Source organism: Panicum hallii, chromosome 3, assembly GCF_002211085.1.
Source record: "Panicum hallii strain FIL2 chromosome 3, PHallii_v3.1, whole genome shotgun sequence".
NCBI lineage: Eukaryota > Viridiplantae > Streptophyta > Magnoliopsida > Poales > Poaceae > Panicum > Panicum hallii.
The window spans coordinates 3,546,267-3,816,436 of NC_038044.1; the positions used below are offsets into that span (position 1 = coordinate 3,546,267).

Consider the following 270,170-nt stretch of genomic DNA (forward strand, 5'->3'; position numbering starts at 1 on the left):
TGGATCTCTATTAGTAGTCGCGATCCGAATATTTACAGAAAACCCCCCATCTCGGTGTTTTCAAATTCGTCCCTCTTTGCACAGATGTCGCAGCCTCCCAGCCTCGGCGGAGCCTGGTTCTGTCGCCGCCGCAGGGAGCTCGATCCGTACGTGAGCGATCTTTGAAATCCTGCAGCTAGCTCCGATCCGCCGGGAAGTCGAGACGATCAGCGTTTTTTTTTTATAACAGACGATCAGCGGTTTTTTTTTATAACAGACGATCCACGCGGCACAGGCTGCTGGGATCCTGCAACGTTTTTTTTTGTTTTTTTTTACATTTTACTGTTTTTTCCCGGAAGGTTTGCCATCGGGTAGACGTGAAGGTATTTTTTTTACCATAGCGGAAGGTTAAATAAGCTCCCATCACCGAACGGTGCATTGCATAAATTACATTAAGAGTGATAAACAAATTTTCGCAAATTCAAAAATTAGCCTCAGGTTCATAGGTCGATGCTTCATTTCGAATGGCATCATATTCGAAATGATGGCATCATATTGCCAGTGTTGCTAGCCATAACTCAGAATGACTGCATTCTATTGATGAGTTAAACATATTCTAGCCACATATCTAGAATTCAGGATCTACCTTCTGGCAAAGCATGGCATCATGTCAGAAGCAAAATAAGATCCCGTGTTACCAATCCACAACAAAGTAAGCAGGCTTGGATATACTCTTCCTTAGTTCCATTAGCCATAACTCAGAATGACTGCATCATGTCATAGGCTTGTTTATTAATTACAGTTCAATGGCCCATATACACTACCCTGAGAACGCAAGATTAGGATTGTTTATTAATTAAATTTCAGAGTGCTGAAGCATTTTCCCAAACATTTGTTCCATCATGCAAAATTAGGCTATGAAGTAATTCTTCCCAGACAGCGTGGTTTCTGCCACCAGTGCAACACTGACTCGACTCCATTTCCATCGTCTTCTGGTTGGTTCACCCAGGAAACAAGTGCATTGTAGTCCTTATACCTGATCACAGAAATTTTTTTATTTTACTGGAAGTTATCTTTTTTAACAAAAAAGTTCATAGCAGCAAGAAGTTGGGAGTGTTCATTTTTCTTTAACAAATATACACAATGGAAGCTGGAAACTGAAGATAGCTGTACTTCTGTAGTGTGCTTGCTGTGGAAAAAAATAACAGAGTGTACGATCTGTGTCCCCGAAAGTAAAGAAAATACACATTTCAGAGAATCTAGGTATTCAATACCTTCTCATAACCCAATGTGGATGAATGACAAGATTGCTACTACTGAACAGAAAAAAACAGCGTATCGATATTATCATTTGAAGATCACCAAGGGAAATGTTATTACTGTAATGCTTTGCATAATATTTATCGGGATCTATGGAATTTGTTAACCTGTCCTAAACAGAATTATTAAGTGAAAGATTGATATGTATGGAAACACTAATCACAACAACTGCATGGTATTAGATATCACTGCATAGGGTCTTTACAAACATATCCATATGTAGTTCTTATAGTTCACCTTAAAGGGAAAACTAGGAAAGCTGAAACTAGGTTCACTCCAGAGATATTCAAAAAGATATAAACAGTTCCAACCATCCTATTTTTTTTAGCAATTAGCAGAAGTAAATCTTTGGGGACAAGAAAAACCAATAAATTTTGACTGGTAGAGTATACAACATTTTCCGTGAACCTATAACAAACTTCTTAGAGCTATTTCCTATTTGTAAAACCAAAGCATACAGAAGACATCAAGAAAATGAACTGTATCTAGATTATTAATGGACCGACATTCAGAGCAAAAAGGAGGATAACATTAATTATCTTCAAATAATTGTTCATACCGTAGTGTTTTGTAAGTTTTCTTGCTGCATTCCTTGCCTAAGATGAAGTATGAATTTCCTGTCATAGATTTGTAGTACATAATTAGTGATCATCAACAGGAACAAAGCAGTATCAATTAGGACTTGGAGTACAAACAACAAAGCCATGACAGTGAATTGACTGATTCGACAAGAATGCTCGATTAACTAAGATCGATCAGTAAGCTTTAAATAAAAGCAATGAACTCGACGGATGCATGAACATTTAAAATCAGATACGGATGGGACAGGAATGATGGAGATACCTATTCGCACTCGGGGGATGTGGGAAATCTTGTTCCATTCAGGGTTTCCATTCTCTCTACTTTTTTCCTCCAGCTCTGAATCACATTCATCGATACCAAGGTATTGAAGGGAGGAGGGGAAATTTGGAAGTGAACGGAGTTGTCCTGCACCAAATAGGTTTAATTGCTCAAGAGAGGACAGATCTTGCATGCTCAGTGGGAGCGACTCCAAGGACTCGGCTTTGTGAATCATTAGGTATTGGATGGATGAGTGGTTCTGCAGCAGCCATTGCTCAGGTAACCTCTCCGTCTTTGATGCATCTTCAATATATAGTTTTTGGGTCTGGCATAGACTCTTAAGAGGCTCCACAAGCAGCAAAGAGGGGACATCAATTTCAAGTCTGTCGATTTGCAGGGAGTTTCTGCTAACAACCAGACTGTCATCTTCGGAAGCAGATGCACCTGGCATTGCAGATGACCTAGCCTCTGCAAGGCAACTACAGCCGATGATACGTAACCAGGACAGGGACGGAGCGGATCCAAGCCCACCCAAAGATGACAAATTCTCACACCTGCATATCCTAATGGATCTGAGTGACTTGAGACTCTGAAACACGTCTACTGAGGGTAGGGATACCAAGTTTGAGCAAAACCTAAGGTCCATGAAAGACAGATTGGTGAGTTGTTGCATTGACCCAAGTATCGGAAGTTCCAGATCCCCAGAATCACACATATGCAGACACCCAAGTGATGATGGCAAGAGCTTGTTTCTGGCGTCTCTCGGCATCCTCAACTTTGGACAATCTTCGATACAGAGTTTTCTAAGTCCGTTCATTTGTTCAAATGTTAAAGGCACAGTCTCCACATGTACGCAGTTGCTGATGTTTACGTCACGAAACGCCCTCAAGTGCTGCTTTTGATCTAAAAGGCTGTTTTCAAGGGATGTTAAACATGGGCAATTTACGATACTGATGTCCAACCACTTGGATGACATGGTCTGAGTGCTGTCATTGCATAGCTTGCCTATCATCGGGAGTTTGGTTAGCCCAACACCCCCTATGTACAGATATGCCAAGCTAGGAGGTAGAATAGGTAATCTCTTTAGTCCTCGGCATCCTGTTACCACTAGCGTATCAAGACTTGTGGGTAAAAAGAACTCCATGCAACTGCTACTGAACATATGAGAATACTGACCAATCTGCTGTAGCTTAGGAAGACAATACAGTTTAAGATGTTTTAGCAGTACTAACTCTATGAGAGAGGGGAGATGTTCCAAATTTATGCAATTTCTCAATGTGAGTGATACTAACTTTTTGGTAGAAAGGTTTTCTAGCCAAAACGGGGTTCTGAGACCCTCATATCCATCAATACACAATTTGCTGATGTTAGCATTTGGTTCAAGCTGATCAAGCACCAAATCATCTTTCCTGTTTTGTGTTCCATTAGATGCTGACCACCCCAGAGATAATGAAAAGAGATATTCTTTTTCCTTCAACTTTGCTTTCTCAGCCACATTGTTATCAATGTTCTCAAGTCCTTGCACATTTAGTTCACGCAGATCCCTTAAGTTCCCAATGGCACTTATTTTATTGCCATCACTTCCTTGTACCTTGTACTTATTCAGCTCTTGTAGAGAAGTGAGTCTGTTCACGGGGACCTCATTAAGTCCACCTGCACTGAAGTATAAATATCGCAGCCCATCTAGGTTTGCCAAATCTCTCACATGATTTATATTTAACTGCAAATCACAGTAACCACGAAGTACCACCAAGTGATAAAGCTTCAAAACCCCATGTATGCTCTCTAGTGATATTTGACTGAGGGAGATGTAGCGCAGGTGTTTTAAGTTACCTGCCATCCTAGGAAAATCAAATCGATCAAAACATTTTAGGTGTAGTAGCCGCAATGCTCTTGAATTCTGGATAGCACTGCTAATTGCGCATTTCATATCTTGGTAGACAGACAGAAAAATATCCTCTCCGATGATCAGTGTGCGCAGATTCTTAAAATTTGCAACTTTCTTGACCTCCTCAACATATGAACTGTTAATTTTATCTATCCACAAGTGCCGAACTGTATCCTTTACATCTTCAATCCTGGCAAGAGAAGTTATTCTTTTGCATTCACCAGAAGACACATACTCTGCCAATTCATGCATCAAGTCATGCATGACATAATATTCTTCTATTCTAGGATTAATAAGTGAAGTTCTATCTATTCTACATTTCTGATCAAACAATGATTTTCTACTCAGTTGAAACAAGCAATATTCTCCAATGTCCTCCAGCCTTCTCCTTTCATTTCCAGCAGTCGAGATCAACCCTGAACCTATCCACATTAGCACTAATTCTTTCTTTGTGAACTTATAGCCATGTGGAAATATGCTGCAGTATCGGAAGCAAATTTGAAGCTCCATTGGTAAGTTGTAGTAACTTAGTCTGAGCACTTTCATGACATCATCAGCATTTCCTTTAAAATCTTGTAAACCGACATGTAAGAATCTATCCCAGAACTCAATAGTCATATTTCCTCTCAAATGCCCACCGACAACCTTCGTTACCAAGGGACATCCTCCTAGTTTCCTTGCAATTTGCTCTCCAGTCAATTTCAAGTGCCCGTAACTTTGTGAGTTCAGTCCAGCAAACACACAGTGATGAAAAAGATCAAAGTTTTCATCTTCTTGAAGTCCTTCTAGTGTCAAGCACTCTCTTCCAACTCCCATAACGTACGCAGCCACAGCTGCAACTGATGCCATTCTGGTTGTCAATAGAATTTTGCTCCCACTCTTCCCTGTTCTCAGAGCTGCAAATAGCTTTTCCCACTCATTTCTTTTCTCTTCTTCCCACACATCATCCAAAGTAAGTAAAAATTTACGGGACTTCAGATTATCTTTTAGAAGTTGCTGTAGCGCTTCCAAACTACCAGCCTTAGGTGTTTTCCTGTTTAAAGACTCTAGTATTTTCCTTGTCACTGATGTTGCATCAAAGTTAGTAGATACAGTAACCCATATTATTTCAAAATCCTTAACAACATCGCCTTCTTCATATATGCTCTGAACCAAAGTAGTCTTCCCCATACCTCCATGACCAACTAGAGAAAGGATGGGAATATGCTTAGCGCTCATCACAATTTCATCTTCTTCAACTGATGTCTCCTTGGTCAGCCATTCAAGTATACATTTCTTCTCTTTTTCTCTCCCAAAAAGTTTCATTACAGCGGATGTTGAACCTGTCTGGCGGTCATTGTTCATTAAATCTTCCTGCTTTGGACTGCCAGAAGTAGCTCCCTTGAGGCATGTTACAACTTCCAGAAAGTTCATTGTACTTGCAGATGCCTTATCCAAACCCTCCATAGCCTTTTTCAGTCTCTTAAGTGAGTCACCGTGAGTAAATTGTTTCAAGGTGTTATCCACGACGCTTACAGACTTTATGGATTTGACAACTTTATGCTTCACCTTAGTAAATGGGGAACCCCAGTCACTAACCTTGCGATCCTTGGCCTTCTCTTCAAGCTCATAGTACTCGAGCTCATCAATAGCATCCTCAGCTTCCTCAACGGCATCCCTTAGCTTCCAGAACCACCGATCCAGTGCTTCACTTTGGTCTTTGATGTGATCTGGGCTGACAACATCAAGCACCGCTTGGATCTGCGGCATCCGTTCCTCTATCTTGTTCTTCATCTCCTCCATATTTTCAGCACTGAAGTATCCATGGAGGTACTTGAAGGCCTTGGTGACAACCTCCTTGATGACAGAACTTGCCACCGATTTCCCTGCGAACACCAGTGGACCGGCAGGAGCCATATTGCTCTGAGGGGTTAGTGAAGAACAAATGAGTGTGGTAACTTTTCCAAAAGGGGGAGAAGCAGCTATTTGGAGACTCTTGGGGTGGCAGTAGGTGCCCTTATTCTGTATCAACAAACGAGCTTGAAGCAATAGAGCAATGTCATTATTCTGTATCAACTTGTCCTTTTATTAAGGCCTACTCAAGTTGACCAGCAAAGGCGTCAGTCCATCTCATATAGAGCGCCAGAGTGTAGATGACTTGAGGCTAGGATGACGACTCAGAAGTCCACAATCCACATTCAAAATCTGGGTTCAGAACTCATCTGCCAGATGAGGAAATGTTTGCTAGCACTTATCGAGAAACAAGTGGACACCTAATCCTGCACTGCTTGACTCTGACAGGAGTGTTCCACCTAATTTCAGTATGCCGAGAAATAGTAAGGTCAATAATCAGAGTATACGCTGGTACCATTTCTAATGCGCAACTTGGCTATTTGTCATAGCAATTACAACATGAAAAAAGCTTTGTTGCAATCAAGACATGCGTAGCAGATAGCGTCTCCGCATATCCTTGGAACCCATGTAAACACCCTCATCAGTCGCTTTCTCACAGTACAACAACGGCGCATTGTTGCTAGCTATATCTGAAAATCGCTCCGTCACTTCGAGAAAAAAAAGTACCTGGAAATCGCGCGGCGCCCGCATCGCATCGTCGAGCCCGAGACGAGGTGGAATGGACCCGTGCGCCAGGTCCACATCTGCCTTCGGCCCAGCCACGCGGCTCTCCGCCGCGCAGGGCTTTGATCGCCTCCCCGCCGCCGTGGCGGCGGCGGCGGACTGGTGGTGTGTTTGGGAATCTCCGATGCCATCTCCGATTGGGGCTATTAGCCGCCGGCCAAGAGCCGCCTCGACTGGAGGATGGCCTGGGAAATATGCGACACAGTTGGGTGTTGTCTGGCGGCGCGGAGAGCGGAGGGTCTCCAGCAGCAGCGCCGACCTCGCCGGCTGCCGTGAGGGCGGCGGGGAATGTTGGCAGAAGGACGCCGGGAATTGATTGTCATATTTACAAAATACCCCCTAATTTGGATCGCAGAGAATAATTGCGATCCCAATATTTTTCAAATTACCCCCTATATTTTACAATTAGACCCCTATTTTGGATCGCGATTCATAGATGCGATCCGAATATTTGCACATAGAACCCTACATTTTACATATATGCCCCTGGTTTTGGTTGGGGTTGAAGCCTCCTCTTCCCACGCGTCCACCGCCGCCGTCCTCGGTTCCTGACCGCCGAGACCATCCTTTCTCTTCGTTCGGGCTGCCGCCATAGCAAGGAGAAGCATCTAGAAAGTAAGAGGGGAAAAGAAAGAAGATTCTTTTGCTCAGCCTTTGAGTTGGCTGCCGGCGGCCGTGGAGCTCCGCCGTCTGAGGAGAAACAGAGGAGGGTTTGATCACTCGTCATCGTCGTTACGTTCAGATGTTGGCCGTGCCCGGCCGCCGGGCGGTGCTCCGCTTCCAGCAGCAGACGGTGCACTGCCGTGTTAGCCATCGGAAGTTTAGGTGAGAGCTGCTTGCTCGAGTACAGGTCCATCTACTACCTGCATCTGCTCATCTTGACGCATCACATGGAGCAGAGATGCTTAACACAGCTCGTCTATGCCTCCCTTCCTTTCTCTGCTCGCACTCTTTTTTGTCCCGGAAAGTTTGCTCTCGGGTAGGCGTGAATGTTTTTCTAGTAATAGAGAAGGTTAATTCAGCTCTCATCACTGAACGGTTCATTGCATAAATTACATTAGGAGTGATAAACAGATTTTCGCAAATTCAAAAATTAGCATCAGGTTCATAGGTCCCTTAACCAAGGTTGCAGGTCATAACGCAGAACGACTACATTCTGTTGATGAGTTAAATATATTATTCTAGCCACATATCTAGAATTCGGGATCTACCTTCTGGCAAAGCATGACATCGAATCAGAAGCAAAGCAAAATAAAATCCCGTGTTACCAATCCACAACAATATGTCATCACGTCCCTCCACAACAAAGGAAGCAGGCTTGGCTATGCAAGACCTTAGTAAGTTTACCTAAATAACTGAACTAACAAAGATTGGTAATTAATGTGCAGTGAAAAAGGGAAAGAGATGAGTTGAAGGACATGACAGGTGAAGAAGCAGCACATCGCGTCAATTCAAGAAAGATTAGTCAGCTTTGAATTTTTTTCTATTTTGAAAAGTAGCTTAGATACACGGAGAAGATAAAATAGAATGGTACAATTGCATAAATTGAGACTAATTTGCGAGATAAATGTATTGAGCCTAATTAGACTATGATTTGGCAATATTGTGCTATAATAAACATATGCTAATCATGGGCTAATTATCATCAATAGGTTTGTCTCGACAATTAGCCACAACTTATGCAATTAGTCTTTATTTAGTCCATCAAATCGGTGTCGAAAGAGAGGATTAAAGTTTAGTCCATAATATTCAAACGGGACCTTAATATCCGCCTCTCATGGCCTACACGGGAATGAATGATGATTGATGAGGTTGCTGCTACTCGATGGAAAAACAAAGTATTATATTTTGAAAATCACCAAGTGAACAAGCAAATCACCAAGTGCAGTATAATAGATCACTATATATAACTGGTATCAGTATTGCAGGGATGAGTAATGGAATTCCTGTTAAATTCATCAGAACCCTCACAGCATTATCGATCCGGTCAACGTGTGAAATAAATAACTGAAAATCGTCGGAAGAATCAGCAACATGGGAAAGCAATTTGAAGTGCCTCCACGGCGTTGAGAGCAGCCATGGCGTTGTCGAATCCCTCCTGCGTCGCCATGGTCACGAACCCCAACCCTCGCGATCGCCCCTTCTAGCTTGTCGAACGCGACCCTTGCGCCGGCCGGCCACCTTCCCGTGCTTGCTGAACATCTCTCGCAGCCCGGAGTTATCCACCTTCGGGGACAGATCCCCGCCGGGAGCTGCCGCTGCTGGTCGCCGGACCTCCCCGCCGGATCGGAGATATCTGGGGATCGGGTAGGAACCACATGCACCTCGCGTCGTGCCATCCGGGCGGCAGCGTCTCCACCAGCGTCGCCGCGCCGTCGTGGAAGCTGTACCTGTACACCCTGCATGGCTCCTCCGTCTGCCCGCCTGAGTCGTTGTCCATGACGAAGTAGGCGGTGCCGCCGCTCACCTCGCCGCCGAACCGCGCGGCTTCCACGGCGAAGCTGCCCGGGAAACCCAGGAACAGGACGTCGTCACCGAGCATGCTCGTGCCATCGTCCCTCCTCGTCCACTCCACCAGCGGCTCCTCGCCTCCTTCCCGTTCCAGAGCGTGCAGCGACACCGACAGATCGCAGGCCAGCCGACCGCCGCCGCAGGCCTCTTGAAGAACGCTGGCCAGCAGGAGCTCGCCACCACCGCGAGACTCCAGGAGGTAGCTGCACCGGCGTATCTTGCCGGGCTAATCCGGCAGCGCTGCGTGCATTGTCGTAGTTATTCGATAATGGAGGCCAGTACTAGTGTACCGATCCACGGTCTGCCAGAGGATGTAGCAGTTTGCCAGGTCCGAGCAGACGACGTCGCCGTGGTTGTAGACGGCGGCGCAGCAGCGGTCGGTTCCGAGATCACGTGATACACCCATCCATGGCTCGTGATCGGGGCAATCCTTCTCGGGGCACAGAATGGCGCCCTCGAAATCTTCGCGAACAAAACCATAATCAGCTCTGCGGCCTGGTGGATGCGGCGTGAAGTCGTACACGAGGATGGTGCCGTCGCCGGAGACGACGCGGTGGGTGCGATCTGGCATCCTGCGTCGCGGCGTGCACCTGAGGGGGGAAGGCAGGTGGGCGGCGGTCAGAGGGTTGACGAGGCAGGGCTCGTTGTTGCCGCCGACCAACCACGCCGCCGTGCCGTCGGCGCACGCGACCCTCCTGTCCCGGATGCAGATGCCCGGCGCGCGGCAGCTCGTCCTGGAGAAGACGCAGCGGCAGCGCTGGTCCGCTAGGTCGGCGCTTGCGACGTGGGCGTCGGACGGCGCCAGGAGCCACGGCAGGAAGTTCTTCGGCGCACCATCGACGACGACCGTCTCGCGCCACGGCCGGCAGACGGCGTGGAAGCGGACGAAGTCGACCGTGGCGTGGAGACGGCCAGAGATGTCGCGGAGAAGGTCCGGCGGGAGCTCCGACCACTGGGATTCGCCGGCGTGCGTCGTCGTTGCGAGCATGATGGGATCCGGTGGCGGTCGATAGATTGGTTTCTGAGAAAAAAATCTATTTGACAATAATAGTATAGTTGAGGCTTATAAGTGTGTCCATCCCGTACACGTCAAGACAAACGTGACGTGGTACTCCTGATTTCTACAGTCAGGTGAACTCCCTTAAAAAAAACACTCAGGTGAACTGTTAATTAGTTTGCATTGCACTTGCGTATAGGAGCAGTTGAGGAGTTCTGCGCATGCATTCCTTGACTGACATGTTCTTCTTCTTCCTTTTTGAAAAAACGGTAGGAGCACTACCATATCATATAAGGAGGAGAAGTCCAAGTCTTACATAAGAGAAGGTTTGCAAGAGTCCTGTGCATTACATAATCTAACAATTATTCAACTAAAGATCTGACCCCAAAACTTGGACATGACACCATTGGTGTCGAATACACTGAAGGGTTTAAATTATTATCAGAGCTGTCCTACAAGAATGCAGTAAAGACAGTAGCTTATGCTTAAATGATTATTGGTTAGCTTTTCCATATATAGTCTCTTCGCTGCATTCTTTGCCGTACATGAAGTAATAGCCGCCTACAAAAAGTTATTATCTTCGGTCATTAGATTTATAGTAGTAGCATTGTGGAACAAATTAAATTTGCGTAAAAAAATATATTGTTGAACAAACTGGATAAATTAAATAATCAACGAGAACCAAGTACTGAAGGTAAACACTGCAGTCTAGGAAATATATTATGAGCAACAGTTGGTGGCAGCGTGGGTATGTGCAAACCCACCATCTAGGTTCCCAGTGCTCTCTAATTTAAATTTGCATTGATTGCATGCTTTCTTCTTAATACAAAGAATGAAAGAAGCTTACATCTACCTGGTGTTCTTGTTTTTTCCCCCTCGAAACTAGCTTGGGGTTATAGAGGAAGAAAATTTATACACAAAACATTATCCTGACATACAATTTATAGAGTATTACAGATGCAAAATTGTTATCTAAGAGTTTATTCATGCTTCGGAAAGAGAGTCAAGTCTTAGATAACATTTTTAAACAAAGGTAAATAGCAGGCCTTTTGAATTTCTCTAATGGAGAATTTGATTAGAAAACAATCGGAACTGAAATGAAAAAAATACTGGTGAAATGGAGTTGGTACAGGGATAAACTTATTTGAGAAACTCATAGCATTCGCGAGCAGAGAAATTGTTTATGGGGATCAGAGAGATGCATATGTACCATGAAAAACGTGAGGACGAGACTGGACCGGCTTGACAGCGGCTATATGCACCTTGGGAATGTGGGAGATCTTAGTCCATTCAGGGCTGTCCTTCACTCTAATCTGTATCTCCAACTCTGGACAGCAGCCCATGACATGGAGCCACTGCAGGGAGGAGGGCAGGTCTGGAAGTGATCGGAGTTTCCCAGCCCCTGATAGCAACAAGAAGTTGAGTGCTCTCAGGTCTCGCATACGTGGCGGCAGAGACTCCAAGGAGCTGGCACTTAACACCTTCAGTGACTGGAGTTCTTTGCGGTTCTGAAGAAGCCATTGCTCTGGCAAGCTCTCCATCTGTGGCCCACCTCCAATTACCAATCCTTTGGTGTGGCACAGACTACTGAGAGGTTCGATGTTCAATACGGAAGGGACATCAACTTCAAGGTAGTCGATGTCCAAGGAACTGACAGGCACCACCAAATTCTCCTCTTCTATAACATCATCATCGTTCTCATCAGCAGCAGCAGCATCACCATCATTATCAGATTCATGAAGGGCTGCGAGATTACTGCAGGAACTAATCTTTAGTGAAATGAGGGATCGAAGGGAACCGAGTCCACCAAATGAAGAGAGATTCTCACACCCAATTATCTCCAAGAACTTTAATGACTTGAGACTCTTGCACACATCAGCTGACGGCAGGGATCGCAGGCCTGGGCAGTTTTCTAGTTGCAGCTCAGAAAGGTTAGCGAGACCATGTAGAGACTTCATCAGCAAATGCCCTAGATCAGCAGACTGCTTGATTATAAGATTTTTAAGAGATGGCGACAGGATCATGCCTTTAATTTCACTTGTTGCCCTCAGCTTTGGACAATTTATGATATTGAGCTCTCTAAGGTCACTCATTTCACCAAACAGGGGTGCAGACTCCAGTTCTTTACAGTCGCTGATGCATAAGGAACGGATAGTTCTGATGTAGTGTATCTGCAACAGAAGACTTTCTTCAAGTAAGGTCAATCTTTCGCATTCTTCAACATGGACAAACTGCAATTTAGATGGCCTGGTTTCAATGCTTGCACCATGTAGGTTGCCTATCCTTGGGAATTTGGTCAGCCCAACCTTACTTATTTCCATGTGAACCAAGCTGGGTGGTAGGATGGGTAACTGCTTCAGTTCTTTGCAGAGTCTTACTATTAGTGTGTCAAGATGTGGAGGAAGGTATGAACCAATACAACTAATGTTGGACAGCTGAGATGATTGACCAATCTGTTGGAGGCTAGGAAGGCACTCTAACCAAAGTTTCTTAAGGCATTCTAATTCTCCAAGTGAAGGCAACTGTTCCCAATAGATACATCTCGCTAACTCAAGTGACACCAAGTTCTTGACACGGAGGTTTTCAATCCAAATAGGAAGTCTTGTGCCACAATAACCAGAAATTTTCAAGTTTCTAATGTTAGCATGTGGCTCAAGGTGATCAAGAATCAAGTCGTCTTTCCCATTTTCCGCATTAGCACGTGCTGCCCACATGAGAGATAGAGAGTCGAGATATTGTTTTTCACTTAGCTTGGCATTATCAGCTTCTTCAAGACTTTCAACATTCTCAAGGCCGAAAACTTGCAGTTCACGGAGAGTCCTCAAGTTCTTGATAGCACTTATTTTGTTACCTTTATTTCCTTGTACACAGTAGTTGTGCAGCTCCTGAAGAGAAGTGAGTCTTCCAATTGGAAACTCGCCAATTCTGCCTGCACCATAATTTACATATCGCAGATGACCAATGTTCCCGAAATACATCACTTGTCTCGGTTCTTCCCTCGAGTCATTTAAACAATCAACTAGCAGTAAGTGATAAAGTTTAACAAGGCCACGCATTCCTTCGAGTGATATCCTATGCAGATAGACATAACGAAGGTGCTTTAAACCAGCAAGTTTAGGCAGATGAAATGTGTTCTCCATATTTGATCGCAGGAGACGTAAAGATTTTGATTTTTCTATAGAATACTCAACCGCACGTAACATATCCTTATCAATCAAACCTGGACCATCAATAATAATAGTGCGCAGATTCTTAAAACGTGTGATTTTCTTGATCTCTTCAGTAGACAATTTGTCAATGCAAGCAATACGCAAGTGTCGAATTGTATCATCCTCAGTCTTCAACATGCTAGGATCAATTATTGTTGTGCATTCGCCAGCAGATACATATTTTGCTAGTTCATGCATCAGGTCATGCATTGTGTAATATTCTTCTTTTCTCTGACTATATTGAACTACCTTCAATTTCATTTCAAAGAACGACTTTCTAGTTAACTCAGCCAAGATCTGTTCCCCAATATCCTCAATCCTTCTCGGTTTGTTTCCATCTTGTGAGATCAATCCTGAGCCCATCCACATGAGCACTAAATCTTTCTTTTTAAATTCATAGTCCTGTGGAAATATACTGCAATATCGAAAGCAAATTTGAACTTCTGCTGGTAGGCAGTAATAGCTTAATCTGAGAGTTTCCATAACCTCATCTTCACTTCCTTTAAAATGTTCCAGACCATCTTGTAAGAAACTATTCCAGCACTGAAAACTCATATTACACTGCAAATATCCGCTGACAACCTTAGTTACCAAGGGACATCCTCCCAGTTGCTTTGCAAGTTCTTTACCTATGAACTTTAAATCTACAAAATCTTGTGGATTCCTACCAGAATAGACATGATGATTGAATAGTTTAAGATTTTCATCTTCCTGCAGTCCTTCTAATTCCAGGTATTCTATTTCAACCCCCATAGCATTAGCAGCCATATCTGCTACTGATTTCATTCTGGTTGTTACTAAAATTTTGCTCCCACTCTCTGCTTTCCTCAGGGAAGCAAATATACTTTCCCATTCCTTTTTTTGCTTATCTTCCCAAACATCATCCAAAATAAGGAAAAATTTACAGACCTGAGTTCCTGCTTGAGTTGCTGCTGAAGCGCCTCTAAACCATCTGCACAAGGTTTTACCCCTGTGACAGATTCCAGGATTTTACTTGTCACTGAAGTTGCACTGAATCTAGTCGATACACGGACCCATATAACCTTGAAATTCTTTACAACCACCTCCTCTTCACATACATATTGAGCCAATGTAGTCTTACCCATTCCACCATGACCAACTACTGACAGAATAGGAACATGGTGAGTACTCCTCACAATTTCAGAAGCTTCCACTGGTGTCCTGGTCAGCCATCGAACTATTGTTTGTCTCTCCTCTTCTCGTCCAACAAAGTAAGGTTCAGTCAATGTTGAACCAGTGTCATAGTCGTTGTTCATCAAATTCAGCTGCTTCTGACTACCAGAAGGGATGTCCTTCAATTGTTGTGTGACTGTGAGAATAGCCACAATTTCGGTAGCTGCCTTTTCTAGTCCCTCCAAAGCTTTCCTCAGCCTCTTGAGTATACCACGGTGAGTAAATTCCTTCAAAGTCTTATCCATAACATCAACATGCTTAACAGATTTGACAAACTTATGCTTCAGTTTAGCAGAAGAGGAGCCCCAGTCACTGACCTTATGATCCTTCGCCTTCTCTCTAAGTTCGTAGTAGTTAAGCTCATCTATCACATCCTCTGCCTCTTCAACTGCGTCTCTGAACTGCCACAACCACACATCAAGGGCGGAACTTTGTTTCTTGATGCATTCAGGGTCGACGACATCGAACACAACCTGGACCTTCTTCATCGACTTCAGTACCCTGCCCTTGACATCTTCCAAGCCTTCAGCCTTGCAGTAATCAGTCAGGCAGGTGAAAGCTTTGCTGATCCAGAAGGAGATGGTTGCATTTGCCACCGAGGTCCCTGCCAACTTCCCGGCGAACAAGATTGCAGCACCAGCAGCCATAGAGTTTGTGTGTATGTGAGGGGAGATTTCTAAGGAGAGATCTGCTTGTGCTGAACTAACAACACGGAGGTAGGAATCAACCTCATAGTTTGATGAGGAAATTGTTACAGACACTCTGGTATCATATACAGATAGAATCTCCACCTATTTGCCTACTTGGCTGGCTTCATGGTAGTAGCTTCTCACTGTGACTCCCATGAACCGGGGCCCAAAATTCAGTATCAGATACATGCCACAGGGTGCACTGTCTGGGTACTTGGAGCAACAATACATGTTCAGTCTGCAACTTTCTTAATGGTTAGTTGTGATGATGGTGACTGAACTAGATGCAGTATGTTCGCAGAAACTTCAGAGTTGACTTTTCTGAAAGAAAAATCAGAGTTAAGCATCAATCCAGACCAGATGTAGACAGGACAGCCCCCATTGCATTTACAGTAGCTATTTGTAGTACTCTATTGCTGAATCATCAGACTTCAGAACGCAAATTTGTATGCGTAGGGCTGGAACTTTGACTTTTCTCAAATGGAAAATTTCCCTATGAATAGAAACTTGTGTTGAAATTTGCTTTGCAAACTTCTTGTATGACAGATGGTGCTCACAGTTTTTTCCTGACACCATACCTTTGTCCGAAACTTCACTGGAGGTTGCACACCTACACCTAGATAAGAATACAAAAGACTGTTCAAAACCAACGTGGCAACGCTTCTAGAGGGAAAGGAGTTCATTCATCTAAGATAACCTTTGCTCTCCTGACATGTTGGCCGTCAGAAGTGTGATGGTTAGTGCTAGCTTGCAGCAATGTAGTTTGTAATCTGCAAAGTTTCTACTTATTTGTCAATTAAAAGTACAGATCTGAGTTATGAATGCCCACACAATGCACCTAGCTTTTACAAAGCATGTGTTCTACTGCTGTGCATTGGGCAACCTGCTACTGGTGATATCCTCAATAAAACTATTTAATCTGGCTAAATAAATATTACTATCTGGTAAAATCCAACAAATCTCGTTGATGCTGCTGCCATCTGTACTAAGATTGGCATGCCTCATCGATGGAGAAATGGAACCGTTCCCAAACCAAAACAGAAAAGAAGATAAAAGATGGAGTAATGGAGGCGTATTACCATTTCCGCTGCAATGAACGACGCCATGCTCCGCCGCCGCCGCCTTGCCGGGGCTCCTCGCCGCAGCGGTGGACGTGGAACCGTGGGAGCCTGGGAGGTGTTCGGCCTCTCGAGGGAGTTCAGGGAGGCAGGGACCGACAAGGGATCGATCTGGGATTAGGTCACTCTCGGATTCGCCAAAATGGCAGCTCAGTCCTGGACCTTTGAATGACGTTGCCTTGTCGTTGTTGTGTTGTGCCACTCTAGGACGCTTTTACGTCAAATTCGTGTCCCCGCTCCTCGCCGTCGTTCTGACCAGCTTTCAGGCGCAGCTCGTGCAGGGACACCGACAGGCCGCTGCTCGGCCTGTCGTCGCCGGTTCCGCTGCAGGTCTCCTGGAGAACGCTGGCCAGCAGCTGCCCGCCGGTGAGACTCCCAGAGGTACTACACCGGCGTACCTTGCCGGGCTCGGCCGGCAGCGCTGCTCGCACTTCCCAGGTCCGGGGTGTTTTTTTTTTCGGAGGGCTCAGTTATATAAAAAGAATCCTGTCATTTATTAAATAAAATCTAATTACAAAACTAATTGCAGAATTTGTAGTCTAATTCGCGGGACGAATCTAATAATATATATTAATCCATAATTAGCAGACGGTTATTGTAACATCACTATTGCAAATTATGGATTAATTAATCTTATTAAATTCCTCTCGTGAATTAGCATCTATCTGTGCAAAAAGTTTTGTAAATATATTTTATTTAATACTTCTAAATGATAAAATTCACTTTAACATGACGGGGATAAAATTTAGCACTTTAAGACCAAAATAGGACCTAACTAGCAATATAGTATTGACCGATTGGCTCCAAGTCCGGCCGGAGGACGTGACAATTTGCCAAGTTGACGCAGACGATGTGGCCGTGGTAATAGGCGGCGGCGCACCAGCGGCAAGTGTTGAGATCTGATGATACACGCCGCCATTAATTTTTCATGCCATGGGAGCATGAAGTATGCCCGGAATCGAGGGCAAGAATAATCTTCATCCGACAGTTTCAGATCGAAATCGTACCATTAGGACAGCTAGCCGTAACCGGAGACGATGCGGTGGCGGTGATCCCAGTCATTCGTCCCTCAAGCGTTGGCCAAAAAAGGTAGCCGGTCCGCGGTCAGAGGGTTGACGAGGCAGATCTCCTTGTGGCCGCTAACTACTATATATTATACGGTATGTTTAATTAGCCTAGGGATCAATGCATTCGGCCAAAAGATTGACGTTGCCTAAGATGATATTAATTTGGGAAAAGAATTTTTTTTGTCAAGGCCCAATAGGTTCATGATAAGTGAAATACTCCCTAGGTCTTGCTAAGACACCTATGTGGTCTACTAGGCATAGGAAAAAATAGGATGGGCTCAATCTGGTTCATGCTTCATTTGTTGACAAAATATAGTATAGCATGCATGAATGTGAAAAAATTAAAGAAAAGATATGGCCTATTAACTTGTGGAAACTAAAGGACCGCATTGTTGACATGTCATGACGGACTACCTTAAAAAGGGGTGATGATCTCATGCAAGAACTCTATATAAGGTGACCCAGCAACTGGTGTTAGGACTTATCAGTCCATCCTCTCCCTCTTTGTCTTTCTTTACTTCGGCAAATCATTCCTAACACCCTTCCATCATGGATAGACATAGGTGCGATTAGTTACAATCAGACACCGAATCGACAATTTCAAGTTGCTGGTAACTTTTGTCAACCATAAGAAGAGGTAATAAGTTTGTTGATCCCTTTTACACTATTTGATTATTTCTATTTTCTAGCTTGTTTGACCATAATTTATTTTTTCGTCAGAACATAATGAATGAGGTAAATCTTTGTGGGGATGGTGTTGGAATGAGGTTTGGTTCCATCCACTAAGATATTGAATCTGGTGTGCATGGTTTAAAGAATTGCAAGTGCTTTCTATGGATTCATTTTGGATGCACTTGCAATTTTGTGGAGAAGTGGTATGCGTGTTATCCTTATAATCGAAAAAATTGGTCCCTTCTACAACTTCTATTTCAATTCATCTTTCATAAGGAGCCAGAGTGCAACCAAACGATGAAGTCCTTTATTATCTTATGAAGAATCAGAAGGTACAATTCAACCAACAAGCAGCAACTACCTTCTGACTCCTCTCATTAATTGGATTCTATACAGGCCATGTATGTCTCAAATGGAAACTATGTATCTATTACACGTGGATTCATCATGCCGTGCATCAAAGGGACATTTCTATGCCATCTTAGTCATGAAGATGATTTTTAATATTTATATTTTGCAAGGAAGCATGCACTTTACCTTTTACTTTAATAACTTTTAGAAACATATCATTACTTGTAGGTTTGAATCAAAGTTGTATATATACTTTCAACTTTAATTTTAGGGAGTACAAAAGATGATAATGTGTCTCCAATTCACAAAGTAAAGGCTGTCATCATGGAAGTTATGGATGCTTTTTTTTGCATGTCCTGCATGACATACTCTCCTTGGCATACATATCTAAAATAAGAAGAAAAGGAATTACATCATCACTACAATAACCATGAATCAACAACATAAAGCAGAAGATGCATGTGAAATGCATGCATGACCTAGTAGGAGATAAAAAAATTAATTGGAAAACACATATTTACACTACAAGTTGGCATCTATTGGTGCCAAATATACCTTTAGACCTCCAATAATACAAAAAGATAAAGCGAATGGCATAAAAGTATACTTTTATACCACAAACAAAGATCCACTATGGTAGTGCCAATCAAGAAAAAGGTAACATTTTAAAATGTACCTTTACACCTCAAATGATTGGAAAGGATAAAGCAAATGACACAAAAGTATACTATAGCTTTACACCACAAATTGACATTCATGAGTACTAGTGCCAATCATTAAAAAGGTAACCTTTTATAAAGTATATTTACATCACCAATGACTAGAAAAGTTAAAGCAAATGATATAAAAATACACCACAAACGGACATCCAATGTAGTAGTGCCAGTTAAGGAAAAGGTAATCTCCTTTACACCTTAAATGACCGAAAAAGATAAAGAAAATGATAAAAAAAGTACACATCCGCACCACAAACTGACATCCATGGGTAATAGTGCCAAATAAAAAAGATAACTTTTGGGAGTTTCTAAAGCTCCCGCGAAACTTGATTTCCCCTCAAATCATGCATTCAAACCGCTAGTAACATATTCCTCACCCACTATATCATCATAGTTGTCATACATAAGTACACAAGTAATATCCAGAAGAACCAAAAAGTTGTTGGATACTCCTTTATCAAAGCAACCATCAACATATAAACATAAGAAGATGGTAAACGACAAATAGATTATAGCTATAGGATATAAAGCAAAGGCGCATGGATATCGTTAAAGCATTGATAAATGGTGGAACGGAATAGCAAAAACAATAAGAAATCAATCAACACGTAACAACCTTTCCATTTTCAAGTTTTTTTTCAACAAAGGGTGACCCCCTGGTTTCCTATAAAAACCATTGTAGTTGGTGCCCATCCTCATCAATCACCAATAGTGCCTTCAGAGTATTAGTATTTAGTGCTTCCATATATCTAATCAGCTAAGGCACATCATATGCCCTATTTTTATTATCAAAGGTAGTTTTTATATGGGTTTGTTTCTAGGTATCTTATATGTTGAAGCTTGAGATATTATCGTGCGTTTTTTAAAATTTATCTATTTTTCTTAAAAATGGAGTTTAAGGAGTAAGTTGTTGGTTCGATTGATAGTTTGTTTTTGTATTACAGTATCAAGAATAAGTAATAACTATATGATTGTTTCATTATCTAGGTGCATCAATTAAGGTCAAAGAAGAAAGAAATGAATCACCTTGTTAACATCTGTACATCAACAAGGACTCCAATATCATTCTCTGAGCAACAAATGGTAGAGGAGTTTTGGAGGAAGAAACAACATGAAATTGAAGCTATTAAGGACTTCGGTGAGCGCACAATCCCCATGACCCATCTTAGAAAGGTTATCTGTGCTGAGAAGGGTAAAATGATGATGACATTCGACACGCCATCCTTCTTGACAAAGGCATGTGAGATCTTTGTACAGGAACTTTCCTTCCGTGCTTGGATGCGTGCGAAATCCCATCAACGTAGCATCATACTAGACTCTGATATTGCTGAGTCCATTTTGTCCATCGATTCCTATGATTTTCTAAATGATGTTCTACACACACATCACGAGGAGCGCTACTCTACTTCTCATCCAAGGTCACTAAAAAGTCCTTCCACATCAAGTTTACAAACCAACCATCAACATCCAGCCAACCTCATTTTGATCAATACTCAACAAAACAATTTATTCCTCAATCAACTGATCATTCTCCTACTGTTCACATTCCTCCTCATTTGGCAGCAACAAATATTTATCAGATGCCTATACCTGTGCTGCTTCCACCACAAGAACACCTCTTGACGGCAACAACCACAGTCACACCAACATCCATTATGAGTGAAATGATACCACCTGTGACCTGCACCACTAGGGGGCTAGAGTTCTTTGGCAACAACATTGTTGCTACTTTTGGTGCAATGACTTCTTTACAGGTACCTCCAGAAGCACTAGCCAATATCCAAAATAACAACAACATGAGCACAGTTACTAATACATGTTTTGTCAGTAATCCTAACACTAGTAATGTTAATGCTCAAGATGGAGGTGTAACATTACATTATCCTTGTGCTCATCAAATTTCTTTCCAATTATCATCCCCTTCACCATTGACTAATAGTGGTGCCCATATTTCTACTGGTATTGCTGAGTTGAAGCATAGAAGACAGGATTTCGCACATATCAAAAATACCTCACATGTTTACGGAGTAAATGGTGCCACTAATACCATTGATCAAAAATCTAATATCAGTGTCGATGATGGTCAAAAATAAGATCAGGGAGAAGAAAGTGATATTAGCAATCATCAAAATATTGTGCATGGAAAATTAGATGCAGAAGTAATTGCTACCACTAATATGAGCAAGGGAAAAAACAACAATATCAATTGGGATGAAATTGACATGGCTGATGATTCCTTGTTGGCAAGATTTTGGGAGGACATCATGATGGATGAAGACCTAGCACATGCATCTGCTGCTACCTCCACCAATGATCTTGTTCTACTTCCTTTTGATATTTTGCAACATGATGGATTTGGTCATGAACTGAATCTTCTTGATGACATCGTCTCCATTGCGAGTACCGGAGAAAGGCATAGCTAGATGGATTGAGAGATGGAGAAGGAAACAACAATATTTATATAATGACGACTGTCTTCTCTCTATAGATGTGTGAAAAGAACATATTTATGACAATGAAGATAATATGTATATCTAGTATTGTTTGAAATAAATACAAATAAGCATATAATTTTTCTCTATTGTATACAATCATTTCTCTATATACGCCAACAAAATATTATTTTTCTTTTGCTTATTGGTTGTGGGATGTTGTAGTGGGGCCAACTACGGAACCACCTACTCATGAAACACGTTCCAGCACGGAAACATCCGCATGGCCATGGCAAGATGACAGGCCCATTGTAAGTTGAGCTCGTAAAGATACTTGGCACAGATTGAAGCCAATGAGTACACCTGACCATCTATGGATGCGCGAAGCCCATCTCCAACAGCGCCAAACCATTAATAGCTATAGAAGGAACATGATGTATATGTGAGTCACAAAAATCAAATGGCTGTTGTGCACATTATTGTACCTAGTATGTAGGCAATAGAATAACTAATGATCAATAGATTCCTTATACCACGAAATAGACAATATCAACTAGATTGCATCTCCAATATCTTTTCTTAGATTCTTTATGATCATAGCTCGGTCAATTAGACAATTCCAAGCAAGACTAGACTTAAAATGTGTGACTTCCCACAAGGTATAATTGTTAGAAATAATGGGTTTGGCTCAGCTTGCCTATTAATAACTCCTTACAAATTTCAAAAGCTTATTTACACGAAGAAAATATGAAGTTCTTTATTAGTTCCACCTAGCTATTATACCTTCAATAAAAAGTTAGCTTATATGATGGTGGTGTGTATGTATCCATATAATCCTTGTATTAAAGACAATTGGTCCTTCCTAGTACAACATATGATAACGTCCAAAGTTCTTCCAAACAACATAGATTCTTCAAAACAACATCATTATTTTTTTCATCTTATGGAAAGTCATAACCTTGTAAATGAACTCATGCATTGATGCATGCCCTACCTGATAAGCACCTACGAGGCTGGCCTTTTGTGTCAGATATCAATTATTACAGCTCATAAGCAAATGCATGTAATTTGTAGTTCACTTTTTAGGAATACTATACATCATGGTAATTGTATTCAAATCACAAATTATAGGTGCTTATCATTGAAAGGATAGTGATGTCACCTAGAGGGGGTGAATAGACGCACCTATAAATTTTCACTCCAAAGCACCGGATAAGACTCACTGCTTGCCAAACCCGGTGAAAGCATCTAGGCCCCTAATTCGTGTTTTGGTAATTAATGACAACGGTTTGTGGATTAACAATTCTTTTTGAGAAAATGAGTATAGGTTGATCCACGGATGAATGAGAGTTATTTGCGAACGTGTGGATCTTTGGAGACGATGAGAAAAGTTTGGGCTCAAGGCAAAGGTATAAAATAGGGTCCTTTGAATTTTACCGGTCACAAGGTGCTTAGTGGATGATAAGTGACCGGATTTGTTAGATAGATAGCCGTTCTATCAAGAGGGGTCATGTACTCGTGCTTGACAGGTCTCTAGTGCCATTTTGCTCAAAATATCTAAGTGCATGCATAAGGGCTAACTTCGTTTTGTCGGATTTTGAAAAAGAACAAGTTTGAGAGCTGACTGCTCAAAAGCGGACGGTCCGCACCATGGGAGCGGACGGTCCGCTACCGTTTCTGATGGATAGTGGGAGTGTCTTGTGGCCGGCGGACGGTCCGGCCACCGGGGGCGGACGGTCCGGCCACCTTGGGCGGACGGTCCGCCACTCTAACTTTCTTGATTCCAGAAGAAGGTGTTCTCTGGTCTGTCTTGTGGCCCGGTCCGCGGACGGTCCGCCTTTGGGGGGCGGACGGTCCGCTGGACTCGCGATATGTTGAACCAGAATCCTTGCAGTCTCTGTCTGTTTTTCTAGAATGAACGGCGGACGGTCCGCTCTTTGCGCGCGGACGGTCCGCTGGCTGATTTAAGGACTGTTCCAGAGACTGCCATGTCTCTGGAGTGGTGGAACTCCTAACCGCGGACGGTCCGCTGGTTATACGGCGGACGGTCCGCCAGGGCTGTAACGGCTAGTTCTGACACGCATTTAATGCACGTTGACTCTCTGGCTTATAACGGCGGACGGTCCGGTTTTTGAAACCGGACGGTCCGCGATCTCGCAGAAAAGACTGTAACGGCTAGTTTTTGATGGGATGTCTATATATACCCAATGCCCGGCCTTTGGGTCTTTCTCTTGGCCTTTTGGACTGCATTCTTGACTCTCTAGAGCTAAGACATCCCTCTCTCTCACACACTTGCTAAGGATTTGCATTTTTGAGAGTGAGAGTGCTTCCTAGTGCATTGCATTTAGAGTTTGAGCTTTGTGGCACTAGGGAATCTTCAAGCAAGGATCATTGGCTTGTTACTCTTGGGAGTTGCCGCTCCCTAGACGGCTTGGAGAAGGTGATTTCGTGGAGCTTCTTGAAGGAGATTGTTGAGAAGCCCCGATTTCGGTTGTGAGAGGTTTTGTGCTCACCTTGCCGGAGTGGTGAAGAGCAACTCTAGTGAAATCGAGGTGTGGAGCGGTTCCTTGCTTCTAGCCGGCTCAAGATCAAGAGGTTCTTGATAGAGGAGCGGTTAATTCTTGGAATCCACCTCAACGTGGATTAGGGGTGACCGGCAAGTCATCGACACCACGGGATAAATTTGTGTGTCAAGCTTGGTTATCTCTCTTGCTCATTTTTATCTTTGTTTTACTTTGAGCAATTTAATTTATTAGAGCTTGAATTGTATCTTGTCACCCTAGGTTGCAAACCTTTTAGAGATAGTAGTAGCATGACATAGGTCTCTCTTGTGTTACTAATTAAATTTTTTTTAGTGTTGTGAGTTTTAGTTTTAAACCGCCTATTCACCCCCCCTCTAGTCGGTGTTCTTGATCCTACAAGTGGTACCAGAGCTAAGTACTCCATTAATTGCGGATTTAACCATCTTGGAGTAGAACAATGACTAGTGATAATGGAATTCATGTTGGCAAGCCACCGTTCTTTGATGGGAATAATTATGATTATTGGAAGACTAGAATGTCGGCTCATATCAAAGCCATGAGTAGAAAGCTATGGAGAGTGGTAAATGATGGATATGTCATTTTGGACTCAAAAAATTTGACACCCCTAGAAGAAGAAAATGAGATACTAAATGATCAAGGGGTCAATGTGCTCTTTAGTGCCCTTGGTGTGACCGAATTTAATAGAGTCAAGAGTCTCACAAATGCACATGACATATGGGAAAAGCTCATGGAAATTCATGAGGGCACATCAAGTGTGAAGGAGGTTAAGTTATATTTGCTTAAGGGCAATTTTAGTGAATTTACCATGAAGAAGGATGAGAGTATAGCCGAGATGTTCAACCGGCTAAATGACATTGTGAATAACCTCAAGGGACTTGGATTTGAGGTACCGGATGCGGATTTCAACCACAAATTTCTTAGATGTCTTCCGGAAAGATATGACACAATTGTGACCTTGCTTGTAAGGTCAAATGTGAAGACCGCAACTCCCACACAAATATTAGGAGAAGTTCTCACCCATGACATGTTCAAGAAATCTCAAGATGAAGCTCATGGGGGAGAAATTGATATGAAAAAGAAAAGTGTGGCATTCAAAGCTCAAGATAGCAAAAAGGAAGAAGAAAGTGAGTGTCAAGAAGAAGAATCGGATGAAGAGATGGCTCTCTTTGTCAAGAGATTCAATAGAATGATGAACAAGAAGAACTTTGGCAAGAAAGGTCAATCATCAAGAAAAAATCCTTTTGTGGACAAGACATGCTTCCAATGTGGTGAAATGGGTCATATTAGTGTCAATTGTCCAAACAAGAAAAATGACAAGAAGGACAAGAAAAATGATGAAAAGAAGAAGAAGAAGTTCATCAAGAAGAAAAAGAATGGTCAAGCTTATTTTGTTGAGTGGGATTCCGATGCAAGCTCCGATGATGATGATGATGATGATGACAAGCCATCCAAGGGAGTTGCCGGGATCGCCATCAAGGAGGCTCCATCACTCTTCTCCACACCACATTGTCTTATGGCAAAGGGTGGTGCAAAGGTACAACAAGATGATGAACTTGATGAACTTTCATATGATGATCTTGTTGAAATGCTAAATGATGCCGATGAATTCATGACTAAAGAAAAGGCCAAGTTAAAGGAATTGAAGTTGAAGTTTACTTCTCTTCAAGATTCCTATGAGGAGCTAAAGACTTCACATGAGAATCTCAAAGAAACTCATGAGAAGCCTGAGGAAGCTCACAATGCCCTACTTAATCATGAAAGAAAAGCAACATTGAGCATTGGTATGAGTTGTGACTTAATTGATGATAAACCTTGCGATTCTAGTTCAACTAGTTCCTCTTGCATCAAAATTGATAACTCATCTTGCAATGAATCTCTTATTATGGAAAATGATTTGTTAAAGAAAGAGGTTACTTGCTTGACTAATGATTTGAGAAAGTGCTATGATAGTAGAGCCATGTTTAATCATTGTTGGGCAAGTCAAAAGTTCACTTTGAACAAGCAAGGGGTTGGATATATTTCTAAGAAAGGGAAGAAGGCTTTTGTGCATACCAAAACCACTTTTGTGAAGAGTAGTGGTAAGTCATATTGTGAAAAATGCAAGAAGGTTGGTCATGTTGAGAAAAATTGCACCAACATGAAAGTCATATCCTTTGATTCTAGTTACATTCTTATGAGAAATTCAAATGGCAATGTTAGTGCAAAATTTGTTGGAATACCTATAGATGGTGCTAAAAAGAATGCCATTTGGGTGCCAAAAGTCTTGGTCACTAACGTTCAAGGACCCAAGAAAGTTTGGGTATCTAAAAGAGTTGTCTCTTTGTTGTAGGTAAATTACAAGTCCGGAGGAAGACATTGGGTGCTTGATAGTGGATGCACTCAACACATGACCGGAGATCCAATGATGTTCTCCTCTCTAAATGAGAATGTGGATGGCTATAGTGATATCATCTTTGGTGACAATAGCCGAGGCAAAGTCAAAGGTGTTGGTACGATTTCAATCTCAAGTGATCATTCTCTTTCAAATGTTTTATTGGTGGATTCTCTCAAGTTTAATCTCTTAGCGGTCACTCAACTTTGTGATTTTGGATATAAGTGTAGTTTTACTAAAGATGATGTTGTAGTGACTAGCTTGGATGGACTAAATCACATCTTTACGGGGTTTAGATATGAGGATGTATATCTTGTGGATTTTGCTACTAAAGAGGCAAACTTGTCTACATGTTTGTTCACTCAATCATCTTTGGGTTGGTTATGGTATAGAAGACTTGGTCATGTTGGCATGAAACAGCTCAACCGTCTCATAAAGCATGATTTAGTAGTTGGCTTGAAGAATGTAAAGTTTGAGAAAGATAAATTATGTAGTGCATGTCAAGCCGGAAAGCAAGTTGCAAATGGTCATCCCTCTAAGAGTGTCATGTCAACCGAAAGACCATTGGAATTATTGCATATTGATTTATTTGGTCCTACAACATATAGAAGTATTGGTGGAAATTGCTATTGTCTTGTTGTAGTGGATGATTACTCAAGGTATACTTGGGTTTTCTTTCTTCATGACAAAGCCGACACTTATGATATATTCAAGAAATTCTTGACAAGGGCCGAAAATGAATTTGAACTCAAGGTGAAGAAAGTAAGGAGTGATAACGGAAGTGAATTTAAAAATACAAGAGTTGAAGAATGGTGTGATGAGAAAGGAATCAAACATGAATTTTCAACCAAATATACTCCGGAACAAAATGGTCTTGTTGAGCGGAAAAATAGAACCTTGATTGATATGGCAAGATCAATGCTCTCCGAATACAATGTTTCCGATAGTTTTTGGGCCGAAGCTATCAACACGGCATGTCATGCATCTAATAGATTGTATTGCCATAGATTCCATAACAAGACCCCATATGAGTTGCTCATTGGAAGGAAACCAAATATATCATATTTTAGAGTATTTGGTTGCAAATGCTATATTCTCAAGAAGGGAACTCGGTTATCAAAGTTTCAAAGCAAATGTGATGAGGGTTTTCTTCTCGGGTATTCATCTTGTAGCAAGGCTTATCGGGTCTACAATAAAACGCATGGCATTGTTGAAGAAGCATATGATGTTGAATTTGATGAAACAAATGGGTCTCATAGTGAACAAGAAAATCTTGATGATGTGAGAAGTGATGGCTTAAGAAATGCTATGAAAAATATGTCAATTGGTGATGTTAGACCAAGAGAAGAAGATGAAGGTGATGATGGCCATTCTATCTCTATTAGAGTTAATCCTTCAACTTCTATCTCAAATGATCAAGCACAACAAGTTGTACAAGATTCTAGTAACGATAATTCTCAAGTACAAGATCAAGTTGGTTCATCAAGTGTACCTTCTTCATCAACTCAAGAACCCTTCGCTCTTCAAAGAACTCATCATACTCTTGCAAAGGATCACCCCGTGGATCAAATTATGGGTGATATTAGTAAGGGTGTCCAAACTCGATCTCGCATTGCTTCATTTTGTGAACATTATTCTTTTGTATCTTTTCTTGAACCTAACCGTGTAGATGATGCATTGAGAGATCCGGATTGGGTGAATGCTATGCATGAAGAGTTGAATAACTTCACCCGGAATCAAGTTTGGGACCTAGTTGAGAGGCCTAGAAATTATAATGTCATTGGCACTAAATGGGTTTTTAGAAACAAGCAAAATGAAGATGGAGTGGTTGTGAGAAACAAAGCAAGATTGGTGGCTCAAGGCTTCACTCAAGTCGAAGGTTTGGATTTTGGTGAAACTTTTGCTCCCGTTGCTAGACTAGAAGCTATTAGAATCTTGTTAGCTTATGCTTGCTCTCACAACATAAAACTTTTTCAAATGGATGTGAAAAGTGCTTTCTTAAATGGCAAAATTAGTGAACTTGTTTTTGTTGAGCAACCTCCCGGTTTTGAAGATCCCAAGAAGCCAAATCATGTATATAAGCTCTCTAAAGCTCTTTATGGTTTGAAGCAAGCTCCACGAGCTTGGTATGAAAGATTGAGAGACTTTCTTATTTCCAAGGGATTCAAAATTGGTAAGGTTGACACTACCTTGTTCACTAAAACCATTGGTAAGGATTTGTTTGTTTGTCAAATTTATGTTGATGACATTATCTTTGGTTCAACTAACCCAAGTTTTTGTGAAGAATTTGGTGAAATGATGTCTAGGGAATTTGAGATGTCCATGATCGGTGAATTGAGTTTCTTTCTTGGACTTCAAATCAAGCAACTCAAGGAAGGCACCTTTGTGTGTCAATCAAAATATGTGAAAGATATCTTGAAGAAATTTGGTATGGAAGATGCAAAACCAATCAAGACCCCTATGGCCACAAATGGGCATCTCGACCTAGATGAGGGAGGTAATCCGGTTGATCAAAAGCTTTACCGTTCTATGATTGGTAGTTTACTTTATTTGACCGCATCTAGGCCCAACATCATGTTTAGTGTTTGCATGTGTGCACGATTTCAAGCCGCACCTAGAGAATGTCATTTGACCGCCGTCAAAAGGATTTTGAGATACTTGAAATATACTCCTAATATTGGTTTATGGTATCCCAAGGGTGCTCACTTTGATTTGGTTGGATTCTCGGATTCGGACTATGCGGGGTGCAAGGTTGATAGGAAGAGCACTTCCGGTGGTTGTCAATTTCTTGGAAGGTCTCTTGTCTCTTGGTCTTCAAAGAAACAAAATTCCGTGGCTCTTTCAACCGCGGAAGCGGAATATATTTCGGCCGGAAGTTGTTGTGCACAATTGTTATGGATGAAGCAAACTCTTCTTGACTATGGTGTGAATTTTGGTGAAATTCTCTTGTTGTGTGATAACGAAAGTGCCGTGAAGATTGCTACTAACCCGGTTCAACATTCAAGAACCAAGCATATTGATATCCGTCATCATTTTCTTAGAGATCATGTAAACAAGGGTGATATCAAGATTGATGGTATTGGCACGGATGATCAATTAGCCGATATATTTACTAAGCCCTTGGATGAATCTCGGTTTTGCAAGTTAAGAAATGAGTTAAACATCATTGATTTCTCAAATGTGGCTTGAAAGCTAGCACATGTGACATATGGTTCTTCAATGTTTTCCTTGTTTCAATTTTCTGAATTTTTGATGGATTTTTGAGCCGTTTATGACTTTTCATTATTTCACTCGATTTATTTTTGAATTCTTGTTATCACTTGCTCATATGAGAGTTTGGAAGATTTTCATGCAAGATTTGAGATTTTTTGATTTTTATATGAGCAATGATCCCATATTGAAGTTGGAATTGTGCAAATTGGCTGAATTCTGAACAGATTGAAACTTGGTTCAGCGGACGGTCCGCGGGTAAGAGGCGGACGGTCCGCGATTTATGAGGTTAATTCAACAGAGACACTGCAACTTGTTCTGGGCTGCAGAAGTTATGAAGCGGACGGTCCGCTTGTAATTGGCGGACGGTCCGCAGGTCAAGTGAACCGATCAACAGAGAGCCTGCAATGTTATTTTGGGGCGCAATGTTACCAAGCGGACGGTCCGCGTGTAAGCTGCGGACGGTCCGCGAGCCATCTGGATTTGTCCCCAGACGCTCTGCAGAACTGATGACAGCAATAAATTTTGGAAGCGGACGGTCCGCCTGGAAACCGCGGACGGTCCGCGACTTGACAGAAAGCTGGGGCCGACCAGGGTTGCTTTATATTGGGCTGTCTCTTTCTCTCCTCTCCCCAACCCGAGACATACACTCCAAAAGCCCTCTCTCTTTCTCTCTCAAGCACGTGGGGAAGACTTCAAGGTCAAGGATTTTTGGTGTGATTCGCGGACAGTCCGAGCACATCCCCGGACTCTTATCAACATTCTTCATCATGTCCTCTCGGTATTTCAATGAATCCCTAACTCTTGTTCTTGGATTTACTCATTGGAAAGAGTTAGGGTTAGTGGCTCCGATCTATTTTTGGGCCATGGATTCTTGCAAATAGTTGGGGCATTTTGTTTCTAGTGATGAGGAGATGGTGTAGTATTAATCTGGTTGGTTGATTTGAATCTAAACTCGAATTGTGGATGGATCAAATTATGAGGCGACTTCTGTGTTCATGCGCTGAACAGATGCGTCGCGGACGGTCCGCTTGTAAGAGGCGGACGGTCCGCTGACAGTAGGCGGACGGTCCGCTGGTATCACGCGGACGGTCCGCCGGTGGCAAATTTTTTTCAGCAAGTATCAGAACTGACCTGTATACTTATGGATTGGATATCTTATTTTGTAATTGTTCTTATGGTCAATTCTTGATCTCAGGCCACCTCGGAAAATCTTCAAAGCCTTCACTTCAAAAATCAAGAAGGTTGGAACATCCAAGAGGCAAAGGGATGGTGATAATTCCGATGATTCGGACTATGCTCCTAACCCTAGTGACATGGCTGCTGCATCCTCCGTGGGTGGTGTTGGTGATGATTCTTCAGAGGAGGATCTTGAGGATTTTGACGATGATGTTACTGTCTTGATGGGGCTAGATCTTCCTAGCCGACAGTGGACTGCTGAGAGCTATGCTAGTGCTAGAGCAGTGAACCAGTTCGAAATGCCTTGTGACACCAACATTCTCTTTTTCAGAACCAAGGTACAACAAGATGCTTACTTCGGTCATTTGGTTAAAAAGACTGTGTTCAAACATCAAACCATTGACCTGGGATATATGAGATCACATCCTGTCATGACTGATCTAGTCGACAGATTTGAGGAAATGGGGTTAGCAAATTTTCTGCAACATAGATGTGATTGGAATGAAACAGTCATACGCCAGTTCTATGCCACCGTAGAAATTGATATGGTAGCTGGCAAGTTTTGGTGGACCACTGGGAAAAGAACATATTTTGCCACATTTGCCCAGTTTGCTGCAGCAAATCAGTTGGACTATGATTTCATCACCAGTGAGCAAAGCATGAATGTAGTCTTGGAAAATCCTCTAGATGAGAATGACTACCCCATGTACTATGAGCCTGCACATCTTGGTATTGCCAGAAGCTTTGGAGGAACTCAGGGTATGAGGCATCATCCTGCAGTGATCAATAAAATTGCAAGAGTCACATTCATGCCTAAGAGTGGCAACAAGGACAAGGTTAGAGGGCTCTATTGGAATGTGATCTCTCATGTCATGAATGGAAATAGAATTGATGTCATTGCTCTCATCATGGATCAGCTTGCAGATTTAAAGCTCAATATGGAGATGAACTTATATTTTGCTCCATACATTATGTCCATCATCAAGGAAACGACCTCTTTTCGAGGCATTTGTGAGTGCAAGCATACTCCTTTCAGGCCCTACAAGAACGATCATGCCTTTCTTATGAGGCCGTTGACTCCTTTCCCTGGAGATGCTGAAGCACAGGGGCATGATGGTGATGACGATAGTGACGATGATGCTCACATAGGAGCGGCTGCAGCTCAGCATGGCATGCCACCACCACCTCCTCCCGCACAGCAGCAGTGGGCTCCTCCAGCTGGCTATTTTGATCAGTATTTTACATCCATGCAGGCAGATCTCTCTTCTCAGATTGCTGGATTGACTAGTCAGATGCAGAGTCAGATGGATCTCAACTTTCAAAACATGCACCAGCAAATGTTCCAGCCCATGATGGCTCAGATGCAGGGTGTTCAGGAGAGTTTACACTCAGATATTGCAGCTCTTGACTCCAGTTTTGAGGATTTGCCTTCGTCTGAGCAGGTTGAGCAGCTCGAGCATAGGCAGCAGCATTTGGAGCAGCGCTTTGACACCTTCAGCACAGCCTTCACCGGGTTTTCTGACCACTTCTACTCAGTATTCCCGGCTCCAGTGCCGCCTCCGGAGTTCTACCCGCACCAGCCGTTCTATCCACGCCTCCTCCTCCACCGCCGATGGATTGATCCTTTTGGAAATTGCTGCCAAAGGGGGAGAAGGAACTTTGGAGTGCCTTGATCTAGGGGGAGCTCATGGATTTCTCATGGAACTCATTCGCTTTTTGCTTCCGCTTGCCACTGATATTTTATTTTGTGTTGAACTTTATTGGATGGACTTATGTTTTATATCTTGCATGGATTTGGCTTGTTATTTGTGATGAACTATGTTGATGTACGCTACTTCTATTCACTTATGTTCATCTTGTGATTGTGAGGCTATGGTAATCAAACTAATATTCATGTCATATATATTGTGTATCTTGTATGCCTTGATTTCCACTTGTAGGGAAAACTCCGTCAAAATGCTCATATATAAATATGTGTGCTCTGGATATTCATTCAAATTTATATGCACACATCAAGGGGGAGTTCTCTCTACTCATTGAACTTGGTTAACTTATTCATACATATTCTGAAATTTTCAAAGAAAATGAGTAAGTTTTTTCCAAAGTTCAATTTCAAGTTCTCTTTATGCCTAGCGTATGAAGTTGACTTGAACACTTTTATCACTCCAAAACTTAGTGTTGTCATCAATTACCAAAAAGGGGGAGATTGAAAGCATCTAGGCCCCTAATTCGTGTTTTGGTAATTAATGACAACGGTTTGTGGATTAACAATTCTTTTTAAGAAAATGAGTATAGGTTGATCCACGGATGAATGAGAGTTATTTGCGAACGTGTGGATCTTTGGAGACGATGAGAAAAGTTTGGGCTCAAGGCAAAGGTATAAAATAGGGTCCTTTGAATTTTACCGGTCACAAGGTGCTTAGTGGATGATAAGTGACCGGATTTGTTAGATAGATAGCCGTTCTATCAAGAGGGGTCATGTACTCGTGCTTGACAGGTCTCTAGTGCCATTTTGCTCAAAATATCTAAGTGCATGCATAAGGGCTAACTTCGTTTTGTCGGATTTTGAAAAAGAACAAGTTTGAGAGCTGACTGCTCAAAAGCGGACGGTCCGCACCATGGGAGCGGACGGTCCGCTACCGTTTCTGATGGATAGTGGGAGTGTCTTGTGGCCGGCGGACGGTCCGGCCACCGGGGGCGGACGGTCCGGCCACCTTGGGCGGACGGTCCGCCACTCTAACTTTCTTGATTCCAGAAGAAAGTGTTCTCTGGTCTGTCTTGTGGCCCGGTCCGCGGACGGTCCGCCTTTGGGGGGCGGACGGTCCGCTGGACTCGCGATATGTTGAACCAGAATCCTTGCAGTCTCTGTCTGTTTTTCTAGAATGAACGGCGGACGGTCCGCTCTTTGCGCGCGGACGGTCCGCTGGCTGATTTAAGGACTGTTCCAGAGACTGCCATGTCTCTGGAGTGGTGGAACTCCTAACCGCGGACGGTCCGCTGGTTATACGGCGGACGGTCCGCCAGGGCTGTAACGGCTAGTTCTGACACGCATTTAATGCACGTTGACTCTCTGGCTTATAACGGCGGACGGTCCGGTTTTTGAAACCGGACGGTTCGCGATCTCGCAGAAAAGACTGTAACGGCTAGTTTTTGATGGGATGTCTATATATACCCAATGCCCGGCCTTTGGGTCTTTCTCTTGGCCTTTGGACTGCATTCTTGACTCTCTAGAGCTAAGACATCCCTCTCTCTCACACACTTGCTAAGGATTTGCATTTTTGAGAGTGAGAGTGCTTCCTAGTGCATTGCATTTAGAGTTTGAGCTTTGTGGCACTAGGGAATCTTCAAGCAAGGATCATTGGCTTGTTACTCTTGGGAGTTGCCGCTCCCTAGACGGCTTGGAGAAGGTGATTTCGTGGAGCTTCTTGAAGGAGATTGTTGAGAAGCCCCGATTTCGGTTGTGAGAGGTTTTGTGCTCACCTTGCCGGAGTGGTGAAGAGCAACTCTAGTGAAATCGAGGTGTGGAGCGGTTCCTTGCTTCTAGCCGGCTCAAGATCAAGAGGTTCTTGATAGAGGAGCGGTTAATTCTTGGAATCCACCTCAACGTGGATTAGGGGTGACCGGCAAGTCATCGACACCACGGGATAAATTTGTGTGTCAAGCTTGGTTATCTCTCTTGCTCATTTTTATCTTTGTTTTACTTTGAGCAATTTAATTTATTAGAGCTTGAATTGTATCTTGTCACCCTAGGTTGCAAACCTTTTAGAGATAGTAGTAGCATGACATAGGTCTCTCTTGTGTTACTAATTAAATTTTTTTTAGTGTTGTGAGTTTTAGTTTTAAACCGCCTATTCACCCCCCCTCTAGTCGGTGTTCTTGATCCTACACCCGGAACTTCCGAATTTGAGCAGGATAGTAGATGAACTCGGAACTTCCGGGTTTTACAAAACGGAACTTCCATATTCACACATAGCAGAGGGAAGACAATAAATCTAGAGCGAGTAAATAATACAAGTTCAAACCCCAAATATAGAGTAGGCTAAGTGGAGTTTCTGGAACAGGTCCACACAATCCCTGTAATTACAAAAATAACAATCTCTCCAAGAATACAAGTGTTCAATGGAGAGCTCCTCAAATCCACAAGATAAAGTCGAACACAATTGATACAAGGATTTTTACCGAAGTTCGGATTCACTGCATGTGTTACACAAGCTCAGTGAATCCTACTCTCTGTTGAGGAGCTCCGCAAAGCCTCCCCGCCAAGGCGCTACACAAGCACACCTTAGCCTTCCACTATCTTGATTCCCTTCCCTTGCGAAGGTGGAAACCGACCCTTACAAACTTCCCACGACTGCCCACATAATTGGATGCTCGCCGGGCAACACCTAGCCGTCTAGGAGCCAAAGCCCCAAGAGTAACAAATGCAAAACACACGATTTCGGCCAAGCTCAAGTGCTTAAGGTTTGTTGTGCTCTCTAGTGCTCTCAAGCTTTCACTCTCTCAAACCCAACTCAAAGATATTATAAGAATCACGCAATCTGACAAAGAGAGGTTGGGGAGAGCTCAACGAGGCTACCAAGTTTTCTTAGAACGACCAGCAACCAGCAGAAAAAAAATGCTTAGAACAGCAGCCCACCAAGGAAAGGGTTCGAGAGTATAAATAGCTGAGTCCAAAGAAATTAGCTGTTATGTGACGGTTAAAACCCGGAACTTTTGAATTCTCGTATCCGGAACTTCCGGATTTTCAAACCTACTAGCCGTTAGTACCACATATGCAAAATCCGGAACTTCCAGGTTGGGAAACCCGGAACTTCCGGGTTGCCCCTCTTAATTCCACCCAATGTGCACTTGAGGTTTTTATGTCTCTCTCAACTTACTTGGGTTACTTGAGCACTGAGACTAAACCAAAACACAATATGATACATCCCTCTTGATAGTACGTCACACCTATACTCAAGATCAAAGGTAGATTACATTTCAACCATTTGAGTTTCTCAAAAGTGTGCTATGTCATGCCTTGATTATTCTTAATTTGAGGAGTGCATCCAACTTGGTCTCTATAACTTGAGCACAACTTTCTTGAGCCAGTGACTTAAACCATTATCTTTTAATGAAATCCACTTCTAGTTCAAACCACCATCTTTACAATAAGATTATAGAAAGATTGATACTTGCTAATATAAATACCATACATGACCAAGATTTTTCAAGTTGAATCCAAAGAAAGTTTGTTCACCCTAGCGTTGGTACCTCGGCACAGACCAATAGCCCTTCGCCAAGCTTAGTTCCTCGAAATACTATCCCGAATTCCAACTCTTCATCCTTGCATCACATAGAGTTCCATATAGATTTGTATGATAATTAAATCATCAATAAAATCCATTCTTTATAATTCTTTGCAACTTATATCTTCTATTGATAGATTGTCCATTTCTTCACAAGAAATTCTCTAGTGCTATGACTTTGTCAACAAACTTCATTTGGATATGAGAATAAATAGTTATCATCAAACACGTAACTCAATCCATATAGTATTTATTGCTTGTCAATATTATCACTTTAATTATAGCCTAGTCACACATCTTGTCATATGAGCCTTTTATCTTTACTTTCAATATCTTTCATCATAAATATTCCATTGATATAACAATCAATTCCTGCTCATATACTCAACAAGATCATTAGTTCTTTAATCGCGGTGTCATTCTATTCACCAAAACCCACTAGGGGCCTAGATGCATTTTCAATCATGAATGTCTTTAATGGTTTTTTTATAGATTTTGCACGATGTACTCCTGACAACATACATCGCCAAAATATGAAGTAAAAAAAGATCACATGATCATTACAACAACCATGACTGAAGGAAACTAAGTAGAAGATGTACAAGCAATACACACATGAACTAGAAAGAGATGAACGGAATGACAGAAAAATACACCTTTGCACCACAAATAGATATCCATTGCATTTATGCCAAATAAAGAAAGTAAACTTTTAAGGACACCTTTACACCTCAAACGACCACAAGACACAAAAGCAATGGTTGAAAAATACATCTTTACACTATAAACAGACTCCATTGAAGTAGTGACAAAGAAAAGGTAACCTTTTGGGAATGTATAAAGCGTATACGAAACGCAATTGTACAAACACATAGCATGAATAATCCAACTAGTAGCATACTCTCACCTACTTATTCATTGTAGTTGTCATACACAAGTAATATCTAGTAGAACCAGAAAGTTGTTAGGTAGTCTATCTTTACCAAAGCAACCAATTATAGACAAGCATAAAGATGGATAACGACAAACCAACTATATCTACTAGATCAAAAGCAAATATGCTTGAATTGCATCAAGTGTGAACACAAGTGTGAATTCGCTGCTGCACTGAATTATTTAATTATTTTAGCATGAAAAATATATGGAATGAATGGTTCAAAAATGTGAGGCATAAACTTTTTTTATAAGATGGTGGAAAAGGTGCATGTATATAGCCAAAAAGAATAGCAAGAAGCCATAAGAAATCAATCAACAAGCAACAACCTTTTTATTTTCTTTAATCTCCCTTGTTTCTTTTCAACAAACTGACCTCTTGGTTTCCTATAAGAACTGTTGTACATGAGGCCCATCCTGACCGATCACCGATCGTGTTTCCAAAGTTCGTTCTAGTGTTTTTCATAACTCTAATCAGCTAATAAGGTACAACATCTATCTTGCTACTCTCACAACTAGTTTGTGTAGGAGCTTGTTTCTATAGTATCTTATGTCTTCTACTTCAATAAAGTCTATTTCTTGCAAAGTTGTCTCCTTCTCCATGACAGTGGAATATAACTAATAGGTTGTTAGTTGAATCAATAGTTCATTTTTGTATTACAATATCAAGGTAAGCAATAGCTAAATGTGCGTCACATATCTAGGTACATATATCAAGACTAAAGATGAAAGAAATGGATCATCCTATTGACACTCATCCATCATCAAAGAAGTCATTACTTGAGTCTGAGCAACGGTTGAAAGTGGAGTTTTGGAAGAAGAAACAAGAAGAAGCTAAGGCAATCAAGGACTTCCATGAATATGCATTCCCCATGAGTCGTCTCAAGAAGGTCCTTTGTGCTAAGAAGGGTAAAATAATGATGAGATTCGACACCCCAACTTTCCTAACAAAGGCATGTGAGATCTTTGTGCAAGAACTTTCATTTCGTGCTTGGATGTGTGCTAATTCGCATCAACGTAAAATCATACTGGACTCAGATATTGCTGAGGCCATTACCTCCATTAAGTCATTTGGTTTTCTGAACGATATTCTACACACTGATCAGGAGAAGCACAACTCTACTCCTCTTTTGAAGTCTACTAAGATGCGCAATCATAGCTTGATAAATAAATCATCGACATCCCACCTGATTTCTTCCAATCAGTACAAGAAGCTGCAATCTATTCCACTATCTACCGGATATTCTCCCAATGTTTGTATTTCTTCTCCTTTGCCACTAACAGACGATTGTCCCATGACCTTACCCTTGCCATGTCTGCTGCAAGAAGCATGCCCCTTGATGCCAACTACAATCACTCCCCCACCCACCGTGAGTGAAACAAATGCTACTTTAGTACCTCCAAGAGCACAACCAAATATCCCAAATACTTGTTACATGAGCACAATTGCTTCTACTTCTTCCTATTGTGTTGGTTATGCTAGCACTAGTAATGTTCGTGCTCAAGATCGAGGTGCAGCATACTATCATATTCCTTCATCCTCTTTGCAATTCTCACCTCCTTCACAGATAGCTAATAATAGTGGCCCCATTGCTATTGGTATCATCGAATCAAATCATATCAATCCTAAGGTTGCACAGATCAGAAGTGACATACATGCTCATAGCACAACCAATGCCATTAGTGGCATCAATCTTGAAGCTACAATCAATAGTAATGATGTTCAACATCAACATGGAAGCTTAGAAGTTGTTTCTGCTACTAAATTAAGTGGGGATAACAAGAATATCAATTGGGATGAAGTTGACATGGCCGATGATTCCTTGTTGATCGAGTTTTGGGAGGATATCATGATGAACGAAGACATTACACCTCAAGAGATTTCTTCTCATATGCCAGAACTCAAGGGATCATGGACCGTATCTTCTCGATGACATCATATCTAGTGGATCCAGAAGGCGTAGCTAGATTGATCAAGGGTGGGAGAAAAGAGACGAATACATATATAGTGATGACCAGCATGTTTTGCCTCCATATACATGTGCGTGATATGGTTTTGTACCATGCTTTCTTTCCATATATGCAAAAATATTATATAATATATATATATATATCTGTTTTAGTTTGATACATGCACTCTCTAATAAGCAATCAGTTTACTGTAAGTGTTCCTCGGGAGTTCAAGTGGTCTTCTACCTCTATTTTTTGGAAAACAAAACACGCTTCTTTAAGTGAAGCTAGCAAGAACTTTATTTTGGCTTGGCCGTTAATATCTGATCTGCTTTATTTGTTCTATCAAAATGAGGCACCTTCCTCCATATTAGTTGAATCATGATGTGCTGCAAAGATTCGCATTATTAAAGCTATTTTCTTACTATTACAGCTCATCTCAGGCAAGTTAATTCGTTGTTTATCGTCCTCTTGATCATTAAGAAATAATGGAATAACATGATGTTAAAACAACGTGAGGGGTAAGAACTAAGAACTGGCTCAGGTTCTAAGCCTAGCCCAGGCAACCAACAAACCTGATCCTGGAAACAGCATTCTTAGGAGGGGTTAAGGACGGTACAATACTGCAGGCAATCGAAACACAAGAACACACGCTTATTTCTTAGGTAGCAATACATCAGAACATCAATTTGTGCAACATGCTAAAAACGGAAGGGACAAAAAAGAATATTCTCCAAATGCAAAGTGATCCTCCCTGCCATGGCTCACACAAGTTCATGGCAAAATACATTATGTCACTATCATGTGCTGTTGGAAGTATTTTAAGTGAAACAACACTCGACCTTGATAAGAGCACTAAACCACTTGGTAGTTAGCAGTGAGCAAACGAGCCCGCTGTGAAAACTTGGGAGGGTTGCCTTCCTTCAGAGGATGGATTCCAGTAACCTGAAAAGTTTCAGATAAACACAATTGACAAGGGATGAATAAGGTGGCACCACACAAAGGAGGGTTCATTCGACCAGTGTGTGGGAACTGGGAACTAACCTTCAAATCACTGAAAGTACTGGATGCAGAAAACCCAACAGAGATGGGGAAAAATGATGATGGGTCAGCTGGGGGAACAACAAATTCCATGGAACCACTGCAAAGGGCACAGAAAGCAAAAGTTAAGACGCAAGAAGTCAATCTACAAAACAGAATGATAATCATGGGCTTAACATTTAAATATTTCCAACCTGCGATTCGACTGATCAATAAGGAGAATAGACCATTCCAACACAGAGTTTCTTGAGTCAAACCTGTTTGCACAAGGAAAGGTGAAACGGTAAAACAAAGTTGAGACAACAAACACAAGCTCAATTGAATAAAACAAAGAAAGGCGCATCATGTAATGCCACGAGGAAATGGAATAATGCAGTAAACATAACAGTCCTTTTCCAGGTTTATATAGTGTACTACCATCTAGGATACAAATGTTCAGTAAAATAAATAAATAACAATAACTAAATTGAAGAGGAAAAGGAAACATTACTTCCACTCTCCATCTATCTGTTTAACACTTGGAGCCTCCCGAAGTGCTGGCAGAGGTATAGATATGACAACATTGTGCAGATCAAATATTTCAGAAGCTTCATATTCAATGTTGACATAGGTTTCATTTCCAGATACCGACGGCCAGCAATTGACTACACCAAGCAAAAGCATGTTACTGAAAGTTCAAATTAGCAAATTATTAGACACAAGAAAACAAAGTGATTTCACACCTGATAGAGGTAAAGATGACTCATCCATCCCCTGGATTCTCCATTTCACCAGAGGAGTTTCATTCTGACCACTCGGGAAGGGCCTGTTTGGATCTTTTGCTCCCAAAATTTGCTGACTGTTAAACAACTCCTTGTTGATATTTGGGTGTGTTTTGAAGCTAAGTCCAGGAATATCTTGGTTTTCAATCTACAACACACCATATATCAGAAAAACCAGCTCAAAACTGTATGATTATATACTGCAGTGCAATAAAGTACCTTGTGCCAGTAATAAAAATAAACAACACAAGACGCATAAATGAAGGTGAAAGTTACAGTATAGAATAGTGTTGTCTTTGGGGCAGCAGTACAGGAAAGACCACAACACTGAATAGAATACAATCTCAATACATATACACATGACACTGCAAATATAAAGTTCTATACTACCCCTGGTTCATTATATTCGTCATTTCCGACAAGCAATCCGAACTGGCTGTAGGCCAAAATTTCTGTCTGCAATGTCAAATAATGTCAAATATAATGGACCAGAGGTAGTACTATTTTGTACTATTTCACAGTTATAGCTTTCCATACACAAGTATAAAAGGGGGATGAAAACAAGTACAATACTACTAGAATTTAAGAAAAGCATTACCTGCAATTGGATGAAACCATCAGCATCATTAAGAACCTGAAGAGCAAGGGTTCCTTGAACATCGAAGTTATTAATACCTCCATCTCTTTTAACCACAACATTTAGCTTCTCTTCTATAGTCACTGTGACAGGATCACTTGGTGGGAGAGCAGACGATCTTGAAGGAACTGTACTTGGTTGTACATCCTCCAAAATGACTTCTCCTTCAGCTTTCAATGATTCGAGGAATTGGTTTGTCTTCTGTGTCTTGCCCAATTTCATGCCAAAACCTTTACCAGGTGCAGTAGCAGGTTGAGATGGACGACCTGTAGAAAAGTCACTTGCAATTAGAATCAAATACAGGTCATATGCTAGCCCTGTATTGTCTCTAGCATTTTAACAGCAAATCAGGATTAAACAGAACTAGATGCGCATGCAAAAAAAAGGAAAAAAACTTTAATACATTGACATAAATTGATGCAATAAGAGGCCTTTCTAAAGTAAAATATATATCAAGAAATACAGGAGAGGCCTTACTACCTTTGGGCTTGCTAGCAAATGAGTCCATGTCAGTGCTCAGTCCACCTAATCCAGAACCACTACCAAATCGAGAACCACTGATGCTCATATCATTGAAAGTTTTTTCAATCACACGTGGACCAGATATTGAAGAGTATCCTCCTTTGTCAAGTTTACCTCTTTCCATCTGCAATGAACACCACACAAAATATAACCTCTTAGATATTAACAAAGAATACCCGAAAATATCATTGCAGTACAATACTAACTACTGAAATGCATACCCAAAATAGCCTGACATGAGATTACAATGCAAAAATCCTGGCAATGGAACCCAACTAAAATTTCCTCTAAATAGACTAGGTCCCACTGTCCTCTGATGAAAATTTCAATCCATAAAACCTATCCAATTTTTTCCAGAAAGGATACATGCATATCTTTTATGTATGTTTATACCTCACAGATGCCATCCCAGCAAGTTATTTTTATGAGAAACTGGAGTTGCCAAAATATGTTCTGAATGGATTAACAACTCAAATGAATCAGAATGTATTCTAAATCTGGTGAAAAGAGTAGTGCAGACCCTCATTTTGTCAAGCTCATTAGCCTTCTTCTTCATGACATCCTTGGTTTCATTGATTTTGGCTTGCATCATCAGCTTGTGTGCCTTCTCTTCATGGCTCTCCATCTCACAATATTGTTTTACTTGTTGCACCGTAACATTTTCCTTATTTCCAAGAGATATGGCTTCGTCGAAAGCAAATATAAGCTCAAATGCTGTTTTACAGACACCCTCCTCATCCAAGGAAGGGGAGTATTCGGGCACCTTACCAAAAGTTAAGGAGACCATCGTATTGGAATATTGCTGTAAAAGAACATACAGCTGAATAGTAACATAAAGTTGATATATATACACAGCTCTAAAAAAAGAGATTCGTATTGGTAAAGGTTTTGCATAGATACTTTCAAGTACCTACAGTGCTTGTTGCTTTTTATGTTTTTTCCCTCACTAATATGTAAAATCCAGATAAGCTTGGATGTAATGTATACTTATAACTTCCATTTTCTCCACAAGAATAGCCAGTACGGTTATCTTGAACCTATCACTATGAAAGTAAAGCTCATGAAGTTACACCACCCCCAGCCCCCAGGTTCTATTTTAATTCATATAGATTAAATAGAATCATATAAATAAGGTAAACTCCAAAGAAAAAGATAATCTATGTGAAAGTAGGATACGAGCTTGGAGAGCAGCCTCAAAGTGTCCAGATCTTCAAGAATGTTGCTCTGCTTGTTTGTGATAAGTAGAAGATATAAACCTTCAATAGGTTGATAAACATAACGCACATTTTCTGTTTCAACATAAGTGTGCTGCTTCCCAGTTCCAACCAGTTTCGGGAATGCAGCAAGTAATCCTTCGATTCTTATGCGAGACATGTCAACAAACTGTCTTGACACAAGCGCTGCAATTGAAAACAGAAAAGGAACAGCCTTCAGCTCAGTCCCTTCACTTCATTTAAAGAAAAAACTAACAACCAGAGGGAAAGCTAGATAAACTGAAACATGTAGTGGTTTCATATTATGGCAGCCCATAGGCTTGTATAAGTAAAGAGCCAACTAGTTAGCAATATGATACCAAATTTGTGATAGGATGCTACCATGCCCATGTAGCAAATGATGACTAGAACTAACAGAGGTAAATAACAGATAAATAAGAAGGTACAAAATAAAATTCTATGGGAATTGACAATAACGAAGGATCTGATTAACTAGAGCACCATACCTTTTCCCGACTTCGAAACGATGGAAGCTGCAAGGACCACCTGAGGGTACACAAACGACAAAAGAAAAATCAATCAGCCCCTTCCAGAAACGAGATGCAACAACTCAATAATAGCAAAGGAATAAACTTGAAATCAGAAGATTAAATCAGTTTAGGAGCACTAACTAACTAGAGGAGTAAAAGTGAAAAAGGAAACCATGTTCAAAAAAAAGTGAAAAAGGAAATGAAACCAATTAGCCATACCATTTTCAATCACTTTGTTGATCACTGGATCTATCAATCACCAAGCCCACAAATTATGCACCTGCCATGGAAAACAATACTCGATGAGCAGAGTAGCCACAAAGATTGTCAGAACTGAGAAAAATAAAAAGGGGCAATTGCAGCCAACTAAAGGTATCTATTTTCAACAAATTGGCAGTACCCAAGGAAAGGGCAACTGGCTTGCCCCTGCGATGTGATCTCAGTTGAAAATGCCACTTGTACATGCAACAAGTTTTTGCACATAACACTGACAGCAAACAGGGAGTGGATCAGTTGCATCACATGATGCAGGGAACAAACATAGGGATTTTATAATTCAGACGCCTAACGACAGATTCAAACATACAGACGATGTGCTCCAAAAACCATTCTTTGCGCGCTATTTCGCGCGACTGCGTCTTAACCCATTATCAAGGACATGCAGCTACCGGCCTACCGCTGGTGCAAGCTGATGTGATTACCAGTATACCACGCCTTTCAAGGCCGTGGAAAGAAGAAAGCGCAAAAATGGACTACAGAAATTCATCCAAACAACACTACCGCGGTATCATTCACGGTGCCACATTGTAGATCGGCCGGAACAAGGCGCGGACGCATCGCATAGAGCCGGATCTGGAAGAGTGCAATGAGAAAATTGGCAGAGGCAGCCCGGATCTAGAAAAGTGCAACCTCCCATGATGCGTCTATATGGCCAGCAAAAGGAGGACGAATTACAGAGAATTGCGCGGAGCAGATCGGCGGGAGGATGTCTGGATCTGGCTCGGTTTCGCATAGCAGGAAGGGAACGGAAGGGAAGCGAAGGGGAGGGGAGGGGCGTGCGTACCTCGCCGGCGAAGGTCCCGACGGAGGAAGGGCGGCGCCGCTCGCCCAGTCGTCGCCGCGGAGAGAGAGGGAAGGAGGCGATCGGGAGGGAAAACGGAGGGGGGGGGGGGGGGGGGGCGCTGAACGCGGGTCCAGATCCACTGGAGTTGGCCGACTGACTCCGCCGGGTGCCTGCTTCGGGGAATAGATAGATCTGCCTGGGCGTTAGTCCCTCCGTAATCGTGTGGTGATTAACATTGGGATTAGTCCCTGATCACGTGGTGATTAACATCAGCAGTAGCTTCCGGTGCAATACATGTCTTGTACTATACGGGTTGACAGTGCAATCTAAAGATATTTATACAGTAATTACGGTTTTCCAGAGCATATTAGTTCGAAATCTGTGACTATATAGTTATCCACGAAGTGCAAACACTGGTTAATTGTTCAGTAAGTGTAATTATTTTGTTAGGACTTAGAAAAAATTGGCCTAGATGCATGGTGCCCGTTGATTTCTGGTTAACTTTTTTTTTCCATGTATAGCGGTGGCGTATTTTTTGGATCGTCTAATTTCAATTGTTACCATCTAATTTAGTTGGTTATTAACCTGTGCTCTGTCACTCTCTAAATGTGTCACTTTTTATAATAATTATATATCACAGGTAAATAATGAAGCACCGAGACAAACCTTACCATTACATACTTTACGTAAATAACAAAAAAAGAAAAATTGAACCATAGCATACTACGAGATGTGATAATATTGGACATTATGTCACACTTATTCCTATATTCTTCGGAAAAGCTATATAATAGACGTGTTGTTGTCTGAAAATAGATAAAACAACACATACATTTTCTTTAATCTGAGCAACCATTTCTCTGATTTTTCTTAAAATGGAATGGAGCACATTTGTTTATGTGAAGCTAGTAAAAGTTGAATTTCTTTGCTTATTGGCCGTTAATATCTGATCCCCTCCGCTCTATCCGAATCAACCTCTTTCCCAACATAAACCTCTCCGCGCCCCGGCGGATGCCATCCATGGCGTCCTCCGCCTCTTCTTCCTCTTTCTCTTCCGTCGCCGCCATTCGCCACCCCCATTTTCTCCCTGCCAAGACCGTCTCCCCACCCAAACCACTCACTCATCCGTTCCCCGCGAGGCGTCCACCCCGCGCGCAGCTCGTCGGCGCCGCGTCCACCCCCCGCACGTCGCAGGCAGAGCTCCGTCCGGACTCCAAGAACGCCTCCGCGCTGTCCGCCGAGCTCCGCCGCCTCGCGCGCGCGGGGCGGCTCCCGTCCGCGCTCTCCCTCCTTGACCACCTCTCCCACCGTGGCGTGCCCGCCACCGCCTCCGCCTTCGCCGCGCTCCTCGCGGCCTGCCGCTCCCTCACGCACGCGCGCCAGGTCCATGCGCACCTCCGCGTCCATGGTCTGGACACTAACGAGTTCCTACTCGCCCGGCTCGTAGAGCTCTACCTCGCGCTCGGCGCCGCCGACGATGCGCGCGGGGTGCTCGACGCGATGCCGCAGCGTGGAGCGACCGCCTACTCGTGGAACGCGCTCCTGCATGGGCACGTTCGCCGTGGCCGCGGCGAGGCAGCGGGCCCTGTCGCTGATGCGTTCGCGGAGATGCGCGCCGCAGGGGCTGATGCCAACGAGTACACCTACGGCTGTGTGCTCAAGTCCATCTCCGGGAGCGCTAGGCCGTCGATGGCCATGGCCACTGCCACGCACGCGACGCTCATCAAGAATGCGTTCGCTGGCGCGCCGGGGATGCTGATGACTGGGCTCATGGATGTCTACTTCAAGTGCGGGAAAGTGAAGCTTGCTGTTAGGGTGTTCGAGGAAATGACCAAAAGGGATGTCGTCGCATGGGGGGCGGCCATTGCTGGATTCGCACACAAGGGGATGAAGAGAGAGGCGCTGGAGCATTTCCGCTGGATGGTAGAGGACGGGATCAAGGTCAACTGCGTGGTGCTCACGTCAATTGTGCCGGTCATTGGAGAGCTGCGGGCGCGGAACTTGGGTAGAGAAATTCATGGATTTGTGGTGAAGAAGTTTGGAGATCGTAAAGATGTTGCAAAGGTCTACGCAGGGTTGGTTGACATGTACTGCAAGTGTGGCGATATGATCTCAGGTAGGCGAGTGTTCTATAGCAGCAAGAACAGGAATGCTGTGTCGTGGACAGCTTTGATGTCTGGGTATGCATCCAATGGCAGGCCAGACCAGGCGCTGCGGTGCATAGCTTGGATGCAGCAAGAAGGAATCAGGCCAGACCTCATTGCAGTGGGGACTGTCCTCCCAGTTTGCACAAAGTTGAAAGTATTGAGGGAGGGGAAGCAGCTCCATGCATACGCTTTAAGGAGGTGGTTCCTGCCCAATGTCTCCTTGTGCACATCACTGATCACCATGTATGGTTCCTGTGATCGCTTGGAATACTGTCACCGGGTGTTCCATGATATGGACAAGAAGACTGTACAAGCTTGGACTGCATTGGTTGATGCCTATCTCAAGAATGGAGACCCATTGACTGCTGTTGATTTGTTCAGATCGATGCTGCTGACAAACCGTAGGCCAGATGCTGTTGCCATCACCAGGATGTTGAGTGCCTGCTGTGATATTGGGGCATTAAAAGTTGGCAAGGAAGTGCATGGTCAGGTGCTAAAGTTGCGGATGGAACCTCTCCCTTTAGTATCAGCGGAACTAGTAAACATGTACGGAACGTGCGGAGACCTCAAGGCAGCACAGAGGGTTTTTAATCGAACTGAGTCCAAGGGATCCCTGACTTGCACTTCAATAATAGAAGCTTATGCAATCAATCAGAAGCATAAGGAGGCACTGGATCTTTTTGCTTGGATGCTGTCAAATAAATTTGTTCCTACCAAGGCTACTTTCGACGTGGTTCTGAGAATCTGCAATGCTGCAGGGTTACATGATGAAGCCCTTGAAATTTTTAACTCCATGGTGCAAGAATACAAACTGGAAGCATCTCAAGAGAATTTTGACTGCATCATCCACCTTCTTGTTGGTGCCGGTAGGATTTCGGAAGCACAGCGGTTTGCTGACCTGAAATCTACTCTGTTTAATTTACCAACTCCAGTTTTGGACTCTGAACAGCAGTGATTTTGTACAGGTTCTTTACCTTTTACCTCCTACGACTATGTGTTTTATGATTTTTTCAAAGTGATACTGATACTCCTTTTTATAGTTGTAAACCTACTGCAAAGCAACATTCTTTCTGACCAACTAGCAATTACACCACTTCTTGAGTGTGTAATTTAACATTCATCATACTGTACTAACAAGAAATAATATTGTTGGCATTATTCCCTCAGCAACAACATGATTTGCATCACAATGAAATATGAATTTTATTTTAGTTTGTTGTTGTTATTATCATTATGAATTATTTGTTTATATTACACTGTGTTCAGAGTCTTATTTAATATGCTACAAGCAACTAACTTCCCCTCTGCAGCACTCAGTGAGCCATGACAATTTATAAATGAATTTTTTTTTCTCAGCTATAGTTTTGTTAAGATTGAAAAGATATTCCATTACCAACTAGTCCACTACCCTCAACCAAATTGTTGGAGGCTTGGATATAGACAAAGTTTGGCAGCTGACCCTGCCAAAGCATGGGATCAAGTGATGAAACACTGGTGCCAAAGGCTGATATACCAGCTACCGAATCACAGGATCATGGCACGTGAGAAAAACTATGACAAGCTTTTGCACTCCTTCATACGCACTTCTATCTTAGATAGATCAATTTCTGAATTTTGATGTCCATTTACGATATATAAGGTGTCACCCTCCAGAATAACATGCTCCATGCTGAGGACTGCTACCTACCTTGAAGCTTGAAGACGCAATATCAGCATGGTGAGCATTATGCAAATGGGCACATCTCCCAATACCCCTGCTATCACCTGTCCTTCCATGACTCTGGTAACAAAGCCCAAGACACCACTATGTGATGAGGGGCTGAAAGCTCCATTACAATTAATCTTCAAGAAAGGAGCATTTAATCTCTGCCATCTTTTACAAACTGGACTTCCCGAGCGTGAGCTATTAGTATTTAACACTTCATAATGATATACAACCAAGCTCCGAGATGCATATTTGCTCTGTGATCTGTTTGTTTTCCCTCCATTTGCTTTATTTCTTGTATGGCAGTATGACACTGTGTCCACATCCACATGGATCTTTATTCTGAAGCACATAGGACAGCATTTATCCGGCTTCACACCGCAGCAAGCTATCTTCCATCTTAGTGGTAAATGTTATGTGCTGTGTGCAAACCTCCAAAAAAATGCCTTTACTTTGTTTGAAATTTGCATTTTCCAAATCCCGAAACCATGGGAAACTTGCAGTACTTTTGTACTGCCGCCCCGCCGCTCTAGGAAGAGGCATCTCTTCCAGATTTCTTAAACACAAGGCATTTCATCTCGTGTTGGTATAGTCAGAACCATTTCAGCATCTCTCGCGAAAGGTATCCTTCACAAATGGCTCATCTTATTCAGGTCAATTAATTCAGATTCCTTCTGGCCAAGCACTTGACCTCCAAAACAAACAAACCACCTCCTTATAACTATGGATAATTCCAATAATATGTAGATCTTTCTGCAATATGATAATAAATTAAATAACTATCCATGCTTGTTTTCTTTTTTTGTCCATGATAGTGGCATGGAAGAAAAGAAACATGCATAACTGATAACTATTTTTAGATAATAAATATAACCATTAACTAATTTTAGCCGTCAGAAACCCTCTCATCCATTCCTTTCCTAATACCTGGTCGGTAGTAACTTCTAATGGTTTGCTTATTTTCTCTTTGATTTTTTTTCACATTTTATCACATGTATTTCTCTAGAACAAAGAAAGAGGAGAAATGAAAGATTTTTTACAAAATCTATCTTACTTGGAATCTGTCTTCTATCTTGAATTCAATTTTATTATCTGTTGTTATTTTTTGCAATCACCCCTCTCTGTCCAAGTTCTGAAATGGGGAGTGAATGCCATAATGTTTTCTTGAAGAGGAAGAACATATCGGTACCAGTTTTTTGGTTCTTGTTGCTGGCATGTTCCCTCACACCAAGCTGAATTTTCTATCATACATGGCTTTTTGTCTTTTGCTTATGATGACACGTTCAACAAATTGTCCATAGGGTCAGAGCTCTGCTTTTTCCCAGAGGTGAGTTTCTATAACGTTTGGTGCTTCGTATTTACTCAAGTAAGTTTTAAAGAATCCATGTGCAGTTAATTTTTGGTATACTGGTCGGATTCGTACAAATTTATGTCAATTGACTGGCTGCCATCCTTGAAACTATTACCTTAATGTTCAATTTGTGTTTCGCATTTCAGTTTCTCTCCAATCTAAGTCTATCCATCTTTTCCCCGTTAAAAAAAAGGCTTCCGTGTTTTTTCTGCCCAGTAATGTTTAAGAAACATTTAGTTTGTTTCTTAATATTATCTGGAAAGCATAAAAAACTCACATTATGTTGTTTCAATCATCGTTTGGAAATTCAGGCAATGGTCATTTCTTGTCAAGTGCAGAGATTAGCAAGAAAAACTGCAAAAATTGGTTTCAGTGCGATTAACTCGTTCAAGAAGAAGGCATTGCATCTTATGGGCTGCCTTTGCTCCAAAGGCGCCAAAGATGATAGTGCCACTTCTGGACACAGAACACCATCATGGAGAGATGACTCTGCGGTGCTGAATGCGAAGTTCAAAGAAAATACATTCAACTCCAGCACATTAGATTCATACGGTGGAGCGAAGGTGGTAGCTTTAGATGCTAGGATCAGCAGTGGCAACAATGCTGACCTTAAAGGGCTCTCGGGTGAGCATGTAGTTGCTGGTTGGCCAGCTTGGCTCATAAATGTGGCACCTAAAGCAGTAGAAGGATGGTTGCCTCGGCGAGCAGATTCATTTGAGAAATTGGCCAAGGTAAAATACTGAGTGAATGATTTCCTCAATGCAAAATACTTGAATAATTGCATAGATTCTGTTGTGTTGCAGATTGGTCAAGGAACTTATAGTATCGTGTATAAAGCTCGGGATCTCGAATCAGGGAAAATTGTCGCACTTAAAAAGGTGCGGTTTTTCAATATGGACCCCGAAAGTGTGCGCTTCATGGCTAGAGAAATTCATATTCTTCGGAAACTAGATCATCCAAATGTCATAAAGCTTGAAGGGATTATAACATCTCGTGTTTCACAGAGCCTCTATCTTGTCTTCGAGTATATGGAACACGACCTTGCTGGTCTTGTTGCAACTCCAGGCCTCAAGCTCACTGAGCCACAGGTGGTTATCACACTACTCTTCCATCGATCACTTAGAAAACATACATAAACTAAAATTACAGCACGAATATCAGATAAAGTGCTTCGTTCAGCAGCTGCTACATGGCCTCGACCATTGCCACAAAAATGGGGTTCTGCATCGAGACATCAAAGGCTCAAACCTGTTAATTGATGGCAATGGAATGCTGAAGATTGGAGACTTTGGCCTGGCCATAACCTATGATCCCAACAATCCAAAACCGCTGACAAGCCGTGTTGTGACATTATGGTACAGACCGCCAGAGCTTTTGCTTGGTGCCACGGAGTACGGTGTTGCTGTGGATATGTGGAGTACAGGGTGCATTTTGGCAGAACTGTTTGCTGGCAAACCTATCATGCCGGGAAGAACCGAGGTTTGTTATCTTGCTTTTGGACACAAAGAATAAACCATACAAGTTTCTTTTCATCCTTTCTTTAGATTTTGTGGTTGAGTTCTCATGAGTCCTGTTGCGACGATATTATGCTAGGTGGAGCAAATTCACAAGATCTTTAAGCTATGTGGGTCACCACCTGAGTATTATTGCAAGAAATCAAAGGTGCCAGAAACAGCAATGTTCAAGCCTCAGCAGCAATATGGGCGGTGTGTTGCTGAGACTTTCAAAGATTTCCCCCCTCCAGCTGTAGTTCTCATAGACTCCTTGCTTTCACTAGAACCAGAAGTTCGTGGAACAGCTGCCTCAGCTCTTGAAAGTGATGTAAGTTTTGCACTTCTTTTATGATAATCTTTTGTGTAGCTTGAGACGGCCTGGCTCACAAACTCATGCTTGGATTTGTAGCACTTATGCTATGTATCAAACCTCTTTCAGTTTTTCAGAACCAAACCACTTGCTTGCGATCCTTCAAGCCTACCGAAACTTCCACCAAGCAAAGAGTATGATGTTAGACTCAGGCAAGAAGAGGCGAGGAGGTACAAGTTGCAGATCTTATGTTACCCCTTACATGTTTGGATTTCACGACTACTTTGTTGGGGTTCATTGTGATGCTGACATTCAGTCTTCCTCATTTCTGTTCCTCCAGGCAAAGAAACGCAGAGCTTGGCGGACGAGGAGCTGAATCTGTTAAACCCGGAAATGAGAATCATGTAACCAGTCGCGCCATTGATATTGCTGCTCAAGTGAAGGTGAGTATGATAGATGGACATTCCAAACCGCTTCAGTACTTGATTAGTAGTACCTTTGTCATAAATATCAGTTGGACGGTTTATAAGCTCTATATATTTTTAATGATAGAAATTCCAATGTCTAAAAAATCACAAGTTTCAAGAACAGTTACTCAAAGAATGGCATCTTAAACTATAACACTGCATCATTTCTTGAGGACTTGCACGATCAAGAGGGAATTCACCAACTCTGAATGCCTCTGTCACCTTGCAGCAACCCACACATACTACTTCAAAGAGCACCTGTGAGAAGTTTAACCCAGAGGACAGCGTGCCAGGGTTCCGGGTGGAGCCTCGGGCATTGCCAACCTCAGTGCAGGTTCCTGAATGTGGATCAACATGGAACATGAGGGGTTACGCCGATCACCATGCAGTTCCTGGTCGTATTTGCAGCTCTGTTCATGTCGCCAGGAAGAAAGTATCATCGTATTCAAATCTACCACAGTATGATGCAACCAATTTGAAGAATGGTATTGAGGTTACCGATCACAACCAGCCAGCTGATAGGCCTGCTCCTTCTCAAAAGGACCTACAGGAGGTTAGTACTCTACTCTTGGAACAGAGAAGTACACTAGGTTTCTTTCATTTCACATGGATTGTACCTTATGTCTGCGACTTGCTGCAATCAGAACCATGGAAGGAAGTACAAAAGGATACACTACTCTGGGCCATTGATGCCACCAGGAGGGAACATTGATGACATGCTCAAGGAGCACGAGAGGCACATCCAAGAAGCGGTGCGCAAGGCACGCCTTAGCAAGGGAAGCAGATAGCTAGGAGAACATAGAGCAGCTGGAGGTCGTAGGAGAATTGAACAAGGGTTCAATGGTGCTGCTGGCGCTTTCAACACTTGAAATTAGAATTCATGCACAGCACTTTTCAGCAAGCTGCCATGTTAAGCTGCTGCAAGAGTTCTTGCATGGTAAGGCAATATTGCTCACTACCATCGCAAAGATCGGTAAGCTGGGAGCATCATACTACAAAGAGAATGAGTGGATTACATTGCAAATATCATTAAGTTCTCAGGTAAAGAAATGAGCAAGGGGGTTGCAGAGCCTGCGTGAATACAGAGGTTTTTCTTCTTTATTCTATTTAGAGAATGAGCACCTGAATGTAGGCATTTTTTGTGAAGTTTTGTTTTAGTTGTAATGTTGTCATCGTAAAGTTGTTCATCCCTTTTTCTGACAAAACTCTGGAGTATGAAACATATGAGCTGAATTTGAAGCTCTAAACGAACAGTTTCAAGTTTCTTTAAGACCTGACTGCTAGCTGAGGATGATGCGTCTAGAATAGCATGATGTATTTTCAGGTTAGCTTGAGTTCTTAACAAATGAGGAGTCAATGCTAAGTATCGTAAAATATTGGGTGATAACTGGAATGACCCTTGTTCTAAAAGAAAAGACCGACTCTTTTTCAACCAGCAAGTTTGGTGTAGACAATCATTGTTGCAGCCCATTAGGGGAAAAAAATACCACAGCTGCATATGCACGCTAGAGTATTATTGGCGTCTGAATTCTGAGGCTGCGGTAGTTTATGTAAAAGGATTACTAAGCCATATCACCGACAAAAAGCCTGAACACTTTTGTTAAGGGAGTAAATGAAGTTCCAAGTTTGTTCTTTGTACTCACAGATATACCACAATAACAGTAGTAGTGTCTCGTAATTTTTGGACGCCGCAGGGAAACTGTTTAAGTCACGACAATAACAGTGGTAGTGTCTCGTAACGTTTCACATGTTCTGGGTTTCCTCAAATTCAGTATGAACCTACATACAACAGGCAACATCGGTTCTCCATGCACTGACTATTCGCAGCAGGATCATGGTTGATACAGATTAAGTGATTTCCCACAGAAAATTGGTACAACCAACAGAAGCGCACTTGCTTTCTGCAAATGTGAACCCTCACTCCCTCAGAAATATGAAGCTTCAGGGTGGAGCTCTTGGAAGATTTCTTTTCTTTCCCCATGTATTTTTTTTTTTTAGATCAAGGGGTTAGGGAACACTGGTGATAGAAAACCAAGAGTTAGCAGAGTTGCAAAAGATAGCGAAAATAACACAAATGAAGTTAATGCCAGCATTCACCTGCCATTTTGAAGCAGCAAAGCTCAGTTCTCACTGGGAGCAAATTGTTTCTGTATGTCACTAAATGATATGGTCGCGGAACCCCTTCTCTTAGCCTTTTGTTGTGATGGATGCTCCCTCCAGCCAGTCATGTAAATTACCTGTACAAAAAAATGGTAATCAGAGGCCCAGTTTGCGTATCATTTTTAATACGGGAATTAATTATTTCTAACCCAGAATAATTCAGCTTTGCTGAGAAAAAAAGGATGTTGCTGAACCAGTTAAGGCTTAAATAAAGGTAAAGTCTGCTTTGCTTTATTCCAACAAGAAAAATACAGAACTTGAAAGGTTGCTGGAATAGATCCGTCCTCTAACCCAAACATTGACTGGTAAATTGCTGCGGTCGCCAAGGCTGTATCCCTTTTTAACACCTGATAACGCAAAACCAATTCAAGTTCAGTTACTAGGGTACGTAGCCATTTTTCAAGAAGCAAGTATGGTATGTTGGATACTCACAGGATTTCTTTGAAACAGAGCATTTGTTTCCCCCATTGCTCTAAGATGTTCAACAAGTTCCAAAGCTAGTTGACAAAAGCAGCAAACCACATTACATGTAAGTAATCCGTAAATCTCCATAGTCAAAATCAGCGTATTTCTTTGATATAGAATGAACTTTCATAGTATATTATTCGAAATGCAGCCTATGCAAAGATCCAGGACTGATATAGATGTGACTGTTGCTATTTGATGGATGTAACAATACCACACACAAACAAAGCATAAAAGTTCAAATACATGTTTATTCTACCATCACATAATATTGTAATGAAAAGAGAAATGGAACAATACACAGTACTCATCATAAATTTTAAGTTTTCTTTTTGTACAAACCACTGTTGTATTTAACAGTATACTGATCAACATCAACTCCTGGAAGGGTGAAGCCTGCCCTTGTCAAAAGGTTTCCTGCATCACGGACCTTGAAAGGTGCAACATAAAGCCGCAGTCAAGAAAAATAGATACATAAAGGCCAAGATAGAGTAGTTGCGTGCATGTAAGATTCAATCTAACTACTTGTATACTTTAATTAAAAATATCTAACTAGTGTACATGGCTGCATGGTCTAAATCATAAGAAAAAGCATCAGTAGAATTTTACTATTTAGTTTTGTAACAAATATGCAAAGGAAGCACAAAGAAATGTCCATTAAGAAAAAATTCACAAAGAAATGTCCCTTAAGAAAAAATTCACAAAGAAATGTCCATTAAGCAAAATTTCAAAAAGAAATATCCACTAAGCAAAATTTCGGAACATAATTACATAAATAAGCCATACTTGTGCTAAAGGTGACATTCGAGGACTGATGCCCCCCTCTCGTTCCATTTGTGCAATGGTGCATGCAATTCTAAGCTCCCTAGTATTAGAAACCAGTGAGAGACAAGTCAGACAGAGAAATTAAAAACTGAGAGAATAGAATTTTAAATTTTCTCTACAATGTGACAGATCATCACTTCAGTGTTTCTCCACCAAGAATTGCAGCGAGAAAAAGGCCATCAGGTTTCAACGCCAGCCTACACTGCAACCGAAAGGTAATAATGCAAGTTATCAATAGTTAAGGTATTTTCTAGTAATCAACTGACTGTTCAAAGCCGAGCATAGCAATACAAATGGGCTCAGATTAAGAAAATTACCTGTATCATTGCTCCAGGAAGATCATTTGTCCAATGAAGCCCAAGACAGCTTATTATCAAATCCTGTGAGCTTCAGAAACCATGAACCACATAATGAGTAAATGCAGCAAGATCAACCTGTGTACTGTTGCTTATGTTTTTGACAGCGACAGACTCACTCAAGCATGAGAAATCACACAAGAATGATGAAATCATATTGTTCCTCATGTATGCTTTAATCTGTAAGCAAGGTAGGAGGAGAGGAATTGGAAACTGAACTAACGAATGAGATAATACTTTTTTCGTGCAAGAGAATTGGAAACACAAACATATGATTTTTCATATTCAATTCTACGATATAAAAGGTCACATTTTTAAATCAAGGTGGATCAACAATGGAAAATCACCAGTTTAGAAATGGCAGCCGATTGCCAGACCCCACAAGTACAGGACGTACATCGAAATCTCAGCAAAGTTATTGTGGGTTATTACGGAATACATTTTACTCTCGACATAACGCATACATGAAACCAAGACCAACAAAGAATTGAAGGTAACCAATCTGGTTTTGACCCTGACCTCTCTTTGATCGGAAGGAACTCCTCATCACCGACAACAAAGTGCGTCTCTGGTCCGTCGTCGGTAGCATTCTCTGACTCTCGCCACTTCCTCACCATGTCGGCCGACATGTCCATCATGATCAGCTTCTCAATTCCACCTGACACGCAAACAATCAGTTCATTTCCGGGTTAAACTGATAGGATCTTGGCGGAGTAGTACCCCCATTAGTACACAGTAAGAGCAGAGGGGGGGGTGATGGGTGGCTCACCGCGGCCGCGGAGCAAGCGGCGAACGGGACCGGCAGAACCCCCGAAGCAGAGCGCGGAGGGGAACGCCTTCCTGCAGTCCTCCAGGCGGTCTAGGAGGTTCTCTGCGACGGCATCCACGAACCCGTCAGTCTCCCGCATCGCCCACGCTGCGCGGTCCCGGTGCCGGCGCTTCAGGTCGCGGTCGAAGATCTTGAGGCGGCCGCCGCCGCCGCCATCGTCGAGACTATCGGCTGCGGATGAGGAAGAGATGTAGCGTCTCGGGAGAAGGTGGTGGTGGCGGAGGAGTAGGAGGCGGCGACCAGCTGCGGCCGAGGAAGCCATGGCGTCACCGGCGGTGGAGGAGATGGGGCCACGATTGCTACAAGGGAGCCTTTCGGAGTGTCGGGCCTCGTGATTGGGCTTTCCTGGAGCACAAAGTATAACTGGGCCACTTTGTTTTTTCAATGGTGTCCAGTCAGTGGTAGCTTCTTCCGTCCGGCCCATGTCTAGCAGACCTGATTTATTCTACCGTCGGTGGCACTTTGATGAGCATCAGATTTGCACAGCTCAGGTCAGGTGAGACAGATTGACCATCAGCTAGCCAAAAACTGTACACAGCAAGTGGAGCAGTACAAAAACTGTAAACCCTGGCCGCAGTCCAGACCAGCAGACATTGTTGGCTCCCTGCCCTGACATGAAATTTCCAGCCAAATGTGTGCAAAGGCAACAGTACTCATCGTACTATTATTGTTCTCCAATAAAAAGTGCGTCTTTGAAATGACATCGTAGATCTGACGCTTTTGATAAGGAGTGTCCCACTCCAACACAGCTCGCAGCCACTCATGCACTCCAGATGATGATAGCACGTCCTCAGCAGTCACACAAACGCTGAGATGAACATGCACCACTTAGGCAAAATCTGCACTTCCCTACACTCTAAAAATAAACTGCAGACAAGTTTGAAATTTTGCACTTATCTTGGCCCATGTTTTTCATAGAACATTGTTTGTCACTTTTCCCAGATTTTTTTTGAAAAAAAAACGCCTATATGCTTTTGCTGACGGATTGGTAGGTACAGGAGTAAAGCATTCCCTACCGGAAACTGCCTCTGCAAAGGGTCAAAAATGGTTCTTCTCTCCACTGACACTCGTACTACATAGGATTACTTTCATGAATGAACTAGGTACGACTCCCCAAGTTGATTTCCTCTTGGGCCATCATGCCATGCGGATCAAGTACCTGCTGCCTACAACAAAATGCCTAACTCAAGCATGTCACATGTTCTCTGTTGTTTTGTTCAGCATAGAGTGAAGGATGCACTGCAGAAACATTCCAAAGACATCAAATTCAGATCATCAGGCTCACCAGTTGGTCAAAGAGTCGAGGACAACACAGCTGCTACACAAGTAAGGTGCCAGCAGTAGTTGAGTTCCATCAGTTGGTAGTACCTGGAATGTTGCCTTCATTCCAACTCATGCTCAACTTCTTTTTCTGACCTGATGAATATCTCATCCCACTATGCAATTTTCACATTATTCGTCTTAGCACATTATCGCTACAAGAAAAGAAATATCCTAGATGGGAATCTTAGGAGTGACACTTTCATCATGGCTCATGGCTGTCATGTTCATACCCAATTCTCAGAAACCACAAATACTTACTCCAAATAAAACTGGAAACAAAATTCGCAACAAAAGGCGCATGCAAACTCCCTATTCCTATTCCAATGGGGGTGTGACCTTCAAATTGTATCATAAAACATCCTTGACCAAGCTGCTGGTAGAGTAATGGCAGCCGTACAGGAAGAATCAAGAGCCAGTTCCAGATAGCTGGTGGAGTATTATCCTCTAGTAATTAAAGGAAAGCAACAGACACACAAAAGGCAAAGCCTGATTGATCGCTCAAGGGCAGAAGGGGAGTCATCCAACACACGAGATTAGATGCGGTACGACAGTGGCGATGAAACACTACTGCAGCCGGACATGTACTGTCTTTCATGGGGAAAAAAAGGCGATGAAACTACTGCAGAAACACTCCAAAAGCATCAAACTCAGTGGAGTACGTACCAGCAAGAATCCAACCGTGTCATGACTTCAGTCCAGCCAGCAAGGGCTCCCTGCCCTGAACTTTCCATCCAGGTATGCAAGTTAACATTATTCATCTCACTTCTCAGCATATTATTGCTCTCTAATAGAGTACTGTCCCTTTTATAGACGACAAAGTGTGACACTTTGACAAGGAGTGTCCTAATACCCCTGCCCAACTCTAAGGCACTCGCTAGTCATTCCAGATGATCAGATACTACCCTTAGCAATCAAACAAACTCTAAAATAAATAATAAAAAACTGCCCAATAAATGTTTCTTAGGGAAAAAATCTGGTCTTTTCTCCTCGCTAATTATAAACAAACTCTAAAATAAATAAAAAAACTGCCCAATAAATGTTTCTTAGGGGAAAAAATCTGCTCTTTTCTCCTCGCTAATTATACACTCAACATTTAAAAACTTTACCTCTAACACTAGTAAGATGCTATAGGTATACAAGTTTTCACTTGAGTTGCTGTAAATAAAAGAGAAACTCCTATATTGCTTTTCGGCTGGCGTTACATTTTTTCTTTCTGAAACAAGTTTTTTGGCTTCGCTTTACTGTCCGGGTGGTTGGTAAAGCAGTACTAAAGCACTTTCTAGTTTGCCTCTGGGATCTGGTGGCTTTGAGGGCCGAACATGGTTCTTTTCTCCGTTGATGTCTTACATAGGATGGTTGCGATGAATGAACTAGGTACGACTCACAAGGTTATTTCCTCGTTGGCCACCGTGCCATGGAAATCAAAGCCCTGCTCACAGATGCCCAACGGGGCATGTCGTCGCCACTTGTTCAGCAAGAGACCACGCACTGCATGAACATTCCAAGATGCTGGTCCCAGTTGGCAGACACCAGTGAAGTTAGAGACAACACAGTGTCACAGGCAGGGTACCCAACATGCAGGTAGCAGCTTTAAACCCTGAATTGTTCGTCCCAATTTGCAGGATTACAATATTCATTTGTTCAAAAAGATGATAGTACTCTTAACATCCACATCTTAGGTGTGACACTTCCATCAGGAGTGTCTTTTTCCTGCCTAGCTCTCAGCCACTCTCTGTAGATGACATGCCCTTGGTAGCAGATAGCAATGCGACAAACTCTCATCATCAACATCCAACAAAAATAGTTTGCCAATGCCTACATCTCATAAGTTCCAGCTCTTGATCCGCCACCATCTTGCATAGTACGTGTGACTAAGATGCACCATTCGATCTGATCCAATCCCATCCATAACAGAGAAAAAAAGAAGAACAAAAGGGTGAAATACCGCATCCAAACAAAATCAAGAAAAAATTACACAAGATCCAACACCATCGCCTCCCGGTTCCAACAGGGTGTGAGTGTGTGACCCCCAAAATTCTACTATATATCATGAAACATTCTTGTAGCAGTAATAGGTACACTAGTGGCAGCAGCAGTACAGAAAGAATCAAGAAGGAATTCCGGATGGGTGGTGGTGTGCTATCCTCATGTTGTAAAGCAAAGCGATTAAGCATCAAAGCAAAAGGCAACGCCGAAAAGCAGAGCCTTGATGCTGGTAGTGGTGGAGCTCAAGCCTCAAGGGCAGAATGGCGTGCCGTCCTTCTCCCTGTGTGACGGGATGACGAAGTGCCTGATCCGGCCGACCTGCTCGGCGAGGTAGCCCTCGCAGAGGAAGGCCTTGGAGAAGGCGTCCTCGACGGGGCGGTCGACGTCGTGCACGAACACGTCGGTGGGGCCGTCGCCGGGCCGGCGCGCGCGCGCCGCCATGCCGGCGGTGTAGATGGCGCCCATCCGCCCCGGGGACTGCGGCGTCCACCCCGTCGGCGCGTCCACCATGATGAGGTCCCACTCCAGCTCGTGGAACGCGGGCGGCAGGCCGCGCAGGGCGAGGCGGCAGGAGGCCTCGGCGGCGGAGGCGAGGTCCGGCTGCGCGACGCAGGCCGGGTGGTCGCGGAGCTCGAGGAGCGCGTCGGCCTCGGTGAGGACGGTGTCGTAGGTGACGTGGTAGGACTCGAGGGACGGGTGCTTGGAGCGGACGCTGGCGATCCACGACGCGTCCTCCTCCAGGAACACCGTCCGGCCGCCGTGGTTGAGCGCCGCCCACATGGGGCTGTCGAACCCGAGCCCGAAGACGAGGAAGTTGCAGGGCGCCCGGCGCTGCAGCACCCGGAGCGACACCCCGATCTCGTCGGCGGTCTGCTGCGGCGTCGTGTTGGAGGTCGTGTAGTGCACCAGCGCCTCGGCGACCGCCAGCGGCAACCCCTTGTCGCCGCCGCCGCACTCCGCCACCTCCTGCCGCCGGGAAGCCGTCGACGGCGACGGGGACGGGGAGGAGAGCGAGCGCGCGGCGAAGACGAGGAGGAAGCCGGCGAGCGCCGCGGCGAGGAGGAGGCGCAGCGCGAGGCCGCCCTTCCCCTGCGCGAGCCTTGCGCGCAGGGACGCGAAGTGGATCGCCTTGCGGACGTGCATGGGGCTCGACATGGACGGACGCCTCCTCTCTCCGCTCCTCCCGACCGAGACCAATAATCCAGCTGCTACCTGCACCTTGCTAGGGCTATAAGCAGGCAGCTGCAAGATTTGGTTCTTGTGATGGCGTTCGGTGAGGCGACGATGATGATGGCGACTGATCTGTGGTGCAAGTGAAGTGGAGGAGGGGCGAAGCAAAGATGAGCAGAGGATTGGATGGGGGTGATGGCGAATTGGTAGGAGTGATCAGGACGAGCGAAGCCGGGGCCTGGCCTGCGGCCTATAAGTTTGGTGGCACGCTGCTCTGGGGCCGGGTTGCTTTCAGTTCAGCTTGGAGGATGCGGGGGGCATTCATGGAGGGTGTGGATGCATTTGGACAGATGCTCGCTGAGAGATGGTGGGTTTTTCATGATTTTTTTGAAATCTTATGAAATTCCTATGATATTCAAAGATATTTAAAACATGAATCTAGTGATAAATCTTGTATATACCCCCACACCTTGCCGAGATGCATGGTACCTTAAAAACCCACACTGGTGAATATGGGTTATGCATCTATCTACATATATTAATTGGTCATAGGCAGAGAGTTTGGCTCCATTGCATGCTAGGTGATCAAGCAAGGCCAACCAACCAACCATAGGTAATGCTTCATATATTCGTCCTGTGGATCGGATGTCCTCTCCATGTAGGGTTGCATGGTGCACTGCAGGAAATGTGCGTACTTCCGACGGCCCCGTTAACTTCCGACGGCTGCACTGCAGGCCGTAGGAGGTATATACTACTTCCGACGGCACTGCGTAGCCGTCGGAAGTTACAGTAGATTCCGACGGCTACTTCAGCGGCCGTCGGAAATAACAGTAACTTCCGACGGCAGGGGCTGAGCCGTCGGAAGTAAGCCAAACGCCGTTACTCGTTCGGCCGAACCCTAGCATACTACACGCGCCGCGCCGCAGCTCGCTTCTCCTCTCGCGCGCCCCGCGCCCAGCCGCCGCACCCTGCCGCCCGCCGCCCGCCGCTCCTCCCCGGCGCCCGCCGCTCCTCCCCGCCGCCCGCCGCCCTCCGCACCCTGCCGCCCGCCGCTCCTCCCCGCCGCCCCGCCCCTCGGCCGCTCCTCCCCGCCGCCCGCCGCTCCTCCCCGCCGCCCCGCCCCTCGGCCTCTCCCGCCCGCCGCCCGCCGCTCCTCCCCGCCGCCCCGCCCCTCGCTCCTCCCCGCCGCCCCGCCGCCCGCCGCTCCTCCCCGCCGCCCGCCGCTCCTCCCCTCCGCACCCTGCCGCCCGCCGCTCCTCCCCGCCGCCCGCCGCTCCTCCCCGCCGCCCCGCCCCTCGCTCCTCCCCGCCGCCCCGCCCCTCGGCCTCTCCTCCCCGCCGCCCGCCGCTCCTCCCCGCCGCCCCGCCCCTCGGCCGCTCCTCCCCGCCGCTCCTCCCCGCCGCCACGCCCCTCTGCCGCTCCTCCCCGCCGCCCCGCCCCTCTGCCGCGCCTCCCCGCCGTGCTTCTCCCCGCCGGCCCGCCCCTAGCTCTGCCGCTCCTCCCCGCTGCGCTTCTCCCCGGCGCCGCCCGCCCTCCGCTCCTCGTCGCCGCCCCGCGCCCTCCGGTCGTCCCCGCCGCCCCGCGCCCCTGCCGCCCGCTGCCCTCCGGTCGTCCCCGCCGCCCCGCGCCCCTGCCGCTCGACCCCGCGCTCCTGCCGCTCGACCCCGCCGGCCCTGCCGCTCGATCCCGCCGCGCGCCCCTGCCTCTCGACGCCGCCGCGCGCCCCTGCAGGTACCAGAATGAGTGTTACTTCAATTGTTGTTATGTAGTTTTAAAGATTATGTTTCTATTAGGTGCTTAGATATATTATATATGAACTTCCGAGGGCTATAAATGATTAGCGTATATAATTTGTTAACTTCGGACGGCTTGAGATGATTAGTTTATATAATATGTTAACTTCCGACGACCTTACGTGTTTAGATATATTTTACGTTAATTTCCGACGGCCATAGGTGACTAGAAGTATTCTATGTTGACTTTCGGCGACTTTAAATGATTAGCGTGTATAATATATTAATTTTTGACGGCTTACGACAATTAGTGTATACAATATGTTTAATTTGGATGATTAATGTAGTCTATGGAGAATCGTCGGTGGATGTACGAAGGTTGGGCTCAAGATGGAAAGCACACTAGTGAGTGGGTTAAGAAAACTAATGAATTTGTAAAGCAAGCGTTCGCTTTATCAAGTACCGGTCGAGATGTCAGGTGTCCATGCAACAAGTGTCGAAATTGCATCTGCCAAAGTGAGTTTGATTTGCAAATGCATATTTGTCGGCATGGATTTATGCCGAATTATGAGGTTTGGGTGCATCACGGCGAGGCAATTAGGAGAAATGCATCGGAAGTTCGACCTGATCATAGGGCGAATCATGATAGGATGCAGGAGATGCTTGACGATATACGACCGGATATATTTCACGAGGAACATGAGGAGATGGGTTCTGAATCTCAAGATCCACCTACTCCGGAGGTTGTAGAGTTTTTTAAGCTCCTCAAGGCTTCTGAAGAGCCATTGCATGAACACACAACAGTGACGGTTCTTGCTTTTGTGACTCGGCTTATGGCCATTAAGTCTAAATTTGCATTCTCAGTAAATTGCTACAAGGAGCTCTTGAAATTGATCAGTGATGTACTTCCAGCGAATCACAAGATGCCTAAGGATATGTACCAATCAAAGAAACTGCTCACTGGTCTCGGCATGGATTATCAAAAAATTGATGTTTGTGAAGATAATTGTATGTTGTTTTGGAGGGACACCGAAAAAGATAAAGTGTGCAAGTGCGGAAAATCGAGGTACATACAAGTAGTAAATGATGATGGTGATACAGTAACAACGGAGATAGCACGTAAGCAACTCCGTTATATGCCTCTCACACCACGTGTGAAACGGTTGTTCCTCTCAAGAAAGACAGCTCAACATATGAGATGGCACAAAGAAGGTCGTCGTGATAACCCTGGAACGATGACCCACCCGACCGATAGTGATGCATGGAAGGCACTGGATGAATTTGACCCAACGTTTGCTAGTGACAATAGAAATGTCCGCATTGGGTTAGCAACAGATGGCTTCTCACCTTTTCATGTAAATGCATCAACTTATTCTTGTTGGCCCGTATTTGCTCTACCGTACAACCTTCCACCTGCTCTTTGCATGAAGTACGATTTTACTTTCCTATGCCTCATAATTCCAGGTCCTGATCATCCTGGAACAAAACTCAATGTTATGTTGAGGCCCTTAATTGAAGAGTTGAAAAAGTTATGGGATGGAGTTCCAGCATATGACTTTTACAAAGAGCAGAAATTCAATCTTCGAGTTGCATATTTGTGGTCGATCCATGATTTAATGGCTCGAAGTATCTTTGCTGGTTGGAGTTGTCATGGAATTTTGACATGTCCTATATGTGGTAAGGACACAGATTGTTTCCGTCTTAAATTTGGAGGAAAGATTTGTTACTTCGATTGTCATCGACGTTTCTTGCCAGCGAATCATCAGTTTAGGGCCCAGAAGAATGCTTTCAAGAAAGACACTATTGTCACAAAGGGGCCGCCGAAGCGTCTTAGCGGTACTGAAATTGCCGCTATGCTGGATGATTTGAAATTAAATAAAGATCGTGATGGTTATGAAGGTTTTGGAACTGAACATAATTGGACTCACATCTGTGGATTGTGGGAGCTTTCTTATGTCAAGGCCTTGCTTTTGATGCACAACATTGATGTCATGCATCAAGAACGTAATGTTGGTGAAAGTATTATAAGCACATGTATGGACTTCGCTGACAAAACGAAAGATAATTTGAAGGCCAGAAAGGATTTAGCAGAAATATGTGACCGACCAAGTCTGCATCTGACAGAAAGTGGTGGTAAGCCACGTGGCTGGTGGTGCCAAACCGATAAACTGCATCCTTCAATTTATGGCTTCCTATCCTCGTTGCAAATTCGTACTATTCCTAATCACTTTCCTACTAAGACAAAGGGCAGGTGCCTAATCTTGTAATCCCACTTTTTTATGGAACAGAAAATGTCCAGGCAGGCTTTCTTCCAAATGTGCCAAGCCGTGATCGCCAAACAATCAAGCCAAACCAATGCTGTCGCCGGCAGCTACAGGAAAAACTGCCACGGATGAACAAACAAAGTCGCTGTGCTCTCTGAGGGAGATGAGCCACCTGCCAGTGAAGCTACATATATACCTTGCACCGGAAGGCAATTTCTGTCGCTTTGATGCTACTCGACCGACCGATCAAAGTGTGATCTGACCTGGGCGAGCTGGTGGGGGTTGACGATGAGGTGTTGCTCGCTCTGAATAGGGTGAGGATTTCCAGGTTGTGTATATAATACTAGAACTCCTTTGGGTTATTGGGATTGGGGTCGCTATCAGCTGGGGATTCTGAACGGCGCGGATACCTGAATCGCTTGCATTGGGGCCAGATCTATGGGGTGAGTTGGGTTGGATTTCTCAGCATCCATTCGTCTGCGATGGGCGTCTGATCCTCCGCTCCGCTCCGCTCTATCTGCTGCTTTGAAACGTGCAACCAATGCCGGCTTATCTCAAAGAGTGTCAGAGTGCCCTCTGCTTTGGAAACAATTAGGGAGCATCTTCAACGAAGATCCATATCAGTTGCAAGAAATCAAACGTCAGATTTTACCCATGCAGAGACGGGGAGAGAGAGAGAGAGAGAGGGGGGGGGGGGGGGAAGGAAGGGAGTAAACAGTTCGTTATTCTTATGGAGTAGTTCTTTCAACAAAATGCATGATTGCACCATCAGTTGCAAATACTAGATGATGAACAACAATGCACGCAGGTGATGAGAGGAGTACGTACGTACAAATCACGCAGCTTTGTGTAAATGCGTGATTGCGCCATTCAGTTCGATCGGGCCCCCGAACTGAAGCATCAATATATTGATAATCTGAATCTTGGTACCACCACCAGGGTCCAGGGCCAGGATGTGGGCGCGAAACCGGAAAGCTCGCTCTGTCCTCGGCGTATCAACAGTCGTTGCGAGAACTGCTACGGACGAGGAAAAGGCGAAAAAGTCATTCTGTCCTCTGAACTGAATGCGATCAGCTAACCATCTGCAGGTCTCAATGCCAGCCGAACGAAGCGCGCGCACACTGTGCTGCGTTGCTGCTGGCCACTGGCGACGTGTCCTGTGCGCAGCAGATTGGTAGGAGCTAGCTTTCCGAGCTGATGGGAGTTCACTGATTCAGGACTTGGACGTGCCGATTGCCACTACCCTGTATCAGCGGATTTAGGATTTTGCCTTCAGTTTAGTTGAAAGCAAACATTATTTAGCACATTGTAACTCGCAGGAAGGCACATAGGCCAGAAGATCACCGGCCGGCAGAAGGCGACCTGAGCTTGGCGACGTTGGAATCTAATCAAAGTTGGCGCCTTTTCCCCACAAGGCCAACAAGGTGGTTGGGAGCTGAATAGGTGCTACGAGTCACTCTGATTAGACTGAAGATTTCGAGGTTACGAGTGGAATATGTGGTCTTTCAATTACTTTGGAGTAAAGGAGCGCGAACTAGGAACCAAAAGGACAATGATTCGATCGGTTAGAGTGGTTGAGAAACAGAGGAGGTGGATAGGAGAAGTAGATCTGTGGAGAAGAGGCAGGCACGCTGGGAAAGTGGTTTCCTTTGCACATGTCGTGCGTCCTTCTAGAAACGATGGGTTATGGTTTCTCCAAATAAACCTATGCTACTACTCCACTGTAGCACTCCCTGCTAATCTGCGACGTTAGGTGCCTGGTCTTGTCAAGCTGCAGCTTATTAATCTACTATCCCAACCGTACCGTGCAACCAACCACCCTTCTTGTTCTTGGTAGGACAAGTTCACATCCTGGCGGCGTCATCATATATGTAACCTTTCGGTTGGGATGATATGTGGAGCCATCACCGGAAAACTGTAGCCCATCCAATCCAGGTTTTTGGACGCCGCCGATTGGACCGTCGTCGGCGGTGAGCGACGGAGCTGAGCTAGCGATCGAGGTCATCACATGGCATGGTAGCAGGTGAACTAACGCGCGCGCCCAGCTTTTCACTTCCAAACTGCCGGATCGATCGGAGTCGTATTGATTGTGATTAGCGACTAATCATTGACGTGCTATACAACTAGCAAGGTGCTCCGCGCAAATTGCGCGGGTACCTAATTTTCTCCTTAAACATTTAGATTTTTTATTTAAAAAAGATGAATGCAAATAGTTTTACTTAGTTGTATCTTTGTAGTTGTTTCATCTTTATCCTAATGATCTGTGCAATCTTTATTTTTTTGTTATATTTTGTGATGTATCTTTGGAAGATAATTTAGGAGAAAATAAATGATTTATATAGAAATACATCTTTTGGATATTTACTGAGAGTAACTAAATGTTTATATATTTATTTTGATATGAATATTATTTCTTTAAAAAATACTTGCGATTTTTTTGAGTGTTCTAGTTACCGTGCATGATAAATAAATCATCTCTAAATTTGTAGAAAAAAATTTAGGTAAGTGGTTCAATATATATACCATCAGAAGTACAATATCCTTTATTTTCATTATCCTCCAATCATCCGTTGATATAACCCCGTTATGCATGCGCCCATATTATCTTAGATACAGCTATCTCTATTGTGCTTGTAAGAATCTTTACCCGCTGTATCACGGTGATCGAAGATGCATGTTAGTAGTGCACGCCATTACCTTTCGTTGAACACTACCCGTGGCTTGCTATTTATCTTGCGTGAACTATTTTAAGGTAACAAATAGTTATACACTTTAACATACCAATTGTTCGACCGCACATATTTTTCCCTTTTTGATGCACCAGCGAGATGATGTGACCAAATTAGACTCCTTTGTCAAGATGCTCGATAGATTTATCCACATGGTTAAAAATGCTATAGATGGACGGTCAGATTTTTGGTTAATGTGGGAACATGGAAATCCAAGTTGAGCAAGACACATATTGGTTAACTACTAATTTTAATTCTAGATTTAAATATTTATTAACTGTATTTTATATAAAATATTTGTGAAGTTGTAGTCCTTTTTTCTAACTCAAATTTAATTTTTTATTATTTGTATGTGACCTATATTATTTATTTGGCCTTTTCCTTCCTAATTTTCTTCTTAATCACTGTACAAATTAACTATTAATTTTTTATATTTTAATTCATGAATTTATTTATTTATTAGTCATATTCAATTTGGTCGACTGATAATTTTCTTATATTTTTAATTTTTAATTTAGCTATTTTGCTAATAGTTACTTTTTTTTGTCAAATGCTAATGCTAACATTTATAATCCTAAATCTAGCTATTTACTGATTGTATTTGATATGGACTCTTTTCTTAAGTCCTAATTTTCTTATTTTCTAATTTCGAATTTAGCTATTTACTAATCGTACTCGGGATGGTCTCTTTAATCATATCCTTTCTTTCTTAATTTTTAAATTCAAAATTAGCTATTTCTTAATCATATTTAATATGAACCCTTGAGATCAATGAATTAAAGAAATAGATTAAAGATGTGTCAGGTGGAGAGAGATGATAGTTCATTGAATAATCTAATATGCTTCATAGCTGGTTTGGTTGACACATATATTTACCCTTGTGTTGTCGGTGGAAAACCTTAGCATGCATGATTGATTCACCGCTTGATCTGCTTCTTTATTTGATTTTTATAGTTTGCTTTCTTTTCTTAGTGGCTACCTCTGGTACACTCGTCCTTTGCAATTCCATTCTATATTCTAGTGTTCATCGAGCTGCTTGATTTGTTTTGTTGTATTGCGCGCACCTCACTTCTAGGTATCTAATGTATCACTAAATTGTTACAGAACCCATCTCATCAAGATTATTATGCTTTTCCCTCTTTTCTAAGCTAATTGTTAATCGGTAGATTTGTATTTGTTTAAGTGATGTGAGATCCTGCATATTCCAAGCGTTCCGAGGCGACTCGTTACACAAGAACGCCGGCCCAAAGAAAGCAAAAGAAGAGCTTGTTTTTTAAACACGTAGGTGAACCACCGATTTTGCCGTAAATCTGTTTCTCGTAATCCGAGTGATGGGTGTAGTGAAATGCCCTGCTACAGTTTTCGAAACTCATGCTCTTGAAGTATAGTGTACCGCTCGTTCAGATTTGACTCTATTGGCAACTTGAACCACACATGCATGCCCTCAGCGGCATGGAATGGATGGAAGCCTCCAAACCCCTCAAACCAGTGTCTATTTCAGATACGTAATACGGTTTCTCTACTAACCACTGTCCTAACTCCCATTATTACCCGGCGAGGATGTCGAGGAACCTGACAACGGGCGACAATGCAGTTGACAAAGAGGTGATATGTTTCAAACATGGAACAGCTGTTTTTTTTAAAAGAATCGAATTTATATATTTATTAGTCATGTTCGATATGGATTAGTCATATTCAATATAAAATTTTTAATTAATCTAGACCGTTAGATCCTTATAAAATCCAACGGTGTAAATTATTTTCTTTTCTGATTAACGTGGTAGATTCTCTCGATGAACGTGATAGTCTCTTTTATTATATTAATATAATAGATAGGTCGGTCCATCTGCCCTCCTGCCACTGTACCAACTATTACCAACTCCGGCGGTGCGCGCGCGCGCTAGTGTACAGATCAGCCGGCGGGCAGCCAGACATGATTGGCCGCCGTGCACGGATCGACGCTTCTTGTTGTTGGTTAACCTGCGCGCGCTTAAAGCCCGAAAAGCCTTTGCTTAGGGCACATGACGAGCTGCCGAAGCTGCTGGTTAGTTGCCAGCGCGATACATAGGTAGGATCACTCGCTATCCAGTCCAATATAGTACAGAGCAGCTCCTTTATTAGTATTATTGTTATTGTTGTTATCTTTTTGATAAAGGAGAGCATCTCTCTCTTATTGGACGACCCGGCCGAAAAGCAGGCCGTCTGCACCGCTGAATGCCCGGAGGCAGCGGTACTGGTGAGGCCCATTTTGTAAGCCAAGAGGGATTGCGCCGGCCCAGGACCAATAATAGATACAACATGCGCCCGTCGTCATAAGTGTTCCAGGCCTCATAAGGCCCATCTTCGGGCCCAACAAGAACGTCTCCCCACGGTGCGAGACCTCCTGGCCCGGCGCCCAGCCACGAGCACACGACGGATGTTCTCGAGGTCGAGGGCGTTCCTGGGCGAGGCGTCCGCGCTGGCGGAGGTCGCGCTTCGTCGTGCCTGATGACGTGCCGCCGTTCTGCCCTCCCGCCGTTCTGCCCGTCGATTCCAGATCTAACGGATCAAGCCAAGACTCCAGCCCCCGCCCACCCATCCACCACCGCCACAGCGCCACTCGCTTCTGCTCCCTCGCTGTCCTGGCGCTCCTCCCCCATGGCGGCACACGCCGGGACCCTAGCTCCGCCCCTCCCCCTCCGCCTCCCTCCTTGCCCGCTCCCCCGCCCCGGACTCCTCACCCCAGCCTCCTCCTCGCTCCTCCCGCGAGCCCGCCGCCTCGCGGTCGCCCGCGCGGCCTCCGGCTCCGACGGCGGGCCCCCGGCGGAGGGGGACAAGGACCGGAAAGGCAGCCCTTCACTCCCGGCGCTGTCAGAGATCCGGTGGGGCGAGCTGCTGTCCCCGGAGCCTACCAACGCCGCGGCCGTGGTGCTGACCGGCGCGCTCGCCTGGGCCGGCGCCTCGCTGCTGCTGCAGCTCGTCGCGATCTTCGCCGCGATCTTCGCCGCCGCCGTCAAGTACTCCTTCGTCGCCGCGGTCCTGCTCTTCATCCTCATCGCGCTCCTGTGACCGGCTTCGTCGCCCAGGTGCCCCTCCTTCCTCCTCCGCCGTCCGCATTTCTCCGCGGTACACTCACAGCAGCCTAGTGTCGCTTGCTTGCGCCTAAGCCCCCCTGAACCGTTTCAAATCGCATTTTGGTGGGAGGAATCCAGGGGCGAATTCGTCACCTGTTTCTCTGTGTTCTTCCCTACCCCAGCCGCACTGGAATTTTAATAGAGGCCTTGTGATTTTCAACACCATTGCAAAGTTGTAAGTATATTCACACAAGCATATCGCTTTTGTGACACAAAATCAGGGAGAGGGGCCAACACATAATTTATGTTTTTTTAATGTTTTCAAATGGAGTGGTATAATGTATTTGCATGCTGGACCAGTGAGACTGCACCACTATGCATGCCAACACATAATTTAAAATGTTTTTTTAGTGTTCTCAAATGGAGTGGTATAATATATTTGCATGCTGGATCAGTGAGACTGCACCATTGTGACATAAACTTGTCTACGTAAATATGGTGATACACAATAATGTCATGGATTCGTAAAACTTTTCTTCACACTTAGATAATTATATTGCAAAAGTATTTCCAGCAACTGGTGGGAACTGAGACAACTACAGAATACAGTACCCTACAATGCATATGTGTTATTCAGTACAACGTGCTGTCTGAAACCTGAATGATAAAAAACCATGGATAAACATGTCCTACAGACAACACGCCAAATACTGGCAACAACTATCATTTCAGAATGATTATATTGTAAATAAGCAACTCTCATTTGCATCGTAATGTGTTGAATATGAAGATCCAGAAAAGGCTGAGCAGTTGTTCATAAATTGATTCTGTTCGTTCACCTGGCAGTGCGAAATGAAATAGTCAACAAGCTTTGCCGTTATTATTTTGTACCTTTGTAATGAAACTAATCCTATATTTCCAATCAAATGGAGGATGTAATACAACTTCTCTATAGATGTAGGTTTTGTTGTGCTAGTTGCTAGTTTGCTACCTCTCGAAGTTTGGTGATTTGCATTAAACCCTGAATTCAGTATTCAAATTTATGATTTATCTCCTCCTCCTAATCATGTTTTTTAAATTTTAGTTTTTTAATGTTAAATATTTATGGAAGTGCTAATATATAAAGTTAAAAACGATCATCATTTTTTCCAATGACATGCTGGAAATTGTCTGCCTATTATTACCTTGTTTTGGAGAATTTCATTAGCTGCTTTCAATATACCTTCCTGCACATAAAAAAAAATATTTAGCATTAAAAGCTCAGGATTTTAGAATTGCACTTTAAACTACTTAACCCATTCCCACTCCTAAATATGTACTTTGAATATGAGCTTGCAGTTTATGCTATTTTTAAATACATAGTGCCTATTATTAAAGGCCAAGGATTTCATTTCCAAACAAATATTACAAAATAACTGCTAGCTATTACCTTCTCCTGAAGAATTTCGTTTGCTGATTTAAGTATGGTTTCCTGCACATCAAGAAAATATATTCTCATCTTCTGTTTTACATCTTGTGCTGTCAGAGACTACCTTTTTCTTATTTGTTTGTCTTATGAAGTGAAACAAAATATATACTGAAATTAAAGGAGCCTTTGTTGAAACATCAAGGAAGATTATGAAACATTGAGGCTGACCTTATTTTTAAGAACTTGAATTTCTTGCTGCATGATCTGCATCTGATAAAAGATGTCTCAAATTGGTTTTGTGCCTAATGTGAATAAGTTTGAAAATAGAAGGGGAGTCTTGCCTTTGTGGAGCGTGTTTGACAATACCATAGTTCAAGACCTTTCTCTAGCATATGCAGTCTATCCAGTCTCATGTCCCCTTGACCCCCTCCAGTGGACCTGCTTTGATTTATATGTCACTTTACAGTTGGATGAGGGCTTTGTACATGTTGGATACAATTTTTAAATACATGTAGTTGGCTACAGAACTCATTGTTGCGGCGTTTCATGATGTTTGCAATCTAAATTCATTCAATCAAGTTTTAGTCTCAAATTTTCTCGATTATGGAGTAGTTAGAGCTACTATGCAAGATTAATTTCTTTTTGAGTAACTTGCATCACAGGTACATAGAAGTCCATAAACTAGAAAACCTGACATTCATGTACACAAAACTAGTGAGACCATGTATAGGAGGTCCAAGTAGAGGTTTCCTGCTTGTTTGCATGTCATCCACCTCGGATTAAGCAGTGACGTGGCATTCAGTCACATCCACGTCACTTTTTTTTGTTTCGTCTCTTTGTCTCTCTTCTCCAAGAGATCTGACCATCGTGCATGCTCTCGTTTCCATTGTTTCTCTAGTCCAGCAGCGTTGGTGCCTGCACAGATGCAAATTTGCGGGAGCATGCTCCTTCTCCAATTCTCTTGTCATCAGCACTGGAGGCAGTTGTTTCCCAGATCCATGGCACGGCTCAGCCGTTTTTCTATGTCCTGCTGCTGCTATTATGTGTGAGGACTGAGGACAACGAGGCTCAAGGTGGACCAGGTTAATGGGTATTAGGTGGTGATTTTTCATGGAGCCTCTCCCATATAGAAATTTGGCTAGTGCCACAGGCAATGAGTTCGGGGGAGACATGATGGGCTGGCTTGGAAACCACATCAGCCTAATAAAACCACCTTTGGACCTTATATGCTCGGTTTTGAGTTCATGGATATATATATGTCTAGTTTGTTAGTATATGGATCTAGATGCACCCATCACACAAGTTTACGTACCTATGGTGCAATTTATTCTTTGTTTTTTCTAGTATTAGCTTCCTGTTATCAGTGTCTTGGTGAGTATGTCTGGTGAAGTGGTCATGTTTGCTACTTTACTTGGTGTTACCTCCTAGGAAGCAGGGGCGAAGCTAGAGCCCAAGGAACCCTGGTGCACGGCTTTAGTACTGTATTCTACGGGTAAATTCTAGCATTGACAGTGGAAAAAATCATTTGAACCCTGGTGCCTGTGCACCAGGCACCATCGACGTGGCTTCGCCCCTGCTAGGAAGTATTTCCAAATCTTATTATCACCCATTGGAACCCTTGGCTGCAATAGCAGTAGACTAGTAACTCCCTATTTTCCTAGCAATCACTTCTAAGATTTCTCTGCTCCAAACTGTTTGTGCAGAACCTAAGAAATTGAGAACCAAGTACCATAACTTAAGGCAACATGCAACTTTATTGGTATTTTAGCATGTGTTTCATTGCCTGTTGGTCATGCCGTATTGCAGTTGCAGTTGTACTAGGATCGTTGTCGATGATTCATGGCAAAAAGCAAGATGCCAGTTTGCTGAAAATTTTAGAATTCACAATCCATTGCTGGGGATGAGCAGCACAAGCTGCATACTTGGCTACTATTGATATCACCGTAGACCACTACAGCCCATCTACGATGCAAGTCATGTACTGGTTTATCATCTTGAACATGAAGCTTACCTTAAACCATGCTGTAGTTGACCTATCTCATGCCTTAGCAAGGAAATCCATTGCTCTGTTACCTGTCATATTGTGTAAAAAGATTGTGAGTTATATTTGGCACCATTATCAAGAATTTTTTCTATTATTAATTTGAGTATCAGAACAAAAGGCGAGATTTGTTTTTTACTTCAAAGACCAATCTGTTTTTTCCCCCAACAAATTGCATAATCATGTTATCCTAGGTTACACCTAAATGCAATGTACTCAAGCTCATCCAGTTGCTCATTTGTGGAGGTGGCATGTTAGCACTGAAAGATGGATAGATATGTCTCTTTCGAGTAGTTACAAAATTGAAAATTCCTCAAACTTTACAAGGTGAACAGTTCGACCTGGCTTCGTAGGTTCTTGCTTTCCATTTGACCTCTTGCTGCGATGCTCTGGTACCTCTCTACCAAGCTTTGCATATTTCTTGCATTTTGACCGTAAATGTAAAACATCTCAGAAGTGCTGTCAAACTTAAGATTAACTGTATAACAACATGAATTTTGGAGAACGCACCCATTAGTTGCCAGATCATGGACCTTCCCAGTAGAGGAAAATATGATGACACCTACATCAGCACCACAAAGCACTGAGAGTTCTCTTGCCTTCTTGAGTAGTCCTTCCTGGCGCTTGGAGAAGGTTACCCTTCTATGGACAGGGTTCTCAATTCGTCGCATTTGCACCTTCCCCCTAACCATCGTTTCTCTCTGCCTGCAGATAACCTTCACTTTGGATTGGCCTTGAAGCAAATATGGCACTAATCGTAAGCAGTCACTGGTTTCACGTTCCTCTCAAGTCTAACACACATGCAGTGACACAACCTGCTTTTATATAGCAATCCACCTTCAAGGGAATATGATCTTTCGCCAGTATTGGTTGCATTGCTGCACGCCACTTGAAAGCACCTTGCAGGTCATTGTACATCTTTATTTATGCTCTTGTTGATTCTCATGAATATTGTAATATGCTATAGCTTGTATACTGGCTGTATATTGATGTTATGATTAACTTAACTCATCTTCTAAGATCCTGTTCCACATGTATGGCCGATTCCGTTGTTTTCCCCACTAAATATTGCTTAACTTGATCATAATGACTTACATGTCGGCAGATTTAATTTTTAGTGCAGTCTTTGTTTCTGGTGCTGATTAACCGTTACCCCTGTTTCTGTGGTAGGACAAGTTCCTAAACTAGAATAGGACTCTAGCTTTTCTGTTAGAAGTGGACGAAAAGTAGAAGTCTAGGTTTCAAGCTATTCTCTCCAAGATATTGTATCGGCTTTAGGACTTGTTTCTAGATCACATATTCCAGAACTTCTAACCATTCCACAGGCTCTCCTTCTGATAATGGATTTATGTGATAAATCTACATGTTCCTGGTGTAAATCATTGGTATTTGCTTACCAGTCAATTTATTGTGTTTATTGTGATTTGTAGTTTCATATGTCTATATGCTATCATTCTTTCATGTAATGACGTCAGCTGTGCCTCAGCACTTTGAAGTAATTGGCTAACATATATGATTCAAGTTACTAAGCTCTCAGATTTTTTTTATGGGTAACCTGGGCATCTCCTAGATTAGCTCCTCTTTAGTGCTAGTTTTTGCTTGTTGGTTTCTTTTTTGGTTTCCTGCTCCTGCGGGAGTGAAATTTTGTACCTTGATTCTAGTACCCATGAAATATTATATGATAGTTAAGTATGAAATATGGAATTGTTTTCAATGAGAATGCAAATCTCCAATATATCGGCAACACTTGTAGCATGTTGATTGAAGCCATATTATGAATCATATACTTTGGTTTCTGCCAGGAAGTATTTTGAAAAGTAATTGAAACTCAGGTTGTTCTGAAGTCCTGAAAGCTTTTGATGTTCCTATGAAGACTCTTTTCTTTTTTGTTTCAAAAGGGACAGTTTCTTCCACTTAGGATTTGGAATAAAGTTTCAGTGAATGAGATTCAGTTATTCCTTACAAAATGTAAAAGACACTGCATTTTTCTACTTAACAGTTATAGAGATATTCCCGTTCTTGTTGTCCTTTGAGGATTGGTTTTTGTCTTGTTATCTATGTGAATATTTTACTGGTGTTGCTGGTGGCATCTGTTCTTTCTGAAGAATTAATTTATACTACAAGTGAAGGAACATGATTTGGAACTTATCTTCTTTATTTAGCTAATTTAATATGTACAATCTGCACCTTTTTTGTAGTGCTTAGGGAACTGGAATATATATCAATTGTGAATGCTTGCACAAATATTGAGGTGTATATTTTTTGAACTGGGTACTGAGGTGTATATTGAAGCCCTCTTTTGTGTTGAATCTCCCGGCAGTAATTGAACTTGTAAGTTCACATGCACCGAAAAAGAAGAAAAACTTCAACCAGAAACTCTCCTGGTAGGAGGTAATGATGTTGGCATCATTGTTCAAGCCTTGGCTTTAGCATTGCTTAAAGTTAGTTGGGGTCAATGCCATCCAGTTGTTTACTTTTCATAAGAACTGGGCATTTGGCATTTCAGTTGTTGGTAAAGTTGTATGTGACCGAGAGTCAAAAAGTTTTTAACTGGAAATCATGGATGGATGGAATCATGATATCTCATGAAAAGCGTCGAGAGATGCTGTTCCTAGTTATTGGAGAATGTTGAAAATCTCTGCGCTGCCTTGTGGCTAGTTAGGTCAGAACTCAGAAAAGAATGTTGTTTGCGACACTTGTCTGCCTTCCGTTGCTGCTTTCTTCTGTAACCCCAGATTACCATGTGCTGGTTGGGACTGCAGTTTCAGCCTTTTCTGGTGGTTTCTCTTTTGCAGGCGTTTGGTTCTAGTAAGGAATCTGGGAACTCAGCCTGCACATTATATGCGCCCCCGAGTCAACATACTACTGGAACGCATGGGTGGAAGGATGGATGGAATCATGATATCTCATGAAAAGCATCCACGGTTTTCATCTTGTATGTTATCCCTAATAATTGGAGAATGTTCTAATATGGTTTGTTAGGTCTGAAGAGAATGTTGCATGGCAACACCAGCCTGCATTTGGTGTGCCATTTGTGCCGATTGTGACTGTGCAGTTTCAGCTTTCTATTCATTTTTTCCTGTGGCTGCTCTTTTGCATATGTTTGGATGTTGAATCTGCGAGTGGGAGCTCAAGCTTGTACGCTGCGAATGTCTGGAGTTGTGTGGGTGCTGGGGACTGTAGCAAGATATCTGGAGTTCCTTTTCAGCATGTGTGGAGAGGCCTGATCTGGTGGGTTCGATTGTCCAGCAGCTCAACTCAAGTGGAGGTTCTGGCATGATCTGTGACAATGGACGCTGCTGCCATGAGCTAGCCGATGCACAATCCCATGAGGCCATCTGTTTGGAACTTGTTCTCATGTTCTGTGTCGCAGCAGTGCTCTGACGGACAGGCGGCACGACACAGCCACACAAAATCTGATGGGTTCTACTGCTGTGTCCTTGCTCACGTCAGCAGCTGGTTGTGCTTGTGTCTGGCAGTCTAGTGGTCTAGCTGCGGCTTTGCAGCTGCGTGGCTGTGCCTGTGCCTGTGCGCTGTGCGGCGCGCATGATGTCGCTGCCGTTTCGGGGTCGGTCCTCGCCGCGGAAAAGGAGATCAGCCGGCGATGAGGGCCTCCCGTTTCGGGGTGGATTCCTACCAGCTGCTTTTGAACGACGGAGTGGAGCAGGGGCTCCCCGGCTGCAACGAACTTCTTTTTGACTCTGTTTTCAGTTCATTTATCCACGGTGGAAAACTGGAAATGACCACAGATCACTGCGAGTTCGTCCTACAGCCCCGTTTGTACTCCGTTACAACCGGGGTATTGTTGAGCATTCTGATTCACGAGCGAGGCACCGGTCAAATTAAATGATGTAAGCCATGCATTGTACACGTAGGTAGATTACTGTGTCTGTGTATCATCAGTGCTTTGCATGCAAATGGAGCAGACTACTGATGCGAGGGGGAAAAACAGTACCAGGACGTGCAAGTGTGGATGCTTTTCCTGCCGCAGCATATCATCTAAAATGCATGCGATGTGTTCTGATGTACCACTGATTTTGGTCTATCTGCACATACAGATTTTGATAGACACGCTGTAGCTCCGAGATCCACAAAAGCCGTCAGCAGATTTAGTACTTGTGTAGGTGTTAAAATAAAGCGGTTTAAAATATATGTCTTGGACGAAATCATGAATTTCCTAAACATGTTTTTTTGCAGTAACCGTACCTTCAGTTCCAACGTTGAATGTCATGATGTTATTTCCATTAAAAAGGATACTTTAGGAGCACATGGGCAATGCTCGTTCCTTAATAATCTAAGGAAAGAAAGATAAATGCAAGCACGAGGGCTTCATCCAATTTCTTTTTTGTCGTTTATAAGCAGCAGCAACAGGTTTAAATTGTTGAGTCATCAAAATACCAAATCATAAGATCTAATGAGCAAATCCAAAACTTTGTACCTGGACATGGATATGAAAAACTTCCAAACCATATATGAAACTTCACATATTCAATCACCTAAGCAAAAGTTTGTATCTAAATTTCAATAACATTCTAAACTTATGCATCAATGCTCTCATAAATATTTAATTTTATTCTTAGTATACTAATTATCATCATCATCTTTTTTTACCTCTCCACCTATAATATAACCTTAATGGTATAATTGTGTTAACATATCTGATCTATTCATTTGTGTCTGCTTTTGCAGATGAATCCTGCTCGCGGTGTAGTTCACCCTGGTCGGTACCTCCAGCTCCTACTTGGGGGGGGGGGGGGGGGGGGGGTTGGCAAGTGCACCCCGGCAGCCCGTACGGTAGCAGCCTGGACGCGGTAGGGTGTCTGTTGTTCTTCCTAGGAAGGTTTCCTCCCCTTTGCTGTTCAGCAATAGCCAGCCGGTTGCAGGTTCCTGCGGCGAGGCGACGGCGATATACACGATCGCGCAGTATCATCGTGATTCACGAAGATCTGCCTGTGAGAGCTACATCAGATGAGCTTTGGAGGACGCCCGCCGGCTCCATGGTTTCAGTATCGGCGCGTTCATCTTTCGCGACCTGTGCAGGCGTCGCCTACTAGAATGAGAGGCTGAACTTGTTTCCCAACATCGGATCTTACCACACGGTTGCGAGGAGATGGGACCATGCTGACATCACTATTCATGGCAAGGTGTCTCAGGATGTTGTTCACGAGTTGGTGCATGCTGTGGTACACAGGACAATCACCTCTTCAAAATCATAGAACCAAAAAACTGCACCATATATACTTAGAAAACCTTTTTCTCTTCCACTTATCGGTAGGAAGAGGGGGCATGTGCCCCTTTCTCCCTTATTAACAGAACTGATTGAACGCGCTTGATTTTTTTTTTGCAACAAGCAAAGACTAGTAGGGGTTTTACGGGGTTGATATTTTATATCAAAATGGCTGCTTTGTAGTCTTACACGCGAGCATTTATCAATTTGTCCTGAAAGTTAGTTACAATACAAGGCCTACAACTATCTCATTTGCCTAGTTTTTTGTTCTATTACCAAGATAAGAATGGAAAAAAATCACTGGAAATTGAGAGGTGATTCTCTATGGTTTATAGCTTCCCATGACAACAAATCTTTACTTCTTGTGGCTGCTTTGATATATCCGTACTAAATTTATTGGTGGGTGGCTGACTATTATTGGGTCCTTCTCAGAAGGCTGCCGGTTAAGACTATCTCCAGCGGCGTCCGGTAAAAGCTTCTGTTCGCTAAAACACGGGACACTATAGCGGCTGTATCGCTCCAGCGGGATCCGCTATCGCGTGCGGTAAAATGGAGGAGGAGCGCTGCGTCCCCCACAGAAAAAGGCAGGAGCGGCGTCCTCCATCCCGGTCGCACAGAGGAACTCGCGAGAGAGGGAGGGAGTGCTGCGGGGCACAGGGGCGGCGGGGCGCGGCGGGGCTGCAGGGGCGGCGGGGCTGCGGGGTGCAGGGGCGCAGGGGCTGCGGGACGGCGGGGTGCAGGCGGGCAGGGGAGGCGCGGGGCGGCGGGCGGGGGAGGCGCGCGGCGGGCAGGGGAGGCGCGGGGCGGCGGGCGGGGGAGGCGCGTGGCGGGCAGGGGAGGCGCGGGGCGGCAGGCGGGGGAGGCGCGCGGCGAGCAGGGGAGGCGCACGGCGGCGGCGGGCGGGGGAGGCGCGCGGCGAGCAGGGGAGGCGCGCGGCGGCGGCGGGCGGGGGAGGCGCGGGGCGGGCAGGGGAGGCGCGGGGCGGCGGGCGGGGGAGGCGCGCGGCGGGCAGGGGAGGCGCGCGGCGGTGGGTAGGGGAGGCGCGGGGCGGCGGGCAGGAGAGGCGCGCGGCGAGCAGGGGAGGCGCACGGCGGCGGCGGGCGGGGGAGGCGCGCGGCGAGCAGGGGAGGCGCGCGGCGGCGGCGGGCGGGGGAGGCGCGGGGCGGGCGGGGGAGGCGCGCGGCGGCGGGGGGCGGGGGAGGCGCGCGGCGGCGGGCGGGGGAGGAAATGATAGAAAAATAAAATTGTGGGGTATAGAGGATAGAAATAGAGGATGTTGTTGGAGTAAAATTTGGTATAGAGAATGAAGTTGATATGGAGAATGGAAATAGGGGATGGGATTTGGAGGATATCGCTGGAGATAGCCTAAGGACTGTCGTACATGCAGATGGGGGACTGGCAGGTTATAATCCCACCTCTCAAAGGAGGATCACCTGTGTCGTCGTCTATGACCATATGGCCAACATACTGCAACATTCCCTGATGCCAATAAACATTAATAAATTGATTTTTTGCACTATAAGGTAGTGGCGCGGCAGCGTGTTTCCACCCGCTCTAATTAGCCACTCTTTTTGCTCATGAATAAAAATGGACGCTTTATAATTTTTTGCCTGATATTTAAGATTAGAATTCGAGTCCGTTGCTTTCTCTTTTTTTTTAAAAAAAAGACATGACATTTATAACTACAAAAACCAATATAACGTAAAAACTTTCAAAAAAAATAAAAATCTAGCTTATACACTAAACATTCTTATCATTTGACTACTAAGCGTCAATTTAAATTTTTGACATTTGCCCTTTTCAAAACAAGCGTCTGAAAGCACCTTCGATGTCGTTTAGAGGGAGGGTAAATAGACGGTTCTGAAATTTTACATAAAAACTTAGAGTGGAATTAGCAACTTACAGAATCTTCGAAGATTTCTCCAGAATCTTCACAACTTCCGGAGTTTCCGCAAAAATCTTCGGAGTCTTCGAAAATAACAAAAGTTTCAAAACACGTCTAAGGAAACTACAACCAAATTTAAATCAACGAATTACCATACACACACTGGTGAGTTGTTTCCAAGGTATTTCACTAGATGCTTGCAGTTCAAACCTTCTCAAGTGATAGATCGAGATAAACCTAGAAAGAAGATAGCACAAACAACAAGCAGTGAAATTAACAAATCAAGAACAAGTGACACAAGGATTTGTTTACCGAAGTTCGAATCCCTTCATAGGTTCCTACTTCTCCATTGGATGCTTCCAAAGAAGTCGGATTGCGCTCAACCCTTTCCCCACTTCACTTCTCGATTTCTTCCCTTGCGGAGGTGAAATGGAAGCCTTCACAAGCTTCCCGTGGCACACCACAAGTTTGGGTGCTCACCGGGCGACATCTAATTATCTAGGAGGCTTGACCTCCAAGAGTAACAAACGTCACTGGGTTCTCGCTATGAATTCGAGTGCTCAAGAATGGATTTGCTCACTTTCACTCAATCTTCCTTGCCAATCTCTCTCTCTCAACTCCAAATCACTTCTCTTCTCAAATTTCTTGAAAATCTAGAGTGGGGAGAGCTTCTTAGGGCCGTGGATATGTATTTTTTGTGTGAGGAACCAACAGCAACACATGGGAGGGGCTGAGGGGTATAAATACCCATCCCCAAAACTAGCCGTTGTGCTGTTAAGTTCCAGCATCTCCAGAAAATCTCTGGAGTCTCCGGACCAAAAAAAGTAGCCGTTAGGTTCAAAACAGGTCCGGAAACTCCGCAAAAATATCCGGAATCTCGTGATAAATTTAGTATTTGCCTTTTCTCAAAAATCTTCTGAATCTCCGAAACTTTTGGAGTCTCTGCAAATATCTTCGGAATCTCCGCAGGTCCACTAGACAGCTTAGGTAATCTAAGAGAAAAAGGTATAACATTTTACTCCGAACTCCAAATTCGATGATCTTGAACTCTATGGAAAGCTTATTCAGAGAACTATCCATTCCAACTGAAAACATGGTCCAAAACCATCAGGTGCAAGTGCTGTGACAAGTGTTTATCTCGTGCTAGCACTTGAAAGGTTAGGTTTGGGCACCGAGTCATAGGCAAAGCTATCAATATCACATCCTTCTTGATAGTACGGGATTACCTATACTCAAGATCAAATTATAAACACAATATAAAACTCTTGAGCTTGAATAACTTCATCATGCCGCTTTTCTTCAATATCACACTTTGAGGGTTTGCAAACATTTTCTTTGCCTTTTTTCTTGAGCATTATCCTTCTTGAGCTAGTGCCTTGAGGTTCCTCATCATATATGATCAGTAATCAACTTGACATCTTCAAGACACCTAAATCCATATGATTCATAATAATTGATGCTTAGCAACTTGTGACTATCCATAGCCTTGATTGGTCCATAAATGCTAGCACTAACTTATTTCTTCACCCTAGCATGGGTTCATCGGTGCCAAGCCCTTTGCTTGCCCTTCTCCCTCGCTTAGTACCTCGTAGCCAAGTTCTTACTAACTCTTAACCATCTTGCCATCTTAAATCACATGTAGCCTTGCACCATAATATATACTTACTGAAATTCATTTCTTCGACAAATTGATCCATATACCAACTTTATTATCAAACAACCAAGAATCTTTACTTCTATTGAGATATTAAGCTCTTGATCAAATTTCTTCCTTCTTAATCAAAATATTAATGCATTATCAATCTTCACTCATTCGTACGAGCAAGCTATCATTGAGATCAAATAATAGCCCTTGCAATTTTATCTCTTTTCAATTTGCTTGCCCTTTCTTCAATTTGAGATAATATAACTTTGGTACACTCATTTGCAATGTAACCTATCCAAATCTCATAGTTCTTTAATTGTGTTGTAATTTAATCACCAAAACCCACAAAGAGGCCTAGATGCACTTTCATCGTCATGTTCTAATTTGTCCAAAACATTGTCAAGTTTTTGTCTTACCAGAGAGAGTATTTATATATATGACCAATCTAGAACAAGAGCTCCTGTCTGGCGGTCTGTACATATAATTCAACATATTGTGGTGGTTTATTGATCAGCCGGCTCGTTATTTTCTGAAATCTAAGAGAGCAATGTGCTTGCTTGAATCGACTATTTTCTAAGGCTTAATGTGCTATATAACTTGAGAATAATAATGTGACTAGGTGGTTACACTAACTAGGTGCGTGCTTCCTCTAATCCTCTCTGCCCTAAACCACTAGTATTGGCTAGCTAGGTGTACCCTGGGAGCAAGACGCATCTACCCCTGCTTTTGGTTTGGGGTGATCACGGCCAGCAGCTTTCACATGGATTGCTCTGGTGGAAGAAAGGAAGCAGCAGCCTAGCTACCAGGCTCATGCATCAGCGAGAGCAGCAGCGCAATGCGCCCTCCTCAACCCCATCCCAAGTGGCAGACGACGCAGAGACGGGCGCAGTGGTGGTGGTGGGCAGCAGGCAGGCAGCTAGGCCGAGGTCGAGGACTATAGCTAGGAGGCGAAGTGAGTGGTGGTTGCATTGCAGCTGGTTGATGGGTTGGTTGATGGAAGAAAGCGAGCGAATGCGTAGCACGGAAGTGGGTGCTGGATCCGGGGAAGGCTTGTGGCGCGGGATCAGGTGCTGCCCTCCCAAACTCGGCAACTCGACACCGACCTCCCATTCCATCTCATCTCTCTCTCTCTCTCTCTCTCTCTCTCTCTCTCTCTCTCTCTCTCCTGCCTTTACTTTACCTTGATGTCCTGAAAATAAATCTCTTGATATATATATCTTTTTCACAGCTCTCTCCTCCATCAGCTGCCCCCTGACGGCTAAGGAAGAACCTGACCAGAACAAGTGAGAGATGACAGAGGTGATACGTAACCTTTCATATGCATATGTATGCTCTGCGAGAATGAAGAACAAGTTCAATGGTTATTACTATGGATAAGCATTATTAGCCATATGTGCTAATCATTAGTCAAATCTGTGCATCAAAGGGGGCAAGCTGCTAGACTACCGGAGGTAGAGTAGTAATGAGTAGAGAATTTGCACTGCATGCGTATGCATGTAACTGCTGCTACCTTGCACAAGAACTCTCGCCATGGTTTATTTTGCAGTTCATCCATCACAAGCAGCAGCTGCTGAATCATTGCTAGCTTTTCATGCATGTGAAGTGGCAGGCAATTGGGACTTGGAGGACTATCTACCACACACGCAAGAGCCAGCAGTACACGTATCATGGATACATGCATGTAACAACAGAATAAAATTTATTTGATGCATCATGGGTTTGGATATGCATACATGTCAAAGGATATAAACAAAAAGGAGGTACAGCTAGCAGTGTATGGTTTTATGTGCAGGTTGCAAATGCATGGACACTGTCTCTGTACCACCGATGAGGAAATTCCAAATACGCCGGGTCAACATGAGCTCCGATCATGTAGATTTGACATTCCCAATCTGTAATTTGCCTGCCTCTCTTTGATGAGAGCGAGCATGCATGCATGTGAAAATATAACAGCACACATGTGATAATAACGACGAGAATAACAAAGCGTAAATGTGTCTGGAGTAGTACTCCTAATCAAGACTAGCACTACTAAAGCTGGAATTACCACGTTACGATTGACCAAATTGTTGCAGATACAGACTTTGCCTCGAAAATTATATGGCAAACTGAGTTGGATTTTGCTGGACTAAAACTATACAAGAATCGATGCAGGTTCCTTAATCAGTTCATATGTGCAAACTTTGTTTCCTGCATGCCTACTGCACATTATTGCCAACTCTTGCAGACATAAAACACAGAGAGGAAAAAGGAGAGGCCATAAACCAAAAGGCTTTAAGAATATGTAAAGATGTCTAAATGGCTATATTTGGGTAAGCAAGATAACAAAGGGCTCAGCAAAGGAGGCCACAGCTCTGGTCAGTAGTAGTGTGGCCTTTTGCCTCTCACGGCCCTCCTCACTCTCCCTCCTCTTTCTCTCTCCTGCCGATTGCTGATCCCTTCCCTTCCCTTGCATTGCCTGTCCTGCTATTAAACCACTTTACCCTCACGCTGCAGGAGAGGGAGAGAGGAACCAAAGTAGTAGCTCCCTTTCCTTGCTTGCTTCCGAGTCCAATAAACGAGAGGAAGGGAACAAGGTAGAGTAGTCTTGCTTTTTCAGCTAGGTTATCTCTTTACATGCTAAATTTCACAGGTATTTCTGCGGCAGTTGTGTGTGAGAGTTGTGATCCGGTTAGTTTCGGCTCAGATCGATGGATCTTGCTTGTACTTTCTCCCTTCGCGGGGGAAAAAACTCCCTTTTCTGTGCTTCGAGTTCTTGCAAGAAAACCATGGCGGCTTGCTACTTCGATGCTTCTTTCTTTGTTTAGATTTGATTTCCGTTTTTCTTGCTTTCTATATGTGTGTATCTGGGCATTCTTTCCCTGCGCTACTATGCTTTGGAAAGTCTTAGCTTTTTGGTTCTGAGATTTCTTCTCCTAGCAGCTCGATCGCTAGATCTTGGGATATTTGATCTTGGACATGAGGGAGGAAAGTTTCTTGCTTCTTGCAAACCAGCTAGGTCCTGGCAGCTTCTTGTTTGCGATTATTTTCCTTTAACCAAATTATATTCTTGGCTAAAGTTTCCTTGCAAGATTGAGTTGCTATTTGTTACATCTGATCCTTTATCTGCTTCGACAAGTTCTTGTTGTTGAACGAGAAAGGAAGCTCCTTGATTCATCTCAGTGGCTTACTGTTGTTTCAGGTTTTCATTTTTGAGCTTCTTTCCCCCAACGAATCTTGTGTTCTTGTGGCTGATTTCGTTGGATCCACTGTGTTTACATGATCTTCTTGCCTTACATCTGTGTGTTCCTTTCCCGGCCGGGTGAAGGGAGAAACTTGCCTGATCAAGTCTGCCAGGCATCGATCTGCCCAATCATGACATCACGTTTTTCCATGTACGCCTTCAGATTTGATCCATCGTCTGCCAAATCAAGCAAAATTTGTCATCTTTTATCTTAAAGAGGCTTGGGCTTCTCTTCTATCCTTGCTGATGTATCCAGCAGCTGGTTTCTTGAATCGACCCGTGTTCCTAGCTTTTCCCTTTCGGATGAATTTGCTTGCTTGATCGTAGTGTGCTACTACCTCTCAGCGGTTGGATCTTTCAAGCTCCTCTCATGATGCGCTTCAGATGATCTGAATCCGCTCTCATACATGTGAAACCTTGCTGTCTTTCAGCCGAGATCTCCAGCATGGGGAGGGGAAGGATTGAGATCAAGAGGATCGAGAACAACACGAGCCGGCAGGTCACCTTCTGCAAGCGCCGCAACGGGCTCCTCAAGAAGGCGTACGAGCTCTCCGTCCTCTGCGACGCCGAGGTGGCGCTCATCGTCTTCTCCAGCAGGGGCCGCCTCTACGAGTACTCCAACAACAGGTGCGTGGCTGTGCATCGATAGATCTCTTGAGCTTGCATCTTGGTAGCATGGTGGATACTTGCTTGATTCTTTTAGCATGTCATTTCATGCTCAAGTGATCGACTTGCTGTTGCTTCATATGGTTATTGCTGATGAGTAGTAATCAGGAAAAATATAATCCAATATGATTCATTGGTGGTGCCGTGGAACTTGTGAGGTTTATTATGCCACAAGTTTAAGTATTTCATAGCGAGATCTTCATAAATTTGCTTAACGTTAGGCGAATGATGAATTGAATAGTATAAAGTTTAGTCTTTATTATATTCACACGTATCCGTCAAATTACCATGGCAACAACCTATATATGGAGCATGCTTAATTTGACTGGATTTATAATCTGTTTAAATTAATAAACTTGACTATCACTGTTACTTCTTTTGAGCTACCATCCATATAGATCAAAATGTGCAATGATTTACCCCCCCCCCCCCAGTTACTTTATATATCATTGGTAATTTTTATCTTTTTTTGTATACACACAAGGATTTGATTTGACATGTATGCACACATCAATCAGAATTGACTGTGCCAAAAATGTGTTCCTTCCGTTTCCTGATCTGAACTTCATACATTGTGCACTATTCAGAAGTTAATTAATTATATATTTAAAAAGATCCATTGTCTACTATGGCCATGCATTCATCATACATTCAATCAGACTGACAAAAATGCGTTTGCAAAGTGCTAGATGTTTGTTGCTTGGAACACAGGGTAATGTATGCAAAGTTTCTGCGCACCGTCTTCTGTCGAGTCAAATGCATTTCCATGCTTCTCTCTCCCCCTCTCCCTCTCTCTCTCACACACAGAGAGAGAAAGGGACACACACACACACTCTCTGTGGCTGAGATGACGTTGCAACGTACTGACCTGACCCTAAACTAGCTGTCAAGAGTTTCCCTTTGCTCGCTTCCCCTCCCCAAGTCCCAACCGTACACACATGAATACATGATGCATCTTCAGAACGTACACCTCGCCTCATCAGCTGCAAACTTGCACCGGCTCAGAGACTGCACCGTCCTCCCATATTCGCCGTGTTTGCTCCTCTCTCATGCAAAGTGTCAATCAACAACAAATGCACGACACTCCATTCCTTTCATGTGCTTTGTCAAGTTATTCAACAGCACAAGCTAGCACAGTTGCATTATTCCCTGCACAATTTTGCACCGAAGTAACCGGGACACGGTTTCACATGCATTGACTGTCTACATGCTTCATATACGCATATAAGTTACTTCATAATTAATGGCTTTCACATTTTTGGTTTGTGAATATTATTTACCTTGTTGTTTATCGTGCAAGAACGACACAGAGGATGTCACTTCAGTACTGACTCCATCTCAATGCCTTTTGCTTGGTTCTGCTGTTCGGTTGCAGTGTGAAGGCTACTATTGAGAGGTACAAGAAGGCACATGCCGTTGGATCCTCATCTGGGGCCCCACTCTTAGAGCTCAACGCCCAGGTAATAATACTAACTAATTCATGCACGGTTATACCTTTCAAACCATTCTTACAGTTAAATAAATATGGTGCTTATTTTATGATTTGCATACACTGAAGTCCATGCAACCACATGCATGTATCTATAAACTGAGTTCTTTCATAAGATTTTTCCTAAACTAACTTTGAGATTAGTACTAGATCATAATGCATGATAGTGCCTATAGTCGTCGTTAAATCATATTTTACTATTCTAATGCAAGCTCAAGACATTGTCAAATCTATATTACTACATTAACCAGGAATTTTCTAAAAGGGAAACAGTCATACACCTGAACAAAGTAGTTGTCAGACCCCTCTGGTTACTCTCTGAGACTGAATATTCCCTTTACTCATTTGGCCTTTTATATGAGATCCTTCTGATCGTTTCCTCTGACTCTTTGTTTTGTCTTAAGCAATACTACCAGCAAGAATCCGCGAAACTGCGGAACCAGATCCAGATGCTGCAGAACACTAACAGGTAAGAGCAGCCTTGTGCACAGCATTCATGCATTAAATTGCTTCCTTAGCTATTGTATTGAGAGGAATGTGATTGAGTGACTGAAAGTAAAGCACTGCCTGTATATGTTTTGATTGTTTTGTCTCCCATGTGAAGGCACTTGGTTGGTGATTCGGTGGAAAACTTGTCACTTAAAGAACTGAAGCAGCTTGAGAGCCGCCTCGAGAAAGGCATTTCAAAGATCAGAGCAAGGAAGGTAGGAATGTACTAAGTTATCCAATCCAACCATGCATCTTCACACAAACTAATCATAAAGAAAGGGTGTTCAATTCTTCAGATAGTACTTGTTGTTTCCAAATGGTTTTGTTTAAATAATTCTTCAAATTCTGATGTAACTGTGACTGCTATGTTATCGCCGATTCTGATCGCCAAATTCTTGTTTCAGAGTGAGCTGCTGTCTGCAGAGATCAATTACATGGTCAAAAGGGTAATACATACATGTCACCTATATACACTTCATTCATTTTAGCTAATCCTGTTTGGATTCATTTCTTTGCACCAAAACTTGCTGAAACTGCAGGAGACTGAGCTCCAGAATGACCACATGAACCTCAGGACCAAGGTATGCTTAACTGTCAGAAATCAGAAACAAACTTTTGTTGCATATATAGCTACTTAGCCTTGAAAAACACAGAAAAAAAATCTGTATACATTAATCTTGAAATAATCATGCTTTTCACGTATGCTGATCACTCTGTCCATCATCTCTGTCTGATCAGATTGAGGAGGGAGAGCAGCAGCTGCAGCAGGTGACCGTGGCCCGGTCTGCCGCCGTGGCCGCCGCCAGTGCGGAGCTGAACCCATTCTTCCAGATGGACACCAAGTGCTTCTTTCCCGCCGGCCCCTTCGCGGGGCTGGACATGAAGTGCTTCTTTCCGGGAGGCTTGCAGATGCTGGAGGCACACCGCCAGATACTCACCACCGAGCTCAACCTCGGCTACCAGCTGGCGCCACCGAGCGGCGACGACGGCATCAATAATCCTCATCAGTTCTAAGCTGCACAAGGAGCTTTTCAAGCGAACTGTCGTCGCCGATAATGGAAGCTGGCAGTTCGTTGTTGCCTTCAGATGTTCTTGCATTGGCTTCCGTGACCTAGCTTGTTATGATGTGTGTTGCATGCCTATTGTGTCTGACTATCCCCTTGCTATTCGGTCTACTGATGGAGAACTAAAACCTAATCGATTAGACATAAATGATCAGATGCTGCAGCACCTGTGAGGCTGTGATCGGTGTCTGTTATATATTGTCAGCCCAAAGCATATACTATACTGCTTGATTCTCGATGGGTTGCAACGATGCTAATTGTTGCTGCTGCTACCTCCCTTCTCTCAGTTTCAGTTTTTGGACAAAGTTTGGTTTGATATGGTCTACTAGTATATAACTTTAACCGTTGGTGTCAAGGCCGATATTAGTATAACTACCCCTTGAACTTAAATAACATTTTTTGGAACACCTTAACTTCTACTGCACTCCAATATGTGCTCCTAGGATTTTTATTGACCTAGTATTGATCAAGCTAAATATTTATTAATATTAAATTCTCAAATAGCGCCGCGTCGAATATGAAATTCTGAATTGGGTAGTACTTTTTATAGGTATTGGTACAGTATGAGTAATTTTTAGGATACATCAAAATGAATGTACTTCACCTATCAAGTGAGTAGAAAAATTCTTTAAATAATTCCTCAAAAAGTTTTGTGTAGAAATAATTCAGCAAAATGTTATTTTAAAATGTTACCTAAAAGTAAAGTTAAAAATGTTATATAAAATGAACTTGACAAAATTGTTTAAATAGTTTATGAATCATTTAGCAGAATGAATGAACCTCACCTATCAAGTGTTACAGGAAAACATCCATTGATACATACATAGAAATTTAGAGGGTATGCAATAGGATGTCAAGAATACCTTAGAAATCCGAGAGCAGAACAAAATAGAGTTAAAATCATCATAATCATATTTTAGAATCGGCGCTCTTGTGAAATTTTACAATTTACTCGTATGCCATCAAAGTTGAGATAAGAAAATCATACGATAATACCAAATATGGCTCCCACAAAATTATTTGGACTATATCAAATAGGTCTACGAAAACATTTTTTACAATATTTTTCTTTAAATAATCTGGTGATGTTGCAACTTGCAAGTACAGTTTTCGCTCACGATCTGCCGTGCCATGTTATACGTCATACGTGGAGAGGAAAAATAATTCTTTCTTTTTTCCCAACTATTCTCAGCCTCGCCCCTCGAGCCCTAGAAAACCACTACCCTTTTCCCGTCGCGGCGGCGCGGGAGGCGAGGTCACCGGCCGGCGGGTCCTACCCCTTCTCCCCGTCCGCTTGTCCAGCCGAATCCCACCCCCGAGCGGGCGCCTCCGTCCGCCGGATCCCAGCGCGCCGCCCGGCGGTCGCCCGAGGGGTTCTCCTCCTCTCGCCGCCGCCACCCCCCCCCCCCCCCCGGCGCTCTCTGCTGGTGCTGGCCCGGCGTGGAGCGGAGCGGGTATACAATCGAGCTCGGGTCGATTTTGTCTTGGACCTTTTTGTTGCTGGTAAGGAAAGCTTCAACCTTGCTTCGCTCGGATTGATTGAATTACCCTGTTCTATCTAGGGCTTCTCCCCTTGAATTCGCTGTGGCCAGGAGCGATCGAGCCCAAATCTTTCTTGCTGGGGTGGGTGCTCCGAACCCTCGAGCTCCGTTAGGTCTAGGATAGGTTTAAAGAAGGTGAATAACTGAATTCTGACGCTTGCGGTCATTCTAATTTCTACCTGAACTTATAACTGAACAGAGGACCTGTATTTTTTTTCCTTATCGCATTTGTTGACTTATCCTCTGATTCCAATAATTCGCGGATTTAAAATGTGGCCTAGCACTAGAACTTATGTTCATCTCCTGGAATCTTCTCTGTCTTGTGAGTTTGAGCGATATAACGTAGGTGAAACCTGAAACATCTTTCTGTAGCACTGAGGATCATTGTGTCTTAAGTTTGTACAGCAGTGTTGTTTACATACACCTGTAATACTTCCTGTGTTGTGGGTTTCAGCAATATGATGATACTGATGTAGGCGAGACCTGAAACACCTTTCCACAGTAGCCTAGTATGCCCCGGATCAGTGTCTGTTTAAATTTTTTATGCCAGTGTTGTTTGGCTAGAATCCCTGTATTTAAATTGTGCAGAAGTGTTATGGTCACCGTCTTTTGGGAGTAACCTTCGCATGCTGTTGTGTTCTCTCACTGTTTTCGCTTACAGAGTCGTGCACTTCACAATTCACAACTTTACACTGATAAATCCTAACACCAGCCAAATGCATGTTATCAGTGCAGATGCCAGAAGCAGAGTGGAATGATGAACGCACTAGAATTATCTGTGAACTCTTTGTCGAACAAGTTCATGCTGGGAACAGGCCAAACACCCATCTGAACAACATTGGTTACCGTACAGTTGCCGCCAAGTTTCAGCAGAGGACACAGCTTCTCTATACAAAGTTGCAGCTTAAGAACAAATGGGATAAGTTTAAGAGTGATTACATCACTTGGAAGAAGCTGCTTGTAGTGGGGGCGGGTTTACCCTGGGATGCGGCAAGGGGAACATTTGTTGCTGACGATGAATGGTGGAAGAAGACAAATAAGGTTTGCGATACTTACTCTGGTTCTGCAATTTTTACCGTGTTAACCATTTTAATCTTGTCACAACCTTTCGTTTTTTTTACTGGTAGGAGCTGCCTGGTGCAAGGAGATACCGCAATCTTGGTCTGCAACATGAGGATAAGTTGAAAATAATGTTTGACTACATCACCAGTAATGGCGTGGATCCTTCGCCACCTGCTCCAGAAAGCCCGAAAAATGGTGTTGATCATTCGCCACCTGCTGCTGACAGCCCCATGAATGGAGTGGATCATTTGCCTCTGATTGCAAATGATCTGCCATCTGCTCCAGACAGCCCCATGAATGGAGTGGATCATTTGCTGCAGACCACACATGGTCTCCCATACGCTCAAGAAACCACCATGAATGGTGTGCACCTGGATGTATCAGACAACAACGCTGAAGATAATGATGACACTCATCAAGAGCCTATGTTTCAGTATACCTCAAACAGGAGGAAGAAGAGACCTATTCATGTGATTGCGACGAGGAACAAGAAAAGTAAGGCTGAAACTGCTCTGCTCATGCAGTCTCACTTGAGTTGCATAGCGGAGCTGGCTCAAAAGGCACAGGACACTTTTGAAAAGTTCAGCTCCCAGGCTGACACACAGCCATGGCCTAGCATCCGGGATGTCATGACAATGGTTCGTGAATGTGGAGCACGGTCTGGAAGCAACGAACATTTCATTGCGACTGAGCTGTTCATCAGCAGAGAACAGAGGGAGATGTTCCTGACCATGGAAACGGCCGAAGAACGGTTCCAGTGGCTTCGAAGAAAGTATATCGTCAAGTATCTATCAAATACAAGTTTGGGTCCTAGATAAATGACCCTAGACCTTTGTTTTAGGTTCAGTGATAAATGTTTAGTTTTTTTTTGACGTGACTCATTTTTTATCGTATCCTGACTAGTGTGCTGTATATCCTGACAAGTATGGTTGTAAAGTCTCATCTAAGAATGCGTAGCTGTACTGTGGTCTCAATTGTTCTCTGTGTAGCATTATCTTTTTATGATATTTATGTCGACATAAATTACTTATGTACATTCAAGTTGTGAGTTTGTACATCTGGATATGTATAGATAATTGCTTATGCGCATTAAACAGAAGGTGGTCTATATAACAATCAAAAATGAAAGCAAGACTTCGATCCGTGTTACTGAACCTGAGTTCTTTTCATAGGCAAAGTTTGATCCGTTATTTGTGTGGATTATCGCTCTGTACTCTTCCATTGCTTCAACGTAATTGTAGGAAGAATTGGGCCGAAATGGGGTTGGGCCTTTTCAAGTAGTCACGACGGCCCAGCTATGATCCCCCATTTTTCCAACCGCGCGAAGTGAGCATTATCCATCCAAAACTCCAAAGGGAACGGCAACGAACGCTCGCTCGCCGGAGCTTCACCCGCGCCGCCGCTTCTTCTCAGGGGGCCAGTAGTGTCCACGCGATGGCCGCGTGCGCCTCTCGCTGCCTCTTCCTCTTTCCCCTCCTGGCCCCGAAGTTCCCGCTGCCTCATCCTCCACTCAGGCGGCGGCGCGGGGGCGGGGGCGGGGCCTGCATTGATGCTGCCCGCTGCAGCACCGAGGGCAGCGGTGGGTGGGGAGGCATTGTCGAGGACGACCTTGCTGAGCTCCTGCAGGTCCAATTCTGTTCCCTGTTCACCTATTTTATCGCAGCTAGTGAAATCGTTAAGTTCGTTTACTTCGTGTTGGAAAAAGGTGGTAGTCGGGGACCGGAGACGCAGTTAAAAAAGTGCTAATTCGGTCTATCATCTGCATACGGACATACGATAAAGCATGAAGGTGGCAGTCAAAAATAAACATTCGTGTGATTTCGGCAGGGATTTTTAGAGAACAAGCTAGCCTGGGATATAGTTGACTTCGAATTCTCGTTGCAGTAGTTATCCATCTTAATTCTAGCTTCGAACGGCGGATAACTTGCTGATACAAAGCTTTCTAGCCGTTGAATTGCTGGAGAGCTGTGTGTAGGACATAAATCCTTATGTGTAATGCTGGAATAGTATAACTGTTCCTGCATCTGCAGTTCTGCACGCCGGTTACATAACTGAAGCACACATCAAGCACAAAGATTCTGATTCACTGGGTTTGGTCTTTAGTTACAGTTTCACATGCAAGATCTACCTATAGGGTAGAAAATGACAGAGTAACTTTATATCATTCATATGCCCTGTGCACTAATGCCCGCAGTACTCACTGTTTACTGCAAGAAGCATGAAGCCTTGCATGGATAAAACAAAAGGAGAGGATAAATTTTTTACTGCAGACTGAATCAAGTTGCTGCACTGAGATAAGCATTTCAATACAAAATGAAATCTTTATTTCTAAATTCATTTCATGTTTTGAAGTCATTTACGACATGTATGGCAGGCTTATCTGATGTTTTCTGGATTTGTAATTTGCTGTAGTAGTTTTTTTTTACTTTGTGTAGATTGGATAACAATATAACATAAAGGTGTGGATTTACCCTTTGCAGATTCTACCAAGAGATTTACGAGATAGTCTGCAGAATGAACCTAGAAAGGACCAGCTGTTGGAGGTAAGATAGATGCGCGTGCCTGCTTCAACTATTTTTGAGTCTCGTTGTATTTGAATATTCATATGTCAAGAATGTAAATTTTTAATTCCATATGTGATCCCAACTAATGAGCCATCAATTAGGTCGTTCTGGATTTGGGGAGACGACCAGAGGCACGTTTCCTTGGTGACTCTGGTGGCCAATACCTAAGGGACCGTGAGGTATGGTACTGCTATGCAGTCTCAAATTCGTAATATTATGTTTACTTTATTTGTGTGTACCTACCTTGTCAATATTGTGAAACCCAATCATACGATCAAAGGAAAACGAACAGTCATATATGTTTCCATGCACTATTATTAGTGTCAGCCTCGCATATTTTGTATGATATAAGTTGGAAGTCATATTAGTCAGTCAAGCCCGCTCCTGACTGGCAGCGAGTTTCATTCTGGTCATAAATCTGTACTGATCACAAGCATAAAATTTTCTTTTTGAGTGCACACAAAGAAAAATGTGAATTGGCATGCAAAAGCACAGTTAATGTGTCCTGTTAATTGTATTTTCCATGTGATAGATCTCACAGCAAGAGCTGGAGGCAGCACAGCAAGCTGTAGGTGAGTTTGGAGGTGACAACCGTGCAGGAATTGAAGGTACTTTACATAGAATATCTGCTATAAGGAGCAGAAAAGGAATGGTTGTTGGTTTGACCTGTCGAGTTGGCCGAGCTGTTACTGGACATGTTGATATGGTCCGTGATCTCCTAAATTACAAAGAAAGCATTCTGTTTTTGGGAAGGTACCTCGCCTTCTTTCTTGATCATTCTAGGATCTTGATTGCTTCTTCCATCTGTCTTTTTACAGATTAAGATGATAAAAATGAAGCTAGTAGATAGTAATTGTGTTCTATGAGTACAAACTGCATGGAGATGTCATTAGGACTACAATAGTAAAATATATGGTGATATATGTTTTATTCAGGAACAGCAACAGGAGTCTAGGGTTGTGCTTTTTTGTGTCGATATTTTTGATGTTTCAATGGATCCTTCTGTTTTTTACAAAACGAATTGAAGCCGAAGTAGAGTTTCAAAATGCTCAAGAATAAATTCATACGTATTTTCTTGATATGTGACAGCACCAAGCTATTGAACCTATAAGTTAAAAAACAGCTGAAAATGTTAAAATAAAAATACCGGAAACCAACATTTTTGTCAAGTACAATCGTGCATTCATGAACCAGTTCTGGAAGTTTCACTAATGCTTTAGAGCCATTGGTATATACATTTTGTGTTTGTTGTGTGCCATTTCCTTATTTGGGAATCGGGCAACATTTACTTAGTGCACATTCTTTTGTTTGTTCAGGCCTGGAGTAGGCAAGACAACTGTTATGCGTGAGATTGCACGTGTTCTAGCAGATGAATTTCAGAAAAGAGTGGTATGTTAAACAGTTTTTATTCTTGTAATTCTCTGTTTCAGGTCCAATTTGACTGATTTATAGTGTCTTATATATTATATTGGTGCACTGGTGTTTAGGGCAGGTAATTGTGGACACAAGTAATGAGATTGGTGGGGATGGGGATATTCCTCATGCTGCTATTGGTGGCGCAAGAAGAATGCAAGTTCCTGAACCATCAATGCAGCATAGAGTGATGATTGAAGCAGTTGAAAACCATATGCCCGAGGTGGTTATTGTAGATGAGATTGGAACTGAAGCAGAAGCACAAGCTTGCCGCTCAATTGCAGAAAGGGGTGTGATGCTTATTGGTACTGCCCATGGAGAACGGCTTGCGAATATCATTAAGAATCCGACCTTATCTGACTTGGTATGCTATCATTATCACATTGCATAAAAAGATCAACTATGCCTGCTTATGTTCATTACTGGATAACAGATTGGAGGTGTAGAAACTGTTACTCTTGGTGATGATGAGGCTCGTGCTCGACGCAGTCAGAAAAGTATTCTAGAGAGGAAGGCCCCTCCAACATTCCCATTCCTTATTGAGATGAGGGAACGACATTACTGGGTAACTCATCGGGTATGTCTATGTCCTTTACATGTCTAACAATCAAAATACAGGAATAAATACACCTTTCCTAATGTCAATAAGATAATGGGGATGCTGGGAAGTGTGTGGTGATATTTATGTTTCTTAGATTTCAGATAGTGGTGATGTATTTTTTTTCCGATGAATGTTGTGTATTTATTTTAAAGCATGAATTTCCTGCTTTGCCCTGCCCATGCTAAGATCCGTGCATTTTCAACCTATACAAATGAAGATATGCTATGTTACAATATTTCCCATCTCTAATTCTTTACTAAGGTTGCTTGGCCTTTGTTGTATCATTGTTATTGCATTCTGTAGTTCTGATCACCACTGTAATTCCTGCTCTTTTCCCAACAGGCAACAGCCAAGAAAATTTCAAAGTTTAGGATCCTCAATGTAGTCTACTCATAAAAACATGTGATGGTATTTTATGTTCTCCAGCTGAGACAATACTAATATACTGCGCCTATTGTGTTTCTGCAGACAGAAAGGAGTGTGGATATGCTACTTCATGGAAAGAAGCCACTGGTTGAGGTAACATTTTACCTAGCATGTCTCATTCAGTTTTGTGTTATGAGGAATTCAGGGGTTGTTTTTGGTCGTGTGAGCATATAATGCTGTGATCTAGAGAAATGGGAATTAGGATCATTTCGGTTGTTTCTATGCCAATATTCTTGTTTCATTGTTTGCTTCACCAATAAATCTCATTTTAAAGCATGACATCTTAACCACGCACTTACTGCTATGCTTGTTCGAACCGATAAACTCTGTTATACAAATGTAGAGTTTATATTTTGTACACAGAATTTTCAAGTGATTATTTTGTCAAGTGAAGCATGCTTTAGCAAAACTTTAATTTCCATTGGTGACTAATCATATTACAGGTAAGGAAAAGGGATAACGAATTTCAAGTTGTTATTGAAAGATGGGCAACGTATGATGGAGATGGGCTCTGAACTCCAAATTCACAATTTATAATTGCTTCTATCAAACCGCGTGCTACCATCTATACCGAGCCTCTTTTTCTGAGGTGGTATGGGCTGATCCTAATCCCAAAAGTTTCCAATGGTCTTGGTATTCTGGTAAAGTTACTGATACTACACATTTAGGTGAGTACGGAATCCCCATATTCCAGCTATATATCCTCCTTATATCAATTGTGTTAAGTTTTTTTTTGGAGGAGATTCTGTTTTTGACATTGATGCCATCTTATTACAGATGGTGAATTAAAAAAAAAGAAGCATCTTTGGTGAACTACATGGTAAACATTTTGACTGATACCTATGCCAGGCTTGTTGTTACATATTAATACACTGCAGATAACTTCATACTAATTAGGTAGAAGGTACTACTTGTGTCTGTATCAGGTATTTTAGCACTCTGGAAAATTGCTGTACCAATTTGAATGTATATTTCAATCTATGTATTTTCCTCTCAAAAAACAAATCCGTGTATGTCAGTACATCTAAAGCGTATGATGTGTACTACGCATCATTTTAGTTATTACTAACAAACTCATTCTCATTTTCTACATTTATACAGTTTGTCTACATTACTGAGAGTCCCAAGATTTTCATTCTCCTATTTTGTTCCTTGTTTAAGGGTTCAGGTGTTTTGGTTTTGGATTTAAGAATTTTTTTAAGCCCAGTGGCCCTTACAACTGCATGTCTTCTTGGTTTACGCCTTTTGTAACTCGGGAAAATGATCCCAATGCGTCCATGGCTCAACCTTTTGGGCCCATGGGTTGATGATGGATAAATAGATCCAGTTCAGGACTGGATCCACAAGCAGCAACGGGATGGGGTCTGGGGAAGCCTTTTTGAAGTTTCGTGCAGTTGAAAGTAAAACAGAAAGGAAAAGAAGCGACAGGCATTGCAGCTGTTCTAAGCTATCACCTGAGCTGAACCGTGTTGGTTGTACCTTGTTTCTGAAATCTGACATCCTCTTTCTGCACCCTGCTTACCATTACGCCGGCAAGGAGGAGAATCGTGGTTAGGCCTGTGCTAGCAGCAATGCGAACTCTGATGAACACCTAATTCTGCTGCATTTGACAGTTGACACACCCACTGGTGCCTGAGGTTTGCAGTTCTTGTTTGCAGAGAAGGCTATCGGCGTCGAGTCTATTGCGTTGTGCAGAGAGAAGAAGGGGCTGGGTGGCAGGGTCATGGACTCACGGTGGGTTAGCTCAGCGGTTGACACCAGTTCGTAACTGCCATGGCCACATTTGACATTTCGCAGCAAGAGATGAAGAGGCTTTCCCGAGTGGCCAAGCGTGTGTGCCGCCGGAGGGTTAAGCTTACTGACGTGGCATCGCCACAGATGGAGTGGAGTGGAGTAGAGAGTACCAACAGCATCCGTCCTTGGCATGGCAGAGCCTCACATGCGTGCATGATTCAGCAGCTGTACTGTACCCAACAGCAGAGGGCCTGAGAGTGTGCTGTGCTGTGCCTGCCTTGGAGTCCACTCCTAGTAAGCTGGAGACTGCGACCCAGTCAACTGTGGATACACATGGTGGTCATTGCAGAGTACAAAAATGAGTCACGCATCAGAGGAATGGGTCTTCGTCCTTGATCAGTATTTTCATTTTTTTTATTGAACAATGTGAATTGTTGTGAACTTGTTTTACTATGATGTTTGTTTCAAATTTGTGAGGTTTGTTCAATTTCTTGTTTCGCTTTACCTGGATGTTGGGCACTTGGGCGACCGTCCGGCGAGGTGGCGCCGCGCCGTACGTGCAGAAAAGCTTTGCCGGGCGGCATCGTCTTCCGATCTTGTCGTCCAAGTCTCCAAGTCTCTGAATCCTCCACGTCTCCACGCAGAGGCAGCAGGTGCTGGATGAGAAACGATCCCAGGAGGACAGACCTGTGCGCGGCGGCAGCACAGCTCTGCGACCACGCAAAGGGTAGCCCGGGGTTGCTTGCCTGCCTCTGATGTGATCACACGTGCGGCCGCACGCGCATGCCTCTGTCTGACGGCCGCTCCGTCGGGTTCCGTCCGTCCGTCGTCGCTCGCTCGCTCGCTCGCTGCTCTCTTCCATCAGATCAGATCACCACTGTACATCACTGCTCCACTGTTCAGTGCCGGAAGCCGATCCTTAAATCCGCAGCATCTGCGTCGCGACATCCTGATCGATCATCTTCATTCCATTGCGCCGGGATCACCGTAAAGCAAAGCAGCTTCAGGGTTGTAGTACGTCTAGAAAGAAAGAAAATGGCGCGGTTGTAGTACATCACGAAAGAAAGAAAGAAAATGACACGGTTGTACATCAAAGCAGCAGCTGCTGCTGCTGCTGCAACCGCAATGGACACGAGCACTAGCGTCCCTCGGATGCTGACACCGGCGGCAACGTGCGTGCAGGGCTCGCTGCCTCATCATCTGATTCTGATGCCTTGCCGTGGCAGCAACCGCTCCCATCCGTCCGCACACATGGGCTGTGGGCCGTGAGCAGGGCCTGGCTGTGGCTGGCTTCCATTGCAGCAGCAGGAGGGCATGGGGCTCTGGCGCTCTGACCTGGCTGTTGCTGCAGTCGCTGGCCATGCATGCCATGCCATTGCCAGGGGATGATGAAGAAAAGAGAGGGAGTTGTTTTGTCATCTTTACCTTTGCCGCTCTGTTGATGGTAGAGTATTGCTCCTGCTGTGTGGGCAACGGCATACAACGAGTCAGTGGCGGAGCCAACGGCATTACAACAGAGCCTGACTCTGGTTGAACCTTTCTTTAAAAAAAAAAGAAACTCTAGTTGAACCTTACCTTATTCAAATACAATGTTAGTCTTCCCCCTAGTTTTTACAATATGATAAAAACATGTCGATCCTTAATTCATCACTTGTGCATTAGGGGTTTTAAATGATAAACAGTTTTTATACTAGTACCCCACAAAAAAAAAAGAAAACTTCAGTTGAAACTTGACAGACTATTTTCCGTACGCATTCCGTGTGAGACTTTTTCCTAACTTCCTCCGTGATGTCTGTGGAGAGCAAAGCAAGCAAATGCGGCTGCGCTAGCCCGTAGTGCGCCGTCCCGTCCCGTCTCGTCTCGTCGGGGAGTCGCCACCAACCTCCGTTCAGCGTCGCCATGATGAAGCACCAAGCATGCCTTCCTGCCTGACCGATCACCCCTCACTCCCTCGCTCGCTTCAGACAGCACGTTCGAAGAGACAGAGAGGTTCTCCCATCGTCAGGCCAGGCCAGGCCAAAGACGACGACACACGCGGCACTGTAGCTGCTAGGCTCGAGCAGGAGGGTAGTACTACTATCTCCTGATGATGGCCTTTATCTTTGCCGTCGTCCTTTCGTGTTGCATAGTGGCATTGCTGCTGCAGACGAGAGCTTGACAACACATCCCAGCAGGGCAGCAGGTGTGGTTGCTGGTACTGGTACTAGCTAGCTCTACTCCTACATTTACACGGGGAAGAAGAAGATTGGATTCAGATTGGACCGGAGCGGAGCGGAGTGGAGCACTGTGGCGCCGATCTGAACACAACACTAGTCCTGGTAGGAGTCTAGCGCTGATGCTAGTACATCACTACTGAATCCCCAGTGATGCAGGGCCCAGACCGTGCCAGTCTTGGACTCTTTCTGGAGAAACGGAAACCAAATTCTGGATTCAGGTAATCAGGTTATTCCCTGACAAAGTGGTAAGCATCGCAACAAAATTTGGGGCCAATCAGGCGCCGGTTCGGATCTGAATTGGGCGTGCTGTACTGTGTCAGCCGCAGAGACCGAGAAATGCGACTTCTTTCTTGCTCCCCTTCCTTCAGACAAGGGGTAGGAGCAGCTGAGTTTTTCTTTTAAACGAAGTAAACTAACAACAGAAAAAGACCTGCAAGAACACTGAACCTCATGCTGATGGGCGATGGCAATGCAGGCAGGATCAAAGAGTTTCAGCTCCCCCAAACCGAACCAATAATCACTGTCCACTCCACGGCAGATCCTGTTGCATTGCATTTGCAGGTTGCTGAATGCTGATTGCACATAGTGGTAGGGAGGGGAGATCAGATGATCAGAAGATCAGATCAGGGTAGGGAGGGGAGGCGGAGATCAGATGGTCAGTTAGATCAATCCCCCACACCACACTGGCACACTCCACAGCAGGGCATTAAGTGGCTATCCATTTTGGGATCGGCTCGCCACATGCTCCCCTGCCCCCCTGCACCCCCACATCTTTCGCTCCAGTCCCCTCCCCTCTGCTTGGCCCCCCAGCTCCAGCAATAATTCAGCCAGCCACCAAGCCAGATTGCATTGCTGTGTGTGTGTGTGTTGTTGTTGTTGCCAGCAGCCCAGCACCATCCCTCTCACCAATCATCAACTCCCAACTGCCCCTGGCCTCAATCATTAGCCTAATCCAACCATAAATAGGTTTCAGAGCTGCTAATAATACGTGCTAACAACCATGCACAAGGCACAGAGCAAGAACAGTAGCATGATGGGATGGAAGGCACATCACAACACAACACATGAGCTTCATCAGAGTTAACAAGTGATCTTCAGTCTCACCCTCCCACATCAGTCGCTCGAGCAAGCAATAGTAGACAGCAAAGTTAGGGACATCAATAAGAAAGAAAGAAAGAGGAGCTACAGAAATCAAGCATGGAGAAAAGAAAACAAATCCGTGGAAGTTCAGCATCAGTTCGGTTGACGGATGGATGGATGGATGGAACAGTGGAAAGAAGCCAATGCAGCTAGCTAAGCTAGATTAACCGGAGCTAGAGTGAGGCGATCGTCGTCAGCATCGCCGTCTTGATCAATGTTGTTGTTGTTGTGATGTTGGGTTTGTTGGTTGGTTAATCCAGCCGGAGCTGCTGCGGCGGTGGGCTCCGGCTGGGGCTGGGGCTCCGCCCGGGCCCGCCGGGCTCCGGGAGCGGCATGCCGCCGCCGAGCTGCCCGAGATGCTCCGGGTCGCCGCCGTGGTGGCCCCCCTCCTGCCCGCGCCGCGCCAGGGTGTGCTTGTTGTTGTGCATCCACACCTTGAGGACGCGCCGCTTCACGCCCACCTCCTGGCAGAAGCGCTGCACCGCCGCGTCGTCCAGCTTCTGCAGCCGCCACCCGGCCTCCTCCGCGAACCCCAGCATGCGGGCCTTCTGCTCCGCCGTGAACTTGGTGCGGAACCGCTTCCGCGCCGGCGGCTGCTGCGCCCGTGCGTCGTCGGACTCCGCCGACGCCGCGCTGTGGTGCGCCTGATGCTGCAAGGCGCTCAGCGGCATCACCATGCGCGTCGGCGCCGGGGGCAGTGCCGCCACCAGCAGGCCCCGGTGGTGGTGGTGCGCCGCCGCCAGCGGGCTCAGCGGGTGGTGGTGTGGGTGGTGCCCGTGCAGCTGCCGCGCGTCGCCACCCGGCGGCTCCTTGCGGTGGAAGTTGCGGTGGCACCCGCACGCCGAGCACCGGAGCGCATCCAGCGACCCCTCCTCCCCCGCCGGCATGAACTCGCCGCACCCGTCCGTCGCGCTCCCGCCGATGGCCGCCGCATGGTTCTTCAGGCACTCGCGGTACCTCACCCCACCTGCCCCGCCTCCACCTACCGCGCCCACGGGCACCACCGCCAGCTGCCGGTTCTTCGCCTCCTCCGGCACCACCACATCCGGCGGCGACATGTGCCGCCCGTTCGGGCCACGGCTATGCTGCTGCGGGTGCTCGTGGTGGTGCCCGTGGTGCAGGCCCAGGTACGGCGAGCCCCCGCCACCGCCGTGCATTGCCATCGGCACCGGCAGCTCGCCCTGCGCCCCGGAAAGATCCATGCTTTGCTCCCTTCCTCTGCCGCAGCTCCTGCTCCGCTGCAAATCTGCAATGGCGCGCGCGCACGCACAAACAAAAAATTGAACAAGCAGCAGGGATTTCAGCAGGAAGCTGAAGTGGATGCCAAGACGACAGCTTGGAGCTTCTAGGCAATGATGTATGAGAAACAAGAATCTGGTATGCCTTGGAAGGCTCAAAAAAAGTGAAGGAAGGAAAAAAGATTGATTCTTGGGGAGAGTGAGAGAACAAAAAGGGACGAGGTTGTGGACCTTGTGGTGGCCTTGGGATCTTGGCAAGAAGATACCAGTCCCAAACTCCAAGATGGGGTTAACTCTACGTCTCTACTACTCCTGGTACTACTCCTATGTTCCAAGGTTTCTTGGGCTCCTCACCATGGCCACGCAGAAGAAGATCAGTAGTAGAATGAAAGGTAGAGGATGGATACAGTGGCTGCTGTCTGCAAATGCTTTGTATTCACACCACTACTTGTTGCTGCTGGTTGGTGTGTGGAGGATACTTTCTCTTGTGTACTCTTCAACAACACACAAGACATACATGGACCAGCCTTTGACCTCTACTCCTACTCTCCCACTCTAGTATCAATGCTAAACATTTTGTGCTTTTGCTGTGGGAAGAACAGTGTAGAAACAAAGGGGAGGGCAAAAGCACAAAGGTGAAGAAGAAGAGTGGAGAAACATACCTTACAGTGGCTGCCAAGGGGCTAATCAGGAGGGCAAAGAGGGAGCAAGCTCATGCCTTCTCAAACCTTGGCCTCCATTGCTACAAGAAACCAACCTTGCTGCCTACTACAAACTACTACTGCAAAGTGGTAAGGAAAATACCGGAAAATGTCGATGTTTAGAGATAGTAGGCTGTGAGCTAGAGATGGCCAATGGGAGGAAGGCTTGTTGTCTCTGATGTAGTAGTGGTGTGTAATAACAAGGTGAAATGAGAGAAGGGAGGCAGCAAGAGAAATACTACTAGAGCTACTAGCTTCTGGTGCTTGCTTTGCTTGCACTGTCAGGAATCCAAGCTTGCTCAGAGAGGGGGAGAGAGCCTGTGGCCTTGTGTGGTGTGTCAGGAGCTGTACTGCAATGGTGAGAGAGGGTGGGAGCTACAGGAGCTGAGCGCGTCCATGGATGTCCCCCCTCAGATTTTTATTTTATTGAAAATATTCAGAATAATGAGTGTTTTGTTCAGTTCCTTTCTCCTCTTTTTTCTTTCCTATTTTCTGAGAAAGGGATCCGCCAGAAAACGAGTTTAAGCAATCAATTCCTTTTGTGTCCATTCGCAAAAAATATTATGGTGCATGCTATCTTTTTTTTTCTTTCTGAAATAGTATGATGCGTACTATCCAGAAGATTAAGTGTGGAGCAAGTTTACCGATTCCCTCCTCCTTCCATCTGGCATCTGGAATGCACAAAAACAACCTCATGTAAATTTTTCTAAAAGGTTTAGTTTGCCCTGCAAACCATATAAGGCAATAGTTGATATTTACATCGTATTTCTATAAATCATTTTTGCGACGGCGTGTGTATATATTTAAAGTTTCAGTTTTTTGCTACTATCACATTCTGCACCCATTTGGCCATTTATGCCTTCCCACGAAAAATACTAGAACGCAAACAAAAGGACAGAGCAGCATAGGCACATTCTTCACCAGTGCTTTCCAGCCACCTGTCCTGAAGCCAAGCTTACACTATGCTGTTCGTTTCCATGTGAGGCTTCTTTTGGGAGTCAAACTTGCCAAGAACCACGCAAGAATGAATCTAGCCAATGGCAGCTCAATCACTTCCCCATTTGGTCATCAGAAATGACTAGTAGATTAGAGCAAACCGTCACATACAGGTCCAATTGTTTCGCACCACATGTATCCCTGTCACCCAACAGATTCTTATCATTTGGCAATTTGCACATGATTTTTTTAGTCATCAATTGCTGTATTGGCAGTCGTGCAGAAGATTAACCTCAGGCCCACCAAATCCTAGCTTTTGGTTTGGGTCATGTGTAAAACCTTCTGCTTTCGTGATGGTGAAATGGGTGGTGGCTGCCACTGTGTCTACTCACTGCACAACATTCTTCTGCCTGTGAAGAAAATTGGCAGGTCTTCCTTTAAGGCTCAGGTGGGGATTACAGTACAAATCTGTGCTGTGCAGTGGGGCATGGTATTTACTAGTGGTACATTCAATTTTGCAGCTGGTTCAGTAAGAGCTCAAGTTGAAAGGTTTCAATTTCACAAGAATTTTGCCGAAAAAAAATCCTTCAAAATTCTTGTGTCCATCCTTTCACTCCAAAAGGGTCCGAGATCGTTGGTTGCATGAGTAGATGAATCTAGCCTATGATGGTTTATAAATCATGAAATTGTATCTTACACAAAGTTTTCTACTGTGTATTTTTTGTTTGCCCTTATTTTTTATTTACCAATTATCAAATCAATACCAAGTTACCAGCTTCAATTTTCAACTCCATCCAAATAGATGCACATGTATATGCATGTACATATGTAAGTTATCAAATTGGCCATGTTGCTGAGCATACATATCATTGTTAGAATTAGATTCTTTTTGAGAGAGGATAGAAAGGTCTTAATCGCTTTTTATTCCAATGAATATATAAAGTTCCTCAGCATGCAAAGTGCACACGGAATTATCTTTAAGGTACTACATTAGCACCTCCTTTATCTTTCCATCAGCTGAATGTCCTCTGGATCGGCGAGAATGTTCGGTCTTGATGTTAGAAGGCTGTATGAATAGTCGTCCTGCGATCTCTCTCTCTCAAGGATACACAAAAGATGCATGGATCCTAGCTTCTTTTGCTCTCCTTTTTATAATTCAATACGAATTTGGCTCTCAATCATTTGCATTATTCTTTGCTTTTGGTTTTGTTTCTACTGATCTGATCCTTTGCATATCCGCATCACTTTATTCTTGAATACCTTGCGGTCTGCTTTATTCTTGACTAAAACGTAATTCCAGTGACCTTTTGCCGCCGTCCTTTCTGGTCTTCTGATTCGTTTCTTAGTCTTGGAATTATGTTTGATGCTGATTTCTTGACCAAGAATAATATGACATTGATAAATGATGCCAACACAAGGTACATGAAAGAAAACCAAGAATATATATGCTGAAGAGTGGTGGTCAAGATATTTTTTTAAAAAAATCTTTGCTAGAAAAATAGCTATAGTAAAGATAAACAGCACCTTTTGATTGGAATTTTGAATGTTGATAAGCTACATCTAGAAATGCTTCAATAAAGATATAAATTTTCCGAATTTATGTCTTTATTGAAGCATTTTTTAAAAAAAGAACAACTAGAAAAAAAAAACTTTGAAATTCACGCCAGATGATCACGGACAAAAACCCAGCACCTTTGGATGCATGGACTCTGGTCCCCCTGGACCACCTGATCAGGTGTGCCCCGCTTGAGAGAGAGAGAGAGAGAGAGAGAGAGAGAGAGAGAGAGAGAGAGAGAGAGAGAGAGAGAGAGAGAGAGAGAGAGAGAGAGAGAGATCAGATGCAGCAGCAGCAGCAAGAGTGCATGGACCATTTGACTCTCTCTGTTTTTTTTTCGTTCTACATACTGTCGGACTGAATTTTCACACCAGAGCTAAGTTTGGAGATCCGAGTCTTGCTGTCGTCCCGGGCCTCAAAAGAGGAGCCTATCTAGCTTCTTACTCCTCCTCGCTGCCAATCATGTGTGTGTGCCCTACATGTTGTTAGCAAGGATTTCGATCGGCATGCATGCATTAACCCTACTAGGTGTGGACCAAGACCAATTGCAAGGGCACTAGAAGTTCAGTCAAAAGTAGATCATGCCAGGTCGAAATCTTCAATTTTCAAAAAGAAAAATGGCTAGGTCGAAATCTTGGCTATTAGAGAAGTTAGAACTGGTGTTACTACGGCATCTTGTAGCTAACTTTTGTGTACTCCCTCCGTTCCAAATTGCACATTGTTTTGGCAAATCAGGATATGTAAATTTTGCTATGTTTCTAGATAAATACTATATCTAGATATGTAGCAAATATTATGTATTTAGATTTGCTAAAACGACCTACAATTTGAAACGGAGAGAGTATATAGAATCATGGTTCTGTGGCTGGAGAGCAGAAATTTGCATTTGAATTGTCCATGTTGATTTGTAGATTGCTTGCATTTTATTTTTGTGTAGAGGTGTCCAACTACCTCCCTGAAAACATGTTTAGTTTCCCGTCGTCTAAGATAATCGACATAGTTAATTCTGAATAGCAGTTGAATAATCATGGAAAATCCAGAGAGAGAAGATGGCAGAATTTATTATCAAGAAAAAAACTCAGAGAGAGAGAGAGACTTTTTTTTTAGGTGAAGACGTGAAGTAGAGATTATTCTTGAACGTGTAAAAATAATATAGAGATAAAATGTGGCATAAGATTATTCTCTAAATCGCATCATCCAAAAGGTATGGAATGGGTGGCTGTACATCACTGTTGATCCTGATAATCCCCAACGCTTATCTCTTCTTAACCCTCCAATATCACCGGATTAATGTGGTCGGCATGCATTGGATTCTTGGGACCGGCCGTATGGCTAACTAGGGACCAATTGGAAATCGCTGTACAGAGGATCTCATAAAACACAAAGGGATTATGTGCATCATCCCAATTTGTTGTGATGTCACAATCCGTGCATCTTTCTCCTCTGCAGCATGGTTCCTCCTTTTTTTTTCCTTTTCATTTCTCAAGCTTTTTCAAATGGCCGTGCCACTTTCATATTTTGCATATAGGCTAGTTAATCAGGACCACTTCAAAATATTTGTGTTTGGTCTAGTTTTGTTGATTTGGGCACATCGTTTATTTTTAATTTTAAATTCACAGCATTATTACGAAATTTATGGCATTGGTAAGTGTACCTATTAATGAACCTTATCACGCCAGGATGGTATATATGGCATTTATGGCGTATCCTTAGATATTTGGAAGCATAGAAAATATGTGCGCTATTTCTGTTTTAAAAAGAAAATTCTCTAAAAGGTGTGACAAGAATAGCCATTTTCATCCACCTTTTTTGTATATAGATGTGGCTAGGGTTTGTTGAATTACGTGGCGTGTTACTTGCAAGGGAGGTAACAGGAGACTGTGCTGTGAGGGATCATTTTCTTGTCTTTAAAGATACATTAACACACCATCCTTTATTTAAACAAAGATACCTTAACACCGTCTCCCAACTGGGATTAGTGCTTGGAGCTTCTTTTAATTCGTGTGGTTGGGTTCAAAAGGGATGTTAGATTTGGTTAGTTGGAACAATTAACAAACATAAGTGTACTTTGCCTTCAAAGTGTTGTCTTATATACGTGCAAAAGCTATGCTTGTAGGTGGCCCTGTTTGGTTGCTACTATTCCGTTCCGTTTTGTTTGTTCGAAGGTGGTGATATCAGCCGCAAGGCAGCAAGTATGAGTGTATCGAACTTTTGTCTTTCAAAAAAAAAGTGTATGGAACTTTTCTTTTTAGTATGAGTTTTTCTTCTTGTTCTTCAACGACATGTTAGGATTGAACTCACTCGGTACTTTAATTGCCATTCCAAAAGAATTCTACTATCAGTGCCGTTACAAGTTTTAGAAAACGTTTTTCGAAGTTTGAGTAAGTAACAAAATCTAAGAGGTCTGCAGTAAAATCTTGAAGATAAACATCCACATCTGACAGCCCTAGTAAAACACCTGGCTATGTACTCGTAGGGATTAGTTTGAAATTTTTACAGATTTTGGAAAATGAAACTAATGTGTTATATTACAAAATTTTAATAATTACAGGTTCCGAATTTTAATATTTTTGTTGCAAACAAAAATGAAACCCATAAGAAGCATAAAAGAAAGGGAGAGAAATTTGATTACACGAAGAGCTGGGCCTACTAGTAAGGGCCCGTTTAGATTGCAAAATATTTGCAACAGTGCCACTGTAGCGCTTTCGTTTGTATTTGACAAATTTTATCTAATCATGGACTAACTAGGTTCAAAAAATTCGTCTCGTAATGTACAATTAAACCGTGCAATTAGTTATTTTTTATATACATTTACTGTTCCATGCATGTGTCCCAAAATTGATGTGATGGAGAGAGAGTGTAAAAAGTTGGAATTTTGAGTGCATCTAAACAAGGCCTAAGTAAAGGCCCAAAGGCCCTCTAGGGCCAGCCATTTATCACCCTCCTTCCAGAGCAGGATATCAGGCCAATCATCATCATCTGAATAATGAGATGATGATCATCCACTTAATTGTCACAAACACATCAATCAGCATACATATCAATGGTTACCTCGTTGATATTTCGTTGAAGTCATAACAGTGAACTCTTACTCAGGGTAGCAAACAATGATCAGTGGTGTTAAAAGTGCACACTTATATGATCACTTAATCAGTGGGTTAGTTGCTTTGCATCAAATTCATATCTTCTTCACATGAAAGGTGGGCCCACATATCCATCATTAACCTCTCGCAACAATGAAAGGGCACTTACAGACTCGCAGTCGTGAAAGGTTCAAATGGAGCAAGGATATAGCACAAAAGGTACAAAGAATTGTACAAACAAAATGGAAGTGATTTGTCGATAGGGCAGAACAGGCTCGTCCCTGATTATATCCCAAACAACGCTACTGTAAATCACAACTTTTTTTTTCTCCTCATTCCAGCTTCTCAAGCTCGCCCATCCTCTCTATAATTGCCTGAAAAATATGCAAGTGTTTGAGAATGAATACAACTTACATGTAAAGCAAAAATGCATGTCTTGTTTTCCAGCATAAAGTCTGGAAGTTCCAATGAAGTTCTCAGAAGAAACATAGCACAACAAGATTCTATATACATTTATGTTGACAACTAGAAATGCAGGTGGTGAACTCGCTACTTCAGCTTCCCTACATGCATGCAGTCAGGTGGGTGTGTGTGTGGGGGGGGGGGGGTGGGGGGGGGGTGGGGGGGGGAGGTGATTTATTAAGTTCAGTGAAAGATCTTGTGTTTTTACACCAGAACAAAATAAGGGCGGCTAGCTTTAGAAAAACTGAGAAATATTTGTAGTCCGAAGAGCACCATTTTTAGCTATACTGATGATATATATTCAGCTGATCTCAGTTAAAGGTAGAATAGTAGGTGCATAAAAGAAATCCTTTTTAGCTATACTGATGATATATGTTCAGGAAAAAGTTATAGTGTACCCTTGACTTCTCACTAACTTAAGAAACTCTAATTATGTTCTGTTACATCATATGCTGGGAAAACAATGGAAGCTTCCATCAATATTACTGATACAAGTACCTAATGCATAGTTGACAGCAATATGTATTATGGGAAAAAGTAGTACCCTTTTGCTTGTTTCTTGAAGCTCTCCAGCAAGAATAAACTCATCCAATATCAAGTAGACCTATAGCACACAGCCAAAAAGGTCAAAAAGCAAATTTGCAAATGAATTTCGGCTACAAGAACAATTTATCAAAAACTTAGAAGGTCAAGCAAAATCGACAAAAGTTAGATACTTTAGTTTGGTTTCAAAAAGACAAAAAACTAGAACGGTACGCAATCACATTTGACCTTGATTGTAGCAAACATAAAGTTCACAGTGTTTATTTTCAAATATCAGTTTTAAATAGACTGCTCTCACTTCTCAGATTTGAAGATTTCTTTTCTAATGTCTAATGCAAATACAATTTCAGTTCTGACAATATTGAGCACAGCTTTGGAGATTTCCGTATATGGCAACCTCCCAATGCATAGATAATCATATACTGAATACACTAGGCAGTGTAAATACTGGAGATTTCCATATATACAACCTCCCAATGCATAGGGTAATTATTTTGAATACACTAGGCATGGTGTAAACACACATTTACAGATTATCATTTGATAACCAGAAGGCGTTATTTATTGACACATAAAAAAATGGTGATAAACATAGTACAAGAGTATCGGAAAATTGGGATAAAATAGCTAAAGATTGTTAGGTTCAAATAGGTCAGCAATGTCACACATGCAGGAGTAACATCTTATATTGTTTGCGGATTTCCAGTGGCCCTTTTTATCATCTACACACAGTTCTATAATATCTTAGCAACAAATGACAATAAACACAAGCAACACCAAATAAATGCTAGCACATAGGCATGGCTTTGGTCATAAAAAACTTACTGGCTAATAAAATATTTAACCCTAACGTATTAAATTTCTTTCAGTTGAAAAATGAAACTCTTTCGAACAGTTTTTAAAACTGCATAACAGACTAAATGTAAACACAAGTAATGCTGAAAAAAGAAAAACTTAGGCAGAATACAGTAGCACTAGTTAAAACACACGAAAATTTGGTTACCAGTGAACTTGTTGATAAAGAGAACACTTAAATAGAAACTACTCTTTAAAGTTTAAAGATAAGATGTGATATGATCAATACTTCAACAATATTGCAGATTGCTAGATTAGCCTAGTGAGACATAGCAGTTACCTTGTGGAAGTTAAATACTAAATCAAGTTCACAAACATTGCTGAAGAAATGGTCCAATATCTCAACAAACAAATGGATGCATTCCAAATATGCCAACTCATTGTCAGTGATATCCACGCACATTGAGAAAAAAAGTCCTGCATATCTCCTGTAGATGACTTTGTGTGTACGGAACTGAAAGAGAAGTCCCAAATTAGTTGCAAGGGGAAATAACGAAATTGAACAAAAGCTATAGGACTGGCTATCACACTGATATACAAATAGAAAATATATTACGCACAACTCATCTTCCTTAGCAGTATTTTAGAAATTGAACACTACTCAAAGAGAAATTTTAGATATTTAGGATATATAAGTTTACCATACAATACCAATATTGAGCACTACTCTTAGTGATCAATCTTGAAAACATATCCTAAAGAGGCACTTGTAACTAATATCTACAGTACAGATCTTCTTTACTATTTCAAATCAGTCAGCAGAGTGCTTGATCTTGCTTCTCTTTCATGGTCATATTAAATATCTAATCATGAGTTTCTGGAAGTTAATTATGGATAAAAGGCCCTTTTACAGATGTAATCTTGATTGAGCTATGACATGCTCAATCAAGATTGCATCTGTAACAAATTCTACAGTACAACAATTATCCCATCCTACCAGACAATCTCCCCCAAATCTAACGACAAAAAACTATGGTCAATCTGCATGTTTTTGCATTATTGCTCAACCTAAAAAAAGAGGCAAGCAAGCAGGAACCAACTAAATCCAACATTAGCTATATTGACCGACCTGATTTCATTTAGTACCAAGAAGTCATAACCATGAGTAGTTGAGTACGCAAAATCGAAGATTTTACACTAGTTACCCTCCCGAGATTTCCGAATCGATACCCCAACGACACCTGGGAACAAAAGCAGGAGCTCGAACCACCCACCTCGACGAAGTTGGTGAACTTGGGGTCCCGGTTGACCACGAGCCGATGCACCTGGATTCACATCAACCAAGAACCAAGAAACACCACCACGGGATCAGCAACCAAATCAAAGCTGGAGCCCAGCACCAAGATCAAATATTTCTTGCCCAGAAGGCTCACCGCTCACCTCGTACTCGACCTTGTGCTTCTCCGAGTCCTCGAGCGGGACGTAGTACTTGGCCAGCCGCGTCTTCCCCTGCCGGTTCTGCAGCAGGATGAACCGGATCTGCGCCGGCGAGGCAGATCGAACCAAGGTGAGGAACAAGAATGGATCAATGAAAGAACTGTGACGATGGGATGCGGGTTCGTTACCATGGCGGAGGACGATGTTGATGCTTCAGAATCGGGACGAACAGGGGCGCGATTCGGGGGCAGAGGAAGAAATGAGGAGGATTTTTCGTTTCTCTGTTCTTTTCAGTCGCAGCCGACAGGCGACAGCTTCGTATTCTCCATTTGAAAAAAATTTCTGAGAGGAGACAAGAAACGCGATATCCTTTGAACTACCAAACATTATGTTGTTTGCTATTTTTTTTTTCTCGTACATCTCATGTATGCTCTTGTCTCGCGAGTATAGTAGAATAGTACTACGTTTATTATTTAGGTTGAAATTTAATACGGAGTAGTTGTTTAACTTATTTAGATCGGCAAGATGATGTAGAAGAGCAATCATTTAAATTGGATCGTGGCTATTATGGTTCTGTTTGTCAGAACTGAAAGCAGCTTATAGGTTGATCCTAGGTGGAGTTCTACCAAATATTTTTTCTAAAGAAATATTCTAATCGAGAGCGCACTCCTCGATTGATCCTCATACATATATTTGATCATCTCCACGAGAGAAAAAAATAAAACATAAAAAACACATCTGTTTGGATGCACAGTATTTTTGAAGTTTTAGAAAAATACCGTGATTTTCTAAAATACTTGGAAAGCATGGAGGTGTTTGGATGCAAATTATTTGAAGTTTAGGAAACTGCGATCTCGATAAACCAAGGTTTTTTTAACGTTTTGAAAACTCCACCCTCGTCCTCTTTTTTCGAGACAGAGCTCACGCGCGGCTGGCGCGTAGACCTTTTCATTGGCGTGTTTCTTTTTACGGGCGCTACTTACTTCCCACATCCAGTTTTCTATCTATTTTGATATCTTCTCTACATCCAACTGTGCTTTCATAACGAGCAAAGATGGAACGGATGAGAGGAAGGGCAAAGATACGATTGCTCTGACTCGATTGTTTATTGCCCCTTTGATTTTGCTTTGCCGTAAGCTGCGTCCGGAGTAAGTATCGCCAGCAGCAGCACTTTGCTTGAACCTTGTAGATCAGAAGCCGGGAAGCATGACATCGATTCAATTTCTGTAGCATCTAAATATGTCTTTCCTATAGCATCTAGCTATGTCTTTATATGCTTTATCGATTTGTATTTTATCTTTCAAATCAATTTAGTGTGCCCATTAGATCTAGATATAAGCACACATGAATCTAGGTCTATTAATTAATTATGAACAATCGTGAAGGCCAGATAAAATCAGAGAGACATGTAAAGGCTAGATAAGGTATTTTTCCTAATGTTAGTATACTTGAGATAAAGAATGAGCATTTGTTATGTTACAGGCATAATTATTTTGGCCTTTTAGATACAGATTATATAAACTTACAAAGAGATTTTTTTCATTCTTAAGCATCTGAAGGTAATGATCATTTATAACTGAAACACGGATTGCAGGGAAAAAGAAAAGCAAGAGCACACTGGAGTGATGCACAAATCAAATTTCTTATTTCCACGATGGAGTATCATCTCTCAGCAAGATACCGCGGTCAGAATGGATGGACCAAAGAAGGTTGGAATTGCATGGCCACACGCTTGAACAACAAATACCCTGTATCCAAGTTCAGTGTGGCACATACCAAGGACAGGGAGCAAAGACTCAAGAAAGATAATAATATTGTGAAATCAATTGTTTTCAAGAGTGGATTTGGTTGGAATCCTGACATAAAAATGGTGACAACCATAGATAAGAAATGGAACGAGTTGTTCGAAGAACAACAGAAATGAAGAAATAGGATCGTTGTTGGGATCATTTCTTTCCTTCTGTGCCAATTTAACTTATTTGTAGCTTTCAATTTACTTTGACTTAAGGTCTTTGTAGCTCTCAAGCTCCTCTTTCCTCAAGGCAACAAGACTTTCGAGCACAACATTCTTATTTTTCCTTGGTCTATTTTTGTCAGGATCTTTCTCAGCTCATTTAGCACGCTGATTCATACCACTTGGTGCAGAGTTCTTAAGTCTATCTTTCTTTTGGTTTGTACTGGAATTTTGGCTATTTTCTAGAACACCACTAGGATCACCATATGTTGAATTGGTAGCATTGGTGTTCATCCCATCCTCATCTTCAAAATTAAAGTTAAATTTTGTAGCTTTTCTGCTTGCATCAGGTGATCCCATACCAAAATCTGTACCACTTTCAGGGATACTATCTTCCTGTAAGAATGAGTTTATGTTGCCCTTATCTGACGATCCATCTATTCTCCTTCTGTTGTCCTTCTGCAGCGCTTCCCTTCTGCTACCTTGCCTGACAATATGCAAGGTAATAAAAAATTAAAAAACAGCACCGAAAATGTAATTAACTTAGTGGCTCTCAGGGTTTATAAACATACCATCACAAATATCATATAGATCATCATAGTATGGAAATGTTCTATCCTTATCCCATGACTAAGTGCGTTGCAAAGTTACAAAAGCTGGATATTCTGCCCACACCTAAATTGTTGAAGACGATCAACTGTCTTAAATGGTGCAAATAAGGACACATTACATCAAACAATGGAAACTATATTATTTGTATAAAAACTGAAAATAAAGTACAATTCATGCATCATTTCTTCTATTGCACTGCAAGTAAGCATTGTAGTCTCTCCACATATCATCAGCTATTTTATCCCCTTTTCACTACCCAAAGCTCTTCGTTGGTTTACAGATTGCACATCATTTCTATAGTGTGTATCTCCACTAGGAACATCAACTATTTTCTTCTCCCCTTAATACACGGACCTGATTGTTCAATCCATTGCTCACTTCCCTCATAGGTACCTATAAAACTATGAGGTGCACAATAGGATAACACAATGTCTGCTTGTGAGTCAATAGGATGATGCGACGCATATTTAAGTATTTGAAAACACATTTTCAGAACGCCGATAATACGTTCAACATGATTACGGAGTTGTGCATGCTTTTGATTGAATAACTATCATATCTTACATTGCGATATGGTGCAATGAAGTTTGTTGTATTGGCATATTCTGCATCGACTAAATAAAACGTTCCTTCAGGCATGTAAAAATTATTCTGCAGTGCATCTTGCAACACTCTCGCGTCTGAAGCTGAGCCTTCCCACCTTGCATTAACATGTACAAACCGATTATCAAAATTACATGCAACCATGACATTTTTGACAATGTCCTTTTTGTTATGATATGGATCTTGTAGACGTGGAGCTATGGAAATTGGAACATGTGTTCCATCTATTGCCCCAGTACAGTCCTGTAGAATATTACTCTAGTTAAAATTTTAAGGTACAACAAGTATAAATGGATGTATGATAGTATATGGATGACATTGTTGGTACCTTAAAGTATGGCATAAACTTCGAGTTATTTGAAATTTTGAGCGGAATATTCACCGTCGGCAGTTGTATCAAGCTTCCAATTAACCTGACCATTACTCTTAGTACTATCCCAAAGTATCTACTTATTATCTCACCACTATGTTGGAAGCGCCATTGCAGATCTCGATTGCTTGCATTCTTTGAGACAGCATAGATGAATATAGCTGCTTGTTCTTCAACAGCAACTGCTCTTGTATCCTGTAGAAGATTCCTCTCACGAAGCAAATCCATTGCTTTCTCCATAAGAAAGTCTCTCTTGCAGATTAATTCGTGACCCTTCAAAACTTCTGATACATATACATATTGCTCTCATGGATCGGTGTAGGAACCGACGAAAAAGCACTAGCAAGATTATAGCCAGTGGTGACAGCAAATTCGTCGTCCTCTCTTTGCTTTCGCTCGAAGAAATTTCCCCACATGGTGCCGATTGATGATGGGATTTGGCAGTCTGAACCTATATTCGTACTTAGTGGAGTGGTGGACTACCTTCTGCACATAAATATGAAGATATTCTGTTGCCAATAGAGGGAGCTAACGGATATTGTTTTAAGATCCGATAAAAAAGGAAGGATTAGTATGACCAGTACACAAACAGGTATGATCCGATCAACAAGGAGGATCAAGCACTGCCTTTACTAATTTAAATAGCAGGTAGCTGACGCTGTACACGGATCCACGTGGTTAGATTTTAAGTATGCAGTATTGTCGTCAATACCCAAACAGGCAAACACATCCATGATTTTCCCAAAACTGAGAAACACTGCAGTTTTCAAATACTATTGTATTATATGGGTCTGGTTTTTTGAACTTTGGTTTTCCGATACTATGGTTTTAAGAAACTGCAACATCCAAACTAGGCCTTAGTGCGATGCCCGGCCCAAATACGCTAAAATGTTGTTGGGCCATATGATCTGCTACCTAACCAGCCCAAGTGCTAACGTTCTGGCATACCCAGGGCTACACACACACACACACATATGGAAGGGAATTAAAAAAAAAGCTAGTTTAATTAGCATTGCTGACGGTCAAACACACTATACGCAAGAATATAGCGTAAGACAAGAGATACGAAAATGTAGCGACAGGTTCTTTTCAAGATTTATCATGTTTTAGTTGTTCAAAACATATTCGTATTGCCTGTGCAACCAACCAAAAGAAAGAATAATTCCATAAGGAAAAAAAAAGAGTAAGAAATCTTGTGCACTATGTGAACACGAGTGCCGATTGACTGCACGGACAGTAAATGAAACAAGAAAATAAGTACACAAAAGCAGATATATATACTGTATGCGTGACTAGCTGGGACCTAGTGGCCACTCGATGGCTCGCTTATCCGAGCAGCAAGTTGTTCACCAGATGATGTTAACATGGACTGGTCCATCCAGCAGGTTGCTAGCTATTGGCCAGCCGATTTATTTGTCACACATTGGATCAAGAATTAGCTTGGTTCTCAGAAGATTGCATTGGTTGAATGCTGCCATGATTCATTTTCAGACAGTTCATTTGTCATTTTCGAGAGAGAAAAGGATTTTATTTCGTTTATGGACCCGTAAGGACCATGCCGAAGTTTATTTCATTTTCAGCGGTCTGCATCTTGGATTTATGTGGCACAAAAGTACAAAACTAACATACGTCGAAGTTTATTTGGGAGACGTGGATTACACTTTACCTTATCATAATCTTTATTTGGTTAGAATTTCTTATAGGTCAAACCTTATCATAATCTTTATTTGGTTAGAATTTCTTATAGGTCAATCTCTAATGTGAGTAACAATAGCATATGTTGGGATAGTTGGAATTGTGAGATTACCTAAGTACCTGCACGTAATATAAGTTCCCGTTTGGTTCACAGGGGCTAAATTTTTGCTCTGTCATATCAAAAAGAATCTTGTCATTTATGAGTATTAAATAAAAGGAAAAAAATTCATTTTACTCCCCTCAACAATTCACTTTATCCACTTAACTCCTAAATAAAATTTAGTCTCAAGCTACTACCCCAAACTATTTCAATTGGTCCAATCTAGCCTCTAATTAGATTTCTTTTTTTTATTTCTCCACTTACAAGTAGAATTTGAACTTTAAATTTTGCAATGTAACTTATAATATGATGCACTATGCTAGAAAAATACGTTATGATTTTTTTCATGAATATTTTTCATGCAGAATTGTATTTTTTTTGATAAATTTCGTGTTAAATATTTCCAAATTATGAAAATAACCATGAAAAATTCTTAATATATTTTTTAACATATGACATCATGTTCTCTATCCACTCACAAAATTTAAACTTAAAATTCAATTCGTACGCAGAGAAATAAAAAATTAAAATATCATTAGAGGGTAGATTGGACTAACTGGAATTGTTGGGGGAGTAAATTGAGCATAAATTTTGTTCAGCGGTTAAAGCAGACAAAGTAAATTGTTGAAGGGAGTAAAATGAATTTTTTCTAAATAAAATTTGCGTAAATTTTTTTTTACGCAGATGGGTGCTAATTTGCGAGACGAATATAATTAGCTTAATTAATCCATAATTTGCAATAGTGATGCTATAGTAAACATCTGCTTATTATAGATTAATATATCTCATTAGATTCGTCTCATGAATTAGTTTAGGGATTTTGCAATCAGTTTTGTAATTAAACTTTATTTAATACTACTGAAGAAAAGATTTATAAAAATATATTTTTACGTGACAGGGCTAAAATTTAGCCCTCGAGAAGGAAACACTCCATAAGTACCTCTAACTATTCGACCAACAAGTGGAAATAACAGGCAATTCATTCGTACTTCAACCGACACGGCCACATGCAATCTTTTCTTTTTCTTGAGGAATCGATCCACATTTATACATCACAGGTGGCAGCCATCGGCTTCAAATTGAAGCCGTGGTGAACAAGAAAGAAAGAAGGGGAGAGGAAAAAAGGCACCCATAAACGTGCACGACCGTAGAGACCACACGATGTCCACAAGGGACGGGAGCAAAGCGAGTACCAGAAAGTGTCGGGCACATAGGAGATATTTTTAGACGAGCTTCTTCAAGTAATCAAGTTTTCTCCAGCGGCTTCCTCCGTTCATCCGCCGGCCGGCCATCAGCGCCAGCACGCACGCAGACATGAAGATCGGGTGCGACGCGTGCGGGCGGGCGGAGGCGGCGGTGCTGTGCTGCGCCGACGAGGCCGCGCTCTGCCGCCGCTGCGACGCCGCCGTCCACTCCGCCAACAGGCTCGCCGGCAGGCACAGCCGCGTCGCGCTGCTCCCGTCCACCGCCGGCCCCTCCCCGCCCGACGCCATCGTCGACGGCAGCGGCAGCCACCCAGCCTGTGACATCTGCCAGGTGCGTACGTGCGTGTCCGAAATTCCGAATCATATATATATATATCGGCGTTGTAGGTGCTCGGCATGAATTAACAAATTTGATTAATGCCTCTATCAGTTTGGAACCATAACAAAGCCACGCTAATCACAATACAGAAGAAATACAATTTTCAGTTATCTGCTATATATGCTATTGTTCCTGTTACAAAACGACAAGACCAACAAGCAAGCTACCTAAATATTGGCCAATCTGTCACAAATAAAGCTATAAATTTAGTGCCTTTTTGTGTTGGTCTAGGAAGAGAACTACCATTATTGTTCATATAATACTGTATTCTAAGGGTTACCATTTCTAACTCTTTTGATGCTTCCAAGGATTACGCATATGCACGCACATATCACCACCACCACCCACACAAACACACAGCAAAGTGCTCCTTCCATCACCCTTACGTACTGTACCCTTGCTGAGCGTGCAATTATGTAATAACATGGCTTACTTAGATTACTATGGATTTTGCAGTAAGTTTATGGCTGGAGACTACTCATTTCAAAATCTTCCAATTTCAGCTCTTTCATGTCTATAATTCTGTTATCGTGATGTCAATTGTGTATTATACAGATCATGGATGTTTCGCCATAGTTGGCTTAACCTGTATTCATACCAAAAGAAATAGAAAAAAAATCCAAATTTATTTTAAGGAAGCATGGATGGAGTACCCACAGCCTAAAAGTTCACTAACAATTTTGATTGGGGCATACAGAGCATTAAACCTAGCTTTTTGCTACAGAAGCATGCGTACATCTTGACACAGATAAGGCTACCTATTTCTTCATGAAGAAGATCAATGTAGATCATGTTTTTTTTTGAATAAAAGCAATATAGATCATGTTACCTCACAAAGATTTGGCCGATTGTTGGCTTGTTGGTGCCATTCTCATCAAATGGTCCAGCAGTACAGCGCACGAGAAGTACAGCGACGATGTGACAACCCGTATCTGATTGCATATCTTTGCTCGTGACCTTGACAGCTCTGGTGGTTGCTACTTGCTAGGATAGGTGATGCACAACGCCCGATGCAATGCAATCACGGTCCTGCAACCACAAGTTCGGTTAAATTTCAGTTGAAATCGTGAACTCGAATAATAAATCTGCAGTAAAACGTTATGAATTTGAGCGTAACATGACATAAACAAAGCTCGGAGAACTCTGCCTGGTTTTGCTTTTGCGGTTGATTCATTTTCAGTTCCTCGTACGCGTATAATTTGTATCCGCTGGCAGGAGAAGACGGGCTACTTCTTCTGCCTGGAGGACCGCGCCCTGCTGTGCCGGCCCTGCGACGTCGCCGTCCATGCCGCCGGCGCCCACGTCGCGTCCCACCGGCGCTTCCTCATCACCGGCGTCCGCGTCGGCGCCGGCGTCGACGCCCCCGGCGTCGTAGTGAGCCCAAGCACCAGCAGCGGCAACGGGAGCAGCAGCGCTCCCAGCAACCCGACGACCATGCCCGACAAAGTGCGGCCATCGTTGTCGGCCAGCGCAGCGGCGGCGCGAGAGGGCCTTGGCGGTCAGCAGTGGCCATGGAGTGAGTTCTTGGCGGACGACGCTGGCGTTGGGATGGACCAGCAGGATCTGTGCTGCCCTGCCGGGATCTCTGAACCTGGCTCGTCCAGCCTGACTGGGTGACATGTATGTTCAGATATCATTAAGCTGATAATAATTCATGGCATCAACTGATCCAAGAAATGTAGCATCAGGTGATTTTGCTAGCTTTAGCGTCCTGTGGACCATCTACTTCAAACAACAGATTAACAAAGCGTCGAGCAATCAAATTGCGTCAATGTCTCTGATTCATTGGTATGGTTATGGTCTGCCGGTGTGTGGCGGCGCTCCGGTGAGGAGCTGCATGAAGCAGAGGATGGGAGTGCTTTACCCTGACAGGGAAACGGCCATGGGATGGTTGGAACGTGAGCCGGGGAGTGCCACCATGGCTGGACCGGAGAGTGGACGGAGGCTCGCGCGGGACCGCCGGCCGGGATGGCAGATGCTGGCGGCCATGGAGTGGAGGTGGCCCCCAAAACTTAAGAAAAACAATATTTGCATATAGGCCCCGATCGTTTTCAAATAGCCCCCTTATTTGGATCGCGATTAGTAATCTCGATCCGAGTATTTGCATATAGACCCCTAATAATTTTCAAATAGACCCCTTTGGATCGCGATTATTAATCGCAATCCGAATGTTTGCAGTTAGATCCCTGGTTCCATGGTTTGGATCGGCTCCTCCTTCCTCTGGCCCGCCCGCCGTGCCCTGCCTAGCAAACTTAAGAAGAACGTTGCTGGAAGCTTTTGGCATGATGGAGAACAATCTGAATTTTGCTCATTCTGAAACGACTGAAGCAGATGCGAAAGATTTGCACAACAATCAGAATTCAGAAGCTTTCTGTCGCTCACAGTCAAGTTGGAAATGTTTCAGCTTGCGGCGGCGCGTGGAACGCCGGTCGATGAATAGCAGGCGCGCCGTACATGGGACTCTGCCCCCTGGGTCGCCGCCGCTTCGCGCCTCCAGCAAACGGAAACGCTTTCCTGTCGTCAGCAGTGCTGGGCGAGGACCGCGCCGGCAGCCGATGAGGGCCCGCCTAGCAACCCCAACCAACGCCGCCGACGTCGAAGCCATGGAGACCGCCCTGAGGAGCGACTTCCTGGACCAGGCACAGCCTCTAGGGTCGGGGTTGACCTCGGTAAACCAGGCGACCTCGCTGATTATGGCGGGATCGGACGCCGCGGCATCCACGGCAAAGGGCAAGGTCACGCGCAGCGCAGAGGTTCGTCATGCAGGTGCGTAGGTCCTTGCGTCGGCTGTCGTCGCCGTTGACCCGCCCGGGTGTCTGTCGAAGGACGCGGCGGCGGGACTGCCGGCGTCCTCGAGCAGCGTGGCCGCCGTCGTGCTCCGCCGCTCGCCATCCTGGCGCGATGCGCCCGCCCTCCGGCTCCCGAGGCCGGAAACGACCAAGTCAGACCCCGATCTTGTCGAATCCGGACCGCACATGTCAGATCGAACGGCCTCCACGACCCAAGGGGTGGACGGTAAATGAAATGCCGTCCACCCCCGGCCCCGACCCCAGCAAGGCCGTCCACGAGCGCCGCCTCAGCTTCGTGCCCCGGCTCGCCACGCCGCCGCCGCGTTCCCGCCGCTACCCGCCTCCGTATCCTTGCTCCCGGCGGCCGGCATCCGTGGTGCTGCGCCACCCGCGGACCACAGCGAGGCTGTCTTTCTTCCAAGACAGCAATCGTCGCAGCTAGCAATAATCGTCACGCTCGATGGTTCAAGATAAGAGAAGCGACGACGGCATCATCATCATCAGAAGCATGCCCTTGCTCAAGTAGTCTGCTCAGATGTACAGAAATTGGTTGCAATTGAAGATTCAGTCCACTGATGGTGCAGCCGGCTGCTGTGGACTGAGCGAGGGGGCGAGCAAGGCATGACGCCCCTGCTCATTCAGACTTCATTCTTCAGTCAGGCTGAGCTGCAGATGCCAGCAATGCCGGGAGTCTCTTCGAGTAGTCTTTGGCCAAGGCAAGATCGAGCACTCTTCTAGTGAAGACAAAGAACTCGCCAAGTGATCAGACAGATCCTTAACTATCAGACGATGTTTCACATTTCAGAATAAGTTCCCACTTTTCTTCGAGCTAGAAGGGGAAAATGTACTGCTAGTTTCCTGTGGCAACAAGTCTGCGGTGCTGGTATTTTTAGTTTTTTGTGCCAATTTTGTGTATTGACCTTCTTTCCTCCTATTTTCTCCACAACAAAAACGGACAGTCAGCTAATGCCATCATCTCAAAATGTTCTCCTCGTTTTAGAGGTTCATATCCCAGCTGCATAGCACTGAGAATGACAGCACGCTCTAGGTTCCCAGTAATGCTTCCCAGGTCAATGCGGAAGCTTTTAACGTATCCTAAGAACAGTGTCAGATTCTTTTCTTAAAAAAAATGGCAGTACCAAAGGGAAAATAACACCCACAGAAGGAAGCATGAAATTAAGACAAACACAGGATCTTGGGTACATAAGAACAGAAATTTTGAAGAAAAAAAATTGCACCTATATTGATCAGCTTTTTCACTCGAGGTGTTCCTCATCGGATATTGTTCTCAATGTAATATAAAAACGTTACAATCCAGATGTATTTACAGGATGCATTTTCCTCTCCTTTATCTCCCTCGAAGAACACAAGCATTGAATAACTTTATAGGGCCACATATGAATACAACGTAAAGATTCCACTTGCAGCTGAATGTTGGAGTAATATATCTCATTGCCCTCCAGCACTGAATCTGTCATAGACTAGTCGCTAGTCATTGCACCAAAATCCCGTCCTTTGAAGGCCAAAAATATGCGGCCACCAGAATTTGAATGGCTAGCAGGCTGGAAGAAGAATGTCAGATATGGTCGTTTCAAAAGTTCTTATCTTCTAAAACAACAGAGTGTCTGTCATTTTGCAAGACAAGAAATTTTGAAATGCACCTTTAGTTTCCAGGCTTGCTGCATAATAAACATCGCACAAAACTGTTCTGCCAGATTAAGAAGATTTTTCCCGAACCAGCCTTTTTGCCTGCATTACACACAGATGTCAGTTAAATACCTGATGTTCAGTGCCACTGCTTAAGATAAGAGCATTTGACATTTTACCTTCGTTCCTTTTGGTTTTTGAGCTTTCCAACAAGGGAAAAGGCCACGACAACCAGGTCTCCCAGGCTCAGAGCAACTGTGAATAAGGCACGGTAAGCATGGGCAAACACGCTATCAACAATTAACAGGCATAGTAAATTTCAACAGAACTGCAAACAAGATGGATGGATGTACTGATATATTGAGGGCATGTGCTGATGCTAAAATATTGTTCAAGGTCAATCAATTTCAACAATTGGATCAATATGTCCGAACTACAAACCAAGTTGTTACACTTCAATTTCACTAGAATTAGAAAAACCTTAACTTAGCATGTCAATCAATAATGCCATAGCTCTACTGTGCACTTAAAAGCTATGATGAGAGCATGTAATGAAAGCATACAGGATAGAACTTACATGCTCTCTTTGTCACAATCAGCCATGTCATCCTTTCTGTGCAGCTTGCTTGGTGAAATGGAAAATCCATTTTCACTTCTTCCACTTTGGTGCTTCCGAGAACCATAACTGTCAACTATCTTCAGAGCTTGTATCTCATGCGTGAGATCCTCATCAGCAAGGCATGAGGGCAGAACTAGGGACATGGACGACTTCCTTTGGTATTGGTTCTCAACAACTTGAGACAGATCTGGAGTATGCTTTTCAGAAACCTGGAGCCACGCACTCTCTAACCGCTGCTCACCATTTATTGATTCCTTCGGCACCTGGGTCGGAACTTCCAATCCTCTAACCTTAGGTATTCCTGAATTTAAAGTAACTGAAACCGAATGCATCCTTTCATCAGCACATGGGGTATTTTTGTACTTCTCCAATTCTTCCTTTCCTTCATCTGGATGATCAAAACTTCTCCTTGAGGAGTTCACAATACTCTTTAATCGGTCACTGTTTGGTGAGCAACCCAATACATCAGATTCAATTCTTCTTACTTTAGGTCCAGCCTCTGATGTTAGTTCTCCATCTATCAATTCAGCTTGTGGGCCCATTTTGACTTCCACGTTGCATTCTAGTACTGTCTCAATTGAATTTGTGATGCTGCTCAAAAATCTTTGAGCTCGAGACTTTATCTCACAGTCCTCAAATGCTATAAATGCAATTGCATGGCCTGAAAAAAGAATGAAAATGAAAATTACGCCTCGGGTAACATAGAATAGTGGCCAATCATCATAGGAATCCCATGGAGAATGTGATTCAATTTCAACTTCGACGGATGCATTTACTTCATCCTTAACAACCATCTTATGACATTCATTACAGTGCACAATATTACAGTTTTTTATTAAAAAACAGATCATGTTTCATCAACCTCCAACATCAATTACCGACATAGATATCTGTCCCTTCATTTGCAGATATAAAGATACTATAAAGACGCCTGAAAGTACTCCAAATCTACTTTATGATGTTGAAATTCTTTTGGAAAACTGTATCTTGACAAATTTTCAACAAACTGGTAGCAAACTAGATACAATTCAGCTTAAAAACTAGATACAATTCATCGACTCTGTTACCACTGTTACTTATGTGGCCTCACCTTTTGTGGACAATACTGTGCCTGACATACTTCTGTCACATATGGGTCAAATGTCTGATGATGATTCTTAAATATATTAAAACAATATACAGATAAAAGAACTGACCAATGAGAACTATGTATGTATTTTGTTTGCAGTGTAAGAATTATGAGTATCTTAGCAACAAAGTAATCCACTCAAATTGTTCCATGTCAATCACAAGAGAATACGCAAGATATGTTTACCTTCAAATTGCTTGATTGATACTAGCCTCCCGTGGTCAAGAAGTAGCTGTTGTAGTGTCTTGGAGTGGCAATTTTCAATACATCTTATCCAAATCTGGCCGAGGTTATCTGAGTTTTCATTCACCATGGCCCATTGCTTTGAGCAGTTGCCGTTCAGTTGATTAGAATTGAGTGGGACTCTGTCAACAGACATACACTCTCCATAAATCAAGTTGTCATTCAATCTTGATCTAGATGAATGTGAGGCAAGGACCTGAGGACTTGAGTGCACACTAACTGCTTTGTGTTCAAGTGTTTTCTTTGAAATCCCAAAGGCAGGTGATGAATGAGAAACGGTCCTGCTGGAAGATGATTCTCTTGCTGCTTCAGACATAGCATCAGTGGCTGCTTTAGTGTGTTCTCTTGTACTGCTTTTTGGTTGGTTCATATCTGAGCTACGACCACATCCAATTTGTAGTAGAGCTGCTGTAAACCATGTGGGACGCTCACTTGAAACCCTTATCTGCTTTTCAGCATCAGAAAGAATCTTCAATGCTTGTTGTAACCTTTCCAACTCTGCATCCGTTACTAGAGAACACAAATGAAATTGTTAGGAGATAGATTAGTAGGTTGTAGATTGGATGAACTGCATCTTTTGAATAAAGGTATATGGCACAATAAGTCAATAACAGCCAAGGTGAGTTTATGCAAACAGCAGACTACAGAAGGTAGCAATTAACAACCATAACACAAACAATTTATGGTCAAGATATGGCATTTCACGATTTGAGATCATGTCTTCAAAACTGGCCAGTTGAGCATAAAGCAATCCATCTTGTAAGAGAAAGCTAGTGCTAAGGCCCTGTTTTGTTTCAGCTTTTGCTTTGCCTTCTGGCCAAAAGCCAAACCTGAAACAAACAGCCAGCTTTTGAAATTGGTTTCTGAGAAGCAAAAGCTGTATTTGATTAGAAGCCAAAAGCAGGTTTGGATGTGCTTTCACTGGCTTCTGTAAAATGCTGTTTTCAGGGGTATTACATGTATTATGCATTTTATTAATTCAAAATCAAATACACAACGACAGGTTTTCCAACTTTTCAATGACCACATGAGAACACTAAATATGCACTTGTCTGTTGATATTGATGAATGGAAGCAGCAGAGAAAATGACATTTTTTATTGGTATAAATAAATTCCAGAAAAGATATAATTCGTCTTAGTAGGACTGCACTACTGCAGTGATATTATGATACATAGAAAAGCATGGAAACATTTATGTGACAGTTATGATAAAAGAAATAAAAAGATGGAGGGATGGAAATAATTAACGAATTGAAAACATATGGAAACACAAGGTTGAAAGTACTTACAACTTCGACCACCAACCACTGAGGCATTGCAACAACTAGAATCAGCCAATTTGTAGGTGCCAGCAATGATATCCATGATAAGCCCAGCTAATTGAGACATTAATGCCATTGGATCAATGCCAGAATCCATCAACTCTCTGGACCTTTTGACTGTCTCAGCGCTGTCAGATGACATAGCTATCTCCAAAAGATCAAGCAATTTCTCTTCTGAGACAACCCCAACCTTCAAAATGCAATTTACAGTTTAGAGCCACTACTCAATTGAACATGAGGAATGGAAAATATTTTAACAGTTACTAGCTCATTGAATAGAATATGGTCCCAATTCCTTTCGCTAAACAGAACATTTGATATCTTCACCCAATTCTATAGAGTACAATTTAGAAAGGAAGCTCATATTTTTCAAAATAAATCAAGGTGACATGGGTCCAGAATATTGTCAAATGCTAGATGTGCCCTTTGGAGTTTGCACCTATTGTGGTAAAAAAGAACAAAACAGGAAGCTAGCTAGTCTGGAAAGTTTGACTTTTGTTGGTTAGCTTTTGGTTCACGAGTACGTTGGGATTTGCAAACTTTCTTGGCCTTTGGCCTCAGTTGTTCTCACTAGAACAATTGAAGTATCAATGTGCTTTGTTTTGGAGAAATAAGGCCCAGTTTGGATCCACCCAGCTAATCCATTAGCTAGCTAGCTGAATTAGATGGGTTGGTCCAGCTAATTGGATAGTTACTATCCAGCTAGTTAGAAGGTTTGGATGCACCCCAGCTAAAATTAGCTATCTACCAATTAGCTGGTTTGATCCAAACAGACTCTAAAGCGGGCGAAACTTTTCTCTAAAAAATCAATTTACATGTCAGGATCTTCAAAAAACCTAATGAAAAATACAAACTTAGTGTATAAAAGGAATCATAAATAACCCTACAAGCATGATTATGAACCATTCAGAAAAAAGTAATCTGCCATTCTGACTGATATCAAGTTAGAAGAAAAAATTTAAAGCAAAATTGACATAAAGATCAAAGAGCCTACAAATTAGGAAACATATTTTTCACATAATGCAAAGCAATTTATTCATGAAAAGAAGTTGATCATAAAAACAAGATTACCAGATCATTAACAAGTGAAGGTGTTATCTTTTTCCCCAGCAAACTCAGCTGATCTAGCATTGTCTCTGCATCTCTTAGCGAACCATCTGAATTCAGAGCTATTAAATCTAAAGCTGCTAATTCAACATCAAGGTTTTCCTTTATACAGATTTTCCTCAACCGGCAGACAGTGTCAATATCTTTGATCCTGGAGAACACATACTTTTGGCAACGTGATATTACAGCTCGAGGCAGGTTGTCAGGGTCAATCGTTATGAATATAAATACAACACGAGGTAATGGCTCATCAAGAAACTTCATAAATGCTGACCACACACTGGAAGATACCATGTGGCATTCATCCACAACAAACACCTTATAACGGGACGAAGATCCAGATGGCGGTATGGTGTCTAGTAAGTGCTTAATTCTACTTACACTCTTTCTGTTACTTGCATCAACTTCAATTAGATTGGTACCATTTCCACTGAAAAATTCTGTACACTCCTTACATATCCCACATGGTTTGGTATCTACAGTAGCAAGGCAACTTAGTGCCGCTGAAAATATCCTTGCAGTGGATGTTTTCCCTGTTCCACGAGGACCTTGAAAAAGATAGGCAGGAGCTATCCTTTCCATCATGACTGCATTACTAAGTGAATGTGCTGCAATATTTTGACCAACAATTTCTCTGAATGCCTTTGGTCTGTATTTTTGAGTCAAGCTTCTCTGGTCCGCTGCTGCCAGGTCAGCACCTTGAGCAGATAGATTGATCATATCCTGACTTTTACAGCTTGACCATCTCTTCCCATCCAACCGGCTTGAAGATTCCATATCAAGCTCCCCTATATTGGTTGAGAGTTCATCGCTTGATGAATCAAATGATGAAGAACCAAAATCACAGCTAGTACCCAAAAGTGGCATTCCTCGAGCAGATTTTTTTGAGTGTGCCCATTTCATCGAACCAAATGATCTCTTCTTATGCAATGTATGAGTCCCACATAGTAGGCTGCTACCTTTTCTTCGAAGTATAGCAGATAGTGAAGGAGAATAATTGCTTCCTTCAGATCCTCTACGTTTTCTCCTTTTTGATGAATAACAAGGGAGATTAGACCTTTGACTCCCCAGCAATGCTGATTGATTAGACTCATCACCATCTAAAGAAGTAGCAGTCCTTGCATCCCAAGAACCAAAAGTGTTAGTGTTCCTTCTTCCATGCATGTAATAGGAGCTAGTAGAAACAGGTGTGCAAGAAAAGGAAGAACCCTCTCTTCTACCCATTTTCAGTAGTTTTGAGGGATTTGCAGAGCTGACACATCCACATGCGGCAAATAGAGGAGATGTAGGATGAGAAAAGTAACCTCCTTGAAATAGCTCCTGACTCTTGCAGTTCTCAGTATCCTCAGATTGATCACAGGAGTTAACCTGAAGATCTAACAACTTCGAAACAGCTGGGTTTCTGACTGCTCCTTTTTTGGACAAAATACCCTTTCTCCTTCTAGCTATTCTTTTGACAGGTGTACATGATGTTGAACTCTGAAAATTGCTGTCTGGAGCGTCCAGACATGCATCACTTTTGGAGTTCACCCCATGAGAATTGCATGGACTGTCCAGGCTTAACTCACCAGATGGTTGCCTACCATCCTCATCTAACTTTATTCCACCTTCACTCGACTTGTTAGAATTCTGCCTCCAATTGTACAGATAAACCTTTCTTCGTTTTTTATCACTTTTTGGAGGTGCACGAGTTGATTCAATGTGCTTTGGTGCTAAACTACTAGAAATCCCACCATTGTGTGTAACCCTTGAAGCTGCCACCAATGACCTAGAACTCAAAGGTGATCTCCATGTTGAGCAAGTCTCAGGATCCTGCAAGAAGCGCGCCTTCTGCAGAGCAGTAAGTTCCTTCCTCAAGTGAAGTTCACTTGGGCCAACACACCCTCCAACCATAGTCCCCATCTCCAATCTAGAATGATGACAACTCGTCTAGCAGAGAGAAAAATATTAAATATTAAAAGACAGAACAATGAAGGGAAAATAAGTGCAATATGCTCATTACTAACAATATCAAGTGTTATACAATCCAATATAGGTGCAAAGTACAAACACACAAAATTGATGCATCTTATAATAGTCAAATAGGATGGAAATATAATGAACACAATTTCAGCTTCAGAAGCCGCATGCTCAAGCTGCAACTTCAGAAGCAATGGATTATGCGTATCTAGAACAGGAAGTAAGGCACAAAAAAACTACATTTCGGTGCCAAAGGAATTAGATTGCAATGTTCAAATCATACAAGAAATCATTCTACAAAATGCATATCATTGCTTAAATTATCTATAGGTAAAGGCAGGGAAATTGCAGAGTGCGGACCCTATAAGTGTGCAGATATGTTGACCAATTTTATGTGAAAACATGGAATCAGACAGACCTTATGAAAGGTGATTCACATTAAGTTACAGGAACCTCTGAAGTAAATAGATAAATTGTGGATCTTTCAGGGGAAAAAAAAGAAATTATTGTGACCACAAAAGTATGGTGAAGGACTTCAAGTTCACTCCACTCGTTTATCTAAAAAGAAGTTCACTCCACTTGACATGATGCCAAATCGGATAGTCTTCAACAGTTTACAAGCATAGCAAGCACCGAAAACCAATAAAAGAGCGGCATATGTGATATGCTGATGGGTATTTGTGGTTATAAATTGGAACAAACCATCAGCCAAAAATAAATCCTTTGAGCAAAACAGGAAACCTAAGCTGGTAACAAAGTATCTTTTTGAAAGGCTGGATGAAAAGAGTAGAGGGGGAAAACATGATTCCGTATACAGGCTGCTGCCCCTCAATCTGGAAACAGAGAAAAAAAATCAATAAGCAGTTTCCTAAAAGGAAAAAAGGCAGGATTGTCAGGTAAGCGCACAAGGGAAACAACGGACATCATCAAATGAAGATTGGGATGAAAAGGAATCTGAAATTTGCTGGGGGGAGAAATGGCCGATGAACCAAATGGAATGCAATGCCAAACTAGCAGCCGCTAAACCAGAGAAGCAACCAATCCCCAGGAAGCTGGAGCACACACAGCAGCGTTCCGGCACCAAGATCCAAACAAGAACAGGAGGCAATCGCGAAAAGGGTTGCGCGAGGAAAGGGGCAAGAACCTCACCAGCCACCACGGAGCCCGCCAGGTGGAGGTGGGATCGACGAAACCTGCGGCACGCACGGGAAGGAGGGGAAACAGTTCAAACTGGTCCTAGAAGCAATCAAGAACCCAAAAGGGGGGTCGAAAAAGGAGGCGCCTTTGGAGGTGGAACCTACCGCCATCGGGGCAGTGAATGCCGGAGGAGACGGAGATTCGAAGCTGCACGCGGGCGGGTTTAAAATTTCCCCCACCACCACGGCTGTCGCAGGCGCTTCTTGTTCGGGGGCTCCCTCTGCTGCTTTGCTCTGCAGCACAGTACAGTTTGTCGCGTGTCGGCTGACAGAACAATCAGTGTCTCGTGAAAAAGCCGGGGCTTCCATCTCAAAATGAAAAGGCCTTCAGCTGGAGAAAATGAATTTCCTTTTTTTAAAAAAACAATCAGCTGGAGAAAATGCTAGGAAGCACGGGCCGAGCCTGTTTTTATCTCGGATCACATCAAATTTGTGTTTTGAGCAATGCGAAAATTGAATCAATTGTTCGCTTCACGTGCTCTGTTTTCCTAGGGATTCTCACTGTCATAGCCAGTGGTTTGTCCGTCAAAGCACGGGCCGAGGCGATAAAATATTTGTTCTGGTAACTCGAGTTCATCAAAAAGATGCTGTTTAGCAGTTTAGAGCAGTTCCATATTTCAATACGCCTGGTCCTGACAAGGGTAGGCTTATCTTTGTGCAACAAAACACAGCGTTGGGCAGAGCAAGGAAGAAAGGCAGGCACGCTGTCAAGCAGTTTCACTGAGGTTAATTCAAAGCCGCTTGCAGTTGCAGGCAGCACACACGCGAGTTGACAGCTGAAGAGCGAAGACGGCGGTGATTGGCTTTGGCCTTTGTGTGGGAAGCATGTGAATCCCGCCCGTGGGCGTGGCGGCCCTGTTTACTGCTGCCGACATGTACACGCTGACAACCAACAAGGATCTCCGCGCATCCGTTCACGCGAATCACACGGACATGATCAATGCCGACGTGCGTCGTATTATTTACTACAACAGTACAGCCTTCAAATTAACGTAAAAGATTACGTTGAAGCAACCTTCTCCAATGGTGCATCTATAAGCTTATCGTCACTAATACTACTTGCATACTCATTTTCAGCTACAGTTTACTAGCTCTTTAACATGATCTGTTTGCTCTGTTTTTTTTCCCCACTGAGGACGAGCAGTGATGTTTGCTGGCAACATTGAAGAAGGCTTAAATTTCAAACACATGGGATGGGACCTCACCTCGGCATGGAAAATGGTGGAGCACTCATAATTCAGGCATGGCGTGTCATGCGAAAAGGATGGGCCGCCGCAGGAGCAGGAGGGATCAAGGCGACAAGGGGCCCAGCAGCCAATGCAAGTCTTCTTCTATCTAACAGGGTTTCTTCCGATCCTGCTGTTGGAGTGTCGGAGGAGGACCGCGCACGCCCTCGGGGAGCTCATGCGAGACACATGAACTTGGAGTTCGGAGGCATTGCCATAACTGTGCCCTCCATTCTGAATAATCCCCTGCTAATCTCCTACAATATTCTATCAGTGACTTGCAAAATGAGACACTAGTTGATCTTCATGCAGATGTACGTACTGTCCGGCAAGTCGATTTCCGCTGGCATGGTGCATCAATTTCATCTTCTGAAGCTACTTCATGAGTGCTCGTCTTGTGGCAGACACTAAGCGGCATTGCTCTCCTCTGCAGCTCTGCTGACTGAAGAATCAAGTCTGAATGAGCAGGGACGCCATGCCTTGCTCGCCCCTCGCAGTCCACAGCAGCCGCCTGCACCATCAGTGGACCGAATCCTCAATTGCAACCGATTGTTGCACGTCAGAGCAGACTACTGAGCAGCGGCATGCTTCTGATAACGATGCCGCCGCGGTCTTCTCTTACCTTGAGCCATCGAGCGTGACCAGCGGAGCTCGATCGAGGTCTGGGCTAGAGCTAAAGTTTGGTACGAACAAAACAAGGGTGCCATGCCTTCCTCGCCTCTCGCAGTTACTGCAGCAACTAACTGAACGAATGCGTGTGGCTTGCTAGCTGCGAGTCTGCAACGACTGCTCTTGGAAGAAGAAGACAACCTGTCAACCTCGCTGGGGCCACAGGTGGCGGCGTGGCGCAGCACCACGCCACCATGGATGTCGGCCTCTGGGAGCAAGGATACGGAGGCGGGTGGCGCGGGAACGCGCCGGCGGCGTGGCGAGCCGGGGCACGAAGCTGAGGCGGCGCTCGTGGACGGCCTTGCTGGGGTCGGGGGTGGACGGTACCTGGGGACCGTTCGATCGTATATGTGCGGCCCGGATTCGGCAGAGTCGTAGTCTGACTTGGTCGTTATCGTTCTCGGGACCCTGATGGCGACGGAGGATGAGCGAGAATGGCGCGCGCGTGGTCGGCGCCCTGCTCTACCGCGGCCTGGGGCGTCGGCGACGCCGGCTTCCACCACCCGGGGCTGCTCCGCGACGCCCCGTTGCGCTCTGGAGCAAGGTGCCGAGCACGCTGGCGTCCACCAGACCATCACCCGGTACACGGAGTTCCGTCGCGGCGTGGGCGGGCATCATCGAGGCTCGCCGCCGCGCCGGCCCAGCACTCCCACGTGGCCATGGTCAAACACTAGCGGAGTTCTCTTCTGTGTCAGAGTATAATACCAATTCACTGCCGATGGATTGGCTGCGTTGGTTAGTGTTGCGATCTCTGTGCTTCCTTGCCTATCGGCTGCTGGTTTCACGCGGCGCAGTCACTCCTTGCGTACAAGGGCGGGCCTGCCGGAATCCGCAGAAGAGGAAGTGGACGTCGGCCACCGGGAGCGAAGGATTCGGAGTCGGGGAGCGGCTGGAACTCGGCGACGCTCGGGCGAGCCGAGGCGCCAAGCTGAGGAAGCGCTCGTGGAGGCCCTGCCCAGGTCGGTGGTGTCCTTGGAGCCTTCTTCTACCTGAAGAAGGAAGCTTGAACCTGAACACCGCGCCGGAAGAGCAGCAAGCAAGAAGCGGGCGATTGCTTCGCGGGATAGGGCCTCGCGATTCCGGCCGGGAAGAGGGCGGGGGCGACGGCTACGGCGGTGGGCAGGGCACGGCGGGCGGGCCGGAGGAAGGAGGAGCAGACCCGAACCATGGGCCTAAATGCAAAAATCCGGAGCGCGATTATTAATCGTGATCCAAATTAGGGGGTTAATTGAAATTTTTAGGGGCTATATGCGAATATTCGGATCGAGATTACTAATCGCGATCGGAATTAGGGGGTTAATTGCCAAATATAGGGGGCTATACGGAAATATCATTTTCTTAAAGTTTTAGCGGGCCACCTCTTTGCCATGGCAGCCAGCGAGATCCCGCCGCTGCCGGCGACCTCTCCCAACCATCCCCACCGGCAGTCCCGCACGAGCTCCCGTCCACTCTCCGGTCGAGCCACGGTGGCACTCCCCGGCTCAGGTACCAACCCTCCTAGGGTCGATCTCGCGTCAGGGTGATGCACTCCAATCCTCTTCATGCAGCGCCTCGCCGGAGCGCCGCCCCACACCGGCAGACCGTACCTTTACTTCCTCTTCCTCATGGCGGATTTCATCCACCACTGTCCACAGTCCAGACGCCGCCGGCAGGCTGTAGGTTGCCTAGCTAGGCCCGCTGCTAGCCTGCAAGCGGCAATGCATTTGCAACGGTGACACGGTGAGCAGACAGGTTTCAGTGACACATGCTCAGATTCTCAGTTTCCATCTAGCATGCGAATGCAGATACCTACTGACGCAATTTGATTGCTCGACGCTCTGTTAATTTGTTTTGTGAAGTAGAAGGTCCAAAATGGGCTTTTCAGCATCCACAGAAAGCCTGCCATTATCTTCCGATGATTGTAACCGGTGTGATTCATTTCTATCATCTGACGGCCAAGTCTTACACACAACATAAGGATTCGTTGGCCGGATGAAACGTGCATTCCTTAATTGAACAGATGAATCTTCTGCCCTCCAGGTTTTCAGACATGTGTGCCTCTCATCCGGTGATGATTTGCCCTGAAAACTGATGTACGCTTCCTCTGCTTTATCAGAGATAGATGTATGTTTTCAGAGAGTACCGGATGAGAACATCTCCTGAGTGCAACAGATCAATATAAACTTGGTTACAAATTGCTTGTTCTACTGTGCTATGTTCCAGCTATATGTTTCCTTCAGTAAACGTCAATTCTAATGATCTAATCAGCTATATGTTACCTTCAGTGAATGTCAATTTACTGTCACAATTACCATTTTACATCTTCTAATGATCTAATCCTGAAGAATCTATCCAACACTTGATGGTCCAAGAGGCTAGAGCAACAAATCAACTGATACTGCATTTTTTTGGGTCAGCTGATGCCAAGAATTATTATCAGCTTTAATGATCTCTGAACATGTTGTCCAGTCAAGCTGGACGAGCCAGGTTCGGAGATCCCAGCAGCGCAGCGCAGCTCCGTCCCAACGCCAGCGTCATCGGCCAGGAACTCACTCCACTGCCACTGCTGATCGCCAAGGCCTTCTCTCGCCGCCGCTGCGCGGACCGACGATGACGGCCGCGCTTTGTCGGGCATGGTCGTCAGGTTGCCGGAGCTGCTGGGAGCGCTGCTGGTGCTTGGGCTCACGACGCCGGCTGCAGCGTTCACGCCGGGGACATGGTGGTGACACTCACTGCGGCCACCGATGCAGACACCGGCGATGAGGAAGCTAAAATATTTTTTAAACTATTAATAAATAAAAAGCTAAAAATTTAAATAGATTCTTCCGATGAAAGCCTGTCCTGAACAAATGCTACTATGCTAGTAATAGCAACCATCAAACCTGAGTAGTAACAAGGGAGAAAAAAAAAAAGTAGCTTCGAACATGCAGGAGAAAGCACATAAGGCGCAACGACCAGGCAGAACGATTGCTACAACACGTATGCCACCAGCATTTTAAGAGAACTGAATCATGCATAACAGGACACCATTTGGGCCTTACCTTTTCTGAAAGATTTGTATGTGCACCTGATGAAAGAACCCAGTCAGGAAAAATGACAGAAATCTAACTTTAAAACGACTAAATGATCATACATGGCATAGTTGGAATCTAAAGCACACAATTCAGTAGACTATAGAGCATAGGTGCTTGAGGCCACACACACTACAACAGTCAGTCAGTAATCATAAGTACTGACACTAAATTTAGATGGATCCTCAAGCATCAACGCCGACAATATCCAGACAAGGTATTCGAATCTATAGCTGCCCTAACCTGAGAACTTTAGCTCAACTCGTCAAGGCTCCTTAGAGCATTGTTGGCTATTCAGGTTTCCTAGACTCCAGCCTTCGCCCTCTTGCTGCCTGTGCAGGAGGGGCACTTGTACTGCTTGATGTGTTCCGCTTTGGCTGGGGTGATCTTCACGCACTTGCCATGGAACCATTTCTCACACAGGTCACAGCAGATCCAGAAGTCGTCGTAACTTTGGCCGCATGCGCCGCACAGCGTGCTCTCATGGTCTTCCTGTGGTTCCCCATCCTCCCCTTCACTCTCCTCCTCTTCCTTTGAAGGTGGCATCTTCGGGGCCCTTGAATTGGGTTCTGACTGGCGTGACGGCTGTGTATATTCACCAAATGTTCAGTGTCAAAAGAGAATCAGTTAGTTGGCTGCTTGTCATGTAAAATTGATGACAGTGCAATCGAAACTTCATACCTTCGAGCCAGTTTTGTTACTCTTATTGCTGTTTTTAGGGGTTTTGTCTTTGGGCTCTTTCTTGGCGGTTCCTGTGACAACCTCATATACTGTGGGAAGGTTGTTGATCATGGTGAAGAGCCGTTTCCTGCAAGCCAATCGTCAAAAGGTAACTCCATCAGTGTCAAACAGCTTGAAACAAAGAAATTTTTGTTCTATGGTTTTGATCAAAATCTAATAATCTAACACTGGGAGATCTTTGGACACAAGGACTTCACATGAAACATATGAAATTAAATAATATCTGAGAAGAAGAAAAAGAAAACACTTGTCTTGAAGGGGCAACACAGGGCACATCAAAGTAATCATGGAATGAATAGGGCAAGTTATTGTCAAATATATCAGAACACTCTAGTATAGCATTTATGGTCATTCTAAAGGCTTAGGTAAATTTGATGCCAATTAAATATTGTTAACCAATTTAATGAAACAGTATGGGTGAAAATATATTTGGAAATATTCAGCAGCACCTAAACCTCTATCACCAGTGATCAATTCATTCCACACCAATGTAAGAGCCCATATTACTAATTCTAACAATGGATATGCAAACTGGCATGTATTTAGAAAAAGTTGGTTCTTTAACTATGCTCAAAGCTCCACCTGACAGTATACAACTAACTTAAACAAAAAGAAGAGAGGTTCATAGCATCCCAAACTAAACTGTAGCTCAAGGCCAGTGTACAGATGTAACATTTGGTTGCATGTGATGTTCATGTCTAAGCTATAGCTATACCTGGAAGGAAAAAAAACTGAAAGGCCTCAGAAGTGAAAACAATGTGAATAAGCTGAAACTACTGCAGACTACAACCAAAGTAACTGCAAAATTTAGCGATTTCAGAAAAATGGAACACTATAAGTAAGCTTGAAGATACAACAGCTGTCAATATCCAACATAAACTGAAATAAGGATGTTGTAGGCTTAGTTGTAAGTTGACTACTCAACAACGAAAGCAGATGGAACCATTGCCCACTTGACATGACCAAGATATGCAACAAGTGAACTGACATCCAAATAAAGATAATTTCTTTAGTGCCATGGAAGCACAAATATGGCTTATTTCCCAGTGATCATAAAAAGAAGGAAAGTGTATTTTCCATCCCTCAAGTATTGCAGAAGTGTGACATTTATCCTCATATTTCATTTGGTGCAAATAAACCCCTTAACTAACTAAATCAGTGCATTTATCATCCCCACCTTAGTTTAGCAATGGTTTAGTGCTATCTAATGGTGATTTATGCCATGCAAATCATCTGACTAACCCTGCTTGGCAATGTAATATGCTGAGTTGAAGATATAAAGTCCATAATAAAATTCAGTAAATCCTCGAAATTTGGTACCTATAAAAATTGTATCAAAAAATTTTTAACGGAATCGATTCACACCAAACTATTATAGCAATTAACTCAATGTTAGACGTGGCTAAGCAATGATTAGATAGATAATTACATGACCCAAACCAATATTATATGACACTAAACCATTATTAAGCTAAGGTGGGGATGATAAATGCACCGGTTTAGTTAGTTAAGGGGTTGATTTGCACCAAATGAAATATGAGGGATGAATATCAAACTTTTGCAATATTTGAGGGATGAAAAATACACTTTGTCCTAAAAAGAAAACCCTTTAATCTTTCTTCCTCCATACATATTGGATAAAATAACCAACATACCATCATCTTCTCCATATCCTCTATCTAACTAACCAGTGACAATCTCTTTCCACTCTCACTTCTCAATCAAAATCTAAGATCCTGATACTATCATATTCACATTTCGCAACTATGAGATACTTAACGAGATAGGCCCATGCCCACTGACATGAAATAAGTCAAGTACAGAAATAACAAATCGAATTCTTATAAAAAGAACAAATTAAATACCTGGATTCTTTGTCAAAACCAAACCTTGCTCCAAAATAAAATGCAACCGACAATAACCAAGAGTCACTATGCACAGCAACAAGTGACAGCCAATCTTTTTCATTCATCCCATCACGTGCAAAGTTAATTCCCAGAGCTGGCTCTGGGAGTTCAGGAGGGACCTCCTCTGCAGGCAAGTTCACTTCCCATGTCTCATTGGGAAGTCCATACAAACATAGGTTCTCCTTCTCTGCACAAAAAAAAGAAGAAGATAATTTCTCAAATTGGGTGGTCATAGTTCTAAAGCGGGATTTTGGTAACCATAAAATAAGCAGGACGACAAGGAGAGACTGAACCATCCATTTGAAATTGATCATTTCATGAAACAAGGAACTGGAACACAAAAGGGAAGACTCTATGACAAAGTGCATGAAAGAAGAGTCTTCATGGCCCCTTGTGACATTACAACATGAAGAAATCAGTTCCATATACATCAACCAATAAGAAGCCCATTGACTATTTTCTCCCCCACAATTTCCGACCAGTACTGAGCAACTCATCTTGCATTGCCAACAGGACCTAGTAAGTGCTAGTTTCCCGAGCTAAGCATATAATATTTAAAAGCAGTGCAAGCTTTAAACCCATGCATCTGTGGAAAACAAAATCATAAACGTGGCATTAACCCATATAAACCTCAGGGCCTGTCGATAATAACAAGTGACCAAGGTGCATGCCCTTGTTTCCATGTAGGATGGACAGAGTGGGACATGACGACTTAAATCCTGGGAAAAATGCAGTGACATAATTATAATTGTTTGCGATACACCCGTCCCCAAGCTGAATCATTTAGGTGCCCAGAAAGGAAAACAATGTTGACTTGTTACTCGAAAAAACAAATGTTATCCTGACACTCCCATCGCTTGACATCACGCACTCACGGAAACTCCCGGAAATACCCCTCGTACAGTAGCAGAAAAACTGCTGAAAAAGTCGTTGTCCGGGAGCATAACGGTAAATGGACAGGAGCACGACTTTTGGGGATGACTGGCCGGCCGTGCGGTCGTCCAGCTCATCAGAAGATAAGGATTCCCCGTCCCCCTTTCCCTCCCCCAGATGAACTGTTGCACGAGGACTATTACTAATACGTCGCGAAACCGGAAGCAAAGCTCAGTGGTCGTCACCCGCGGAAACGGAGCTGGGATCCGCCGGCCAAATAGCTTCCCGGGGCACACCGAAACCGAAATCCGGGCGGAGAACTCCAGAAATTAAGAGGGAAAATATCGAAAATCAGCTGAATAAGGTCCCCAGATCGGTCCTCGGAGGGAGCTCTCAGAGATTGAAAAGCAAACGTGCTCCAAATCCGCCCAGTAACATCTGATTCCGCACCCCCAAACCCTAGAAATCCCAATCGAATCGGGGGAGCAGAGCAGACCAGAGCAGGGCAGGCAGGGCGAGCTCACCTGGGTCGCACATCACGTAGAACTTCTCCACATCTGCAGAGAGCCAGCGGGAAACCAGTGAGAACTCGGAGCCCCAGAAGGCGTCGGATGGGGGTAGATGAGGCGAAGGCAAAGGCGAGGCGGGGGTTACCGGTGGTGAGCGCCCTGATCAGGCCGGCCCGGCGCGCGCGGAAGTCCCGGAAGACGTCCTCCGGCGAGCGGGGGACCGGCGGCGGGCCCATGAATCCGCCTCCTCCGTCCATTGGCGGCCCGGAGCCCGCTCGCTCGCTCGGGGAGGGTAGGGTTTTGGGGGAGGAGAGGGGAGCTGCTGGTGCTGGGGATTGCGAAGCGAGGACGGTGCGGAGGAGTCGATTGGAGGAATTTGGAAGCGTCGGCGCCGACCGAGGCAGGCGAAGCGAAGACTTCTTCGGAGAAAGAGATAGGCCCCCACAAACGCCGCCGCGCAACCGCGGGACTCTTTGCGGGCCCACTACCGGCCCGTTTAGGACACCAGTAGTGGGCCGGTAGTCAATGGGTACCTTGTCTAGTTGATTTGAATTTGAACTCGGTTACAAATTCTTACTTATCATCTTGCAAGGGAAACAACTTGCTGATTTTAATTTGAAATCAGTTATAATTTAAAAATTAAATTCTTACATCTCATCTTGCCATTAACCATTTCCTGAATTAAAGCATAAAGTCTTTAATCAATTTCAATCTTTTATGGTCGGATCGGACCAGCAGTTCAAATCTATTTCTAGTTGAAAATCCTAGCTTAATTTTATTATTGTGTTTATATATACGCAGATCAGAGTGGAGACAACCTACATATTGGCACACATATCTCTACAAAAGCAGAACGCGAGTGAAACTAGAACGACGGATGGGGAACCTTACTTATTTTTAGGAGAAAGAAAAGAAAAGAGAATAGAGATACAGACAGAGGATAGAGATTTAGATTTGTGAGATATATGTAGAGATCGATTAAATAAAAAAGAGGTGCTTCAGAGGCTCCATGGAATGATTGATCAAAACAATATAAATCCTTCAAATATTCTATGGAAGGTTAATATCTTGCTATTCTATATATGGCCTGCAGCTGTGCTGTAAAATCGATGCCTATCGTGTCCACTATAAAGAGCACTGGCAGTCCATGGGATCAACACCAAGCTCATAAAACACAACCTTCAGTCTTCCCTTCCGTCCTGTAGTGCGCAAGGTTTCTACTTTCTAGACGAGGATGACGGACGCCAGCCGCCTGTTCATTTTCAGCCTTGTCACTCTGGTGCTGTCCTCATGTATGCGCTCTCTCTCTCTCTCTCTCTCTCTCTCTCTCTCTCTCAAACAACGTGTGGCGCAATCTGAATCTTTGGTTCGTTTCTAATTTTCTATTGATCATAGGTACGGTGACGACGGCCACAAGGAATGTTGCAAGTCTACTGATCGCCATGAACTGCAAGCAGTTAAGTCTTCCATATGGATCGTAGTAGTAATAACGGCGCGGCGGCATGCTTCGGCATATGTAACCGCAAAACTCCAGGTGGGCCCTATGGCAAGCCCGGAATTGCTTGTGTTCCTGCACGGTGCCAATGCACGTACTGCAGCTAATGGTTTGCAGAAATCTCCACAGCCGGGCCATGTAGCCTAGAGCAATACAATAATCAATAACTTGTATGGATGACAAATTGGCAGGCATATTCACGCTAGGGTCATTGGTTTTTCATATTTGTCTTGGTCTGGGTTGGGTCCGGAACTCATGTAATCATTAGTTCTGGGTCCAACGGCCACGACCCTGGAGGTGGGGGAGGGATTGGTGGCTCCAACCAGCACTAAAAGTCTATCTTTAGTCCCGATTGGTAACACCAACTCGTTAGATCCGAGTACACGGGACCGTACACGTGGCATACTTTTCATAGGATAAGGGTTGGGATATGGTCCACGCCCTACATCTGTTGTAACTATTCGTAGTCTAGTAGAACTACTCTTACAGTAGTAAAACTAGTCGGATATAGTAGGGAACGACCAGAAAAGTACTCAGGTAGGACTCTAGGGCATGTATCCGACTAGGATCTCTATATAAACCTGTCCCCTCAGACTATATAAGGGCGGACAGGATCCCCTCCAGGAGAGAATCCAGCGATCATCCAGGGAATCACCCAGGAGATCACCCATTCACCATCAAAGGCAATACAAACCACCCAGGACGTAGCGTATTACGCTCTCGGCGGCCCGAATCTGTCTAAACCTTATGTTCCTTTGCACCTTCGAGTTCCTGATCTCGGCGATACTCTACCTACAAACTCACCACCTCGGGGGTATCCCTCGGTGGGTGTGGTGGTAAAACACCGACACAACCCGGACTAAAGAATCACCCTTTAGTCTCGGTTGGTGTTACCAACCCGAACTAAAGGATCCTTTAGTCCCATTTGTTGTTACCAACCCGGACCAAAGGGTTCTCCATTGGTTATTTCAAAAGGAAGGTATCCCAAGTAGAGTCACATATGTTGTGTAGGTGGGATGGCAACGAAACTATATGCAAGGCAAGAGGTCTCGGATTTGAGTTCTGGGTGTGGAGTAATTTTTTTTTATCTTACACAGACCCTTTAGTCCCGAGTATGAAAACCGGGATTAATAAAGATAATCCGAATCTTTAATTTCGGATTCGTAGTCTATTCTATATACTAGTGTCATGATCTGTTTCTTTCTCCCTTTGAACTGACAGAGGCCAGGAGATATAATATAGTCCTATATCTGCTACACTCCTTTTTTAGTAGATCATCCACTGACCAATGCAAATTCACATGCTTACATGTAGGAGAGGCTTGAAACCTTGGACTGCACTAAAAACATTCTGCTCGTTCTGAATATCAGCGTGTCCACAAGCCGATTCAGTGAAACTACTTGCAGCAACGCCTGTAAAAATCCTTCCATATCGCAGAATCCGTGGAAAGCAATGTCGTGAGCTGAAAATAGCTGATCTTGCTAAACATGGCCTGAAATAAGATGCATGGCATCACCTTCTACTGTCACACACCTCATTTGCTTTCTGGGTTTCAGACAACAGTTTGCACCATGCACACAAGAACATCTGTTTACGCCGGGAAAGTAATCAGAATTCGCGCATATATATCACTGACTGCGTGTGGAGGTTCTGTCGCGACCTTCACTGAACTTGAGCTAGTTTCCTTTTGCGCGCACACATATACACAGTAGAACATGCTATGTGCTATTATCTCTAAATCCTACGTTGATGCCGCACACGCATGCTCCAAACACCAGAGTTTGCTCCAAAGGTTCAGACTCGAGGAAACCTCCACGCTTCAGAAAATGGTTTTCATGATTCCTAGTTGCAGTGAAGCCAATTTCTCGTCATGTTAATCTTTCCAGTAAAAATCTGTCGAAGTCTAGGTCAGTGAAACCAATTGCTCTGTTATTATGTTTACCGAACTTCTTGTGTATAAAATTTTGGCCACACCTTTTATGAAAAGCCACTTTACCTCTCCAGCTTGTCTCAATCTGAGATGGGGAAGTTCACTAGAGCTCGGCTCCTTTACAACCACAGTTTGTTTTTTCTTTGTGGGACTATTAGAACAGTATCCTTTACATCCCTAGTTGGATAATAATGAGTTGAAGATCAGATCATTTGTTCGGATGTCCACTCTATATCGTTATTGATATTCTAAACATCCCATCTGTTTCTTTTTTAGTTATTTTAGAATTTTAAAAATTTAAATTTCGTAGTTTTGACTAACAACTACTGAATTTTGCACATGTTTATTGTACAAATGTTGGGATGAGTTATGTAACAGTACTATCTGAAAAACCTTGGTCCAATATTGTCGTTGTTATGGATCCAAACAAGAGAGTAGACAACTATTTCAAATGTCATGTTTTTATGGCCACACCTTGAAGGCATGAACAATGCCTGTAAAAAGTTGCATACATAATGTTTGCAAAAATAGAGAATGCAACATTGTAGTTGGCGCTAGGTACTTCGCTCCTTTGAGTGCATTATTTGTTGTATGGGTTATCCAGTTTGAGTGCATTATTTGTTGTATGGGTTATCCAGTTTCTTCACATTGTGCTTTGTTTGATTCCCCATTCTATGCAGATGCGTTAAGAATTCAGGAGCTTCACAGTTTAGAACCAGTAAGCCAACGGCTGTAGAAAGCTAATGCTTCCTGTGGTTTATACTCAGGAACTGTGTGCCCAGCACCCTGTGAAAGGAACAGCAGATAGTTAAAGGCAACTTAATTTCAAAGCTTTGGTAATTTCGTGTTTCATTAATGTATTCAATCGCATATACATATCAATGCACCAATAGACAAAGTTAGAAATAACGTTCACCTTAATAGTTGCAAAAGTGAGGCCATTTTCGTATACTTGGGTGTACCTAAGGAGTATAACAAGGAAAATATGCGAGTTACATCTCCTTTTCCCCTCTTGTATAACATATAAACGTTATATTGAGATCATGAAAATAAGAGATCATTAATTATCTGAAAATTTGCCTCGCAAAAGAAATTGTAGCTTGTTTGTGAATTCATATATAAGAATAATCCAATCTCTAGGATAAACCAAATCAAACATCCTAGGACAAAAATTACTGAATCGCTGTTTGTTCAAATACCCAGAAACTTCTTCATCGGCGATCCATTGTCGCCATGAATCAATGACTCCATAGCCCAAAGATGTAGTCCATGCTTCGGTCCCAGTGTAAGGCACACACATATCATGGTCACCGCTGAAACAAATGGAATTAAATATATACTTATAATATCAGCTTCTTCTAAGGCTAATTTAAGGTTGCAAGGGCTAAAAGGATATTATAGGTTTCTAAAGTCAAGTACCTGTAAATGAGGGCACGATAACCCTGGCTTGTAAGGTTCTTGTGATAAATGACCATACTCCCGGCATCATGATCAAAATTCAATAATGCATTTGTGCATAAGACCCATGGTCCAATTGAACTGACCTAACATGTAAATGGGAAACTATGGTTAGAAGATGAATAGTTCTGAAACTCGATGTATCTAATGCAACATGGTTAATATATTGCTATCATACTGGCTCGGCATGAATCGCAGATCTGACGCTATCATTGTTCAACCATGCTGTTGCAACTTCATCATTCTGAAAATTTAAGCAAATGAGATACGATAAGAATTGGCACAAAATGAGTCATGCTTCTTGTGGGAGTAAAATTATCTCCTATGCATTTCAAGAATAAAATCCATACAATGGAATGGAACCGGATAAAAATCACATAAATCTTTTAGTTGGACAATGTGCATGCATGCCACATGCATGATAGCCATAGAAGATAAAGAAACTCGACCCATGTTCGGTTTGTAAGAAAAAAGCAAGGTTGGAAGCCAACATTGACTTCTGTTAAGGAAATGTGGGAGTGTAAAAGATCTAGCACATTTGTGTAGTGCAGAAATAGAGCAATCTCTCCAGAAAACTAACACTCTGACAGATCACAAAAAACAATAGAGCTAAAGAAAGGGTGCTGCACTTGTGCTCACCATACACGGAACATCAGCGGCAAGTTCCTGCCATGATGGAACACGCCCGGCTCTTACAGGAGCTCTCAAAGGCCAGGCCCGTCCAAGCATTCTTGTTCTTACTGGAAGAGGCTTATCAGTTACACCAAGATCTTCGAAACTTAGAGGCGTTCTGCTATTTTGTGGGGTCACTTTTTTGATATTTTTGCTGTGGTAGCACGGCTCAAGAATGTCATAAATATTTAATCCCGCAATTACCTACACAAGAAAATAGGATAAGTTACAAGAACGGCTCTGATTTTTACCAGATAGTGTCACTGGTTTACCGTATCGACATTCGATAGTGCTGTTCGGCATTCATCACTGCTGGAGTCATTCCAGTAATTTCCATGACATGCAGTTCTGGTTTCCTGCATTGTGAATAGAATTGGTGGTCAATTCAGCTGGCAGTTCAAATCGAAACCAATGTTCTTGCCAGTTGTTGATTATTTTTTTTCAATATAGCCACATGTGCATTAGAGAAGAGGAGATATGATGAAGTGTTCTGATTGTATCATCAACAATTCATGGTGGAAGGAAATTTTTGGTACGGGCATTTCAGTTGGAGTACAGACAGACCTTGTACATATCATCTGAAATCAGACCCATTCCGTGTGCGAACGGTACAAGAGCATTACCATCAAAGACGGTGTCACATACACCATTACCAACCATGTAGCCCTAAAATAAGAGTACAGAATAAAACATTAAACTTTAGATTTCCTAGGTAACCATATATATTTGGAGTTCTCACGCAGGCAGCAATATAAGAAAATCCCTTAATAACCTTAAAGTTTATAGTTGGCTTGACTTCTTCGTGAATTCCTGTGTAACATTTTGTCAGCAACAAGAATATGAAAACAATCAAAGCTTTTTAACGGTGATTACGATCCCAAAGCAAACACCTTTGACAACTTCATGTGAAAGGGTAGGAACATAAATGCCGGCGTACGATTCTCCAGCTATGTAAAATGGATTTGTCTGGAACTCAGGGTAGAGCTGAAACCACTGGTTAAAAGTAAACAAGAAAGAATTGAAAAATAACTCAGCCTTTTGTTCCACAAACAGATGATAAAAATTGACATCACCATTCACCAAACATGATGAACCTCTATATATACATACCTTCAGAAGAAAAGTATGAGAATCATTAGCAGTCTGAAGGTCGCCAGTTGTATAAGCTTTGGACTTATCCTTGGCGTATGACAGACCAACACCAACAGGGGAGTCCAAGTATATCACACTAGACACCTAAAGTGAAAATGAAATATCATAGCTCTCGTTCAGATTGAATGAACAGATGGTTTATGGTTATTATGTAAATGGATCCAACCTTGGACCAGCTATAAGGGTTGAGATGAAGCTTTGGTAGGCTTCCAGCTGACCCTCCTGACTCAAAGTTGAATGGCCCTGAACGAGATAACCAATGATGTAAAGTGTCGCAACATTGAAGAATAAGATGAAGTGTATGAAAAGAACATCAAGTTCAGCACACCCAACGACAGAAACTGGCCCTTCAATATCTATGATTCTTCAGGTTTTCCAGCAAAAAAAGAATGTACTTATAAGTTATAACTGCAACCTGCTACAGTAATGAACAGCAGTTCTCATGACCTTTGTCACGACAAGTAATGGACGCACCGTGCTCGTAGACGAAGCCGTCGAAGCTGGAGCATCCTGGCCCGCCGTTGAGCCAGAGCATGAGGGGGTCCTTGCCCGGGTCGCGCTCCGACTCCACCAGGTAGTAGAACATCCTGCTCCCGAGCTCCTCGTCCACCGTCACGTACCCGGCGTAGTGCTTCGACGGGAGCTGGGCGCCCTCGAACCCCGGGAGGCGAGTCACCAGCGCGTCCGGCGGCGCGGAGCGGCAGCTGCAGACGAAGGCTGCCAGCAGCTGCAGGAGGACGAAGGCTGCTGCCGTCGGAGCCGACGACGGAGCAGAGACAGACCAAGACCAGGCCATTGCTGCCGGCCGGTGTCGGAGAAGAGTCGGAGCTCGACGGATGGTGTGCCCGAGCCCGGCCGGGCGTGCGATTAAATAGAGCTAGCTCTGCGTGCCTGCAGATACTGCCCAAGGGTCAAGGGATGTGGTGTCATTGACACGGCCGCAACGCCTGCACAGTCTCATAGCCATTACCATTAATACTTCGAGCAAAATATGCAGTCTCAGGTAGATGTCCCGAGATTTTCTCAGGATCTTACAAATATGCCATGTTTTGGAGCGGGATCCCCTCAAAATCTACAGGGTTTAATTTAGTATAGGGAAATGCATTCATGCATATTTCCCTACAGCCTATGGGGATTTTTTTTTTTTGATAAGGCAGCCTATGGGGATTGGGTGATCTGTTTGACTGTTTCTAAAAAATGAAATCATGACGTTGCAAACAATTTGTTGGTCACACCCTTTTTGCCAAGCCACTTGACGGAACCTAGTTGCCGTAAAGTTGTTGATCATCCAAACATACACTTTTGGTGTCTACTGTCAACTCAAGCTTGTCTCGAGCCTACTAGTTGCAGAGGCTCACCAGAGCTTCTCTCCTTTACAATCATGCACAGTATTTTTTTTTCTTTGTGGAAATATTAGGAGAGTATCCTTTACGACCCTAGTTGCATAAGTTGAAGTTTGGGACTTTTTGTTTGAACATCCACTTTACATCATTATTTATCAATGTTATAAATATTTCCTCTGTTTATTTTTACAGGGCATCATAAATTTTGAAAAGAAAAAAATCAAACTTCATAGTTTTGTCCGACAACTATCAAATTCCTCTCTAGACGCCAGCGCAACAATATCCTTTTTCTAAAAAAAATCAAGTTCCATGCATGTTTATGGTACAAATTAAATCCGTATCAAAAGATTTGTATTCCACATATCTTTTATTGAGAGAGATTTGACAACACAGCGGGAAATCTTGTACGGATCAAAACAAATAGCAGACATTGATACCTTTGGGATTTCAAAATGTCAACGAAAATTGTCACAAATGTTTGGCCACACCGTGAAGGCATGAAAAATGCATGGAAACAAAACAGCTGCATTGATATAATATTTGCAGAAAAGAATGCAACACTGTAGTTGGCGCTAGGAACTTTGATCCTCCGATGGCCTTATTGTTCTATGGATTATCCAATTTCTTCATGTTGTTCTTTGTTTCATGGAAATATGCCTCCCATCAGCAGCAGCAGGCTTCATGAGCTTCACAACTTGGAACCAGCAAGCCAACGGCTGTAGAAAGCCAATGCTTCCTGAGGTTTATACTCAGGAACTGTGTGGCCAGCACCCTGTGAAATGAACAACAGGATAGTTGAAGGCGACTTAATCTTGCTTTTATTTTTCGTGTTTCAGTAATGTATTCATATCATTAAACATATTTTATTTTTGACTTGGCAGGCTACAATCCTGCTTGTTTGCAAATTATAATGGATTAACTGACAAAGTTAGAAACAGTGTTTACCTTAATAGTTGCAAAAGTGAGGCCCTTTTCATATCCTTGGGTGTACCTGATGAGCATAACAAGCAAAAAAAAAAAAGATGAGGTACGTTTGTTTATGGATAGCATTCAAACAAAAAATCGAAATCATGAAACAAATGGTAATTCTGTTGATTGTGAATTCATAAAAAAAAGAATAATTCAGTCTCTAGGATAAAATGATTAAAAAATCTAGATCAAAAAATGCCGAATCAATTTTTGTTCAATACCCAGAAACTTGTTCATTGGTGAACCACGGCCGCCACGAATCAAGGACTCCATAGCCTAATGATGCAGTCCATGCTTCACTCCCAGTGTAAGGTACACACATATCATGGTCGCCGCTGAAACAAATGCAAAATAAATATATCATTGATAATATCAGCTTCTCTGAGACTAAAGAACTTGAGAACCAAAAGGATATTACACTTAATGTACCTGTAAATGAGAGCACGGTAACCCTGGCTTGTAAGGTTCTTGTGATAACTGATCATACTCCCAGCATCATGACGAAAATCCAATTTATCTGTGCATATGAGCCATGGTCCTATTGAACTCACCTAACATTGTAAGGTTAGAAGATGGAAAGTTTTAAAATTCGATCAATCAAATACAAGATGATTACTATATGACTATCATACTGGTTCAGCATGAATCGCAGATCTGACGCTATCGTTGTTCAGCCATGCTGTTGCAACTTCATCACTCTGAAGATTAAGCAAACAAGACAGGGTAAGAAATGGGGCAAAATGAATCATTCTTCTCTTGGGGGAAAATTAACTCCTATATATTTCGAGAAGAAAATGCATGCAATGGAATAGGAACCAGATAAAAGTCAAATAAATCTTTTAGTTGGAAGAAGTGCCTGCCTTATATAGGACAACCGGAGAAGATGAAGATAAACGAAATGAAAAAAAATGCGGTGGCGCGATATTAATTAGTATCAGTGTATTACTACACTAGCATACACATATGGTGAATTTTAGCTAGGCAATCTTCGAAAAGAGCAATCTCTCCAGAAGATTAACATTTAAACAGATCATAAGAGAACGCAGAGCTAGAAAAGGGTACTGCACTTGTGCTCACCATACACGGAACTCCACCGGCAGCGGCAACGGCAAGTTCCTGCCACGATGGAACGCGCCCATCTCTTACAGGAGCTCTCAGAGGCCAGGCCCGTCCAAGCATTCTTGTTCTTACCGGAAGGGGCTTGGCAGTTGCACCAAGATCTTTGAAACTTTGAGGCGCTCTGCTCTTCTGTGGGATCACTTCTTTGATAGATGTGCTGTGGTAGCATGGCTCAAGAATGTCATAAATGTTTAATCCTTCGATTTCCTACACAAGAACATAATATATCATAAGAGAACAGCACTGATTTTTACCAGATAGTGTCACTGGCGGCTTACCGCATCGACTCTCGATAGTGCTTCTTCGCATCTGTCAGTGCTACCATTCCAGTAATTTCCTTGACATGCAGTATTGGCCTCCTGCATTATGAATAGAGATGTCGGTTAATTCAGCTGGGCTCTTCAAAGACATAGTCTTTATCCTGCAAGTATAGTTGATTCTATTTGGAAGAACATAGCCACGGGTTGATATATACAGATAAATTCAAAGGCCTCACGATTTTTAACAGATATGGGCTACTTGATATTAATAAAGTTTCCATTTTCGAAAAAATGAAGTTTAACAAATACTACGCATTTATTCTTAGGGTGCAAGGAAGCATTCTGATTTCATTATTACTAAAATTTAGTGATGAAGGATACTTCTGATCGGTGATTTCAGTCGGAGTACAGACATACCTTGTATATATCATCTGAAATTAGACCCATTCCATGCGCAAATGGTACCAGGGCATTACCGTCAAACGCGGTGTCACATACACCATTGCCGACCATGTAGCCCTAACATGAGATTTCCTTGGTAACCACGTTTAAAGTTCTTATGGAGGCAGCAATATAAGAAAATTTACTAACCTTAAAATTTATAGTTGGCTTAACTCCTTCATGGATTCCTGTGGAACAATTTGTAGGTATAACAAGAATGGAAGGCATTTAATAGTTGTTTAAGGATAATTGATTACAATCCTAAAGCCAAACCTTTGGCAACTTCATGTGAAAGGGTAGGAACATAAACCCCGGCATACGATTCTCCGGCTATGTAAAATGGATTTTTCGAAAACTCAGGGTAGAGCTGAAACCACTGGTTAATAGTAGAAAAAGAGAGAAAAAATGACTGAGCTGTTTGTTCCACAAGCAGATGATAATTTTACTGCACCAGCATGAAAGAACAACTATAATATACCTTGAGAAGAAAAGTATGTGAATCAGCAGCGGTCTTAAGATCGCCAGTTTCATAATCTGAAGCATTCTTCGAGTATGACAGGCCAACACCGGCAGGGGAGTCCAAGTATATCACACTAGACACCTACAAGAACAGAATCACTACTCTCAATTTTGATAAACTACCAGATAATTTCGGCTAATTATATATGTAGGACCGATGGATCAAATGCCCAACCTTGGACCAGCTATATGGATTGAGATGAAGCTTTGGCAGGCTTCCAGCTGACCCTCCTGACTCAAAGTTGAATGGTCCTGAACCAAAAAGAACGCACATTATTTGTCATGAAAAGGTCCATTCAGATCAGAGCCCACCTAGGATTTTTTGCGCAAATAATTAATATCTAAATTTTGGACTATCGATTCTCTTCAGCTCTTTTTTTTTGTCTAGACTTTTGCATCACCGTTCCAGTGCCTGACAACCTGTTGCTCCCAACGCCGCCACTTGTTCCCGTGGTCATCGGTGGATCATACCCTTACTCTAACCGTACGTCTAACGTGCTGGGAAGATCCTGACGATCTCGTCGAAGTAGGAAAGAATGGCCAAAGCGGGAGAGAAGAAAGAATGAGGTGAGGAAATGGAGTAGGAATAATATCTTGGTATAGTAGTTAGCTTTCCCAAGACAAAATGGGGCAGAAAGACAGCGACGGGGTACGGGCGGGGGCTCCTTTACGCGATGCGTAGAAAGCAACAGCGCAGCAGCCAACAGTCCCCAGTCCCCACCCGCACGCTTAGCTTCTTCCTGCGCCGGCCGCTCTCCCGGCGGCCTCGGCCGCTCTGCTGGCCGTTCGGCGACCGCAACGCAACAGAGACCAAACGACGGCGACTATTGCTTGGCCAAAGGAGAAAAATTCGCAGAGAAGAAAAGAGGGGGATCGATCGGATCAACGACGGCGGACGGACCGTGCTCGTAGACGAAGCCGTCGAAGCTGGAGCACCCCGGGCCGCCGTTGAGCCAGAGCACGAGGGGGTCCCCGGCCGGGTCGTGCTCCGACTCCACCAGGTAGTAGAAGAGGCGCCGCCCGTGCGCCTCGTCCACCGTCACGTACCCGGCGTAGTGCTTCGACGGCAGCCGGGCGCCCCCGAAACCCGGCACGCGCGTCACCAGCGCCCCCGCCGGCGCGGCGCGGCCGCAGCAGGCGGAGGAGGCCACCACCGCCAGCAGCAGCAGGAGCGCGGAGGCGGAGTGGCCGCAGGCCATTGCTGCGGTGGTGGTATAGTAGCTCTAGGCTCTAGCTCGATCGGCGAAGGATCGGAGGGTATGGCCGGGACAGGGACGGGCGCGCGGGGGCGCCGTGTCTATATAGAGCTGCGAGCTCAGCCGCGTGCGGTGCGAGATAGGAGGAAGAGACCGGCGGAGGCGTGGAGTATATGATGTCGTGGAAGAAACGCATGGGGCCGTGACGTCCCGACGTTGACGGCAAAGCAAGCCGGCCGGCCGGCCGGTGTGGACTCTCGGTCTCGGCGGTAGTGTGTCTCAGCCTACCCGTCCCACTGAAACCCAAGCGCCCAATCAACGCTCATGGCAGGGACATGCATGGATCGTCCAAACCACACGATGTGCAAAGATATATGTTTTTTTCTCTCCATCAATCGTGTTCTAGATATATGTTGACTGAATGAATTATATACTATAAATTAGCAAGGGAGGAATCAAACGGTTGAATTTTAATTTATTTGTACCATGTATGGATTCATCTTCTCCGGCGAGGTTAAGGTTTGGTGGATAAAAGATTTGACAAACATTTTGCCTGAGAAACCTTTGTGGAACCATATTCTAGAATAGAAAAAAAAAGAGTTGGATTGGAGATGCGAGGAATCGAACCCTGGACCTCTGAGAAGCTTAGTGCTCTACCAATTGAGTTACATCCCCAATTTTAGTTAAATATTCAATATAATAAATTTTATCATCTTTTATCCTCCTTTTAATATAGTACAACATGCAAAATCGACGGTGTGCTAATTAATGTTGTTAGTATATGGTGATTAATTACTACTGTATATCTTTCTGAAACTGTATTGCCTTGCGCATAAACTAAGAAATCATTTAAGTGACTGTATTACTCTATTGCCTACCTAAGAAGGCTCTAATAAGAAGGAGAAGGAATCATGATACTAATTGAATCGTGCTGGTGTTGAATAATCTCTCCATTCGTTTCTAGCGGGCACAATTTTTTGTCTCTAATACTAAATTGACCAGATTGCCCTTTCGCGGATTCCTTCAATATGAATGCAACTTAAGTTTTGGTCCTCCCATTTCTCCACAAGCAACCCATATATGCAGTCATACAATGCATTCAATTCTATTTAAGATTAGCTCCTAAATTGTTCAAGGGCACTACTCAACCTCGGCAGAATTTGCTACTGCATCTAGTCACATAAATTTGGCTTAAGTAAAACATTATTTATGACTTGAGGTTGTATTTTTAGCTTAGGCAATCATTTATTGTTGCTAATTATATAGCCATTCGGTCAAGGTTTCATGGCGATTATTTATTACTGCTAGTTATTTATATATTTTATTAGTCGAAGTTACTAAAATGTTGACTGAAAGTCGCCCTGTTCATCGGTTCAGCAAAATCGGGTACCAGCCCGCACCCGATCCAGAAGGACCCGTCGTCTCGATCCCAGCGCGGGTTGGAGCCGGACCGGTGTGGACCCATACAACGGAAATGGTGGTATGCTGGTTTGCGGTGTGGACCCGTGAAAACCATCGAGACCACAATACACTGAAAGAAAAAAAAAGAGCAGCTGCGGCGGACGGCGGCGACGGCCGGCGGCCGGGAAGAAGATGCCGCGCGAAGGCCTCGCTCGAGGCCTCGAGGTGGAGGCTGCGCTCGCGACGGAGGTAGCATGGGAACTGAAGGAGGCTGTTGCATCCATGGCTGCTGGGTCCTTGGATATGGATGTAGACTCACCACCGCATCTCCCCATAGAGACCTCTGCTAACAAGATTTCCCTTCTATCCTTCCTGTGCCATTGGTTCCATTACTCTTTTCATATCTATTCATTTTTTCCTGGATTGTATTCAGCCATGAATCCTAGCTCAGATCGAGATTAGGTTTAGTTTGCAAAGAAAGGGATGGGTGCAAGATTCAATCCATAGTAATCCCTACCATGTTCTCAGTTCTTGTTTGGAATTTGGATGTGGAATTCGAGAACTGTATCTTTGCTTTATCCTTCAAAAGAGGGACATATTTTTGTCTTTTTTGCTTCAATTATGTTTAAAATAAACTTATGTAACTTGTCTTTTTTGTTTCAGATTTCACTGAGTTTGAAGGATAGCAATTTCTGACAAGGCGTATATTTTGTTTCTGACAAGGTAAGGTGATTGACTCTATAGGGTCCAAATCTGAAACATAGGATCTATGGGTACACAAGGCAGCTACATTAGAGATTATTTGTTATGCTGCATATTTCGTTATTATACTGTAGACATTCGTTGATCCTGACTATGCTGCATATTTTGTTGTTATGCTATATAGAGATTCATTGATCATGACTATTCTTTTATTTGTCGTAGGCTGCAGATTTCTTTGTTATACACTACGGGTATGCAAGTATGAGAGTATTCTTGGTGCAGTACATCAACTTTATGTGAATGCATTCGGGAATTTTCTTATAGTTTAGTTAACTTAAGCTATTGTTAGATTTAATTAAGAAATCTTTTGTATGGAACATGATCAGTTCCCTAGGCATGCTATTCTCTTTCCGTGAGGGTGTTTCTTATGTTGACTTATTGCAATTTCGGATTAAATCAGAGTGTTTGCCAACCCACGCGGCCTTTCTACGCTGCTACCTTGGTCCACGTTCATCAGGAGCTTCATCTGCGCAATGCATGCTCGCGTGTAGGCCGTAGTCTCTCGCGTGCATGCGTGCGCGCGCGTCTTGTAAAGCGAACCGCTGCGTTAACCGGTGAAACCAGCTGCCCAAATCAACCCAGCATATTAATTAAGCCGTCGAAATCCAGCCCGCACCGAACCAACATATTTATTTTTTGGCTTGGGTTGGAAAACCGGACCATGAACAGGGGGCGAACTGAAAGCAATCTGTTTTAATATAGATGATCAAATGGCCGCCTGGCACGGGCCCGGTAAAGCACGGGCCCAATGTTACCGGGCTAGGCACGGCACGGAAGCGGAACCAGGCCGTGCCGTGCCCGCCCACAGGCTGAGCAAGCGGCCCAGGCCCGGCACGCCATGTTATCGGGCCAGCCCAAAGCACGACAAGCGAACGGGTCCGGTAAAGCACGCCATGTCACCTATCTCGCAGGCGCATCCCCTGCGCGCCGCCGCCGCTACTGTCACCCAGTCGCCCTGCTCGCCGCGGCCGCCCCTATGCGGTGCCACTTGCCTCCTTGCTGTGACCGTCGCTGGCAGGAGGACAAGCCACAGCAACAGCCGCTGGGAGGGAGAGGGACGAGGAAAGGAAGGAGGCAGAGGACGAAGGGAAGCCGGCGGAGAGCGTCTGGTGCGTCCGTTCGTGTCCCAGCCCTGCAGCACCCATTCATCAGCACTGTATATACGGCAGAAAAGTGCAAATTTGAAACTCTAAACATGGTGCTTTGCAGTTTTGCCATTACTAACATTGACATGATCCCAAACATGTGCAATTTTGATTCTACCGCCATTGGATGTATTTCCTCTCTTTCTTTTTCTTTTTCATATATTTAGCAGGATGAAAAGATCGTATTGCCCTTCTGTTACGGTATTACCGTATTGCACCACGTCGCTTTGTTTCGTCCGATCATCTCTCTTTTCCCGATCGATCTTTCACCGTTCATGACCTAGGGCAGCGCCGGTGGCATGCATCCATCCGACGAGCAGCTGCTGGCCGGCTGCTGCTGCAGCGTCAGCCACTGCAGTTGCAGCGCTACAGCTGAGCACCTAACAACAATCTACATATGAGGTCTCCGTAGAAACAGCTAGAGACTGTAAGACGCAAACTGCTCTCGCTATCGAATGCTAGCGTGCAATTATTTGAATTGAAAATAGAAATTCCTATAAAATCAAATTGAAATTCAGTGCAGGATTGGGAGGAATTGAGACAAGAGCGAGACTACACGGGTTAGTGGACGGGCACATCACCTAGATTTTGGCAACGTACTCCTTCTGGATGCCGTGCATGGCCATCTTCTTGGACACGCATGCGAGCGCGACGCCCCGGCGGCGGCCTGCAAGAGCAGCACGCAAACCTCGAATTCGTCGCATGCGATGCGGCGGCCGCGGCAGGGGAGAGCGCGACGACCGCGGCACGGGGAAGTGTGCGACGGCCGCAGCGAGCAGCGCGAACCCAGCACGGCGAGCGCGGAGGCGGTGACGGCCGCGCCGAGACGGGTCGACGCCGCCGGCCCCGCCGCCGAGAGGAAGGCGGCGGCCCAACCGTGAGGAGCCAAAAAAAAGTAGGGAGGGTAATACGGTCTTTTCATCCCACCAAATACATGAAAAAGAAAAAGAAAAAAGAGAAAATACACCAAATGGCAGCAGTATCAAGTAGCACATGTTTGGAGTCCTAATTTTACCATGTCAATATTAGTAGTGGCAAAACTGCGAAATGCGATGTTTAGAGTTCTAAATTTGCAATTTTTTCATATACACGGTGGCATCAGGAGAACGACCTCGCCCAACCATATCGTTGAACCATACAAGAGCAGTGCTCATATCTCCTGTCTGACAATAAGCTGATATGAGATGGGTATACGAAACTACATCAGGAACAACATTTTTTTAAGCATCATGCTCAATACATCTGAAGCTCCTTTGACGTTTCCACCTCTACAAAGGTCATTTATCAATTTTGAACATGAAAAATGATCCACAAGACTACCTTGTTGAGCAACCCTAAGAAAAAGCATGTAAGCATCGTCGGTCCAACCTGAATTTAAATAACCACAAACCATAGCACTATGTAGTGCTTCAACCTTATCTATCCCTTTTTCTTCGACTATATAAAATAAGTTTTCTGCTTCACTAAGGTTGCCTTGTTTACAAAGGCTATCAATTGCTACACCATAGATAAGTGAAGTAGGCTCCAGCCCTTCATCCATCATATGGTTTAGGTTTATAAAGTCCAATACCTCCATAAGGAGACCACTCCTGCCGAATCCAGTGGCCAATATGCTACAGGTAACTATGTCTGGTTTTATATTTGCCTCCAGCATCTTCATGAATTCCTGCTGGGCCTTTTGCATTTCTCCCTTCAGAGAGTAACCATTGATCAGGCATGTAAAGTGGATTCTTTCAGGTGCCCCAAACCCCTAGACATCATTTCATTCAGTAGATAAAATGCCTCATTCATGTTCCCAAGCTTGCAATAACCATCCATAGCAATGTTGTATACCACCTTATCAAGACGGATACCCGAATCCCTAAATTTCTTGAAGTGCACAGTAACTTCAGATGTCTTGCCTAACTTTCTGAGGCACTGTAGAAGATAACCAACAATGTGACAATTTATCTTGTTACCATGGGATTCCATGGCTTCACACTGATCTACCGCCTTTAATGCGTTTCCCATTTTGCCATAACTACGAATGAGATAGCTATAACCATATACATCAGGGATGCATCCTTGTTTGGCCTTTAACTCCAGCACCTTTTTCAGCTGCCTCCAATTTCATTTCTCTGCATAGTCTCTCCATTAGCATGTTATAAGTCATGGCCTCAATTGGGACCCTCTCTTTGGTGACCCCTTGAAGAACCTCATAAGCTACATCATACTTTCCACAATCACAAAGACCAATTATGAATGAGGAGTATCCATGCGGCTTCACTCCTATTTCAATCATCTCAACCCACAATTGGACTGCTTCGTCTGCCTTCTTTGCTTTAAAAAGCGACCTGGTGACTATGTTTAATGAATCAGCATCCAGAGTCATCTGAGAGAACTTCATTTGATCAAAAGCTGCGGCAACCATCTCCAATCCACTGCTCCGTGCTACAAATTTGAGAGCAAAATTGCAAGCCCAAGCTGATGGAACATACCCAAGCCTGCAAAGATGACTAAGCATGTCTACTGTGGCCTGCACATCATGGCATATAGTGTATGCCTTGATCAAGCAATTGCTTCCAGATGAGAGTGAGTGAGGAGTTCTTCTGAGGTGATTCATGAGTGCTAGGATTTCTGGACCACCACTACCAGTTCCAGTTGTTGAAGCTATTTGACAGAACAAGGATAGCAACATCTTCCCCTGGCGTGAATGGGATAAAATGTGCATAATCACTGAGTAGGTTGAAAAGTCATGATGAAACCCAATGCTCTCGGTATCTTTAAAGTAGGCAAATGCAACGACCGCTGGCTTCCTCTTTAGGCAGCGGAGTTGCACAGCACTTTCAGAACTCAAAATGCGGGATCGTTTCCGGATGATTGTGTTGTCGTGAACAATATCCGGCTTCTCATCACCACTCGAGAAGTCTGACTGAACTGCAGCGGCAAGCGTTGAGAAGGGGCAAGAAAAAGTTTCCCGGGTGAAAAGTGAAAACCCTCCAGTGTCTGAACCATTCAGCTGTGCATTTGGGTGGCCACCACATGAGCATGGTAAAAATGGGATCTTTCAGCTCTGCAACGGCTGCCCCGGTGCCGTGCGGCCGCCCTCCTAACCGACTCGCAGCTGCCTGCCTGCTTGCCCGCCCGCCCGCGCCGCTAGCAAAGGGTTTCCGCCTGCAGCCGCCGCCGCCGCTGTGTGCTCTGCGCTCCCGCGCGTCTGGAGCTCGGGCCGTATACCATTTTCGGGCCCACTAGACAAGGTATAAAATGGGCCCCAATTCAGCCCGTCTTGGCTATTTGGGCTTCTTCTGTATGAAATTGCCTGGTAGACCTGATTGGGCTGTACGGAAAGGCTGCAACTTGCGACAGAGAGAGCATTGAAGAGGAGAAAACAACTGACGAAATTACGGAAGTGTAAAAGAAAAAATATAAATTCTAAGGAGTTAGTATATTTTGGGTGATGAAATTTTAAAGATTATGGACGGTTGCGACATAAAGTGTATAACATTGATATGTGAGGCACCACAACATGAGGAACAGTTCCTTTTTAGCGCGAAACGCATGAAATACGTATGCTCATTTCTGAATTTGTAGTGACCTTTCTGTAAAATTTCGACAAACTACTCACACCGATGAATTCTTGTGTACAAAAAAAAACCCCAACAACTGCATCCTATTGCCGGCGGGCCGGCCGGCCACGCCACGGCCAGCCGGTTCCTTGTCCTTTTCCCAGGTGGACTTCACCCCACGCTTCCATCTTTCTCAGAAGGCACCGCCGCCGGCACTTCACACAGCAGCTAAATCAAGGCAAGCATTCTTCGTCCATCACTGCCTCACTCCGCATCCAGCTGGTACTACTGTGGTGTCTGAGCAAGAGCGCCAAAGAGGCGCTGGCGCGGCCATGGCGGCGGTGAAGCCCATTCTGTACAGCGCGTGGATCAGCTCCTGCTCCTTCCGGGTCCGAATCGCCCTCAACCTCAAAGGTAACTAACTGAATCAAGCCTCTGGCTTTTGTTTCTTGCTCCAGAGATGATGGCAAATCCGTGCCTAGAATGGGTTCTCGTTCCTGAGATATGGAGACGTGTCCTTCCTTGATTTCATCTGTTCAACAGATATCGGGGGAGTTTGTGTGGTTCAGAGTACCTGATTTTGGACAGGCTATCTTTGGGGGTTGTCAGAATTTGTGCTTCTCTGGACTGCAGGGACCGGGTCACACTCACTGGGATGGCTCCTGTTATACCAGATGCTTGTTATTTAATTATGGCTTTTTTTTCTGTGAACTAATTGCGCCGATTTCTCTGTAATGAAGGTGTGGATTATGAGTACAGGGCTGTGACACGGACTGATCCAGGTTAGCAGTAGACGATCTCTTGTATTTGATGGACTTGGTTAGTTAACTACTCCCTCCGTCCCAAATTACAATTCGTTTTAGGTTTTTTAGATATATAGTTTTTGTTATGTATCTAGACATAGCGTATATCTAGGTGCATAGCAAAATATATGTATCTAGAAAACCCAAAACGAATTATAATTTAGTATGGAGGTAGTAGTAATTTGTTAACATCAACCATATAGCGAGCCTTCCAAAAAATAATCAAACATACAGTCAGCCTAGTGGTATCAAATTGGGTCACCTCCCAAAATTATGAGTGAATTTACATGCACCATTAAATTGGCCACTAGTTTCCCAAAATATTGGCTTTAGTCGATGTTTGCAGATAACACTGGCTTTTCAGACATTTTGTTGCACTTTGAACTAAAGAATCATTTAGACACCTTGTTGCATTTTTCTTAGGAGATGTACTGTTTTCATGAGTGACTCATAACTTTGAGGCAGCAACATTTTTCTTTTCATTTTCCAGCTGTAATGAATTCATCAGTAGTCCTCAGAGTAGTTGGACTAATTTTTTTTCCCTTGTGATAATATTGTAGATTATGAAAAGATCAATCCAATCAAGTATGTCCCAGCATTTGTAGATGGGGATTTTGTTGTTTCTGACTCCCTCGCAATCATATTGGTGAGATGTTATTCTGTAATTTTTTTTTTATCTATAGGCACTTTAGTATTATTGACAAACTTCTTGCTTTCTGTTTAGTATCTTGAAGACAAGTATCCTCAACACCCTCTTTTGCCTCAAGATCTCAAAAAGAAAGCTATTAATCTGCAGGTACAAGTTTTACCCAAGAGTTGAGAAGTTTATGGTAGGAAGCTAAGTATTCTTATGGGTTTTGAAACATAAGACTGCAGGCAGCTCAAGTATTGAATAAGTTTATCACGTTATTTATATTTTGCATGTATCACTTGCTACTAAATAGGACATAAAGGAGCATGGGATCAACAGTGTTCCAAGATCATTTCAGTTTACAGTTTACAAATCTATCTGTAACATTGTAAATTGCCAATCCATGTGGATGACGAATGTTTCTTACTTCTCTGCAGATTGCAAATATAGTGTGTTCGAGCATTCAACCTCTTCAATGTTATGCTGTAATTGTGGGTTCATTCACAACCAGCAAGTGTTGATGAAATATTGTGCTTCCTTTTCAGTATTGACTCAATGATTTCTGGGCATTTTATTTTGTGGCACTCCCATGGCAGGGTCTGGTTGACGGCAAGTTAAGCTCTAATGAGAGTCTTCAGATTGTTCGGCATTACATTGACAAGGGATTTAGAGGTCTGTGTCGATACACTCTCTTATTCAATGGTGCACTTTTCTGTTACTGCGTATTGTTTCTTTCCAGTTGCACTTAACAAATGGTATTTCCTTGTAAACACATAATAAATATGACCTCTGTCACCATATTTCCTACTCTTGTTCCCTTATTGTTTGTTGCATTTTGTGTTGGCCTTCTCTGACTTTCCTCTGGATCCAATCAGCAATTGAGAAACTTTTGGAAGGGTGCGACAGTAAATATGCTACTGGAGATGAAATCCAATTGGTCAGTATTTCAAATTCTAGATTTTTTCCTTGACAATTAACTGCATGGCCCGTACAAATTACTCTGTAAAAAAGGTGCAGTGTTATAATCAATGCAAGGACAACCATGTCTATTTCCATTTTCCTGCTGCACTGATTCTGCTTTAGTTTATAGGTGTGATACAAGCATTTCTATACTTGATGGTCAAATTTAATTTGAACTTGGATACTTCATTGCATATTGCACATTCACTCAGTAATCTGCTGCTGTGTGTTTTGTGCTCATGGGCAGGCGGATGTGTTTCTTGCGCCACAGATCCATGCAGGCATGACACGCTTCCAAATTGATATGGTACACAACCTGTCATCTGTTATTCCTAGATGCATGTAAAATAATACTCCCCTCAATCACAAAAAGGAAGAATGTGGAATGTCCATCTTGCCCTCAGTTAAACCCATATTAAAAATTGCAGTAGAGCCAGTTAATGATAGGATTAAGGAAGGGTAGGCTGGAACAAACAAATAGGGTAAATTTGCCCAGAAGTTGTAGAACTACTATATACACTTCGAAACAGTGAAAGATGGTAAAATCAAAATATATTTCTGATCAGAGTGATTTCTTTATAGCAAATTCCTTAAACTAGGGAATGACGGCAACTGTTTTTGCAGTCGAACTATCCTCTTTTGGAGAGATTCTACAAAGCCTACATGGAAATTTCTGCGGTTCAAGACGCTGTTCCTGAAAAGCAGCCAGATGCACCATCACCCTGGATATGAAAACTTACGACAAGACGCGTACTGTAATGTGGGAAATACTAGGGTTGCTGGTTCTCCCGGTAACCATGGATTATACAAGAGCGGCCTGCTGCTCTTGCTCAGCGCAAGAGAATAAGTGTTCACAGTACAAAATTTAGCCTCATCAGTGGGAATAATGATCTTGTCGCAGTTGAGTTTTTGCATGTACTACGCAACACGTGTCTTAGACTTGGAGAATGTATAGCATGGCTGTCTACATACATGAAGCACTGTCCTGTATAAGCAAGCCTTGACTTGGAGAAAGGTGCCTTCGTCGTTCTGAAATTAAAAGTTGCTCCGCCACCATGCGTGATCACTACCTGCGATCGAGCTGCTGCTGTTCAGTTGGGGAGGGATAAGGAGGAGATGCGCAGGGATGAGGACTCTGTGGTTGTGGCCGTAAAACGAGGAAATCTACTGTTCAAAGTTTGATTGTTAGCCTAATGCAAAACAAGGAAAACTACTGTTCAAAGTTTTAGAAGTTTGACTAAATCATACGCGAAACGCCATGGTTTCATAATTGGATGAGATGGGGACGAAGCATCTGGCTTGACTTAGCTCCGAAACAGATACATGGGAACCACTACGTTTCGTTCCTATAAAATAAAAACTGGGTTTTCCCTACGGTTACCCTTGGAACGAGATGCAACCTTCATAGTAAAAATCAATGTTATCTGCAAGTTACATCAGTACACATGTTTTCAGTGATAATTTGTTTTCGACCTTGAAGGGAAGTCACTGCGTCCTGCATGCTCGCTGCAGGAAGACATTCCTGTGAAGGCAAATTGTTCGCCGATGATGCACACATACGTGCGCACTGACGCATGCACAGATGCAAAATAAATAAATAAAGATATAAGTATCTTTCTTGGACTAACCCTCCCCTTTCGTCTCTTCCTCTGTTTTCCGGTCCAAACCCCTGACTTTCTGGATGACAGGATGACCTTCTGGGTTCTGGCCACAAGGGGAGGGTGGCCCCACCTGCCAAACACTCGGACTTGGCAAACTAGGGCCTTTCTTCCCTGCTGCATTCGGCTCTGCTCTATCCACTCTGCTCACAAAGGAGCTAGGAGTAGACAGGAGATTTGGGGCTCCACCTGCTGCTCAGTGTCTAGGCAATTTTTGGCTTCATCTGCTACTGTATCTCATCGTCATCTGTTAGTTCAGTTACCCTGCTACTGCTGATTGAGGAGGACGAGGAAGCAGCGTCCATGGCGACAGCGAGGCCCATCCTGTACAACAGCTGGATCAGCTCCTGCTCCCACCGTGTCCGCATCGCTCTCAACCTCAAAGGTGAATTACTACTAACTCTTCATACTTTGGTGTCTGGTTGGTTCTTAGGCCTAGCTGAGCATCTTATGCTATAATTCAGATAGCATAGGCACAAGAAGGGGACCTATGTCAAACTACTCTTCTCCTTCAGTACAACTTGTAGTCCCAAGCTTTGCAATAAGCAGGTTCAGAGTTATCTTTGTCTGGTCAAATTCTGAACTTTTTTCAGATAGGGATGACTGCAGATGCTCGCAGTTATGTGTTTCTTGGTCTAGTTGAATTTCAAGAATTGTGAATAGCTGGATAAATTTGACAAGCCCAGTGATTTTTTGTGATGATATCCTTGAGCTGTACTGTTTAGTGACAGGATCAGACGATTGTAGTGCATTTTTTTAGTTGCTTATGTGCTCCCACTGGTCTTGGGAGTTTTTCTTAATTCTTAAGTTTAGAGAACCTGATGTGTGCCAACGTGTGGGAAACTCTGATGAGAATTGAGCAAGTTAGATTGTGAAATTTGAGGTCCATTTGATGATGACTGATTTCGTCATTTTTCTTTATTATGAAGGTGTGGACTATGAGTACAAGTCAGTAAATCCCAGGACAGACCCAGGTAACAGCAACGCCTTGACACATCTCTTGCTTTGCAGTTGCCATCTCATTCATGCATTCACAAGAAATGAGAACACAAGAACTCAAGAAGGATCACACGGTGATAGAATTAGAGTTATATGCTGAAGTTAGTGCTCAATCGTGTATTAGTTGATTTCCTTGCAGATTATTGTTTTGTGCTACTTTTCTTATGTTCAACTACGAATTCTTCTGCTATAATGGATTTTCTTAGTACCTTTAATTATATTCACACATGCATCGCTATGTCTTTCCTTTTGTAGATTATGAAGAAATCAACCCAATGAAATATATTCCTGCACTAGTAGATGGGGACATAGTCATTTCCGACTCTCTTGCCATCTCATTGGTGAGTTACAAATGTTGCTTCAGCAGATTTTCATTGTGCCGTCAAGTAAATATGTTCTTTTGACATGTCACTGCATCCGTTACTAATCACTAACAAGTGTCTTGTTATTGGGTTGAACAGTATTTGGAAGACAAATATCCTGCGCATCCTCTCCTGCCTAAAGATCCCAAGAGGAAAGCTCTTAATCTTCAGGTCATTTCCAGATCAAAGCCTCTTTGTACCTTGTTCACAGAACTAAAATAAAAAATCTGAATGACAATTTGTATGTGGGGAATTAAATTGCTATCTTGTATTTAATTTTTCAGTATGGTATTTGGCACATATACCTGCTATAAATTGGCCACGTTGTCATTTGAAGAGATCGACCATTCCTATTGTCACTTAGCTCCTATTTACTGCATCTCCTTTTCAACAAGTCCGTCTCTTGTTGCAGATTGCTAACATAGTTTGTTCAAGCATTCAACCTCTTCAAGGCTATGCCGTTATTGTGGGTATTACCAGCTGCTAGCTACCATTCATGATACTGTAGGTATGTTCAACATTATTTACAGAACAACTTTGCAGGGTTTGCATGAGGGAAGCATGAGCCCTGATGAGAGCCTTCAAATTGTTCAGCGTTATACTGACAAGGGATTCAGAGGTCTGATTTCCTATCACTTTTTTTATTGCAAAGTAGAATGGTCTTTGTTTGTAGTCACAAGATTCAAGTTTCCAAATCCAGCGATGTAATTATATTAGTGATGCTGTTACTTATTGTAATTGGGATGAAAGTTCCTAACATCACTAAATACATGCACCTTCAGTACCAAAATATACAAAAGTGTTTTTTTCTAGTAATATTGCTTACAGTGATACCATCTTTTTTCAACTCTCTGTGTCAGCGATTGAAAAGCTTTTGGATGGATGCGAGAGTAAATATGCTACTGGAGATGATGTCCAATTGGTTTGTTTGGCTGCCCCAAATTTATACATTATGCATGCTGCTTTACCTTCTCCAATCACTTTGAAATGATCCTCAAAGCTGAATCATCGCCTTGATCATACATAGAAATTTTCTCCAAGCTACATTTAAAACTTCTTGATTGACTTACTCCTCCTCCCTCGAACTTTCCTGATCCTGTGAAACAATTTATTATTTTTTTTGCCTCTGCAATGCGATTTGAACTTATCTTCAGGTACATATTTTGCATATATCAACAGGGTGATGTGTTTCTAGAGCCACAGATCCATGCCGGCATAAATCGCTTCCAAATTGATATGGTATCCAACATTCATCTGCAGTTCCCTGTAAACATGTTAAATACTAATAAGAAGCACTGTCGTGCTGCTTATTCAGAAAGTAGTCTCAATACATGCTTGCTTTCCTGCAGTCGAAGTACCCGATTTTGGCAAGACTTCACGATGCATACATGGAAATCCCAGCATTTCAAGCTGCGCTTCCTAAAAATCAGCCAGATGCACCATCATCATAAAGAATCAAGATTACCAAGCTACATCAAAATGCATGCTTTTCAATAATAAGTTGGAAGAGTTTGTTCAAAAAAATAATAATTTGGAAGGAGGGTAACTGCTTCGACACTGTGTTGGAAGCTAGCTTACCCATTCATGATGACCAAAGGGAGCGGCTAGTCGAAGCATGCCAGCTTCTGGAGTCTTCAGCTATGCAGTTCTTCACATCCCACGGATGGCTTTTCTTTTGCGTATTGGTCTTTAATTTTAAACTCAGTGTGGGTTAAACTCTGAGGGTATGATTGTACTAATGGCGGACTGATGCCTTTCTATGAAGGGTTTGAAGCCGGAACTTTTTCCATTATCTAAAAAAAAATGTTTAAGCAATTCGCTGATTCCCGTGTACAGTTTGGATGAAGCATTAATACTGCAAATTCTGAATGCAGCACAATAATTGTGGTTCTAATTACTGAACAACTGCAAAACTATTGATCTATTGAACAGACAAAGCACAATCAGATGATAGATATGCAATATATCATGTGCAACAACATATCGAACTGTTGACATTACATATCATTTTCGCAAGCCAGCAACTGTGTAAGAAACGTAGCCCCATTAGATTATAATTGTGATTTTGGTAATTGTGTGACAACATAGTCAATGGGACTAATCAAGTTTGTCAAGTGAATGATGATCTTAGGTCCCATGGATGAAATGTAAGCCCTAGTAAAGCAAGAAATGAAAAAAGAACTCAAAGAAATATCGAATTGGATGAGTTCAGCGAGTGAAGTGTTGGTGTACTGGGAAGTTGCTACGACGATCAAGTGAAGAAACTTCTATAGCATCGGAGCAACCGATGCTATGGACAGAAGCGTTGGTGTATTGGTCAGTTGGTTACTCAAAGCGCATGTTTTGTGTCTAGAAAGTTAGCGCCAGTTGCACCGACGTGCAGCAGAAAGATGTTAGGGTTCAACAGCTAGCATGCAGGCTCAGTGTGACCGGTTAAACCGATCCCTATGACCGGTTTAACTGACGCTTTAAGGTTTTCGGGAAAGTTTTTGGCAACAGCTATGGTTGGTTCTCTAGCCTATATAAACACTTCCTCCGGGTCATTTGAGGTTGCTGGAGTTCAGAAGAAGCACATAGACACTGAAGAAGACCTCCAAGCCATGCATGTTGCTAATTGATCATATCCATAGGCTTTAGCACATGCTTTGAGAATGTTAGTGCTAGATTAGGCCTAGAGAGAGTGAGAGAGCAAGGTGTAGCTGCCTTGTGTTTGGTTCTTGAGTGAACCTTAGCTGTAATCTCGGAATGCCGGCCCCTTAGAGCCTTGGTGGCTCGCCGGCAAGTCATCGACCCTCAGGTTTGGTGTGGATGAGCGGCGACGACGGCTTTGTGCGGAGGACGAGGAGACCCCTCCTTCATGGGAAGCTCCATACTGAAGGCGGCATCAAGGTGATCTGGAAACTTGGCGTGAAACTTAGTGGCCTAACCTTTGTGGCAAGTCAAGGGGTGTCACGAAAGAGATTTGGTGACCGGAAAGCAATACTCTTAATGAGTTTTTCAACAACGTGGACTGGTGGTTGCTTAGTACGTACCGATACTATGGGATAAATTATCATGGTAAGAGTTTGCTTCCCCTCATCTTCTTTTTATATTTCTGCATTTCTCTTGCAACTTGTGTGCGTTTACTTTTCTTAGTGTAGTATCTTACTAGGATTAGCTATAGGTTGCAAAACTTATTTGTTTTGGGATGAGGGTTTCAAACTAATTGAACCGTAGTTGCACATTTAGATAGCATGTTCTAGTTTATATTCTGTGCTAATTCCTTTCAATTCCTTTCAATCTATCTTGTTTCACTCCGTCTTGCTGGCTTAAGTCACTTTAGGACCACGTCCAATCCTATCATTCTAAATAGTGACATTATTACCAATCCTCTTTACTTAGTCACATCCATATTGAAAACAATGTTAAGGATGACTTCACCACCAAAATTTCCGTACTATTGCAGAAGGAGAGAAAAGACATTGGACAATGAAAAAAGTTCTCGGAGTACTACTAACAGAAACCAGCCCTCGAAATAAAATATAAGCTTTGGACTTTGAAATAAGTACTCTGACTTGCAGTGAAATTAGCTCATTTACTTCCCCTCAAAAGAATTGGCTCATTAACACTAAAAAATACGAAAATTGGACGTAGTATACGTTAAAAACTATCCACTGGACCACTGCCCATAAGGCAATAACGTCATCAAAGACATTTAATCTGGAATGTGACATGGCATATCTCACTTCATTGCCTTTGAACAATTCTTGGCGGTGGATAAGGCAGTCCCTCCAATAGGATAAATGACTTCAGGTTATGTAATCAACCCACCTCCTTCGGCAAAGACCTGGCCTAAATTTAAAGCTTGAGGTGCAAGTGTCAATATCGGAGCAATTTCTTATGTCTAGTGACATTGTGGAGATTATGCAAATTCTGCGTATTGACTTCAGTTGATCGTGTAAAAAAATGCAAATATATGTGTTTTAGCGGTCATTTACCATTCTGATGTGAGAACAGGAATAAGAAATTAATAGCATCTTTTTTTAAGTAAAAGGTGCACACGGCACACGAGCACCGCTTTCTTTCTATTAACACAATGACGCACAGCTCTCTTGCGTGCTCGAGAAAAAAATGGTGCACACACGCACTTGATGGAATGAGATTGTGTTTCATTGGACAACATGGAAGAAATTTGAACGTGGGCACATGGCAAACTTGTCATAGACTGAGTCTAACAAAAAAGCTGATAATACACACATTAGTTTGTATGGATTGACACGATGTTCTAGTTATGCGTGTTTGATAGGGAAAAACTGGTTCCAAAAGCATAACTATCTGATCAGAATTTGATGCTTGCGATCATGTGAAATAACTCTAGCTCTCAAGCATTTCAAGTTGCATTGCTACAGGCATTCTGAAGTGCTTCCAGGAACTAATTCCGTTCATGATTGAGCGGATCAAATGATGTAGCTAAGGCCGAGTCAACTTATGTTCTGCTGTCAGCATTAAAAAATTTTAGAGTAAATTCAGCAGATCTTCTATCAAACTCCCTACTCTAGATTTAGAGGGTGAAGTAAAAAAAAAACTAACTCCAGCAGGCTCTCTATTTAAGCTCTTAAAATGAGGAGGCCTCCAAATCTCCCCCTCCACCCCCAGGTCTAGGGGGTCTCTAGGAAACCCTCCATCCGTGGGTTCCATCCAACTGCATCTTCTTTCCCCCTCTTGACGCGCAGCGCCTCCCATGCCGAGACCCTCATCGTATTGCGCCGCAGTGCCGCCCCCTTGCAGTGCTGCCTAGCCGCCCCGTCTCCTCTTCATAGTCGTGTTGTGCGCCCGAGCTCTGGCCGCCCAAACCCGAGCTCTGGACGCCCTCCGCACGCCATGTCCGAGCTTCGGCCGCCCCTCGTGCCGGCGCCATGTGAGCCCGAGCTTCGGCCGGCCCCTGCCTGCCGACACCGCGCGAGCCAAGCTCTGGCTGCCCTCCGCACGTCGGTGCGCCAGTTCCGAGCTTTGGCCGCCATTCTCGCCAGCGTTACGCGAGCCCAACTCCGACCGGTCGCTGCCCAACAGCACCGCGCGAGCTGAGCTCTGGCCGTCCTCCGGGCATGGGTGCGCCAGGCCTGAGCTCCGGCTGCCCCTCCCGATGGCTCCGCGCCAACTTGAGCTTTGACCGGCCCTACCTGCCGGCGCTGCGCGAGCCAAGCTCTGGCTGCCCTCCGCGCATCAGTGCTCTAGGTCCGAGCTCCGGCTGCCACTCCCACCGGCGCCGCCCGAGCCTAGCTCCGACCAGCAGCTGTCAAGCGCCGCCATGCAAGCCGAGCTCTGGCTGCCCTCCGTGCATTGGTGCGCTAGGCCTAAGCTCCGACCACCCCACCTGTCGGCGCTCGTGCTCTCCAGCTCCAAATGCCATGGGGACGAAGAAAGAAGAGGGGAAGAAGAAAAAAGAAGAAGAAAGGAGACATGACAAATAGGCTCCACATACCAGGAGGAAGTAGGGGTTGAGATATAGAGGTTTTTTCTGGAGTTGGAGGAAAAATTCAAGCCCTCAGAAAATAGGAAGAGCTTCTACTTGACAAGTAGAGGGTTTAATTTGGGGAGTATTGCTGGAGTTGCTCTTAGCAAAGCCCTTCTATTGATAGCCAAAATTGGCAAGGACCGAGGTTGACCGGTCAGACCAGTTGGGTCTGCTATAGTCCGAGTAGGTTTAGATTTTGTAAATCGTGATCTTTGTAAACCAACTCGTGAAGGGGTACGACTTCCCCGGCCTATATATACGGAGGCTAAGGCTGATTTGAGGGGAATCCCAATCGATTCAACCTATTGCACTTACTTTTTACTCTCCAAACCTATCTCTTTGCCAAACCCTAATTCTGTTCTTCTTGCATCTTACGGCGTTCGAGAGCGTTCTGAGTGGCCTGCCGACCTCAGAGCAACCCTAGCTCCATTAGCCCTGGCAGGGTCCCTCCCGAACTTGTGGTTCTAGGTCTCCGCGCTGCCTGGAAGAACCGATCTGTAGAAGCGGTCTGACCGGCCTGCGCAGGAGCACCGCCGGTGACGATCATTTGCGATCCGCGCGTTCTAGCGCATTCGGTGTGTTGACCAGATTTGTGTCAACACCTTCCATGTATCAACCAACTAGGATTTGCAACAATTTTCTGGAACACATCATGCGGTTGATGTATGACCTGGTCTATGATCGGTTGAGCTCATGTTGCAGAGATAAACAACTGAAATGTTCTTCACCAAAGAAAAAAAAAGATAACTAAATACAGTACAGCTAAAACATCCAAATATTCCACTTCTTGTTTCTTAACATACTTGCATGTATACCTGCAATTGTTCCCCATTTCCCTCCTGTGTTAAGGTCAAAGACGAGGGCACATGCTCTTGCACGCCCTTGCTGAGCGTTGAGCAATCACGACCTGGCACCCAACCACTACATTGATGGCTATAATAGCGCAAATCCTGTCATTTTCCTAATAATGCAAGTGGCACGCCATTGACTCCAACTGGTCTTCCCCAATTTTTTTTCTTCTTAAATTTAATCCAAGGTATGTGGTCACTTATTGGATGAGCTGAGGTTACAGGTTCATTTTAATTCATAGGAGATGAAATATGAATATCTACCAATATCTTGACCCGTTCCGAATGAACATGATGCGTTCCTCCCTACATTACATACCAACCAATATGACCTACTGCAATACAACCGGAGCTTCTCACCTTGCAGAAGATGAGCGACTAAGAGCACTCCAGGGGCATCTCAAGAAACTGTCCAAGCATGGGGCTTCCTCCATGGCTTGTCTTCTTGTTCGGTGTTCTTGTGCAGACTTCTGCAATCTTGGCCGATACGGATTCGCGAGACTGTATGTTTCCGTTCTTCCTCCAGTGTTTGTGATTTTCAATGCTAATTTGCTCATTCTATTGCTCTTTCTTGTCCACCTGTGCAGCTTCTGCCCTCATTGCAATTACTGATAACTGGAAAAATAAGCCATCAAACTGGAATGGCAATGACCCGTGCAGAGACAAGTGGATCGGGATAATTTGCACGGGGAACCGAGTCACTTCTGTGTTAGTATCAGCATCGCAGAAAAATAAGCTCATGGTTTCTGTTTCTTCTAGTTAACCTATCTAGACGAATAGCGAGCGCTCATATGTTGTTCTTCTTCTTGGCTGGATGTTTTGCAGAAGACTTTCAAGTATTGGACTGTCAGGGACTCTTTCAGGGGACATCCAGTCTTTGTCGGAACTCGTATACTTGTACGTGATTTACTCAATCAGAAAATCATTTTTTTCAATTTTAAACATCATTTTAGTTTTTAAAGGAAACTGAACTTCTGATTTCACCAAAGTTTAGTTAAAGATTTTTTAATCTGGCCTAATCATCCATATAGTGTGAATTTGGTATGGTATGCAAGCAAATGAAGTTAACTGTTCCTGTTTGATTCAGGGACTTATCCTACAACAAGGACTTGGGTGGTCCTCTACCTGCAACCATTGGTTCCTTGAGTAACCTCCAAAACTTGTGGGTAGTCAAACTTGGATGAGTTCAGTTGGCTCACTACCTTCAGAATTGCTGCGCATAGATTCATCTTGGACTTATTCCACCTCTCATTTCTCTGCAGAATTCTTGTTGGTTGCAGCTTCTCTGGTGAAATACCAAAAGAATTAGGACAGTTGTCGAAACTTATATTCTTGTAAGGACCTCACAACTCATACTTTCCGACCTTTCGCTTGGCTTCAGTAGTATTCATTGAACTCTATGCCTGCAGATCACTGAACTCCAATAAGTTCTCTGGCTCCATCCCGGCATCACTAGGCAACCTCTCAAAGCTATACTGGTTTGATCTGGCAGACAATAAGCTCACAGGAGAACTTCCCATATTCGACGGGACAAATCCTGGGTTGGATAATCTAACAAATACAAAACACTTGTAAGTGCATTACCCAAATTATATTCGTTAATATATAGATATTTTTGAAAAAGTTGTAGCTTGATGACCCTTTTGTCGCAGCCACTTCGGGATCAACCAGCTGTCAGGCCCCATACCGAGCCAGATTTTCTCCTCGCATATGAAGTTGATACATCTGTAAGAATAACCTAAATTCTCAACTCAACTCACAACTTAATTTTATTGTGAAGCTCAGACAATGGTTTGTTTGTTTCATGTTTCAAGGCTTCTTGACAACAACAACTTTTCTGGAAGCATTCCCCCAACATTAGGACTTCTTAGCACACTAGAAGTTCTGTAAGTTACAGTACATCATCTATATATCGTTCCCGGCTGAGAAGAGAAATGTAGAAATTTTATATTAGCATGTACTGCTTCTGATCGTGAAGTTATATTGGCACAGGCGTTTCGACAACAACCCCCAGCTGAGTGGGCCAGTTCCTAGCAATATCAACAACCTCACCAAGCTTGCAGAACTGTGAGTGTGCTCTGTACTTATGTGTGTATGCTTTTTGTCAGTATCAGTTCTACAATACTAGGAAGCTTACTACAGTACTATTCCTTTTGTTTTTTCACATTAGCCACCTAGAAAACAGCAAGTTGACTGGTCCACTACCAGATCTTACAGGAATGAGTTCACTCAGCTTTGTGTAAGTGATAAGCCCACATTTTCCTTTCTGAATTCAAGACATGGGTATCCAACTTTTGAATCTTTTGCAACCTTGTTGTAGGGATATGAGCAACAACAGCTTCAATGCATCTGATGTTCCTTCCTGGTTCACTACTTTGCCGTCTTTAACCTCATTGTAACCCTTTCTGCTCTCCTCCTACCTCTGATGCTACTTCATTTGCAGCACACTTTTTCTGAACTTTCTTTGAATGCAGATTCCTTGAAAATCTGAAAATTGGCGGCCAGCTACCACAAGCTCTCTTCAGCCTTCCTGCTGTTCAGACATTGTAAGTGATTGTATCAGTACGATCAAGTCTAGAAGAATGTGTAGAGACGAAACTACTGTGATTGACTGATCGTTTCCTATGTATTGAGACTGATAGGATCATATCGGATAGATTGAAAATCAATCCTTAACAGATCCTGTCCATCCAAGGCTGCCTAATCCTTCGAGATCCTAACATATACTCTTAAGAGAATGTAACAACTAGTCAATTAGATAGGGTTACAATTTACAACACAGTGAAGTCAACAGCTGATCAAGACAAGAATACGCAAACAGATATGCTCAAACAATTCATGTTCAGTTCACTGATACTTCCCGATAACCGCAGGAGGCTCCGGGGCAACCGTTTCAACGGCACGCTAACTATTGGGTCGGATTTCAGTACTCAGCTCCAACTAATCGATCTTCGGGACAACCAGATCTCAGCTAACACTGTTGGGGGATCACAGTACAGCAAGACACTCATGTGAGAACACACTTCTCTGTCTTACTGCTTACAGTGTGTGATCTGATCTTGTTCACTGCTGACCTCCACTTTCTCTTGACACCACAGACTTGTCGGAAACCCGATCTGCGTGCCGGGTAGCAATGAGAAATACTGCGTGGAACCAGGGCAATCTAATCCGACGGCGGCTCCGTACTCTACTGCAAGGAACTGTTCGGCGTTACCAACCCCATGCCTCTCAAACCAGCTCCTGAGCCCATCGTGCATCTGTGCCGTGCCATACAGAGGCACCCTGTTCTTCAGATCGCCATCGTTCTCTGACTTGACCAGTCCCACGAACTTTGTCACGCTGGAGAAGGACATGGAAACCAAGTTCGAGAAACTAAACGTCCCGGTGGACTCGATCGCCATCCACGACCCTTTCTTCGACTCGAACAACAACCTGCAGATGAGCCTTGAGCTGTTCCCAAGTGGCAAGGTTCAGTTCAGCGAACAAGACATTTCTGATGTTGGGTTTATACTGAGCAACCAGACATACAAACCGCCCGGCACGTTCGGCCCGTACTATTTCAATGGGCAGCAGTACAGTTTTGCCAATGGTAAGGCCATTCAATTCATTCAGAAAATGCACTTCAGAATTCAGATAGTGTAGCACTAGCACCTCCTGGTATGGTCGTTACACCCAGAAGCTCAACATTTTTCACGTGTGTAGACCTGGCAGTACCATCGCAATCGAAGAAGACGAACCGCCTACCGCTTATAATTGGAGCGTCGGCTGGCGGTGCGGTTCTTGCTGTAGCAGTCGTCGTCATTGTTGTCTTCATCGCCAGAAGGAAGAGAACACCCAAGGGGACTGAAGACAGGAGCCAGTCTTTTGGTCAGTACTGAATGCCACCATGCCTTTGATCTCTTTCCGAGTTTCAGTACACTTTGTCTGTTGTATGGTGGTTGCTGACCGGGGCAACTCTGTGCAGTCTCCTGGGACATGAAGAGCACCAGTGCCAGCACTGTCCCCCAGCTCCGCGGCGCGCGCATGTTCAGCTTCGACGAGCTGAAGAAGATCACCAACAACTTCTCGGAGGCGAACGACATCGGGAACGGTGGCTACGGGAAGGTGAAGTGATAAGAATAACAGACATAGTTCTCAACTTCTGATCAGAGTATGTTCATCGATGTTCAGAGTTGCTGACTCCTCTGTCTGAATTCTGATGATCGAACTTGGCTGCAGGTCTACAGAGGGACGCTGCCGAGTGGGCAGCTGGTGGCGGTGAAGAGGTCCCAGCAGGGTTCCCTGCAGGGGAGCCTGGAGTTCAGGACGGAGATCGAGCTCCTCTCCCGCGTGCACCACAAGAACGTGGTCAGCCTCGTTGGCTTCTGCCTGGACCAGGACGAGCAGATCCTCGTCTACGAGTACGTCCCCAACGGCACGCTCAAGGAGAGCCTGACGGGCAAGTCCGGCGTGCGCCTGGACTGGCGGCGGCGGCTCCGGGTGGTGCTCGGCGCCGCCAAGGGCGTCGCCTACCTCCACGAGCTCGCCGACCCGCCCATCGTGCACCGCGACATCAAGTCCAGCAACGTCCTCCTCGACGAGCGCCTCAACGCCAAGGTCTCCGACTTCGGCCTCTCCAAGCCCCTAGGCGAGGACGGCAGGGGCCAGGTCACCACCCAAGTCAAGGGCACAATGGTCATTACCTAAACTACTTTGTCTCTACTAATTCTCTATCGAGTTTCATGTACCGAACATTTTTTTTCCGTACCAGTAACAACTTTGATAACTACTTTAATAATGTTGGATCGCTGCTGACACGTGTCAACATTAATATTGTCAATGCAGGGTTACCTGGATCCTGAGTACTACATGACGCAGCAGCTGACGGAGAAGAGCGACGTGTACAGCTTCGGCGTGCTGATGCTGGAGGTGGTGACGGCGAGGAAGCCGCTGGAGCGCGGCCGGTACATCGTCCGGGAGGTGAAGGCGGCGGTGGACCGGAGCAAGGACCTGTACGGCCTGCACGAGCTGCTGGACCCGGCGCTGGGCGCGGCGCCGTCGGCGCTCGCCGGGCTGGAGCAGTACGTCGACCTGGCGCTGCGCTGCGTCGAGGAGGCCGGCGCCGACCGGCCGTCCATGGGCGAGGTGGTCAGCGAGATCGAGCGGATGGTGAAGATGGCCGGCGGCCCGGGGCCCGAGTCGGCGTCCGAGTCCATGAGCTACGCCAGCCGGACGCCGCGCCACCCCTACGGCGGCGACAGCTCCTTCGACTACAGCGGCGGCGGGATGCCGTCGACGAGGGTGGAGCCCAAATGAAGCGCGCCGAGAACACGCATAGCTGTTGAATTGATGTACAGGGTACTTATTAGTTACAATGCTGTGTAAAATTATACGTGTGCCTTTGGATTAAAAACTGATTGTTTGCTTAGGAGATTGCTAACTTGATACGTAGCAATTTCAGGTTTGTTATACAGAAAAATTGAACAGAAGTAAGCAAATACGTACAGAAATGATCTTGTCCTTGTTTGATTGATTGCTTGTGGACAATTTCAGGTTTGAGCATTTTCTTCTGATGAGATGTGTCGATTATTTGTTCTACCAATTGTGGGGAGAAATGATCTTGTCCTTGTTTGATTGCTGTGATCTGTCTCCTGAGAAACTGCAAACTGTCATGCCTGATGAGTTCTGAATTATACCAACTCTGAGGAACCGCACGGCTGTCCATGGTTAATGGTTTGGATGTTGTCTGATCCTCGCCGTGCCTTGTTGCATGTACCTGTTTATGTATTTCTGATGAGCAGAATCGCCCATGAATATCTCAAAAGAACAAAGATTTTTTTTCGAGAATTTGCCTGTGCAAGCATTTCATTAAGAAGAAGCGCACCCAACCTCACACCGAAAATTCAAAAAAGGAAAATTACAACAAGATCTCGATATCAGAACTTCCAATGAATTTGTGTTGCTTTTCTGTATTAATTACAACAAGATCTCGATATCACAATTGGTCATCCTTTCAAATAAGGAAAAAGTTCACAAGTTGAACCAAGCTGAAGTTGCTTTCAGGAAAACAACACTGAAGTCACCGATTTCAGTTTTTCATAGGGAGAGAAAGCATATCCCTATGAAAAACTATATCTGTATACAAGTATTTGAATTTGAAATCTTAGGAACCAAATTCGAAAGAATTCATAAGCAGCGGCTCTTAATCTGAGCAACCTTTTTCTACCCAGTAAGAAACCGACAGCGTACAATTATCTAAAAGACCGAAACTGATGCAGAATGCATCGGGCCGATCTACGCCACTTAGGCTAATCACAATGGGAGTTTCATGGTGAGTTTCATGACATTAATTACCATGACACATCAGCATTTTTAATGATGTGGCACTGATTTAATGAGGGAAGAGAAGGAACCAGTTTCATCCCCACGACACTCTACTAACTCGTTTCCAAAACGTTGGAAATAGCGTGAAAGGACCATTGTGACCGCCGTTGTTTCATGGGGGATACCGTGTGGCAATAGATCAACTAGCATTTAATTACACTGGTTAGCTTTGAAAACAGCGAAATGAAACTCTCCATTGAGTCATAGTGTTTCATTCATCCCCCAAACTGACGTGGCATTCTTGGAACCAGGGATACGAAACCCCCCATTATGATTAGCCCTTATCAATCAAATCGGGCAGTTGGGAATCTATCCTTTCGCTTCCACTTGGTAGAACTAGATGGTAGTGAAGTTTGGCCAAGGAGACTTGTTTGGCATTCTCGCCCAAGCTTCTTGGGAGAAGAAGATGGTGAGTGGAGAAGACTATTAAAACCAATGTACCTGGTTTTGAACGAGTTTACTGAATTGCTCTCTCAACATGAATTTACATTCTTTTTGTGCTTTTGGCTTTTGGTTACCAGAAAAAGGACCTTCGCTCTGTTATCTTTCTGGTTTACAAAGGTGATCTTTAAAATGTTTGTAACATGCACCCATACCAAATTAGATTGTTCGGAACACGGGCTTGCAGAGTATTTGATAGGAGTGGTTCAGTTCTTAAAGCTACTATCAGGAGAAACCAAGTTTGAAACGGTCCAAAAAAAGAAGGAAACAGAGAAGGACTTTGACTGCTTGATGTGACAGAGCATATTATTGTAGTATTTCTCTTAAATAACTTAAGTTCAAACATAATCCAGTGACCACGTTCACGCGTTACCTTATACCACAAACATAACCTGCAAGACATAATTTGGTTAAACCAATGTAAATTCAGTCGAATGCAGAAAGCACACGATTGTGGTATTCTGCTCCACCTGAACCCTGTTCCAGAAAGAAAAAATTGCATTTCCTTTACTCATTTTATGCCATACACAGAAAGATAAAAAAGGCCGCAACAAAAAGAATTACAGGTTTGTTTACAATACAAAAAAGTATAACTACAAGTAGGAGGATGCCATGGTCCTGACATCCGACGGCATGAAGGTGGCCAGCGCGGCGAGAAGCAGGAGCAGGCACACGGGCACCAGCAGCAGCAGCGGCGGCGGGGGCGGCAGCGGCGGCAGGACCAGCGGCAGCACGATGAGCGACACGGCGACGCACGCCAGCACCAGGAACGCCTCCGCGCTGAGCCCGCCCGCCGTCGGCGGTGGCTTCGTCGACGGCGGCACGTTCTGGCGCTGCCCCTGCTTGGCTGCCGCCGCAGCGGCTCTCTGCTGCCTGCAGACGGCGAAGGCGGGCCTCCCGCCCTGCTGCCGCCTCGCCTGCATCTGGCCTCCGGCGAGATGGTCCGTCGCCTCCGTCGCCATGAGCGACGCCGCAACCAGCATGTAATGCGCGCGCAATGAGGAAACGAGTTCGTTGTCAGGACCGATAAAAATCCGAGCTTGGTGGTCTGAAGGTTGCCAGATGTCAATCTTCTCAAAAGGATTTCTTAGTGCTCTGAAATTTGCAGCAACAATATCTGCTCAACATGCAAAAAGAAGAAGGAATCAAGAACTACTCAAGACAATCAGCTCTTAGGATGAACACAGCTGCAAGACTACACATGAAGAAAAGGTAAATCTGTACCTCTGAACTCGAGCTTGTTCTGCTGCCGCCGCCTTCTTTCTCCCCTTTCTCGTTTCCCCAAGCGATAGACGACTGGATCCCCGGATTAATACCACCGCCCTGGACGGGCAAGAACGCAAGCGGAGGACGGCAGCCCGCCGGAATTTCCAGAAGGCGCCAGCCGAGGACGGATATATTTGACCAGGAAGCAGGACAGCAGCAGAGACAGAGAGTTGTGCAAGAGCAACTAACGAACGGCGACCTGCACACCGGCGGGTACGGTTGGCTTGTGCGGCTGAGCAGGAAGAAGCTTTTCGGCGATGTGGGTGGGGGCGCGGGAATCGATCGGGGAGGAGGGAGGGGAGGCCGCCGTTTCTATCTGTGGACTCGGGACGCCGGTTTTGAAAACCTTGGAGGCCAGGTGAGCTGCATCTCTGCATCCAGAGGACCAAGTGGAAGCCGCGGTGGTGGGGGCCAGCGGCGGCCTTTCCTACTCTTGTAGGCCACATCTCGGTTTGGTTTGCCCGCCCATAGTCTGATTCCCATGATGGTCGTCCTTAACCACAAGATGGTAAGAGCTTAAATGAATGTCCTTATGCAGGACAGTGTGGTTTTACTGTGGTTATATTATTGCCTACCATCTTAAATATAATCACCCTCCTGCTCCGATGTGTGATAACTTAGGGCATCGGTTCTATATCTACAATTAATCTGATAGCAAAGTCTGCAGAAATCCAATGAGACTCAGTACAATGTTGTGGGAGGAAACAAACCTAGGATAAAGTAAAATACCATAGGCCATCACGACTTGGTGATTCTTCTAAAAAAGGAAAATGGCATTTTTTTTGCCGTTTGTTACTTTTAGGATGAATTTTGCATAAATAAAATGCAACGGAATATTTAGTAATAGAAAATATAAAAGTGAGTCCTCCTGAATGAAATGGGTCGCGTTCATATATAATTTTCTTCCAGGTTTGCAATGTAAGCGGGGCTACATGAGAATCCTAGCGTAGATAGGCTGGTCATCACACTGGAATTCTATCAATGCTGAAAATTCTTTCCATCCGTTTGAGTGCCCAAGAGGGGAGATGTTCTTCCAAAGCACTTTTGGAAAACGAAAAAGGGAAGGGAGGCAGGATGCAGGATCGCTAGGTGCTGAAGGTTCCTCCCCCTTTACCACACCTTCATGGCCGGCTGACAAGTGGGCCCGTCGTTGGTCGACATGGTCAACAGTTCATCACTCTCGCACAGGACCAGCAGTACCTGGAGGTTAATCTCGATTTACAACTCACTGTTTGGCTTCAAGTGATTGTATAGTATGTGATTATGGGTGAACTTTTTTTTATTATGTGTTAACTCGTCCTTGTCGTTTAACTCTTTAGTGAACATTGCTTTCACAACTAATTTTATCAAAAAAAATCATTAACTACTTTTGACTTGAAACAAAATAGTTTTTGAAATTGAAGAAATGAACGTTGAAGTTAACTGTAGAGGCAGGAAGACTTGGGCTTTTCAAGGAAGAGATGTGAAGCAAACACTTTTCTTGAAAAGCATAAATTCATCGAATTTAGAAAAACTCGATCGGGTGGGGTACGACGGCTTCAACCGTATTTCATTAGAGCACGGTTAATAATAGAGGTAAGTACTTGGCTATGAGCCAAGACACAAGAGTCAAATTCTACAATAACAATCTTTTTAAAACCTTGGAGTCCAGGTGAGCTGCATCCCTGCGTCCAGAGGACCAAGTGGAAGCCACGGTGGGGGCCAGCGGCGGCCTTTCCTACTCTTGTAAGCCACATCTCGGTTTGGTTTGCACGCCCATAGTCTGATTCCCATGATGGTCGTCCTTTTAACCAACAAGAACTTAAATGAATGTCCTTAGATCATTTCCAGTAAAGATTTTATGGAAGTTTCATACACATTGCCATATCACCATTTTAAATGATGTGGTTCTGGATTAATGAGGAGAGAAATGAAATAGATTTCATCTAAAACCATGTATGCACGGTTACCGACTCTTGATGAGTCTTAGAATTAAATATGATAAGAGCCTATAAAATAGCAAACATGAAACAATGCATTGTGGAGTGAGTCTCATCTATGATTTCATTTGTGTTTTATTGATGCGGGCACTCTTAGAAACAACAAAATCAAACTACCCATTAGGATTGGCCTTATGCAGGATTGTGTGGTTTTACTGTGGTTATTATATTATTGCCTACCATCTTAAATATAATCACCCTCCTATGTGTTATAACTTAAGGCAACGGTTCGATATTTACAATTAATCTGATATCAAAATATTTAGAAATCCAATGAAACTCACTACAATGTTGTGGGAGAAAACAAATCTAGGATAAAGGAAAATACCATTGAGAGGAAACAAACCTAGGATAAAGGAAAATACCGTAGGCCAACGCGACTTGGTGATTCTTCTAAAAAAGAAAAGGGATGATCTTTTGTAGTTTGTTATTTTTAAGATGAACTTGGCATAAATAAAAATAGAAAACACAAAAGTGAGTCCTCCTGAATAAAATGGGTCAAGTCCATATATAATTTTCTTCCAGATTACAACGTGAGCAAGTATATTGCTACACGTCAGCGGTCTTATAGGTTATCTCATGCAGATCTACGTAGAATTTTTATAATGTAGAGGGAAGAAGGGAGGAGAGAGAATAAGATGGTTGTTTCGCGAAACAACCACCTTATAGACTAAAATTAAGATTATGAGACCGCTTACTAACTATTGTACGAGTTGTTGTCATGCTACTCATTATATTTCTATTTTTCAGTCCACACATTGAGGAATATGATATTACTACGAGACAAAAAACGACGACCAGAGGTTGTTTGTTCAATCGTCTCAAGATGACGCATTATTGCATGAGACCGCCTATTAGACTGCTCTGATATACTTGCTATGCGGGACTACCTGAGAATTCTAGCATAGAAAGGCTGGTCATCGCACTGGAATTCCATCAATGCTGAAAATTCTTTCCATCCGTTTGAGTGTCCAAGATTGAGATATTCTTCCAAAGCACTTTTGGAAAACGAAAAGTGAAGGGAGGCAGGATGCAGGATCACTAGTTGCTGAAGGTTCCTCCCCCTTTGCCACACCTTCATGGTTGTCCATGGGTTTATTCAGTGGGCCGGCTGACAAGTGGGCCTGCGGTTGGTCGACATGGTCAGTAGTTCATCACTCTCGCACAGGACCAGCAGTACGTGGAGATTAAACCTCTGGATTTACAACACACTGTTTGGCTTCAAGTGACTGTACATGTGATTATGGGTGAACTTTTTTATGTGTCAATTCGTCATTTAACTTTAGTGAACATTACTTTTACAACTAATCTAATAAAAAAATATAATTAGTGAAATCCCAAATAAATTTCAAAACTTTTGACTTGAAACAAAATAGTTTTCCAATTTTTTTTAATGATCTCCGGAGGGGAAGCATCCCACCTGAATTGTATTCAAATGGTGTGGCAGACCACAGATCGACGGCTCCGTTTTTAAAGAAAACAAAACAAAACCCTACATCACTCGGTTAATTTGGGAAAATCAGGCTAAAACCGCGACATGCTACCTAGCTAAACTAGGTCTCTAGCAACACCATGACCAACATACGATGAATTTATGGTATGACCATAGATAACAGCACGTCGTATCATAAGGACTCTAATGTGGCATAACCACTGATAAAAAACTACAACACACGCTATCAGGCATCGAGTTTAGAAGCTGCAATCCTGCAAAATACTTGATGTGCGGAGGTGAGCACCTTCCTGCGCACCGGGCGTAATGCTTCCGCTGCACGTTAGTCATCGCTTTCAAGCATCGGCCAAGTGTAGGAAGGGAAGAACCGTAGTGACAACGCCTCCAAGAAGATGAATGGCGCCAAGGATGGCACCGTCATCGAGACCAGCTAGATTCTGGCATGGCTTTCGCCAACGACTCCATTGACCATGTACCTCGTTGCTTGAGCCCTCAGTGTCTCGCGCGATGCAGTGAGGCACACCACCATAAGCCATTGCTATGCCCAGCCGCGCACCCTGCTGTTTGAATCCTTGGTGATTCGCACGAACAACAAGGCGCGGATGTTGTGGAGCACGCAACAGGCGCCGAGCACCATGGGGAGGTCCTGCAGCTTCACCTTAGTGCGCTTCTGGAGGCAGCCGGGCTTTGAGGCGCTGGAACGCGTCCCTCGCCACGGCGCACACGCCGTCAATCCGCCACAGGCCCTGCAGGTGCCCCACGGCGCCGCGATGCGCGTAGAGTGCCGAGCGGTCGAGCACGTCGGCGTCGGACAAGAGCCCGCCCAGCCGATGCAGACGACGGTGAAGGAGCCCAGCGTCGATCTGCACGGAGGCGCATCCAAACCGGAGTGGAGCATGAGATCTAGCCGCCATGGTGTCAGATCCGGCCATTAGGGCAACCTGTAGGGCCAGGACGGTACGCTGTCCGCCGGCAGCGGCGACCCGACCGTGGTGCCCCCTACCTTGCCGGGGCGGGTGGGGAGGGGACAGATCCGACCCGGCATGAGGTGGATCTGACCACCACCGAGCTGTACGCCGGTGCCGGAGCCTCCTTCCATGCTCACCGTCAAGGGGGAAGGGAAAGACAGTGGGAGGGAGGGAAAAGCTCGTGAGAAAGAAGCCCCACCGCCACCGTCATTAGCCTCGGGCGGGCTTCCGGGAGGAGGCACTCTGACGGCAGCGAGGTGGAGGGAGGGAGGCGGAGGGACCAGGAGCGGCAGCGGCGCGGGTGGAGTGAGTGAACTCCTCGGATGGTGCCATATAGTTTTCCAAATTGAAGAAAGGAACGTTCAAGTTAACCGTAGAGATAGGAAGACTTGGGCTAATCAAGGAAGAAATATGAAGCAAACACTTTTCTCGTAAAGCACAACAAGTTCATCGGATTTTCTTCTTGGATTCATGTTTCCTACCTATGTTTTCATAAGTTCAACGCACTCGCTGCGTGCTGCATTGTCTATGAGGAAACAAATTCGATGCACTTGTTTTGGTCTTATTGTGTGCATGCATTTGGTCACCTTTTTCTTTCTTTGTAACCTGTGCTGTTCTTTGCTACTGGATCGGAAGCAAAGCTCCTCTAGCATGATAGCATCCACCCCTTCTCTTAACTTGTTCCACTACCAATCATTTGCCGTTCTGTTTGACGTTGAAGCTGTCGGTGTGGGGACATCAACCTGTGCAACCAAGTGAACCAACCCGCCCTGAAGCTGTTTGTCGACAAAATGAGGGACTTCTTTCCTTTTCTTTTTTCTTTTTTGTCGTTGACCTTCACAAGGATGAGCTGTATGATGCCGTGCTGCTGCTACTTCATATACCTGTGCTTGTTCAAGCTTGTCAACGCGTTGCTAGATTCCCTGTATCTAAGCCGGCCTGCTAGATTGCCTGTATCTAAGCTAGCTGCAGGTCAAAAGCCGTACAGCTAAATGAGATAAATTGACGTCAGCAGTCAGCGTCTCCAAACGTGGACATGGTTATTCGGCCTGTGTCCGTGCAGCCCGTAGACCTGGGTTCATCCGCCCAATCGACAAGCTACGAACACGGTGTACAATCGAGCGTGGGCCGAGCTGCCACGCTCCCCCGTTCTGTTGGGCCGAGCTGGGCCGCGGCCAGACGCACGAGGGCCACGAGGCAGGCAGCGGATTGGACGACGACGACACTGGGGCCCGTGTCAGAGCGTCGGGTTCCCTGCCCTCTTTCCTCCTCCCCTGTCGCTGTCGTCCTCCGTCCGGATCCACTCGCTCCTACGCCTGCGCCTCCCCGCTCCCAACTCGCGTCTCGATCCCTCCGATCTCTCTTCTCTCGGGTTAGTGCTCTTCTTCCTCCGCCCTCTCCCTCTCTGAGTCCTCCCCTTTGGGGAAATTTGCCTTTTTTTTGTCCTCTATATCTCTCGTGATTCTGCCGCATTTCTTTCACGAGTTTTTGGGCTTTGGGTTGTCCCCCGCGCAGGGGAGCAAGGAGGAGGAGGATGGAAGGCCCGCCCGTCGCGCTGTTCGACAGCCTCAAGGTGCGCATTGCGACTTCCTTATGTATTTCTCACCGCCAACTGGGTTGCGGCATTTCGTCGATCACACTGCGTGCTCTTGGGAGTTGAAATTGTTTTTGCCCCTCTGTTCCACTGCGAATATGTGGTAGCAACGCTTGTTGCTTTACTGGCATGAATTTCGGTTGGAATCGTTTAATACCGACTTGAGAGTGGCCTTGTGCCTGTGCTATTATCTTTGCTTTGCCGTCTTATACAAATTACACAGACTAAAACTGGTGTAATCATATTTCAGGCACCGTGTTTGCTTCTTACTTCTTAGTTTGCCAATCATATATAAGTGATACTTGTTTCCAGTGCAATCATGTTTGGAATGCCGTGCATATTTCTATGCAAGAAAATAAGAATTGAACCATCTGAGTCCTGCAACAGGCTGCCAAACCATTCTTCTTGCTAGCTGGGCCCAACGTGATTGAATCGGAGGAGCATGTCCTGAAGATGGCCAAACACATTAAAGGCATCACAACCAAGTGAGCAACCTATTCGTCATAGTTTTTTTTAAAAAGAAAAGGGGCTAAATTTCGACCTGCCCTGTTGCTGTTTGTTGTCCATAACAGGCTGGGGATCCCACTTGTCTTCAAGTCCAGCTTTGATAAAGCAAATCGTACATCATCAAAATCTTTCCGTGGCCCTGGTCTGGAAGAAGGCCTAAAGGTGTGGCGAGTACAATGCACAAGCAGTTAATACTTGCTAATTCATGTCCAGTCACAGTTTTTTTATGTGATACTAGTTTGGTTCTCTGCAATATTACATGATAATTGTGTTGGACGTACATTTAGTTTCGGCGATTACCTAGATTTATGGGAAGTGACTGGCAATTATCAGTACCTGTTGAAATACCCTGTGGCACTTTTTATTTTGCCCTACGCTAAGTTTCCAGAGAAATAGTTAAAGTTAGCCATACCTTTGATTTCTTCATGAGCCAATCACATTTACTAACCTTTGTTATGCCAGGTTTTATGTCTATATCTGTATGATTTGTGTATAGCTTTCCCGTGCAATACTGTGTTGATATTATATTCTTGTACACATTTGTCTTTTGTCAGATCCTTGAAAAGGTGAAAGCAACATATGACCTTCCAGTTGTCACTGATGTGCATGAAAGCCACCAGGTACCCATTCACATATTCTGCTGTGTTGCTGCTCCATTTGGCTAAATTCTGCAGCAAATGTTTGCTTGTTCTATGATTTTTTATTTCTGTACCGTGAGTTGTTTTTGTGAACAAAAATGTTCCTTTGTGCTTCTTGGTCTTTGCATTTCAGTAACATTAAGACATGTGTGAACTTTCTTTTTCCATTCCAAGCTCAGTGTGAAGCTGTTGGAAGAGTTGCTGACATTATACAAATTCCAGCTTTCCTCTGTCGCCAGGTACAGTTTGAACAAAGGGATTCTTTACAGCAAATACAGTAATATATTTAAGCATGACTCTGTATATTTGTACCGCCTTCTTCATGCCTAATGCAAATATATTACTGTGATAACAGACTGATCTTCTTGTGGCGGCTGCTAAGACTGGAAAAATTATCAATATCAAGAAAGGGCAATTCTGTGCGCCCTCTGTAAGTTGCAGCTAGCTGGTATTATAATTAAAATTTGAATGCGAGTATTGTTCGCTACTTCTACTTACTGATTTACTGATTGAATTATTAGCCTAAAATAGTTTATGTGCTATTTAATGTTGCACAAAGTCACAAACATTGCATCATACTCTAGTTCTATGTTGGATAATGCAATCTGGGTAAGTTTCTTACTGTGGTTGTTATGAATGAGATACAATGTTGAAAGAAAGTGAAAGCTATTTGCTCTTACCTAGACATTTTCATTTACTTGAGACTAATGAAATCTTGGCTTAATCTGACTGAATTTTTACATTACTTCAGCAACTAGATTGAAAAAAAAGGTGATCAAGCAGACTCAGTTCCCTTTCAGTCTGTTACCATCTGCTCTTTGATAATCCATTTATCTTTTTGTGGAGACTACCATATGTTTTAAGATGACGTTTGCCATCCCAACCAAAATTATTTGAGCACATATTCAGTCCAATATTTTTTATGCGAAAACAATAATTCGAACATTTGTTGTCTACTTGTCTTCATATTACTACAATTTTGCAATCACTTGAGGAAGTTCTTATGAACTACCTCCTGGTTAAGGCTTAAAACAAACTATTACACCTGATTTAGTTATGCTACTTTTCTTGATGCATAGTCTTGTCAAATTGAACCTGTACATTTGCAGGTCATGGTCAACTCTACGGAGAAAATAAGACTTGCTGGAAATCCTAATGTGATGGTCTGTGAGCGTGGTACCATGTTTGGCTACAGTTAAGGCATCTGTGGCTCTTTCCTTTGTGTTTATTGTGCACTTAAACATTAAAAGAGAAAGCAAGCAATCATGGATATAACTCACGGATATTAAGGAAACATATTACAGAGATACTATTGAATGCTGCACTTTCTGGACACAACATGTTGTAGGCTTGTACCATGACCATGAACTGATGGTTGCCAAGGAGCAAGATGAACCAAGTAGAATTTGAGGGATGAATTCTGCTTGAAATATTTGATGCCATTGCATTATCATTTCATGAATTCACCAATTAAAGTCGCGAGTTAGATTAGGGTTGCCTTCAGATCACCTGCCATGCAACAAAGCAATTGATACGATCACTTTCAGTTGGAGATCAAGCTGCAGCTCTCCTCCTCTAGATTCTGAGAAGGAAATAGAAGTTTCACAGCAGAGCACCAACTATATTTTATGCATGCCTAACACTCACTATCTTCATTCTTCATTATTGGTTATTACTTCATTGCTCCATGAAGACTGATATTTTTCTCAATGAACACACAGATGATCTAATTGTTGACCCAAGGAATCTTGAGTGGCTGAGGGAAGCTAACTGCCCAGTTGTAAGTATTGGAACCCTACTCTTGTTCATAACTGCTTAATCCACCCCTCTTTAGACTCATCTAGCTTGTTTCTGATTGAACATTTCCATCTAGCTTATCTATATTTGTGCATTTGACAGGTCTTGTATCGTGGGCCGACACTATAAAATATTTACGTATTATTTATATATTAGATAGATGCAACATGATATTGGGAATGATGACTATTTAGTGTCAGTTTAATTGCTTAAGCATTTGGGTGCTCTTCTATTGTCAAAATCTAAGATTGTGCTTTTCCCATTTTTCACGAGAAATAATCTTATATATGTCTGATGCTTTGGGAAAAGTTTCTTTTTATTATTATTATCCATGACTGATTCATGTTTTGTGATTTTATAGTTCGTACTTTCTTTTTCTTGTCAAACCTTTCAATATTGCACTATGTCCTAGCTAGCAGCATCTATGGTGTAGATTATAAACCATTGATGCACTGGTATGCATTTCAGGTAGCTGATATAACACATGCTTTACAACAACCAGCTGGAAGAAAGGTATCTTTACGACTTCACCATTTGTGATGCTCCCCTGTTGCTTTATGCAACCTAGGTTCTGGCAAGCTATCTGATATGAAATTGCTTGCAAGTCATCTTGTAGCTTTTAGAGTACCATGTTGTTCCAGCCTTGACCATCTCTTTATCCAATAACCATAATCATAAGAGTCTGTAATGTTATATGAAACTCGGGCATCTTTTAATAGTTTCATGATTCTGTTGGATGTTTACCTACTATAAAGACCAGCCCACAAAAACATTGGGGTTTTTTCTTCACATTACAACTTCAGGACTAGCTCATAATGAACTCTTGTTGTTTTGCTTGGTGTTTGTTTCTATTAAATTGGGGCATGTTGTGTTATATTTTGTAAGCTTGATGGTGGAGGTGTTGCAAGTGGGGGCTTCCGAGAACTAATACCGTGCATTGCAAGGACTTCTGTTGCTGTTGGTGTTGATGGTATTTTCATGGAGGTAAAACAGAAAGGAATATAAAGAAATGGAGCAAACTATGTTGTTACTTTGGACACAATCTGCCGCTATGCTCAACATTAAATGATACTATCTAAATTAAATCTACTTTATTCCATAATCCCACAGGTACATGATGATCCCTTGAAAGCGCCATGTGATGGCCCAACCCAATGGGTATAATCCACTTTATCATGCAATCTTTTTCACCTTACATAGCAGTGTTCATGATCATCATATAACCACATGTCTCTTTTTCTTAGCCATTGCGCAATTTGGAGGAGCTATTGGAGGAATTGATAGCAATTGCTGTAAGTTTAACATCCTTAAGTATATTCAAGCCAAATCTCTCGGTATACTTACCTTTTGTTTGTTTATTTCCTTTCATGGCGTGAAGCGAGTTACCAAGGGAAAGAAGCCGTTCAAGATTGATCTCACTCCGTTCCAGGAATGATCTGGTTTGGTAGATAGAAAGCACAATGCCACTGCCCAACAGGGTGTATTTCTCGTTGCTGTACTTATTACTGCTTCGGCATTGCTGCCGTGGATGCTATCTCTGAGTTGAAGCCTGTGTGCTTGGTTCGTGCTGTTTCATCAGTTGTACCGTATTACTTGACAAACAATATTATCGCAAAATAAATGTGATTACTGTCTCAAAAAAAATGTGATTGCTGACACGATATATTAGCATGCTCGCTCTCTCTCTCTCTCTCTGGGCGGTCAAAATGGAAGAGAATCGTGTGTAAACTGGAACAGGGTGCATAAAATGCAATGGCTAAGTTAAGGCAGGTAATGCAGAAATTTTGCCCAACGAACTACAAGCTTTCCATTTTCCAGCGAGCTTACATCAATTAGCAGTTTTGGAGTTCAGCACTTCAGATGCATGCACCAAAATAGACATCAACAAATACAAGCTGCATTTTCTACTGCACTAGACGTCTCTACTCCATAATCGCTTAGGTTACTACTTCAACCGTCTACTCCTTTTCCTCGTGGGTACAAGACCTTTCTCAGATACAGAGAGCCTTTTCTCCTTGAAAGCCTTGACCATGTTGTACACCTGAAGTGAAGCTAACATATTAATTTTGATCAGATCTAATGTGATTTAACGTCGTAAACACTCCAGATGCAATTACCTTGCGAATACCAGATGTTAACCCCATGGACTCCACTGAGGACTCGTTGGTGAATTTCAACTTTGTGCTATCATCTTCCTTTTTGCATAGTCGATCCACACCATCTACAACATAGTTAGTTAGCAAACATGAAAAAAAGTAAGACAAGGAACATAAATTGCTTTTTTGTGATGAAAACCAACGAACTTTACCTTTGAGATTAATAATCATCAGCTCCACATACATTGTCAGGCGAATATGGGAGAAAATATGGACATGCTCACCAACATCCTCCCGAAGGATCACATCAGATTTCCATCCCACGTCGATGCTAAGCAATTTGGTCAAATACTTGTCCATTGCTTTCCTCCTGTTCAGTGAATCGGTCTTCCCTTCCTCCACAAGGACCAGTGGGAACTCCCAGAGCCCTGCAAGGAGGCCCTCCTCCGGTCTCTTGATCAGCAAAAAGAGATTGTCAGTGCCCTTTGCGTCTGTCACCTCTTCCTCCAAGCCTTGTGCGATCTGAACGACACAAACAGCAGCAAAATCACTCCGAGGTTTGGTCTTTGGAACCACTCGTGGGAAGTCTGTAACTTTGACGGATGGATTTTCCAGGGAAAGTGCAAGCGCTTGGCAGTGACTTGAGACTGGGCACCCAGAACAACCAGGCTTTGACTTGCTACATAACGTTGCTCCTAATTCCATCATTGCTTGGTTGAAGTCTCCTGATCTTGAAGGATCAACCAGCTGACCTGCAATCTCCCTATGATGAAAAGAATGTACATTGTGCAAGTTCTGAGATCAGTGTAAAGCTTCCCAATTCAAAATTGGATTCACAGCAACAATGTAGTTACAGAAAAATCAGGATCTCTGTATCATTATCTGTCCAACTATGGGTAAAGCTTGCACTAAGTCTAGGAGGAGATTGGAAAATGCAAGTCAAAACTGTAAGTTGAGATCAAATATGTACATTTTCATTTCAACTATACAACACAATGCAATGTATTAATAAGGCCTATTGTTCAGTGCAAAAAAAAAGCATGCCAAACTACAATAATTGGCAATACTTTACTGCAAAAATTCCAGCATTGCAATAAGCCTTATACCATGAACAAGCAACAAACAAGATGAACTCAAGTTCTTTAAGTTGCCAACAAGGAGAGGACAGTGCTGCTAACCAGAATCTCTTCATTGTTGAGGATTCTTTTGGGTTGTCGGAAATGGCATAAAGCCTGCTGATCACCCGTACCACATTTCCATCCACAACAGGGACAACCTGTAACGACAGAAAACACCACAAAATCATTTGAAACAGGAATTGAGAATGCACATGCACACACTCATTCCACAAGTTGCTAAACTGTGAACAACCTCATTGAAGGCTATGGAAGCAATGGCTCCCGCTGTGTAATCCCCAATTCCACGAACCTCACGAAGGGCTGATGCCGTGCGAGGAAACTCCCCCTTTTCGACAATCTGTTTTGCTCCCTGTTTCCCCAACATAAAGAACAACAGCCATAAACCACAGACATAAGTCCTTCATCCTTGATTCATAGTACTAAAGACAACAAGATTGGGTGTGGTTTTATTGTAATTGGACCATTTCTTCTTCTTAATACAAAGATACGCAGCTCTCCTGCGTATTCGAGGAAAAAAAAGATGAAAAGATTGCTAAATTAGGGTAACCCTAAAGCTGAAAAACTACCCAAAAAAAGCAGAGAGAGTCAGAGAGGAAGGCCATGTAAAAGACTAAATTCCTGACAAACTGCCCAAAAAGTCAGATCACCAGATGAACAAACATATTGATATCCCACAATTAGTTGAAATGCAAAGCAAATCATGAACAGACGTATTCCCTTTAATTCATTCAAGGAAATAAGAACTCTGAACCAATCTTCCAGACTCTGTGAGGCAAAACATCGAACAGCGAATGCGCACAGCAGCTAAGGTTGCCAAGCAAGCGCCAACCTTCCGATAGGCACGCCCCTGTCCCTTCTCCATCAATCCATTACGAGCACAACTCACCTCCAGCAGAAATCGAGCCCTCCGGTAGTAGCCGAGCCCCGCCCACATCTCGTTCACCTCCTGCGGCAAGCATCAAACCACAAACCACATACACGAATCAAGAACTCGATTATCATTTACTCCCACAACATTTTGGGGTCAAAGATCGAATCTTCCGCACAAATCGACAGCCATTTCCCCTCCCTTGCCCAATGTATCAAGAATTGCTCACCTCCTGCGTGGCGGCGGCGAGGCTCCGCACGGTGGGCCACCGCGCCATCCACCGCTCGTAGTAGCCGACGACGACGGGCACCCGCGTCTGCTGCAGCATCACCTCCGACACCCACACCGCGTACGCCCTCTCCTCTTCGCCGCCGCTGGCGCGTCGCCATGGAAGGTCGCGCCGGTGCGCGTCGTACCACCGGAGCAGCTGCGCGCGCAGCACCGCCGGGGCGGCGGCGGCTGCCCCCGCGGCCCCGGGCACTGCGGGAGCCAGGTCCTCGATGTCAGCGGAGGAGGCCGCCGGCACCGCCTTGGCGCGGCGCGGTTGGGGCCTTCGGGTAGGCGGACGGCCGCGGCGGCTGTCTGCCGCCTTGGGGTTCTTGGCCATTGAATTTTGAAAATTCAGGGATTTGCCGCCGCTGTGGTCCGTGGAGGGGAAATTTATATTGGTACCATTGAGAGATTCAGACTTTACGAAAGTACCATCAAAAGATAGCATTGAGAGATTCAGGGGTGCTTGTTTCTTGAGCTTATTTTAATCGAATGCTTCAGTATCAATTATTCAGTATCAATTAGAAAAATTAAACATCAGCTTAATTACAAAACTAACTGTGGAGCTTATTTACAAGATAAATATATTAAACCTAAGTAATTTATAAATTAGCACGTATTTACTGTAGCATCACGTGAGCTAATCATCACACTAATTAGGTTTAATAAATCCGTCTTGTGAATAAATTTAGAAGTTATAAAATTTATTTTATCGTTAGTTTATATTTAATACTTGTATACGACGGAGCTTACCAGGAAACCAGACTTTAGATGCGATTCCAACTTTAGAAAAACAGCATTGAAAGTTGCTCGTTGTTGATTTATACCGTCTCCGTGAACTTGCCGTTAACTGCTGATAACAAAAAATGCTGAGAGCACTCGCCTGCAGCACGGCCCAATTGTCTCTCCCTCGCAGCACGGCCGCCCTGGCTAACTCCACGCATCATCGCCCTCCCAAGCACATGTCCGCCATGGCCGAGGTGGCTCCCTCCTCTCGGCGAGCGAGCAGGCAGCAAGCGGCACCAAATCTCCTCTCTGCTTTATTCCCCTTCATGCAAGCACCAATCTCTTTTCCTCTCTCCTCCCTTTCTATTTTTTCCCACCGAGATGCAAAAGCTGCAAAGCCTTTTTTTTTCCCTTCCTCCCTGTAGTTTTCTGTCCATCGTAACCCCGTCTTCAATTGAAAGCCACTAGAGAAAATCAGCACCTACCTCACCAAATCCAAGTCCATAGCTGCTGATTGCTTTCTCGCTCCGTAAGCACAAATTAGCAGGAAGCAGCACCCAATATATAAGCCACCTCCTGCTTCCTTCTCCTGTTCATACGAAGCACCTAAACTACCAAGCCAAGAATCTCTGCTCCTTCCTGCTTGCTCCTGTCGGGAGGCGTCAAGTTCTTCATGCCTCCATCAGTGCAAGCAGCTGCACCCCCTCCTGCAGTGCCTGCTGGAGGTTAGGGATGACGAGTGGGGCCCAAGGTGTCATAGGGAGAGGGAGGTGGCAGGTAAGGCCTGAAGCTCTCGTGCTGTATTGATGTTAACGTTGAATTCACGGACCTTTCAATACTATTTTTCTAAGGCTGGATCTTTTGACGGTATTTTTCAAGTCTGAATTTTTAGTGGTATGGATCCAATTTTCCCTCCGTGGAGAGGGGACGACAGAGCACGAGCTAGCGCTTGTGTGAGGGATTTTTTTTTATTTGTGCGAGGGATTTGGTCGTCTTCTGGATAGATTCACCGGTAGTGGTAAGTGGTAACCGGACAAAAGTGTTTGAAAGATAGTTGAAATTTGGATGAAACGTGACAAAGAAAAAGCTTATTAAAATGTCAAATTTTTTACCACCACGATGTTTAAATAAGATGAACTACTTTAAGGCTAATCCCATTACTTTATATCATGTTATCGTATCATGATTGCCAAGCCATATTGGAAAAGGTAAGTACTCCCCAAAGTATGACCGAAGTTAGCATAACTCGCCAAACTATTTTTTTTATTTAATTTACCGAGAGACGTCATGTGGTGGGTCTTGGAAAAACACAACGTCCCAACTAAGTATATTACTCTCAACAAGGATATGTACAAAGATGCGATGACTTGTGTTCGAACATGTGATGGCGATACCAGTGACTTTCCAATTAAAATAGGACTACATCAGGGGTAAGCATTGAGCCCTTATCTATTTGCTTTGGTGATGGATGAGGTCACAAGGGACATACAGGGTGATATCCCTTGGTGTATGCTCTTTGCTGATGATGTGGTGCTAGTTGACGAGAGTAGGGTAGGGGTTAATATGAGGTTAGAGCTGTGGAGACACACGTTAGAGTCGAGGGGGTTCAGACTGAGTAGGACCAAGACCGAGTATATGATGTGCGACTTTAGCCCGACTAGGCATGAGGATGGGGACGTTAGCCTCGAAGGTCAAGTGGTGGCCAAGAAGGATATTTTCCGGTATTTAGGATCAATGCTTCAGAAAGATGGAGACATTGATGAAGATGTTAGATATAGAATTTCAGCTGGTTGGTTGAAGTGGCGGCAGGCTTCGGGCGTCCTCTGTGACAAGAAGGTGCCACAGAGGCTAAAAGGTAAGTTCTATAGGACGGCGATTCGCCCGGCGATGTTATACGGTGCCGAATGTTGGCCTACAAAAAGGCGACATGTTCAGCAACTGAGTGTAGCAGAGATGCGTATGCTGCGTTGGTTCTGCGGGCATACAAGAAGGGATAGAGTCCGGAACGAAGAGATTCGAGATAGGGTCGGGGTGGCACCTATCGAGGAGAAGTTGATTCAATATTGGTTGAGATGGTTTGGACATGTTCAACGGAGGCCTCCCGAGGCGCCGGTGCGTAGTGGAGTTTTAAAGCGGGGCGATAATATTAAGAGAGGTAGAGGTAGACCTAGACTAACTTGGGACGAGACGGTTAAGAGAGACCTTAAGGAGTGGAATATCGCTAAGGAATTAAATATGGATAGGAGCGCTTGGAGATTAGCAATTAACGTACCTGAACCGTGACCTTTGTTACTTTTTGTTTAACTCCTAACTCTTCCTTTGGCTTGTGCCCTTTTTATGTTTCTTATTCTTGTTTTCTGTGGGTTTCATCTCTAGACTACCCCAACTTGCTTGGGACAAAAGGCTAAGTTGTTGTTGTTGTTGTAACTGTATCAATTGGTTCATTTTACTCTTAATTAATAAAAATTTTCTTTTTTTATTTCTCCTTACATAAATAGAGTCTTAGGTTTAAATAGAGTCTTAATTTTGTAGCACTACCGGAGAGGCCCGATTTGCCGAGGGTGGAAAGGTTTGCCGAGAGCTAGATTTCGGGCACTCGGCAAACATATTATTTGCCGAGTGTCGCTCTCGGCAAAAAATACCACTCGGCAAACATAATATTTGCCGAGAGCCTAACCCTCGGCAAACAGATACACTCGGCAAACAGATACCGTAAACCCTAAACCCTAAACGACGTTATCTTTGCCGAGTGCTACATTTTTAACACTCGGCAAAGGGTGTGTTTGCCGAGTGTCAGCTGACCGACACTCGGCAAATAAAATATTTTTTTGGCTGGCTGAGAGGTCCTGGCGGACTGTCCGCCAGTACTGGCGGACAGTCCGCCAGGACCTCTCGGGGTCAGGCAGCAGAACTTATCATTTTTCTTCCATCCAACTATCTCGTCGTGGGCCCATCGTGTTATGTCCGTGGGAGGCTGTCCAAAACCCTCTACACCTCTTGGATGAAGCTCCTCTATCTCTCTTCATCCACATAACACAACTAGCCCCTCTCACTCTCTCTTCCTTCCCCACGGACAACACCCCCCATTGCCCCCCATTGTCCGTGGAGCCAAGGATTCGGTTCCTCCGCAAGGTCCACGGCGAAGGAGCCCCTCCACAGGCTGCAAGAACCTTCTCCCCTCGTTTCCAATCCTTTGGAAGCACTTCCATTCATCCTAGGGCAAGAACAAGGTATATGCAATCCTCCATCGATCTCTCTACTCGATGCATATCTTGAGAAATGCTTTTAGCTATTGTTTCCTGCTAGGTAGAGGATGCTATTCCTTGAAAATCTTGAAGAATGGATGGCTAAATCTTTAGTTCACATGTTCATGTTCATTTCATAACCTAAACCTTTATTCAAGTCGATCTCCCAATCTATCCACTCATTGTTGTTCAAAATTTAAGTCTAGGCTTCCATTATCATCTACAATGTGCCTACAAAGTTTGATCCCCATTGGATTAATTCTTGACATCACATGTTTTCGCGGGAACATTCAAAACCGAGAGGTCCTGGCGGACAGTCCGCCAGTACTGGCGGACTGTCCGCCAGGACCTCTCAGTCTTTATTTTTACTGCATAATCCTTTGTTTGTATCCACCCGTTCTTTCATTACTTCTAATCAAGCTGTATACTTCCTATACATGTACAGATGGTGCATGAGAGGAGGACCAAGTTCTTGCATGATCCCGTCTCCAACTCCGATTCCGATGAAATTGAAGTCGTTCCTCCACCTAAGCGCAAAAGGAAGCCAACGCCCAAAATTTCAATGAGTCGAGCTGGGCAAATGGGCGGTCCTAGCCATGCGGCACCCAGGCGTAGCTACCAAAGAGCTGCTCAACCACAAGGTGATGTGCCTCAAGAGGAGGTTCCTATCTTTGATGAGTACCCTCCACTCCAACCCTACCGGAAGTACATCATGCACAGACCGGAGTACACAAGGATCAACTTCGGTGACCCTGGAGTGAAGCGAGTGGATTACACCACAAAGCAAAGAGGTGCTGCATTTAAGGAAAGAAAGGAAAATCCTTATGATTATGAGAAGTACATCACGGATAGGAGGTTTTGGAGCAAATTTCAAGCTGATTGGTACATATCCGTCTTTATTGAGAAGAAGAATGCTATCACCGTCTCCAAGTACATCAATTGGGATGAAATGAGTGAGAAAAATAATCCAACCTTTGACTTGGTCATACGTGAATGTGAGAGGAAACACCTCTATGAATTCTTGGCCCTCAATCAAGATTGGAACAATGAGTTGGTTGCTCAATTTTGCTCCACTGCTTGGTTTGAAGGTGAGGGCAAGAATTCCTTTATTCACTTCAATCTTCAAGGGCGCGCCTTCTGGGTTTCATACAAGCAATTTGCTACTATCCTTAAGCTTGATGACACTCTAGATGAGATGGAAATTCACGATGACATCAATCCAACGGATGAAGCTCTTATGACTCTCTATCGGGATGAGGATCCGGATATAGCGACGACTCATGGACTACGTCCATATATGGAGATCATGAACAGGCTATTCCGGGAGACCTTGACTCCCAAGAGGGGTGATCGCACCAAGATTCATGGTACGGTCAAGAACCTTCTTCTAGCTATGGACTTTGATCACCCGCCCTTTAGTGTCTTTCACTTTTTCTGGACGGAGTTGAGGTACATGCTCCATCATGGCAGTAATCCAGTTATCTATGCTCCATACATTCAAAGGATGATTAATGCCGTGACTGGAATGGAGTTTGGATATGATGCGGTCCATGCCCCATACTGCCCACAGCCTCCCAAGGAGCAAGAGTTTCCACCAGAGGGCGAGTCTCCCCCATCAGCTCACTCTCCACCCCAGCCCACTATGGATATGCCCTCCACCTCGGCGATGCCTTCCTCTTCTAGGACTCGTCCTCGCAGGAAAGGCAATGCCTTTATTTCTGGCTTGAAAGCTCTCTTCAAAGTATGCCGCAACACCAACGATGTAGTTCGTGCTCACGCTCAGGCAAATCAGCAGAGTATCAACAGGATTGAGCGCCACCTTGGCATTGAGGAGACGGATTGGCCCTCGTTTCCGCCTTCTCCTCCTAGGGACTTTCCAGCTGCGTGGGAGCATTATGATGTAGGTGCTGATGATGATGATGATGATGATGAGGATGATGAGTGATTACTGCTCCGGGCTTCCATTTGTCTTTTCTCTTTTTGGTGTTTGATGCCAAAGGGGGAGAAGATTGTATCCTAGCATTCCTAGCATTCTTATCTTTCCATCCTTTAGAGTCGTTGTGCGACTTTGGATCTATGTGAGACTTGGCTTGTATCCTATTTGAACTAAGTTGGCTTGTAATTTCTAATTTCTTTTTATGGATGATGTTTGCATGGTTGTGATCTTATTGCTTTTCTATGTTTGTGAAATCATGTGATATTACATTATCTTGGTTTTATCTCATCATGATGCTTTGACTTTATTTGGTTTGCTCATTACGAAATGAAGCCAACCCATGCCTTGAACAGAAAAATGCAAACCCGACGATTCGTTAAAATTGGAGAACGGTACCAGTTCAAGAAATGTGGTTCAAGCGAAGATAATTCTTTGTTTTATATTTTCTTTAGTCTAGGTATACCGTACTATCAAAGGGGATGTGGAAAGTGTGTGGTAGAACACAAATAAACCCAATCCGGAACCCATGCCTTGAACAGAAAAATGCAAACCCGAGTGGTCCTGGCGGACTGTCCGCCAGTCCTGGCGGACAGTCCGCCAGGACACTTAAAAACTAGTTTTTAGTGAGGCTCTGTATATATCCCTTCGACCCCAACGGGAAATCCACCCTGCCAAACTGCATAAGCTTAGCCTCAAGCACCTTCTAAGCACTCCAAAAATCCCCAAAGTGAAACCCTAGCTTCCCCACTCCAAATCCTTAGTCTAGGGTTGGGTTTGAGCAAGATCCAAGCAAGATTCAAGTTCTTTCCCAAGAGATTCACCAGCTTTGCCGAAGGAGCAAGATCCAAGCAAGATTTAAGCGATTGTTATCACTTTTTAAGCCATTGTGATCGCTTTGGCTGATCAGCAAATGAGGAGTCCAAATTTCTTAGCCTCAGTAGCCATGGACGTCCAGGCACCCCGCGCACGCGGGCAGCAGGAACTGCCGCAGCGACCAAGATGCTCATGTTTTTCCATCGACGTCGCGTTAGCTAGATGCTTCCTGTGCGTGAGAGCTTTTGGGTAAAGGGCTGCTCCATTTATGGCTTTATTATCACAATATTTATTCATTGACTGGATAGAGAGTGTGATGTTGTGTTGTGCAACTTGCTTGCCAATTGGATGCTCACGTGACAAAGTTATGACTATTTTTTCTCGTATCCAGTCCAATAATATATATATACATATATATATATATATATGTATATATATCACAACGGACATCACATGCAGTTTATATATATATATGACAATACACATTACACACATTTCATACATGACAATACTCATACAAGTCCATACAAATTCATACAAAGTTCATACAAGTTCAAATGTCCCGAGCCAGCATAAATGAACATATACAGTCCATACAAGTTTGGAAACGTTCATACAACTCACTGGGTCGGCGGCGGCAGCGGAGGTGGTGGCGGCGGGACAAACCCGTAAATAGCTTCTAAGGCATAGTCCCTTGCTTCAGAATCTTCAAGTTTCAAGAATATCTGACGCTGCTCCCAATTTAAGCTGCATAAATTTATAACAGAACGAAGTTCTTTGCCTTTGAAACCACACCTCATAGCTTTGTCACAACAATTTTCCATACTCAGTCGACCCATGAAGAGTTGTGCGGCAAATTCTTTTTCTTCCATCAGGTTTGAAAAACGTTCACCAAAGCTTGAATCTGACTTGCCACTGCTGGTGGACTCTGCGTTGCATGTCATCTTCATCTTCATCTTCTTTCTGGGATTAGGCTCATTGGCTACATTATCATTGTCTACAAGAGTTGCCGGCGGGGTCTCGACGACATAGTCAGGCGTAACGTAGTCAAACACTGCTGCATATGTGAGCCAATGCTCTGAAATATAGTGCTCACCCGCCTGCATAAACCAAAAAAAAAACTTGTGGATTACACACAAGGGTATTAAGATTAAGCTAAGTTTCGGATTATGATATGGATTGCAATGCTTACCAAATGGAGTTTGACATCATTTTCCAATGCAGTAACATGTTCTTTTATATCATCGATACTCAAGTTGCAACTCACAACTTGTAGAGTTCGTGCAACTTTTTCCAGTACATCAGGATCAGTAGCTCTCCACTGATCGTTACTACCCGCAAACTTTATGTTATGCAAAGAAAGAAGGATTCTTTTTCGCGTGTCCATCGGATCAGTTGGAAACCTACAATTTGTAATCCAGTTTACTTTTGACTTTCCTGTTCAAAAATAATTATAAGGATGCAGACAAACTTACATTTCATACTCCAGCTCTATCGGTCCACTTAATAATATTAAAAAAAACTTGCGTCAGAACTATTTGGAAATGTGCAAATAATTTCGTATACAAATTATAAGGACAACTAAACCTTGCAGGTGAGCTTCCACATGATTCCGACTGGGTGTTTTCCTTAACCCTTGCAGGTGAGCTTCTTTTCGACCGGGTGTTCACCTGAAAGAATGAGTCAATAAGTCATTGGGAAATTTGTATGCAAAAAACTTGTTGGATATTTGATTTAGTCGCGCCATGAATCAAGCCAACTGGACCGATTAACTTTGGAACACCTCAATTCAACTAAAACAAACCTGTGTTGGACTGGGCCTTCGAGCTGAGAGCGGCGGTACAGGCGAACACGATTCCTCAGTTGACACTGAACCGGACATACAATGGCTAGTTGTTGAAACTGATGGAACGAAGTCCTGCCAAGAAGGAAATAAAATCCATATACATTATGGATCAATGCACAAAAAAAGAGATGTCTTATTTTCTAAATACATAGCCGAGAATAATATCAATTGCATATGACAGCCAAAGGTAACAGACAACAAGCACTCTCTGCACAGCACAAAGAAATAGCGGTCAGTCAGAACTGAGGGGTACTGGCGGACAGTCCGCCAGGACTGGCGGACAGTCCGCCAGGCCCTCTCAGTTCTGATTGTTACAGCATAATACTGTGTTTGTCTCCACCCGTTCTTTCGTTACTTCTAATCAAGCAAAGAGAAAATAGGGAGATTATTAAAAAAAATCAACATGCCTTGGTTACCAATCATTCACTGAATAATATAGCTTCTTGCTGGATCATCCTTTTTAGATAATCAACCTGAAATCAACATGCATAAGGTGGGATGCGAGTGGTAATGGAGAAACAAGTAGCGAGATCTTTAAAATGAATGACTTGTGTGCAACTACATTGAAAAGTTAGAGGCAGACATTCTCAGCACACGCCGGGGGCGGGGCGGCGGCGGCGGGGGCGTAGGCCGGGGGCACGGCTGCGGCGGGGGCGCCGGCCGGGGCCGCGGGGCGGGAGAGCGGCGGCGGCGCGGGCGGCGGCCGGGAACGCGGGCGGGGGTGCGGGCCGGGTGGGGCCGCGGCGCGGGCCGGGCGGGGGCGGGGGCGGGGGCGCGGGCGGGGGCGGTGGCGGGGGCACGGGCGGCGGCCGGGAACGCGGGCGGGGGAGCGGCGGCGGCGCGGCGGGGGCGGCGGGGGCGGCGCGGGCGCGGGCGGCGGGGGCGCGTGCGGCGCGGCGGGGGGGGGGGCGGGGGCGGCGCGGGCGCGGGCGGCGGGGGCGCGGGACGGGCGGGGGCGGGGCGGCGGCGGGCGGGGGCGCGTGCGGGCGGCGGCGGGCGTGGGCGGCCGGGAACGCGGGCGGGGGCGCGGGCGGCGGGCGTGGGCGGCCGGGAACGCGGGCGGGGGCGCGGGCGTGGGCGGCGGCGGGCGGGGGAGCGGCCGGGAACGCGGGCGGGGGCGCGGGCGGGGGGCGGGGGCGCGGGGCGGGGGGCGGGCGCGGGCGGGGGCGGCCGGGAACGCGGGCGGGGGCGCGGGCGCGGGGCGGGGGCGCGGGCGGGGGCGGGGGCGCGGGCGCGGGGCGGGGCGCGGCGGGGGCGGGGGCGCGGGCGGCCGGGGCGGGGGCGCGGGGGAGCGGCGGCGGCGCAGCGGGCCCGGGGGCGGGGGCGGCGGGGGCGGGGGCGCGGGCGGGGGCGGGGGCGCGGGCGGGGGCGTGGGCGTGGGCGGCGGCGGGCGGGGGCGCGGGCGGGCGGCGCGCGGCGCGGCGCGGGCGGCGGCCGGGAACGCGGGCGGGGGCGCGGGGCGGGGAGCGGCGGCGGCGCAGCGGGCCCGGGGGCGGGGGCGGCGGCTCAATCAAAGATAGCGGGGCCGGGGGCGGGGCTTTGCCGAGTGCCGCGGATCGGAGGCACTCGGCAAACATGGGGTTTTGCCGAGCGCCAGATCTAGGGCACTCGGCAAACAAGCGCTGTTTATCTCGCCCGCCCACCGCACGCCTGCCCACGCACGCCCGCCGCCGCCGCCCACGCCCACTGCCGCCGCCCGCCGCCGCCCGCTGCCCGCCGCGCCCGCCCGCCCGCCCTCGCCCGCCGCCCACGCCGCCCGCGCCCGCCGCCCACGCCCCCGCCCACGCCCCCGCCCGCCCGCCCTCGCCCGCCGCCCACGCCCCCGCCCGCCCTCGCCCGCCGCCCACGCCGCCCGCGCCCGCCGCCCACGCCCCGCCCGCCCTCGCCCGCCGCCCACGCCCCCGCCCGCCCTCGCCCGCCGCCCACGCCCCCGCCCGCCCTCGCCCGCCGCCCACGCCGCCCGCGCCCGCCGCCCACGCCACGCCGCCGCGCCCGCCCGCCCACGGCCACGCCCACGCCGCCGCGCCCGCCGCCCACGCCGCCGCGCCCGCCCGCGCCGCGCCCGCCCGCCCACGCCCACGCCGGCCCGCCCCACGCCCACGCCCACGCCGCCGCGCCGCGCCCGCCCGCCACGCCGCCCACGCCGCGCCCGCGCCGCGCCCGCCGCCACGCCCACGCCGCCACGCCCGCCCACGCCGCCCACGCCCACGCCCGCGCCGGCCCGCCGCCCACGCCCACGCCGCGCCCGCGCCGCGCCCGCCCGCCCACGCCCACGCCGCCACGCGCGCCCCACGCCCACGCCCACGCCGCCGCGCCCGCCCGCCCGCCCACGCCGCCGCGCCCGCCGCCCACGCTCGCCGCACCGAGCTAACCGGTAAGCTAACCTTTTATGACCCACGGCCGCAATCCTACCTTTCCAAGCCTTTCTATAAAATCCTTTTTATGATATAGAGAATGAAATGATTTTATTTATATGATGGATGCTAGTATAGACAATGGATGCTTGTATTACTTGTTTAGATCTTACACTTTAATTGTATTCTTGTCATTGCCTGAATTGTGGTATACCGTGTGGTGGTGCTCGACTAAAGTGCTCCTATTACTTTAGTGCTCGACTCAGGTGCTCTAAAGGTTTTTTGGCTGGCTGAGAGGTCCTGGCGGACTGTCCGCCAGTCCTGGCGGACAGTCCGCCAGGACATCTCGGGGTCAGCCAGCAGATCTGATCATATATAATTGATATTAACTAGTTTTCGTTGTCTATAGTAGAGGATGGAGGACCGTAGGTGGATGTACACTGGTCACCGTAGTAAGAGAGATGTCAGCCCTGAGTGGATTAAGAACACCAATGAATTCTTGGAACAGGCGTGGGGCGAGAATGCTAAAGGAGCGGCTAGAATTTTCTGTCCATGCAGCAAGTGTGCTAACAGGAAAAGACAAACACAGGATGTCATGGGGGAACATCTCTTCCTTAATGGATTTACGCCAAACTATACCCGGTGGATCCATCATGGTGAAGGCCATCGTAGGAGAGAGGACGTGGTGAGACCACGTGTCGAGGATTGTGATGCTGAGGCTGGTGTAGTGGACATGTTAGATGACTATCATGAGGCACACGTTGCTGAAGAACTTGTAGAGGAGGAGCCTGAGGGGTCCGCAAAGGCGTTTTACGATATGTTTGCCTCAGCACAGAAACCCCTTCACGGACATACAAAAGTTTCTCAGCTGGATGCCATTGGACGAGTAATGGCGTTGAAGTCGCGGTACAGCCTGAGCAGAGACACCTTTGATGGTATAGTGACAGTTATTGGCAGCCTGCTTCCAGAGGGTCACATCCTGCCAAAGAGTATGTACGAGTCACAGAAACTTCTTCGTGCACTCAAGATGCCGTATGACAAGATACATGCCTGTCCGAACGGATGTGTCCTGTTCAGGAAAGAATACGCGGAAGAAAAGTACTGTCCGAAGTGTAAATCCTCTAGGTTTCTGGAGGTTGACTCTGGTGATGGCAACAAGAGGCAGCTTGATATCCCCGTGACAATCCTACGTCACCTGCCGGCCATACCGAGGATCCAACGGCTGTACATGACTGAGGAATCCGCGAAACAGATGACATGGCATAAGAAAGGGAAACGATACAATCCTCACAAGATGGTACATGCATCAGATGGTGAAGCATGGACCTACTTTGATAGCATTCATCGGGACAAAGCCAGTGAGGCTCGTAATGTTCGTATTGCGCTGGCAACTGATGGATTCAATCCGTATGGAGCGATGGCTGCCACATACACATGTTGGCCCGTGTTTCTGATTCCCCTCAATCTCCCCCCAGGCATAGCATTCCAACGACAGAACGTGTTGTTATCGTTGATTATTCCTGGACACCCGGGGAAAAATATGGGTGTGTTCATGGAGCCGCTGATTGATGAATTGGTCCATGCTTGGGAGGAAGGGGTATGGACATATGATCGGGCCACAAAGACCAACTTCAAGATGCATGTTTGGTATCAATACTCTCTGCACGATTTTCTGGCGTATGGGGTCTTCTGCGGGTGGTGTGTTCACGGCAAATTCCCATGTCCGGTATGCAAGGAACGTCTTAGGTTCCTTTGGTTGCAGAAGGGTGGTAAGTATGTTGCGTTCGACAAACATCGACAGTTCCTACCTCTTGACCATCCATTCAGACGAGACATCAAAAACTTTACAAAAGGTGTTACAGTGACAGACCTCGCAAGTCCGATGAGGACTAGTGCCGAGATTCGTCAGCAGATAGATGGTCTCTTGATCAATCCAGAGGGTGGCTTTGTGGGATATAGTGAGCAACATATGTGGACTCATAAGTCGGGCTTGACTCGGCTCCCGTACTATGACGACCTGCTCCTTCCACACAACATTGATGTGATGCACACTGAAAAGAATGTTGCTGAAGCACTTTGGGGCAACAATCATGGATATTCCCACGAAGACAAAGGACAATGTTAAGGCTAGGTTGGATCTAGCAATATTGTGTGACAGACCAAACTTAGAAATGAGGCCTCCTGCACGAGGAAAGACATGGAGAAGGCCTAAGGCCGATTATGTCTTGAGCAAGCCCCAAAGGATAGAAGTACTACAATGGATCAAGGCGTTGATGTTCCCTGATGGCTATGCAGCTAATCTGAGTAGAGGAGTCAACTTGTCTACTTTGCGAGTCTTAGGTATGAAGAGTCATGACTACCACATATGGATTGAGCGGCTTCTTCCAGCGATGGTTCGAGGTTATGTCCCTGAGCATGTCTGGCTGGTACTTGCAGAGTTGAGCTACTTCTTCCGCACACTTTGGCAAAGGAGTTGTCACGGACCTTAGTTGCAGACTTGGAAAGAATCGCACCAGTGTTGTTATGTAAGTTGGAGAAGATCTTTCCACCCGGATTCTTTAATCCGATGGAGCATATGATATTGCATCTCCCGTATGAGGCACGAATGGGGGGTCCCGTGCAGGGTCGGTGGTGCTATCCAATTGAAAGATGCCTAAAGGTTATCCGAAAGAAATGTGGAAATAAAAGCAAAATTGAGGGTTCCATTGCCGAGGCATACATTCTGGAGGAGGTGTCGAACTTTACATCAGTATACTATGGTGACAACCTACCTAGTGTGCATAATCCACCGGCTCGTTACAATGCTAGCGAAAATGACTCGAGACTCAGCCTTTTTCAAGGTCAGCTTGGAACTGCAAGTGGTTCGACCACCAAGAGGTTGAGTCATCAAGAGTGGTGTCGGATCATGCTGTATGTGTTGACCAACCTTGACGAGGTGACACCGTACATGCAACAATTTATTCAAGAATTCTGGCGTCAATCAAGGGATATCACGGAGCAGGAATTAGATACCCTGCTCAAACAAGGTGTAGGAAATGGATCACCCAATTTTATTTCTTGGTTCAAACAGAAGGTACGGTCCAATCTAGCCCGTACTTAGCTTTTCACTCTAAATTGTTTTTACTTAGTTTGTCCAATCGTACTTGAACTTGCAGGGCGTTAGCGATGCGACCTTGAGTGCCGAGTTGAGACAGGTGGCCGGTGGCTTTGGATATAAGGTCAAGTCATATTCTGGTTATGACGTGAATGGATATCGTTTTTGTACAAGCAGTCACGAGGATTGTCGACCCAATCGAAAGACCACAAATTCTGGGGTGTTTACTCCCGGCCTTGATGGGATTGAGTATTATGGAAGAATTGAAGAAATATACGAACTCAGCTACTATGGTTCGAAACGACTTAATCCCGTGATATTCAAATGTCATTGGTTTGACCCTCAAGCAATGAGACGGACGCATTCTAATGTTGGGCTAGTCGAAATTCGACAGGATTCAGTCATGACCATAGACGATGTCTATGTTGTTGCTCAACAGGCTATACAAGTTTATTATCTCCCATATGCGTGTGAAAGCAAAGAGCATCTTAAGGGTTGGTATATTGTGTACAAGACATCACCGCACGGTAGAGTACCTGTCCCTAACGATGATGATTACAACTTAGATCCAAACATATATGACGGAGAGTTCTTTCAAGAAGAGGGCTACAAGGGCGATTCGAGATAGAATTAATCGAGGCAAACGAAATGGAAGTTGAAGCAGTTGATGATGCGGGGGAGGAGGAAGAGGTGCAGAGCGTTAAGGATTTACACATGCTAGAACGACTACAAGTAGACAATGCAAATGAAGACACCGAGTCTTCTGATCTTATTGGTTACGACATGATTGATAGTGATGATGAGGACTATGATCCAGCTAATCCCGACTACGATGAATATTTTTAGTCAATGTAAGACTATATTATTACGTATTGATGTTCTATTTTCTTCATGTATTTATCTAAGTATGTATTATATAGCCCTTGGAATTAAAGAAGGTTTTTTGGCTGGCTGAGAGGTCCTGGCGGACTGTCCGCCAGGACTGGCGGACAGTCCGCCAGGACAGCTCGGGATCAGCCAGCAGAACTGATCATTTTTCTTTCATCCAAAGTATCTCTTCGTGGGCCCATCGTCTTATGTCCGTGGGAGGCTGTCCAAAACCCCCTATACCTCTTGGATGAAGCTCCTCTATCTCTATTCATCCACATAACACAACTCGGTTTTCTTTATGTGTTTATCTTGGATGAAGCTCCTCTATCTCTCTTCATCCACATAATTCTTATGTAATTATGTTCTATTTTCTTTATGTATTTATCTAAGTATGTGTTATATATTTATCTGTACTAATTAATTTTCTTTTATTTGCAGGGGATTCACCAGAGATGGTGGGCCGCGGGATGAAGAAGAGTGTAGCGGCCCTTCACAAGAGGTTTTCGGGGGGGAGCAGTGAGCCGACGTCCGGGGCGGCTGAGGGACCGTCTTACAAGAGGAGGAGGGGGAGTGGCAGGAGGGCGATGACACAGGCGGCGCCGGAGGAGGAGCATGCGCTCCCGGAGGAGGAGGTGCCTCCCGGAGGAGGAGGTGCCGCCGGAGGAGGAGGAGCAGGCGCTCCCGGAGGAGGAGCAGGCGCTCCCAGAGGGGAGGACGAGCAGGCGGACCAGGTGGTCCACCAGGAGGGGCCAGGGGACGACGAGCAGGCGGACGAGGAGGGCACGGAGGCCTCTGCTTCGTCAACCGTCTACCAGCGAGGTCCGGCGAGTCTCCCCCAGCGACCGATTCCTGAAGCAAAACGCCCGATCATAGCTCCCCAAGGGGATAAGTAAGTAAATTTACATGTTTTCAGTACATGTTCACGGTATAATTTCAATTTTGTGGTAGAAATTAAAATTTTTTGTCAATCACCTGTGCAGGAACTGGATAGTTGTGGAGAGGCCCGTTGGTGCTCACAGACGCCATGTGAATGGCATCTTGGGTCTTCTGGTTAGGGATCACTTCCCTGGCCTGGTCACGTTGGCCGGAGAGCCATGTCCGGCCTATACGTGGGAGCACTACCGGGCCGTCCCCGACATGCAGGATGTTGCCGGCAGACAGTGGCCCAACTTGGCTGAGCGAGTGAAGGGCGAGCTTTGGGTAAGTGATCAATATATCGCATTCGTTGCACATCCTTGAGAATATGATTGAAATAATGATATCGTGTTTATTGCAGGATTTCTACAGACTACAGGCCGGGATGGACGCGCAGGCGGATGTGGTTGCCGAGTATCGCTGCAAAAAGCTCGTTACCGACATGTTCTACGAGCAGCGCCTCCAGTCAATCATCAACTACCACGCCGTCGTCCTTGGACAGAAGGTCACCAAGGCGCAAGCAAGAACTATGACGTTGACTGAGGAGCAGTACTTGCAGGTAAATACCAAAATTTGATTTATTTGACCATTAAGTTGGCTTAATGTCCTCTACTAATATGTCTTCTACTTGATGTCATGTAGATGGTTCCTCATTGGTGTGCCCACTTTCCTGAGTGCTGGCAGCAGATAGTTGCTAAGTGGTTATCCGACGACTGGAACGCTGTGCACCAGGAGCGTCGTGAGCACCGTCTGACTATGGCCGGTGTGCCACACCACCAAGGCAACCGTAACCTGACCGAGTACGCCCAAGCATGGGTACGCGACTTTACTTGTTTTGTGGTTATTCAACTATGCATGATTTCTCATCATCTTGTTTCTCGCAGTCGGCGGCACATGGAGGGCAGCAGTGCAACAAATTCATGGCGTATGCTCTATCCCACAAGGGTAAAGCGACATCCAGCGTCAGCTACAACGCGGAGGACGGGCCCGAGGCGTACAGCAACCCGAGCATCTATACTCGCCTCAATGAGTACACATCGATGGCGAGGGAGGTGCACGGCCAAGAGTACGATCCGACCCAGGAGGATCTTGACGCTGAAATTGTCATGAAGGTCGGAGGAGGAAAGAAGCATGGACGGTACTGGATTTGCGACGGCGCGATCGACTCCTCTTCTACTCCGACTCTATCTCAGATAAAAGCACGGCAAACGAGCTCGAGCGCAGGCATCCGACCTCGTCCGGACAGTTCGACGAGCCAAGTCCAGGCACTCCAGGTTGTTGCTTGTTCATACGTTTTTTATCTATTATATTACATAACTTAGCTTTTGTATTATTGTAAAATTGGGGTAAAAATTTTGCAGGCTCAGCTGCAAGAAGAGAGGAGAGAACGTATGGAGTTGGAGGCAAGGATGAGGGCGGAGATGGAGGCCGAGCGGGAGGCTGACCGACAGAGGATGGCGAGCATGTTCGCGTACATTCAGAGTCTTGGCGCAGCGACGGGTCTACCTCCGCCACCTCCCTTCGTCACCCCACCTAGACCACCCACCGATCCGTTTTCTACTTCAGTGAGTATGCAATGTTCAATATGTCGTTTATTTTGTCGTTTCACTCATACATTTCATCTATATGTTGCAGAATCAGTCGGCGGCCTCCAATGATCCGTATATTTCTCCAAATCAGACCAACCAGAACAACTAGCCACCTTCGGCATAGATGATGGAGTTATTTGCAATTGAGACTTAGCTAGACTGAATGCATGTACTTTGATTGTTCATTGTGTACTTTGTGATATACTTGGCTACAGTGAATGTGCCTACAAAGTTTGAGCCCCATATTGGATTAATTCTTGACGTCACTAGTTTTCGCGGGAACAATCAGGCCTGAGAGTGCCTGGCGGACAGTCCGCCAGACCTGGCGGACTGTCCGCCAGGCACTCTCAGGCCTGATTGTTACTGCATAATATAATCCTGCCTCTTTGCCGAGAGCCGCTGGGGGTAGCTCTGGATGCCCTCTTTGCCGAGTGCTATTGACCGGGCTCTCGGCAAAGAAGGCGTCCAGGGTGGGCGTTGACGCGGTCCTTTGCCGAGAGTCTGACGGCGACACTCGGCAAAGGATCCGTCCACGGTGGCGCGCCGTGACGGCTACTTTTCTTTGCCGAGGGCCGCTTTTGGCTCTCGGTAAACATTTTGCCGAGAGCCCGAGGAGAAGCTCTCGGCAAAGTATCCTTTGCCGACCCCGGCTTCCCCGAGAGCCCTTTGCCGAGTGGGGCTCTCGGCAAAATGTTTGCCGAGTGCCTTTACGTCTTTGCCGAGTGCCTGGGGCACTCGGCAAATCAGCCGCGTCCGGTAGTGTAGAGTGATAGTGGTCATCATGACTCGTGCTAAAAAGATATGTTACAATTTTTCATCATAACTTTTGTACTGAGGATTAGTTTATTGCAGATGTCCAAACCTATCAAAACAATAATAAAAAAAACAACATATTTTCTAACATACGATTAACGTGGAAGCTCCAAACCTATATTTTTCTCGCACGTGATAGCTTCAAAATTAATAATAGTAATAAAATATTGGGTGATCCATCCACACCATAACTACTTAATTAATTAAGTCAGACATATTTCATGACAATCTGCCTGTTTGGACTCAGAGACTAATTTTTAGTCCGGACCACATTGAATGTTTGGATGCTAATTAGATAAACTAAATATTAACTAATTATAAAACTAATTGCATAAATGAAGACTAATTCACGAGACAAATCTATTAATTCTAATTAATCCATCATTAGCACATGCTTACTGTAGCACAATATTGTTAGATCATGAAGTAATTAGGTTTAATGGATTCGTCTCACAAATTAGCCTTTATTTATGCAATTAGTTTTATAATTCATTTATAATTAATACTCCTAATTGGTGTCAAATATACGAAGTGATAGGGACTGAAGTTTAGTCCAGAAATCCAAACAGCCAGAAAGGAACTTTGACTGGATTCATGTTTCTCTATATGCACGTACGTGCCAAGACTTCAAGAATGGACTGACACACAAGGACGATGCATGCTTTCTAGTACTTTAAAATTCTGCACTCATCTTTGAATGAAGTGGCAATGAACGTCACGACAAAGAACCATCCACTGTCCTATGGCCGTCAGCGGATTTTTCAGTAAAAGCAATTTTGAACAATCCAAATAGTGATGCTTTATATAGCAAAGAAATGAGGTCAAACAAATGGCCAAGTCAATTAGTCAAGTTTGGCAGATATGCACGGCGAGCTCTAAAGGTCATTTGCACGTACCATTTTCAAATATCCCAATTTCAATACAAAATAGTCATTTGCAAACTATTTTTGAAATTAGTGGTTAACTACAAGAAGCCCAAGACATCACTTATTTGTGGCCTGAGCGAGTAAATCAATTTGGGTTTATCTTAAGTTAAACCTTTTAGCTTTAGCCATCAATAACAAAAGATTCATAACAAATCAACACCATAACGTTGATGCAACTATATTTCATTATTAAAAAAATACTTTCATAATGTATAACTCTATATTATTTGAAATGAGATATACTTTAATTAGGTCAAGTTGTCATATTGAAGATGTTGGATGTCCTAATCAACCTATATTTTCCATAGGCTGCTGATGTCTTTCCGAATTGACTAGCATTCATTCAGTCCTGCCACAGGAAGTTACAGCCGCGAAGTCAGCAGTGATGTTGACCAATTGGACAAGCTAAAATCCAGGATGGCCAGAATTAGTCTAACGGTCTTGAGACGCCTTAATTTATCAAACGCAAGTCAAGGATTTTATAGAACTTTGTACTTCTGTAGATTTACGTCAGAATTTTGAGCCGCCTTAATTTAACAATAATGGAACCTCAGAGGATGTTAATCGGACACCCATTTGAGTCTACGCCATGATGGAAAAGTGAAAGAGAGAGAAAAAAAAGTAGATAGGTCTTGGATTTGAACGTGTCATTGCCGTGCCATAGATGTTGCTCAGTTCAACACATATAGATCTTCTTACACTCATCACCTGATACGTTTGCCCCTTTGTGCGGTTTCATGTCATGTCTAAACTAGCCAGACACAGAAATGAGCATCTCATTGCTAAGTCCTCTTCACTTCTCCCTTATCTTTGCATGCAAAATCTCCCTTGATTTGTTCATTACCATGCCTTATCTCCACATCTCCAAGGTACTACTGCTCTCCCTGCACATCCCTGCTGCAAATTCTGCCACGACGGATACCATCTAAGCTGGCCAAGCACTCTCCATTAGCGACAAGCTTGTCTCCAAAAATGGCAGGTACGCGCTTGGCTTCTTCAAGGTGGGCAACAGCTCGTCCCAAAACACTAGCAACTGGTACCTTGGCATATGGTTCAATCGTGTCCCAAAATTTACTCAAGCATGGGCGGCAAACAGGGATGACCCCTTCAAGAGCCCGACCTCACTGGAGCTCAAAATCTCCCATGATGGCAACCTTGTCGTCTTAAACCAGTCGACCAACTCCGTTATCTGGTCTACCCAAGCCAAGATGACAAGAAACAATACCATTGCCATGCTCCTGGATAGCGGAAACTTTATCCTCAGAAATGCCTCAAACTCGTCGCACACTTTGTGGCAGAGTTTTGACCACCCAACGGATACATTTTTACCTGGAATGAAGCTTGGATGGGACAACTTCACTGGCCTGAATCGCCGTCCTTTTTCTAGAAAAAAAACTCAATTAGCCCAGCTACTGGTGTGTACTGTGAGGAGCTAGACCCTAGTGGTGTTAACCAGATTGTTCTTTCACAACGGAGTTCCACTGCACAATATTGGTCTAGTGGGGTGTGGAGTGGCCAACACTTTGCCTCAGTGCCAGATGCCGCACGGAACGCTTTCAAGAGGTCACTTGTGACGAATGCCCATGAGAAGTATTACACATACATAATACTAGATGAAACAGTAACTGTTTATTTTAACTTGGACGTCTCTGGTCAAATAAAGGTGTTCGTTTGGCGTGAAGACTCACAGGACTGGTTACTGGCCTACTCGCAACCTAGAGCTCAATGCGATGTGTACGCAGTCTGTGGGCCTTTTGCAATGTGCAATGATGATGCCCTTCCTTATTGCACTTGTACGAAGGGGTTCTCCGTAAGATCTCCTGAGGATTGGGAGCTAGATGATCGAGTAGGAGGATGCATCTGGAATACTCCACTAGACTTCATTACAAACGGAAGCTCAACAAGATCCACAGACAAGTGCTTATCTGTGCCATGTGTTAGTTTGGCTCAAAGTGTGCGCAGAATAGAAGATGCTCAGAGCATAGGTGTTTGTGCTCAAGTCTGCCTAGATAATTGCTCTTGCACCGCATATTCCTTCACCAATGGTACATGCTCTACTTGGCATGGAGAATTGCTGAATATAAGGCAAATACAGTGTAGCAGCGCGGCAAATTCAAATGGAGAGACTCTTTACCTTCGCCTTGCTGCTAAGGATACTCAAGGTTTAGAGAAAAACAAAAGAGTGTTTATCATTGCAGTTGCCACTGGCACAAGTGTCGCTGCTTTAGGTCTCTTTGCATTCGCCATGCTAATAATGATTTGGAGAAACAAAAGAAAGAGTTCCGGTCAGATATCAAATACTGCTCAAGATTGCAACGGAATTATCGCATTCCGATACAATGCTTTGGAACTTGGAACTAAAAATTTCTCCGAGAAGCTAGGGGAAGGTGGGTTCGCTTCCGTATTCAAGGGGTTTCTGAATAATTCAACTGCCATAGCCGTGAAGAAGCTTGATCATCATGCTCATCACACAGAGAAGCAATTTAGAGCTGAAGTGAGCTCGATTGGAATTATCCAGCATATCAATTTAGTCAAATTAATTGGTTTCTGTTGTGAAGGTGCTAGAAGGTTACTTGTTTATGAATACATGCCAAATGGCTCTCTTGATATCCATCTTTTCCAGAGCCATGCTACAGTGCTTAAATGGAGTACTAGGTATCAAATAGCTTTGGGAGTTGCTAGAGGATTGGCCTACTTGCATGAGAAATGCCGAGACTGCATCATACACTGCGATATCAAGCCAGAAAACATTCTTCTCAGTGATTCTTTTGTCCCGAAAATTGCAGATTTTGGGATGGCCAAGTTTTTGGGAAGAAATTTTAGCCGTGCCATAACTACTATGAGAGGAACTATAGGATCACCGGAGTGGCTATCACACCAAAAGTAGATGTTTACGCCTATGGGATGGTGCTACTGGAAATTGTATCCGGAAAGAGGAACTCATGTGTTTCATGTTCTTGTGGTAGCAATCATGACGTCTATTACCCGGTACATGTTGCACGGGAGATTATCGGTGGAGATGTTAGGAGCTTGCTGGACAGCAGATTGTGTGGCGAAGTGAATTTGAAAGAGGCTGAAATAGCCTGCAAGGTTGCATGTTGGTGCATTCAAGATGATGAGTTTGATCGGCCAACAATGGGTGAGGTTGTTCAGATCCTGGAGGGTCTACTCGAAATCAACATACCCCCAACGCCAAGGCTGCTTCAAACTATCGCTGGAAGCTCAAATTATTCCACTTGCTGCTAATCCTCTTTTAGCCTTTCATAAAAAAATCCTCTTATCGATCAGTTAAGAGTGTCCATGGAAGTACTGTTTGTGTGTATGCCTGCTTGTATTCTGAATAAACTTGGTGCTTCCTACCACAGATGCTTTGTAATTAGATCCTGTCATCTCCTCTGCTGTACAATTAATCTTCAGTATGTGTCCATCAATTGAGTAAACAGATTTTTTCAATACGAACTGATGATTGAAAATATGATAGTAAAAGCACATACATTCAGTTCTGCAACGCTCCAGACAGCTTTAATTTCCAGAACGCATCGTTTCTTCATGGGGAAAAAAATGATCACATATTATGACTCAAAATATTACACAACATCAGTTTCTCTAAAACTATATCAACTGACGTTCCAACTTCGCCGTCTTGGCATCTTCCGCTCCAACTCCGGTAGGCCAACAGTGGCAGCACCATGTTGGAAGATTTTCATCAAAGGAGTGTGGCATTCTATTCCATTTTGTTTGGTCAGAGCTGTGTGGCCTGTGCGCTGTACAGAAGCCTAATATATTATATATGGCATCAGTTAACTTTTTTACCTCGACGAATATGATCCATGCATTCCTTTCAGATTTTCACAACACAAACATGTCCTCGCGTTTTGGGAGGACATGGGCAAGTGCATCATAAGCTACACCTACAACACCAAAATAGTGGCAATCGTATGTCACTAAATCTTGAGAATAGCTAGCGATAAATTGTAGACAGTTGTCGCGAACCTTCAATCGGAGATTCAAGGTTTTCGGCATAGCGACTGACTGTTCGTCGCCATTATGACACCTCTACGGACTCCAACCTTGTCCGCGTTTCGGAGCTGCTGTGTGCGTAGCGATAGGAGGCAATCTTTCGTTGCTTGTGGCTAGCATCATCACGTAGTGTAAAATCATGTATGTCTGGCTTATTCAAATCCGTGGCACGCGCGTTGACGAACGTCGGAGGAAGTCCATTTTTTTATTCTTTAACCTATTTTAAATTTTATTTTAAAAATAACCCACCCGAACAAATATTCGTAGATTTAACCCTTTTTATCGCGCCGGTTCACGTGGCGTGACAAAAATATGTTGTCGTGCCGCATGCATTGGTGTGACAAGTGAAAGGTGTGCCACGTCGGAGCGCGTGGGAGGGGTCTACCAGCTAATATTCCACGTGTCAATCTTATCACGCAACTCTACCTTATCACGCCACCCCGCCGGCGTGATAAGGTCCGACCTTAGAAAAATCATTTTTTTCATATGGTCCTGGATGAACATGAATTTTATATAAAAATTATAGCTCTCGATGAGAGCTACAACTTTATAGTTTTCAGTTTTTTCATTAATCACTAAAATGATTAAATAATTGATTTAAATTTTAGATAGCATATTAAGCACTTGTGTCTCTGTCAGATCGTCTCCAACTTTGACATGTTCTTCATGGTTCCACCAAGTAAGTTCTGTATAACATTTGATATATGAAATGGCATAGACCAAATAATAATAATTTGATAAGAAATACAATGAGAAATCAAACTGTATAACTGTTAAGTATGTAATATAATGTAACACTCTATATATTAATGATATCTTTTAAGCTAGATCTTGAATTAGAAAATGAGCGCTATGAGCTGGGCTCTATGCATGGGTGGTGTCGACTTCCCCAGCGGGAGGCGCCCCGTGCAACGATGACCTTGAATGGCTGGTCGGTTAAGGCGAGCAGACAGTGGTTTTCATGGCGGTCGAGTCTTACATGGGCGGCGGCAGCTGCTTAATGGGAGGTACCTCGAGCGATGGCCATGGCCAGCCCAAGCAAGTGTGGTGGGATCGATGAGCATCCTGCTAACCAAAGGGTGGAGATGGTATGGTAGAGAAGAAAGCCATGGGTAGATGAATCAACTTTTATTATAAATCAAGTTGACAGTCTAAAATAAGAGAAATGTACAATCAACAAGCCATGTCAATATTACATGCAATGTTGATAGGTATGGATCTATGGTGAACAACTTAGAAAGTTTATGAACTTTTAGAGTTGATCGATCTAAGTGACACATCCATGTAAGTTTATCACAAGATAACATAATTTCAACCTGTGAGCATGTGCATGTGTGGGGGGGGGGATTTCTCTTTTCTGCAAATTACAACACTTAATGCACCTGTCAGCACTCCAGCTGGTGAGACCAGTTGGGCTGGTCCAAACCAGAAAGTACACTAAAATCAGAGTAACTTCGTACTCGAGCTCTAACGCAAACCAAACTTGGTGACTTGATGCTTCAAAATTCTTCAAGTACTAGCTACTTCACCCTAGCAAAGATCCTATAATCCAAATCATCACTTGACCAAACTTTACTTAATCCCTCATTGCATAGTCACTTGCTTGATTCCTTCATCCTATATTACCTTCTTTGTGCTTAGCTTTGTTTTACCATCAACAATGAATATCGAATTTAAAATTTATGTCTTCATATTTCATGCTTATCTTGCTTTGCAATCACATAACTTTAATAACCCAATTTCTATGATGACAAGCTATAGATAAAAACCACATTTAATATGCATGAACACTTGTTTCTATTTTGCATTGCATGTTGTTTTTCATTCATCAATATATTCCTTTATTTGATTTCATGTCACATGAGCCAATACCATAAACTGATTTACAAATAAACCCTTGCTCAACAACTCATTAACAAACATGTTATTCCTTTAATCATCTTGTCATACAATCCACCAAAACTCATTAGGGGCCTAGTTGCATTTTCAGAATGGACTAAGTGGCATTAGGGAAAAAGAGTCACACGTGATAATAAGGCTAAAATCTAGCCGAATTTGAGCTAAATTTTGCCAAAATGAGGAAATTGAGAAATTAAAATGTGAGACGGTAAAAAATAGTATAAATAGGTGGACAAGGTTAAGGTTAAGACTAGACCATATGAGTGAAGCAAGTTCAAGTATTGTTCAAAAAATTTGAATTTGGGTAGGTGTTTGAAGAAGAAAAATATAATCAATTAGTCATTTTGCAGAGTTTCTAGTTTAAAATGTAGTTAAACAGTGAAGTTGTAGCCAATATAAAAGTTGTAGTATGACTTATGTAGTACAACATAGAAGAAAGTTTGAATAAAAAATTGAAGTATTTGATTTGATATCAAATAGACAAACAGAATAAGATTGTCAATTTTAGGATGAACCTAAAACAATCTAAGTGTTGAAATGCAGTGAAAAAGGTGGAAGTTTGAATGGATTTTAAGTAAAAGTTTGTGAATTAAGTTTGAACAACAACCGCACCTTAATAAAATGGAAAGTATGGAATATTTATCCGTTGGTCAAGCCTTGAACATATTAATCACATGCTGGCATATGAAACTAGTAAACCTATGTAAATAAACCGTTGTTGTTCTGCTCTAGCCGCGAAGAGCTCATAATTAAATTTTATGATAAAATATTGAAAATTTAAGCATATACTCTTAGTGAATTTTTATCATTATCTTGCTCTGAATCTAGTATCACTTGGAGCCCAACAAGGATGATTTCATTGATATCCATTTCCTCTTGTTATCAATTGAAACCACCAACAGCGTTTATCCATTTCCTCTTGTTATCAATTGAAACCACCAACAGCGTTGTATTCTTATCATTATGTTGCTCTGAATCTGGTATCACTTGGAGTCCAACAAGGATGATTTTAGAGATCCCACTGTTCAGAAGACCTAGCTAACACGGTCCTACCTTCACGGATGCCGAAACACTCAAAAGCTTTCACAAGAAGACCAGCAGCATATCACTGAGATTCGAATCCAGACATGTTTCCAGGATCTGTACTGTAGCGCCACATCAAAGTTCGTAGGAAATCGAGATTTTTCACCCCCTTCCAATTAAAATGATTAACGAACAACGGATACATTAAAGCATCTTAGTGGACAAATGGAAGGATGAACGCATAAATTAAGCCAAGAAAATATGCTCGATATCAGAACTAGGTACCAGCTCTCTCCCGCTAATGAACTCTGGAGGGGCCAAGGAGCGGAGGTCACCCGCGGCGGCGGCGGTGGTGGTGGTGGCGACGGTGATTTGGTGGGGAGAAGGTAAACGGCAACTAATTCATGCGCGAGACTCAGCAGGCTTCACGTAGGCGCATGTAGCTCGTAACAAAATGGGCCACCTAGCTTCACGAGCTAATGGCCCAGTTAAAGCTTGAATTCGGGCCCATTATCAAACTGGGTGTTGCTTGTGATGGTCCTGTTATCGAATCTTGAAGGTATATGGCGGTATCATATCAGCAGCAACAGATGCAACCTTCAAGATTTTTATTTATTCCAGAATATTTTTTGTTTTTATCTAGAATATTTTTCCTTTCTTAGAATATTTTGTCATGGAAAAATTTGTTTTCTGTTCAGAACATTTTCTAGTTTTGATGGGACATTTTTATTTTTTCTAGAAACAATTTCTCTTAACATTTTATTCATCCTAGATTTTTTTTAAAAAATTATCCAAATATTTTTCCCCTCCGGAACAACTTTATTATGCTCATAACAATTTTTAATAATGGATTAACAATAGGCCCACTTGATGTCTTTTCTTTTGGTGGAATGATCTACTTGTGAAAATAAATTAGATCACCTGCGTATAGGATCCCCTTAGCTAACTTGTTGTCTCCATCGCAAAAAAAAAACAAATGTTTTCTTTACAAATTCTGCATTAACAACGGATACATAAAGCTTTTCATTGTTACATCTTCAAACACTAAGTAAAACACACTATGAGAAAAAAAAAGTAAATGGAATGGAATTGAAAATCAACAATCAAAGCTCCCACGAATGAAGCACATCAATCACACTCAGAATGCACTACTACGGATCACACGAGCGACCTGTCGGCTGGTGGTGGTGTCTCCCACGGCGCACCCGCCGGCCTGGTTACACCGGTGTGCGTGCACAGCGCCCAGAGCACGGTGATGAACTCGCCGCCCAGCGCCAGGGCCTCCTTGTGCGCCTTCACGTGCAGCTCGCCGGCCGACGGCGCCAGGTACACCGTCAACTCCGTCCAGAGATCCGCCAGCAGCTCCCATACTTGTTCCTCCGCCCCTCGACCTTTGCTTGCCATCTCCATCAGCTTATTCCCCAGCTTCGCCCCCTTGCGGACCACCGTCGTCGTCTCCTCCTCCGGCAGCCCTTGTGCGATACCGACCAGCTTGTCGAAGCGGGTGATCTGCCCAGACGCATGGTACCTCCAACACCCCCCCAGCACGTCCTTGAGCTCGTCCGTTATGTCGCTGTACACGCGCTTGGTGCCCTCCGTGCTGTCGGGGAGCAGCTCCGGAGCCGACGCCACCAGGTACGCGGCGTACCCGGACAGGGTCGTTGCCACCGTACGACGAGCTCCCACCGGGGTCTTCTTCTTCTTCTTCTTCTCCTCCTGTTGCAGCGGGTACTTCACCTCCAGGAGGCTGGTGGCGATGTGCCAGGTGAGGACGACCTCGGCGACGCTCTTGCTCTTGCACGCCTTGGCGACCTCCGGCTGGGACCTGAACTGGCTGTGCTTCTCCAACTGCAGCGTCGACCAGCCGTTGCTAAGAGGGGCATCAGCGTCGGGGCCATCATTGATGTGAGCCACTAGGTATCCCATGATGGACTCCTTCACTTCGATGGGCACGGCCTTCTTCTTAGGCAGCCGCAGCGCCATGGCTGGCAGGCGGCGGCCGAACCCGAGCACGGACGCCTGCTTGAAGCAGAGGTTGGGGCGGCTCATCTTGTTCCGCACCCACAGGATGCGGCGGATGAGCCCGGCCCTGACGCGGCTGTCGCGCCAGCGGCGCTTGGCGGCGTACTCGCAGAGCAGAGATACCGTGAGCCAGTTGGAGAGGATGAAGACGAGGAGCTCCCAGACCTGTTCGTAGAGGAAGGTGAGCAGGAGCAGCATGGTGACGGCGAGATCGACGGCGGTGAAGAGGACATCCGGGTGCCGGGCGACCCCCCTCATGAGGCATCCCAGGACCTTCCGCGTGCCGGTGGAGATGATGTAGTTGTCGGTGGTGATGCTGTGGTACGCGTACGCCACGTCGCCGTTGCCGCAGAGGATGAAGGTGAGGAGGCAGAAGGCCCACACGACGACGGGGAAGAGGATGTAGTTGGCGAGGAAGAAGAAGGGGTTGGAGAGCACAACGGGTAGGACGGAGTGGTAGTACTCGCAGAGGAACTGGATCTCCTCGTAGAACACCTGGAAAAGAGCAGCCGCGACCACGGTGGATTTCAGGTCCTGCGACTCCGAGCTTTGCCGCAGCAACTCCATGCGCAGGCCTCTGAAGATGAGGCTCCGGCAGCTGCTGGTCTCCTCGTCGGTGATGGGGTGGTCCTCAATCCTCCGGCGCAGCAGCTTGTAGAGTGCGAAGGAGAGGCACAGCCGTTTCAGGCTTGGACCTTGGTGGAGCAGGTCGCCCATGTCCGCTCTCCAAATATGGCCAACCGTGACGACGACGTCGTCCTTGAGCTCCAGATGGTAGCCCTCCATGGGGCTGACCTTCATCTCCAGCTCCTCCTCTCCCATCACCGCATACCTGCACTTGTTCAGCAGCTCTGCTCCCTCTTCCTCCCCAGCTCCGAGTCCGACCGCCTGTTGCTGCTCTTGCTTCACGATCTGGGCCATGTACCAGCTCAACTGGTCGGCGTTCTTGCCGTAGGCGAAGGAACGCTTGAGCAGCTCGCTGATGGCGATCCTCTGCAGCAGTTTCGCGGCGGCGAGGACCCACAGGGTGCCGTAGATGGCCTTCTTGCCGGTGCTGCTCAGGCTGTAGAAGACGAGGTAGCCCAGCCAGGCGATGCGGGAGGCGCGGTCGATGGTGCTCGAGTAGGAGGCGGCCTGGGCGCCCACGCTCACCAGGATCGCCTCCACCTTCCTGCGGAGGAGCTCCACGAGAAGCATCCACATGAGGATCGTCCGGGCTCGCAGCGACAGCTCGGTGCCGCCGAGCTGCTGGTAGCTGGCAGCAGCCACGGCGGCGCCTTCGTTCTTGGCCTCGGAGAAGAGGTAGGACATGACGGGGAGGAAGAGGGACAGCGAGGACGAGAGGAAGAGGCGGACGGTGGGGTTGAGGATGGCGCTCACGTCGGAGAACCGGCTGAAGAGGTTGAGGTTGAAGAAGAGCGCGGCGAGCAAGAACATGACCACGGAGGTGAACACCATGGTGGCCTCGTTCCGCTGGTCGGCGTAGGAGGCGGTGAGGTTGTACACGAAGGGATGAAGTACGGCATCGCAGCCATGGCTGGCGTAGCTGTTATGAGTAGTGCTACTAGCATGTGAGCTGTTGGCGAGGAGGAAGATCATCTTTGTTAGATGGCAAATGGGAGTGCGGGCATGCATATATATATATATGGACATCAGCTTATTATATTACTACCCATTGAATTGAGGGAACATGGAATCGCGTGAACGCCAAGAAAATTTCAGGAAAAGAAAGTGAAAGCACCGGTATGTATTGTACATGGCATCGTCGTCTGCTCATCAATATCTTTGTTTTTTTGTCTCTAATTTTGCTTTTTGGCAAATTGAAAGGCTCTGTAACAGCTCTCTCTCTCTCTCTCTCTCTCTCTCTCTCTCTCTCTCTCTCTCTCTCTCTCTCTCTCTCCCTCCCTCCCTCCCTCCCCCCTTTTATATTATCCAAAGTAAAGTTGCCATTTGATTATTGCATCTGCTTATTATTACTTGATCGATATTTCTTTGTTTGCTGGAATGTCTTTCTGCTTTGTCTAAATATACTACTTTGTCTTTTGTGAATTCCAAGGAGCTTCGTTTCATGCTTTCCCCAACATGTCCGGAAGGAATTTGCTTTTTGTTCACCTGCGAGAAATATATTTCTCACGTGTAGCATGTGCTGATTTAATCATTTTGTTTACTTTTATCTTTGGGGAAAGTGATCAGGGAATCAAAGCAAATTTTCTGATTTAATCATTTCATAGAGTTTGTTGGAAGGCTACAAGGTAATTGAGAGCAACAATCCTAGAAGGTTACACATGCTATGCCAGCCCTATCTAATAATTTGTTATATTTTTCACCAACTTGTGCATAGACTAGAAAAGGATAGTATGTAAGAAAATGTCAATGAAAACCAGATTTGTTTGCGCTTGTTATGCCATTTAATATAATTCCTCCATTTCAAAATGTAGGGTGATGTGGTTATTTTATTTTATGCAGTCTCCAAGAAAACACAATAAAACTATAATCACATCAAGCAGTGTTAAACACATCTAGTTATACCAATTCTATGTCACAAAATTAACAAATTGACAATGAACACTACTACATAAAACCCATTATTCCCTAGCAACCACAGCTGTTGTTTCACCAGGAACCGATGACAATACAACAATCACTACTTGTTAGAAAGGAAAAACACTGTCACCGAGGGTTCTTCATAGAACCGGCCAAAGAGAGTTCTTTGAAGTAGTAGTTTCGGCGAAAAAGTTGCTTGTCCAGTTCTATACCAAAAAGTAGCACCGGATTCAATTCCTGAAAATCGGAAATCAGTTCCTTCCTTTAGATGCTTAGATATATATATATATATCACTATTTATTTATAATAAAACCTATCACTGGTGGTTTTTAAATTGATGAACCAGCAGCAAAACCTGAGCCATGGACCCCAAACCTTTGATTTGGTTCCTCGACAATTGTAACCGATCGACCAATCTTAGTCGCATTACATGTTTCATGGAATGAATACGTGTGATTCATTGGGATAGACTAATAATGTAGTGTTTGTTCCAAAAGATATAGACATATATATTATACAACAAATCTAATGGGAATGTATATAAGCAAAACCTGACTAGCTAGCCTAATAGTATATGTTTTCGAAAAGCCTGAGAAACCGAGTTATCAAATCGCATCATGCATATACACCTGCATACCTGTGACTACAGTGCAATGAATTTCAGATAGATGGAGGATGAGTAGCCAGCCCAGGATTAATTAATAATGCAAACAAAAAACAGTGCACTTGAAATTCCAAATGGGAAACAACTGGTTGTTACATGCATATATATATATATATATATATATAAGTCTGTTTCTCCAACACATACACGACGACGTTGCTGAAACAATACACAGGATACAAAAATCACAATTTGACACAGTACATAGGTAGTTGAAGTAAAAGGAATAGGGAAGAAATTAAAGCTGGTACAAAGTACACCGTCGATCGTGCACGCCGGCATCACAATGGATCGATACATATGACCAAGACACGTAGATCATGGCCTGCAATCGACTTGGTCGGTGGCGTAGATCAATTCCTCGTCCATGAGGCCGACGGTGACCGGCTGGCACTTGTAGCTCTGCAGCACCGTCCTCTGCGTCTTGTTCAGCGGAAAGGAGGTGACGCTCGCGTTCACCTGCACCATGACGCTGAACCTGTACGCCCCGGGGTAGTTGTCCCAGATGTAGCCGGCGTTCGCGTCCTTGAACCGCTTCTGCAGCGTGATCGTCGTCTGCGGCTGCACGGTGAAGTTGTCCAGCTCCAGCCTGCCGATCAGCCCGTACGGGGCCTGCACGTCGAAGAGGCTCACGGTGATGTTGTCGCAGACGATCCTGGTGCGGCCGCCGGGGTTCTTGGCGATCAGGATCACACGGAGGCTCGTCGCCTTCGCCTTCTTCAGCGTCACCTGAGCAGGCCGTTGGTGACCTTCTCCAGGACAGCCAAGGAGGCATTCCTTGGGAAGTCCGCCGCCTAGATCGGCTGATGATCCTATCGCCGGTTCTACTGCCTTGCTAATGGAGATTGGCTGATTCTCATTCCCTGACCCCACGTTTGGCACTGCCGTCCGCTCCCACAGGTTGTCGGCGCCGATGAAGCCGTTGTTGACGGAGAGGCGGACGTCTTCGGAGCGGAGCACGGCGTGGATCACCAGCGCGATCACAGCGATGGCGAGCAAGGTGACCGCCGCCGCCATCGCGTAGCGCACTATCTCCAGGCAACTTGTGTAGTGCTCGCCGTCGTCGTCGCCTGCGATAGTATACTTTATGTCACTCATCTTGCTGCACGCTTGGTTTCGCTCGCTCTTTAACGGCTACAAGATTGTAATCAGCAGTGAGCAACGGATCGGAGGAAGAAGAAGATGTGTGTGTACTCATGCATGCTGCAGACCCATGCATAGCTATAAGAACTAGGGGGCTTAGCTTCTTGTGCCATACAAAAGTAGCGCTAGACATTGCTCACGCAAGCAGGTGCATTATAATTAAACACATCTTTTTGGGGTAAGAATTAAGCACCTCAGAAAACCATGCATGCATACAATGCAAAATGGACAGAGTACTTTAAGTTTGAGTCAGCACCAAGCAACGGACGATGCTGACAAAAAAAAAGGGCAAAGGGATGAAATTAGAAGCATACTACTTTATTCGTATTCTTCAGCTGTAACAACGTACTTTACTAAAGGAGATGACAATGATTCGGCTACTTTATTATCATCTGAAGTTGGCAACCCAACTATGTATTTGATTTTGATCCCGGGTTCATTTTCGTTCGATGGTTTGGGAGTGACACGGTAGCAGTTTTTCCTCTAGATTAATTAGAAGATTCCTTTTGCAAACTAGGCCAGCCTAGCTATCATTTTCTCTCCTCTCTCCTCCTATTGCCGGCAACTTTTGCTTTCTGTGCACAGAGAGACGCATCATGTGGCTAAAGAGATGGCTGGGCACGCTTGATAATCTTGGTCCTTACTAATCCATATAGTGATCAGTTGGTTATGATTTGCTGAGCAACAAATCAGAGGCCAGATGTTTTCATTTATCGTGAGAATTTTTAGCATTTATCTTTTTTTTTCCTTCCCTCACTGCTATTGGATTTCTGTGGGGTTTCCAGCCGGTGAGCCTCCAAGTCCAGCTAGCTAGTGAGTGTATATAAAGATAGGCAATGAACTGCCCTATATATAGTTGCTGATGACAAGCAAAACCTGGCAAGCCATCTACCTCTGCCATGGCGATTTTTCATATCCCTCCTCCAAGAAAATGGAGCCACAAGCACATCATTCTTGTAACCCTGGTAGGATCCCTGGTCTTCATCGCCATCACCGCCGCCATTGCCATCAGCCTCTCCCCCGCCCACATCTTCTTCTCCATCAAAGACCCGACGTTCGCCAACAAAGCCGATGAAGACACCAAGTTCTACAACTTCACCCTCGTGGTCAACAACAGCAGCCCCGGCATGGAGGTGCACTACGGCGCCCTGAGCGCCGAGCTGTGGTACAGCGACAAGGCACGGGTGCCGGCCAAGGTCGACCGCGGCGCGCTCCTGGACGACGGCACGAGGCAGCCGCCGCGGAACGTGACCAGCATCGCCGTGTCGGCCGACGGAGGCACCAACGGGAACGGGATTGAGTGGCCCAACTGCACGGTGCTGGTGACGGCCAGTGTGTGGTTCAAGTCTAGGTGGTGGATCAGCACGAGGTGGTACGACGTGAGGGCCAACTGCACGCCGGTGAACTTTGGCAGTCATAGCACCAGTCCCGTCAGTTGTGAATAAGTCTGATGATCTCGGCTTGTTTGTATTGTTTAATTTTCCAGTTATCTTATTATTTTTGGAATATGTTTCTGGTCATCATCATCATCATGTTCTTTTATCCACGGCGTACGTCCTTGTTTTGATGCATTGCTTGGCACTTCACAGATCTTTGTTATATATGAGCCATGTATTGACACAAATGAAATGGAACATGATCATTGAAGGGGTCATCTGGGACCATATGGACCTGCTTTTCTTTAGAGAAGTGCTAAATTATTAAGGACATGAACTTGTGATACAAGGGAGGACATGGTTCCTCTCTTCTCTTGCGACTCTATCTGATAATAGATGATGTAGGGTTCTGTCTATGGAGCTTTACATACCTTTTGCTGCAAAATGAAAGAAACGATTTGTACTAGCTCCTTCACTCATATGTATCATCTAGTAAAGGAAAAGAAAAACAATGAATAATGTAAAAGACAGAGCAAAGCCAATAGTCTTGCTTAAAGTAAATAGATCCACACTGCTCTCTTGTGTGCTCGATAGAGAAGGTTAATACTTGCTGACTCGTCGTTTCTTCAATGAAAAGCAATATCCAAGGCAGAGAAGAGAACACACTGATAACGCAGACAAGGCCTGGCAGAATTTTGACAGAGGCACCAGAACTAAACCTAACAGGTAATGACCATCATCAGACAAATTTTGGAACACACCAGAGCAGCTACCCAGTTGCTACCAAGTTCATATAATTCTAAAAAACAATGAGTTAAAGCGACATAATTCATGGAACTTTGAAATCTCACGGAGCTAATCTGTTGCTTCACTTCTCTAGCATCCATTCGGTCCACAGATCCAATGGATACGGTTGGAACTGCCATCAGCAACACGAACTTGCTATAATTAGAACCAAATATCTCACAAGAACTCAAGGCATCATTCTGCCTTTACAGCTTCCTGTCTTGCCCTTACCGCTTCTTCATAACCCGGTAAGAATCGAAGCAAACCAAGGATTTGTTCAATGTTTGCATTCCCTGGGCCAAACTCTCGCTCCGCCCATGCCTTTGCTGCTATAAAGCAATCCGCGGTAACCTCAAGGAGCTCAGCATGTGCTTCATCGTCCTCTTCTTCTTCCTCTTCACCCTCCTCCTCCTCCTCCTCCTCCTCCTCCTCCTCCTCTTCCTCTTCTTCCCCATCTCCTCCCTCTACCTCCCCTTCTTCCTCTCCATCTTCCTCATCACTTTCTTCTTCTTCATCATCTTTGGTAAAGATATAATGAGCATGAAAACCACAGCAGCAAAGACACTAATCACATAGCGTTCCCTTGCATTTCTTAGTACAAGCCCATCTTTCTTATTTAGGTATGAACATGCCCGAGAAGACTTTCTTTTGTTGTTCCTGCCAGCCCTGACACCATCTCCATCGGTGCGCGAGCATGTGTCTGAAGGTTCGTCCGCCATTTCTACAAATAAAAATAGCTACATAAAGATTAAAATAGGTATGTGCATTCCAGTCGATTTCCTTCTGCAAGATGATGACTGCTTCCAGTAAGAACTAAGAACTGAATTTTGCACCTCTATACACATACCAAATATCTAGAACACTAACAGTAACGAGGAACCATTCTAAGATAGAGATAGGAGATTTGGACGTACAAATTCCCACAGCAATACCCAAGGGCCTACTTGGTGGGTGGGTTGGGGGGGGGGGGGTGGGGTTGTATTAGTTTTTGAACTAAATACAAGAACTAGTAATGGACGTGTGTAATAATCAATCAAAAAGACTAGAAATTTGGGCTCGTTTTCATGAGTAAGGATTCGATTGGATTTCCGTTCACTCTGGGCGTTCGGGATTACCTGAAGTTTCGGTTCGGGTAATTCGGGATTTTTGTAGTTCGGGACTTGAAAATTGATACCCGAAGTTGTACCCAAAATTTCGGGTACCCGATATTTCGGGTTCCCGATATTTTGGGTTCGGTATTCGGGTTACCCGTTTATCCGAACGTACATATATTATATCTCAACGACTCAACATTTCAGTATGAAAAATAAAATTCATTTCAGCAGCAGCAATACGGTAGTTCAAAATTTCAGCACCATTACAGCAGTAAATTAATAATACACTAAGAATTAAGATCAATGGAGTTGCTTCCCATTATCGTTGTTGGTGTCCTTGAAGTAGAAGCTTGTTCTTTCCCTTTTTCTTTCCTTTTGACTTCAAACTCATCAATTAATTCTGTAAGAAGTAAACATCATGTCAATATGGAAAAAAGATAGTAATAATTTATTTAATATATATGCAGAAATGATATATTGATGTACCTTGTTCCAACATAGTTAATTCCTCAATATTCTCTTTAATGTCAAGCGGTATTGACCATCTCAACCAATCTTGTGTGCATACCAATGATTCAAGCATAAATGGAGTAAGAGAGCTTCGAAAGTCATCTAAAATACGTCCACTAGTGCTAAATGCAGATTCTGAAGCTACCGTTGAGATAGGTATAGCAAGCACATCACGGGCCAAGCGAGACAAAATTGGAAACCTTTGCTCAGATGCCTTCCACCAAAGTAAAAGATCAAGCTTCATTTCCATATCTTCTGTTTCTTCAGCAAGATATTTATCAAGCTCAGATTTAGTGTTATTGCTTGAACCGTTGCCTAGCTTCATTCTCTTAGCAACAACCTCTTTCAACTTGCCTCCTCTTCCTCCCTTTGATGCTATTGGATCAGTAACATTAGTTGCCTCTTCACTTGGACTATACATTCTTCTATATTCTTCAAACAAATCACGAACACAGGTGTTAATTTCTTCCCAAACTAGATGTCCCCTTTCCTCACCAAATATCTCTTCAACAGTTATCTTTGTGTACATAGATAACTTGTATCTTGGATCAAGACATCCAGCAACAAACATTAGCAAATTGAGGTTCTCTTTCTCCTTCTCCTTTCCATTTCTGCTGCTGTTCATATTCCCATTTCTGCTATTGTTCCAAACTCCCCAATATTTATCAAATTTATCTTTCATTCTTCTGCCCATAGCTGATTGTAGAACATCTGTACTATTCAGCCAAAATTGAATCAACAAATGCACTTCTCCAATCTCATGAAAAAATGTATGGGAAGTGATCTCTAATGTAGTAGAGACACGGACAGTGAGATCATGAAAATGCTCCAGAAAATCTGCCATCTTCTGTACATTTTGCCAATCAGTTTTATCTGGATGACCAACTCCATCCCTTAATTCAGATAGATCAATTACATAGCTCATATCCTCTTCTGCGAACCTTGTGAACACCTTCTCATAAACAAGTGCAGCTTTCAACATTAGGTACGTGGAGTTCCATCTTGTTGGAACATCAATTTTCAGAAACGGTTTGTTGGTCAGCTTTTCTTCCTCTACAATCTCTTTAAATTTGACTATTCTTGAACCACCATTTCTGATATACCTAACAGCAGCTCTAACACGCTTTACAGAGACATCCACTTCTTTTAAGCCATCTTGCACGATGAGATTAATAATGTGTGCTGCACACCTCATGTGCAAATACTTGCCATTAGCTAGATTGGTCCTCATCAATTGCCTTCTGACATAAGCCATACCTGTATCATTTGCACTGGCATTGTCAACTGTTATAGTCATTACTCTATCTAAACCCCATTCAGACATGCATCTCATCACATTTTTTCCTATATCATCACCTTTATGACCCTTCACCATGAAAAAACCAATAACCTTCTTATGTAGCCTCCAACTGTCATCAATAAAACTAACTGTTACGGTCATATAGCTATCCAATTGCTGAGAAGTCCAACAATCTGTAGTTAAGCAAATCCTTTGACAAGAATCTTTGAAAAACTTCTTTAGTTTTGCTTTCTCTTGGAAGAAACAACGCACAACATCTCTAGTGCATGTTCTTCTAGATGGAAGTTGGAAACGTGGGCATGCTTTTGCCATAAACTTTCTCAATCCTGGTTTCTCACCAAAGCAAAAGGGTTGTTCATCCTCTATAACCATCTCAGCAAATGCAGCCCTAAGTTCATCTTGATCAAACCTCCAAGTGACGACACCTTCACCTTGAGTTGCTTGTAGAGTGCCCTGTGTTGGATCTTTAGCAAATTTGTGTGGATTGCGCTTGCAAACATTGAAATGCTTCTTCAAAGAAGATGTACCATTAGATTTTGAGTCTGCCTTCAATATACAGCTGCAATACTTACACTTGGCACTTCTAACAATCTTTTTGTCATCTCTAATCTTAATAAAGTGATCCCACATCTTTGACCTTGATGCTATCTCCTTCCTCCCTGCTCCATCTTCATTGCAGTCAAGCTCAACAACATCTTGTTCAACAACTAACCCCTGCGAAGATGATGCTGTAACTGCAACTGCATTTTGATTAATCTGTGATGCCTGAGTATCCACTACTATTGAGTCAATCTCCATCTCCGTTTGCGAACCAGGTTCGGACATCTAAATGACAATAACGAAAACAACAGTCACTAAATCAGGATTAAAAGTAGAAATAATGGACTCAATGCTAACCATAAATTCAAGAAACAGAATGTATGTACATTCAAGAAACAGAATTCCTGAGATGCTAAATCGATCATTATAGATTTATAGCTGAACGTATGTACATTCAAGAAACAGAATTCCCCAATTCAAGAAACAGAATTCACCTGCACCTGGGGTCCTGGACTCCTGGGCGGGCGCCGGGCGTCCTTGCTCCTTGCCTCCTTGGACCTTGGCTGGCTCCTTGCCCAGGGCAGGCCGGCAGGGCTCCTTGCCCAGGGGCGCGGGCGAGGGCGCGGCCACGCGGGGCGCGCGGCGCAGGCGCCGGGCGGGGCCGCGGGCGAGGGCGCGGCCACGCGGCGCGGGCGCCGGGCGGGGCCGCGGGCTAGGGCACGGCCACGCGGGGCACGCGGCGCGGGCGGGGCCGCGGGAGCCGGGAGGCGGCGCGGTGAGGAAGGGGGGAGGAGGCGGGCGTGGACGCGTGGTGGGGGCCGGACCGCCGAAGAGGCGGAGATGGCCGCGGCGGCAGCGGCGGGTGAGGCCGTGAGGGGGCCGGAGAGGCGGACTTCGGGGAGGGAGATCCGGAGCGGAGGCCGGAGCTGCGGAGAGCCGGAGATGGATGCGCACCGCAATCCGCATGGCCGGCCGCATGGGGATTCATGGGCACTTACTTGGGCAGGCGGACCGGCAGTGGCGGAGGGAGAATCGAGGTCGATGGAAGCCGGAAGGGCGGAAGGTGGAAGCGGAAGGGCCATCTGCATTGATTACGGGGACTCGGGGAGACGGGGAGACGGAGATGGGCAGTGCCTCGGTCCTTTCGGGAGTTCGGGTACCGGGAGTTGGTACCCGAATTGTCCCGATCTAACTTCGGGATTTCTGATCTGATGCCCGAAATATGATTTCGGATTTCGGTCTTCGGTTACTTCGGGTACGGGTTTAGGATTTTTCGGGATCGGTGTTCGGGTCCGGGATTTATGCCCGGATTGAATTTCCGTGGCCCCTTAGTTCGATGTGACGGCGAGCCGTAGAACGGATTCCCCCCAAGCCGATTGCAACACGGAAGAATCAAGAAAGCAGAGACAAGCCGATCCAGAAACGGGGTGAGGGAGACGCACGTACCGGATCAGATCTCGGCAGTGGCACTCCGGCAGGTCACCGGCGGTGACGGCGGCGATTTGATGCGGGGAAGATTCGAGAGATTGAGGACTCGAGGAGCCAAACCGCGCCAAGATTTCCCCTTTTCAGAGCAAGCCGCGGCAACTGACGACCGCAGCGGACCAAAGTGGGCTGTGGCCTTTGATATCACAACCTTAGCCAACACTCTCGAAATGCGGCCCATCAGCGGCCCTGACGGGCGGGCGCCTCGTCGTCTCCGACGAGCCAACCCCAGCCAGGCAGCCACACCAACCCGTGACCAACCAGAGCAGAGGCAGCTCTCTTGGCGTGCTCACCTCAGCTCAGCTTGCCTCGGCTTGTTCCAAGATTTTCCCTCACCTGCTCGATATCTCTCTCCTTCCCCATCCCACCGTAAGGACAAGGGACAGAGAAGCAAGAAGGGTAGAGCAAGAGCGCCCGTCCGCGGTCGTCCATGGCGGGGGTGGCCAAGCAGCTCTTCGCCGCGTCCGAGGTCGCCCTCCACTCCTCCAGGAAGGACTGCTGGGTCGCCATCGGCGGAAAGGTCAGCGAGAAGGAGATCTTTCTTGTACCTTTCTCTTGGTTCGCTGGGGGAGACAGAGATCTGATTCGACTTTGTCAGACTCTGATGATTTTGGTGGCCTGTCTGGTTGGTTTCAGGTTTATGATGTGACCAAGTTCTTGGAGGACCACCCTGGGGGAGAGGATGTACTCCTCCATGCATCAGGTAGGCTAAGATTGTGCTCCTTGGCTCCCTGCCTTTGCTTTAGTTTTCTTTCGTCTGCTTCATTGTTTTGCATGCTTATCTGTTCACAAAACTGTAATCCGTGTAGGAAATCATTTTGCTAGATCAATTTCATCATTTCTTATTACCGCTTCAAACTTTTATGCAAACTGAAGTACTGAATTTCATTTTTGGAAGTTCCGTAACCGATACATGAGAAATCAGGTTGTAAAATTCCGTAGAAGGTGGTACTTAGGATGGTCCAAAAATGTGCTAAATACACTCGAGTTGCTTATTTGTGTTCCAGGACCCCTGGTTAGTATAAAAGGATTTAAGGTCTGTTTGGTTGCCTGCCGACGGCGCCACACCGCGCCTAAGGTGCGGCGGCCGATTCGGCCGCCACACCTGCGTCGCGAGATGTGTGGCGTGGCGCGGCATCCGAGGCAGGCAACCAAACACGCCTTTAACCTGTTCTGATATGTTATCACCATGCTATCCATGACAAAATATCTGGTAGGCTTAGAAAGAATCAATAGCTGGATGGATTCAAATGTCGACAAAAAGTAAAACTCAAATCTGAGTATGCCAAAGCTGCTTGCCAACAGTGAGACTAGTGGGTCATGTTGGAACTATGTTTGCCCAGAAGAACCAATGCATGGAAGCTAACATGTTCTTTATTTCGAATGTTGCTTTCATCTAGGTCAAATCATCAAGCCTTTCAAATTGTGCGAACTTTGTCTTCCCAAATGAAACCGGTGCACTGGTTCCACTATACTTGTTCCTTTTAGATTACAAATTTTATCTGAATTTAACTGAAGAACCAAAACTGTAATGTAATGTTTACACTTACTATATCGATTTGAACAAGATACTTCCATAACTGGAATTATGCTAAGCTTGGTTTCCTCTGGCTGTCATAAATTCTTGAAGCCTCTGGGGATGCCACGGAGGCATTTGAAGAGGTGGGACACAGCACGTCGGCCATCAGCATGATGGACAGCTTCCTGATCGGAAGCATCAAGGGCTACGTGCCTCCAAGTGCATCAAAGGCCACAGGTGCTTGGGGCCTGGATGCGCCACCAAATTCCAGGTCGATGCAAGGGAACAAAGGCCCTCCGAATCCGAATACATTCCTGGACTTCCTACTCCCATTATTTGTGCTTGGCCTGGCATCTGCAGCTTGGTATTACCTAACCTTCATCTCCAAGAACCATTAAATTCAGTGAGGCTTGGAATTATTGCTCACTATTAGATTGCTAGGGTTATATAAGCAAAATATATAAAGAAGGTAAACCTTGTCTTACAGTAACTTGAGGTTACTGGCTATGTTTTAGAGAGACAGAGAAGAGAAAGAAATGATTGTATTTTGCTTAATCTTCACGAAGTTGTAGTTTTCTTGGAAATCCTGTTCTTGCATGTAACACCTATGTCAACACACAGATGTATGAATGAGACAATTTGTCCTTATTTTTGCTTGGGATGCCTTTTCTTGTGAAAAATCTTAGTTTTGTGGTGAAAGATCCGGATGATATTATATATGCACATTGTATGTATCAACTCATCAAGAGATCACAAAGATACTATATGTGCGCATGAGGAGATGATGGTTGCATAAGTTTTTCTTTTTGGACCAACTATGAAGATTAATGGCTGAGAGATACTGTCAAACCTAGAATTTAGATCAGCTGAAGAGTTGCTTTATGTAAAGGCCAGCTCCAAGAAGGTAAAGACTTTCATATCCTAACTAGTCAATAATCCAAAATCTAGACTAACAAGCCTGTCATTACAGTTACAAAACTGCAACTTGATTGATACATTATTATATTTGCTGCATAGTTGTCGACCTTGACTATGACATAGTCATATAAGCTTTCTTAGCTCATTTACTTCAAAAATGCATGGGATAAGAATAATATAGGTTGCTATTGCTCTTTGACTTATTTTTCCTCTTTAGCTGGATCCCCACTAGAAAGGATATTCTCTCCAAAAAAAATAGAAAGCATATTTTAATTACTTCTTACTCCATGAGTTTCCTCCTGCCTTGTGCTGTGTATTATCCTTATCACCAGTCTATCATGACACATCAGAAGTTTTAACATTATCAATAATGATATACAACTCATTAAGAAGCGATAAGAAAGAGAAATGAAATTTGTCAAAGGATGCATTATGCAACACATATATAAACATTTGTCAGTAATGAATGATTTCCATTACAGTTATAGCAAACATTTTATACCTTATAGATGGCCATGCTTACCATCACCAAGAGTTGTCACAAATACTAAAACAATTTACTTGAACAAAAACCATCGGATGACATCAGATGATAGATGCCAGTTGCTGATGACTAAGTCCCAAGACATTCTTTGGCCTCGTCATTTGCGAAATATTTCGAAGGACATACCTCACAGGCTTGTGCCAAGAACATCCTCCTCTCCCTGGCTGCTTAATTCCTCCTCTGCATGAGAGCAAAAATGGATGGCCTCATCCCCTTCGTCCTCAAGGCTCTGAAGAAGAAGAAGGCCATGAAGCACTACCGCTCCCTCTCCTCCTCCGACCACCTGGCGCACTTCGATGTCACAGAGCCCTCGCCCCAGGGTTCCCTCTTCATGACGCCTCAGCATCCCAGGGCTCCCAGATGGCATGGCGGCGACGCGAACAACTTCATGACGCCTCAGCACCCCAGGGCGTCAAGATGGCTTGATGTTGATGAAGGCGATGGCAACGGTGAGCCTTCTGCTGCTGCTGCAGTTCCGGCGGCTGTGGTGCCACCTGTGGCGCGCGCCAAGAGCAGCAGCACGCGGCTCCTGCCCGTCATGGAGCCGCCGCCGCTCAACGCCGGCCATGAGCGGGGGCTCAGGTACGGTCGGAGCTGCCATGGCGGTAAGTGACCAAGAGTTTGGGCTTGGTGGTGGAGATGGTTGTACTTGTACAGTTGGCTGGCAATGCAAGGAGAGATGGTAATTTAGATTATTAACATGCCATGTAACGTTAGCACACACTATGTTCATGATGCTGGGATTACAAAAAACTCGCCGTTTTTTTTTTGTTGATAATTCAGCGAATTGTTTTGATGGGTGTCGCTTCATGGGATAGTAGTTGACTTGTCTTCCTTCAGTCTCGGACGCTGTGATTACCGGGTTTGCGGAGTCAATCCAATAGACAAGAAACGAAGCAAAGCAATCTTTTTTTACATTATAGTCATTGATCCCTCTCTTGAGCTCCTTTTTCCTCCGGTATGGTCGCAAATTATGTTGTGAATATACAACAAACCAAACAAAATGCCTTTGTTTTGTTGAACTAAATGTTGATCAATTGTGTGTCGCTAGTTTCTGGCCTTATCTTTAACTAAGGGCCACTGGTGAGAGGAAGGAGGCCTTTTCCTCGTCACCTGGTGGTATCTTGAGTATGGATCCTTGAAGCTTTTGTTTGATTTCATTTTTCCTTAACCAGCATGATAAAGCTAGAATGGGAAAACAGTGCTATGGATATAGCAGGAAAAACATGTTTTTGAAGAGATCAGGGTAGTTATATATCACTAGTAGCTATGGCAGGAAAACATTGATGGATACTATTACTGGCAGTTTATATTATGAGCTGACAGTAATAATTAGAAAAACAACATGTTTACTATCTGTTTAAAAACATTGGAATGGTGCCAGTTATAAACAGAGAGACGCAGAGTACTGTAGTAGTGATACAGGAGGAACGCATCCAGCAAGATTACGTAACTACGAATTTCTCCACTACAGCACAACAAAATATCACCTATCAAAGGTAGCAAAATTACAGATCTGCTCGGAGAAGTCTGGTCACACTTTGTATCCATATCTTTGGAGCAAAAAACCACTGACACACACTCTAGATACACCGCTCATTGAGCCCTATTTGTAGTTACAAGTGTTCTATGCACTACAAAACTCTTTGTGTGGACTGGCACTCTCTCAACTTGACAGCCACTTCCAACAGCTGCTCAGATGAGCCGAGCCACAGAAGCAGAACTATCTTTTAGGTACAGTCAAATGAGAATGCGGGAAATCTTCTATTTCCTCTTTGTATTGTATACATCAACTCCGCCATTTGTGCTGTGTCTGTGCGACGGAGGCGATTCATCATGTTTGGTATCAGTCAATAAAACATGGCGTTAGCTTTGTCAGACAAGAGGAGCGGACAGTGTGTCAGGAGGATAAACGGAGTGCTATCTCATGGAGGAGCAATCTCTTCTGAGCTGCGTCGATCACACCATTGCACTCAGCATTGACGAGGACCTCACTCATGATTGCTGCGGCATGACCAGTGGGCTCTTCAGATGTCCTTCTCAACATGAACATCTGCACAACATTAAGACAGTCCATTAAGCTGTTCTATTAAGTTTACGCCAGGTGCTGAAATTGACATGAAGTTCATTAGCCAGTTGCCCAGTTTCTACTTTACGTTGATTAACCAACTAATAATTGAGAAAAGGTTAGTAATTTAAGCTCTCACAGTTACAGTTGGTGTTTGAAAATACAAACAGAAATCACAACTTCAAGAGATCCGTTGAATAAGCTCACACTAAACCACAATTAGTTATTTCATCATCTGGAGAAGCTCCCTAACATGCAGAATGAAAACATATGCAAACAACACTACCATGCAACCATAGTTCCTAGAGAGGCAAAGTACCTGTCCACGATGAGAAATCTCAAGGCAGCCAGGTGGCTGGATCCATGGTTCACCATCAACCTGAACAGGGAATGAACTGTGGAGGTGCAATCTGATGACCTTTCCTTGGGCCAACCGGTGTGCCCTTGAAAGTCCGACCTATCAACCATGGAAGAATTGTTGTAAGATGCTACTTAAGGAACAGCACCAGACCTGGAAAATGGAAGACAGAATAATTGAAACATTTTAGATAATCAGTATCAGTACCTGCAGTTTGCCTAGATGCCATGTCCCCGATATACAGACCACCTCAAGCATTTTGTCATGAATTGATTGCAAACTGAAATCATCATCATGGTCATTGTCGTTCTGCCAAAGATCAACACCCCCCATGTAGCTAGGGATATTCATAACAATCACACCTTCTGCATCCTGATGAGGATACCACATAAGCAAGTTCCTCCAAACCTAAATAAAAAAAGCAGTGACAGATGAAACATATAAAGCAGGTTACCTCCGGAATTTCAATGTTCTTTCCATCAACTTCGAGGCTAACATGCCATGGTAAATCAGAACACGATCTGTCCATCATATCCTTAGCACCTTCTCTTGCATATATCAGCTTGTTGACAAACTGCATTGAGAAAATTAATACATTTATGTTTTAAAAAAGTCCATTTTACTCCCCTCAACAATTCACTTTGTCTACTTAACCCCCTAAACAAAATTTAGGCTCAAGCTACTACCCCAAACTATTTCAATTGGTCCAATCTACCCCCTAATAAGATTTCTCTTTTTTATTTCTCCACTTACAAGTGGAATTTGAACTTTAAATTTTGCAATGTAACTTATAATATGATGCCCTATGCTAGAAAAATACATTATGATTTTTTTCATGAATATTTTTCATGCAGAATTGTATTTTTTGTGATAAATTTCGTGTTAAATGTTTCCAAATTATGAAAATAACCATGAAAAATTCTTAATGCATTTTTTAACATATGACATCATGTTCTCTATCCACTCACAAAATTTGAACTTAAAATTCAATTCATACACGGAGAAAAAAAAAAGAGAAATATCATTAGAGGGTAGATTGGACTAATTGAAATTGTTGGGGGAGTAAATTGAGCCTAAATTTTGCTCAGGGGGTTAAGCAGACAAGGTGAATTGTTGAAGGGAGTAAAATGGACTTTTTCCTTTATGTTTTCTACCGAAATATATGGTAAGCATAGAAGATAATATATTCACAACTGTTAAGAATGCACAGATTTCTCGGTAGTTCTCCAGGAATTCACAAGAAATAGTTCATTTCCTACAGAAGTATTCGAACATGCCATGTCTTAAGAGTAAACTGTAAAAGAAAATAAATTGCATTTCCCTACCTGGCTGCAAAATTGATCTGGTTTTTCCTCCCTACTAGTGTGGAAGTCATAAGCAACCTTTGCATCACATCCAATACCTACAGGACAGAACAAATAAATAATATTTTTAGCATCTTCTGACTGAAGTAATACATGTATGTATTAATACTAGAAACTGTTGAGTAAGATGGTGGAGTTGAAGGAGGAAACTTACCTAAATAATTAGTCATAAATTTTACTTGCTTGGTGCATTGACCTTCTGTTCCATTCTTCTCTTTAATGGCTACATTCCAGCGATCAAGCACTGTAACTGCTGCATGGTCAACATCATTTAAAAGTGCACATATTCCTCCTTGTCGCTCAACAGAAGATAAACCCCCGCCCCAGCGCATAACACGTGATAGGTCATTTCCTGTTCCCAAAGGAAGGATGGCAACAGGGGGAGGAGATTCATAGTTCTGCTTTTCAATGGAATCAAGAACCCAAGCTACAGTTCCATCCCCGCCACAAACAAGGATTCTGAAGTGTTTCACATTGTGGAATAGATGCAATCCAACTTCAGGACCCTGAGAAGCGCTTAGCTCAAATATCTGAAACAAGGATTGGAATAATTAGCAAAGCTAAAAGTATTAATTCTGCTAGAATCAACAGTGCCGGTGAAGGAATTAATGAGCCACCTGTGTTTCAATTAAAATACAAACAGATAGATTTTTATAACCAAATTAAAATACAAATGCCCCCCCCCCCAACCACCACCACCAAAAAAAAAGAAACATGAGCAAGATACAAATAGAGAAGCACTAGATATCAACAGAGTTATCCTGTACTTATATTTGGCAGGACAATTGCTAGTTATCCGGTACTTATATTATGCAGGACAATTGCAACATGTATCCAGAACTGCTGAACAACCTAAGTAAATTGATGGTTACATCATTTCTGATGATCTATTCTCATAAAAAGCTAGAACTTGTGAAAGAGTTTATTTGACTCAGCAGCTGATAGAATTATTTTTCTACCTTCTTCTAGCTAGATAATAGAAAGATAGATTACCTGTACAGGATTCAACAACATGTTCAGTCTTCTTCTAAGAGAAGGTCCATTTCGGCCTCCACTCTTGGCATTGATGAAAACCAGCAGTGGCCTTGAATCTTGCGGTAAATCAACAAGTTCATACTTCCTTTTTGCTCCATTAGGAATACCAGATCCATATGTTTGGTTGGCAGAATTTTGAGATAATTTAGGATTTGCCAGTGCATACTTTCCATCCAGGCCCTGCAATCTAGCAAATCCTTCAAGCACTGAATCAAGGATTGAGCTGCTTGTGGGAGTCGGATCTGTCTTGCCACCGGAATGGTTATTCATGCGTTTCTTGCTGCGTGGCCTCCTATCCCGACTTCTTCGTGATGAATTGACAAACCCTTCCTTGATCGAGTTCAACATTCCACTGATTGCTGGACCTTCACTAATTTCTTTCACCGACTGGGGAGGAACAATAAGCCTCCTGAGAAGGCCAAGATCACAAGTGTTCCCTGTCTCCTTCAACAGCTTTGCATGGCAATCAACATGGATCTGCCGCTGGCACCACAGGCAGCGCCATATAGGAGAGACACCGAGGAACGGCACACCGCACGGCTCGTCGCAGTAGTAGCAGAAGGAGGATATCTCCGGGTTGTCGTCCAGCTCGACCCACCTCTCCGACCAGTGGTGCAGCAAGGGGGACACACCAGCCTGCGCGACGCACTTGCAGTCCTTCTCGGCGCCCCTGGAGCAGTAGGAGTGCGCCGCCACCCCGCAAACAGAGCAGCGGTGGACCACGTCGGCCTCGGCGGCCCTGGAGCCCACCACCCCCTGCGCAGAGCCGAGGGACGACAGGCACATGCAGCACGTCGACGGCTGCCCGCCGCGGAAGCAGTCCTCGGTCCACGTGTGGCTGGAGCTCGGGCACCGCAGGGTCTTCCAGGCGGCCCGCTTCTCCCTGGCGGCCGCCTTGGTCCAGTAGAGCGAGGCCTCGCGCTGCAGCCGGAGGAGCGCGTAGATGAGCGCGGCGAGGCCGAAGGAGCCCGCGGTGATGAGCCAGCCGAAGAACTGGAGCCCGGGGGCGTCAAGCAAGCCGGCCATGGCCACCAGCAACGGTCCCACCAGGTCCATAGCAGGTCGCCAGGCTTCCTGCGCTCAGGAGCAGAACCTGCAGTGGCAATTGAAGGGGCAAGGTTAATCCGTGAGTCGAATCGCAAGAACCTCACGTCGCTGGCATACAAAACAAAACTTGCGTGCTACTGTACCCTACGCAACAACGCGGTGGCCGATTTCCCTTGGTTGATCTGGTGATGAGGATAGGAAAGGCATATTTGAACGGGAAGCGATCCCCTCCGGTTCGGCAAGCGAAATCGCATCACCCCCACGGATGACGCCTGGAAACAGGAGCAAAATCCAGCTCCCGCCGGCGAACCTCTCGATCGTACGAGACAGCAAATCAATCCCCCTCCGATGAATCATCGGAGGAATTCAAGCACCCGGATGAACACGGCAAAACAAAACAAATCGAACCGGATCCTAACAGAAAAGGCGGCCCAGCGCGGACGCCAAACAGCGCGGCGGCGGGGGGCTGGATCCGCGCCCGCGCGATCCCCGCCGGGATCCCGCATTCCCCGTCCGCCGCCGCCGCCCGAGGATTCAATCCAATCCAATCCAACCCCCGCAGATTTGGAGGGACATCGCGAGCGCTCACCTCTGGGGCTCTGCGGTCGGGTGGGGACGAGCAAGCAAACCCTTGCTCCGCTCCGCTTGGGTTGGCTTAGCTCGCGCTGCCGTGCGGCTGGGTTCGGCGCTGCGGAGGGGGAGACGGGGGAGGAGAATTCGAAGGTGGTGGGTGGGGGCCCGTCGGCGTCGTGGCGTGCGTTTAAAAAGGAGATGGGGGGACTCGGGGGTACAAGCGCGTCGTCCCCATAGCACTGACAGGGAGGGCTCCTGGGTGTCCTGGGGAACCGGAGCTCCACGCTTTACGTCACTCGTAAACATTTTTGTTTATGTTTAATTGTAAACGGCTCGTGATATTATTTTTTCTCTATTCTTTTAGAAAGCAGATTTTTTTTTCCGGTGAAACTTTTTTAAAGCGTGGTCGTGAATTCTTGCCCGCATTCTTCCGGGCACACAGATATAAGTCTTCTAGATTTATACAGTACATCTTTCTTTTTTACTTTATTATACCGCCAGCCAATGAGGTCATAGTTTCGATGGAATCAAGTGCCGATGTGAGCTTTTGAAATTCAAAATCCAGCACCAGGCTGCCTACCAGAGTACCAGTACAGGAGTCGATCCACGCATGACCTGGTCCTTGTTGAGTTTTTCCAGAGTCCAGAGTCCAGAGTCTCCGCCGTCGGGCAGCCAGCGCGACCACTGCTGCGTTCTGTTTCGTGTGCGCCGCATTGCTCGTCTTCTCCTCTCTCTATGCTCGTACGTCTTTATTTTCTTTTCTTTTGTGCCACGGGATCTAGAGAAACAGAAAAGAAAAGCCAATATATATATATACACAGAAGTTTTGGAGCGTGCATCATGCGCGGAATCAAAGGGTGCTTCTGAGAAGGCAAGCACCGTGCGCATATTTTCAGAATCCATCAAAGCCGCAGAGGCACCAAGTGCAAGTGGCTCTTTAGCAATCTAAAAAAAATATTGTTTTTTCTCAATGCATCATGGGGAACTCATGACCCCCAATATTCCCAATTCCCAGGCGCGTGAAGAAAGCGAACTTTAGCGGTGGAAAGCGTGCACGGCGCGCTGCATTCTTAGCCCCTAAGACTCTCGAGTTACTACAAAACTTGGCTTATTGATTATTGGAAAAAGAAAGAAAAAAAAAAGGGGTACAATGACTAGGTGGGAAAAATAAGGGCATCTTAATGAGAAACGAACGGAGCGCCGTGTGTCAGCAAAGCAAAAATGGCTGGGGATGGAGACGAGAGCTTAGCTAATTCTGCAGGTGGTTGCTTCACTCCTCGGCGAACCATATGAGATTATAGATAATTGAACTGCTCCAGCTTGACCCTCAAGATTCAGTTACCAATGGAAACATCAGCAGCACATAACCAGCTCTTGCTGCAACTTATTCAAATACGCCTTAGATTTCTCCTCTCTCTATATACTAGAAGAGCAACGACATGTAAAACGACGACCAATCAGCAACCCGAAGGCAGATAAACACGCAGATGCCTAGCCTTTTTCTTTTTTTTGATGGAGTATTTCATATTTCCATTTTGATCAAAACGAGACCTGCCCGGCGGTCTCCGTGTTTAATTAAGCTCGCAAGCATCTGTGCAACTGTGCGGTGGGTCCGCGGCAACCCCCCGGCGCGCGAACCCAGATCCTTCCAGAAAGACCCACCCCCTTTGACTGCCCACGTCACGGACCAGCTGACGTGGCGGGTAGCCGACCACCCAACTGTGCCGCTGAACACGCTCCCCCGCTCCAGCGTGTCGCGCTCCCGGCCCAACTGTCCCGTGGGCCCGGCTGCATGCGCGAGATATTTCCGGGCGTCTTTCTCTTTTCCTCCTCTCTCTGCAGGTCATCACTGCTTGGTGGTGCATGCGGGCGACGGGGACCCTTTCGGCAAAGCACAGAGCACGGGGGCAGCCGCGATTCCTCCACGTGGCGGGCCGTGCTTTGTACAGGCTAAAATTAAATGCTAAATTTTAGAAATCATTAGCATTTATAATTTTGGTAAATTTCTTTAATCTTGATTAAAATTTAGCCCACTCCATTAGTACTTCTATTTGGATTTAGACGAGCTAGTGTTAAAATTTAGTATTTTTAGGTATTAGCATTTGGACCCAGACACCACCTAATTCTTGCAGCTCGACGGGGGATTGTGCTCATGATCCAAGATTGTTACAGTGGCTGGACGAGGTGATGCCAGGGATCAAGCAGTTATGGTGGACGGTGTTGGGCACGGTGGAAGGATAGGTAGAATCATCAAAGAAGAAAGGAAGAAAAATTTTGCTAGATCTCGCGTGTATAGTACTCCTTTGAGTAGTAGCATAATAATAAGCCGAGATTAAAAATGATCCTTTGAGACATGGGTGCCATGTGGCCGTCCACGGACGGGTCCGCCGCCGGGCGGTGCGTCCATGCCTCCCATGCGGCGGCGTCGTGGGACGGGGCGGAGCCATCGTGCCATCAGGGACGACAACGTGCCAGGGCCTGCGAGCATTATTTATTTGATCTAACCCGGCTCCTCGGACGCGTGAACGTGTTTGATGGCTCCACTTATCCGATTTTACAGTTGAAGGTTAAAATTAAGCTTTTGCGACGGATCGAAAGCGTAAATCGAACTTTTTTCCTATTATTTACTGTATTATAAATGTGCTTGATGGATAGTCTTTATATATATCCTGGTCGTGGCCTGGATGCATCGTGCATGTGCGTAGCTAGAGGGTTAGTTCAAATAAAACGTCACCTGCACGTACGTACTCAGCACCTGGCGATGCGGCGCATGCGTCCGGCCTTGTTCCAGCAGTCGCATGCACGCATGCGCATGTGGCGGCAACGTGGGAGCCAGGCGATGAAGGACTGGTATCGGAGTATGGATCATGCGTACGTGTTAACATGCAGCATGTGTACGTCAAAGAGTATGAAAGACGACTAGCGGCCTGCGAAGAGCTAGCAGCTGACTTTGAGCTCCATGCATGCTCCGATCCATCTGATCATACAGCAGCAAGAAACGCCTCGCTAATGGGGTAACTGCACGGTCTACGACCACGCTGATGTGGCCGTTAATTAACCACGTAATTGTGATTGTGTCGCTGTCCAGCGTGCCGCGCTGTCGACGACACGGCATCTGGTGACCAGCCGCCCGAACCTGTCCCAACTGTCCGGTGGGGCCGCTCCATATGGGCGAGATATTTTCGGCCGGCTTTCCTAGCTTTTTTGTGCATGTGGCCAGGATTAGCGATCGGGGGGGAAGCCCCTGTCGGCAAAGGTTAGAGCACGGCTGATTCCTCCACGTGGCGGGCTGTGCGTACAGCCTCCTCGCTGGGGATCCTTCCCTTTGGGGTTTGGTGAACGAGCTTTGCAGATTCGTTGCGGATTCTCCGAGCTCTGGATCCAACGGAGGTTGCACTGAAGAGTTGCATCGATCGAGTCGTTGCATCATACTCGATCCAATGAGGTTAAGTATTTTGAAGAAGCGGACTCGCTGCATCTACCAACCTCCAACCGTCACCTGCCGCATGCGGTCGCAGATCGAAATCGACCGGCATTGCACTGGTGCTAAAAGTGAGCCGAGCTCTAATTTTATTATATAGTTTTGAATTGAAAATATATAAAGATTAAGTTAAATTGAGGAGAGACCCCCGGAACAACCCTCCGCGCGGCGTGGTGGTTGACGACGTGGTGCGCGGAAGTGGATGTGTCCCGGGTGCCGACTGGGCGGCCTCAGCTCCCATCATGTGGCGGCGGCGTGGGAGCCACGCGACGATGTCGAGGATCATGCATGCATCTCACCGGGTGGACCAGTCACCAAGCCAGGTTCCGTGAGTTATATCGGATGTTTGGATACCAATTAGAGGGACTAAATATGAGCTAGTTATAAAATTAATTGTATAAATGGAGATTAATTCAAGAGACGAATCTAATTAATCTATATTTAATAATTTTAATTGATATTTAAAAACGGGACTACAAATTATTTCCGGATCAAGCGGCCGAGCTCCATCCCATGACCGTGCATGACCCATGCGCACCACCGTAAGGCAGTAGAGGAGGAGGGGTCGCCGCCGCCAGGAAAGAAAAAAATGATCTTCACATGCAACGGGCTTCAAGCCATGTATGCGGCGGGTTTTCTCCGCTGCCGGTGCATTAACCGAGAACTTTCCGGACTTGTGCGCAGTTGAGCAAGGACTCCTCTCGTCCTCTGGACAGGGGGGGTTGTGCATTTCCGATGTGATGTTTGCGGCTTCTGCAAGGGGTGATCAGGCCAGGTCAAGCTGCGCCGACGACGTGGCCACGGAAACTTTCTTGTTCGTTGCATACGGCTGGCTGCTGCTGCAAGCGGGCAGATGACCGGCCGGCTCGTCAGGACCGGACCTTTTCCTTTCTCATCAGTCCAGTCCGTTTCCAGCAACTTCATTTTCCGGTAGAATTTTTCTTCCACGTCTTCCAAAGTCGGAGATTCGTGCGTGCCCTTTTAGCCCGTCAGATCCCGTCCAGTCTTTCCTCCCTTGTTCTTATCCCTAGCACTAGCAGGCTGCAAGCAGCCGTCGTTCCCTCGCGCCGCCGCTTGCCGCTTGCGGCTAGCTCCATCGCTCGCATCGCCCGTCGGCTCGCGCCATCATTAGCTTCTTCACTTTTTTTTTCCGAAAGAGAGCTTCTTCACCTTTGGGATCCATTTTAGGGGTTTAAGGTTATCGGGGACTTCGCTTCCCGGTGGAGCATCTACAAACCAAACCAGCAAGCCTTATGCGCATGTGGCATAAGCCTTGCTGGAGAGAAGAGAAGGCAACTGTGACAGCGTGCTGGGGAAGATGACGATGACGGAACCAGCCAGGCAGCTCAGTGAGGAAGAAGTCGAAGAAACCAGGGTTGCCAGCCAGATGTTAAAGCTAGTATCCTAAAAGTGTTGATCAGAGTTTTGAAATATATTGAATCTATTATTTGAAAATGTTGATATAGGTTTCGAAAAATGTTGAGTGCATAATTTTCAAAATGTTGATCCGTGTTTTAGAAAATGTTGAACCTAGTCTTTTGAAATATCCTGTGGAAAGGAGCAGAAGTAGCTAGTGGGGGTTATTATTTCGTCAAATGGAAAAAGGTGCTCCTGCCAAAACATTTGGAGGGACTCGGCATTCTGGACCTTGACTGCTTGGGACGAGCCTTGCGCTTAAGATGGCTGTGGTTTGCCTGGACAGAGCGAGACAGGCCGTGGGTGGGCTCACAACCTCCATGGGACGAAATCGATAAGCAACTTTTCAGAGCCAGTACTGTGGTTAGTCTGGACGATGGGAGAAAAGCTTCGTTTTGGAGGTGCAGCTGGTTAAACGGGAGAGCCCCTAGGGACATTGCTCCTGATCTCTTCAAATTAGCCTGGCGAAAGAACAAAACTATGAGAGATGACATCACTGACCATCACTGGACAAGAGGCCTCTGGAGGATGAACTCGGTGGAACAAATGGCTCAGTTTGTACATCTTTGGGATGCGGTACAGCAAGTGGAGTTTGTGGATCGGCCTGATGAAATATCCTGGAGATGGACCTCTAATGGTGCCTATACTTCCAAAACGGCTTATTTAGCGCAGCTAAAAGGAACTTACTGTACTTTTGATGCTCTCTCGATCTGGCGTGCACATGCGGAAGGGAAGCATAAATTTTTTGCTTGGCTGCTGGTCCAAACAAAAATTCTCACGGCCGACAAATTGGAGGCTCGAAACTGGCCATGTGATGCGTCCTCTGTGACCAGGAAAGAGAAACAGCTGCTCACCTTTGTTTGCTTTGTCCTCTTGCTAAGCAGGTTTGGCTCTTGGTTAGTAACTGCACCGGTGGTTCAGTTACGATGCCGGAGGATCCCTTTGAAGATGTCGAAGTTTGGTGGAGGCGTACCTTATCTTCCCTGCTGCAAGCTCAGAGACGCTCCGTGGCTGCGACACTCATGTATACCACTTGGACCCTGTGGAAGAAGAGAAATAGAAGGGTCTTCCATCCAAAAACCTGCAACCTCACTCTGTTTTCAATCTGATCAAAGAGGAGGTGCTGTTGAGAAGGGTAGCCTGTGGCCACCCGGTGGTGTTTTAATTTAGTTTTAATGTTTAGGAGAGTTCCTTGTTTGTTTTTTTTAATAGTTGTCTTCTCCTCCTTAAAAGCACCGGCAGTACTCCGGCCTAATCTTTCAAAAAAAAGTCTTTTGAAATGATGATCCGTATTTTAGAAAATGTTGAATTTAGTCTTTCGAAATGTTGATGTATGTGTTTATAATTTTTTGATGTAGTTTTCCAAAAAGTTAAATAAAAGCACAACTATAGCAAAACATCGTTTATCTGCTCCACGAAAGCAGGATTATATGGGAGTAATAATCTACTAATATCTAAGGAAGGAACCGTGCAGTGCAGGATAAAAAAAAGGCACGGAACTGGATATGCAGGATTGCAGGAAGCCGAAGCTAATTCTACGTTCGCTCGCTAGCAATGAAATCAACAATCCATCTTAGTTGATGTCTTCAGGTGCATGGGTCCGCGAGCAGTTAACGCCGCGCTCCCCCTTCCTCACTTATCTCAACCGTTCCATTCCCTTTTCTCTTTCCCTATCTCTAATTTCCATATCTCCCTTTCTTTTTCTTTTTTCAGTATTTTTTTTACCTTCTTTATGTTGTGTTTCTAAGATGTTTTTCTTTTGACAAATATTTCGTACAAAGTATGCTAAAAATTTATCTCGAGAATTTTTATTTTCTTTACAATCCGTATAGCAAACTTATGTATCAAAGTTGCGTGAGAAATTTTTCTGATAACATTCACATGCAAGTTATGTTGAAAATTATTCTTTAGTATATAGGCTATAAAAAGTTATGCGTAAAAATTGCACGTTTCATGAAAGTTGTGTTAAAAAATTATCCTATAAAATGTTAATTGGAAAAATTATGGGTAAAAGTTATGCATATCATAGAAGATGTGCTGAAAATTATCATCTGATAGTTGTGCTGAAAAAATGTTTGTAGTTATCTGGAACATGTTATACAGGTACACAAGTTATAACTTTCAAAAATAGAAAGTGGTGGAGAAATAAACTTTTCAGAAAAAAAAATTGGATGTTGTCCGAAATCGAGCGCTCGTAACCCTCCTAGCACGCGCTCGCCGATTAGCGGAGCCCTTGCAGGAAGGTCTTGCCAGTTTCGGCCTACGCGACATTGGGCCATCTTGGTTCCTGGGCTGTGCGATGATGCATATGCTTTCTATCTTCTTCTCGGCCGGTCACTGCTAAGAGTGATACCGCCTCACGACTCTTCGCAATCCAATTTGACTCTTATATATTTTTTATATAAAATTATCTATGCTAAAATTTAGTATATTTTTTATGTAAAATTATATAAAATTATCTATGCTAAAATTTAGTGCCTTTGGCACCTCTGGTCACGACCGTTTTACCGCCCCTAATCACGACCGTACGTAAGGCTGGACTCCAAATCAGTTGACTAAATCAAGTTATGGGTACACTTATTAGGAAGCAGTCTGCAGTATATGTCATCAACGCTGCAAAATTCTTGAATCCGTTCGATGGTCTCCATGCGCCAATAATGTAAATGGAGTCGTCGCCGGTCGTGTCTCGATATTTCTGGAACCTCTCGGTAAGTCTTCTACTCGCCAAAAAAAGAAGAAGAGAAAACGTATGCTCTGCTTTGGACGCTCCTCAAAACCAACAACCTTCACCTGTTCATTTTTTTTTTCAGTGGGCACCGTCGACCGCAAACTCCCTCCCGTGCGGTCCTGCTTCCGATGCTAACACCTGTCTAGTCAGGGGAACGGGCGGGGGTTCGGGTGGGAGGCGGCGGCGGCGGCGGCGGGGAGGTGAGGAGGAGCAGCGCCGGGAGGGAGTGGTGGTGCGGGCCGGGGGGCGGCCCGGGAGCGCGCGGCGGACGGCGAAAGCGAGGAGCTCGGTACGCGCGTTGGGGAAGTGGTGGAGATGCAGCAGGCGCCGGCGCGCCGCTCCCCATGAGTGCGGGGATTCCACCCGTCGGGGATGGTGATGGCGGAGCGGAAAGACGGCGACACGGCGGGAGATGGCCGGTTCAGTTGCGCGGGCGCTGGGGGATCGCGCAGGTGATTCGGTGGTGTGAAATGGGCCGTGGCCGACTGGATGTGGCCCATAGTGCGCGGGCTCACCGTGCGTCATGAAAGTGCCGCCGCAGTCACTCACCTTATATGTAGGCCCATTAGATATTATTTGACTGCGGGACCCAGATGTCGGTCACCTGTGTCTGTGCCATTTTATGGCCTCTGATCTCTGCACATCCACACCTCTTGCAAACCATTTTTGCTGCGGCCCGAGGCGATCAAAGCAAAGAGGTTTCCAATAGACGAATTCCAAAATGAAACGAACTTGCTGCATTCAGTACACAAGTACACTGCTCAAATTCATCGTATCATCCCAAGAACTAAGGTTCTCATTAGATACAGACAGAACCATTTTCTTCCATAAAAACCTAGGCTAAGTTCAGAGTTCGTGGTCACCTAACAGCAGCAGCTTCAGAGCATGGGGAAGCCCTCGGTAAGGAAGGCAGTCACATGTTAAGAGCTTGCTGGAGAGGTACCAGCCATGGCCAGGCTGCCGAAGGACATGATGTTGGCCAGCGACGACAGCCTGTGGATCATCCTGAATTTCATTTTCTCCAGCTTTGCTCCCTAAAAGCTTAGCACAGTGGTGCTCCAAACTACAGTGCAGATTCGGAACAATAAGAACTTAGAAGCGATCAGATGCTCAACAGAGTTCACAGACATGGCCAGGCATCACATTGCCTAACCAAATTAAGATGCCGATCCTGAATTCGTGAGACCAAGCCATCAGAACTCGTGCTGCTTCCCATCTAACAAGCAAGCATGGTGAAGACCTATCAGCTTTCCTCAAGATTTTACCCAGAATGGGTGCCCGTGCCCGTGCGCCGGCTGCTGCATCCGAAATTGGACTGCTGTTGCATTGGTAGCAGCAGCAGCGTATCAAGTTTTGCGTCCCTCTGATCCATCGAAGATATTATTGAGGCCTGGGTGAATTCGTAAGGAAGACGGATTGACGGAACCCATCCCTTCCCGGTCTCCAACCGTCTGAAAATTTGGGGAAAGTGAGAGTGCTGTGGCGGCGGGTGGTGATGAGTCGGGGCTCGAGGCACGGTGAAGCCGATGCGGGAGAGGGAGCACTAAGTGGCCGCGGAGTGGAGGAGGGCATCTCCGGCCGGCGGAAGCCATCGCCGCCGCCGCGGAGGTATTTTGCAGATAGATCCTTGGATCGCGATTAATCCGGATATTTGCAAAACAAACCCTATAAATTACAGTTACCCCCCTAGATTGGATCGCTATTAGCAGTCGCGATCCGAATTAGGGGTTTATTTGTAAATATGATCCGAATATTTGCATATAAGCCCTTCATCGGATCCCCACGATTAGCGGCGGCAGACTGAGGCAGAACGAGGCTCCGGCGGGTCAATGACGGTGTTGGCAGCAGGACGACTGAGCCTGCCGCCGGAGGGACGCTCGGCTTCCTCTCGAACGAAGCTAGCGACCCCAGGTTTCAAGGGACCGTGTTGCTTAATTAGGGACTGTTCGTTTTCTTCTATCTAAATTTTAGACCCATCACATCAAAGAGAATCTTGCTATTTAGAAGTACTAAATAAAATCTGTTTATAAAACTTTTTGCACAGCTAGATGCTAATTCGCGAGACAAATTTAATGAGCCTAATTAATCTATAATTTGCCACAGTGATGCTACAGTAATTGTTCGCTAATCATGGACTAATATACCTCATTAGATTCGTCTCGCGAATTAGCACTAGGATTCTGCAATTAGTTTTGTAATTAGACTTTATTTAATACTTCTAAATGATAAGATTCTTTTTGATGTGACCCCTCTAAAATTTAGGTACCCGAAAACGAACACCCCCTTACTTGAACATGACGATGCCGCCTATGAAGGTGTGACCCAGAGCACGGCGCCCCATGCGGTGGCAAAGGTGAGGAGGTGGGCCAGCATCACCGCCGCTGCCGCAGCCACATTGCCATCACCGAAGCCGCTGAGGCGCAATACAGCGGCGACCCTGGGTGTTGAGGAGAGTGGGGAAGAGGAAGAAGCCAGTCTAAACTTTTTTTTTGGAAAAGTTTAGACTTTGTTTGAGACATCACATTGAGCCACTGTTCACTCAAGTGGCTATGTCATGCTTGGACACTTCGATCTCTTTGAAGCTAGATTTCTCTCAATACTTCAGAGGGGAAACAATCAGCAAGGAAGAACTTCAGTACATGTGCCATGGAATTTGACTTCAGGCTTCTCTGTCTCTGAATTTTGTTCCACGCACCTAAGCCCCCATATCCATGGGCTTGAAGACGTCAGACATGGATAACAGAGACTCTCTTGCAAGCAAGCGCAAGCTTTCTTCAGCAAATTCAGAGAGCAGTTAGGCCAACAAGAGTACAAGAGAAAGGAAGGAACAGCACATGGTTCAGGAATGCACACAAACAACTCATCACTGAACAGTTTTTTCAGACAATAAGAAGTCTGAGAGCTGCAGAAGCCCATGTCATCTCTTCAGACCCAAGCTCAGATTACAATATCAGCTGAGACCGAGATGACCATTTTTAGATGATCTCAGGAATTTCTCAGGGTCATTTGAACCGACTTTCACTCCTTTGAAGTGCACAAGTCCTGAGAATAAGAAAACATCGACACTTTCACAGTGACTCAGCAACAGGGCTCTTTCAGGGCAAAATGAGGTGGGCACGACCACATCGACATACCGACATAGGAGATAAAGAGAACAAGAAGGAAGAAGAACAGCCTGTATGTATGGGCTGCCGGATCGTCGATTGTAAGATGAGATGAAAAAAAGGTAAAAGGGCACCTCACGGTTACCATCGCCTTCTTATCAAACTGCAACTATACGATTAACTAGCATACACTTCACACATCACAGCAACAAAACTACTACTACTCTTGTACCATCACATTTCACATGAACACACACACATACACAAGAAGTTTCAGCAAATGTCATGAATCATTGTCACCCATGGCCTCATCACTGCCGTCGCCCTTCAATGTCACATCCTCCCCGTTCTTGATCCTCCTCATCCTGTCCATCATCCCGTCCATGGTGATGTCGAACGCGCCCCTCATCTCCCCCTCGAACCTCACCCTGGGGTCCCTGTACAGGAACCTCGGGATCATCTTGATCAACTCCTCCCTCATGGCGGCCACCTCCTCGTCGGTGTACCTGCTCAGCTCCTCCTCGATGTCCACCCTCCCTTCCAGCACGTCGTCGGAGTTGAGGAGCACGTAGTACCTGCCGCGGCGGCCGTCGTCGTTGCTGCCGCTCCTGCCCGGCTCCGGCTCGTGCCACCGGTACTGCGCCTCAAGGGTGGAGGCCCGGTGGAAGAAGACGGGGATGCACCCAGCCATGACGCTGTCGATGGACGAGCGGCGCATGAAGGAGTCCCCGCGCGGCTGCAGGCAGAAGCGCGCCGAGGTGAAGAGGGCGACGAGCTTTGCCGCCGTCCGGCAGGTGATGCTGCCCTCGAGGCCGTGGCTGCAGTCCACCAGCCCGCACCGGCCGCGCCGCGCCGCGGCCTCGCACACGTCGAAGACGCGGTCGCGGATGGCCAGCTGACCCTTGAGGCGCCGCGCGCCGGCGAACGCGAACAGGAACGGCCGCGGCGCCGCCCGCGCGCGCGCCTGCCACGCGGCCACCTCGCCGGCCGACGACGGGTGGAAGTAGCTCGGGTACGGCACGGCGATGTCGCGCGGCGCCCAGATGTTGGACTCGTAGGTGAGCACCGTCATGTTCCCGGTCTCCGGCTGGCCCAGGAAGTTGTTGCCGCACCCGTCGTCCCTCCCGCCGGGCTCGCGCCGGAACATCCACGTGGTCTTGGCGGCCACCATGAAGTGGTCGCGCCCGCCGAGCGCCGCCCACGTTGGCTGCGACGACAGCCACCGCAGGAACGCCTCCGACGGGCCGTCGCGCGCCGTGGTGTTGAACCCGCACAGGTGCTGGTGCAGCTCCAGCGCCGGGTAGTAGGGCACGTACACCGCCGTCGCCGCCGCCGGGTCGTCGGTGAGGCACTCGTACCGGCGCATCCAGTGGTGGAAGATCACCTCCAGCGCGTACTGGTCCGTGCTGTACCTGCAACACATTTGTACACACATCACGTCATCAGAAACCTCGTCTCCGTCTCACAAAACAATCACCGATAATGCACAATGTGTGTGCTAGAACCTAGAAGAAGCTTACCATCCGGTGCTGGGGATGATGTCACCGTCGCTGCCGTTGCCGGCGCCGGGGACAATCTTGGGGCCGAGCCCGGCATTGACCGTGATCGCGCACCAGCTCCACATGTCGTCGAACAACGGCGAGCCGGCAACGCAGTCCCTGAGCATGTCGAACCGCGACGGCAGGTCCAGCATGTACACGTACCGCCCCTCGCACGACGCCGGCGGCGGCGGCGATGACGGCGAAGGCGACGCCGCCACCGACGACGCCGACCACCGCTTGTCGTCAGCCTCGACGGCCGGGGCGGGGAGGAAGGTGGCGTCTAGCGCGGCGGGGAGCACAACGAGCGCGGCGCGTCGGGGAGCGGCAATGGAGGAGGCGGAGAGCGAGAGGTGGAAGTATTGGAAGTGGAGGAGGCAGGAGATGAGCCATGAGCCGGTGATGAGGAGGCAGTAGAGGAGGTACTTGGGGTAGTTAGCTTCCATGGCTGGAAGATGGATTCCTCCCCAGCTAGTTCTGGGGTTTAGTAGGGGGACTAATGGAGGCTTAAGGTTTAAGCTAATTACAGCCCCCATTGTGTACGTGCTAGGGCTTTGTGTGCTGATCCATATTTTTTGTGACCTTTGACCATGGACACGTAAGCCGGCCATTAAGATGCGTATAGCTACAAGCCTCTACAACCAGTGATGCATGTGTAAGATCTTCGGGCAATGCACCTAATAACTATGTTTTTTTTGTATTTCTTATTAAGTGGAGTGGTACAGCATGGTACTTTTATTTTTTTGATAATACAGCATGGTACTTTGGATCCAAGTCTGACCTTGTCCCTCTTTTGGTCTCAATTGGTGCCTTCTGTGTTTTTGCAGTTTAATTTGGTTGTCATGCATTGTTTATATGGTAGATCGATTGTTATATGTTGTGTGTGATCTATGACCACTCGTGTGGAGCATGTTGACATCATGCATGGCACTTGTGGACTACTTCCTCCGTTCTGTTTTGACAAATTTAGATATATAGCTTTTGCTATGGACCTAGATAAACATTGCGTCAAGATACTGTTGTCGATCGAAACCCACCGGCGAGCAGCGACAGGCAACACGAGGAGCCGGGAGGCTTCCGGGACGGCTGGCGGGCCCCGGTCCCTCGGTCAACGGCCCAGCGATCTGGCGCACACCCTGGCTTGGGGTTGCTAGGCGTGCCACCTGATCCTGTACCTGATCAGGAAGGTGTGATTCGTGAAATTCCTGTGAGCACAGACACTTGTAAAGGTTAGTCCGAACCGTGATCGGCTCATCACTCCTCCCCGGTATCGGCTATAAAGAGCCGATTGCATCATTACCGGATCGGATCTTTGGGTCAAACGACATTTATATATAATAATAAGATAAAACTTGCTTTAAAGATATTAATCTAATCCAATCCACGACAGCTAAGCCCTCACTACACAACCGGAACATCCTACACGTGATTGAGCCTAACGAATACGCAAAGCATCATAACAAACAACCCGAACAAAGACCCTAAGAACAACTAAAGAGCCGATTCTTAAAGAAATCTCTATGCAGACTAAGATCTGATACTAACGTACTGCCGGAGCTTTCAACTCGTTTGCAAGGCCTAATCATGCACATATTGAGCTAAATCCCTAACGAGCAGGAACCGACTATAACAGATTAGATCTATTAACATAAACAAAGCAAGATGCGATCATTGCACCTATGATCAGGTACGATGATCGCGGAGCACGCAAGAACAATGAAACAGAGCAAGATCATGATACAAAAATAACATTACTCTATACGCACTACGATAACTAATGCTACCCGCCATCTACAAGGCTTCAGAACGAGCAACATATAAAGCAACAAATAAGAGCAATGCGCCCCCGATCACGCGAAGCGTGATCAGGGGGCAACATGGCACTTACCCGATGAAGAACCCTGGAACAGGGGAGGCGATGCGCCGTGAGTTGTTGATGAATGAATCTCTCTTTCTTGTTTATTCATGGTACATATTTATAGTCCGTAGACTTGCTCTCCTTAACTAACCCTAATTAAACACGACACAAATCCTAACTGCCTAAACCTGAGTTTACACGGCCTTGTGGGCCCCAAACGCCCGTACGGAACCCGATCTGCAAGCTTATCATAACCGTTTCTCAAGCCCATCTTGCTCCACGGCCCACTTTTAGCCTGTCCAGAATATGGCGATAACACATGCCCCCCTGGTTTCGGCGATGGTAATTCCGGAATCATTTAAAATTACCTTGACCCTTCGGCTTCCGGTCCGTGCCTTTCCAACTTCCAATTGACACGACCGCTCTGTACCACGCTCCTCGGGAACCGTCACAATGCCGATTCACTCCACCTCTCGATTTATCTTTATAAACTCTCCTACGGCAACTTCCCCAACCATCTTCCTCTCGCAGCCATCACCAGTTACTCCCTTCCTCTTCTTTTACCATGGCTTCTTCCTCTTCTGCCTCCTCCGTTATTTCTTATGAATCCGAGTCCTCCCGAGAACCAACTCCGGAGTATGATCCGATCACTGCCTACGAAGCCCGTGCTCCCCTGCATTGGGATGAAGAAGAGTGGGATTTCCGTTACCGGTCAGAGGATGATGACTCCCTAACCGATGGCGAAGATCTCGCACTCCTCCTCGGAGCCGAGCTGGAGGAGGATGAGGACGACGCGTCTTGGGGGGAAGACCTTTCTTCCTCGGAGGAAAGAGCCGATTCCTTCTCCTCCGAAGAAGATCCGATGGCAGGTACCTTCCTTCTTGGCAGGTCATCGGGCGATTCCTCCGATAGCAGCACAGGAGCCGATGGCGACGACAGCTTCACCAGCGACGATAACGGGGATGACGGCGACAGCAGCAGCGACACCGGCGACAGTGGCCCAAGCGTTGTTCCGTCGCCCAAGCGCCGCAAGACCTCCGGCGTATACTGGTGGTAGACTGTAATATTCTCATTAGGCCATCTTTAGGAGCAGTTAACTCCTCTTTTGTGTATGTTACCCTGCTGTGAATAAAATCTACTTTTGTACCAGCAATTCCTTTTGTGCGCAATCTATCTGTTTCAGGAGCCGATGGCAGCGCATTGGCTTCAGAGTATGCCGATCCGGATTTGAAATAACCCTTCAATTTACTTTACCCTTCCGCTGGCCTTTCACCTGACACAAATCTCCAAAGATTCTGGGATCCAGATCAACTCCGATCCCCTTCACTCCAAACCCTAACCGCAAGATCCTTCCTGGTCCTTGAGACACATATCCGATCCTGCGCCGCCAAACCTAGATCCGCTCTCCAGGATCCCGACTCAAGGTTCCCGATGGCGGAGTCTTCGCGCACCGCCGCCGATGTCTTTGGTCTGAAGGTGAACTCCGACCCCTCATTAATTTTAACACAGCATCTGCAAGTTTTGCTGCGCGGTTAATTAATTCCTCCCTCGGCAATCTTGCCTTTTTTTCTTGGGATTTTTTCAGGCTTCCGATATCTTCTTGCCGCACCCTTCTTCCCCCAATTCTTTCTGCCTAGGGCCTCGTTCCTATGAGAAACCCATAGATTTGATCTCTTGTGAAGCCAATCGGATCCCCTTTGTGAGTCAGGATATAGACCTAGAATCTTGGTCGGACAGCCTCCGTGCCTGGCCGAATCCTCCTGAAAACTGGATGGCTTGGTACAACAGAGTAGCAGGCGCTTACCAGCCCTTATGGGAGTCCATCGGGATAGCCGATGCTCTGTCTCTGTCCCTCTCTCCCCTTGAAAAAGACGAGAACCTTCTGAAAACCATCGGCTATTTCTGGTCTGACGCCTTGAATTGCTTTCTCTTCGGGCACAGCCCGTTAACACCAACATTGCTAGATGTTATGATGATTACTGGCTTGGACATATCATCAACCTGCCCCTCTGCTTACAGCCTCCCTGTGGTCCCATATAAACTGTCATCCAAAACCGAGTGCACTAACTGGAGCACATACCTGGGTCAGCACCAGAAAAGCAAGGGCCCTGTAACAGAGAAGGAGCACACAGCCTTTCTGAACCTATGGCTCGAACATTTCCTCTTCTGTGGCCCTTCCCTTGCCCCAACTAAGAATTACCTCTCCTTAGCTTATGAGCTGGCCAGGGGTCAATCTGTTGGCCTTGGTAGGTTATTTCTCGGGGAGCTTTACAGATATCTCCATTTGATGACTTCTAGCCTTCTTTCTCAGAAGAAAATCAGGACTGGTGGCCCATGGTGGTTTATCCAGCTGTGGGCTCGTCTTTATTTCCAAAGTTCTGACCCTGATTTTCCTTCCTTACTCGGCAATTCCTTCCCTGATCTGAGTGGGAGACCGATTAGGTGTACCAGTTTTGGGCAGGCTTTGTATAGTCTCCCTGGCGGGAAACTGAACCCTCTAGATGCTTCCCGATGGTTCCGGATTTTCTACAAAGGCCTTGACAACCCGACCTTCCTTCCTTATGCCGATTCCGAGCTCTTTGAGAACCCGGCTACCTTCCGACTGGCCGACATTGCCTATGATGCCGACACCAGGCGTCTTTATTCTATCATGGTTCGGCCTTGTCTCCTCCCAGTTGGCATGAGTACCTCTAACCGGATCCTCAAGCCTGGTTACGAGTTTTATCAGCCGGTCGTAGCAGCCCGGCAGTTCGGTCTTGCGTAGGTGCCTCCCCACTTCCTTCTTCACCTGTTGACATCAAGCAGGGTGGACCTTCCTGACGCTTTAACCGCCCAGAGGTGCTATAATCTGTTCACAGACCTTCCCTTGTCTGTTCCCGTCAATCTTTCCTTTACTTCTTCGGCTGTTGACTTTGAGGGATGGTGGTCGATGTGGAAAACTCATGTTTTCCGAAGAGCTCTGGGCCCGATGCTGCAGCAAATCCATCCTGAGTATGATATCCCGGTTGCAGAGGTACCGCCTTTAATTGGTCTTTCTCTTTCCAACTTTTACTGGCCCCCCTTTCTGACTCCATTTTCTGCTTCTGCAGCAAGAAGATGGCCCAGAGCCGATGAACGAAGATGGATCGCCCTTTTGTTTCCTGGCGATTGCTCCGGTGGTTCTCTTCGGCAAGAATGCGCCTCCTCCCTCAAAAAGCATAATGCAGATTCAGCCGAGCACTGCTAAGCTGACCCCCAAGCGAAAACGGCTTTTGGAAGCCGTTGCCCCCCGAGCTCGCGCCAAAACGAGGAAGATTTTGGTCAGGAAGGTCCGGAAGGAAGCCACACCATCTTCTCCTGTTCCGTCATCTCCAGTCATCGCCCAGGTTTGGCCCTTTCTCTCGCTTTGCAATCGGGTCTTTGTTCATGTCTCCTTTAACGGTGCTCTCTTCTCTTGCAGCCTGCCGTTGTAGAAGTCTCCAGTGAGGAGGAGCCCCCATACCAGAAAGGTTCATCTTCAGGGGCGCCAGAAGACGTGAATGTGCCTCTTAGGGCCCTGATTACTCTCCGTGATCCGGGCGCAACGACCTTGGAGGATCCCTCTGCATCAGCTGTTGTCCCAGCTGCCTCACCAAGCCCACAGGCGCCGATCGTGTCTTCATCCCCTGCTGGCCCCCGTTTGGAAGGACCCTCTACCGCTTCGGCCACTGCTGATTCCCCTACACGGGAGGTACGTCCCGCGAAGCCGATTGCCATCCCATCGGCCATCCCTCTCGCAGAGCCGACCGTTGCCCCGTCGGCTGTTGCCTCTTCTTCCGAGGGTGCGGTTCAGGCGGCCTCTGCTGCTACCGTTCGTACTTCGGAAAGGGTGCACCCCCGGGAGCCGATCGTCCCTTCGTTGGCCATTGCTACTTCCTTCTCAGGACAGGTATGTCTTTCCCTCTCCCTTTGTAATTGTTTTGGCCTTCTCCTGCAATACCTTGCTTACCCTCTTTTCTTCAGAACCTGGACCTTTCAGAACTCCTCGCGTTTGATCCCGCCACGATTGGATCGACCATACTGGAAGCCGCTGACTCTTCCTCGGGCCTGACCAGCACTGTTGATCGGCTCCTCCGCGTGAAAGAGCTTCTGTTGGGTCCGATCTCCGTGCTGATTCAAGACTCCAGTGCAGTTAAACAGATCCTTGACGAGGTCAGTTCCCAGCTCCCGGTGAGTCTCCAGGCCAAGCTCTTGCCGGCCGGACACCTTTCTTCCTTCCAAACAAAAGTGGCAGAAGCTCGCCGCAGGATCGAGACTCGGCGTTCCCAATCACTCTTAAGGACCATCATCGCTGAGATGTGTCAGTCGATCAACAAGAAGAAGGCCGCACTCGACGCGAAGGTTGACACATCCGCTTCTGCCCGTCGGCTTCGGCTTTTGGAGAAAGAACTGGAAGACCTCGAGGCCAAAGTCCGGGCCACCAAGCAGCGCATCCAGGAGGAGAAGGATCTCATTGCGGGTTCTAAGCAGGAGGCAGAAGCTTTGACTTCCGAGCTGCAGGCGGACTTGACCGAGCTGAGCGACTTGAGCAAACAAGTGGTGCCGGGGGCGGACGAAGATGATGAGGCAGTACTCGCTGAGGTCGACCGCATCCGTCTTGATGCTATTGCTGCTATAGATGCCTTCCTTCAGTAGCCCTGTTTAGGATAAACTTTGTATCTGTATGTAGTGAACCCGCTGTGTCTCCGTGTAATGAGCCTAAAGTCGATGGTGGTGCATCGGCTGTCTGATAATTTGTGGTGTTTCGATTGCCATAAGCAAAAACTTCTAAAGTCGATGGCAACGCATCGGCTGTTCTAATCCTTTCTATCATTGTTCGGGCCGATCAGCGCTCATCGGCCCTTTTCCCATTTCCTATCTTGCCAATGCTAAGGTCGTCGACTTAACCTTCACCTCCCTTCTTAACCTGCTGGTTGCATCGGCTTCTTGCCTGATGGGTGATATCGGCTTTACTGTTCGTCAACCCACATACTTGGGAAATATTTCTTTAGGTGTTGGCCATTGACTGCTACCGGAAACTTGACGCCGTCCAATTCTTCAAGCATGTATGCGTTCCCGGGTAAGACCTGGTCAACCCTATACGGTCCATGCCAGTTTGGGGACCATTTGCCATATGTTGTGTCTTTGGTTCCCAACGGTAATACCGCTTCCCAAACCAAATCTCCTACCTGGAATTCCTTTGGCTTGACCTTTTTATTATATGCACGGGCTACTTTAGCCTTATTCTCCTTAATCTTTTCTAGTGACCATAGCCTGAGTTCCGTGAGGTCCTCCACATTATCACTCATCAGAGTAGCATACTCTTCAGCGGATAAGTCATTCTGGAACTCTATGCGCCTGGACCCGGCTGTAATCTCCCACGGTAACACGGCTTCCTGCCCATAGACCAAATGATAAGGAGAAGTTTTTGTTGCCCCATGACAAGATATACGATATGCCCATAATGCTTCTGATAAAACTTCGTGCCAGCGCCTGGGGTATTCATCAATCTTCCTCTTGATTAACTTGATAAGGCTCTGATTAGATGCTTCGGCTTGCCCATTTGCCTGGGCGTAATAAGGAGACGACCTAATCAGCTTGATACCCATATCGACAGCAAACTTCTTAAATTCTTCCGAAATAAAAACCGAGCCACCATCTGTTGTTATAGTCTGTGGGATCCCAAACCTGTGAATAACGTGTTCCTTGACGAAATGAATCACATCTTTGGATGCTACTGACTTCATCGGGACAGCTTCCACCCATTTGGTAAAATAATCTGTGATAGCTAAAATGAACTGATGACCCTTGCTAGATGGAGGATTAATTTTGCCGATCATATCCATGCCCCAGCCTCTGAATGGCCACGGTTTAACAATGGGGTTCATTACGGACGCTGGCGCCATCTGGATTTTTCCGAACCTCTGGCATGCTTGACATCCTTTATAATACTTAAAACAATCTTCAAGCATAGTGGGCCAGTAGTATCCTGTCCGCCTAATTAGCCACTTCATCTTGTGAGCTGACTGATGAGTCCCGCACGTTCCTTCGTGAACTTCGTGCAGGAGCCGACTGGACTCGGTCGGCCCTAGACATTTGAGCAGCAGCCCCTCCAAGGTCCTGTAAAACATATCATCTCCTATCAGGACGTACTTCATGGCTTTATAGCGTATCTTCCTGGGTGCCCCCGGAGCCGAATCCTTCAAGTAATTGAAGATATCGGCTCTCCAATCTCCCTGGTCCAGGAAGTACACCTGATGTCTGGGCCCATCGGCTTTGTATCCTGAAGCCAGCTGCGCAAGATCATTGGCCTCTGCATTCTGAGCTCTAGGTATCCAATAAAAATTTATATACCTGAACTGGGCCATCAGCTCCTGGCAGTGCACCCATACTGGAAATAATATCTCACTTTCACACCTGTAGTCCTCGGTGAGTTGGGAAATTACCAATTTGGAGTCTCCGAAGACCTCCACGGCTTCAGCTCCGGCCTCCAGGAGCAATTCCATGCCTTTGCGCACCGCCTCGTACTCTGCAAGGTTATTAGTACAGGTGGCCGGTAACCTAATTGAGAAAGAGTAGGCTGCCCCCCGAGGCGATACCAGCAAGATGCCGATTCCACAACCATCTCCACAGACGGATCCATCGAAATACATGGCCCAGGCTCGTACGGCAAGTGCTGCTATATTGGTATTAACCCTCTCAGCAATGAGATCTGCCAGTGCTTGCCCTTTAACTGCTTTCGCGGGTTGATACCGGATGTCGAATTCTGATAATGCAAACATCCATTTGCCTAATCGGCCTTTCAACACAGGAGCCGATAGCATGTGCTTTATAACATCCGATTTGCAGATGATGACTACCTCAGCCGACAGCAGGATGTGACGAAGCTTGGTGCATGTAAAAAACAAACAAAGGCAAAGCTTTTCCATATCAGAGTACCTTGTTTCGGCGTCCAACATCCTTCTGCTGAGATAAAATACCACCCGTTCCTTGCCGTCGTATAACTGCACTACCACCGAAGCGATAGAGGTGTCACCGACTGACAAGTATATGTAAAATGGCCTGTCCTGTTGCGGTGGCACCAACACAGGTGGTCTCGACAAATAGTCTTTGATTTCTTCGAATGCCCGTTGTTGTTCTGCCCCCAGCGGAACTCTTCATTGGTTTTGATCTTCACCAGTTCCATAAAGGATTCAATCCGCCCAGATAAGTTAGAGATAAACCTCCTGACAAAGTTAATTTTGCCAATAAGTTGTTGGAGCTCTTTCTTGTTAGTGGGCGGCACCATAGTACGCACGGCCTCTTGACTTTTTAGGCCGATCTCTATCCCTCTTTCATGAAGCAGGAAACCCAAGAACTGCCCAGCTGTTACACCAAAAGTGCATTTTTTCGGGTTCATCCTGAGCCCGAATTTTCTGGTTCGTTCTAAAACTTGCCGTAAATCATCTAGGTGCCCTTCGACCGATGCTGACTTGACCACGACATCATCGATGTATATTTCTACCAGATTGCCGATTAGGTCATGGAAGATGTGGTTCATGGCACGCTGATACGTTGCTCCGGCATTTTTCAATCCGAAGGTCATAACCACGTATTCAAACAGTCCCACCGCTCCGGGTACTCTGAATGCCGTTTTGTGTATATCTTCAGGAGCCATGAAAATCTGATTATATCCAGCATTACCATCCATAAAGCTCAAAATCTTGTGGCCGGCAGCCGCATTGATTAATATTTCTGCGACAGGCATCGGATATTCATCCTTCGGAGTGGCCCTATTAAGATCTCTGAAATCCACGCAAACCCGCCATCGGCCATCTTTCTTTTGTACGGGTACAACACTTGAAATCCACTCAGCATACCTGCAAGCCCTGATGAATCCGGCTTCTATCATTTTCTCTATTTCTTTTTTAACTTCGACCAAGACATCGGCTTTCATCTGACGTATCCGCTGTTGGAACGGTCGAAATCCACTTTTGAGAGGGAGCCGATGCTCCACTATGCTCCTGTCGAGCCCAGGCATCTCTGTATAATCCCAGGCGAAACAATCGGCATATTCCTTTAATAGAGCTATCATCGGCTCTCGTAATGACGGATGCAATTTCTTACTAATGAACGTTGGCCGCGGCTTATCCCCGGGACCAATATCGATCTCTTCAAGTTCATCAGCCGATGTGAAGCCATATCCTAGTTTCCCGTCCTCTGTTAAATCAACGCTGCAAATAGGAAAAGAAGATAACAAAACGATCTCCAGCCGATCGGTGGTATCGGCCGATTTACATATTTCAAAATTCTCCAAGTGTTTAAGAAAAGAATCGGGCCGGCTGTCAAAGCCGGCTATCTCATAACAGCTACGTAAAGCACTTATCACCAAAAATTCATTTTTTGGGGGCCGTTTGCGTGAATCGGCCTTAATGGGAACATTATTGTGACTTCCTTCATGTAACCTTTCTACTCCGTAAGGCCAGTGGATAAGACCAGCCTCACTCCGTTTTTTGTAGCCTCGATGCGGTCACACCCTTCTAAGCTTATCCCTGAAATCGGCTCTTGGTCCTCTGCATCCCAGATGCTCATGGTAGCATGCGAAATCTCGATTGAGTCATCTGCCTGGACTACCTCCACTTCGTCTCCATCCCACTGGATCAAGCATTGGTGCATCGTTGAGGGGATACAACAGTTGGTGTGAATCCAGTCCCTGCCGAGTAGGACATTATAGGTGCTTTTGCTGCTAACGACGAAGAAGGAAGTCGGGACGGTCTTACTCCCGATGGTGAGATCTACACTGAGGACACCCTGAGCTTCTGAAGTCTGCCCATTAAAGTCACTCAACGTGACGTTAGTCTTGATCAGATCCCCGGCAGATCGCCCCAACCGGCGCAGAACTGAATATGTCATAATGTTGACCGCCGCTCCCGTATCCACTAGCATTTTATTAATGGGCTGACCATTGATATACCCTTTGAGATATAATGCCTTCAAGTGCTTGTAATTCTTGGCTTGCGGCTTCTCGAATATCACCGGCCGTGGTCCCAGATCAAGCTGGGCTACGGATGGCTCCTCGTAGGCCTGAGCATGGAATTCTGCAGGAAGTACAAAAACCATGTGTGTATCAGCCGATACCTTTTTATCGGCTTTCGTCGGCTTGGGACGCCATTCTTTCCTCGACACGTGCGGCTTCTTTTCCTGCTCATGATGAACTTGTTCTGCCAGATCCGGTCGCGCTTTTCTCAACGTCTCGACGTACTTGGCCTCGGCTTCTTCCAAGCTCCGTAGCCTCTGAACCCGACGCTTTTGTGAACGATTTAGCCCATCCGGGCACCAGCGTGGGCGATGATACCTATCCTCCTCTCCATCTTCTCTTCGTGGTGACCGAACCCGCTCCTGTTGAGTTGGCGCAGGTCCTAATCGCCCGAAAACCGATTCCCTTGCCTCTGTCTTCATATGTGCACACTCTGGGCAGTCCTTAACAGTAGGCAATCGGCTCATACCGGAATCCCAACAATACCTGAAGAATGGGCAGTACCAATGATCACGAGCATCCTCGTGCTTCTTCAAACGCTTCCCGGTGCGATGCTCATATTCTTCGTCTTCAGATTCCCGCCGGAGGCGCTGCTGGTACTGATACTCGTATTTCCTGAGAAGATCAGAAGAAGTTGGACGTTGATTCCTTACGTACCTTACCCGCTCTTCTGAGACATATTCCTTTTTCTCTTTTGGGGCCGATTGCTAGAACCAGCCTTCATATTTTTGGCTCGATGTCGCGATGCTATCCCTGCCATGTTGATGCCGAGCGCGAAGTCCAACTGCCGCCTTGCAGACCGGTCATTTTGTTCTACCATATTTACACCAGGAAAAGGCTGAGTGTCTACCTTCATGGCGGTCTTCCCCAAGACCAATCGGCCCTGTTCAATAGCCGATTGTATTTGCCGACGGAGTTCCTTGCAGTCGTTCGTGCCATGGGTAAAGGAATCATGCCATTTACAATATGTTCTTCCTTTTAGCTCCTGTGCCGTGGGAAGCTTATGCCCTTCCGGAAACTTCAACTGTTTTTCTTTCAGTAACAAGTCGAAAATTTGTTCGACCTTACTCACATCAAAGTCAAACCCTTTTGCCGGACCAGTTTGTTTCAGCCACTTACAAGGGACGGGATTTGCACCACGAGCCCACTCAGCAACCGATACCTCTAGTTCCTCCTCGGAGTCATCGGCTTCTTCCGTGTCAGCTGCCGCCACCTGACGTTTAAACCTGTCTTGGTATAACTCAGGATGACGCTGCTCATAAGTCGATAGTTTCTGGACCAGATGTGCCAAAGAGGTGAATTCCAGTTGAAAAGCCAGATCCCTGATCGGCTTTAACAATCCCACTGATGCTAGTTCGATAGCTTCTTTTTCTGAGATCCTTGTCGAATAACACCTATTCTTCATCTCCCTGAAGCGTCGGATGAATTCTGCCACGGTTTCCCCACGCTTCTGCCGAAGTTGTGCCAGATCGGCAATTCCTGCCTCCGCGGCTTCTGTGTGATACTGAATATGAAATTGTTCTTCCAGCTGCTTCCAGGTACGGATGGAGTCGGGACCCAACGAGGTATACCATCCAAAAGCCGGTCCCGTAAGCGATTGCGAGAAGAACCTTACTCGCAGCGGATCTGATACAGAAATCATGCCCAATTGTGCTAAGTATCGGCTCACATGCTCGATAGAGCTAGATCCCTCTGCCCCACTGAATTTAGTGAACTCGGGGAGCCGATACTTGGGTGGTAATGGGATTAAGTCATAGTTTCCTGGATACGGCTTAGTGTAGCCGATCGCTCTCCTTTTTGGTAATATGCCGAACTGATCCCTTAAAATATTGCTGATTTGCTCCGCTGTCTGTAACCCAGGGGCCGAGTGCGTACTGTCATGACTCGGCCCGGTGGCTCCAGAAACCCCTCCAACTATCCTCTGTTCAGGATGTACCGGATTATTACTGTCCGGTATATACATACACACATAACCATGTGGGATCTCCTTAGGCGGCTCGCTGAAAAACTGGTGATCCGTGGGGTCACCACCCTCTTTATAAACTACATAAGCTGGAGCACCATGTGATTCTGCAGCTGCAAGTGTATACGGTAGTGGTGGTCTGGTTTGGAACGGCAGTTCTCCTCTATGACTTCCCAAGGCAGGTCCAGTTGGGGAATGTTGATGCTTCATAATCTCCTGGACCACACGCAGAGCCACACGCTCAAAAGCATTAACCAAACTTTCCGAGTGTCGGTGCAATGAATGAGCCACCGCATAATTCACTTCCTGTCGCAGCGCTCTAGTACGATCTTCAGACGGAGTAGATAATCCACCCCATCAAGAGCACCTTCGGGTGAAAATCCCTTCCACCTGACACCATGGCTGCGAGTCCTTCGAAAGAGCCGATGAGATCGGCTTCAAACTGAGTCTTGATTTCATCATACTTCTGCTTATGTTCAGCAGAGAGTTCCTCGTAAGTGATCGGATTCGTCCCTTGACATCCTGCCGACCACTGCTGATAGAGCCCGACGAGGATGACGGAGTCGATGAAGATTGTTGCAAACGCCGATGACGAAGTCGATGAAGATGTGTCCCACCAGGCGTGCAGAATGTGTTGTCGATCGAAACCCACCGGCGAGCAGCGACAGGCAACACGAGGAGCCGGGAGGCTTCCGGGACGGCTGGGCGGGCCCCGGTCCCTCGGTCAACGGCCCAGCGATCTGGCGCACACCCTGGCTTGGGGTTGCTAGGCGTGCCACCTGATCCTGTACCTGATCAGGAAGGTGTGATTCGTGAAATTCCTGTGAGCACAGACACTTGTAAAGGTTAGTCCGAGCCGTGATCGGCTCATCACTCCTCCCCGGTATCGGCTATAAAGAGCCGATTGCATCATTACCGGATCGGATCTTTGGGTCAAACGACATTTATATATAATAATAAGATAAAACTTGCTTTAAAGATATTAATCTAATCCAATCCACGACAGCTAAGCCCTCACTACACAACCGGAACATCCTACACGTGATTGAGCCTAACGAATACGCAAAGCATCATAACAAACAACCCGAACAGAGACCCTAAGAACAACTAAAGAGCCGATTCTTAAAGAAATCTCTATGCAGACTAAGATCCGATACTAACGTACTGCCGGAGCTTTCAACTCGTTTGCAAGGCCTAATCATGCACATATTGAGCTAAATCCCTAACGAGCAGGAACCGACTATAACAGATTAGATCTATTAACATAAACAAAGCAAGATGCGATCATTGCACCTATGATCAGGTACGATGATCGCGGAGCACGCAAGAACAATGAAACAGAGCAAGATCATGATACAAAAATAACATTACTCTATACGCACTACGATAACTAATGCTACCCGCCATCTACAAGGCTTCAGAACGAGCAACATATAAAGCAACAAATAAGAGCAATGCGCCCCCGATCACGCGAAGCGTGATCAGGGGGCAACATGGCACTTACCCGATGAAGAACCCTGGAACAGGGGAGGCGATGCGCCGTGAGTTGTTGATGAATGAATCTCTCTTTCTTGTTTATTCATGGTACATATTTATAGTCCGTAGACTTGCTCTCCTTAACTAACCCTAATTAAACACGACACAAATCCTAACTGCCTAAACCTGAGTTTACACGGCCTTGTGGGCCCCAAACGCCCGTACGGAACCCGATCTGCAAGCTTATCATAACCGTTTCTCAAGCCCATCTTGCTCCACGGCCCACTTTTAGCCTGTCCAGAATATGGCGATAACAGATACATAGTAAAATTATACATTTAGATTTGTCAAAATGACCTACAATTTGGAACGGAAGAGTAGCTAAGATTACTGCTA

The 270,170-nt window shown here is 44.9% G+C and overlaps 33 protein-coding genes and 3 pseudogenes across 61 annotated transcripts; 15 read left to right on the plus strand and 21 right to left on the minus strand.

Moving 5' to 3' along the window:
* Positions 1 to 647: 647 nt before the first annotated feature.
* Positions 648 to 6,939, minus strand: LOC112886634 (putative disease resistance protein RGA4). Of its 2 annotated transcripts, none has more exons than XR_003227410.1 (3): positions 6,587 to 6,939; positions 1,859 to 1,916; positions 648 to 1,015 (listed from the first exon to the last, which is right to left on the minus strand). XR_003227410.1 is itself a non-coding variant. In XM_025952590.1 (3 exons), the coding sequence occupies exons 1-3, from the start codon at positions 5,921 to 5,923 to the stop codon at positions 895 to 897; spliced, it is 3,960 nt and encodes a 1,319-aa protein (XP_025808375.1). In that variant the 5' UTR covers positions 5,924 to 6,278; the 3' UTR covers positions 648 to 894. The 2 variants fall into 2 exon arrangements, 1 of the variants encoding a protein (XP_025808375.1); XM_025952590.1 differs by lacking the exon at positions 6,587 to 6,939 and adding an exon at positions 2,143 to 6,278.
* Positions 6,940 to 8,599: 1,660 nt separating this feature from the next.
* LOC112884507 lies at positions 8,600 to 10,398 on the minus strand. Its single transcript, XM_025949915.1, has 2 exons — positions 9,480 to 10,398; positions 8,600 to 9,380 (listed from the first exon to the last, which is right to left on the minus strand). Exons 1-2 carry the CDS (start codon positions 10,140 to 10,142, stop codon positions 8,862 to 8,864), a joined length of 1,182 nt encoding a protein of 393 aa, XP_025805700.1. The 5' UTR covers positions 10,143 to 10,398; the 3' UTR covers positions 8,600 to 8,861.
* Position 10,399: 1 nt separating this feature from the next.
* Positions 10,400 to 16,634, minus strand: LOC112887923 (annotated as a pseudogene).
* A 3,550-nt stretch (positions 16,635 to 20,184) lies between these two features.
* On the plus strand, positions 20,185 to 21,605 carry LOC112884513 (nuclear transcription factor Y subunit gamma-like). Its single transcript, XM_025949921.1, has 3 exons — positions 20,185 to 20,585; positions 20,861 to 20,921; positions 21,267 to 21,605. The coding sequence occupies exons 1-3, from the start codon at positions 20,185 to 20,187 to the stop codon at positions 21,588 to 21,590; spliced, it is 786 nt and encodes a 261-aa protein (XP_025805706.1). The 3' UTR covers positions 21,591 to 21,605.
* An 18,093-nt stretch (positions 21,606 to 39,698) lies between these two features.
* LOC112886752 (coatomer subunit delta-1) lies at positions 39,699 to 44,956 on the minus strand. 2 transcript variants are annotated; one of them, XM_025952735.1, is made up of 12 exons: positions 44,839 to 44,956; positions 43,995 to 44,055; positions 43,752 to 43,791; positions 43,208 to 43,431; positions 42,552 to 42,794; positions 41,990 to 42,155; positions 41,471 to 41,775; positions 40,834 to 41,020; positions 40,602 to 40,755; positions 40,306 to 40,368; positions 40,115 to 40,211; positions 39,699 to 40,015 (listed from the first exon to the last, which is right to left on the minus strand). In XM_025952735.1, the coding sequence occupies exons 2-12, from the start codon at positions 43,995 to 43,997 to the stop codon at positions 39,926 to 39,928; spliced, it is 1,572 nt and encodes a 523-aa protein (XP_025808520.1). In that variant the 5' UTR covers positions 43,998 to 44,055; positions 44,839 to 44,956; the 3' UTR covers positions 39,699 to 39,925. The 2 variants fall into 2 exon arrangements, with proteins under 2 accessions (XP_025808520.1, XP_025808521.1); XM_025952736.1 differs by lacking the exon at positions 44,839 to 44,956 and adding an exon at positions 44,176 to 44,262.
* An 837-nt stretch (positions 44,957 to 45,793) lies between these two features.
* On the plus strand, positions 45,794 to 48,196 carry LOC112885259 (pentatricopeptide repeat-containing protein At1g71460, chloroplastic). The gene has a single exon (XM_025950918.1). It carries the CDS (start codon positions 45,850 to 45,852, stop codon positions 47,938 to 47,940), a length of 2,091 nt encoding a protein of 696 aa, XP_025806703.1. The 5' UTR covers positions 45,794 to 45,849; the 3' UTR covers positions 47,941 to 48,196.
* LOC112885258 (probable serine/threonine-protein kinase At1g09600) lies at positions 48,132 to 53,581 on the plus strand. 9 transcript variants are annotated; one of them, XM_025950917.1, is made up of 9 exons: positions 48,132 to 50,772; positions 50,828 to 50,919; positions 51,046 to 51,129; positions 51,403 to 51,520; positions 51,635 to 51,862; positions 51,974 to 52,074; positions 52,185 to 52,287; positions 52,541 to 52,864; positions 52,956 to 53,581. In XM_025950917.1, the coding sequence occupies exons 1-9, from the start codon at positions 50,161 to 50,163 to the stop codon at positions 53,097 to 53,099; spliced, it is 1,806 nt and encodes a 601-aa protein (XP_025806702.1). In that variant the 5' UTR covers positions 48,132 to 50,160; the 3' UTR covers positions 53,100 to 53,581. The 9 variants fall into 9 exon arrangements, with proteins under 9 accessions (XP_025806702.1, XP_025806694.1, XP_025806697.1 ...); XM_025950912.1 differs by having other exon boundaries at positions 48,194 to 50,056; positions 50,353 to 50,772; positions 50,845 to 51,129; positions 51,203 to 51,520; XM_025950913.1 differs by having other exon boundaries at positions 48,194 to 50,017; positions 50,353 to 50,772; positions 50,845 to 51,129; positions 51,203 to 51,520.
* Positions 53,582 to 53,913: 332 nt separating this feature from the next.
* LOC112885260 (putative methyltransferase At1g22800, mitochondrial) lies at positions 53,914 to 57,266 on the minus strand. The gene is made up of 10 exons (XM_025950919.1): positions 56,887 to 57,266; positions 56,637 to 56,775; positions 56,079 to 56,148; positions 55,899 to 55,963; positions 55,723 to 55,801; positions 55,279 to 55,366; positions 54,904 to 54,968; positions 54,729 to 54,818; positions 54,409 to 54,548; positions 53,914 to 54,328 (listed from the first exon to the last, which is right to left on the minus strand). Exons 1-9 carry the CDS (start codon positions 57,206 to 57,208, stop codon positions 54,432 to 54,434), a joined length of 1,035 nt encoding a protein of 344 aa, XP_025806704.1. The 5' UTR covers positions 57,209 to 57,266; the 3' UTR covers positions 53,914 to 54,328; positions 54,409 to 54,431.
* A 2,609-nt stretch (positions 57,267 to 59,875) lies between these two features.
* Positions 59,876 to 61,870, minus strand: LOC112885261 (glucuronoxylan 4-O-methyltransferase 1-like). The gene has a single exon (XM_025950921.1). The coding sequence runs from the start codon at positions 61,408 to 61,410 to the stop codon at positions 60,505 to 60,507; it is 906 nt and encodes a 301-aa protein (XP_025806706.1). The 5' UTR covers positions 61,411 to 61,870; the 3' UTR covers positions 59,876 to 60,504.
* Positions 61,871 to 70,710: 8,840 nt separating this feature from the next.
* LOC112886330 lies at positions 70,711 to 77,739 on the plus strand. 4 transcript variants are annotated; one of them, XR_003227373.1, is made up of 4 exons: positions 70,711 to 71,216; positions 75,365 to 75,559; positions 76,852 to 77,044; positions 77,449 to 77,739. XR_003227373.1 is itself a non-coding variant. In XM_025952199.1 (2 exons), the coding sequence occupies exon 1, from the start codon at positions 70,789 to 70,791 to the stop codon at positions 71,197 to 71,199; it is 411 nt and encodes a 136-aa protein (XP_025807984.1). In that variant the 5' UTR covers positions 70,711 to 70,788; the 3' UTR covers positions 71,200 to 71,216; positions 75,365 to 75,690. The 4 variants fall into 4 exon arrangements, 1 of the variants encoding a protein (XP_025807984.1); XR_003227374.1 differs by having other exon boundaries at positions 76,859 to 77,044; XR_003227372.1 differs by lacking the exon at positions 76,852 to 77,044.
* LOC112886329 (MADS-box transcription factor 33-like) lies at positions 71,726 to 75,393 on the minus strand. 2 transcript variants are annotated; one of them, XM_025952198.1, is made up of 8 exons: positions 75,164 to 75,393; positions 74,995 to 75,073; positions 74,624 to 74,685; positions 72,954 to 73,050; positions 72,841 to 72,876; positions 72,634 to 72,675; positions 72,389 to 72,430; positions 71,726 to 72,043 (listed from the first exon to the last, which is right to left on the minus strand). In XM_025952198.1, exons 1-8 carry the CDS (start codon positions 75,343 to 75,345, stop codon positions 71,942 to 71,944), a joined length of 642 nt encoding a protein of 213 aa, XP_025807983.1. In that variant the 5' UTR covers positions 75,346 to 75,393; the 3' UTR covers positions 71,726 to 71,941. The 2 variants fall into 2 exon arrangements, with proteins under 2 accessions (XP_025807983.1, XP_025807982.1); XM_025952197.1 differs by having other exon boundaries at positions 72,841 to 72,882.
* A 9,324-nt stretch (positions 77,740 to 87,063) lies between the features above and the next one.
* Positions 87,064 to 90,291, plus strand: LOC112885946 (MADS-box transcription factor 13-like). The gene is made up of 7 exons (XM_025951661.1): positions 87,064 to 87,260; positions 88,675 to 88,759; positions 89,193 to 89,257; positions 89,393 to 89,492; positions 89,682 to 89,723; positions 89,817 to 89,858; positions 90,016 to 90,291. The coding sequence occupies exons 1-7, from the start codon at positions 87,079 to 87,081 to the stop codon at positions 90,289 to 90,291; spliced, it is 792 nt and encodes a 263-aa protein (XP_025807446.1). The 5' UTR covers positions 87,064 to 87,078.
* A 1,212-nt stretch (positions 90,292 to 91,503) lies between these two features.
* LOC112884438 (L10-interacting MYB domain-containing protein-like) lies at positions 91,504 to 93,978 on the plus strand. 3 transcript variants are annotated; one of them, XM_025949819.1, is made up of 3 exons: positions 91,504 to 91,844; positions 92,613 to 92,923; positions 93,010 to 93,978. In XM_025949819.1, exons 2-3 carry the CDS (start codon positions 92,618 to 92,620, stop codon positions 93,760 to 93,762), a joined length of 1,059 nt encoding a protein of 352 aa, XP_025805604.1. In that variant the 5' UTR covers positions 91,504 to 91,844; positions 92,613 to 92,617; the 3' UTR covers positions 93,763 to 93,978. The 3 variants fall into 3 exon arrangements, with proteins under 3 accessions (XP_025805604.1, XP_025805605.1, XP_025805606.1); XM_025949820.1 differs by having other exon boundaries at positions 92,618 to 92,923; XM_025949821.1 differs by lacking the exon at positions 91,504 to 91,844 and adding an exon at positions 91,904 to 92,017.
* Positions 93,979 to 94,272: 294 nt separating this feature from the next.
* LOC112884439 (uncharacterized protein ycf45) lies at positions 94,273 to 99,040 on the plus strand. Its single transcript, XM_025949822.1, has 10 exons — positions 94,273 to 94,570; positions 95,425 to 95,487; positions 95,610 to 95,687; positions 96,041 to 96,261; positions 96,825 to 96,897; positions 97,001 to 97,285; positions 97,355 to 97,498; positions 97,991 to 98,041; positions 98,392 to 98,616; positions 98,726 to 99,040. The coding sequence occupies exons 1-9, from the start codon at positions 94,379 to 94,381 to the stop codon at positions 98,461 to 98,463; spliced, it is 1,179 nt and encodes a 392-aa protein (XP_025805607.1). The 5' UTR covers positions 94,273 to 94,378; the 3' UTR covers positions 98,464 to 98,616; positions 98,726 to 99,040.
* A 3,913-nt stretch (positions 99,041 to 102,953) lies between these two features.
* On the minus strand, positions 102,954 to 105,375 carry LOC112884440 (zinc-finger homeodomain protein 3-like). Of its 2 annotated transcripts, none has more exons than XM_025949824.1 (2): positions 104,939 to 105,375; positions 102,954 to 104,284 (listed from the first exon to the last, which is right to left on the minus strand). In XM_025949824.1, the coding sequence occupies exon 2, from the start codon at positions 104,238 to 104,240 to the stop codon at positions 103,290 to 103,292; it is 951 nt and encodes a 316-aa protein (XP_025805609.1). In that variant the 5' UTR covers positions 104,241 to 104,284; positions 104,939 to 105,375; the 3' UTR covers positions 102,954 to 103,289. The 2 variants fall into 2 exon arrangements, with proteins under 2 accessions (XP_025805609.1, XP_025805610.1); XM_025949825.1 differs by lacking the exon at positions 104,939 to 105,375 and adding an exon at positions 104,508 to 104,916.
* Positions 105,376 to 110,607: 5,232 nt separating this feature from the next.
* LOC112888158 (AP-2 complex subunit sigma) lies at positions 110,608 to 114,145 on the minus strand. The gene is made up of 6 exons (XM_025954519.1): positions 113,977 to 114,145; positions 113,792 to 113,890; positions 113,626 to 113,676; positions 112,692 to 112,865; positions 111,558 to 111,617; positions 110,608 to 110,925 (listed from the first exon to the last, which is right to left on the minus strand). Exons 1-6 carry the CDS (start codon positions 113,977 to 113,979, stop codon positions 110,884 to 110,886), a joined length of 429 nt encoding a protein of 142 aa, XP_025810304.1. The 5' UTR covers positions 113,980 to 114,145; the 3' UTR covers positions 110,608 to 110,883.
* A 6,071-nt stretch (positions 114,146 to 120,216) lies between these two features.
* On the plus strand, positions 120,217 to 122,478 carry LOC112884668 (B-box zinc finger protein 23-like). Its single transcript, XM_025950145.1, has 2 exons — positions 120,217 to 120,658; positions 121,922 to 122,478. The coding sequence occupies exons 1-2, from the start codon at positions 120,437 to 120,439 to the stop codon at positions 122,321 to 122,323; spliced, it is 624 nt and encodes a 207-aa protein (XP_025805930.1). The 5' UTR covers positions 120,217 to 120,436; the 3' UTR covers positions 122,324 to 122,478.
* Positions 122,479 to 124,711: 2,233 nt separating this feature from the next.
* Positions 124,712 to 133,043, minus strand: LOC112884667 (protein STICHEL-like). 4 transcript variants are annotated; one of them, XR_003227154.1, is made up of 8 exons: positions 132,824 to 133,043; positions 129,528 to 131,492; positions 128,424 to 128,646; positions 127,077 to 127,643; positions 125,720 to 126,422; positions 125,322 to 125,397; positions 125,157 to 125,244; positions 124,712 to 125,057 (listed from the first exon to the last, which is right to left on the minus strand). XR_003227154.1 is itself a non-coding variant. In XM_025950140.1 (8 exons), the coding sequence occupies exons 3-8, from the start codon at positions 131,463 to 131,465 to the stop codon at positions 125,212 to 125,214; spliced, it is 3,540 nt and encodes a 1,179-aa protein (XP_025805925.1). In that variant the 5' UTR covers positions 131,466 to 131,492; positions 132,672 to 132,715; positions 132,824 to 133,042; the 3' UTR covers positions 124,712 to 125,211. The 4 variants fall into 4 exon arrangements, 3 of the variants coding, with proteins under 3 accessions (XP_025805925.1, XP_025805924.1, XP_025805926.1); XM_025950140.1 differs by adding an exon at positions 132,672 to 132,715 and having other exon boundaries at positions 124,712 to 125,244; positions 132,824 to 133,042; XM_025950139.1 differs by having other exon boundaries at positions 124,712 to 125,244; positions 132,824 to 133,042.
* Positions 133,044 to 137,679: 4,636 nt separating this feature from the next.
* LOC112885454 (PHD finger protein ALFIN-LIKE 8-like) lies at positions 137,680 to 142,078 on the minus strand. The gene is made up of 5 exons (XM_025951073.1): positions 141,839 to 142,078; positions 141,709 to 141,741; positions 140,270 to 140,498; positions 138,345 to 138,471; positions 137,680 to 138,248 (listed from the first exon to the last, which is right to left on the minus strand). Exons 1-5 carry the CDS (start codon positions 141,948 to 141,950, stop codon positions 137,967 to 137,969), a joined length of 783 nt encoding a protein of 260 aa, XP_025806858.1. The 5' UTR covers positions 141,951 to 142,078; the 3' UTR covers positions 137,680 to 137,966.
* Positions 142,079 to 145,591: 3,513 nt separating this feature from the next.
* Positions 145,592 to 149,279, minus strand: LOC112886693 (serine carboxypeptidase 1-like). Of its 2 annotated transcripts, XM_025952663.1 has the most exons (13): positions 148,875 to 149,279; positions 148,567 to 148,643; positions 148,359 to 148,484; positions 148,139 to 148,241; positions 148,021 to 148,058; positions 147,813 to 147,914; positions 147,521 to 147,604; positions 147,216 to 147,452; positions 146,755 to 146,820; positions 146,538 to 146,662; positions 146,318 to 146,431; positions 146,035 to 146,080; positions 145,592 to 145,904 (listed from the first exon to the last, which is right to left on the minus strand). In XM_025952663.1, the coding sequence occupies exons 1-13, from the start codon at positions 149,194 to 149,196 to the stop codon at positions 145,821 to 145,823; spliced, it is 1,524 nt and encodes a 507-aa protein (XP_025808448.1). In that variant the 5' UTR covers positions 149,197 to 149,279; the 3' UTR covers positions 145,592 to 145,820. The 2 variants fall into 2 exon arrangements, with proteins under 2 accessions (XP_025808448.1, XP_025808447.1); XM_025952662.1 differs by lacking the exons at positions 145,592 to 145,904; positions 146,035 to 146,080 and having other exon boundaries at positions 146,098 to 146,431.
* Positions 149,280 to 150,150: 871 nt separating this feature from the next.
* LOC112887076 (serine carboxypeptidase 1-like) lies at positions 150,151 to 154,381 on the minus strand. The gene is made up of 13 exons (XM_025953157.1): positions 153,953 to 154,381; positions 153,227 to 153,303; positions 153,011 to 153,133; positions 152,806 to 152,908; positions 152,683 to 152,720; positions 152,509 to 152,610; positions 152,110 to 152,190; positions 151,790 to 152,038; positions 151,345 to 151,410; positions 151,142 to 151,263; positions 150,934 to 151,047; positions 150,689 to 150,734; positions 150,151 to 150,515 (listed from the first exon to the last, which is right to left on the minus strand). The coding sequence occupies exons 1-13, from the start codon at positions 154,248 to 154,250 to the stop codon at positions 150,432 to 150,434; spliced, it is 1,503 nt and encodes a 500-aa protein (XP_025808942.1). The 5' UTR covers positions 154,251 to 154,381; the 3' UTR covers positions 150,151 to 150,431.
* A 4,238-nt stretch (positions 154,382 to 158,619) lies between these two features.
* LOC112884515 lies at positions 158,620 to 161,114 on the minus strand (annotated as a pseudogene).
* A 69-nt stretch (positions 161,115 to 161,183) lies between these two features.
* On the plus strand, positions 161,184 to 164,551 carry LOC112884878 (glutathione S-transferase-like). Of its 2 annotated transcripts, none has more exons than XM_025950499.1 (9): positions 161,184 to 161,517; positions 161,844 to 161,885; positions 162,467 to 162,552; positions 162,631 to 162,702; positions 162,975 to 163,028; positions 163,134 to 163,209; positions 163,413 to 163,474; positions 163,745 to 163,804; positions 164,122 to 164,551. In XM_025950499.1, exons 1-9 carry the CDS (start codon positions 161,436 to 161,438, stop codon positions 164,227 to 164,229), a joined length of 642 nt encoding a protein of 213 aa, XP_025806284.1. In that variant the 5' UTR covers positions 161,184 to 161,435; the 3' UTR covers positions 164,230 to 164,551. The 2 variants fall into 2 exon arrangements, with proteins under 2 accessions (XP_025806284.1, XP_025806283.1); XM_025950498.1 differs by having other exon boundaries at positions 161,290 to 161,517; positions 162,975 to 163,022.
* A 610-nt stretch (positions 164,552 to 165,161) lies between these two features.
* LOC112884877 (glutathione S-transferase) lies at positions 165,162 to 168,337 on the plus strand. The gene is made up of 9 exons (XM_025950497.1): positions 165,162 to 165,540; positions 166,085 to 166,129; positions 166,410 to 166,495; positions 166,616 to 166,687; positions 166,929 to 166,982; positions 167,060 to 167,135; positions 167,377 to 167,438; positions 167,696 to 167,755; positions 167,866 to 168,337. The coding sequence occupies exons 1-9, from the start codon at positions 165,459 to 165,461 to the stop codon at positions 167,965 to 167,967; spliced, it is 639 nt and encodes a 212-aa protein (XP_025806282.1). The 5' UTR covers positions 165,162 to 165,458; the 3' UTR covers positions 167,968 to 168,337.
* Positions 168,338 to 173,096: 4,759 nt separating this feature from the next.
* Positions 173,097 to 178,370, plus strand: LOC112886727 (probable leucine-rich repeat receptor-like protein kinase At5g49770). The gene is made up of 18 exons (XM_025952707.1): positions 173,097 to 173,361; positions 173,446 to 173,566; positions 173,684 to 173,755; positions 173,946 to 174,020; positions 174,121 to 174,192; positions 174,268 to 174,429; positions 174,511 to 174,585; positions 174,673 to 174,744; positions 174,851 to 174,925; positions 175,029 to 175,097; positions 175,179 to 175,253; positions 175,333 to 175,404; positions 175,732 to 175,869; positions 175,957 to 176,447; positions 176,561 to 176,725; positions 176,823 to 176,962; positions 177,077 to 177,532; positions 177,683 to 178,370. The coding sequence occupies exons 1-18, from the start codon at positions 173,277 to 173,279 to the stop codon at positions 178,151 to 178,153; spliced, it is 2,886 nt and encodes a 961-aa protein (XP_025808492.1). The 5' UTR covers positions 173,097 to 173,276; the 3' UTR covers positions 178,154 to 178,370.
* A 1,776-nt stretch (positions 178,371 to 180,146) lies between these two features.
* LOC112887119 (protein AUXIN-REGULATED GENE INVOLVED IN ORGAN SIZE-like) lies at positions 180,147 to 181,269 on the minus strand. The gene is made up of 2 exons (XM_025953212.1): positions 180,887 to 181,269; positions 180,147 to 180,779 (listed from the first exon to the last, which is right to left on the minus strand). Exon 2 carries the CDS (start codon positions 180,643 to 180,645, stop codon positions 180,256 to 180,258), a length of 390 nt encoding a protein of 129 aa, XP_025808997.1. The 5' UTR covers positions 180,646 to 180,779; positions 180,887 to 181,269; the 3' UTR covers positions 180,147 to 180,255.
* A 5,324-nt stretch (positions 181,270 to 186,593) lies between these two features.
* LOC112886024 (2-dehydro-3-deoxyphosphooctonate aldolase) lies at positions 186,594 to 191,490 on the plus strand. The gene is made up of 14 exons (XM_025951764.1): positions 186,594 to 186,700; positions 186,844 to 186,901; positions 187,310 to 187,407; positions 187,495 to 187,591; positions 187,984 to 188,049; positions 188,247 to 188,306; positions 188,423 to 188,497; positions 189,177 to 189,261; positions 189,789 to 189,847; positions 190,333 to 190,377; positions 190,750 to 190,848; positions 190,975 to 191,022; positions 191,109 to 191,156; positions 191,243 to 191,490. Exons 2-14 carry the CDS (start codon positions 186,863 to 186,865, stop codon positions 191,297 to 191,299), a joined length of 876 nt encoding a protein of 291 aa, XP_025807549.1. The 5' UTR covers positions 186,594 to 186,700; positions 186,844 to 186,862; the 3' UTR covers positions 191,300 to 191,490.
* An 87-nt stretch (positions 191,491 to 191,577) lies between these two features.
* On the minus strand, positions 191,578 to 195,101 carry LOC112886023 (adenine DNA glycosylase). The gene is made up of 8 exons (XM_025951763.1): positions 194,991 to 195,101; positions 194,197 to 194,605; positions 193,986 to 194,045; positions 193,332 to 193,448; positions 193,139 to 193,236; positions 192,173 to 192,723; positions 191,982 to 192,085; positions 191,578 to 191,905 (listed from the first exon to the last, which is right to left on the minus strand). Exons 2-8 carry the CDS (start codon positions 194,572 to 194,574, stop codon positions 191,810 to 191,812), a joined length of 1,404 nt encoding a protein of 467 aa, XP_025807548.1. The 5' UTR covers positions 194,575 to 194,605; positions 194,991 to 195,101; the 3' UTR covers positions 191,578 to 191,809.
* A 458-nt stretch (positions 195,102 to 195,559) lies between these two features.
* On the plus strand, positions 195,560 to 200,526 carry LOC112886022. Of its 2 annotated transcripts, none has more exons than XM_025951761.1 (2): positions 195,560 to 195,740; positions 198,654 to 200,472. In XM_025951761.1, exons 1-2 carry the CDS (start codon positions 195,696 to 195,698, stop codon positions 200,151 to 200,153), a joined length of 1,545 nt encoding a protein of 514 aa, XP_025807546.1. In that variant the 5' UTR covers positions 195,560 to 195,695; the 3' UTR covers positions 200,154 to 200,472. The 2 variants fall into 2 exon arrangements, with proteins under 2 accessions (XP_025807546.1, XP_025807547.1); XM_025951762.1 differs by lacking the exon at positions 195,560 to 195,740 and adding an exon at positions 197,957 to 198,193 and having other exon boundaries at positions 198,654 to 200,526.
* Positions 200,527 to 214,209: 13,683 nt separating this feature from the next.
* Positions 214,210 to 216,610, plus strand: LOC112884522 (annotated as a pseudogene).
* A 4,702-nt stretch (positions 216,611 to 221,312) lies between these two features.
* Positions 221,313 to 223,927, minus strand: LOC112884523. Its single transcript, XM_025949926.1, has one exon. It carries the CDS (start codon positions 223,925 to 223,927, stop codon positions 221,465 to 221,467), a length of 2,463 nt encoding a protein of 820 aa, XP_025805711.1. The 3' UTR covers positions 221,313 to 221,464.
* Positions 223,928 to 225,617: 1,690 nt separating this feature from the next.
* LOC112886926 lies at positions 225,618 to 229,268 on the minus strand. Of its 5 annotated transcripts, XM_025952965.1 has the most exons (5): positions 229,074 to 229,268; positions 228,908 to 228,975; positions 228,664 to 228,775; positions 228,488 to 228,545; positions 225,618 to 226,607 (listed from the first exon to the last, which is right to left on the minus strand). In XM_025952965.1, the coding sequence occupies exons 4-5, from the start codon at positions 228,543 to 228,545 to the stop codon at positions 225,856 to 225,858; spliced, it is 810 nt and encodes a 269-aa protein (XP_025808750.1). In that variant the 5' UTR covers positions 228,664 to 228,775; positions 228,908 to 228,975; positions 229,074 to 229,268; the 3' UTR covers positions 225,618 to 225,855. The 5 variants fall into 5 exon arrangements, with proteins under 5 accessions (XP_025808750.1, XP_025808747.1, XP_025808749.1 ...); XM_025952962.1 differs by lacking the exon at positions 228,664 to 228,775; XM_025952964.1 differs by having other exon boundaries at positions 228,664 to 228,975.
* A 947-nt stretch (positions 229,269 to 230,215) lies between these two features.
* On the minus strand, positions 230,216 to 232,922 carry LOC112884615 (zinc finger BED domain-containing protein RICESLEEPER 2-like). The gene is made up of 3 exons (XM_025950052.1): positions 232,781 to 232,922; positions 230,423 to 232,571; positions 230,216 to 230,336 (listed from the first exon to the last, which is right to left on the minus strand). The coding sequence occupies exons 2-3, from the start codon at positions 232,569 to 232,571 to the stop codon at positions 230,224 to 230,226; spliced, it is 2,262 nt and encodes a 753-aa protein (XP_025805837.1). The 5' UTR covers positions 232,781 to 232,922; the 3' UTR covers positions 230,216 to 230,223.
* Positions 232,923 to 233,949: 1,027 nt separating this feature from the next.
* LOC112884617 (cytochrome b5-like) lies at positions 233,950 to 235,951 on the plus strand. The gene is made up of 3 exons (XM_025950055.1): positions 233,950 to 234,291; positions 234,408 to 234,474; positions 235,402 to 235,951. Exons 1-3 carry the CDS (start codon positions 234,202 to 234,204, stop codon positions 235,686 to 235,688), a joined length of 444 nt encoding a protein of 147 aa, XP_025805840.1. The 5' UTR covers positions 233,950 to 234,201; the 3' UTR covers positions 235,689 to 235,951.
* Positions 235,952 to 238,100: 2,149 nt separating this feature from the next.
* LOC112884616 (diacylglycerol kinase 2) lies at positions 238,101 to 243,366 on the minus strand. Of its 2 annotated transcripts, none has more exons than XM_025950053.1 (8): positions 243,214 to 243,366; positions 241,536 to 242,670; positions 240,697 to 241,072; positions 240,504 to 240,580; positions 239,633 to 239,752; positions 239,386 to 239,550; positions 239,140 to 239,277; positions 238,101 to 238,805 (listed from the first exon to the last, which is right to left on the minus strand). In XM_025950053.1, exons 2-8 carry the CDS (start codon positions 242,631 to 242,633, stop codon positions 238,653 to 238,655), a joined length of 2,127 nt encoding a protein of 708 aa, XP_025805838.1. In that variant the 5' UTR covers positions 242,634 to 242,670; positions 243,214 to 243,366; the 3' UTR covers positions 238,101 to 238,652. The 2 variants fall into 2 exon arrangements, with proteins under 2 accessions (XP_025805838.1, XP_025805839.1); XM_025950054.1 differs by lacking the exon at positions 243,214 to 243,366 and adding an exon at positions 242,768 to 243,193.
* A 10,679-nt stretch (positions 243,367 to 254,045) lies between these two features.
* On the minus strand, positions 254,046 to 255,931 carry LOC112887391 (probable xyloglucan galactosyltransferase GT11). Its single transcript, XM_025953550.1, has 2 exons — positions 255,447 to 255,931; positions 254,046 to 255,338 (listed from the first exon to the last, which is right to left on the minus strand). The coding sequence occupies exons 1-2, from the start codon at positions 255,908 to 255,910 to the stop codon at positions 254,210 to 254,212; spliced, it is 1,593 nt and encodes a 530-aa protein (XP_025809335.1). The 5' UTR covers positions 255,911 to 255,931; the 3' UTR covers positions 254,046 to 254,209.
* Between the last annotated feature and the right edge of the window lie 14,239 nt (positions 255,932 to 270,170).

Excerpts from the sequence above, each read along its gene's own strand:
- LOC112886634 (XM_025952590.1), bottom strand. The coding sequence starts at position 5,923 with ATGGCTCCTGCCGGTCCACTGGTGTTCGCAGGGAAATCGGTGGCAAGT. Across the intron at positions 1,917-2,142 it reads CATCCCCCGAGTGCGAATAG|GAAATTCATACTTCATCTTA; the intron begins GTATCTCCATCA and ends AATCTATGACAG. Across the intron at positions 1,016-1,858 it reads AAAACTTACAAAACACTACG|GTATAAGGACTACAATGCAC; the intron begins GTATGAACAATT and ends TTCTGTGATCAG.
- LOC112884507 (XM_025949915.1), bottom strand. The coding sequence starts at position 10,142 with ATGCTCGCAACGACGACGCACGCCGGCGAATCCCAGTGGTCGGAGCTC. Across the intron at positions 9,381-9,479 it reads ACGTCGTCTGCTCGGACCTG|CCCGGCAAGATACGCCGGTG; the intron begins GCAAACTGCTAC and ends CTGCCGGATTAG.
- LOC112884513 (XM_025949921.1), top strand. The coding sequence starts at position 20,185 with ATGAATCACCTTGTTAACATCTGTACATCAACAAGGACTCCAATATCA. Across the intron at positions 20,586-20,860 it reads TACTCTACTTCTCATCCAAG|GGGGCTAGAGTTCTTTGGCA; the intron begins GTCACTAAAAAG and ends CTGCACCACTAG. Across the intron at positions 20,922-21,266 it reads GTGCAATGACTTCTTTACAG|GGAGAAGAAAGTGATATTAG; the intron begins GTACCTCCAGAA and ends AAATAAGATCAG.
- LOC112886752 (XM_025952735.1), bottom strand. Across the intron at positions 43,432-43,751 it reads CGTTTCGAAGTCGGGAAAAG|CGCTTGTGTCAAGACAGTTT; the intron begins GTATGGTGCTCT and ends TTTCAATTGCAG. Across the intron at positions 41,021-41,470 it reads ATGGTTTCATCCAATTGCAG|ATTGAAAACCAAGATATTCC; the intron begins GTAATGCTTTTC and ends GGTGTGTTGTAG.
- LOC112885259 (XM_025950918.1), top strand. The coding sequence starts at position 45,850 with ATGCCATCCATGGCGTCCTCCGCCTCTTCTTCCTCTTTCTCTTCCGTC.
- LOC112885258 (XM_025950908.1), top strand. The coding sequence starts at position 50,161 with ATGTTCAATTTGTGTTTCGCATTTCAGTTTCTCTCCAATCTAAGTCTA. Across the intron at positions 51,130-51,202 it reads TCAAGCTCACTGAGCCACAG|ATAAAGTGCTTCGTTCAGCA; the intron begins GTGGTTATCACA and ends CACGAATATCAG. Across the intron at positions 52,865-52,955 it reads CTCAAAAGGACCTACAGGAG|AACCATGGAAGGAAGTACAA; the intron begins GTTAGTACTCTA and ends TGCTGCAATCAG.
- LOC112885260 (XM_025950919.1), bottom strand. The coding sequence starts at position 57,208 with ATGGCTTCCTCGGCCGCAGCTGGTCGCCGCCTCCTACTCCTCCGCCAC. Across the intron at positions 56,776-56,886 it reads CCGCTTGCTCCGCGGCCGCG|GTGGAATTGAGAAGCTGATC; the intron begins GTGAGCCACCCA and ends TTTGCGTGTCAG. Across the intron at positions 56,149-56,636 it reads TTCCTTCCGATCAAAGAGAG|CTCACAGGATTTGATAATAA; the intron begins GTCAGGGTCAAA and ends TGGTTTCTGAAG.
- LOC112885261 (XM_025950921.1), bottom strand. The coding sequence starts at position 61,410 with ATGTCGAGCCCCATGCACGTCCGCAAGGCGATCCACTTCGCGTCCCTG.
- LOC112886330 (XM_025952199.1), top strand. The coding sequence starts at position 70,789 with ATGGCGGCACACGCCGGGACCCTAGCTCCGCCCCTCCCCCTCCGCCTC.
- LOC112886329 (XM_025952197.1), bottom strand. The coding sequence starts at position 75,345 with ATGGTTAGGGGGAAGGTGCAAATGCGACGAATTGAGAACCCTGTCCAT. Across the intron at positions 74,686-74,994 it reads GCAAGAACCTACGAAGCCAG|GTAACAGAGCAATGGATTTC; the intron begins GTCGAACTGTTC and ends ACAATATGACAG. Across the intron at positions 72,431-72,633 it reads ACGAAATTCTTCAGGAGAAG|GAAGGTATATTGAAAGCAGC; the intron begins GTAATAGCTAGC and ends TTTTATGTGCAG.
- LOC112885946 (XM_025951661.1), top strand. The coding sequence starts at position 87,079 with ATGGGGAGGGGAAGGATTGAGATCAAGAGGATCGAGAACAACACGAGC. Across the intron at positions 88,760-89,192 it reads TCTTAGAGCTCAACGCCCAG|CAATACTACCAGCAAGAATC; the intron begins GTAATAATACTA and ends TTTTGTCTTAAG. Across the intron at positions 89,493-89,681 it reads CAAAGATCAGAGCAAGGAAG|AGTGAGCTGCTGTCTGCAGA; the intron begins GTAGGAATGTAC and ends TTCTTGTTTCAG.
- LOC112884438 (XM_025949819.1), top strand. The coding sequence starts at position 92,618 with ATGCCAGAAGCAGAGTGGAATGATGAACGCACTAGAATTATCTGTGAA. Across the intron at positions 92,924-93,009 it reads GGTGGAAGAAGACAAATAAG|GAGCTGCCTGGTGCAAGGAG; the intron begins GTTTGCGATACT and ends TTTTACTGGTAG.
- LOC112884439 (XM_025949822.1), top strand. The coding sequence starts at position 94,379 with ATGGCCGCGTGCGCCTCTCGCTGCCTCTTCCTCTTTCCCCTCCTGGCC. Across the intron at positions 94,571-95,424 it reads ACCTTGCTGAGCTCCTGCAG|ATTCTACCAAGAGATTTACG; the intron begins GTCCAATTCTGT and ends TACCCTTTGCAG. Across the intron at positions 98,042-98,391 it reads GAAAGAAGCCACTGGTTGAG|GTAAGGAAAAGGGATAACGA; the intron begins GTAACATTTTAC and ends ATCATATTACAG.
- LOC112884440 (XM_025949824.1), bottom strand. The coding sequence starts at position 104,240 with ATGGATCTTTCCGGGGCGCAGGGCGAGCTGCCGGTGCCGATGGCAATG.
- LOC112888158 (XM_025954519.1), bottom strand. Across the intron at positions 113,677-113,791 it reads AGCACAAGGTCGAGTACGAG|GTGCATCGGCTCGTGGTCAA; the intron begins GTGAGCGGTGAG and ends ATGTGAATCCAG. Across the intron at positions 111,618-112,691 it reads TAGTATTTAACTTCCACAAG|GTCTACTTGATATTGGATGA; the intron begins GTAACTGCTATG and ends TGTGTGCTATAG.
- LOC112884668 (XM_025950145.1), top strand. The coding sequence starts at position 120,437 with ATGAAGATCGGGTGCGACGCGTGCGGGCGGGCGGAGGCGGCGGTGCTG. Across the intron at positions 120,659-121,921 it reads CAGCCTGTGACATCTGCCAG|GAGAAGACGGGCTACTTCTT; the intron begins GTGCGTACGTGC and ends ATCCGCTGGCAG.
- LOC112884667 (XM_025950139.1), bottom strand. The coding sequence starts at position 133,027 with ATGGAAGCCCCGGCTTTTTCACGAGACACTGATTGTTCTGTCAGCCGA. Across the intron at positions 131,493-132,823 it reads CATTCACTGCCCCGATGGCG|ACGAGTTGTCATCATTCTAG; the intron begins GTAGGTTCCACC and ends TCTCTCTGCTAG. Across the intron at positions 127,644-128,423 it reads AGTGGTTGGTGGTCGAAGTT|TAACGGATGCAGAGTTGGAA; the intron begins GTAAGTACTTTC and ends TGTGTTCTCTAG.
- LOC112885454 (XM_025951073.1), bottom strand. The coding sequence starts at position 141,950 with ATGGACGGAGGAGGCGGATTCATGGGCCCGCCGCCGGTCCCCCGCTCG. Across the intron at positions 140,499-141,708 it reads CTACGTGATGTGCGACCCAG|AGAAGGAGAACCTATGTTTG; the intron begins GTGAGCTCGCCC and ends TTTTTTGTGCAG. Across the intron at positions 138,249-138,344 it reads GTAACAAAACTGGCTCGAAG|CCGTCACGCCAGTCAGAACC; the intron begins GTATGAAGTTTC and ends GAATATACACAG.
- LOC112886693 (XM_025952662.1), bottom strand. The coding sequence starts at position 149,196 with ATGGCCTGGTCTTGGTCTGTCTCTGCTCCGTCGTCGGCTCCGACGGCA. Across the intron at positions 147,453-147,520 it reads CACTATCGAATGTCGATACG|GTAATTGCGGGATTAAATAT; the intron begins GTAAACCAGTGA and ends TTTCTTGTGTAG. Across the intron at positions 146,663-146,754 it reads CTGCGATTCATGCCGAGCCA|GTCAGTTCAATTGGACCATG; the intron begins GTATGATAGCAA and ends TTTACATGTTAG.
- LOC112887076 (XM_025953157.1), bottom strand. The coding sequence starts at position 154,250 with ATGGCCTGCGGCCACTCCGCCTCCGCGCTCCTGCTGCTGCTGGCGGTG. Across the intron at positions 153,134-153,226 it reads ATCCATATAGCTGGTCCAAG|GTGTCTAGTGTGATATACTT; the intron begins GTTGGGCATTTG and ends CTGTTCTTGTAG. Across the intron at positions 152,721-152,805 it reads TTCACATGAAGTTGCCAAAG|GAATCCATGAAGGAGTTAAG; the intron begins GTTTGGCTTTAG and ends ATTGTTCCACAG.
- LOC112884878 (XM_025950499.1), top strand. The coding sequence starts at position 161,436 with ATGGCGGCGGTGAAGCCCATTCTGTACAGCGCGTGGATCAGCTCCTGC. Across the intron at positions 162,553-162,630 it reads ACTCCCTCGCAATCATATTG|TATCTTGAAGACAAGTATCC; the intron begins GTGAGATGTTAT and ends CTTTCTGTTTAG. Across the intron at positions 162,703-162,974 it reads AGAAAGCTATTAATCTGCAG|ATTGCAAATATAGTGTGTTC; the intron begins GTACAAGTTTTA and ends ACTTCTCTGCAG.
- LOC112884877 (XM_025950497.1), top strand. The coding sequence starts at position 165,459 with ATGGCGACAGCGAGGCCCATCCTGTACAACAGCTGGATCAGCTCCTGC. Across the intron at positions 165,541-166,084 it reads CATCGCTCTCAACCTCAAAG|GTGTGGACTATGAGTACAAG; the intron begins GTGAATTACTAC and ends TTTATTATGAAG. Across the intron at positions 166,983-167,059 it reads TTCAAGGCTATGCCGTTATT|GGTTTGCATGAGGGAAGCAT; the intron begins GTGGGTATTACC and ends ACAACTTTGCAG.
- LOC112886727 (XM_025952707.1), top strand. The coding sequence starts at position 173,277 with ATGGGGCTTCCTCCATGGCTTGTCTTCTTGTTCGGTGTTCTTGTGCAG. Across the intron at positions 175,254-175,332 it reads TTGCCGTCTTTAACCTCATT|ATTCCTTGAAAATCTGAAAA; the intron begins GTAACCCTTTCT and ends CTTTGAATGCAG. Across the intron at positions 176,963-177,076 it reads GGAACGGTGGCTACGGGAAG|GTCTACAGAGGGACGCTGCC; the intron begins GTGAAGTGATAA and ends ACTTGGCTGCAG.
- LOC112887119 (XM_025953212.1), bottom strand. The coding sequence starts at position 180,645 with ATGCTGGTTGCGGCGTCGCTCATGGCGACGGAGGCGACGGACCATCTC.
- LOC112886024 (XM_025951764.1), top strand. The coding sequence starts at position 186,863 with ATGGAAGGCCCGCCCGTCGCGCTGTTCGACAGCCTCAAG. Across the intron at positions 190,849-190,974 it reads TTGATGGTATTTTCATGGAG|GTACATGATGATCCCTTGAA; the intron begins GTAAAACAGAAA and ends ATAATCCCACAG. Across the intron at positions 191,023-191,108 it reads GTGATGGCCCAACCCAATGG|CCATTGCGCAATTTGGAGGA; the intron begins GTATAATCCACT and ends TCTTTTTCTTAG.
- LOC112886023 (XM_025951763.1), bottom strand. The coding sequence starts at position 194,574 with ATGGCCAAGAACCCCAAGGCGGCAGACAGCCGCCGCGGCCGTCCGCCT. Across the intron at positions 192,724-193,138 it reads TCAACAATGAAGAGATTCTG|GGAGATTGCAGGTCAGCTGG; the intron begins GTTAGCAGCACT and ends TTTTCATCATAG. Across the intron at positions 192,086-192,172 it reads GATGATTATTAATCTCAAAG|ATGGTGTGGATCGACTATGC; the intron begins GTAAAGTTCGTT and ends ACTATGTTGTAG.
- LOC112886022 (XM_025951761.1), top strand. The coding sequence starts at position 195,696 with ATGACGAGTGGGGCCCAAGGTGTCATAGGGAGAGGGAGGTGGCAG. Across the intron at positions 195,741-198,653 it reads TAGGGAGAGGGAGGTGGCAG|ATGGTGCATGAGAGGAGGAC; the intron begins GTAAGGCCTGAA and ends ATACATGTACAG.
- LOC112884523 (XM_025949926.1), bottom strand. The coding sequence starts at position 223,927 with ATGATCTTCCTCCTCGCCAACAGCTCACATGCTAGTAGCACTACTCAT.
- LOC112886926 (XM_025952961.1), bottom strand. The coding sequence starts at position 228,982 with ATGGCAGTTCCAACCGTATCCATTGGATCTGTGGACCGAATGGATGCT. Across the intron at positions 228,546-228,907 it reads TGAAGCAACAGATTAGCTCC|ATGATACATATGAGTGAAGG; the intron begins GTGAGATTTCAA and ends TTCCTTTACTAG. Across the intron at positions 226,608-228,487 it reads CTTTCATTTTGCAGCAAAAG|GCGACGACGACGGCGAGCAC; the intron begins GTATGTAAAGCT and ends ATACTATCGCAG.
- LOC112884615 (XM_025950052.1), bottom strand. The coding sequence starts at position 232,571 with ATGTCCGAACCTGGTTCGCAAACGGAGATGGAGATTGACTCAATAGTA. Across the intron at positions 230,337-230,422 it reads ATTAACTATGTTGGAACAAG|AATTAATTGATGAGTTTGAA; the intron begins GTACATCAATAT and ends TACTTCTTACAG.
- LOC112884617 (XM_025950055.1), top strand. The coding sequence starts at position 234,202 with ATGGCGGGGGTGGCCAAGCAGCTCTTCGCCGCGTCCGAGGTCGCCCTC. Across the intron at positions 234,292-234,407 it reads GGGTCGCCATCGGCGGAAAG|GTTTATGATGTGACCAAGTT; the intron begins GTCAGCGAGAAG and ends GGTTGGTTTCAG. Across the intron at positions 234,475-235,401 it reads TGTACTCCTCCATGCATCAG|CCTCTGGGGATGCCACGGAG; the intron begins GTAGGCTAAGAT and ends AAATTCTTGAAG.
- LOC112884616 (XM_025950053.1), bottom strand. The coding sequence starts at position 242,633 with ATGGACCTGGTGGGACCGTTGCTGGTGGCCATGGCCGGCTTGCTTGAC. Across the intron at positions 240,581-240,696 it reads ATTTATGACTAATTATTTAG|GTATTGGATGTGATGCAAAG; the intron begins GTAAGTTTCCTC and ends TCTGTCCTGTAG. Across the intron at positions 238,806-239,139 it reads AGATTTCTCATCGTGGACAG|ATGTTCATGTTGAGAAGGAC; the intron begins GTACTTTGCCTC and ends AATGTTGTGCAG.
- LOC112887391 (XM_025953550.1), bottom strand. The coding sequence starts at position 255,910 with ATGGAAGCTAACTACCCCAAGTACCTCCTCTACTGCCTCCTCATCACC. Across the intron at positions 255,339-255,446 it reads ATCATCCCCAGCACCGGATG|GTACAGCACGGACCAGTACG; the intron begins GTAAGCTTCTTC and ends AATGTGTTGCAG.